The 250837-nt window shown below is 42.6% G+C and overlaps 1 protein-coding gene across 1 annotated transcript; it reads right to left on the minus strand.

Annotated features, from left to right (window-relative positions):
* Positions 1–14148: 14148 nt before the first annotated feature.
* REV3L (REV3 like, DNA directed polymerase zeta catalytic subunit) lies at positions 14149–231642 on the minus strand. Its single transcript, XM_075862281.1, has 32 exons — positions 230975–231642; positions 121284–121476; positions 109918–109992; positions 101634–101794; positions 96704–96800; positions 92982–93076; positions 88764–88868; positions 84652–84736; positions 83215–83357; positions 82735–82863; positions 61061–61298; positions 59438–59574; positions 53597–57803; positions 50657–51573; positions 47497–47579; positions 46998–47123; positions 45607–45796; positions 43364–43469; positions 41342–41457; positions 38415–38533; positions 37857–37975; positions 31212–31353; positions 29398–29642; positions 28133–28241; positions 26276–26482; positions 22292–22401; positions 19476–19590; positions 18795–18932; positions 17857–18047; positions 17315–17561; positions 16035–16244; positions 14149–15288 (listed from the first exon to the last, which is right to left on the minus strand). The coding sequence occupies exons 1-32, from the start codon at positions 231111–231113 to the stop codon at positions 15148–15150; spliced, it is 9435 nt and encodes a 3144-aa protein (XP_075718396.1). The 5' UTR covers positions 231114–231642; the 3' UTR covers positions 14149–15147.
* Between the last annotated feature and the right edge of the window lie 19195 nt (positions 231643–250837).

Below are 250837 nucleotides of genomic sequence, written 5' to 3' on the forward strand. Positions count from 1 at the left end.
TTGCTGCTTTGCAATGGCATTTTAGCAGCTGCTCTCCTAATCCTATTAATTTGTCTGGCAGAAAACTTCCTCATTATGCCTTTATCTGAACGAACCCGTCTGTGCTCTGAATCAGCCACAAATCTTTTCACAGTACGATGATCACGCTTAAGTTTTCTTGAAATATCCAATGTTTTCATACCTTGTCCAAGGTATTGCACTATTTCACGCTTTTCAGCAGCAGAGAGATCCTTTTTCTTTCCCATATTGCTTGAAACCTGTGGCCTGCTTAATAATGTAGAACGTCCTTCTTAAGTAGTTTTCCTTTGATTAGGCACACCTGGAAAACTAATTATCACAGGTGTCTGAGATTGATTACAATGATCCAAAGAGCCCTAAGACACAATACCATCCATGAGTTTAATTGAAAAACTAATAATTAAATGTTTATGACACTTAAATCCAGTGTGCATAATAATTTGGAACACGGTGTAGATTAGCCAGCAGTGCACTAACTCTATTGAATCATGGAAGGTCCACATTTTGGTACTTAACAATTAAACAGTGGCCACCAAAAATATTTTTTTTTAGCGATAATTAAGGAGCTTTATTCCAAAGTGCCACCTTTTTAGAGCTCATTGAAAAAGTAGATGCATAGAAAATTATGCAAATGGAAGTTGGATGCCTGGCTGTCAGAGACATGGCGCTCAATAACCACTGTGTATACAAAAGAGGGAGTGGAAGTTCACCCGGCTATGTAATTATGATAAATATCACTTGTAAGAGATTCAAAATAAGAATGCCCCCAAAGGTCTTTTTTTTACCTTTTCGTGGACTCTTTGTAATAAAAAATAAAATAAATAAATATATATATATATATATATATATATATATATATCATACAATGGATAATTAAAAGTCTACCAAATAGCCCCCCCATGATCCATATCTGACTTGTTAGCCCCCCAAAATTTCCTTTTCACTTTAGTTTTACATGCTCATAGTCCAATAGATGTGTGTACAAATGGTTATAAAAACAACACTTTTTTGTTTATTTTAAATATTTAAACAACTTTACAGTTTGTTAAGGGACATTCCCAGAACCGACAATCCACAGGATAGGTGATAATTGTCTGATCGCTGGAGATCCCCGTACCCAACTGGAGTCCCCGAACCCAACATTGAATGTAGCGGCGGTTCAGCATGCGCGCTGCCGCTCTATTTAAAATCTATAGAAGTGACGGAAATAGCCAAGTACAATACTTTCATCAGTCTCAAAGACATTCAATGGAGAAGCTCGACCACCGCTCCATTCAAGCTCCTCCTCTCCTCAGGGAGCCATAATTGTCAATACTGGGACAACCCCATTAAACATTATTTTTAGTAGTGTTATTTTTTATTTTTTATGTCACTAAGCCCTCACAATAGACAACACTTTATGTATTGTAAAGGTAACTTTTCAGCTTGTGGGGCAGTGGTCATTTCATTCACAGAGCAGAAATATGAATAATCCAAACTATTGATAATAGGAGATTTGGACAGTTTAACTCCTCTTCCCTCCCCTGCACAGTCACCTCTGCACATGTCACCGAGCACGCTCACAATACTCTCGCATAATAGTCACTAGATCATAGTCTGCCAACTCAGAGAAGCTGTCGCCATCACCTTGTAAAGAAATAGAAGAAAACAATATACAATCAGAAATAAAAATAGATTTATTATATAAATTTTTGTCATTCGGTAAAAAAATAAGGTGACGTGTTCCCTTTAACTGGTTGCCGACACAGGACGAGAATGCTCGTCCTGAGCGGCGAGTACTTGGTGCATTAGGATGAGCATTCACGTCCTGTGTGACAGCCGTCTCTGCGCGCGATCGAGAGCGGGGCAACGGTTGTAATACACAGCCACGGCCCCGCTCTGACATCTTCTCTCCGCCGTTAACCCTTTGAACGCCGCGATGAAAGCTGATCGCGGCCTTCAAGGAGGGGGGACTGCACTTTGATCGCGTCACAGAAAATAACTGTGACGCAATCAAAGCCCACAACTCGTATGGCCACACAACACAGGGTCCATTGAAGGACCCCAGGGCTGTCTGAGTATATTCCCTGTTGTTAGGTCATACTGAGGTATGCCCTAACAACTGCCTGTGTACAATCAGTACACAGGCTAATGTACTGGCATATAGATCTATGCCAGTACATTACAGTTATAAAATCAAAATGCTAAATCCCTTTATGGGATTAAAAAAAAAAGTTAAATGAATGTAAAAAAAATTAATGATAAATAAATAAAAAGTAAAAAACATACACAGAAACACATTTTTTTTATAATAAATAAACTTTTTAAAATATAAGTCCCAAAACATGAAATAGACATATTTGGTATCGCCACGACCGTAACAACCTGTACAACAAATGTATAACATTATTTATGATGATCGGTGTATGGTGTAAAAAAAAAAAAATATTAAAACTGCAGCGGAACTGCTTTTTTGCCAAAATAAAAATTTATAGAAATTAAACGATAATGTATTTGTACCAAAAAATGGTACCTATATAAAGTACAACTCGTCCTGCAAAAAACAAAGTCTCATACAAGTACGTTGTACAAAAAATAAGAGTTCTTAGCGTCGGGATGCAAAGAGGGAAATCTAACAAAATTGTTCTGTTCTGAAGGCCAAAATTGGCCGTGTCCTTAAAGAGGCTCTGTCACCAGATTTTGCAACCCCTATCTGCTATTGCAGCAGATAGGCGCTGCAATGTAGATTACAGTAACGTTTTTATTTTTGGCCAAGTTATGACCATTTTTGTATTTATGCAAATGAGGCTTGCAAAAGTCCAAGTGGGTGTGTTTAAAGTAAAAGTACAACTGGGCGTGTATTATGTGCGTACATCGGGGCGTTTTTAATACTTTTACTAGCTGGGCGTTCTGACGAGAAGTATCATCCACTTCTCTTCAGAACGCCCAGCTTCTGGCAGTGCAGACACACAGCGTGTTCTCGAGAGATCACGCTGTGACGTCACTCACTTCCTGCCCCAGGTCCTGCATCGTGTCGGCCACATCGGCACCAGTTGATTCTGTAGCAGCATCAGCGTTTGCAGGTAAGTAGCTACATCGACTTACCTGCAAACGCCGATGCTGCTGCAGAATCAACTGTAGCCTCTGGTGCCGATGTGTCCTCGCTCGTCCGACACTATGCAGGACCTGGGGCAGGAAGTGAGTGACGTCACAGTGTGATCTCTCGAGAACATGCAGGAGTGAACGCCTCCAAACATCTGCCCATTGATTTCAATGGGAAAAATGGAGTTCCTTTCCCAAGGGGCGTTTTTAAAAACGACCACGCAAAAAACGCCTTGTAAAAAGAAGTGCATGTCACTTCTTGAGCTGTTTTTGGAGCCGTCTTTTATTGACTCAATAGAAAAACAGCCCAAAAACCGTCCGTAAAAAACGCTGGTTGCTTAAAAAACGGCTGAAAATCGGTGGCTTTTTTTCCCTTGAAAACGGCTCCGTATTTTCAGCCATTTTTGTTTGCCATGTGAACATAGCCTTAGGGATGCGCGAGGATGCACAGCGAACCAGATGCAATATTAGGAGTATTTATAGAATTTTATATATAATTCAAAATTGAACTGGGTTTGGAATGGGGAGAGGGAAGGAGAAAAGATTATATGCTGACAACCTGTTAATTTTTCTAGACAATAAGGAGGAATCATTAGAGTATACTATGAGACTATTGAGAGGTTTGAGGGTTTCTCTGGGTTATGTATAAATTTGAATAAATTAGTACTTCTACACCTATTTCCTAATATGGACCTGGATGGTAAATTAAGATTCTGGAATATCAGGGAAATTTTAAGTACCTGGGCACATACGTCATTTAGAATTCTCGTCAATACACTGACCTGAATAAATTCTAACTATCAATGGCTCATAAGATAGCTTCATAAAAAGGATTTTACTTCCTCAGCCTCTCTGTCTTGACAAACCTGCCCATTTGTATCGGAAATAAAATATTTTAATCAATAGAAAACATCTTAAAGAGGCTCTGTCACCAGAATAAAAATGCTCTATCTCCTACATCAGTTTATCGGCGCTGGAATGTAGTTACTAGCGATGTTTTTTAACAAAGTTATGGCGTTTAGAACATTTATGCAAATGAGGTCCTTAATGCCCAACTGGGCGTTTTTTAATTTTCAACCAAGTGGGCGTATGACAAAGAGGTGTATGACGCTGGCCAATCCGCATCATACACCTCTCTGTCTTACACCCAAGCTAGATTCACTGAGCAGCGTGATCTCGCGAGACCGCGCTGTGACGTCACTTCCGCCCACAGGTCCTTCATTCCTGCGTCTGAAGACAACATCTTTCGTCTCCCTCCAGGCCGATGAGAAGTCCCAGTCGTCGGATCGGTAGTAGCAGCAGCAGCCTGGAGGGAGACGAAAGATGTTGTCTTCAGACGCAGGGATGAAGGACCTGTGGGCGGAAGTGACATCACAGCGCGGTCTCGTGAGATCACGCTGCTCAGTGAATCTAGCTTGGGTGTAAGACAGAGAGGTGCATGATGCAGATTGGCCAGCGTCATACACCTCTTTGTCATACGCCGACTTGGTTGAAAATTAAAAAACGCCCAGTTGGGCATTAAGGACCTAATTTGCATAAATGTTCTAAACGACATAACTTTGTTAAAAAACATCGTTTTTAAAATAAAAACACATTGCTAGTAACTACATTCCAGCGCCGATAAACTGATGTAGGAGATAGAGCATTTTTATTCTGGTGACAGAGCCTCTTTAAAGGGGTTTTACCCTGGGCAATTATCGGGAACAAGAGCGTTCATAGAACGCAAACACTCGATCATCTGTTGATCGTATAGTTTTAAAAAAGTGAAATATGATCGTTGTCGGCACCACATCTCCCTGTGTAAACAGGGAGATGCACTGCCGACATGATAATAATGGATGGGGATGAACGATCGGAGTAACAACTGCTTGTCCCCATCCATAGCTCCGTGTGACAGGAGCCAACGAGCGCCGATCAACGATGTCTCGTTGGCCCTTCGATTATCGGCCGGTGTAAAAGGCCCTTTAGTTGAAAAAAGTTATCGAATATTTTTGCGCTAATGGAGTCATATCAACTGGATGAGAGTCGTTTTAGAGGGATCCCATTAGTTAATTTAATAGTCTAGACCATTTGGAAATTGAGAATTCGCTGTGCAGATTTTCTGTGAATCCCACTATTGGGAAAGGTATGTATCTGGTGTTCTTTCTTTTTTTTATAACGGCAAATTAAGATCCTTTGGTGCCATTCGGGAGGACTTGGGAAATCATAGGGATTTTGTTTCTCAATATACGCAAATTCAAGATAATAGTAGACGCTCCCAAAAAAACGTACATGTGCTTGACAGTTATTATGGCTTAATGGATTTTAAAACTAAATGGAAGAGTGGTTGAAATTTATTTCATTACTGTATTACAGGTTAGGTGAGTTCATTGTTAAGGGAGTAAGATGCAAGATTAAGTCTAAGGCCTGATTCACACGAACGCTGCGCATCTCGGACGTGAAAAACGGTCCGCTGAAACAACGGCTGTGTGAACGGCCACATTGAATTACATAGGTCCGTGGGACGGCCGCTCTTTCAATGGCCGTCCCACGGACGTTTAACACGCTCGTGTAAATAACCACTTAGGGTATGTGCACACGTAGTGTTTTCAGGTGTATTTCGGGGCATTCATGCCTCAAAAAACGCCTGTAAAAATGGAAGCAGAACGCCTACAAACATCTGGCCATTGATTTCAATGGGAAATAGGGTGTTTTGTTCCGACGGGACGTTTTTTTACGCCTCATTTTCTGAAAACGGCGCGTAAAAAGACGCCCGCGAAAAAGAAGTGTATGTCATTTCTTGAGTCGTTTTTGGATCCGTTTTTCATTGACTCTACAGAAAAACAGCTCCAAAAACGGCCGTAAAAAAACCTCCGCGAGAAACGTTACCGGCTTAAAAAAGTCTGAAAATCAGGAGCTGTTTTTTATTTTGTCTGTGCATACCGTATGCATTACCAAAGCTGTAACTTTTTTTTACTTTTTCATCGACTAGGCTTTATGAGGGATTATTTTTTTTTGCGGGATGAGTTATATTTTTAAATTGTACCATTTTAGAATACATATAAGTCATTAAACAATTAATCATTTTTTATAAATGGGAGGGTTAATGGGAAAATACAGCTAATTCTACCATTATATATATATTTTTTTAACGATGTTCATCCTGTCCAGTATAAAAACATTTTTAAAGAGGCTCTGTCACCAGATTATCAAATCCCTATCTCCTATTACATGTGATCGGCGCTGCAATGTAGATAACCGTAACGTTTCTTTTTTTTTTTTTTTACGATCATTTTTGGCTAAGTTATGAGCAATTTTATATTTATGCAAATGAGCCTTTCTAATGGACAACTGGGCGTGTTTTCCCTTATTTCCATGTGGGCGTGTATTGTGTTTTTAGCAACTGGGCGTGTTTACTTCTTTCACTGCACAATCACACTGTGCTGTGGATCATGCTGGGCTGGAACAATGAGAAGTGTGTGACGCTGATTAGTCACTGATTGGTCAGCGTCATACACTCCTCTATACAACACCCAGTTGGTAAAAAGTAAAAAACACGCCCAGTTGTCCATTGAGTCATTAGCATAAATCTAAACTAGCTCATAACTTGCTCAAAAATGATCGTTTTTCAAAATAAAAACCACTGTTATCTACATTACAGCGCCAATCAATATATGTAGGAGATAGGGCACTTATAATCTGGTGACAGAGCCTCTTTAACTATTATAAATGTTAGGCCCCTGGCTGCCATGTCATCGATCGCGTTATTGCTGATAGAGTTAAGCTTATGTGCCGCTATTGACTGCGGTATCTAAGAGGTTAAACGACTGGGATTGAAGTTCTATCTGATCCCAGCCGTTATAGCAGGATGTCGGTGGTTAGTTTCTGTGCTTACACCCTAAGGCATCATTTACACGAGCGTAATATACGCGCGTGCTTTTCACGAGTGTCGTACGCACCTATATTAGGCTATGGGGCAGTGCAGACAGTGCGTGAGTTTTGCGCAGCGCGAGTGCGTTGCGTAAAACTCACGACATGTCCTTTCTTTGTGCGCCGTTCGCGCATCACGCACCCATTGAAGTCAATGGGTGCGTGAAAACCACGCATGCCGCACGGAAGCTGTCAAACTCTGAATGTAAACAGAAAAGCACCACGTGCTTTTCTGTTTACAAACATTCAAACGGAGTGTCATAATGATGGGGCGGCTGCGCGAAAATCACGCAGCCGCGCATCATACACTGATGACACACGCAGCTGTTAAGTGCCTTTTGCGCACGCAAAACACGTTTTTGCGTGCGCAAAATGCACACGCTCGTGTAAATCAGGCCTTACTATGACAATGACGAAATAGTACATTGGTACACAGGAACGACCCTCTCAGTGATGTACTATTACGTCATGGGGCGGTAAGGAGTTAGAGTAGATGTTACATCACAGGTCTGGACAAAGTGTGTCTAACAGCTGATTTTTGCCAGGGGGATTTGGCGTTGACTTCTCATCTGGCCTTTAGCGGCTGCTACAGGGCAAGGCCTTCTTCACACAAAAAAAGCCAAAAACTGCATCAAAACGGTGTGTGATCCTAACCTAAATGTAGTATTACGACATCTTTATAAACTGATCGGGCCTATGGAAAGGGGTTGTTAAGGAGAGACAACCGCTTTAAGGCCCTTATGCACAAAGCAGTATTTGGGAAACAAGCAGTATGTCTGCAATAGGTCCATACTGTGCTTCCAATTTTACACCCCCTTGAGGAAGCGGACATCTGCGAAACGCGCGTCGGGGCGCACACAGTGACCATCAGGACTTAGCCTAAGGACTCTCTATGGGTAAGACCATCCTAGCAATCCTTTCACCCAGGGTCTGCTTCAGACCCATTACCCTCATGTCTGATGTTTGTTTTCGGGACCATTTATGCCCTTTAAACAGCATCTAAGACTGTAAATAGATCTAACTAGTCATATGCTACATTAGTGTTAGTCCTACCCCAAACCTATACGTTTAAGGTTTACTATACATACCTTGGCTTTCCTGATGTGTCTCTATGTTATTTTGTGATTGAGTCCTCCTACTGTTATACGTCTTTTAAATGTTTGTCTATTATGTATATTTAAATAAAGTTTTGTATTGATACTTTTCAAAATATATATTGGCTATAGACTCTGTTCTTCTCGTGTTTATATATGTATCATAGAGTTGCCTTATTAACACATATGGGAGGCTGTTCCTAGGAACATTACCTAGCCCAATAATACTACTTGTTTATGGATACCATTAGTTATAATGTACTATTACGTCATGGGGCGGTAAGGAGTTAGAGTAGATGTTACATCACAGGTCTGGACAAAGTGTGTCTAACAGCTGATTTTTGCCAGGGGGATTTGGCGTTGACTTCTCATCTGGCCTTTAGCGGCTGCTACAGGGCAAGGCCTTCTTCACACAAAAAAAGCCAAAAACTGCATCAAAACGGTGTGTGATCCTAACCTAAATGTAGTATTACGACATCTTTATAAACTGATCGGGCCTATGGAAAGGGGTTGTTAAGGAGAGACAACCGCTTTAAGGCCCTTATGCACAAAGCAGTATTTGGGAAACAAGCAGTATGTCTGCAATAGGTCCATACTGTGCTTCCAATTTTACAGGGTTTTTTTTCCCTTGGGTTTTCATGAAAACAATCTTACGCAGGTTTTCTTTCCAAGAAGCATTTCTTCACACCGCACCTATCGCCAAGCTTTTAGTTACATAGGCATTGTACGCAGACACTAAAATGCAATTTTAATTGCCATTACTACTTATTTCTGACACGTATATAATCCAAACAATGATGAGCAATATCTATGGGCCGCATTTCAATCCGTGGCCACTTTATACTGTTACACATGAATTTACAAAGGCGTAATATGGGCCAGTTGAATATTTAGTGCCATAAATGGGATTAAATCCCATCAAGTAAAAAGCTTTTCCTGCTTTCCCATGATGGCCTCTGGTGCAGTTTTTGGCACAGCCGTAATACGGAGGTGTGAATGTAGTCCAAGTCATGTAATGAAGGATTAAGCTCATCCCCGTAGATCTGTTAAACATATTAAGGTTTACACAGAATGAGCACGAAGGTGACCTTTACATTTACAATGCAGGAACGTAAATCAAATGTCTGTTTCCTTGTACAAGTAACCAGGTTCTATTAGAGGCTGTGGTAAAATGAATGGGAAAGCAGTGTCTGACGTCAAATGAAAGGTTTGATCCAAAATAATTAGCGTGAACTCACAAAACGCTTGGTTTATGCTGGTCTCAGGTGATGGGGAACAAAGCATGGCCATTTCTAGATTTACTATACTGCTGTGTAAGATTACATCAGCTTTAATCTTGTAGACACTTTGAACAAAACAAACAATTTAATATACAGTTCGTTTCCACCTAGGGCTACACATTAAAGGAAAACCCATCGAAATTCCATATGCAAAGCATAGTTTTTTTTTTCTTAACCCCTTAACGACCAAGCCATTTTTTACGTTTTTCCATCGTCTCATTCAAAGAGCTATACCTTTTTTATTTTTGCGTCGACGCCTTGTAGTTTTTACCGGTACCATTTTGGGGTAGATGCGACTTTTTGATCGCTTTTTAGCACATTTTTTTAAGGAAGGATTCAAAGAAAACCGCAATTTTAGCATGTTTTTTTATTTTATTTTTTTACGACGTTCACCGTGCGGGTTAAAAGTTTATAGTCGGGGTCGTTACAGATGTGGAGATACCAAAGTTGTGTAACTTTTTTACTTTATTCAGTTTTTTAAAACTAAAGCAGTTTGTAAGGGGGAAAAAAAAAAGTGTGTTTTTCATTTTTTTTTTTACTAGGAGAGAGAGAGAGAGAGAGAGAGAGAGAGAAAGAGAGAGACCTCTTGCACACGACAGAGTTCGGGCTGCGAAAAACGGCTGTGAAGCTAGCCCCACCACGGGAGAATCAGTGTAGTAAACACAGGAAATTAGCATCTCTCAGGAACGGAGGGGCCCAGGAACAACCAATAAACAGCGCTGGTGTAAAGGATCTGCCAGGCACAGCTTCGGGGTTAACTCCCTTAATTAATCAGTCAGCACCTGAATCTACATCCCTGAGACTGACTCCAGCTTCCACCACTCAGGCTGGCAGGCTTAGGAGTGGGAGAGCCTATCGCAACCTGGCCAGACTCAGCTAGCTCCCGCCCTCGGTCTATTTAAAGAGGCTCTGTCACCAGATTTTGCAACCCCTATCTGCTATTGCAGCAGATAGGCGCTGCAATGTAGATTACAGTAACGTTTTTATTTTTAAAAAACGAGCATTTTTGGCCAAGCTATGACCATTTTTGTAATTATGCAAATGAGGCTTGCAAAAGTCCAAGTGGGTGTGTTTAAAAGTAAAAGTCCAAGTGGGCGTGTATTAGGTGCGTACATCGGGGCGTTTTTAATACTTTTACTAGCTGGGCGCTGTGAAGAGAAGTAACATCCTCTTCTCTTCAGAACGCCCAGCTTCTGACAGTGCAGATCTGTGACGTCACTCACAGGTCCTGCATCGTGACGGCCACATCGGCAGCAGAGGCTACAGTTGATTCTGCAGCAGCATCAGCGTTTGCAGGTAAGATCGACTTACCTGCAAACGCTGATGCTGCTGCAGAATCAACTGTAGCCTCTGGTGCCGATGTGGCCGTCACGATGCAGGACCTGTGAGTGACGTCACAGATCTGCACTGTCACAAGCTGGGCGTTCTGAAGAGAAGAGGATGTTACTTCTCATCAGAGCGCCCAGCTAGTGAAAGTATTAAAAACGCCCCGATGTACGCACATAATACACGCCCACTTGGACTTTTACTTTTAAACACACCCACTTGGACTTTTGCAAGCCTCATTTGCATAATTACAAAAATGGTCATAACTTGGCCAAAAATGCTCGTTTTTTTAAAATAAAAACGTTACTGTAATCTACATTGCAGCGCCTATCTGCTGCAATAGCAGATAGGGGTTGCAAAATCTGGTGACAGAGCCTCTTTAAGCCTGCCTTTCCTGTTCCTCCAGTGCTTGTGATTCTTTTTCGTGTGGTTTCCTGGCCCAGCTACAGCTCCTTCTATTTTTTTCCTGCTCCATACAGACCCTGGCTTACTGACTACTCTTCTGCTCTTCGTTTGGTACCTCGCACACTCCTGGCTTGACTCTGCTCGTTCACCACTCTGGTTGCTCACGGGTTTGCCGTGGGCAACTGCCCTTTCCCTTGCTTGTATTTCCTTGTATGTTTGTCGTGCACTTACTGAGTGCAGGGACCGCCGCCCAGTTGTACCCCGTCGCCTAGGGCAGGTCGTTGCAAGTAGGCAGGGACAGAGTGGCGGGTAGATTAGGGCTCACTTGTCCGTTTCCCTACCCCCCGGTCATTACAGCTGGAATTAGGTGGGCAATAGGATTCAGATCAGAATAACAGTTTGCATTATAGGACCTAGTGACAGGTCCACTTTAAGGTCACATCTTACCCATGCACCTCAATAGAACACGGCTTCCAATCGCTCTCCTATTCCTATGGCGGAATAGATGTGCCTACAATGGACAAAACCCTGGAAGATCTAGTAACGAAAATAAGGTGAGACTAAAACCGCTGTAAAGTTTAACTCTGGGTAAATTAGTAAAATGCACCTACTACGGTCATTTAACATACCAGTTCTGTTAATTTTTCCACTCTGGTTTCTCAAATGCAAGGTTCCACAGGGAATAAGAAAATGACTGCATGCTACTGGTCTGTACAGGAGTTGCCGAAACAACGCCCCTTTCTCTTACATCACTCAGTGCTCTGCAGCTATTGGCAGAAGCTGCACTTCAGACTAACTGCTCTGCCCTTTACATGCACTCTGCCTGTAATACTGTTAAATGGTCACTAACATTTCAACGAAATCTACATCAATCAGTAGAACAAGCCAATGTAAGAAACTTTGTTATATATCTTATTAGAGAAAAATGCCTCTCTTTCTCCACTTATCAGGCCCCACCTCCTAATTATTCAATTATTTACTGCTAAATCCGTCTCCTCAAGACCAGACAGCTCCCTGAAGAATCAAGTTACAGCTGCCCATAGAAGTCTATGGAGAGGGGAGGAGGGAACAGAGTAAGAGAGGGAGGCAGAATCACACAGAGACTCTGCTGCAGCTTCTGGTAAGTGTTCTATCTCACCCCAGTGCTGGATTCCTCATCTACACTGCTCGGTGATGTTGTATGATGTCCTCCATATTGCTGCTGTTTCTGAGGATGTCCTACAAAGAGATTGGGGATGAGGATGTTCTCTTTATGTGTGCTGTGTACGGCAGACACAATAGCAGTTAGGCTTAACCCACCAGCTTAGAGAAAACTGAGAATCAGAGATAGAGCCTGCAAACGGGATATAATTGCCAGAAGTAGTGTTATTTTTCATGTACAAATATGACGGCTTATTCTGAGAAGTCACCTAAAAAGGTTAGGTACACTTTAATGCCTAAGGGTTTTCTTCTCCCTTTCAGTTAATTTTCCCTGCTCCAAATACCGGACGAAGCAGCCAAAATAGAGGAGCACTCTCAGTATTATTTGCAGAGTGCATGCAGGGGATGGGCTGAGCAGGAAGTCTGATATTACGTCAAAGAAGAGTAAAATGCAGCCATTTTGTTATTTCCTGTGGCGTTATGGACCTATAGTGCACAGAGCACCTTGGAAACTTGCATTTGAGGGACCAGAGTGAAAGAATTAAGGGCCCTGGTATATTACCCTAGTAGGTGCATTTTTCTAATTATGCAAATTTGGCCGGAGTTTCACTTTAAGTTCATGGACATCAACAGTGCAAATTTTAGTTGCACGGGAAACTTTTAAGGGGCTTTGTGAGCTATTTTGGCACTGTAGAGTAGTGACTGCAAGTCAATATTTTATACACCTATAAAGAGTGTTAGGGCTCATGTACCCATATTATGGAAACATGTTGTATGGATCTGTAATATTGCGCCTACAGCCATATATGGAGGTACACAAAGGTTTATTTCTCACAATTTCGTACAGAATCCGAGAAAAAACGAAGTTACAACATCTTTCAACTTATTTCGTATTGCGGAAGAATTCTGAGGAGATTTACCAGAACTAGTGCAAGGGAAAAGTGGATCAGTTTGACCATAGAAACAAATAATTTTATATAAGAAACTGCTACACTTTTTCCCAGCACTAGTTTTGCTAATTAACCCCTAGTGTCAGTGAGGCTGGTGGAGCAGGAAACAACTGCCTTCATAGCCCCCAAATTGTGGGAACTACACCATACATGAGGAACCACCAACGAAGGGCCAGCCAACATACACGAGTACTCAACGGTAAGTGTACTTTCTTACATCGGTCAAGTTTACGTCAGTAACATTTCTGTGAATGACAGCACGGCATGATCTCGCGAGATCATGCCGTGCTGTGTAAGTCCCCAAGAAACTTTACCGAAGTGTTGAAAGTGTGAATAGACATCGCGTTCTGGCTGGAGGCAATGTCTATTCACTCTCAAGACACTTCGGTAAAGTTAATGTGGGAGTGACTGCACAGCGTGATCTTGCGAGATCACGCGGTGTTGCGAGTACTGCTAAAAATGAATGGAGAGAAGTGTATGACGCTGATTGGTCAGCGTCATACACTCCTCTGTACAACGCCCAGTTGGTAAAAAAAAAAAGTAAAAACACGCCCTTTTGTCTATAAAGAAACGAATTAGCATAAATCTAAAATTGTTCAGAACGTGCTCAAAATTTATCGTTTTTCAAAATAAAAAGCACTGCTGTTCTCTACATTACAGCGCCGATCAGATTATGTAGATAGGGCATTTATAATCTGGTGACAGAGCCTCTTTAATCAAATAAGGTTTAAAAACAGAAAGGGAACATTAAAAATAGTAGTTTAAAAGCTCCTATGGTCAGGGCCGTGTCTTCTTTTTTTCTCATTGTTGTAAAGTGCTGTGGAACATAAACATTATTTGTTGATCCTCTTTGTCACCAATAGAAAATGCAACACATTTTATAGAATCGAATTTGTTTCATACAAAAACAAAAAAGTCACCATATTATATATTTTATTAGTTTTTAATATTGTTTTCCTTTTAACTTTTCAAACGATTTCCAGTTTAGAAAACGATACACTGACCACAATTTCTTTTTTTTTTTTTTAAATTTTATACAGTTATACAAATTATGTAAATACACTGTCGTGTTCAGGATGATGGCAAATAAGATTTAACTGTACATAAAGGAAAGAAAAATAATATAAGCATATTTAGAAACCATAGAAATGTCTATACAAAACAAGCAAAATTGAATAAATCTTATATTTAAAGTATTGCAACAGTCCCACATTTTTATAACAAAAAAAGGTCTTTGCACAGTTCCTCACAATGCCCCATTACAGCTAAAGCAAGACAGCAATATAGATATTTTTTAATTTTCCTTTTTCTTCTTTTATAAGAAAATGACAAATTTGAAATGCTACACAGAAATACAATTTGCACATTCTGATAAAAAATAACAAAAGATGTCATATGAGTGGAGCAAAACATGGAGGACACACACACTGACCAACTGTATAAAATCCCATTGCACATTATTTTACTCCGTTGTTTCAAAAGTAAAAAAAGGTCTATTTACATAATATTTTGCACTTAAACTTAGAAATAATATGGGTGCTCTAGAATTGAACCGAGGTCTGATACTGATGTATCAAGAGAGGTGCATTCTTCTAGTCAAGATTTCAGTGCTCCTTCCCAGGCAATGTACCGCGGAAGTGACAAAAGCCTATTGCAAGAATTATGCATTTACACAATGATTCTTCTAGCTTGTTCAAACACCTGCATTATAAAACTGTATGTTACAAAGTTGAAATAAAACAAAAAAAACTTTGTACATTGTAGAAAGATAGCAATACATAGGTTAACCCCCAGCACTGATGGAGATGAGTGTTACTTCGAATAGTCATATTAAACAAATTATAAAAATCATGAAAGCAATGCAATTCAAAACAGCACCATGCACAATAGTTTGTAGTGTGATAAACATGTAAAGATATAGCACCAGTCACCTCCTAACGCAATTCAAAACTGGTCAAGGAGCTGACGTAGATACGGAGCCTTCGAAAGTTCTCGGCTCACTCTAGAGAGCTTGAAAAGTACTGGACAGTTGAGAGAAACGCATTGGATCTGTTGGTCACAGCAGCCCGTGCAATTCTTGCATAACTAGAATGGAAATATTAGTATTGTGAATTCCAGAACTATCCCTCTAAACATCACATGTTTAATGCAACAAAGACAACCAAGAGTTGAGCAATCTGTTCCGCTCAGTATAAGAGCTTATGTAGACATATTACGGCTCCATACATAACAAATAGGGCTGCAATGGAGGTCCATAAGGGCCTCTACTGCACTGCTATATGCCTCCAACGTCATAAGGACGTTTTTTGTTTTGCACTCCGTACGAATCAGACAGAAAAAGAAACATGGAAGGGTTGATTATCTCCTTACATACGGCGCACAACGGTACACACGAAATGCAACTCCTTACTCAAGAGCCGTTCAGCCACTGTGCACTGCCGTATACAGACTTCATGTCCGTGTGCATGAGCCAATTGGTGAACAGCGTGACATGTGTGATCCATAAAGTAGTGTATTTCCAAAGTAATACATCTGTAAGTCTGATCTTTTCCCCCCCCCCCAATTTAAGCTAGATTTTATTTTAGAATTTCCAGATCACGGTTTCCCAGCCAGGTTTCCGTAGAAGTTTTAGGTAACAAAAAATGGGTAACATTTCACCTTTTACCTAGACATGTAAAATATGTGTTGATAAACACGTGTGATATACATTTTACTGCAGCCAGGATCCTACTGTTCGATAACTGCTCAGTAATATATGATTGAAATGCACATATCCATAAGACTGGACTGCAGGAATTAACACAGAGCTTTACATTATAGATAATATTTACCTTGACTAGTTGGTCTTGACTGTACTCCAATTCCCGAATTTCTTGATTTAGAAACACTACTACGTGCTGTGGCTGACTCCTACATTTACTACAGATCCCATGTTGCGTCAGTTCATCACATATGGGACAATGCAAAGTGGTGAAATACTGAGAGATTGTGCCTTTCCTTGCATCCAGTTCATTTCGCACTGTGGAGTATGCCTTCTGGATCTGTCAGAGGAATAAAAATGCGGTAATACTGTTAAGTAGTAGTATTCAAGAATTCAATGGGGCAGATTTACTACTGTGTGTGGGTCTAGAAAGTGTCGAAAAATTAAGGCACAAATCGGCGCAATTTTGAGGTTTGCACCTCACTAGACACTTTTTAAAAGTGTTCCAAAAAGGGAGTGTGGCTTAACGGAAAAGGGGCACAGTTTGCAGGAAAGGGACATGGCTTGAAATGTGCGCCAAAAACAATGGCACAAAATTGTGGTGCAAAATAAGCCAGATCATAAGTGGTGTAAGGAAGAGAATAGTATCTAATAGGCCATACAAGATGTGCCAAAATTATGATGCAGGATGCCCCACTGTCGGACGTTTGCCTGCCTGGTCTAAGTTTATGCTGTCTTACTATTAGACAGCATTAGTAAATGTGGGCCAGTGTGTCTGCAGAATGAGAGTTCTTCAGGAAAGACGACTTAGGTAAAAATGCTCAATGAACAACCATCAGGAGGTCAGCTGGTGAAACTAAACAGACAGCTAAAAAAAAATAATACATATATATCTACTAGCGATGAGTAAATCTAATCCGATTCAGCTATGGCCAATTTGAAATTTGGCAGCCATTAGATTTGCCAAGTTTAATATAGACATTTGGCTAATTAAAGAAAATAATAGGCAATTATGGACTTGTGATCTATGTGAAACGTTTCACTTATCTGTAATATCTATGTATATCTACATCCGGACCAGCTCAGGAATTTCCTTTGAGGGCTGAAGGGGTAACTGATAAATAAGGGGTGCCAAATGTGGGGTGAGACAGGTGACATACACTACTACAATCAGAGGCGGTACTACCTGTTTAACTTGGTGTAGCGACATTATCTATAGTGGTCCTGAACTATAGAAGCTACATTTGTAGACTACGTGAAGCCACAGCTACTTCACACTTTTGATTCTATGGTTAAACTACTGATCACTTCCCTATGGCTCCCCTAAGACATCTAGTCCTCCCCACAAGGCATGTCTTTAGTATGTATTCATTTTTATAAATGCTTAAATAAAATACTGTGTACCCTTACCCTTGGTAGTTCATCGTACCAACTGAATACATCCACTCCAATGAGAGAAAATATTCTGTTTAGTGGCGGCAGGATTTGCTTAGTGATGTAGTAAGTTGCATTTAGTCTCAAATTATGATCTTGAAGGACATCAATAGGCCGTCTCACTAGCTGAATAAGGGGTACTCCAGGTGTACCGTACACTATCACATATGGCACTCTTTCTCCGACACGTGGTTCAGAGCGACGATCATACGCTACCATTTTCCTGTTAACAAGAAGAACGGGCATTGTAAAGATCGAGTGGCCCACAATCCAGGACAAAGAACTTTCCTCTAAATATTATTCTTTACACAAAATAGTGGCAACATATGTAAAAAAAATAATATATATGCATCTCTGCTATTCTATTCAATGTGGTCTATACGTCATCAACATATTGATGACGTATGATGTTATCAGTATACAATGTAAGAAAGACATTAGAAAACTGACTGATACAGCTAGAAAATCAGAAAGGGGACAGCGCTACCTGTAGTCATATGGCCGTTCCATGACGTTACCTTGTGAGTTCCAGGGCTGGCACACATGCTCCTGGTCTGTAAGCAAAGCTTCCTCTGTACTCCTTGGCAAAGATAAGATCCTGCATGCTGGCCTTTCCCTCCAAAAGCTTTATACATTGTCTCTGGACATACTGCTTGATTTGACTAATATCTCTGGTTTCAAACAGCAGCTTAATAGAACGTTCAAGCATCTGGAAATACATTACGACAAAAAAATAATAACTGGACAAGCACCAACTGTATAAAAAGAGTATTTGATCAGGTCTGACCTGCCGGAAAAGGGCATATATTACATAATAAAGAAAAGCCTAGGATTTGAAGATATCTTGTCCCATAATAGTAACCGTACGAAGGTACAAGTCTTTACTTCTGATAATCCCAGGACATGGTTATTAGATAATACGGATTGAATCTATATTTCTAAATACATGAAACTGTTAATGGCTAAATTATTTTTTTATTGCTCGAATGGTGATGGCTTGTAAATGGATGGCTCGGACTGACTCAGCAATTGAGGAGTGGAAAAGTAGAATAAATAAAACTCTACAGTAAATCTAGAATATGGAATTGCACGGAGAAAGCAAAAACTCGAGTTTTTGGGAAGTTTGTAGACTGGATGCTATCCATGACCTCTAGAGATGATCTGTCCTTAATTATTGACTTAAGAAGGGAAATGTAAAAAACAAAAAGAACCGTACTCGGTATAAGTCTATACTTGTGATGGATTTGCATGGCTATGGATGGGGATCTGAATTCCCGGCGGGCTCTATTATTTGACTGCTCCCACTCAAAGAACGCGATTCTGAGATTAGTATATGACTTGTTTCTGATTATGCAATATGGAAGTGTAGGTTCACCAAGGATGGTCACTCCAGGTAGCTAGTGGTGAGAACCCTTACAGACATCCCTTGATCAATATATTTGTGTTTCCTTCTTACCTTACCAACAGCAGGACAGGCATCTCTTCGCACAGTCTCTATGCCTTTTGCGTCAAAAACTGGATCCTTCTGGTCAAGGGTTTCATACATATAACCCACATATCTCTTCTTGGTTTGCAAGACACATGGAAGATACACCTGTAAGATGTAGAAATGTAATATGTAGGGACTGTAACTAGATGATACATTTCTTACCCATTTGGACTTAAGTATGCAAATATTTCTTTGAGAGTATATCATCTTGAAGGATGAGAGGCACTCACTGTGCGGAGGTGATCAGGCCAGACAAATAAAGGGATTAACACCTTGTATAGGACAGTAGAGTGTTAAACACTATTAATCACAGTAGATTATATGGATTGTATTTTACTTTTTGTTTTTTTTGCTTCGTGACCACTAAGCAACACAAAATTAGTCAAATATTTGTCAATATTTGAAACTCTTCTCTTTTTATTTTAAATTATCTTTTCAAGGTCCATCCTAGTTGACCACCGAAAAGAGGTCTACACAACTTCACTACCTCACTCAATGGGGCGATGGATAATCTCAACAGAGATCGAGGCTGAGTTCTTGCTCTTTCTATACCCCCACCACTTTCTAAATTGAACAATGCAGTTTAATCCATAAAACAATCCACTGTAAATAACGCAAATATTTTTTTTATTCTCACATTACACCTACCTTCTCGAACTTCAGCTTTACTGGCTTTGGGTTCGTTGCAGTGACCGCTTCAGAAATTTCTTGCCCTATTTTAAAGGACTGTTCCTTTGTTGCTCCCTTCAGCAGAACAAACATACTACAAAATGGCAAAAAAAATGAAAGGTTACAAGAAGGCAGCATTTGTCCACCGTTACATCTTATAATGTGGACTTTATGTGCATAAATATACAAGTAACATACTGTCCAGTGCAAATACCGGGAACAATAATGTGAATAATTCTTATATGATATTGTTAATAAATGAACAGCTATATTAAATGCACTTCACAGTAATCTTCCCCAAGGTCAAACATTCTCTAGATTTAATTTTTTCTGACAAAAACTCTGCTGAGGTCATGGAGACGGGACCCTCACAGATGTGCAGCCATGACTCCTTCCAATATATGAAAATGTCAATCAGATGCAAATCAGAAGTGAAGGGATCCGACTGTTTAATGACGGTTGGGACCTGCTCACTCAGGGCGTCAGTGGTGACTCCATCTCCTGGACCTCCAGAGAGGTTTCTTCACATTGTTTCCCGATCTATATCATAGCTTATCTATTGTATAATAAAGTTCTGCAACTTTCTATTATATTTTGTTTTGATGATTCACCATTGTTAGAATACTTGCATGCTGCCAGTGAATGAAAACATTCTTGTTTACATCTAGAGACTTACAGATAGACTGTCAGTCAACACTAAGGGCATGTTCAGACATGGCACAACTTTTCCGCTGCAAATGTTGGTGCAGATTTGGGGCAATTACGCCACGAATCTGCACCAACATTTACATATTTGACAGGTAATTCAGACTTTGCAGATATCACAGCGGACTTGCCACAGATTTCAGTTTTTGCATTGCAAAGGCTGAAATCCGCAGTGAATTTCCGCTTCTTCTCCGCAATGGAATGAGCATGCTGCGGAGGGGAAATTCTGCGCCGCAGCCTAATTTGCGCACAGTTATTTTCTGCAACATCTGAACTAACTTTCCTAAATTCCACAGCAATTCCACCACATCTGAATGTGCCCTAAGGGGAGTGGGGGGAGCTCTCTCTGCAGGAATACAGCAGACTCATAGCTAGGAGTGCTTGTATTCGATCTCTACTATTACAGAACGCCATATTTTTTGTGTGCTATTCTGTCTAATAGTTAAGTGAACCTGTCATTATAACATGCTGCCCTTAATTAAGGGAGATTGTTATGGTGAAAGATCCACTACACCCATCAGGACAGGAGAGAGATTAGTGCTGTTGACATAAGCAGCTCACAGATGATAAATTCACCCCTTTGCGTTGGTCAAGAGGTTAAGGGCCTGTTCACATCAGCGTTCGCTTTCCGTTGAGGGGTTCCGTCGTGGAACCCTGCAACAGAAAGTCAAACGGAAACCTTAGCTTCCGTTTGCATCACTATTGATATCAATGGTGACGGAAACGTTGCTAATAATTTCTGTTTGTCACCGTTCCGGCAGGTTTCCGTTTTTTTAGACAGAATCAATAGCGCAGTCAACTGCACTATTGATTCCGTCGAAAAAAACGGAAACCTGCCGGAATGGTGACAAACGGAAACCATTAGCAGTGTTTCCGTCACGATTGATATCAACGCTACAATGCTCTATTCAGGTGCTATTTTAGGTTTATTGTGATGGATTTACATTAGAAAAAGATTTGTTCTGTTTTTATTTGGAATTATACGATACACATGAAGACATGATCAATTGAAACAAAAAATATTTTAAAAAAATAGTCAGTCTGCTGGTCCACCCCAAGCTCCTCCCCAAGTATAATATTAAAGGGGAATCAAATGCACACACACCAACTTCCCCCTTCCTGGCAGCCAGAACGTGCTAGTAGACACTACCAGAACTTCATGTTAAGAGCGCAAAGCTCTAACATTGTCATCCAAGGGCCATGTACTTTGTTGCCAAGCATGGCCCAGATAGATGAGTCTGAAATAATCTCTAATGATAGTCTTCTCTGGGCTCAACTGACTTCAATGGAGACCATAGAAAGCAACAGGAAGCCGAGAATGTGCAGTAACAGTTATCAACTACTTCATGGGACCAGTGCACTGAGTGATGACAGCGCTGCACTGGTGAATTGTGGGAGAAGGATTATGTCAGGATAAACCCACAGTCTGCTCTTATTTTCAATAGCAGTACCCATGGGGATACTGAAATTAAAAAAAAAAAAAAGTATGCATAAATTTGTATTAGAATGTTTTGTATATTTGGTCCCAGAACGAATTTAGCGTATGTTAGTGGGTAAACCTCTTTGAGCTTGTAAAGTTATGACACACTATAGAACTGTAGAAAGCATTAAGTAGAAAACTAGGAATTATAGAGACTATCACCTCTGAATACCCCCCGAAACTACAGTCATCGATAAAAGGCTTAAAAGATGCGGATTCCAAATCTGCAATTTTTAAATCTTTCTAATCACTTGCATATCCCCGCTGAAATCCCGCCATCGGGCCGTGCGCTGCATATTGATGCATTAAGAGGAGTACTAAGCTTGTTGTTAGAATGTTGAGGACTACTTCGACTCGCCATCCGAATGCAGCGCACGGCCCGTTTGCAGGCTAACCGTGGAGGAGTACTAGCGAGTAGAAAGATAAAAAAAATGCAGATTCGGAATCAGCGTCTTTTAAGCGATTCACGAATTACTGTAGTTTGGAAGGTTTCAGATTCCTGTTTCTGTCACTCCCATTACAGAACTGTATTACTTTATTTTACTGTCACAAAGAACAGCTACTGATAAAGTCAACTTTATAGATGTACTAAATGATCCATTTTTAATACCTGTCAGTATCACCATATACAACTTTGGCTCCCCACTTCTTTGTGTCATTCACAAGTTTTATAGCACGCTCCAAAGTCTCTCGTGCTTTATGGATAATACTGTCTCCAATCTGCAAAAAAAAGTAAACATCCAAATACAAGTTAACATCTTATTTTTAGAATCAGGTGTTATCAGATAAATAACATGGTCATTACCTATTTAAAGTGTAATAATCAGTAAACAGTAAATGTCAGATACAAAAAGCTTTCTCAATAATTTGAAGACAAAAAAAAACCTCTGAGGGTACGATCCCACGTAGCGGCAGGCAAACATGGCCTAAGTCCGGCTCACTTGCAGTGGCCAATGGCCAAAATGATTTTGTCAGGTACTACTGGCACAATCGTGTGGCAATTGGCCACCGCATGCGGGTGTGGTTTTGGCGGATTGCAGCTGCCGCTACGTTGGCCCGTACACTTAGGCTGTGTCCACGCTGTGCTTTTTTTTGCGTTTTTAGCGTGCATTTTTATTGTTTTGGTTGATTAACTCATGGGACTTTATCTACCAAAACAAACAAAACGCATGTTAAAAACGCCAAAACAGCAGTGTGAATTTCTCAATTTCTATATATCCACATCATACTCTGCAATGTTATCTGGTATCCACCGATAAGAGATGACCAATTCAGAGCTAATATAGATGTAATGTTCATACACTAGCCCAACATAGGTGCAGCTTGGGGGGGGGGGGGGGGGCACCTAGGAAATAGTAACCATAGTATAATAAACTTCCACTTGTCTTTCAATAGGATGTTTTGTCGAGAAGCCACAAAAACAGAACTTCAGGAAGGCAAAGTTTGATCAGTTTAGAGATGCCATTAAAGAGGAGCGGTCACTAGTTTATAAAAGGGGTTTTCCCATCAGGGACGCGCATCTATCTCTAGAACGGGGCCCCCTAAAAGAAAGGAAACCGCGTAATTCGCTGAGCTACGCTGTTAACGTAAGTCCCATAGAACTGAATGGTAGTTACGGAAACAGTATAGTTCGCATGCTACGCTGCTTCCGTAACTGCCATTCACTACTATGGGACTTACGGAAACAGCGTAGCTCAGCGAGTTACGCTGTTTCCTTCTTCATGGTCGGAAATCACACGCTTCAGCTGCAACACAGGGCGGTTAAACGGGGTTTAGGGAACCCCGTTTTAGAGATAGGTGCGGGTCCCAGAGGTGGCACCCGCATCTATCTGACATTTATAACACATCCTGTGGATATGTCATAAATGTCCCAGATGGGAAAACCCTTTTAATGCCCTAACTAATGTAAAAGCCGCTTTACAGCTGATATCTACAGTGTCATTTGTTTTTCAAAAACGTTTATTATTTGCAAAGTTATGAGCATTTTTCTAAATATGCTAATTTGGCTATACTTGCCAAATAGTAGGTTACTCTGTCTTTTCACTCTGGGCAGTGTAATGTTTTCTGTATGATGCTGTCCAATTAGCTTCATACAGCTTCTCCCCCTTCCCAGCAACACAGTGTGATTATATAGCATACAGCTTCCATTCCCGACTGTTTTCAACTGGTTATACCTCCGGTTGTTTCACAGCTAGAACTGCGCTCCTGGAGCCATATGAACGATTAGAACCGCTGTTCTAAGTGGTCCACAGCCATAAATATGGCTATTTGAAGTGATCCCCCTTCCCTCCAGCCTCAGTCTCTCACACTGTGTGAAGCAGCTTCAGGCTGTGAGGTAGCTCCACTATAGGAGAATCGCTGGTGTTGATACCCACTTGTCTAGTATAGCCTCGTTTGCATATTTAGAAAATAGCTCAACTTTTAAAATAAACTTTGTGAGACACAATTTTCACTAGCATTATCAGTGTGATAGCGTCTATTAGATTAGCTAGGATATTGGGCTCTACTAAACTAGCGACAGAGCCTCTTTAACCTCGTTGACTGGGATATTGTCCTCAACAATAAGAGTACAAATACTAAATGGGATATTTTTAAAAGCATCTTACATTTTTATTGTGAGAATAATTGGAACCTTATTGGAATAAAAGTGCTAAAAACAAGAGAAATCTAATAAAATATCAAATTCTGCAGAGGATACTAACCTGTCTAAAGTAATTAACACAAAGAAGGACATAATTGTGTTATAAATGAATGTGGAGAAGTTTGAGACTTGGGCAGAGAAGTGGCTAATGAGGTTTAACACTGATACATGTAAGGTTATGCACTTGGGAAGGAAAAATACATGTCATCATTACATTCTTAATGGAAAAATACATAGAAAAGAACTTTTAGTTGACCGTACTCTTAACTGTAGCAACCAGTGTCAGGCAGCTGCTGCCAAGACAGATAAGATCATGGGGTGCATCAAAAAGGGCAAAGATGCACATGACAAAAACATAGTTCTACCACATTAGAAAAATCTCTAGTAAGACCGCACATGGAGTATTGTGTACAGTTTTGCACAACAAAAGACATAGTAGAGCTTGAGCAAGTTTAAAGATGGGCAACTATGGGTGGACTACAGTACACAGAAAGATCAAAATTAGGGTTATTTAGTTTAGAAAAAAGATGGATGAGGGGTGACCTAATAACTATTTATAAATATATTAAAAGTAAATACACAGATCTCTCATGATCTATTTATACCCAAGACTAACTATAACTAGGGGGCATCCTCTACGTTTAGTGGAAAGAAGGTTTACACACAAATATAGAAGGGGATTCTTTACTGTAAGAGCAATATGACTATGGAACACTCTGCCAGAGGAAGTTGACACGGTGAATTCACTGAAAGAGTTCAAAAGGGGCCTGGATGCTTTTCATGAGTGTAATATTACAAGTTATGAGTACCAGATTACTGTAGATGGGTTGTTGACCCAGGGATTTATTCTGATTGCAATATTGGAGTCCGGAAATAATTTTTCCCTAAGATGAGACAAATTGGCTTTTGCCTTATGGGGGTTTTGCCTTCCTCTGGAACAACATGCAGAATAGTAGGCTGAACTGGATAGACGTATGTCTTTTTGTCCTTACAAATGATGATACTATGCATGCATTCCATCATGTACACCATATGTGATACAAGCCAGGAAAAAAACTTTTGATATGACCAAAATAGCTATGTACATGAAAGATTATACAACATATTCAGCATTTAAGGCTTTGGAAACCCCTACATATATAAAGATAATTTTTTCAATGTTAAGTGGTTACCTAGAGTTAAAAAAAAGTTACACTAAGTTTCCGGCTGCAGTCTACATTCCTTCATTAACTTTTAAACCCCCTGATGTTCTGTTTGCAAGCTGCTCCCAGTTTCAGAATTTTCTCCTGTGGATGTGTCCCGCCCAGTAATACATGCTGGATGTGAGATCTGTAAATACAGGATGCTGCTGCCTTCACTAGCGCTCATGCATCAGCACAGATTTCTCTCTACACGGATAGCCTGTTTAGTTCCCACTCTGCTCTCTACCCTGTCTACACTCTGACAACATGTGTTATCTACTCTCTGTGAAGACTTAGAAGCTGCCTACCCTCTCCACTCTCTGATCTGCCATGTACAACCTCCTCCCCCTCCCTGCTGCTATTTAATACTATAATACGGGAGGCGGAGGACAAATTATGTCAGAAGCGGACTGATGGATTTGAGTTAGAAGTTGAAGTACAGCCAGTTATCTACAGGAGCTGCACATACTCTACAGAAGCAAAATGGTAGTAAAATTTAAATGCACCATTTAGAAAGATGCTTAACTTTGCATTTAGTAAGCAAATGAACAATTAAAATTTCAGTGCAAAGGTATCGATAGCCTTTAAGTGTACATGTGTTTAAACCAATAGTTTTATGAATTGGAGGCAATTTGGCTACCTGCTAAAAGTACAGGACTAACTGGTTGCTCAACCATATTAGGAAAAATTAAAATTCCACAATAAATATATTACAGAGTATTGTGCTCAAATACAACGCTCTTCTGTCATTGCAATATTAAGGTCTTCATACCTCTACACAGGGCATTCTCCCAGAGAAGTTAGCAGCAGTATAGCCAAAAGTGACATTCGAAATTAATTTCAGTCCCAGTTGCCGGGCATCAAGCAGACGTGTAAGGCTTTTGTCTTCTTTATATTCTTTCATGGACTGTTTCACCATTATTCGTGTTTTTAAAATCTCTTCAAGCATTCTTGGTAGCACTCCCTTTCTGACAGAGGCCTAAGTGAAGATGTAAACAATGTTTCACAATGGGATAATTAGCTGGGAATTAGATAATATTTAGGAACATACAATTAATCCAGGTATATTGATAGGCTGAAAAGATAGACTGCTGAATATATGGGGGAAGATCACATTATGTCATGTGGGATACTGAACTGCATTCTTACATTCCATTATATCCATTCATATGAAATCTGTAAGGGCTCATTCAGACGAGCGTAATACTCATCCGTGTGCTGTGCGTTGAAATCAATCACAGCACACAGACCCATGCATTTTAATGGGGCCATTCACATATGCGTTGTTTTTCACGCAGTGTGTGTCCATTGCGTGAAACTTACTGCATATCCTATATTGGTGCCTTTTCACGCACCTAGTAGTCCATTGAAGTCTATGGGTGCGTAAAAACCACGGACAGCACTCAGACCACATCCGTGTTTCACGCATCAACTACATTAAAAAGCGGAGAAATAAATGTAAAAAAAAAAAAAGTGCTTGCACGGACGTGATGAACGCATGCCACACGCTTCGCACACGGACAAGAAATATTGGAAAATCGCTGTGTTTTTTACAAGCGCAAATCGGACACGCTCATTTGAATGTAGCCTTAGGCCCCATGCACACGAACGTGCTTTTGCGGCCGCAATTCCCCCGAAAGTTCACGAGAGAATTCCTATGGGGCCATGCACACGTCCGTGGTTTTCACGGTCCGTACATGGCCTGGGAGCCTAGACCACAGAAAGAACAGACATGCCTTATTACGGCCGTGTTCTGCAGTCCAGGCTCATTGAAAATAATGGCCGCGGCCATGTGCATGGCCCGCGATTTGCGGGCGGCTCGCAACTGACCGTCCGCTGCCGGCCGACCCGAAAATCACAGCCGTGCACATGGCTACAGTTGTGTGCATGAGGCCTTACAGTGATGTACAATTCTTTAAACTATTCACTTCCCCTTAGGCTCTGTTCTCACTACGTCAGAGCTTTACCTTTGGCGTATGGGCCTGTAAGGCTGCAGGTGAACAATAAAAAGACGTATGCCTCGTGGTATACATTTTTTAATAAAAGAGTGCTTTGGGTGACGTATTGTTGCAGTCTTCCGTCAGAGGTATACGCTGGGAAATCCTCTTGACATATACCTCCGATGTAGGGCTCTGACTTTGTATGAACAGAGCCCAAGCATTTTTAGCATCCCAAACTTTATGTCATCTGCCTCATGTCCTGCTTTCTTCATTGACATTGACGTTTATTGTCAACTTTGACAGTGTGGGTCAGACTTATTTTTCCAGCAGCATTGATTAATAAACCGTATGTATCCTTCCGCTGCAGTCACTGCTTTCCATATTTCTGTTTTACTGTAACAGTGAATAATATAATACAACATATAATATATAACAATATATTTTAAAATCAAACAATGAAGGCCGGAACCAACCATTACTCTTGTTCTGATGTGACCAGCTTTGTAGATGTCATGCGGTCATAAATAATTATCAGTGGCTTATATAAAACTGGCAAACAGAGATCCAGTTGGAGCATTTTAACCGGATTACAGAACACAGGGCCAAGTTTCCAGGCGATACACATATGCAGCGTCATCATATACAGAATATGGGAGTATCATTTTTTATGCCATGGCTAGCCGTCTTACCTTAACAAAAGCAACTCCATTAGGTGAAACTGTAATATCATGCCTTAGCTGGTACAAGAGATCTGGAGGAATATGTAAAGATGTGCAGCCAAATTTTAACTCTTCACACCTAAAAACCAAGTAGCAATAGATTCTTATTTAAAAATCTGGAACTAAAAGGTGACAGCTATATGACAATAACTAGACAACTGCCTGATAGCGAGTAATGTGTCTATGGTGACAAAGTGATCTGATACGATTGATGGAAAGTCGTTCTACTGGTTAAAAAAAAAAAAAAAAAACTTGACAGATTTAAAATTATAGTTGGATTTTAAACGCCCTCCTCCTGCGGATTACCATCATAAATGCCACTACATTAGAAAGACTATGCCTCTACAGAGCCTCCGGGTTGGTCCGACCCCTTTCTCAGGTACCTCTTCCTCAGGTATGTATCTGAGGAAGAGGTCGGACTGATCTTGAAACGCGTGTACGTTTATTAAATCATCCGTGATAATTCTGGACCTAACTGCATATTGAAATTATATAAACACACAAGATCTATAAAGTAACAAAACAATACTGTAAACGCTTATGAATGATGTTTTAATTTTGACAATGTCTATTATTTTATTACCATATCAATCAATAATTACTTTTCGGAACTAAATTATAGTTGGAGAACCTACCAGTCATCTTTTTTTTTGTGTATATAGCAAGAAACTTGTAAAGTTTTTCGCATATAAAAAAGGTTTCTCAGACCCCGGAGACCTAGGAAGCAGCAGCCTTCGCATTTTCGAAAGGCTTTTAAATGAGATAATAACCATCATGTTATTTCCCTATGTATACTAAGTGCATGTTCATGGCCTCACCCATTGTATTAAATGAATGAAATCAAATTCTCCTATGGATAGGATTTAAAGAAAGCAGGTAAATATTGTAAAAAGCACATTATAAAGTAAGTAATTGTCACCCCTCCTAAAAAGAAACCAAAAAACAATTATGTTCTTTTTAACAACTGGAAAGGAGTAGCTGATTTAGGTAAATGCAAAATATAGATAGGTAAAAACTGTAAAAACTTTAAAAGTGACTATTTAGATAGTTATGTCTAATCGTGCCCGAATCGGATAAAAAAAATGTGATTTGAAGAAGAAGTAATTGAGGCCACACAAGCTTCACAAAAAGCATACCACCTATCCATGTAGTCCCCCTCCTTTATCTAGATGCTTTCATGTAACTCACATACTCCGAATTGTATGTGCCAAAGTAAAAACAGTGAGGACACTTACTTTCCCAGGTTCTCAATGTTCCCCAGACAAGTGGAGTAGCAGTAGTTATATGCAATCACTATGGAGGGGTACAAGGACTGAAAGTCCAGCACCAATATAGAATTGCTGTAGAATTTGGATTCTGGTTCCATCACAAGTGGTATGCACTGTGGGGCTTTCATCTGCGCTCGTTGTTGGACGCTTGGAGTAACTGGGATATAATTCATTGGTTTAGCAATGCGGAGCATCATTGATTCAACTCGGTACTGCAAATAGAAAATACAAGTACAAATCATTAGTTCTGGTATGTAATCCTTTATTCTGAAACTAAAAAGCAAAGTTACCGATATCTTTGGAAATGCTGCACATTACACTTAAAAAGGGTTATTTGGGATGTGATTTTTTTTTATTAGGGACTGGAAATGAAATAAATAAACCAGAAAAGCAATACAACCACCGGTATTACCGATGGAGCGTCAGCGCTGGATCGCCGTGGGGGGGGGGGGGGGGGGCAAGGATAGGTAAATATTGCTTTTTTGGTTTATTTCGTTTCCAGCCCCTAAAAAAAACCAAAAAAAACACTCTGGACTTAGTGACCGGCCTATTTTAGGCCTTAATGACCGAGCTATTTTCTAAGTTTTTCCATCGTCTCATTCAAAGAGCTATAACTTTTTTTTTAAAACTCGTTTTATTAAGAACTGTTGCAGTAACAAGTATAAAACTAACTTTTTTATTTTTGCGACGATATAGCTGTAAAAGGTCTTGTTTTTTGCGGGACAAGTTGTATTTTTCAAAAGCACCATTTTGGGGTACATATTATTCATTGATTAACTTTTATCAACTTTTGGGGGGGGGGGGGTAGGAAAAATAACAACAATTTCGCCACACTTTTTTCCCGCCTTAAATTCACGCCGTTTATCGTGTGGTATAAATAAAACAATAACTTTATTCAGCGGGTTGTTGCGATTACAACGATACCAAATTTATATAGATTTTGTATGTTAGACTAATTTTACACAGTAAAAACACTTTGTTTTTGTGTCTCCATATTTCAAGAGCTATAACTTTTTTATTTTTCCACCGATGAAGTTGTATGAGGGCTTTTTTTTTGCGGGACGGCTTGTAGTTTTTATTGGTACCATTTTGGAGTAGATGCAACTTTTTGATCACTTTTTCTTTAAAGTAGAATTCACAGAAAATATAAATTTTTGAATTGTTTTTTATTTTATTTTTTACGGCGTTCATCGTGCGGGTCAAATAATGTAATAACTTTATAGTTGGGGTCGGTACAGACGCGGCGATACCAAAATATGTGTAACTTTTTTTTAAATAATAAAGCATTTTTTAAGGGGAAAACATGTGTTTTTCATTTTTCCATGCCGTAATCACGGCACATGCACGCAGTTATTGCCGTGTGCAGGAGGCCTTAGAACTGTATCTAATAAGTCCACTTGCATCTTTGGGTAATGGTTAATCCTGACATACTATTCTTCAATGGATTATGTCTATATGTTTCATGCTATGTAAGTTTGCGCTTTTTCCATAAAGGCAAAAAAGAAAAAATGTACAAAAAGTTTCAACCCACTGCTTACACCAACATCTATTTGGGGGTTCACAGGGACTGTTATATAGAAAATGAGACTTCAGTTACTTAAGTGATTAAGTATTACAATGAATTTCGTGGATAAAAATGATTTAATCTGTTACTTGAATTACTTACACACATTTAGGTGGTGGGTCATGTAATATTAAGCAACTGAAAGCAGCGGTCAGATCAGCAGCAAATGCACTAAAGAAGCGATTAAAACTTTCACTCACTGATAAGGTTACTTTACCTGTGATCCTCTGGTTAGCACATGCAAAAACTGAATCCCAAAAAGTCTTGCAAGTTCACTAGTTCTTCCAATCAGATCTAAGTGTCGGAGTAAATGGAGCGTTCCGTGCACTCTGCTCATGTAGTGGTCAGTCATCCTCCATCTGTAATAGACATACAGAAAAAGGAAAAACTATTTAACCAGAGAATAAATGCGTAATTCATTTTATTCTAAAACTATCCAATTTAAAATAACCTTTTTTCGAAACTGAATGTCCAATAGATGGCGAACACAAGGAACCCAGATAATGCAAAGGACTGAGCATATGTGCAAACCATTCAAAAGCTTGTGATATAACACTGGGGAAAAAAAGCATCAAGATGTGGACGCTTCAGCAAACCGAAGAACAGAGGGGATCCCCTTTAACCCCTTCGCGCTCAGGTCAGTACTATTACGTCCTGCTGAGCGCATCGTTCGCGCTCAGCACAGTAATAGTACTGACCTGAGTTAACACGGCGCCATCTTTCCCCGGCGCGTGTCTGGGCTGTGATACCTGCTGTTTCCGACAGGAGGCTATCACAGCTTAGTGTGCAGGGACCGATCGCGGTGGTCCCCGCCGATTAACCCCTTACAAGCCGCGTTCAATAGCGATCGCGGCTTCTTAGGGGTTAAGCTGCCATCGCCAGCCTGCTACACGATAGCAGGCCGCGATGGCTACTATGGCAACCAGAATCCTAACAATGGACTCTGGCTACGCCATCGACGGAAGCCTAGTGGGTCCTGACAAAGTCAGGACCCACTATGCTTGCTGTCAGCGAACAGCTGACAGCTCTAATACACTGCACTATGCATGTAGTGCAGTGTATTAGAATAGCGATCAGAGCCTCCTGCCCTCATGTCCCCTAGTGGGACAAAGTAAAAAAAGTGTGAAAAAGTAAAAAAAGTGTGAAAAAGTAAAAAAAAGTTGTGTAAAAATAAGAAAATAAAAGATTTAAAAGTAATAAAAGTAAAAGTCCCCCTTTTTCCCTTATCAGTCCTTTATTATTAATAAAAATATATAAATAAACAAACTATACATAATTGGTATCGCCGCGTCCGTAACGGCCTGAACTACAAAACGATGTCGTTATTTATCACGAGCGGTGAACGCCGTAAGAGAAAATAATAATAAACCGTACCACAATCACAATTCTTTGGTCACTTCATCTCCCAAAAAATGGAATAAAAAGAGATCAAAAAGTCGCATGTACCTAAAAATGGTACTGATCGAAACTGCAGTTCGTTACGCAAAAAATAAGTCCTCGCACGGCTTTCCTGATGGAAAAATAAAACAGTTATGGCTCTTAGAATAAGGTAACACCAAAAATAAATTATATTTTACAAAATGTATTATATTGTGCAAACGCCATAAGACATAAAATAAAACTAGAAACATCTGGTATCGCCGTAATCGTATCGCCCCGCAGAATAAAGTGAATATGTCATTTATAGCGCACGGTGAACGCTGTAAAAAAAATAGAATAAAAAACAATAGTAAAATTGCTGTTTTTTTAGTCACCGCGCCACTTAAAAATAGAATAAAAACTGATCAAAAAGTCGCATGCACCCCAAGAAAACTACAATGGATTCCTCAAGGTCTCTAGTTTCCAAAAAGGGGTCACTTTTGGGGGGTTTCCACTGTTTTAGCACCACAAGACCTCTTCAAACCGGACATGGTGCCTAATAAATTAAATTAAATTAATTAAATGTCACCTCTACTTTGCTCTAAATTCCTGTGAAACACCTAAAGGGTTAATAAACTTTCTATATGCTGTTGTGAATACTTTGAGGGGTCTAGTTTCTGAAATGGGGTGTTTGATAGGGGTGTCTAATATATGGGCCCCTCAAAGCAACTTCAGAACTGAGCTGGAAACTAAAAAATAAAATAAAAATGAGGCAATACTTCGCTTCTTCCATTATACTCATAATGAGCCGTGCCCACCCCGAGATGACCCCAGTTTTGACCGTTTGTATAAACGGAGACCCCTATTAGACCGTTTCAGTGCCCGGTTTTCCCAAGCATACACCCCCGAGAAGTGTATTTCTGTTGATGAGTCCCTGGTACATTTTAATGGGAGGCTTCAATTCTGCCAGTACCTGCCGGGTAAGAAGGCAAGGTATGGCGTGAAGATGTATAAGCTGTGCGAGAGTGCATCAGGGTATACCTACAAATTTAGGATATATGAAGGGAAGGACAGCAGTATTCAGCCCCCAGAATGCCCCCCGTTACTGGGAGTTAATACAAAAATTGTGTGGGATTTGGTGCACCCACTGCTGGACCAGGGTTACCACCTCTACCTGGATAATTTTTATACCAGCTTCCCACTCTTCAACTGCCTCGCTTCCAGAAGTCCTGCGGCATGCGGCACTGCTAGAAGAAACCTGAGAGGCCTCCCTAAGACTCTGCTTGGGCAAACAAGAAGGGGTGAGAGCAGTGCACATTCTAGCAGCAACATATTGTGTGTCAAGTACAAGACCAGGGAGATGCCACACCAGTACCCATGTACCTGTACGAGGTACCAGTACAGAGACCCCCAAACCAGACTGCATCCTGGACTACAATAGGTACATGGGAGGGGTGGACTTGTCAGATCAAGTCCTGAAGCCCTACAGTACTTCTGGAAGCAAGCCCACACGCATCGTACCAGGGCAACACTTTTTAGGAGAAGTTCCCCAAACTGGCAAGAAGGGAAAAAGTCAAAAGAGGTGCAGAGTCTGCTATAAGAGGGGGATAAGGAAGGACACAATATATCAATGTGACGCGTGCAGAGCTCTGTATGAAAGAGTGTTTTAAAATTTATCATCCATCCCTTTATTTTTAATTTTACCCCAGTTTTACTCGCTCTGATCCACTTCGCACAGCTTACCCCTCCTCATCTTTCCCCTCTGAGCCCTGCTGTGTGCCCAGGCAGCTGATAACAGCCACATGTAGGGTATTGCCGTACCCGGGAGAACCAACATTACAGTTTATGAGGTGTATATCTCCGGTGGCGCATGCTGGGCACAATATATCGGACACTGAATTGGCATATATGTATAGAAAATTGCAAATTTCACTCTGCACCAACTGCTGCACATTATCTTTTACACAATACCTGTGGGGTCAAAATGCTCACTACACCTCTAGATGAATGCCTTAAGGGGTGTAGATTTTGAAACAGGGTCACTTCTCGGGGGTTTCAACTGTACCGGTACCTTAGGGGCTTCTGCGTACAAGACTTCGCACCAGAAAAGCTTCAGTAGGCCAAATGGTGGTCCTTTCCTTCTGAGCCCTGCCGTGTGCCCAGGCAGCTAATAACAGCCACATGTAGGGTACTGCCGTACCCGGGAGAACCCACATTACAGTTTATGGGGTGTATGTCTCCGGTGGCACATGCTGGGCACAATATATCGGACACTGACATGGTATATATATAGAAAATTGCAAATCTCACTCTGCACCATCTGCTGCGCATTATCTTTTACACAATACCTGTGGGGTCAAAATGCTCACTACACCTCTAGATGAATTCCTTAAGGGGTGTCGTTTTTAAAACGGGGTCACTTCTCGGGGGTTTCAACTGTACTGATACCTCAGGGGCTTCTGCACACATGACTTAGCACCAGAAAATTCCCAGTAAGCCACATGGTGGTCCTTTCCTTCTGAGCCCTCCCATGGGCCCAAACGGCAGTTGATCACCACAAATAGGGTACTGCCACACTCAGGACAAATTGGGCAACAAAATGGGGTATTTTATTCGTTGTGAAAATAAGACATTTTGAGCCAAAACTACATCTTATTGGAAAAATAATTCACAGCCCAATTCAAATAAGTTCTGTGAAAAAACTGTGGGGTCTAAATGGTCACAACACCCATAAATAAATTCCTTGAGGGGTTTTGTTTCCAAAATGGGGTCACTTTTGGTGGGTTTCCATTGCTTTGATACCTCTGAGGCTCTGCAAATGCGACATGGCACCCGAAAACCAATCCAGCAAAATCTGGACTCCAAAGAACACATAGCGCTCCTTTCCTTCTGAGTCCTCCCATGGGCCCAAACGGCCGTTTATCACCACAAATGGGGTATTGCCGCACTCAGGACAAATTGGGCAACAAAATGGGGCATTTTGTTCCCTGTGAAAATAAGAAATTCTGATCAAAAATGACATCTTATTGGAAAAATTGTCATTCTTTTAATTTCACAGCCCAATTCAAATACGCGCTGTGAAAAAACTACGGGGTCAAAATGGTAACAATAACCATAAATGAATTCCTTGAGGGGTGCAGTTTCCAAAATGGGGTCAATTTTGGGGGAATTCCTACTGTTTTGGCACCTCAATACCTCTTCAAACCTGGCATGCTGCCTAAAATATATGCTAATAAAAAAGAAGCACCAAAATGAACTAGGTGCTTCTTTGCTTCTGGGGCTTGTGTTTTATTCCACGAGCGCACTAGAGCCACATGTGGGACATTTCTAAAAAATGCAGTATCTGGACAATACATATTTAGTATTGTTTCTCTGGTTAAACCTTCTTTGTTACAGAAAAAAATAGAATAAAATTGAAATTCAGCAAGAAAAATGAAATTTGCAAATTTCACCTCCACTTTGCTTTAATTCCTGTGAAATGCCTGAAGGGTTAAAAAACTTTCTAAATGCTATTTTGAATACTTTGAGGGGTCTAGTTTTTAAAATGGGGTGCTTTATGGGGGTTTCTAATACATAGGCCCCTCAAAGCCACTTCAGAACTGAACAGGTACCTTAAAAAAAAGGCTTTTGAAATTTTCTTAAAAATATGAGAAATTGCTGTTCATGTTCTAAGCCTTGTAACGTCCAAGAAAAATAAAATAATGCTCTAAAAACTATGCAGATCTAAAGTAGACATATGGGAATGTGAACTAGTAACTATTTTGGCTGGTATAACCATTTGTTTTACAAGCAGATGCATTTAAATTTGGAAAAATGCTATTTTTTCAAATTTTTCTCTACATTTTGCAGTTTTTCACAAATAAACACTGAATATATCGACCAAATTTTACCACTAACATAAAGCCCAATGTCTCACGAGAAAACAATCTCAGAATCGCTTGGATAGGTTTAAGCATTCCGACGTTATTACCACAAAAAGTGAAATATGTCAGATTTAAAAAATAGGCTCTGAGCCTTAAGGCCCAAACTAGGCTGCGTCCTTAAGGGGTTAAACAACTTAAATAATTGAACTAGGCAAGATTGCACAGTGTATGAGGTGTAAAGGGACGGGGATCAATGTTAAAATTGTGTGGATTCACGTATAGTAAAGGTGATATTACACAGCCTGACGTGGGCCGTGTAAACGAGCGCCGATCAACGAGACAGCTCATTGATAGGAGCAAACGAGCGCCGGTCACAAGGAGCTATGTATGGGCACGAGCGATCATTTACACAGGGAGACGTGCTGCCAACAACGATAAATGTTTCAGCATTAAAAAGACGCAATCAGCAGATGAACGAGTGTTTGCTCGTTCATCTGGCAATTATGCTCCATATGAAATTACAGAGGCACATGGGAGATTTTTTGTTACCTTCATGCAGTCCGTGAGAAAAAAAAAACAACCGCACGCTCCATTGGATACTGTCTCATGGACCCAGAATACTGAGGAGGGGCAAGGAGGCACCACACAGACTGCAATATGGTTTCGTATGGCGGATCTGAATTGCAGTCTCCGTGCCTCTGCATGAAGCCATAGTCTTAGTCGTGTTTACCATATTTAGATTGTATACTTAGGAACATGTCAGATTTCCACTGGACTTTATAAAACGCAGTTATAGCCTAGCAGGAAATTATAGAATTCTAATAAGTCCTATGATCACACAGAGAATATTTTTCATTTTGCTATATAACAAATTGCGGGTGGTTGTCCCATCCTAAAATGTACCCCACCACCAAAACTTCTTATTTTACGGAATTTCATTATTTAAAAAGCGCCAACATCATGTAATAAATAATGAGGGGGCTGACAAATACAAAAGTACTTACAGAAATAGCACTAGCAAAAATAACTTAACATATGGGACATGTAGATACTGGTGCACTACCTACACAGGGCATCAGTATTAATAAAATTCCCCCATTGTTTTCTATTAACGCCTTAGTGACCAGCCCATTTTAGGCCTTAATGACCAAGCTATTTTATTCGTTTTTCTATAGTCGCATTCAAAGAGCTATAACTTTTTTAATTTTTCGTCTACATAGCTGTATGAGGACTTGTTTTTTGCGGTATTAGTTGTACTTTTTAATAGCGCCATTTTAGGGTACATATAATTTTTTTATTAACTTTTTTGGGGGGGGGATTATAAAAAAAACGGAAATTCCACCATTGTTCTATGCGTTTTTAAATTGTGCCGCGTAAATAACATGTTACCTTTATTCTATTGTTGGTCACTAAGGGGTTAAAGAATCGGTCACAAAAGACCATCTTCATAGGATATGAAAATGAACCCAGTCGTTTCTGACCCTGGTACTGCTACCAATTTTGGTGCCCTAGATTAATTGTAACCGAGTCATTATGACCATTCATTATAGAGCTGGTATTTCCGTACATTGCTCAGGCGTGGTAAATTCTTTTTTTTTATACAAAGTTTAAATAGAAATGTATCATTAATAGAATATTACCTGTTAATATCAGATTTATGATCAAACCAATCTGATAACGTTCGAAAAGTAAAAAGTGGGAACCTCTGGTGAAGAATATGGAATGCCACATTTTCAAATGCATAATTCGTCAAAGCAACCTAATAAAAAAACAAACAAAAAAACACAAATGCAGTTAACTAAAACTCAAACCTGCATCTGAAGAATTTCAAGTGCCTACTGCATTGACTCAGGATACATTTTAACGGTTGTGTGACCCCTATAATCTGTAGAGGGCGCTGAAAACCCTTAAAATGTACCATGTAATATAACTTTAATATTTAACCAGGGAAATGTTCTATATGGTCGTCTGCTATTTTTGTAAAAATCCACATTATATAGAAGTTCTGTACCAGATTATCAGACTTGGGTAATGAAATGCCGAATTAAAGGAATGTCACTGTATTTATTCAAAGCAACATATTTTTAAAGGAATATAAAATGAACCTACACTATGACATTAGACATTTTTGTACAGTCAATTATCAGTTTTGAACACGGTTTAGTGCAACAAAAATATTATAGGAATTTAGGCAATACCTCGGGTCTCATCATCCTCCAAACATTTAATATAATCCGACCAACGATATTTATCTCACTCATAGTTTCAGCACCATATTCATCTTTCTCCGCAGAAAATCGGTTCTCATTTTTATCCTCTATAAAATAAAAATAAAAACAAAAACAACAGAGAAGTGATTATAATAGTCACTTAGTATTTGTAATAAATAACGCAAAATGTTTACAATAAAGATAAATATGTATATTTTTGTGTATATGTCGGTTTATAAAGCTTCGTTCACATCTGCGCCAGGGCTTCGTTCTGACAGAACGGAGCCCTGACTGACACAAACTGAAACCGTAGGTTTCCGTTTCCATCACCATTGATTTCAATGGTGACGGATCCGGTGCCAATGGTTTCAGTTTGTCTCTGTTGTGCAAGGGTTCCGTCGTTTTGACCGGATGAATACTGTAGTCTACTAGTAATGCTGAGCTGGTGGGAGCAACGGAGGCAACTAAACGCCCTGTTTCTAAGAAGTGCGAAGTAGGGCCAATGTTTGGAAACTTCGAGGCCATTTACTGGGTGGCATTGCACCTATTAGCCCAGCTCTAATATAACATCACACAGCCTACAGTGCCCAGAGCTGAGCAAGGAGGGTAAGGTATATAGTCTGGTCTAGGGGCCTAAATATTTTTTTTTAATTCGGTTAGCGGTCTGATTTAAAGAGGCTCTGTCACCAGATTCTCAAACCCCTATCTCCTATTGCATGTGATCGGCGCTGCAATGTAAATAACAGTAACGTTTTTAGATTTTTTTTTTAAACGTTCATTTTTGGCCAAGTTATGAGCTATTTTATATATATGCAAATGAGCTTTGAAATGGACAACTGGCCGTTTTTTTTTCCGTTATGTCCAACTGGGCGTGTATTGTGTTTTTAACTGGGCGTGTTTATGTGTATGACGCTGACCAATCCGTGACCAGTCAGCATCATACACTCCTCAACATCTGCACGCTCCTCTCCTGAAATATTCTGTGCTGCTGTGAACTCTGCTCTTACCATTACGTAGCTCTCAGTCTGTTACCTCTCCTCCACTCCTGTCCTCAATAACACCTTCACATGATTGGCAAGTCACCACCCCGCACAAGATCCTACTGCACGGCTGACAGCCGTCAGCCGTATAGCTAACAGCACTGTTGTGTTGGAAGCGCGCCCTGCTGTGTCTCACTTAGCAGCTGGGTGTGTTCCCCTCATCTAGCTACTACGTTCTATCCTGACCGCCGGTGAATTCTCCGTGCGGTCTTCGCAGTGCTGCTACCCCGTTTACCTACGGGAGCAGAACGCGGCTCCTGAAATACTCTGTGCTACCTTAAACTCTGTGGACAGGTCAGGGGGTCTGGGGGGTTGCCCGCTGTATGATTATTTTACCAGATGGGCAAAGCACATTATAAGTCACTTACTAATAAATACATGGTTAGCAGATCAGCACCTTATCTTTACTTGTAATGCCCCATCCCCTAGTTTAGTACAGTCTCCTCCACAGACTGCATAGCACTCTGGTCCGAAACATGGCTACTGATGGAGGGGCATGTGACCAGACACGTCCATCAGTGGCCTCCATTGAAAAACACTGAGCATGCACTAATTTATCAAGCAGTGTTTTTCAATGGAGGCCGCTGATGAATGTGTTGGGTGACATGCCCCTCCATCAATAGCATCCGTTAAAAAATACTGGGCATGGCACTGTGCATGAGCTAGTTTACTAAATGCAGTGTTTTTCAATGGAAGTCGCTAATGGACATGTTGAATCACGTCTCTCCATCAGCAGCCATGTTTAGGACCAGAGAAACGTTCAATCTGTGAAGAAGACTGTAATAAACAAAAGGGTGAAAGCAAGGCAACAGTGTATTAGTATGTGGATTATAATAAGATTATGCACACATCTTATTATAAGCATAATTAACATGTTGTCCTTATAAAGTAAGGTGCACTTCACTACAAACACCCCTGAGGAAGCCACATCGTGGCGATACGCGCGCGGCATTCAGACCCCTTTTCCCCTCTCTGGCTATCTTGTACCCATGCCGCACTTTAGCTAACGGTTTGACGTTATATTTATGCTTCTGTATTAGTTACACATGCTGAGGGGTTTAGGCGGTCTTGTGGGTTTTTATTCAGGGTGGCAACCCCCAATGAATTAGGTCTAGCATAAATATGCTGTTTTAAATGCTTTAAAATATGTTTATGTAATGTGTTACTACAAATAAACTTATTTTTGTGGCATTTAGAGTGACTATATAGTCTTTTTGCCATAAATATACCCATATGTGTGTTGTTTTGCATTAGTAAGTGGCTTATAATGCTGTTTTTTGCACATACAGATGTAGCCATCTTTACCTTGACTTAACGCATTAAAGTGTAGCTAAATGTTCGACAAACTTCTGACATGTCATAGTGACATGTCAGAAGTTTGTATTGGTGGGGGTCCGAGCACGAAGACCCCCACCAATCGCTAGAACGAAGCAGCTGAAGCGTTTGTGTGAGCTTTCAGCTGCTTCGAGTCTGTTTGGCTTTTTCCGGAAATAAATGTATCTGTGTACGGACTCAATACAAAGTCTATGAGCCCGTACTCCGATACATTGGCTTTCTTGAAAAAGCCGAACAGACACGAAGCGGCTGAGTGCTCACACGAACGCTTCAGCGACTTCATTCTACCGATTGGTGGGGGTCTCCGTGCTCGGACCCCCACCAATACAAACTTCTGACATGTCACCACGACAGGTCAGAAGTTTGTCAAACATTTAGCTACACTTTAAATACACAGTGTCAAGAAATTTAACTTGACTTTTTCAATGGCTTTTGTTGTGTGATGTCACGCTGCAGCAAGTTATCAGAGTCAAGATAAACTTGGCTGCATCTGTTTAGGGAGTAAGTGACCAACCCCTTCAACTAAGATTTTAAACGCACCAGGTACTCTGGACATTTGCTGGCAGAGATCCACATTAAGGGCCGCTGCCCTCTGCAAAAGATAACCCCAGGAATGCATCTGGACTTCATATCCTAGCAAAATATCGGGGTCATACCTGTTTGAAGAGTGAGAGACAAAAGATGAGAGGTTAAAATACACAGAGAAGCTAAATCTTTTACATCATCATACAAAACGTATGAAAAAAACACAGCCCTTTTTCAATTGTGGAACCAGACATAATAACATCATTGTAACCCACTATTCGGGTTTCACTATTTATACCATCATTTGAAGGATGTTCTAATATCCCTTAAAAGAACACTAAACATAAAAAATGCCCAAAAAAACATATCCCAGCAATTTCTCTCTCCTCCTTTCCTTTAATTCTATTTTGTCTCATATTGCAATTAATAATAAGAACTAGATAAAGAATTCTTGTATTTGTGTCCCAGGAGATCAGCCATTTCCCCTCTCCTCACAATCCTGTGTATCTAGAACGGGGCCCCCTAAACCCTGTTCTACCTCTCTGTGTTCCCGTTAAAGCGTGTGATTTCCGGCCATGTTAGAAGAAAACAGCACTACATAGTAGTGTATGGCAGTTACGGAAACAGCGTAGCATGCGAGCTACGCTGTTTCCGTAACGACCATTCAGTTCTATGGGACTTACGGAAACAGCATAGCTCAGCGAGCTACGCTGTTTTCTTTGAACATGGCCGGAAATCACAAGAGTCAGCGGGAACACAGAGCGGTAGAATGGGCTTTAGGGGGCCCTGTTCTAGAGATAGGTGGGACCCGCATCCATCTGACATTTATGACGTATCCTGTGGATATGTCATAAATGTCCCTGATCGTAAAACCCTAATGTATCAGTAATATATCAATTTTACCATGCCACTCCCTAGGTATGGGCTCCTGCTCTGGTAAATATTAAGTGTTGACACTAAGGGTATGTTCACACGCACTGTTTTCAGGCGTAATTCGGGCATTTTACGCCTCGAATTACGCCTGAAAAAACTGCTCCATTACGCCTACAAACATCTGCCCATTGATTGCAATGGGATTTACGGTGTTCTGTTCCCAGGAGCCTTAATTTTACGCGCCGCTGTCAAAGTACGGCGCGTAAAATGACAGCTCGTCAAAAGAAATGCAGGACACTTCTTGGGACGTTTTTCGAGCAGTTTTTCATTGACTCCATTGAAAAACAGCCCCAAAAACTGCCGGAAAAAACGCAGCGACAAACGCGAGTTGCTACAAATACGTCTCAAAATCAGGAGCTGTTTTCGCCTGAAAACAGCTCCGTATTTTCAGACGTATTTTGCTAAGCCGTGTGACCATACCCTAAAGGCTACACACTTCAGTTATCCAATACTCTACATTGACTATTTAGGACAGCAGGTGCCCAAATTTGGAGATGCTCGGTGCTTTTCTGAAATGCATCTTGGTCATGAAAAAGCATTTGGGGCAGTTTCATTTCTATATATTTGCCTCTAATGCTGCATTTACATATGGAGGTTGATGGTCTCAAAATATGAATACATTTGGAAGGAAATTATCTGACAGTATGTACAGTCTATGGGGGATATGTATATACACTGTCGAAACTGTCTTTGTTGCCCACAGCAGCCAATTCCAGCACAACTGTCATTTCTTATAGTGCTCTTGAAAAATGAAAGCTGCGCTGTGATTGGTTGCTATGAGCAACATAAAGAGTTTTTCTCTGTTAGACCGTTTATATGGCTCTACCTCGTTGTATATATAAAATACAGGGCAGTAAGGATCAGAGATTTTACTGTAATCACAAACAGTGGAACACAATCTAAAGATGCCATTTCCAAGGTGTCTAAAGGATTGAAGTGTAGCTTTCCACAAATGGGACCCCAAGTACCAAAGAGCCAAAATGGGGACCACAACTGGGGTTTGTAAGCTAGATGGCAGAATCAGGTTGATGCTACAGACTGGACTGGCTCTCAGCCGGTGAACTGCACACATTCTATTTCTCATGGTAAGAAAATAGTGCCTACCTCCTGACTAAGCTGATCAATTGCTCAAACAGTTCTTTTTCATCAGTGGCATATGATATGTGGAAGCCTGTGACTCCTGATCTTGTCAGTAAGGGTCTTCTGGCATCTAAAAAAAATTGACACAAATAAACATTAGAAATGTAGCTCAGGGCATATGTATATAGAAAGCAGTCCGTGACTAGCATAAATACATGTAAATACACTTTCTCTTGACACTCATGAAGCCTGTTATGTACAGGGTGGCTGGTGGTGCGCGTTAGCTCCCAGCCACCTTCATAGAAGTGCATGGATGCATTGAACAGATGTCACGACCGCATGTAGCTGCCGAGTCCCTGTCAGGTCCTTGACAGTGCGCTAGCTAAGAGGCACAGTTTTCTTTAAAGAGGCTCTGTCACCACATTATAAGTGACCTATCTTGTACATAATGTGATCGGCGCTGTAATGTAGATTATAGCAGTGTTTTTTATTTAGAAAAACTATCATTTTTGACGGAGTTATGACCTATTTTAGCTTTATGCTAATGAGTTTATCAATGGACAACTGGGTGTGTTTTACTATATGACCAAGTGGGTGTTGTGCAGAGGAGTGTATGACGCTGACCAATCAGTGACCAATCACCGTCATACACTTCTCCATTAATTTACACTGCAGATCGCGATATATCAATATCGCTATTTGCAGTCACATAAACACACTATAACGTTACTCATGTGTCATGACAATGAATATACATTACCTCTAGCCAGGACGTCATGTTTATTCATTCTCCTGACCACTTCTGTAGCGTCTCTGTGATTTGCAGCACAGCACAGCGAGATCTCGCTGTGAATGACAGTTTACAGCGTAATCTCACGAGACTACGCCTGCTATGCTGTAACTCACAGAGACGCTACAGAAGTGGTCAGGAGAGTGAATACACATCACGTCCTGGCTGGAGGTAATGTATATTCATGGTCATGACACATGAGTAGCGTTATAGTGTGTTTATGTGACTGCAAATAGCGATATAGCTATATCGCTATCTGCAGTGTAAATGAATGGAGAGAAGTGTATGACGCTGATTGGTCACTGATTGGTCAGCGTCATACACTTCTCTCCACAACACCCACTTGGTCATATAGTAAAACACGCCCAGTTGTCCATTGAGAAACTCATTAGCATAAAGCTAATAAAGGTCATAACTCCGTCAAAAATGATTGTTTTTCAAAATAAAAAACCACTCCTGTAATCTACATTACAGCGCCGATCACATCCTGTACAATATAGGCCACTTATAATGTGGTGACAGAGCCTCTCTAAATGCAAATATAGAGATAATAGTGTAGACATTAGAACCAGCGCAATGATTAAGTTGGCAACATGTAGGTTTCTTCTCTCCCTAAATACAGCCATTTATTTTTATTTAATAAAGGGATAATCAAACTGCGGTGGAACAAGGGGGGGGGGGGTGTCGTGGTAACCAGACTACGCTTACCATAGTTGGTTGACATGACCGAGGAGATTTATAGGCCACAGCCACACGGCAGTATTTTGATCGGTGTCTTGCTTCAGTAATTGTAAGCCAAAAACAGGAGTGGGTCTAAAAGACGGTGGAAGTACAAATTTTTCCATCATACTATTTCTGTTTATTTTCCAGTCCTGGTTTTGGCTTATAAACATTGATGTAAAATACAGACCTAAATAAAGGAGTCCATATACTGCCGATGCTGTTATAGTAATAGTGTATAGCAGCATCGGGGACGCGCGCATTCATGCCAGCGGCAAGATGACATCTTCAAATCACCGCTAGCCTGAACTGTCCATCAAACGGTTGAGTCCCACCCACAAAATAAAGGAGGAATCCAGGAAGTGAAAGGCAGTGGCGGCCATGACATCCAGGTAAAAGGGGAGATTGGAAAACCCCTTTTATCCAGACAAGCATAATGAAAATCTGGCAAGATTAGCTATTTGTATGAGTAAAACTATATTAGTTGAAGAATTTTACACTATTTAAACTTAAAATGAAGCAGAATTGCAAAATATATATTTTAACAAATTGCTTAAATGTCAACTCCTATTATTATTATCAGAGCTGCAGGAAGTGTCAAGCCCACTTCAGACTACAGCATGTCTCTGTCTGTTTGCTTCCACTAGAGGGCTTCGTGCTATGGTGAATGAATTTCTACTATGATTGAATTGAATTGTATGGTAAAGCATTTAAAATAAAACTATTAATAAATAACTATTCCCATGGGTGTATGCACCTTTATCAGCAGACGTCTCTTGTACAATCACAATTGCACCGGTCATTTCTTTCTTGTCACTGTCTGATAGTGGAGAGTCTGACGACAGACAGTAAAACAAAGCACAGATGGGGTCAAATTCAGGATCCGGCGCCAAGTCCCTTCGAGTTCTGGCATGTAACTCCATGCACATGAGTGTCAAGTGCTGCACCTGTAACAAGAATGGACACACTTTATCATAGCACACACTTCAAGCCTGTTTAAGAGAATCACACTGAATGTACATTATGTGTATTCCTTGGCAATAGAACCAGGTTATTGAATAGACTGCGCAGTCAATAAATAAAACTGCATTTTTTGCTGCTACCAATCACAACAATTGACCGTATGTAACTGGACATCTTAATGGTGGGGAGCAGAGGGGATACATGGGGAACAGTTGGCATTGAGTTGTGATAGAATTACATCACAAACATGTTCCAGATGCAGACTGGACTGTCCTACACCAAACCCATTGTACCGTGTCCCTAGCTTCATTTCTGCTCATTTATTGGGAAACAAAATAGCAGTCTTGCAGATTTGGTACCATTTAATATCGAACAAAAATAAATAATGTTAAACAACAAGCTTTCTAGACCACTTAGGCCATGTTTACATCTGCATCCGTTAGGGGCCTCCTTCTCAGATCCAGCAGGGTTTACCGGAGACCATAGCGCAGCATGCTAGACTACTGTGTCCGGTAAAATCATGGACACACTGACGGAAAGACGATAATCTATTCAATTCAATGGGTTCCAACGGAACCCAATGTGCAATGGAACCGTTGGTTCTGTTATTCCCTTGTTCTGCTCTGATGGAGCAGAACAATGGAACAGCACAACATAGGGGTGAACAGAGCCTGATCTCTTCATTAGGTATGGTTTGTATAATAAAGTATCTGAAGAAACACACATATATATATATATATATATATATATATATATATATGCGCAGAGTAGAGACAGTGTAAAAAAAGGTCATTGAAGAAACAAGAGAGCAACAGAATGAGCTTGAATGGGTTCTGAATTTTTTTCCAATGGCTGCAAATGAGATAAATTAATAGCATAAAGAAGCAATACTTACTTATCCTTTGCCCTGGCGATCCAGCACGGACGTATGCATGGAGGTACATGCATGTAAACAGTCACTGGGAGTGCCGTTGGAGACTCAGCGCTGAATCGCTGGTGCAAAGGATAGGTAAATACTCCTTCTTTTGTTAATTTATCTCATTTGCCATTGGAAACATTGTTTTTTAGAACCCAGATAACCGAGAGCCGATGTCCCCACTATCTATAGAGCAGATACCTTAGATGTAACATGACCTAAATCCTTGCGACAAATTCAGTGGTGTGTAATAGGTGTTAATATCTTACCTCATGCAAAGCCTTTGCATCTTGTAAGTTCTGTGCACTGACTTTGAAGCCATAAGAGTTATTTAGAGAAGGACCCTCAATCTGAGATGTTTCTTTCTTCACATCAGCCATGGCAGCAAACTGATTCTATGAATAATAGGCAGGGGGAAAAGCATTATTATCATTATATATTCCCGTAAAACAGCATAACCCACACCGGCTTTCAGCCACATATAGATCTAAAAACTTCTAGGTGCCTGAAGTCTAGACCTCTGGCGTCCATCAGAATTACTGTGATACTTCCTATTTAATATCCGATTACAGGACACACTGAGCACTGGCAAAGGAATTGGAGTTATGGGGTTAAGCAGAAATGATTGTATTACTTTGAGGGTGGATCTAGCGGCAAGTCATATTTGGCATTTTTCATGGTAGTTGTGGAACCAATCAACAGAATCATTAAGGAGTTAAACTGGCCCTGTAAAATATGTAAGGTGAACGTACTGTCTACTACACCTACCTTTAACTGAGTAGTTAATAGAACTCGCCGCAGTTTATCAGGGTTTGCCCCTCTTCTCTGGCTCATCTTTAGAAATCGGGCTTCTACAAGACAAATTGAACATGAACATGTCAGAATCTAGCTAAATATAACAAACACTATAGAAAAGAAACAGATCTATACAAAATAGTAAATAGAAGCTGGCTGCAACTAGATTATAGTTTATACAAAAAAAAACTAAGGCTTCGTTCACATCTGCATCGGAGTTCCGTTCATGGTTTCCGTCAGACCTTTCCGTCAGGGGAACCCATGAGTGGAAACCATAGCTTTCCGTTTGCATTACCATTGATTTCAATGGTAATGCTCTTGTTGCTAATGGTTTCCGTTTGTATCCGTTTCGTAAGGTTTTCGTTTTTTTTTGGGTGGAATCGATAGCGTAGCCGAAAAAATGGAAACCTTACGGAACGGAGACAAACGGAAACCATTAGCAACAAGAGCATTACCATTGAAATCAATGGTAATGCAAACGGAAAGCTATGGTTTCCACTCATGGGTTCTCCTGATGGAAAGGTCTGAAGGAACTCTGACGCAGATGAATGAAGCCCAAATTTGTCAGCTTTCAGTTAGTGAAATAAATATGCAGGTCTGTTGTGGCTGCAATGCAAAACAAGCAAACACAAGGATGCAGCAGCACTCTGCGAGCACGAAGATATACGCAAACATTGAATATATTAGTATTACTGCTATATAAGGCTATGTTCACACAGAGTTTTTTGCAGGCGGAATTTCTGCCTCAAAATTTCGTTTGGAAGTTTGAGGCAGATTTTCATCTCCCTGCACGCCGATTTTCGCAGCGTTTTTCGTCCGCGGCCGTTGAGCGCCGCGGGCATAAAACGCAGCGAAATACGCTTTACATACATCCCAATGAAGTCAATGGCAGGTCAGAGATGTGAACGCCCGAAGATAGGGCATGTCGCTTCTTTTTCCCGCGAGGCAGTTTTACTGCTTGCGGGAAAAAGATGCCGACGCCTCCCATTGAAATCAATGAGAGGCATTTTCGGCCCGTTTTTTACTTATTTTTTGGCGCGGTTTCCGCGACAAAAAAATCGTAGAAAAACGCAGTGTGAGGTTTTTAGCGCACATTTTAAACAAATTGAGTCCATAGCTATGACAAGGCAACCTCTAACCTAAACAGACTCCCCTCTCTCCTGAGCCTAGGCCTACAAATGACTATAGTTTGTGTTATCATTCGTTCTACAATGTCCACTGTTACAGAGCATCTTGCAGAACATCTTTTTTCAGTTGTGATTTCTCTGCCTCTGGTATAAATAATAACTAATAATAATAATAGATCTAATATTATTGGAAAGAAATGATTGAACTATATTTTTTTTCTTGTTCTTAAAGGTGTATCCGCATTTTTTATGACATGTCCACAGAGTATACCATAAATGTCTGAATGGTGAAGTTTCCACCTATTGCAAAAATATGGGTCCTGTGACCCCTGTCCAGCGATTCAATGTGCCAGATTTCCCCCATTAAAATTAAGATGGAGGTGGCCATGCAGCTCTCTGCATTGAAGTCTATGGGAATTGCGCAGAAAGCAAAGCAAGCAGGTGGGACCCTCTCCTATCAGATATTTAAGCCATAAATGTGTAAGATTGGAACACCCCTTGTTTTGAGTATATTACCAATAATAGAGAAACGGATTCCAGCGTAGTTTTTTTAATCTCTCTACGGGCCTCCGTTCTCCCTGCAATCTTTAGTTCCTGACGGAGCGACCTAGGTCTATGCCCACTTGATGAGGATTGGTGGAAACCGCACAGTTGTTGATTTATTCATAAAATAGTATATAGGTGGCTGAAATTAACAGGGCCGTAGAGAGATAAAAACAGTGCAGGAATCAGGGGGGGGGGGGCAGGAATCCAGGTATGGTCGCAATTTTATATTTTTGAGGATGTGACCGGTGCTCTTTAAGAAAAATATTCATACATAAAATTTAACGCATGGATAGATGGATCTGTGCTAAAATGAATCTTCATCTCCACCTTGGTTGCATTACTCAACGCCTGGATCTTAAATATTTCTAAAAGACAACACAAACTACTAACACGTTTTCTTTCCGCTGCAAGGTGGAATTTGGCTATAAATTGGGAATCTCATTCAATCCCCTTCCAAAAAACTATTCGAAAATGTAAGTATATTAGAGGCTTTGCAAGTATTGTTGCAATTCTAAAGGACAGTTCGTCAATATGAGGCATTAAGGTCACAACTGAAGGACGCCCCTTCCTAGCAATGAGACCTTTGGCGGGAGATACTTTCCGCTGACATGGGGATTCTTTAGCTAGCCGCTCTACTCCTTTTTCTCGAATGCACCCATGACCTATTTTCTGCTACTCACGAATGTTTTCAGGTAATTTCAGAAACTCCTTATATGTTATTTGTGAATGTTTTTTGTTATTCCCTCCTTCCTCCCCCTTTTGGCTTTCTGTAGTCTGATTTTCATCTCTCAATATTTTTAAACAATTACGATTGGGTACTCTGTTTTCCCGTATGCCTATCTATCTGAATTTTTTGTAACGCTTAAAACTCTTCCTATTTTTGGAAAAAAAAGCAAAATAAATAAAAAAAAATTGAATAAACTAATTCATAAAATAGAAGATGGTGCTTATACTGAATACAAGTAAATTAATAGATCAGTCGATTGATATAGATCGAACCTCAAAACAGAAATTGACAATTCACAAATTAGTTGTGTTTAAAAATATATCGCTCAGCTCTATTCCCACCATTGTAAGGTGGATGTCCCAGAGGCAGCATTTATGGTTCTGCTGGTTGAGAACAGTCAAAAGTTTACCAACAGTTTTTCCTACATCCGATAACTGTACTGTGCCTGGTGTATTAAGTACACTTCCCAGAATGCAAATCAATGGATGGGCTGAGGTTGTGAAAGACTGAATCACTGATGGTATTGAACCAGTGCGTACAGCTCTGAAGCCTGCAGAATTGTGAATGCAGCTCCGGACTAGAATACAGACTATTACTCAGGATCAGTATAAGATCAGTAAAGTAATGCTAACAGATTATTCAACTTTTCATGTAGATTAATTTTATATGTAAACAGTAAAATGTAAGAAATGCAACATGTTTTATTAATAGTACGTTATATGGAGTAACTTACCAGATGTTACTGGTGTAAGAGATATCAAATCAGGTGACGCTGCTTCCATCCTTCTTTCAATGACCGGTGTACTATGTAGACAAACATGTTTGGATTTGTGTCTTTTCTGCTTCAGTGGAGGGGAAGGTGTTGATAATGCCCTTACTTCACTTTTCACGCTCCCCGCCGTCTCCTTATAGTCATCGGCCATGTACACATCATTTGGAGATGAAATCATTTTTTCCTCTACCCAGTCCTTACAATCCTCAGGAGATAGTTTATGATCCAGACATTTAAGGTTCTGCCAAGGTGTCAAGATTGGCGATGCTGGCGAGACAGAACTATCAGACATTTCATTTTCATTAGTCCTTTCGCTTGATTCAATACTAGCATCTACAGGCAATGAATCTGTTAACCCTTCAAATTCACCACAGTCTGAAACCGTAAGGGAAGGAGGAGGACTGGCTATATGGATCTTTACTTTTTCTTCGTTCCCTGGCTGACCTTCCGAACTTGCAGGCTGTGCCAATAAAATGTGTACCTCCTTTGGAGGCAAGCTATTGCAGTCGCTGGGTACTGGAGCGGTCATGATATTTTTATTATCATTTGTCTCTTCAATTAAAGGAACTTTACTTGATGTCTTAGAGGACTCATACAGTTCTTTTGCTTGAAGCCATAGTTGAACCTTCTCGGGAGCAGGTGCACTTTTGCAGGGCATGATCACCAGCTTTTTATCATCATCGGGATTCAGTCTATGCTTCTCTTGCTCCATGAGCAATCTGTTCATTCGAGTGGGTGATACTGGCCTAGGGTTTTGTGTCATTGCTGAAAAGGCAGTCTTCCACAGCCTCAGACCATCCAGTGAAAAATCTCCTTCAAACTCAGGAAGATTATTTGCTAGTTTTGTCTCAATGGCGAGAATGCGTCCTCCAACCTCTCTGCACATAAACAATGAAATAAAATAATTATGGTGGATTAATAACACTTAAAATAAGCAACGGAAAGGATTGCTATACCAATCCTGTAGTACTCGCAGTTAAAGTAAGCTGGTACTACCATTTCATCCACTGAGCTGTCCTTCAAACTCCCGAGGGCCATAACAGAACATGGACTATGTTTACTCCTTAAAGGGAATCTGTCACCAGGTTTATGCTGCCCTATAAGAGCGGGATAAAAGTAGTGACAGAGACCCTGATTTTAACGCTGTATTACTTACTTTTCAGTATTCAGTAGTTATTGTAAAAATCTCTTTGCATAAAGCAGTTTGTATTCATGAGCGGTGGTTAGCCCTGTTCTAATCGTCCGGTTTCCATTATCCACTATTTTTAATACACTATATTTCGGTGGGCACGTCAGATCTCTCATTCTTGCCAGTACTACGCTCGCTGGTGCTTCCGTGCCCACACTTTCCTCAGTGCCTTGCACGATATCAGGAGTGCGCACAGTCTCTGGCCAATTAGGATTCAACACCTAATTTAACCCAAGTCGTGTACTTCCCAGAGGCGTCTTCCATCATGCAGTCAGTGTTCCGTGTGTATAGTTTACCCGCATATAGTTCTATATGTGTGAACTATCCACACTGCTCCTTGCTTCTAAAAACTTCTCACCCCCCCCCCCCTCCCCTATGTCTGTATGGAGATAGTCTACAGTGTCCTCTCCATAGTCAGTAAAAGCTTCTCCGTAGTCAATAAAAGCCTGGACAGCTGGCTATGGAGAGGATAGTGGTGATGATCTCCATAAAGACAGGGGGAAGGGGGGCGAGTTGTTTAACAAGCAAGGAGAAGTGTGCAAAGTATGAACACGTGCAGGTAATATAACCGGAGTCAGTGAAAGCCTGAACAGCTGACTATGGGGAGGATAGTGGACTCTCCATAGTCAGCTGTTCAGGCTTTCACGGACTCCTGCTATAGAGGCTAGAAGAGTATATGAAATCCAAACTGCTCCTTGCTTGTAAAACTACTCATCCCTCCCCTCCCCTCTGTCTGTATGAAGACCGTCACTACTACCCTCTCCATAGTAAAGTACTAGATTAGGGAAAAAAGGCAATTTTTTTTTAATTACTTGAAACTTTTATTTATTTATTTTTCTTAAATCTTTTGTAACTTTTTTTTTTTAAATTTAGTTCCACTAGCAGACTTGACGGCCTGATCTTCTGATTGCAGGTATAATACATTGCACTACTTATTTAGTGCAATGTATTAGAACTCTCAGGGCCTAACAGACTTTCCGTACATTGCAAACCAGGAGTATATTATTAGACCTCTATTTGGCAACCTGGGACTGCTCGCACACGGGGGGAGACGGTGTACAGAGGAAACCTCCTTCCTCTGTTAACCACTAAGATGCCGCAGTCGCTATTCACCGCAACATCTAAGGGGTTAAACAACCAGGATCAGCACTAGCTCAGATCTGGGTCGTTGCAGTGGGAGCCTGCGGTTAGTGATGCGAGCCTATACAACCTGGGACGGAAGGGGCTAATCAATACCAATGTATCACTCCTCAATCGAAGCTCCACGGCACCGTCACAATAAAGGTGTTGTGGACCAAGCCAAGTAATCACCTTGACAAGAAAGGAATAATAAAGCGGAACATGGAAAAAAATTATATTCTGTTTTTAAGGATGCATTTTCTAGTTTTGCTTTAAAATTTCTCAACAGCACTACTATAGTGTGGGCTTCTCTGTATGAATTCTTCCTTACAGCTCTGTGGGTAGCAGGTTGGCGCAGCTTTAGTTTTACAATGTGAGACTCCATTTGATATGTTTTTTTGGGGGGGTTTTCTTTACCACATTCTATGATATATTGGAAAGTAATAAAGAAATAAAACTAAAATAAATGTATTATTTGCGTTGCATTACAATCTGCCACACAACATGCAAGCTACAGCTTCACCCATGGTAGCATAGATAAACACACACACACACACACACATTTATTTTTTTTCCTTCTGTATCAAGCTCACCTTGGTTTTTCTGGGGCATCAGAAGGGTTGCTGAAGAATGGTTCTTGATAAATAGTTTCCATCAGGTCATGATCCATTAGAGTTGCCATAATTTCTTCCCGGCTGGGAGGAGACATTAAAGGTTTTAAAATGTGTACTGGTCGAGGCGTGGCATTGCCGTTCTTACACTGAGAAGGAGAACTCATGGATCTTGGAGAGCTGTCTGGAGTGGGCGTCAACCCACCGCTATGTCTTGAAATGTATAGTTCTAAGTCTCCATCCATGAAATCGATTTCAGGGGAGGAAGCGAGTCCAGTAAAAGATGAACTGGAAATAGATTGATGGCAAGCATTGAGAGCGGTGTCCTTATTTTCATTTCTTATATCCGTATGAATCCATTCAGATTGTGCTGCATTAAAGGAGGCCTTTCTAAAAAGTTCTTGGCTAGACAGTCTACATTTGTTTTTCTCTAAATCTTCCAAATGCGGGGTAAAAACTCCATCTACTGCTGGTGGCTGTTGAAAACCTTGAGTAAGTAAACCACCTTGAAGTTGGTTAACAAGAGGGCTTTGCTTATTGTCAATGGAAGATTTTTCAAACAAATCTGGACTTAGTGAACTTAGTGAACTAGGTCGCAAAAGCACTTTTTGGTCGGAAGCACTGCGGACATTTAAGTGTTCCGTTTGTTGACTCTCTTGTTTTATGCGCTCATTTTCTGTAGTACTAGCAGGGAAGGGATCACTCAGAAATTTCTGGGGCAAATTTTGATCAGCCGGAATAAATTGGCTGCCTGTATATAAACTGCAAAGGCCAGTTTGCCCTACAGCATTGATATCAAAATTGTAATTATGCTCAGGAGATAAACTATCTTCCAGCGAGTAGCAGCTTTCAAAATCAGGGTCAGCAAAAATTGCAGGGCTTCCATCAGACGTTGAGCATTTGATATGGCGATCAGCCTGATGTTTAACCGGGACGGTTTTCAAATTCCTGGCTGCTTTCGGCTTTGTTTTACGGGGCGCCCTGGTTTTTTTGTTGGGTGTGGCACACTGTGATTTTTTGATACTAGACTTGGATTCAGTATGAGAAGATTGACTGCGTTTAAGTTTAGGACTAGACTCTTGAAATGTTGTTGCCTTTTCTTTCTCCTGCTTTTTGTGAAGCAATTCCTTCAGGACAGCGATTCCACAATGTGCATCCAGGATTCCTTGTGAAGCACTCGTTTTTATAGTGTTCTGAAGAGTTTTCGTGCAGGAAAATATGTCAGGCAAACAGTTCTGATTAAATTTATGAGGAGTAAAATGTGTTCCATCAAATAATTCTTTTTGTTCCCAAGTTGCCATTTTGATAGGGCTTCTTAAAGAGGTTACCAAAGAACTTCGAGGCAACGGACTTTCTGAAGAGGAGTTTGAATCACTTTGTTTGCTCTGATCTTGGTTACTTGTTACCGGTTGCTTGCAGTTCATTGTGCATGGTAAAAGTTTTGATTGCAACTTCTCAAAAAGCAAAGCATCAGGTACACTTTGGGAGTCCCGTAATTTTCCAACAGACGCTAAAAGCCTTTTCTGCACTTCTGTGGGATCCTCCTCTTGAGTAAAAGGAGTACACTTTAAGGTAAATTGTGCATTCTGAATTACCTGAGAGGGGCGACTAAGAGAACTTGGGATTATATTTTTAGTTGCATTTGTTTCCTTTGTTTGAAACACATTTGGGACTGGTGCTTTTGCATTATTGACCTTGAATGACTCTCTACCTTTATTTAATATCAGAGACGATGATGAAAGATTAGTCTCGGCTTGAACAATTGTATTGTTCTGAGAATTAACAGAAGTAGTTGTAGTATTGAAAGATTGTGGGCTTTCATGCACGCCTTCCTGGTTGTTGCAAGACAAGAGCTGTGTAGAGTGTACATGTCCAGTAGAAAATCCAGACAAAGAGAAGTCTGATAACGGAGTATCAGTTGTGGGTCTTGCGGTTTCATCTACTTGGGTACCAGATTGATCATGAACCAATGGTTCTGATCCAGCAGTTTCAATATTTTTTATCTTCGCTTTCTCTTTAATTTTTGTATGTTTTCTTGGTGCTTTTTCACTTTTTTTCTGCCTAGGTTTCCCCTTTTGCCTTTTACTGTCTTTGACCAACTCAAGTTGATTCATTTTATTTCCTTGTTTTTTTACTGTTGGAGTGCTTAAAGGACTCTTTTTCCTGGTTTTGTTTGTTTGGGCTTTTCGTTGCCTTTTTTTGGTACAAAGTTCACCTTCTTTCTTCCCAGCAATAAAGGAATATGTTTTAAAGAGAGGAGTCTCTTCAACAGGACTGTTCTTCAGCTCTTCAGCTTGTGGATCTGTTGGTGACCAGCAACGTGGAGGAGACATGTTTATTGGGCTTGGACTTCTTTCAGTCAGAAAGCCTAGTTTTGACATAACATCCTTATAGTCTGTATCACAATCTTCTGTTTCAACACTATATGACGGCATTGGAGGTGTAAGAAAAGTACAAGTTTTTTTTCTACGTGGAGGTGGGGGTCGATTAAGGATTCCACTCCCCGTCTTTGGGACTTTCCCAGGTTTTTTCTTAGCAGATTTCGGTTTTGTTTTTCTTTTAATGTTCTTCTTTGGTGCTATAGGGTTTGCCGGGTATTTGGCTGCAGGGGAGTCTGGCACTTTGGGCCAGTAATGTTTTAAAGGTGCCATTTTATTATAGAACTGAAGTTTATCATCTGTTAATGTTACTTGATCTTCACTAGGATCTAACTTTTCTAATTTTACCTGCATATTTTTTCTGCCTTTAAACCTGTTAATTATTATATATTTTATAATTATTGGTGGTAGCTTATTAGATACCTTTCTACGTTTGCGTGACTTTTGAGGATTACCTGCAAATTCATTGGCTTCAACAGACTGAGGTAGATTAACTTTAGCGTTGCTTGCTCCCAGACTTGCCTCTCCATCTTCACTTTCAAAATGGACTTTCCTTTTTGCCCTTAAAGTATATTTATTTCCGTAAAGTGCTGATGAGGGGTCAGAATCTGCATTGCCCTCTTCAAATTGACATTCAAAGCTATTCATTTCACATGTGTTTCCTTGAAATGCTCCATCATCCATCATGACGGCAATGTCGCAGGATGGTACCCTGTCAACATCAGGAGGACTTTTGCTACATGCATTACCTGGAGCATAGCTGTTGTCTTTAACCAGTTCTATTTCATTTAAATTGACAGGGCCCTGGACATCAGAAGAGTCCATATTGTCTGGTTTCATTAAGTGCTGCTGGTCGTGATCAAGATCATTTTTTATATCATGTATTTTATCTTCTTGATGGTCCACTTCTCCACCCACATTTACCTGTTCTTTACTTACAGAGCCTTTTATCTTTTTTGAAAGCTTTAATCTTGATGGTTTCTTAGGCTTTTGAATTTTGCAAGACATTGCTGTAGCTTTCTGTGGCCGGTTCAAACAGTTTGACAGAACAACACTGGGGAAAAACTTATAATGGGTCGCCGGCTGGTTACCACTTGTCATCTCTGCTTTATGTTCCTGAAATTCTTCATATCGTATCTTCATTTTATTAAGGCTTCCTTCATTACTATCAGTATCTACAGTCCTATCACAATTTTCAGTTAAGGCTGCATGAGCAAAGCTGTTTGGGGGAACGTTACATTTATCGCTTATGTCGGCAGGTTTTTTAACTTTGTTGTTACTCAGTTCTGTAAAATTTCGGTGAGTTCTGTCCAAAGTGCCCTCACTGCTATGCCGGTTCAAATGCAAAAATGAAGCAGCATCCTTTTCTTTTCTAATGCTGGTGAATTTCCTGCACTGAAGATGTCTATTCACTGAGGAAATCCCATCCTCATAGACATTCTTGTCACTTGCTGGACTAGAGATAATGTCATTCATTCCTACGTCTTTATGTAGGATTTCCGAATGAGCAGAATTATTAAAAGGTGCGGGATATTTTATACTGTAAGTGCTATCAGTTGTGAAAGTGTGGATGGAAAGTTCAGATCCCTTTTCCCCAGGTGATTGAGAGAGTTCTTCTATTAAACCCTCTTTTTTTAACACGTGAGGAGATGAAAGGGCACTTGTGTGCTGACACTGAAATGCGGTTTTGGCAGAAGATTGTGGCTCCAGCGAAGCAGCATCTTTGTGAAAGATGGAGGTTTTTATTGATAACTTGCTCTTTGCAATGACAGAGGTGTGGGTTAGGGTACTTTCATTATTCATGGCATTATCTAGAAAAAAAAATGAACAACATGTAACTTATTTTAAAATACATCAAATCAGTAAAAGAAGCACTACTGAATGTTTTTTTTTTTGAACATGTGATGCTAACTCACCAGCAATATTTTAGCAGTGTCACTTGTTTCTTACCAGCTCCGTTGCATCCATTAAAAACCCTTTCATTATGGACACCTGTGTCATGTGAACTCAATCTGAACACCAGGCCAGAGTTTGCGGTCATGTGTAGACAGGATGTCAGTCTCCCCTGTGTGGAAGACTTCCTGTGAACTACAGGATTACATCATCACGAAATAAAGCCCTCCTGGCAGCTCTAAGACCATTCCCCACCAAGCTCTTCCCTCCTTGTTCCTCTGTATATCCCCCCCATATATATAATGCTGCTGAAGAGATCATTTTGGCCCTATCTAAAGCACCAGAAGTGCAGTGATATAATAGGTAAGTCCATACAATGATTAGCTGCAGAGTTATAAAACTCCCGACTCACACTAAAGGCCCTTTTACACCGGCCGATGAAGCGAGCGCAGATCAACGAGACATCATTGATTGGCGCTTGTTTGCTCCTGTCACACGTAGCTATGGATGGGGACGAGCGGTCGTTACTCCAATCGCTCATCCGCATACTTTATTATCATGTCGGCAGCGCATCTCCCTGTTTACACAGGGAGATGTGCTGCCAGCAACAATATTTTACTTTTTAAAAACGATACGACCAGCAGATGATCGAGCATTTGCTCGTTCATCTGCTGATCGCTGCACCTGTTTACACAGGGCAATTATCGGCAACGAGCGTTATATGAACGCTCGTTTGCCCGATAATCTCCCAGTGTAAAAGCCCCTTAACTTTCTATACTATCTGTGATAGCTTTGTGCAGAGTCCAGTGTATTCCTATGAGATGCAGCTTTATACTGCTCTCTCCTACCTCCCAGCATGAAGCTTCATTTCATAGGAATCAATTTCTACACTGCACACAGCACTCAAAGATATAAGAGAGAGGCATTGTGTCAGGAGAGTTTTATAACTTTCATCATCCTTGGCTTCTGCCTCCTGCTTGTGATTGATAGGTCTCTGTCAGCTCCTACAAGCAGGAGGCAGTGTAAAGCAGCATCTCATAGAATACCCGTCTGCCTCTAAAGCTAGAAGCATAATGGAAATGTTGGCTGCAGGGCTGCACATGAGACTGCATTAGGGGAACCACATCGGAGGGTAAAAAAGAACCAAGATGGTAGGCGGACCATATATGGCACATCAATTAAAACAGGTATACACAAGGCATACACAAAAGAGCCTCTACACTATTCCTTAATAAAAGTCTATAATGCACTATATAGGCAAAATAACAATTTGCCAAAGAACTTCTTGAAACGTTTACTTGATAACATTTAATACTCTATATGTGTTGGAAATACAACACGGCACCATTTACTTGAATGGGGCTATATTGCATTTTGTGACCACAGTGTTGGGTAGAGTATGGCTCCGTTTTAGAGCATTCATCGTGTCCCAGCATCAACCATATTTTATAATTAGTAGTATTATTAATTAAGCCCATAAAGTAAAATCCCCACATAGTATATTTTAAGATAAATGTGAACATTCATAATACAAAAGAAACGTTCTATTTACCACTGTTTTCATCGGCTGTGCCATCTAACTGAGGTATAGAAAGATCTGCTAGGAACATTTTATTACTACTCCACTCCATTTCATTGTCTGTGGAGTCCTCCTCTTCTGATAAGCTTTCATGACCATTCTTGCCAAGGCTAAAACGAAAAAGTAATTCTCAATTCAGCAACAAAACAAAACCCACCAAAACACTATTGGGGAAATTTATTAACTTATCTGCGCCAGTTTTCTGGCATAGAAAAGTTGTGAATTCATTAATAGTTGGCAACTTGCAAAAACAAAAATTGGGTGGGGCATTGTAAAAGGGGCATGGCCTGCCGCAGCCAGACAGATTTACTATTACTCAGGCGCATGGACATACGCCTCTTATTAACTTAGGCACATTTATATTTATATTAAGACTGGCGTATCAAATGCCAGTCCCAATAAATCTCCCCCTATGCCTATATTATACCAGAATTTTTACATTTATTTGAGAAATATACCACTCAAAATGAATAATGAACTTGAAACCGTAAAACATCAAGAATCTCAGGTCTGACTACTTCATTGAAAACTTTGTCAGATGTTAATTAAAATGGCACACTAACCTTGATCTATAGGATATTAAAGAGTAATATTACGTAGCATAGATCAATATTGCTACAATACCCTTGTAGATATTAATTTCTGAACAATCTATGCATATGAATATTTTCTGTTGAGTAGTAAACTAATCAACACTTGTGATTTTACGTATGTATTTTATGTACGTCTAATCTGACCATGTTAAATGTCGGCATATCTTTGTCAATTAAGAACAACTGTATATGTACTGTAATATGCAACTGTATAAACATAGTGCCCAGAGTCTAGTAACTATACAATAAATAAATAAAACATTGAATTATAAATAAGTTTAATAATAATAATAAAAAATAATAATAAAAATATATAATTATTAGGTTAACAGGCAGTTTTCCAGGAAAAGTACATTTATTGCATTATGTTGGTATATTTCCCACCTAAAGGTAAAGTATAGAAAAAGCAATACAGGGAAAAGGTTATTAATTTAACAAAGCTATTGTCCAAAAACATCTAAAAAATGTTCTTAAGACAGTATTTACCTCTAACTAATCAAAGGCATGCCCGTAGTGCCTTTTTTGATACATGTCGCTGTCTCCTTCGCTCTATAGCAAATATGACGTTGACACAGCAGAGTACTCTCTGCTTTCCTGGAGCCCTTTCTCCATCCTACCTCTGTGGTGCCGTGCTTCTTACAGTAGTTCAAGCAGAGCTCTGTATACTAATCTCCTCTGGAAATGCTGTAATAGATAGTTTCTGTCATCCGTACAGAAAAATTCTACTTTTTTTCTCCATTATGCTTTACGTCTTTCAAGCAAAATTCGAAAAGAAGAAAATTTCTGGAGCTATGTAAATGCCATAGAAGAAATTACCACTGAAGAAACATGCTTCATTATGGGGCAGCTAAATTGAGTGACAATAGAACAAAATATCAAATACTTTTTACTGTACATTATGATCCCAGATTAAACTACTGTAAAATACAGGCTGTACTGTCATGTAAAGATACAGTAAAGCAGAGGACAAGAAGAATACAATAATTTATACACGGATACATACTTTCTTTTACTGTCACGTTCTTCCAGGTCGCTGTCCCATCTCTGGGACATTAATATGCTAAGCTCCATCTCCTCCTTCTCCACCTGTGGTTCATTCTCCTCATCGTCACTATTCTGCATGGCATTGCACCTTGCAGACAAACTGTGCTGTGATAATCCTCTGGACAGATCCACTTGATAGCCATCATCTTCTAGACCAGCTAGCAACTTTATCATGGCTTGATCTTGACTGTTATCCACTGAGCAAAAAAAGGATAATAAAAACGTTATATGATTTTAAAGACAGCCCTTTTTAGGGTATATGAGTGATGCCCCAATAGTTATTCTATACCTGCATTTGTCATACAGATCGAGAGGCGTAACTTGGAGTTCCTAGGCCCAAATGCAAAATCTGTAATAGGCCCCCCACCTACCATATATCATTTACTGGTATAGAAAACCCGTCACACGGGTTTGCTAGAAAAAGGAATGCAGTGGTCTGTTAATATATATATATATATATAAATGCTCCCCACAGCTGCCCCCACACCGTATAATGCCCCTCATAGCTTCCCCACACAGTATAATGCTCCCCATAGCTGCCCCCACAGTAGAATGCCCCCCATAGCTGCCCCCACACAGAAGAATGCCCCCATAGCTCCCCACACAGCATAATGCCGCCCGTAGCTGCCCCCACACAGCATAATGCTACCCATAGCTGCCCCCACAGTATAATGCCCACTTCCCTCCCATACACAGTATAATGCCTCCATATGTACGGACCAAATAGAAAAATAACATACATACTTACCTATCCCCGTTCCCACGATGGGTGGAGGATCCTTTGCCTCCTCGGCACTGTGCTGAGAGCGGCTCGGCAAAGGCAGGCGCGATGTAGTGACGTCAGCGCGCCTGTCTACACCGAGTCACTCACATTGCACAGAACGGAGGAGTAGAAAGATCCTACACCCGGCGGGGGAACGGGGATAGGTAAGTATGTATGTTATTATTTTTCTATTTGGTCCATACATATGGGGGCATTATACTGTGTATGGGAGGGAGATGGGGACATTATACGGTGTATGGGAGGGAGATGGGGGCATTATACGGTGTATGGGAGGGAGGGGGCATTATACTGTGTATGGGAGGCGGAAGGGGCATTATAATGTGTATGGGAGGGAGGGGGTATTATACTGTGTATGGGAGGCAGGGGGGCATTATACGGTGTATGTGAGGCGGGGGGGGGCATTATACTGTGTATGGGAGGTGGAGGGCATTATAATGTGTATGGGAGGGAGGGGGGCATTATACTGTGAATGGGAGGGAGGGGCATTATAGCTACGCCACTAATCACTCACATCTCCTTCCTCAGTCTTCTGGCTGTGGGTGGAGCTAACTGGCGGTTGGGCTGTGGGCGGAGCTCTATGTGGGCTTCAGACACCACGTCCTTCTCAGTTATATAATCGATAATACTGGTGTCTTCTTATGCGGCTAAAGAGCTTTTGGGCACCCTCAGGCTTCAGGGCCCCTGAACAGTCCTATAGGACAATTAGGAGGCTGAAATGAGTCACATGGTATATCACATGATTCTCTTCAGCAGCTCTGAAAAGGATCATGTGACACACACTACACGACTCCAGAGTTCATCACATGATTCCTTTCACAGCCAAAAAGTGCTTTATTTTCAGAACCAGTGTTTGGCATTTTAGTGTCAGTTTACTGAATGTAATTATACGCACCTAGTATAAATCTATTAGGGTATCAAACGGATATCCTTATTATAATAAGTGTAAAGGATCTGCCAGACAAAGCTTCTGTGTCAACGCACATAGGTAATCAGTCTGCACCTGCTTCTATGTCTGTGAGACTGACTCCATCTTCCACCACTCAGGATGGCAGGCTTAGGAGTGGGAGTGCCTATCACAGCCTGGCCAGACGGAGCTAGATCCCGCACTCTGTCAATTTATACCTGCCTTTCCTGTTCCTCCTTTGCTTGTGATTATTCTCTGCTGGTTTCCTGGCCCTGCTGCAGCTTCTTGAAATACTGACCCTCTGCTTGTTATTGACCTTGGCTTTACTGACCACTCTTCTGCTCTGCGTTTTGTACCTCGCTCATCTCCTGGTTTGACTCGGCTCGTTCACCTCGCTTGTTGCTCACGGTGTTCCCGTGGGCAACTTCCCCATTTCCCCGGCTTCTTTGTACCCTTGTCTGTTGTGCACCTATTGAGTGTAGGGACCGTCGCCCAGTTGTACTACGTCGCCTAGGGCGGGTCGTTGCAAGTAGGCAGGGACTGAGTGGCGGGTAGATTAGGGCTCACCTGTCTGTCTCCCTACCCCATCATTACATAGGCTCCCTCGAGGAAACCTCCGGTCCCTGTTCTCACCCCTGAGGGGGTAGAATTCGAGGTGGCCAAGATTGTGGACAGCAGGATGGTCCAAGGCTCCCTCCAGTACCTGGTCCATTGGAGAGGATACGGGCCTGAGGAGAGGACTTGGGTACCCGCCCGGGATGTTCACGCTGGGGTATTGGTCAGGAGGTTCCACCTTCGTTTCCCCAATAAACCAGGTCCACCTAGAAAGGGTCCGGTGGCCCCTCATAAAAGGGGGGGGGGTACTGTAAAGGATCTGCCAGACACAGCTTCTGTGTCAACGCCCATAGGTAATCAGTCTGCACCTGCTTCTATGTCTATGAGACTGACTCCATCTTCCACCACTCAGGATGGCAGGCTTAGGAGTGGGAGAGCCTATCACAGGCTGGCCAGACGGAGCTAGCTCCCGCCCTCTGTCTATTTATACCTGCCTTTCCTGTTCCTCCTTTGCTTGTGATTCTTCTCTGCTGGTTTCCTGGCCCTGCTGCAGCTTCTTGAACTACTGACCCTCTGCTTGTTATTGACCTTGGCTTTACTGACCACTCTTCAGCTCTGCGTTTTGTACCTCGCTCATCTCCTGGTTTGACTCGGCTCGTTCACCTCGCTTGTTGCTCACGGTGTTCCCGTGGGCAACTTCCCCATTTCCCCGGCTTCTTTGTACCCTTGTCTGTCGTGCACCTATTGAGTGTAGGGACCGTCGCCCAGTTGTACCCCGTCGCCTAGGGTGGGTCGTTGCAAGTAGGCAGGGACCCCATCATTACAATAAGTTTGTCACAGTGACAGGTTCCCTTTAAATGTTTTGGATCAATACAGAAATACACACTTCATCCATTAAGTGTATTATTCTGTATCAGTAGGTTTGTTTATTTGTTACTAAAAAGTGTCCATTTATAAACGGACCGCCAATACGCCTTTTCACGGCGGCCACTAACGGGCTTTATTCTGATGCATAAACCTTTTCACCGCACTGCATCAGAATATGGCATTGTCGACCAGGAGCAGTTAAAACTCCCTGCTCCCCGCGGGGGCAGCGCTGCTCAAGCGGGTCGTTCGAAATCTGCCCGTTTAACCCCTTAGATCAATAGCGAGCGCCACATCTAAGTCGTTTTGGAGGGAGGGGGCTCCCTCTCTCACCCCACCGGAACCCTGCAATGCGATCGCAGGGTGTCGTGGCTTCTATGGCAGCTGGGGGCCTAACAAAGGCCCCCCGGTCTGCCAGTAGTGGATGCCTGCTAGACCATGACAGGCAATAATAGACTGCAATACAGAAGTATTGCAGTGTATTATAAAAGCTATGAAATAATCGCACAGTAAAGTCCCCTAGTGGAATTTTAAAAAAAATAAAAATTACAAAAAGTTTAATAAAGTTGAATAAAAATAAAAATACAAAATAAAAAACATACTTTTTCCCCTTACAAAATGCTTTATTATGGAAAAAAAAAGGTAAAAAAGGTACACATATGGGGGTGCATGCGCGTGGTTCGACTATTACAGCTCCACCAGCTCAGCTTGAACAGGAATTTAGTCCCGAACATGACCAGGACCAAGAAGTCCGGTGGCAACCGAGATTTACAAGCTCCATCGCAAACTATTCCCGCTTTATTCCGCTCGGCGGCAGAATCCAATATGGCCAACGCTACATCTCAGGTCTGTAGTGAAACCTCTGGCCCTAGCACGCCGGTGTCTCCGGCCCCAGCTTCATCAATCCAAGAACCGCAATCCCACTCAGACCTCTATCAAAATATAGAAAGGCTATTTAGGGCTGAATTGGCCCAGGCGGTGACAATTCACGCGTCAAGTGCATGAGGTCGGCTGACGGAAAGCATGGTGGATGCGATTACTACTGACAGACGTGATATTGATGATCACACTTCTAAGATGGAGGCCCTGGAAATGAAACTGGAATATCGAGAATCGTTCGAGACGCGCAAATCTTCGTATAAGAGAGCTTCCAGAATCTTCCACTGACCTTACTAAAATAGCTACTACCCTATTTCAGACGCTTCTACCTCAATTGGATGTGATGTGGTTTAGGATGGACAGAATCCACAGAGCTTTGGTGAAGCCGAGAAATCCCGAATGGCCTAGGGATGTTATACTACGTCCCCACTATCCAGAGGTTCGAGAACAGATCCTGGGAGCGACACGGAACTTTACTACACTGCCCAGTGTCCCAGACACGGTGCGTATATTTGCAGACCTGGCTCCATCGACCCTGGGCAGATGTCGTGATATGAGGCCCGTCACTTTAGCCCTACAGGCTGCCAAGGTGAAATACTGATGGGGATTTCTATTTACCCGGACTTTTCAGGTCAACACCAGAACATATGCTGTTCGCAACTTAGAGGATACATACAGATGGAATTTCCCTCGCAGTTCAACCACTATTATCGCCCAGAACACTAAGACCTTCGAGATCTTGGGTCCTTAAAGGAAGGGTGTCGCGAATTTTTTTTTTTTTTATATCAATTTGCTTTTAGTGTTTTATTAAAATAAATTTTGTTTGTGTGTTTGTGTTTTACTTTTTTTTTTTTTTTTTTTCTTCACTATGGGGGCTGCCATTTTTTTTTCCATCTCTGTATGTGTCGATTAGCGACACATACAGAGATGAAATATGGCACATACATCCCCATAAAGTATGCGAACGGGAGCCGTTCCATTCACTATGGTGTACGCCGTCTGTGTGGGAACGGCGCATGCGCCACTCTCACAGTCCAAAAGGAAGGTCTTCGGCCGAGCGACATCCGGCGCCGTTTTCATGTGGATCGGAAGCCGCGGCCGGACAGTAAGATGACTACTTCCGGTCGCGGCTTCCGGACATGTGATTAGAAGCAAGTACTAGGAGCGGAGAGAGCGGACGGAGCGAAGGAAGCGGCGGCGGCAGGAGCAGGTAAGTTATGTCTGTGTTTATTCGTGTTTTACTGTGTGATTACCACTGTATGTAAACCTCCTACACTGTGCATTCGCTCAAAAAATGGCAGAACACAGTGTAGGAGGTTTGAACATTCAATCCCCTCCTTTCTCCTGGCACTAGCCAGCATAAAGGAGGGGGGATTGTTTGAGGACGCTAGAGCGAGTGTGTCTTCTCAAATTTTGCAGCATAAAGCAATGTGGTTGCTTTACCACATGCCAATGCTGCAATTTTGGGAATTGCTCCCTCTAGTGACCAGCACAAGGAAATGTTATAAATTAGAATCTAGTTTATATTTCCTGACTTGTGAAAAAATTAAAACAATTAGAACAATGGCTAATCATGTATACACTAACTGTTTAACTAAAAAAAAGTTAAAAAAAAAGGTTTCTAGCGACAAATTCCCTTTAAAGCACCTACAACGTGTTTGAGATCCTCCGGTAATGTGAAGTGAGGGGTATCGTCTGAGGACATTGCTGTGTCGTCGACAGACAAGTGGTGGTAAGAGAGGAATGCTCCTGTGCATCTTTCCACATTTGAGGTCACCTGGTCTCATGACTCTTCATTCTATATTTAACTTACCTACCTGACTGTCCATGTTTGCCCGCAAGTGGTTTGGATTACTATGTTGCCCTTGTCCTCTTGGACTTGGGGTTCCGCTAGACCGATTCCCCAACCCAGACAAACTAGCTGGATCGTGTATCCTTTTTGGTTATTTTTTATGTATATTGCGGTTTTGTCATTTATCCTCTCAGCTCTACCCCAGTTTTTTTCCCCTCATTCACATGGTGCTAACTTTCACGACCTACAGGAGGCCCTCGAGATCAGAAGTCTGCTGGCCTGGCATACGAATATGTTCTACTTTCATATACCTTACTTGATATTCATGTACTGCAATTTGTGTTCTCTAAATGTGTCGGATCATCTCACAATGTGAGGGGTTTTAATTCCCCTCCAAAGCGTAGAAAGGCCTTTCTTGACTATTTAAAACAAGCAAGTTTGCAGGAATCGCACTTTTCCCGCACTTCGGCTCCTAAATATTTCCATAACAGGTACTCTGAGGTCTATATGTCCTCTCATGACACTAAGACTAGGGGTGTAGTCACTCCATTACCAGCACTTAATATGGCGCGGGGACTTTAACTTTGACAAATCACATACTATAGTCTCTAACCGCACGGCTGTGAACAAAAAAATGCTCTCGGATACCTGGAGAGAACACAATGGTTCAAATAGAGGTTATACCTTTTTGTCAGCAACACATAATCATCATACTAGGATTGACATGATCCTGTCAACGGCCTCATCAGTGCCGCAATTGCTGTACTCCAGACATATTGTATGTGCCTGGTTGGATCATGATATGGTCTGCTCTGAGTTTGAGTTTGCACGAAAGGGTTCGATTCCATTCACTTGGCGACTGAATGAGGCCGTGCTTACGAGCCGGATCAGGAGAGATCAAATCACCCAGGACATATTTTGATGAGAACAATACCTCTAATACGACGCCACATGGGCTATGGTTGTCTCATAAGGCTTTTATAAGGGGAAAGCTAGAGAGAGAGAGAGGGAAGAGAGAGGGGGAAGAGAGAGGGGGGAGAGAGAGGGGGGAGAGAGAGGGGGGAGAGAGAGGGGGGAGAGAGAGGGGGGAGAGAGAGGGGGGAGAGAGAGGGGGGAGAGAGAGGGGGGAGAGAGAGGGGGGAGAGAGAGGGGGGAGAGAGAGGGGGGAGAGAGAGGGGGGAGAGAGAGGCGGGAGAGAGAGGCGGGAGAGAGAGGCGGGAGAGAGAGGCGGGAGAGAGAGGCGGGAGAGAGAGGCGGGAGAGAGAGGCGGGAGAGAGAGGCGGGAGAGAGAGGGGGAGAGAGAGGGGGAGAGAGGGGGAGAGAGAGAGAGGGGGAGAGAGAGGGGGGGGAGAGAGGGGGGAGAGAGAGGGGGGAGAGAGAGGGGGGAGAGAGGGGGGGGAGAGAGGGGGGGAGAGAGGGGGGGAGAGAGGGGGGGAGAGAGGGGGGGGAGAGAGGGGGGGAGAGAGGGGGGGAGAGAGGGGGGGAGAGAGGGGGGGAGAGAGAGGGGGGAGAGAGAGGGGGGGAGAGAGAGGGAGAGGGGAGGGAGAGGGAGAGGGGGAGGGAGAGGGGAGGGAGAGGGGGAGGGAGAGGGGGAGGGAGAGGGAGAGAGAGAGGGGAGGGAGAGGGAGAGAGAGAGGGGAGGGAGAGGGGGAGAGAGGGGGAGAGAGGGGGAGAGAGGGAGAAAGAGGGAGAAAGAGGGAGAAAGAGGGAGAAAGAGGGAGAAAGAGGGAGAAAGAGGGAGAAAGAAGGGGAGAGAGGGGGAGAGAGGGGGAGAGAGGGGGAGAGAGGGGGAGAGAGGGGGAGAGAGGGGGAGAGAGGGGGAGAGAGGGGGAGAGAGGGGGAGAGAGGGGGAGAGAGGGGGAGAGAGGGGGAGAGGGGGAGAGAGAGGGGGAGAGAGAGGGGGAGAGAGAGGGGGAGAGAGAGGGGGAGAGAGAGGGGGAGAGAGAGGGGGAGAGAGAGGGGGAGAGAGAGGGGGAGAGAGAGGGGGAGAGAGAGGGGGGAGAGAGGGGGGAGAGGGGGGGGAGAGAGGGGGGAGAGAGGGGGGGAGAGAGGGGGGGAGAGAGGGGGGGAGAGAGGGGGGAGAGAGAGGGGGAGAGAGAGGGGGAGAGTGAGGGGGAGAGTGAGGGGGAGAGAGAGGGAGAGAGAGGGAGGGAGAGGGAGGGAGGGAGAGGGAGGGAGAGGGAGGGAGAGGGAGAGGGAGGGAGAGGGAGAGGGAGGGAGAGGGAGGGAGAGGGAGAGGGAGGGAGAGGGAGAGACTTGCACAGTCTAAATTAGAGGACAAATTAGCTAGATTATCTTTTGCACACCAACGCAGACCGTCCTTATATTTATATAAGGCTCTATCAGAGACCAAGACTCAATTAGATGCAGTGCTCTCTCATACTACTGAGAAGGCCCTATGTTGGAACCAAGCTAAATATTATAAATGGGCTAACAAACCCGATAAACTTTTGGCGAATAAACTCAGAGATAGACAACGCATCAATCAAGTGTTCAAAATTCAAACTAGAGAGGGACACACTACATCTAACCCCAACCTCATTTATGATATATTCAAACACTTTTATCAAAGCACTGTACTCTAAACCTTCCTGTGTTACGGAGATAACCGTGGTCAAATTCCTGTCGCAGGTACAGTTGCCGACCTTAACATCTGACGCTGTATCTCAACTCAATGCAGTTATTACAGACGAGGAGATAGAATTGACGATTAAACAACTCAAGTTGGGAAAAGCCCCTGGCCCAGATGGTCTTTCCGCAGCCTACTATAAAAAGTTTGCAATTCATTTAATTCCCCATATTCTAAATTACTGTAATGACTTGTTGAAGGGGACAGCTATGCCCTCCGAATCTCTGGATGCTATGATTGCGGTAATCCAGAATCCGGGTAGAAACCCACTGACCCCGTCAAACTACAGACCAATATCACTTCTAAATCTCGATGTTAAAATCTTTACCTCCATACTAGCCCGCCGTCTGAATCTATTCCTACCCACACTAATACATAATGATCCGATGGGCTTCATTCCACATAGACGATCCCCAGATAATATATTTGTAAACTTCTTAATATTATCACCCGGGTTCAGGGTGAATCTACACCCTTGTACACTTTAGATATAGAGAAAGCGTTTGACTCACTATTCTGGGATTATCTCTTTGGAGTTCTACGTCACGTAGGCATACAGGATCCCTATCTTGCTGCCATACAAACCTTATATACTTCTCCACTAGCCTATTTTTTTTTTATTTTATATATCTTTATTTTGTTCTACAGCAGTACAAAACGGAAAAAAAGTACAAAGTACATACAAACATGTAATAAAAAAAAATAAAAAAAATACGCAATGCTATAGAAACCCTTGGGGGGAGAGGAGGTCGGGGGGAGAGGAGGTCGGAGGGAGGGGGAGGGAAATGAAGGAAAAAAAATAAATAAATAAAATATGCCTTTTATCTCCATCTTACTTGTTACTCTATAACCAGGTTCGTTCACATTTAGCGATGTTGTTGGCATTGCCATACAGTACCTTTTCATATTTCTTAATTTTACCAACCAAGCCCAGCCAGTTTTGCAGTGTTGGGCGAGAGCTAGACCCCCACAGTCTAGCAATCAGAAGACGGGCCAAGAAGAGCAACTTCCCCAATAAAGCTGCCACTAGCCTATCTTAAATTACCTTCTACCTCATCCTCTCCTATACAGATACACCGCGGTACCCTTCAAGGTTGCCCCCTTTCCTCTGCCCTCTTCGCACTAGCCATGGAACCATTAGCACATCGGATTAGAAGCAACCCCAAAATAGCAGGAGTCCGTCTTGGATCTATTGAGTACAAATCTAACTTGTTTGGGGACGATTTGTCACTGACTCTCACTAAACCCCTGACATCCCTTCCCAACTTACTTCGCATGTTAAATAAATTCTCTCTGGCTTCTGGATTACGAATAAACACATCCAAATCGGAAATTCAGTTCTGCAACACATCACCCCATATGACTAAACTCATTGAATTAAATTTTGGTTTCCATACTTGCGCCAAACATTTAAAGAGGCTCTGTCACCAGATTTTGCAACCGCTATCTGCTATTGCAGCAGATCGGCGCTGCAATGTAGATTACAGTAACGTTTTTATTTTTAAAAAACGAGCATTTTTGGCCAAGTTATGACCATTTTTGTAGTTATGCAAATGAGGCTTGCAAAAGTCCAAGTGGGTGTGTTTAAAAGTAAAAGTCCAAGTGGGCGTGTATTATGTGCGTACATCGGGGCGTTTTTAATACTTTTACTAGCTGGGCGCTCTGAAGAGAAGTAACATCCTCTTCTCTTCAGAACGCCCAGCTTCTGACAGTGCAGATCTGTGACGTCACTCACAGGTCCTGCATCGTGACGGCCACATCGGCACCAGAGGCTACAGTTGATTCTGCAGCAGCATCAGCGTTTGCAGGTAAGTCGATCTTACCTGCAAACGCTGATGCTGCTGCAGAATCAACTGTAGCCTCTGGTGCCGATGTGGCCGTCACGATGCAGGACCTGTGAGTGACGTCACAGATCTGCACTGTCAGAAGCTGGGCGTTCTGAAGAGAAGAGGATGTTACTTCTCTTCAGAGCGCCCAGCTAGTAAAAGTATTAAAAACGCCCCGATGTACGCACATAATACACGCCCACTTGGACTTTTACTTTTAAACACACCCACTTGGACTTTTGCAAGCCTCATTTGCATAACTACAAAAATGGTCATAACTTGGCCAAAAATGCTCGTTTTTTAAAAATAAAAATGTTACTGTAATCTACATTGCAGCGCCTATCTGCTGCAATAGCAGATAGGGGTTGCAAAATCTGGTGACAGAGCCTCTTTAAGCTATCTTGGAGTAGCGCTGACACCCCAATTGGAAGATCTATATGCAGCTAACTTTCCAATTTACTTCGCTCCATTCTGCAGGACCTACATAAATGGGGGTCTTAGCTTTTGTCCTGGTTTGGACGGATACACTCTGTTAAGATGGTAGTACTACTGCGCCTACTTTATTTATTTAGAACCTTACCTGTCCCTTTTCCAATGTCCCTACTTCAGGGACTCCAACAGGACGTATCACGTTTTGTTTGGGCAGGTAAGCGACCTAGAATACGAGCATCCACTATGTTTCTCCATAAGAAAATGGGGGGGGGGGGTTCTCCGTTCCGGATTTTATTAAATACTATAGGGCTTCTAGGTTGGCACAACTCTTATTGATACATACATGTAAAGACGTCCCTCAATGGGTGGGTCTGGAGTCGGAACTCCTCGCTCCGCATTCTTGGAATACCCTTTTCTGGAGTACCACTAGTCTTCCCAAGGAGGTTAAGGTTAAATCAATTCTATCTTACTATTTTGTGAAGGGCTGTGAGATTTAAGCACCATTTGCAGTCTATAATATCCCCTCACACCCCCGTTACAGAACCCTGCATTCCGTCCAGTACTCCAGGTTACACCATTTTCTTGGTGGCGTTCTTGCAATCTTATTAAACAGGCAAATTTTTTACTTGATGGTAAGCTTATTTCTCATGTTCAATTTAAGACACAGTTTCAACCACCTTCGAGCGAGGAGTTCCGACTGGTGCAGATCCTTTCATTTTGGAGTTCCGTTCTGGGAGGTGAGACGTCAATTTAAAATACTGTTCTGGAATGTTATGTTTTATACTCTATGGAACGTGTGGGTCTTATATCCTACATGTACTCTTTGTTAAATGCTCCACCGGAAGGGCAAAAGCTGCCATACATGCTGAGATGGGAGGATGATATCCAATGCCAACTATTTCTAGAACAGTGGAGACACTGTTGTGAATTCTTACATAAAGGCAGTTGGCCAGTTAACCTGTCAGAGACATCTATGAAGATTCTTCACAGAACCTATTTAGTGCCTGAACGGCTTCATTCTATTTACCCAGAGACCTCACTACTTTGTTTTAGGAACTGCGATTCCATAGGCTCTATGTATCATATGTGGTGGAGCTGTCCCATTGTACGTACATTTTGGGACTCCATTTGTCAACTTATATCTGATGTGTTGGGCCTCTCTTTTCATAAGAGACCTTCAGTTTGTTTACTGGGAGACAGGCCCATTGGTCTGCGATATTCCCCCTTCAAACTAGCTCAATATATATTATTGACTTCCTGTATTCATATTGCATCTAGATAGAAGACAGATAGTCCTTCCATTACCAAAGTCAAGAATAGAGTAGATAAAATAGCCATATATGAGAAAATTGAAGCTGTCCGTACTGATAGGATAGAACACTATGATGGGGTGTGTGTGGAAGCCTTGGATATTCTCCTCCCATTCTTCTGATCAGTCGTATTATTTTTCACTTTAAGGACCTACTGGTTACACCAATGTTGGAGCCGGATGGATGTCTGCTTATATGTATTCGGATTCCCACTTTGCTGTGCCTCTGATTTTACTTGAGCTGGTACCCTTTGTATTATCCCTGTAACTGGTCGTATTTATCTCTTACATGTGCGACTAGAAATATTATCACGTGAAAATCTATATTGTAGTTTATTTTATAGTTTTATTTATAGTTTTTTGTTTTTTTTTTGTCTTTCCCCTTGCTCTACCTTGATTTATGTGATTTTGTTTGTATATTTAATGCCTTCCCCTCTACTGCAACTCTAGAACATTGCCCTCTGTGTAGGGCCATTAAATTTTGTTTTTGCTCTCCTGCTTTGGTTACATGCTATCAAACCAATCAAGTTCTTTTGAAACTAAAAAGTTACACATATTTGGTAACGCTGTGTCCGTTACGACCACAACTATAAAGATAGTACGTTATTTAACCCGCACGGCAACCGCTGTAAAAAACAAAAAATAATGCCAGAATTGCTGTTTTCTGTTCATCCTGCCTTACAAAATATGTGATAAAAAGTGAACAAAAAGTTGCATGTACTCTAAAATGATACCAATAAAAACGTCGTCCCGCAAAAGAAAAGCCCTCATACAGCTGCAGCGGCAGAAAAATAAAAAAAAGTTATGGCTCTTCAAATATGGAGACACAAAAACAAATAATTTTGAAAAATAAGTGTTTTTACTATGTAAAAGTAGTAAAACATAAAAAAAATTATATAAATTTGGTATAGTCGTAATCGTAATGATCCGCTGAATAAAGTTATTATGTTATTTTTATCACAGGTAAACTGTGTAGATTTAGGACGCAAAGTTTTTTCTATTTGCCCCAAAAAAAAGTTAATCAACAAATTATATGTACCCAAAATGGTGCTATACAAAAACACAACTTGTCCCGCAAAAACACAAGTCCTTATACAGCTATGTCGACGCAAAAATAAAAAAGTTATAGCTCTTTTAATGCGACGATGTAAAAAAAACATAAAAATAGCTTGGTCATTAAGGCCTAAAACAGGCTGGTCACTAAAGTATTAAACTGTACCTCAAGTTTCATCTAAAAATTCAGATAGAACTTTAACAGTAAATTTTCATTAACCTCCACAGACTTAATTTTGAGATTGAGCGGCCATTCCTGCTAGTCCCCCTGCTGCACGCTGTGTATAATCTCCCTACAGAGCCCACTCTGGCTCATTGGAATGTGTATTCAGAACAGGCACAAGAGACACAATGTTGACATCTGTACCCTGAATACTAATACCTAGACACTGCAGGAAAATTTTACACAGCATGAAGCAGCGGCTTTGTCTACCAAACAGGGCTCCGGCCATACATAGTAAGTATATGATAGACGCACAATCGGTACAATATTACATCTAAAATAAAAAAGAGAAAATGACAGGCTCATATTGAAGACATTAATGTCTCACTGCTTATTCAGAGGCAGACATAAAGGACGTTGTGAAATCAGGAATCATCAATCATGTAATTGTAGCTCCTTGATCGGATGTCTGCCGTTTCGAAGGCTTTTACACAAGCTTATCGGTCTCAGGCTTTTAGGACCCAGCAGGCAGAAAACAATAAGTCTCTTTACAGAAGAAATAATTGTTCACTCTACTGTCCAACTGCAAAGGGTTAGATACAACTTGGCTTGGATGAGCTCCTGGGTGGTCTGCGGATCTGGCAAACCTCAAAGAGCACAGGAAATCAATAACAACTGATTTCTGGGACCAGGATATAGCATTCACGTACTGATACACCAAACCAGGAAGATTAATGACCGTACTTACTACAGAATCCCATCTGGCAACAATATATTTTAGCCAATGTCATTAGAAATATTATCTGAAGGCCACAGATATTAAAATGCCATTGAACCACTAAAAGACTGGAAAGACAAACGTTTTAGCTCTACCACTCTAAAGTGGCATACCAACAACTTTACCCACTTTGCCCAAACATATGTAGACAAACTAAATCTGATGGCTTGGATAGGTCACCTCCAAACAAAATGAATGGCTGGATCTTAATTTAGTACTATTAAATAATTGACTCTAATCCATTGACAAACATTTTTATTGCGAGCTAAAAAATGATGTTCTTAAAGAGAACCTTTCACTACCGCGTACATGTGCAGCTGAGTGCACTATGTTATAGGCGCTGCTGCACAGACCTTGGGGTACTTTGAATTACCTGTCTAGCCTCCGCCATTCTGAAGATATTAGTGCCGTTATTATTGGCGCCCGATATGTAAAGTAGCCCCTATACTGGACATAGAAAGGGCAGGGGGCATGTTAGCGCTATGACACTGTCCAATCAGCTGCGGACAGTGAGAGCGTTGCTTCTGCTGTTTTATCTCTCTCGCAACATCACAGTCTTCTCATCACTGGCTGACAGGAGCTGGAGAGAGAAGGAGAACGCACGCACGCACGCACGCACGCACGCACGCACGCACGCACGCACGCACGCACGCACGCACGCACGCACGCACGCACGCACGCACGCACGCACGCACGCACGCACGCACGCACGCACGCACGCACTCCACAGAAGCTGCTGACACCGCCAAGGAGAAGTTCTTCTCCTTTCTCCTCTTTACATGCAGTCCCTTGCATGTAATCTCATAGACAGCTACATGCTGCTGGCTGCTTTTAAACGTGGTGGGCTCGCCTGACAGCTGCACAGGTTGCACATATGGTACTGTATGTGGTAGCTCCTGTGGCTACTATAAAAACCAGACAGACAGATAAGTTTAATTTAGTGGTCACACATAGTACTGAGTGACACACACCATGCCTCTGTATAGTAAGCCATAAGCTGCCTTAATATTACCATTAAACCTTTGAGGACCCAGCTCGTTTTGGCCTTAAAGTGAATGTCTGTGATGGAAGATCATTTTATTTACTCTAAATATGTTCAGAATTTTGCTCTAATTAACACATATGTCATTGTTGGTAGGGGTTTTACAGGCTGAGCCCGCTCCATGCACCACAGGTGTTACAACTGACACCTCGCACTAACAACCGAGGGCCGTTTAAACAAAGAGATGCTGCGGTCAATAGCAACCGCGTCATCTAAGTCGTTAAAGAGGGGGCTCCCCGTCACACCATCTGTGCGGCGATCGCTTAGTGCCGATGATTCTTAATATAGGCTGGACGGCTAATGAAGGCCCCCAGGTCTGCCATCTTGGTGCTCTTATTAAGCCCTGTCAGATTGCTTGTTCAAGTTCCCTAGTGAGACTAAAAAGAAAAAAAATGTTCATGTTTTGTAATATATAAAAAAAAAAAAATATTCAGCATAGATTTTTGGACCTAAATAAAATATGACAATAAAAAATTCACTGTAAGAACACAATGATTTTTGTTTTTTGTTTTTACTGCCTGCAAGTCAGATTTTTTTTTACATTATTATTATTGCTTATTATTATTGTGGCTGTATCAGGTCATGTTTTTTTGCAAGATAAATTAATGTTTTTCTAGAAGCCATTTTAGGATACACATACAGTAAGTTAGAATTTAATTTATATTCATTTTTCTTATAGGGAAAATGCATTTTTCTTTTTTCACCCTGTTCAATCACCATAAAACCAAAAATTGCTTTAAAGAGGCTCTGTCACCAGATTTTGCAACCCCTATCTGCTATTGCAGCAGATAGGCGCTGCAATGTAGATTACAGTAACGTTTTTATTTTTCAAAAACGAGCATTTTTGGCGAAGTTATGACCATTTTTGTAGTTATGCAAATGAGGCTTGCAAAAGTCCAAGTGGGTGTGTTTAAAAGTAAAAGTCCAAGTGGGCGTGTATTATGTGCGTACATCGGGGCGTTTTTAATACTTTTACTAGCTGGGTGTTCTGATGAGAAGTATCATCCACTTCTCTTCACAATGCCCAGCTTCTGCCAGATCACGCTGTTATGTCACTCACAGGTCCTGCATCGTGTCAGACGAGCGAGGACACATCGGCACCAGAGGCTACAGTTGATTCTGCGGCAGCATCAGCGTTTGCAGGTAAGTAGCTACATCGACTTACCTGCTAACGCCGATGCTGCTGCAGAATCAACTGTAGCCTCTAGTGCCGATGTGTCCTCGCTCGTCTGACACGATGCAGGACCTGTGAGTGACATAACAGCGTGATCTGGCAGAAGCTGGGCATTGTGAAGAGAAGTGGATGATACTTCTCATCAGAACACCCAGCTAGTAAAAGTATTAAAAACGCCCCGATGTACGCACATAATACACGCCCACTTGGACTTTTACTTTTAAACACACCCACTTGGACTTTTGCAAGCCTCATTTGCATAACTACAAAAATGGTCATAACTTGGCCAAAAATGCTCGTTTTTTAAAATAAAAACGTTACAGTAATCTACATTGCAGCGCCGATCTGCTGCAATAGGAGATAGGGGTTGCAAAATCTGGTGACAGAGCCTCTTTAACAGTTAAGTTATTGTTACAGTTATAGAAATATTTTTATCTTTGACTTTTTAACAGTAGTGTACTCGCATATCCCTATATGCCAGTACATTCTGCATGTGCATATTATTATGCTCACACATATGTAAAGACTAACCTAAAGTATGCAAGGTATTACTTGCCATAATATCATTCAGGTAATATATGAGAGACCACCTATCACACAGAGTATGTGAAGGATAGACCACATTGGTGTACACCACCTGAGTAAATATATGTAGTTGGAGGGAAGGGAAAGAAGGAAAGTATGTGATCTTTATAATATATAACTTTTATTAGTATGGTTAAAATGAGCAAATTATGATAAAAAATACCAATGGTGCAATGGGGTATGTGTGGGTGACCCCCAGACTCACATACCCGGAGGCCAGTTCAACAGTATAACAATAATAGGTCACTGTAATGTACCACAATTAAAGTATGTACTGCCATGCGATTTGCAAGCAGCAGTGTGAATGGACTCCAGCCAATTGATCTCCCACAGCGGTGCTCCCTTGATAGCGGAGCAGCAATGTGGTGGGTACTATTGGGACTGGATTGTAAAGCACTGGGACTGATTATATGCTACAGTTGCGCCTCAGCAAGGAGAGCTGAGGCAGCGATGCAGGACAATCGTCCGAGTTATAGACTGTGGTCCGGACAGTGCGAGACCCCGCACCAACGATGTGCCTTGATTCGCAGGGCAGCAGTGTGGTTAGCGCTGTCCGGAAAAGGAGCAAGATATTCTCGCAAGAGTGAGCCGGCCGAGACTACACTGACAGGTGAGCGGCTGCCCCGCAGATTGGTGGGGCAGCGGTACAGGAGAGACCGTTCGGTGGAATGGACCTAGGATATCGTTCCACAGTCAGTATTGCAGGTAAGCGCTGGGTCACGCCTAGCTGCTAAAGTGAAGCACAGCGGGGTTGCGTTACAACACTCCGCTGGTGCACTCGTGGGACAGCTGACAGCTTGTCCAATTGTGGGATGAAATTAGCTACGTACAGACTGGTACTGTACTGTATAGCTAAAGGCCATATTATTGCACCTTGGATTGTTAAAAGTACTAAGCACCTGACGCGCGTTTCGCCAGCATTCTTGCTTCTTCTAGGGGTGGGGGACCACCATTACACTGCTCTATAAACAGGGTTAGAATTGAATCAAAAGTGACTGTCAGTTAAAAAATAAACCATTTTGCCCGACTCCAATAGCCAGACATTTTAAAGTCAAGCATAACCTAAACTGGACTATTTTGAAAGGCTGGGCTTTGTGTCAAATACGCCTGGGCATCAGAAGGGGAGATTTACATTTGGCACTTCTCAAAAAAGAGAGTGAGTGGATTTTTTATTTGAATGCAGTCAATCCATTTGGACTCAACGAAAATTTTGGGTTTAGCTGTTTCCTCTAACTTTGGATATAGGGATTTGGTATGTCTTTGTCTCTCTGGCCTCAATTTGCAATTTTCCTCCCTCTTTTCCTTTTCCAATGCATCCTTGATGGTATTGGAAAGTTCTTAATAAATGCATGAAATGCCACTATTTGATCCTTGATCTAACCACGGCACTCTATAATCAAATATTCCTCCATTCAATTCAGTCATTTATTATTCTGACATGAACTATATATCAACTCGTATTCCAGGCCTATGATTGGGCGGTCTGGCTGTCAATCAATTCTAACCCTATTTATAGAAGAAGCAAGAATGCTGGCGAAACGCGCGTCGGGTGCTTATTACTTTTAACAATCCAAGGTGCAATAATATGGCCTTTAGCTATACAGTACTGTACCAGTCTGTACGTAGCTAATTTCATCCCACAATTGGACAAGCTGTCAGCTGTCCCACGAGTGCAACAGCAGAGTTTGAAACGCAACCCCGCTGTGCTTCACTTTAGCAGCTAGGCGTGACCCAGCGCTTACCTGCAATACTGACTGTGGAACGATATCCTAGATCCATCCCACCGAACGGTCTCTCCTGTACCGCTGCCCCACCAATCTGCGGGGCAACCGCTCACCTGTCAGTATAGTCTCTGCCGACTAACTCTTGCGTAAATATCTCGCTCATTTTCCGGACAGCGCTAACCACACTGCCGCCCTGCGAATCAAGGCACATCGTCAGTGCGGGGTCTCGCACTGTTGGGACCACAGTCTATCACTCGGACGATTGTTCTGCATCGCTGCCTCAGCTCTCCTTGCTGAGGCGCCGCTGTAGCATACAATCAGTCCCTGTGCTTTACAATCCAGTCCCAATAGTACCCACCACATTGCTGCTCCGCTATCAAAGGAGCACCGCTGTGGGAGATCAATTGGCTGGAGTCCATTCACACTGCTGCTTGCAAATCGCATGGCAGTACATACCGTACTTTAATTGTGGTACATTACAGTGACCCATTATTGTTAAACTGGCCTCAGGGTATGCGAGTTTGGGGGTCACTCACACATACCCCATTGCACCACTGGTATTTTTTTATCATAATTTGCTCATGTTAACCATACTAATACAAGTTATATATTATAAAGATCACATACTTTCCTTCTTTCCCTTCCCTCCAACGACATTATTTCATTCATACTTTTGTTAAGTATCTGTCTGGGCATACCCATACTTGCCAACAGTCCTGGTTTTCATGGGACTATCCTGCGATACTCAATCCCAAGACTATGTGTATAAAATGATGAATCATGGAAATTAAATTGCCAAGGTTCACAAGGCCTTATAACAAAAGGGAGCCTAAACATCCCAAAAGGAGTAAAAGGGGTTGTCCAGGATTAGAAAAACATGGCTGCTTTCTTCCAGAAATAGTGCCACACCTATCCATTGGTTGTGTCTGGTATTGCAGCTCAGCTCAATTAAAATTAATTTGTCTAAGCTGCAATACCACACACAACCCGTGGACAGGTGTGATGCTGTTTTTGGAAGAAAGCAGCCATGTTTTTTTAAATCCTGGACAACAGCTTTAAACGGCTGCCAGGATTGGTGGTTTCTCTCACCCAAATTATTAGTGCAAAAGTGTGACTGCCAATTACAATCACCCCAGCATTGGTGATCGCACAGACACAAATGTTAAGGTCTTTAATGCTGTGCCTTTCACGATTGCCAATACGTGTACCAATGTCATAGTGGGGGAGCTACCGTTCTCCTGTGATTATTTACAGCATATACATCCTGATGTGCCATGTTGAGACAGGATTATCTTCCAATCAGACAAATTCCCCCTTGTTATTCTGGTTTATTCAAAGATCATTGCAGCCTTTTTGAGAAATCAGAAGATGTACAGAACAGAGATAAAAAGGAATGGCCAGATAAAAAGCACCTTAAAGAGGCTCTGTCACCAGATTTTGCAACCCCTATCTGCTATTGCAGCAGATAGGCGCTGCAATGTAGATTACAGTAACGTTTATATTTTAAAAAGACGAGCATTTTTGGCCAAGTTATGACCATTTTTGTATTTATGCAAATGAGGCTTGCAAAAGTACAACTGGGCGTGTTGAAAAGTAAAAGTACAACTGGGCGTGTATTATGTGCGTACATCGGGGCGTTTTTACTTCTTTTACTAGCTGGGCGTTCTGACGAGAAGTATCATCCACTTCTCTTCAGAACGCCCAGCTTCTGGCAGTGCAGACACAGCCGTGTTCTCGAGAGATCACGCTGTGACGTCACTTCCCCAGGTCCTGCATCGTGTCAGACGAGCGAGGACACATCGGCACCAGAGGCTACAGATGATTCTGCAGCAGCATCGGCGTTTGCAGGTAAATCGATGTAGATACTTACCTGCAAACGCTGATGCTGCTGCAGAATCATCTGTAGCCTCTGGTGCCGACACGATGCAGGACCTGTGAGTGACGTCACAGTGCTGCACTGCCAGAAGCTGGGCGTTGTGAAGAGAAGTGGATGATACTTCTCATCAGAAAACCCAGCTAGTAAAAGTAGTAAACACGCCCCGATGTACGCACATAATACACGCCCAGTTGTACTTTTACTTTTCAACACGCCCAGTTGTACTTTTGCAAGCCTCATTTAAATAAATACAAAAATGGCCATAACTTGGCCAAAAATGCTCGTTTTTTAAAAATAAAAACGTTACTGTAATCTACATTGCATCGCCTATCTGCTGCAATAGCAGATAGGGGTTGCAAAATCTGGTGACAGAGCCTCTTTAAACTTGAAAGGCTTTTTAGCTTGTTTTAGAGAAAATGACACATTTGACACAGGACAGTTACCGGATCTGACTTCACAAAGCACTGTGTGTAGCCAGCAGCACATCTACTGTATGCAATACTGTTATTTCTCATCAGGCTCTGTAGACTATTTATACATTGTGAAAATAGATAATGGTCACTCTTTGTAATAGATCAAGTGTCAAAATGATGCTGTCAAGAGCATGTTTGATATACTGGGGACGTTCTTCAGCTGCGTCCATGATCGCGCTTGCGAGGATGTAGCTGCTTATCTTGATTTTAATTGGATGGTTTATAACACACCATAACATAGTTTAAATCTTTGCTAATGAATGTAAACAGATATACATACGTACATTACAACCTGTTCCTAAAGCGTCGAGTTCCGTTTGGGGTTTCCGTTCATCTATTCTGTCAGTGGAACAGATGAACGGAAACTATACATTCCGTTTGCATTACCATTTATTTCAATGGTAATACTTCAGTTTGTTTCCGTTCCGTAAAGTTTCAGTTTTTGTAACAGAAACAATAGTGTAGTCGACTACGCTATTGTTTCCGTGAAAGGAACGGAAACTAATGAAAACCAACTGCAATGTAAGCATTACCATTGAAATCAACGGTAATGCAAACGGAAGCTATCGTTTCCATTCGGCTTTCCATTCATCTGTTCCTGACGGAATGGATGAACAGAAACCCCAGACGGAACCAGATCATGATGTGAACAGGCCCTTATTGTCAACTCTATTTTTTTTAAAACATACTTCTGTTTATTGTCTTTTTGTGCTCAAAATGAAAACAATAAAAAATGGACAGAACGAACACACTGTAAAAACATGCATAAAACAGATAAAAGAGTTACTTACAGAAGACTGGAGACTGACTCAACCTCTGAGGAATAGGTTGGAAGCATTGACTAGTTTCCATGATGTTTAAAATGGCTTCTTCATCAATCACAGCATCAGTATTGCCTTTATTGTCACATGGCTCAATTTCTAATAAAGGAGAATATATTGTATCACCTTTACTTGTGATATGTTCACAATATGTACAAATATGTAATAAATTCCCCAGATTTTTCTGTAATTTAATTCTGTCCTCTAAACCTATTAATTGATGCTAAAAGAATAAAAAAAAACGATGTCGCTGAATATGACAAATAAAGGGATTTTTCTTATGCTATATGAGACCTGACTGATCCTCACTACAAGTCTAAGAAAATGCACTCCATGTTAACGTCAGTGAAAACTGAATGCAAGCACGAGTAAGAAGACATGCAGCGATCAGACTTTTTATGACATGCCACAAAGTCCATTTCATATAAATAGAAAAGTAGAGGGTCTTACTTTCCTGTGGATCTCTGTGCACCTCCACTAAGTTAGCTGGTGTACAAGGAATAGACCCTGATAAGTCCAACTGTGAATGCAACGTTAGCTCCGCAGAGAAATCGTCCGACATGCCGCTGGAGTCCATCGAGTGTGACAGTGTCCTGTTTTTAAGGTATGATCGAGAAAACGACAGATAAGAAATAACACAGCTAAAGTACAAAAGAGCAAAAGCAGAAAAAGATCAGATGACCCAGCTAGTATTTCCTTCTTTCATTATTTTTTATATATTAGCATCTTCGCTCTGTGTTTATTGCAGATGTTTATACTTTAATTCGGGGGCTTCTTCTACTACACCGACTGGAAGCCGGTTCCCTGCATTTACTACTCTTTCAGTCAAACAATACTATATGGCATTGCTCTTGATCCTGCCCCATATTAGTCTTACATTCTGCTGGGTTATTACAAAACTAGAGAAAAGACGTACTTTACCTAGAAAGAATCCTAGCTGGTGTGATCACAATTTTGCTATCGTTGTCTTATATAGCATGTAATGCGAACACAATCATAAACCGTTTTATATGGAAAACCAGTGGGACATTTTAAGAAGCATTGCTCTAGAGCAAAGGTACTCAACTGGCAGACCGCGGACACCAGATGTCCGGCCCCCTAAACTCAATTGTTTCTGCATACTTCGGATACAGATACAATTGAACTGCCTCACTTGACGGGTGGACGTAGGGTAGCCATCAGTTCCCTGCCCCACCATTCAACACTTTCCTGCTGTCATCGCGTCAACTGCGTCTTTCCGCTGGAGTAGGCCTGGTCAGAAGCAGCTAGGCCTGCATCGCTGGATGATATCGCGGGAATTGGGACAAGTGAGTTTGTGGTGGTTTGGCACTTTCTACAGGGGGCACTGTGTGGCACTATCTACAAGGGGCAGATAAGCCTCGGATTTCTGCAGTAGATTCATGCAAATCAGACCTGTGTGAACAAAGCCTTTGTGTTGGTGTTTAGATCGAACCTTCACCTTGCGGGCGCACTCAGATAAATGGAGCTTCACTAAAAGTAGTTGAGTACCCCTGCTCTGGAGGAACTAGAGTAGTGGTGACTGCAGGGACCGGCTAGATAGAAGCTTACTTTTGTTTTAGAACCACAAAATGTTGACCGCTAATAAAAAAAACATAATTTGTACTCATATTTATTTATAATTCCCACCTCTAGAAAAATATATAGAACACCTTTTTTTTTTTGCATTTCTACTCTGTGAATTGTTATTTGAAACAGATTAGGATTTAGAGCATTACATCATAAGTGCTGATGGTATTTTATTATTTTGTTGTGTATTTTGATCATTTAAGTGTCCCTAAACTCCGTAAAATGGTGATTGAAGCGGACAACGTTCTTCACAGGGGGCACCTGTTTACGTGCCTTGCAAGTAAGGAGTCTCATACTTACACTGAGAAGTCATTTTGTTTCAGAATTTCTTTTAGTCTTTTCTGAAAGATTTTTTCACTTTCTGTTACAGCCAAAAATCCACGCTCTTTAGACAAAAAAGAAAAATGATTCAGCATTTAGCAAAGATCCCAAACATATCAGGGTGTTAAAAAAATAAATAATTGAATTGAAGTTGATGTCCAGACTCCCCCTTTTTTTCAGTTTAGTATAGTCTACTACAAGGCCAATATTGTTTGGACACTGGCCATGTTAGTAAATGGTTCAATTCACATGAACGTTTCTCTGAATGGACAATCTTAAACAAGTAGCTAATCAGAAAAAGTTGAGCTGCAGATAAGGGCTCATTCAGACGAGCGTTTATTACGGCCGTTAAAACAACGTCCGTCACACTGACTCATGTATTTCAATGGGGCCGTTCACACGACAGTTGGTTCAACGGAACGTGTGAAGGGTCCATGAAAAAAATAGGACATGTCACTTTTTCACGTCCGAGGTTGCCGACGCTCGTGTGAATGTAGCCTAAAGCATGGGAAGGACAGAGCAGAAGAATGAGTCACTGATGAAACAGAAGGGGGATTTCAGATTATGTCAGACTTCTTTACGACAATCAATGATAATAGATCTGCTCTGGTGGAGCAGAACGAAGATGCAGATAAGCAGCTAACACTGAAGAAATTAAACAGCAAGCAAGCATCACACATGAAGAAGTCGGCATATATATCAGTCTAAAGGGGGTTTTACACTGGACGGACGATTATCAGGCAGACAAGCTTTCATAGAACGCTCATTGCCAATAATTTCCCTGTGTAAACAGGGGAACGATCAGCAGATGAACGAGCAAATGATTGATCATCTGCTGGTCGTATCGTTTTAAAAAAGTGGAATATTATCGTTGTCGGCAGCACATCCCCAGGGAGACGCGCTGCCGACATGATAATGTATGGATGGGGACGAGCGATCGGAGTAATGACGGCTCGTCCCCAACCATAGCTCCGTGTGACAGGAGCAAACGAGCGCCGATCAACTATGTCTCGTTGATCGGCGCTCGCTGCACCGCCGGGCGCTTATCAGCTGGAGTAAAAGGGCCTTAAGTACAAAATTGGACAGCCAGTTTAAAAGTTTTATGAATCTAAAATACTGCATACGCTACTGAGTACACAGAATAAGTTGCACTTCCAGGCCCCAGAAAAAGTCATAGTACAAAATGTGGTTTTAAGTTCTTGAGAAGGTTCCTGTATTGCAGAGGGATCGATCAAAGTAAATGCCTTAAACTGAAGGATTTTTTAGTCCATAAATCAGGTACAGTAGTGTTCAAAAATATAGCAGTGAGTTTAAAAAGGCAAATAAAGCGCCATCATTCTAATAACTTTTATTTGCTTAAATGCAAATGCACAGGAAATACTACACATCCAACTCCAAATCAAAACAACAACAACATTTATCCAGTTTGTGTGAATCCTTTACAGAAAGTAAAGAAAAAAAGATTAGGCTGTTCAAAAAATAGCAACGCCAGCATTTTTCTTTAAAAACTAAAAAATGTAATGTATAAACTGATTTTTTTCCAGATTTCACTTTACTAAACTAATATTTAGTGACATAACCATTGTTTCTGACATCTGTGTTGCATGGAATCGACCAACTTCTGGAACCTCTGAACATCCAGTCCAGGAAGATTGGACGACATTCCACAGTTCTTCTGCATTTTTGGAGTTTGCCTCATAAAACGCATTTTTGATGTCTATGGGATTGAGGTCAAGGGATTGTGCTGGCCAATCCATTACCTCAATCCTGTTTGTCTGTAACCAAGATGTTGTTCGCTTACTGGTGTGTTTTGGGTCATTGTCTTGTTGAATCACCCATTTTAAGGACATTTCTTCTTCGGCATAGGGCAAAATTATCTCCTCAAGTATTTTGACATATTCAAACTGATCCATGATCCCTTGTATGTAATAAATAGGCCCAACACCATGGTATAAGAAACATCCCCATATCATGATTTTGCAGCACCGTTGCATTACTGTCCTCACAGTGTACTGTGGCTTGAATTCAGTGGTCGGGGGTCATCTGACATATTATCTGCGGCCACTAGACCCAAAAAGAACAATTTTGCTTTCATCAGTCCACAAAATGTTGTGCCGTTTGTCTTTGGACCAGTCAATGTGTTCCTTGAAAAATTTGTTACCTATCCAGGACATGTCTTTTTTTCAACAATGGGACTTTGCAGGGAGTTCTTGCTGGAAACTTGGCTTCACTTAATAGTCTTCTGATTGTAGCAGTACTCACTGGTAAGGTCAGATATTCTCTGATCTTTCTGGAGGGGATCATTGGCTGAGCCTTTGCCATTTGGGCTATTCGTCGATCCATTCGAACAGTAGTTCCCCGCTTCCTTCTGCATCTTTCAGGTTTTGGTTGCCACTTCCAGGCGTTTGAGATCATTTTAGTTGAGCAGCCTATGATTTGCTCCACTTCTCTGTATGTTTTTTCCCTCTCCAATCAAAGTAAGTTTTTCATCAGAACAAGGTCTGGAACGACCCATTTTCCCCGAGTATTTCAGAAGGAAATGCACTATAACCAACATGTGCAACATTTGCCACTCTCCTACCTTAAATAAGGGCCAAAATTGACAGCTGTTATTCCACAGAATGAATGACCACCAATTTAACACTTTACTGCTATTATTTTGAACTATTTATTTGAAATAAATGACTAAATTCCTCAGAAATGTTGGCTCTGTTTTTTTTTCTACTACACTTACAAGTTAAATTATTTGCTCTGTAGAAAGAACACTTCTACCAAAAACATTGATCTATCAGGTGATGTTAGACTGCTACTTTTTTGAACACTACTGTATATTTCCAAAAGACCTTAGTGATGGCTTTCATATGCATTTCTTGCATGCACTTGATGTTTACACCTATTGAATTAGTCTTGGATGCACTTACACAGGACTGATCCATTAACTATACCACATAACTGCAGAGATGGGAGTCTACTGCACTGGTAAGTAAGCGGAATTTTAAATATATGGATATTAGAAAACCATATACTTCTCGGTCTTATAAATTCATCAAAAAATAAACCACAACTTTAACAATGTTTTACGTTTTAGTTCAGACAGTTTTTTTGTAGGCAGAATTTTTTTTTTGAATTGCCAGCATTGTTTTAACGTTTTTTTTCCCCGTGTTTTTCACTGCGTTTTTTTTGCCAGCAGCCAGTGAATCCAATGCAAGGACCACGTGCAAAAAATGCCGCAAAAAAGCGCTGAGAAACATGCACCGCCGGGTTTTCCTGCACCCCATTAAAGGGGTTGTCCAACTTCTGACAACTGATGACCTATCCACTGGATAGGTCATCAGTATATCATCAGTGCAGGTACGACACCCAGACCCTGCACCGATAAGCCGCTCCGGTGGCCTGCGGGCACCGGATGTTGTGGCACATAATGCTATGGACGGAGCCCGGAAGCAGTTGGCTCCATACATAGCATAGCAGCTGTGCTGCAGAACTGCAGGTCTGCTCCTATTCACTTGAATATGAGAAGAGCTGCAGTACTGCAGCTCGGCCGCTATTCCGTGGCCGGAGCTAACTGCACGGAGGCACCGGAGCAGCTGATCTGTGCGGGGCCCGGGTGTCAGACCCCCGCAGATCATGTACTGATGACCTATCCGGTGGATAGGTCATCAGTTGTCAGAAGCTGGAAAACTTCTTTAATGTCAATGGGAGGTCAAAGGCAGAAACCGTGGCAAGAAAGAATATGCCCGGGAAAGCCAAATGCCCGGGGAAAAAAAAACGCTTTTGCCACCTATTAAAATCAATGGGGGCGATTTCGATTGTATTGTGGTGTTGATTCGGATGCGGTTTCCACGTCAAAATCAGCGCCTACAAACTCAGTGTGAACTGACCCTAATTCTGCATTTTCTAGGTATTGCCTGATAGTCGGTGATCATAGAGATTCCTCTCTTGCTGAATAATTGAGCATTGCCATTTGCAAAAGCATAGGAACGGTTTATATCTTGCACGAGTTGGGACTGCGCTCTGAATCTAAAAAACTAGAAGTTCTCACCTCCATCTAACCAACTAAGAACATATCTATTAATATCCACTCCGTTTACCTTGTGAATCTGGTGGAGCGATCTGGGAAGATTGCTGCTTCTCTCTACGTCGTTGTTTCTCATCTTCCCATATTGCTTGAAGACCAGGATTCTTTCCTATCTGAGCTGTTGAGAAAAGAGAAACAAGACCGCTTTATGTCACAAGTGTTATTTTCTTTAAATTAGGAAATGCTGAACATTAGCCGTGATCTAAATAATTTTCAAAATGTTTAAAAGTCAATCTTTATACCACCTTCACACGTTGAATCCATGCAGAAAATTGGAAGCATGCCCCACCAGTTCTGTATTGCCCATTGCTGCATATTTGCCCCTTTGTACTATGAGGGGCAAAATCTGGGGGAAAATCTGTACGTACATCTGCATGTGGATAAATGCAGATTTTTCAGGGTCTAGCTGTGGAACAATTCTGTAGCATGTGAACATATCCTTACAACTACGTTATTTTAGTAATCATTTGCAACTAGCACTTTAGGTCAGTGTTTCCCAAACACGGTTCCCCAGAACGCAGCAGATGCAAAACATGCCACTTTTACAGTAAAATGCATGGAAAAACAGTTAATACATCTAAGCAACAATATAGTGCTGGGCAAGCATTATAGAATGCATCATCTGCCCCTATATCAAGCTTATTTGAGGTCGGAATGGGAGCAGAGATTCTGTAACTCTGAAGTTTACCGTTCCTCTGTTATTCCTCCTAGAAATTTATAAATAAATTGACAACTGGGTTTGACAAAGGGGCGTGTACCTATACCGTTAAACTGTCAGCACTGATTGGACAGTTTCAGATTGTATAGGGACACACACCCAACTGCCAACATCCAGTTCTAAGAAAAAATGCTCCGAAATTGTTATTTCATGAGGAATACAAGTCAGGATGGCGGATAGGTTCCTCTTAAAGAGGACCTATCACTTTGAAAATGCAGTCCAATCTACAAGCAGCATATTATAGAGGAGAGGTAGGTGAGCAGTTTGATATATAGTTCTGTAGCAGATAATTCAGTATAACATGTAATTCATTAACTTAAACCTCTGCTCATTCTGGGCTTAGGAGTTCAGTGGGCGGTCCTACTCAGTGATTGACAGCCCCCTGTATGAGTGGGAATACATAGATGGCTGTCAATCAGTGTTTGGGACCACCCACTGGACTCCTAAATCCGTAATGAGCAGAGGTTTAAATTAATAATTTACAAGTTGAATTTTTGCTACAAAACTATACATCAACCTGCTCAGCTGCCCCTGCTCTATAACATTCTGTCCACGAATTGGACTGCATCTTCAACGTGCCTTGTTTCCTTTAAGTAACAGAAAAAATTTTGGACCTTTCTGTAATTTTTTCCTGTACGATTTAGGCCCCTTGCACACGGCCGCGCCCGTAATCACGGCCGGCTGCGGACAGTTACCCACATGTGCGGGCCTTGCTCTCATTATAAAGTATGGGAGCACGATCCAGAATATCAAAATATAGGACATGTCCTATTTTTTGCGGGTCATTTCTACAGCCCGGACACCATCCCGTAAATATACAGAAAGGTGTCCGTGGGCAATAGAAATGAATGGGTCCATACTTTGATCCACAATTACGGTCCGTAATTGCGGATCAAAATTACGGCCGAGTGCATGGGGCCTAATACTGTGGTGAAATTTTCTGTCTTATAATGTATACTACATAATGAGACACTAAGGCCTCATGCACACGACCGTAGTGTTTTTTACTGTCCGTAAATACGGATCCTTAGTCATCCGCATATCTGGCACGTGGTCTGCAAATATGGTCCGTAGTACATCCATATTTACGGATCCGCAAAAAAGAGGTTGATACAAATGATGTTACCAACCCCTTGAAAAGGTCAAATGTTAGCTCAGGCGCCATTTTCTCTGGCATATTTGCTTTGAGAGCTCTGTTGGATTCTCACTACTCTGGTGCAGCTCCTTCACAACCTCCGTCCACGCCTAGTCCTTAAGAATGGTGTCTTTATATTCTTCTAGCCGCTTATCCCATATCACTGGGCTTGGATTGTCTGGATGAGGTGTTCAACTTGCACTTTTGTCTGAGCCATCTTCTCTTGTCTCCAGGGATGCTCTTGCTGTTATCAGGCTGAGGCCGACACCTCGGGTAATCCCCTGCTGTCACATAGCAACGCTTCCGCAATTACGGATGGCTACAGATGCACATCCGAAGTTGTCCGCAATTTTGCATGCGCCCATAATCTTCTATGGGCGAGTACGTGACAGGAATAGGACATGTTCTATAATTTGCGGATTATTTGTACGGCATGGACACACATCCGTAAATATACAGAGAGGTGTCCGTGGCCTATAGAAATTTCATGGGTCCGCAGATTATCCGTAATTACGGATAAAAACTATGGTCGTGTGCATGAGGCCTTAGGGAGATTTATGAAAACTTTTGCAAAAGAAAAAGTGGAGGAGTTGCCCATAGAAACAAATTTAATTACAGCACTCAATTCTCAGAGACGAGCTTTCTGAAAAATAAAAGTAGTAACAAGAAATCTCCATTATAATTTAGTATCTATCAATGTAAAAATTCATTGTGAAACATTGTAGTTTTCAAACTGGCCACTAGAGGTCTGTTCAACTGGCTACATTTCAGACTGGTTTAAAAAAAAAAAAAAAAAAGTCGTCTGCGAAGTTCATTATTACTAGTGGGTGGAGGGTTAATGATAGAACGGCAAGTCTATTGTACTGTCGGAACCAAGATAAGCAGCTTTTGCAAAGAGAACAAGTTTTGAAAGCGGACAAGAGACAGTGATGTCACATCATTATTTTTGGACTTCATTACGCTACTATAAAGCACACCTTCTCATGTTGTGCAGAGAGGGTGGGAAGCAATTCCATCAAGCCCTGCCTCTAGCAAGGTAAATTAAATATAAAATGATTGAATTACAAGAAAAAATATGATAACAGATCCAAGCACTAGTGATACTTTATAAACTATGTTGGCTTATTTAAACGAGCGGAGTGTGCCCTTTAAAGGGAGTCTGTCACCAGATGTCTGTGTTGAACTACCACCAGGCTATTATAGATTAGGCTAACCTGATTCTGAAGTGTATTATGTCTTTCCACAGAGCGCCTTCTTTGAAGAGAAAAAGCTTTTATTACATTTATGCAAAAGAGCATTTTGGAGCAACCAGGGCGTCACAGTTGCTCCAAAAGTCTCTGTCGTCATTCCCCAGTTCACCCCCCTTCCCTCCCTGCTAGCCTGTTGGTATTTCAATATGGACATCTGGTGACAGACTCCCTTTAACCCCTTAGTGCCCACCAATACACCTTTTCACGGCGGTCACTAAGGGGCCTTTGACTAGGCCATTGCCTTTTCACGGCGGCCCAGTCTAAAGTCCTGCACGGGTGTTCCGTGCAGGCTGAAGCGGGTGATCGGCTGTCTCGTGACAGCCGGGCTCCTACTCCAACGGCCGCCATCGAAGCTTTGCATTAGTTTTTCATGGCCGTTAAAAAACTGATGAATTTCATTGGTCAGGCTTTTTTTGTCCCAACCCCCTGAAAACACCCAAAGGAAGGTCACATGTTCACCGACACTATTTACGGCCTTCCTGTATATGATGCCACACACCTCCCTGTATATGATGCCACACAGCCTCCCTGTATAGGATGCCACACAGCCTCCCTGTATAGGATGCCACACAGCCTCCCTGTATAGGATGCCACACAGCCTCCCTGTATAGGATGCCACACAGCCTCCCTGTATAGGATGCCACACAGCCCCCTGTATAGGATGCCACACAGCCCCCTGTATATGATGCCACACACCTCCCTGTATATGATGCCACACAGCCCCCCTGTAGATGCCACACAGCCCCCCTGTAGATGCCACACAGCCCCCCTGTAGATGCCACACAGCCCCCCTGTAGATGCCACACAGCCCCCCTGTAGATGCCACACAGCCCCCCTGTAGATGCCACACAGCCCCCCTGTAGATGCCACACAGCACCCCTGTAGATGCCACACAGCACCCCTGTAGATGCCACACAGCACCCCTGTAGATGCCACACAGCCCCCCCCTGTAGATGCCACACAGCCCCCCCTGTAGATGCCACACAGCCCCCCTGTAGATGCCACACAGCCCCCTGTAGATGCCACACAGCCCCCTGTAGATGCCACACAGCCCCCTGTAGATGCCACACAGCCCCCTGTAGATGCAGAACTTCATGCTTGATAAACGTAGATGGAAAAAAAGCTTACCCTCAATTTCTTGGCGGTTTAAAACATCAGCAGCTACAGCATCCACTTCCAACTCACAGGTACTTTGTGGTTCTACTCCCTCCAACATTAAAGAGCTGTAAGAGACAGATAGGTCTGTTTGGTACACGCATAACTGAACAATATATGCAGATTACATAGCACAGTAACAGTAACAAGATTAACAATTTATCAGAATGGCTTATAGGAGTTGTCTGGTTTAGAAAACCCACTTTAAATACCCTATTAAACCATTTTGAGTTATTAAAAAGGGGTCCCCAGCTCAGGTCTCATCTATTAACCAGAGTGGTGAAAAGCTAAAAATAAAAAGTCTCTCTTTCTCTCTGTAGGACTCAGCATATCCATTTATTACACAGACAGGGCAATGTTTTCAAGGGGAACTGTGTAATACCTTAATTCTCCTGTGGTGGTGCTGTTGGTAATTGAACACTTGCTGCAAGGTTCCCCTACAAATTACAGCTGATCGCTACGGGTCCTAGCACCAGGACACTTTGTAAACAGCTTATCAACAGGAAACCTTTCCAACAAAAAAATGGATTGTTCAAAGTGGACACTGCAATTGTATCATTAACTTTACAATCATCTCGCATATGGGGCAATGCAGGGTATGATATTTTCGACAACACAAACGTTTTTTCATGGGAAAAATTATTTGTACCAATGCAAATAGCTTTTCACGTTAGCTCCTTTCACTTACAAGCACCCTGATATGTAAGTAAAATCACATAGGTCATCAGATTAGGGGGTTGGGTTCATCTAAGGCCCGCTTTAAAGAATCACTCCAGCAAAAACAAATTTTTCCCTCACTGAACCGCTACTGGATTGTCTATCAAGTTCTGGACTTCTTTATGTATATTGCAGTCACTTCCCTGCAGTTCAGCCTATCCTCCCCTTCTGATCAGAGATTATCTTGGATTTTCCCCCTGCTATGCTATAATTTCCATGATGCCTCAGTACAGTATCACATGGCCTTCCCCCTATGTTCTAAACAAGCTAAGAGACTATAAGTATAAAGTCAGCGTGGCAGAGTGGTGATCTCCATTATACTGTAAATGTGTGTCCCGTTATCAACCGGAACCGTGATAGGAGTCCGCGCACGCACACACACCATGGAGAACTTGTGTGGAACAGTCCATGTCAGTTCATCATACATATACTTCTAGTGCCCAAGATTTATTTATTTTTTACCTTTTACGATACAGCTTCTATGTATCCTGTAGACATGGAAGCTGTATCATTCCCTCTCAGCAGATTCCTCCAGTTCAGCTGAACAGACGGTTCAGATGAGAGCGGGTCCAGCGTGTCTCCGACACACAGTATCCACCCAATATCACATTTATATTGATCAACTTAGATGTGATCAATATTAGGTGGATCCTCTATGTCAGAGACACACAAAACCTGCTCAGTCGAGCTGCCGGTTTAGCGGAATTGGCTGAGAGGGAACAATTTACAGCATGTATACAAGATCCATAGAAACTGTATCGTAAAGACTAAAAACAAAAATTTGATAAAAGTCACCTGAAGTAGAAAAAAAAACCACATTAATTTAATGCCAAATAACATTCAAAAGGTGTACCTAACCTTTCAGTAAGCGAGATTTTATGTTTTCTGGGTCTAGGCAAGTATTTTATTGAGGACAAGTTCATTTTATGCATATGTTAATTTATACAAAATCAATATTATTGCAACATTTGTTAAAGTGAATTCCCACCTTATTTTGATATTTTTATTCTAAATAATTGTAATATTTTGCGCTGATTAATTTTATAACAGATCTCCAGAAGCCGTGGAGCTCCTTTTCCTGTTATAGTGCCCCAAATCCCTGTTAGCTACAGAGCTGCTAGATGTTTCCTACCCACTCACTTCATTTCAATGAGCACCGTTCCAGGAGAGCTTGTGGGCAGCTCTGTATTTGTATGGGCATCTCTAAAATAGCGCAAGATAGCCTTTTCCAGCCATGGCATGGGATTAAGACCATTGTACTAATACAATCAAGTAGTCTAAGGGGAGAATGCTTAGGACAGATGACAAAAAGAAAAGATCGGAAGGGGTAGCAGTATCACATGAGGAATTTGGTATTAAGAACACAGGCTACTAGGCTGAGATGCCGACTAAGAGACTGAACTAACAACCCCACAAGAAATGTGGAGGGAAATGAAATCAACTTCCTGTAGCTGAATTAGGAACATAAACAGCTGAGCTTTGAAGATAAAAGCTTTAAGTACTACACATGAGGACAGCCAAGAGCTCTGTGACATTTTCATTTTTGGCTGGAGGTACACATGTTTAGAGGGGTTTTCAGTTGATGATCGGTTGACCGCTTGCGTCTGGCTTCTCTAACCCCTGGCGATCAGTTGTTATTGCCGGAGAAAGAATCGTCCTGCCATCTTTCCAATGTAGCATTACATGGCAGCCATTCAAATGGTTAATAAAGCACTTAAAGAGAACTTGTCACTAGGTCATGTAAATTGAACTGGTTTACTGACCTGAATATCGCTTTTTTACCCCCCGTTCCAGGGATGCCCACCGTTTTGTTGCCTCCCTATATGCTAATTTGCTGTAGTTGGCCAACAGGGCGTGAACTACCCTCAAGCTGCCTCGCGCTGATTGGTCAGCATCAGAGACAGGGAAGCTAGCTCCACCCTGTTGGCGAACGACAGCAAATTAACATAGAGGGAGCCAACAAAACAGTGGGTCATATCTCTGGAACGTGGGTGGGGGGGGGGAGGCGGGGGGTCCAGGAAAAAAAGAAAAATAGCGCTAGAATCAGGGAGACCGTGCTATTCAGGTCAGTGAACCAGTTCAACTTATATGAAATGGCAACAGGTCCTCTAATTATGCATTCTCAGCAGCAAGAATGAACAGCACCATCATGGACAGACTTTATTTCCATTTTATTTTTGTCTCAGAGCGAGTAGATTTAAAATGAACACGAACTACGTGGGTGCATTTGTCGACCAGTGAAACTTAATATTTGACCTTTGGGTGAAGAAAGCATTCACAGATGATGGACCTTGGATTACATAAACTAACAGGATATCACTTGTAAGCCTGTCAGCACATTGAATCCTTGCCTAATGACATAATTTATATTTCAAGGCAAAGAGCTCTGAAAAGTATTCACATGGCACCAAATCAGATGCTAAAAAGTGCATAAGGGGCATAACTGGGAGGGTAACGTGCAAAAAAAGAAATAAATATATCTTTATGTCGAAGGCCTCGTGCAGACGACTCATTTTTATCCACAATTACGGATCTGTAATTGCGGATAAATATACTGATCCGTTCATTTCTATGTGCCACAGACACCTTCACATATATTTACATGTAAGTGTCCAGGCCACAGAAATAACCCGCAAAAAATAGGGCATCTCCTATTTTTTGCATTTACGGACCGTGCTGCTATGCTTTTTTATGTGACCATGGCCCGCGGGTGACAGTCTGCAGCCCATCCGTGCCGTAATCGTGTGCAGGGGGCCTAAAAGTCACCTTTCCCATACAACTGCATGTAAATAAAAGGTCAATTCACCTTTTTAATAGAACTACATTGTAAGTTATTCCGAAGCGGTGTATTATCAAGGGAAAAAATGTAATTGACATCTAGCACGATCATAATTTTATTCTGCACAGGTTTACTTAGAAACCACAATTACATGACAAAAATATAGCTCAAACCAAGTGCGATATTCATGTTCACTAACCTTGGGATTTCATCTTCCTCCCATTGAGCAAAGGTGGCACTGAAGGAACTTCCTGGGATAGTATCTTTCAGAACTTTCACACCTTGTGAGCCATCGCCTAAACAAATGAAAAAAGAAAATGCTATAAAACTTCACAACAGGTGACAATGTCAATGAACTATTCACCACTTAAATGTCCCTGAGGTTGTATTATTGCTGGTCATGCCATCAATATCGGATGGGTGGCTCTGCGTCTCCTTCAATGTTTACTCAGGCACAGTGCCATAGATTTGGTTAAGACCGTTCCTGGCATTGCAGCTTAGATCTGTTTAACATGGACACGTAGGGAAAAAAGACTGTGACCAGCAATAGGATAGGCTGGCATAATTTAAACTAAATATGTCAAGGAGAAGCCTGGAAGCCCAAAAAGGAGGACGAGACATGAAGACACAACATTTTTGGAGAACACAATTTGCCAGGAATTAAGACTTTTTTGCACTTCTGATTGCACTTACTATATACATAAGTAACATTAATAGAAACTTTTTTTGTGAAGTTAGCAGACAGGTTGTAGAGTAGAGGTGAGGGGGACCGCAGCCCCAAGCGGACAGAAAGGTTGTAAGTAGGTATTGTACTGTAAGCCGGCACATGGGGTGGATTTGGCCGACATTGAGGGAGCATTCTGGCTGGCAAAGGGACCTTTGACTGACATTGGGGGCATTGTGCCTGAATCTGAAGGGGGCATTCTGGCTGGCAATGGAAGGGGGCTTTGGCTAACACTAGGAGTGACCCTGACATTCTGATTGGCGAGTTGAGCCTTACACTATACTTTCTTCGATGCAGTGCAATACACAACTCATCCGCTGCAGGCCTTTGTTTTGAAGAAGCTGCTTATGATATATATCAAGTTTCAGCTTCCGCTTCAAAAAGAGGTCCTATAGCAGCTAAGGTGTGTATTATAAGGAGTAATGTAACCGCTTCAATCAATTGTTAAAAATATTAGAAGTGAAATACTGCGCTTAGGTCATTCATTCACAATTCCTTATTTCTATACGGCCGTAATTCAACACACATTTCGTATTTTTTTAATATGCAGCATGCTCCATCTGATGTTCTGCACATTGAAGTGTATGGAGGAAGATTTCCAGCTGTAATATGGTAGGAGAACCGGATAATAAAGACGGAGCAAAAAAAACAACAAACAATTATTTGTATTTCGTTCTGTATGTAAGTGTGAATGAGGTGTTATAAAAAGCTGACATATTTGACCATGTGTGCCTAATGTTTGCCCTCTGGGCAAAACTGAAGGAGTAATTTTGCCTTATTTTGTGAGGTAGGAAGAAATATTTCATGTTCGGGAATATCAATCTGTACTGCACTAGAATAAATGTTATTACTCGCACACATAAAATGTTGCCGGTCATACAAATGCAATGGTGTAAGATCAATGGTGTAAGTGGTGGTCACCTAGATTTATTGGCAGCTATATCAGTCTTACAGACGCACGCCAAGACTAAGTGGTGGGTACAAGTTATGGGAAAAAAAAATTCTGGATCCTCGTCCTTCAGAGAATACTTAGCCGACTGTAAGCTCTACAAACAGCTCCATGGAAACATTAATTCCGATTGAGCTTCGCATGACTCAGTAGTGTTTGACCAGAGTGAACGCTAAATCATTTCCAGATGCAGTAACTGACAGGCTGTGGGGCAGCTGCCTGGTGACCTCTTAATAAAAGATCATGACTTGCAGGGCCCACACACACCATGATCTGTGATGTAGTCCTTTTGAATGCTTTATAACGGATTACCTAACTCCTCAAGGACATGGGCAATTTTGCCCCTAAGGACCAAGCGATTTTGCTTTGTTCTCACCACATGGCATTCTAGCATTCATCCCTTTTTTAGATTTACATATTTGTATGAGGTCTTGTTTTTTAAAGGTTATATTTTAGCCACCATTTTGCACATACGTTAATATATTAGCAATTCTTTTTATAGGGAAAAATGCAGATATTTAGAAAAATAAAAATGTCAAAATAGCATTTAATACCATTCACCACTTACCATATGTTGTTACAATTATGAGGATAGCAAATACGTGTATAATATTTTTAATATTTAAAGATGTTTGATTGGTGCTTAGTATATCATAGGGAAACCTATCAACTAACAAAATATATAAAGTTTGTACTGCACAACTAGTTAGTTGAGGAGGAAAAAAATGAAAACATTAGCACCTTAAAGACCGAGCTAATTTTGGCCTTAACCTTCTAACGGTCACCTTAAAATTGGAAAAACCCTTCTGAAAATTGTTATTTTTTTTATTGTAGATTTTTAAATGGTGCATACCTCAGGTTCCTTAAGTGCATTGTAATCCCTTTGGCCAGATGCACACGACCGTAAAAATGCCCGTAATTACGTGCCAATAGACTTCTATTGGCCATGGGTACCTTCCCGTTTGCTTACAGGAAGGTGCCCGGATCATTGAAATATATAGAACATGTCCTATTTCAGGCCGTAATTATGGCACGGGGAGGCCCATAGAAGTCTATGGGGCTCTCGTAATTACAGGTGGCTACGTATGTGCTCCCGTGATTACGGGAGCGTTGCTACGCATGGTACTCACTGTCCAGCGGTAGTCACTGTCCAGGGTGCTGAAAGAGTTAAACGATCAGTGCTGGATAGGGAGAAGGGGCTGCACTGATCGGCAGTAACTCTTTCAGCACCCTGGACAGTGACTACCGCTGGACAGTGAGTACCATGCACGGCGCACACAATATAGATTTCAAATGTTTCCTTCAAAAATCTGCAACAAAAAAAGTTCATACTTACCCAGAACTCCCTGCTTCTTCCTCCAGTCCGGCCGCCTGGGATGACGTTTCATCCCATTTGACCGCTGCAGCCAATCACAGGCTGCAGTGGTCACATGGACTACCGCATCATCCAGGGAGGTCGGACTGGATGTCAAAAGAGGGACGCGTCACCAAGACAACGGCGGGGGTACGTATGTACTTCTTTTCTTTCTATCGCTGCGTTCCGCTGCGGAAACTCTGCCCGAAAGGGCTGAACCTTCTCTCTATCCAGCACTGATAGAGAGAAGAGGCTGCCGATCAGAGCTGGATAGTGAGAAGGGGCTGTCGATTAGTGCAGTGCAATATCTCCCTCTACGTGTTAGAAGCAGAGAAAACGGGTCCATAAATACGGGTGGAATATGGGTGACTACGGACCCGTATTTACGGGCACGGGTCCGTAAATACGGGTTAAATACGGGTGACAAAGGACCCATATTTACGCCAGTATTTACGGGAGGGAAAAAATACGGTCATGTGCTTGGGCCTGTATAGGCAAAATCTTTTTTCTTCAAAGTAGCTCTATGAGACCTTGTATTTTGAGGTCCGAGCTGTAGTTTTTATAGGAAACATTTTGGGATACATATAACGTATTGAAGAACTTTTATATATTTTTTTGGATGGGGTGATGGAAACTAAAACAGCAATTTCGCGGTTTTTTTTTTTACATTTATTTTTAAAGTGTTTATCATGTGGTATATGTAATATGTGAACTTTATTCTATATTATGACAATACCAAGCTCATATAGTTCTATCATGTATTACTACTTCTGCAAAATAAAAACACTTTTTTTTTTTCTTAGTAAATAATTTTTTTTGTGTTGCCGCATTCCAAGACCCATAGTACTTTTATTTTACTGTCGACAGAGCTATACAGATGCGTCCTTCCTTACCGGCCCTGTTATCTTAACATATCCTGAGATGTGTGGCGCGAGATGACCAGCTTTGAAAGAAAACATGATTTTGTGATACTCTGTCACACAATGTCTATACTATATGTGTCTGTGTGGTCGCCCAGTGGTTGTAAGGTCAGTTGCAGCCTGTCAAGAGTTTTGCTTGCATGTCGCGATATTGTATTGAATTTGTTTCATGAGAAGTTGTAGTCCTTAAACAAATTCAAGCCGAGGTAGGGGTAGACATCTTTATGGAGGGTTTTTTTTTTTGCAGGACGACTTGTAGCTTTTATTGGTACCCTTTTGGGGTACATATCCCTTTATCGCTTTTTACTCCTATTTTTGGGAGGCGAGATGAACAGAAATGATCTGTTAGCAGGTTAAAGGAGTTTTTCCCATCTCAGAAAGGGATGGCATAGCGCTAAGACATGCAATCACTTCCTGATTGATAGGGGACCAACTGATCCAGAGAATAAAGTGACCGCAATGCTGTTTAACGTAATAAACATAACTGTATTGTTTGAGAGGTTTCGAGTAAGTGGGTGCATGTTTTTACAATTTTAGAAATATATAAAATTATTGAAAAAACCATGTTTATATTTTTTTCATTTGCATCATTTATATTGTTAACATGCTTTAACTATATTTAACGCTTTAAATAAATTATATTTATTTAAATCTATAATGTACTGCTTAATATATTGCCTGTGGTATGCCCTGACAGGCATTAATACTGGACAGCCCTGCAGGCAATTGCTGCCAGTATAAAACCATCAGCCCAGGCAATTGTGGTGCCGGGGATTCCATGGATCGTTGTGCTTTAGCGGTAAAACGGTCGGGAAGAGTTTTCTTTAATCCTAGCTGTTAGTACAGGAGGGCTCTCACACTAAAGTTGGTATATAAGATCAGGATGACGTCTGTTTATGGATTTAGAAGTAACTTAGCTCTCTGCAAGCGATTTCAGTTTCTCTGACAGGGAATATACAAAATGACTGTAGAAGATGCCCCTGAAGAACACCTTAAAAAGAGCACCTCATCTTAAAAGTGTAAGTCCAACTTTAGTCAACCTATACATATGAGAAATCCAGTCTATTGTCTTTCCTATTACAGTATCGGACCTTCCCCCATAATGGGAGCTATTCTTATCCTAGAAGAATAGTAGAACATTTTCTGACAATTTAGAAACAAGTGTGTCTAATAATGATTTACCTTTTCTTCGTGCCCTTCGGAATTTTACAGCAGCAAGATTGATCAGGTTCATCCCATACAAGTTGTAGTCAATGAAGAGCTGTAGGAGATAGGGGACATGGGCCTCATGGGGCTGATAGCACTTATTCATCACAGCTCCACCTTGTAGTAGTTCACTCACTCTGGGGGAAAAAAAAGACATGCAAGTACTTTAAACTGTTTGAGGGGAAAAAAACAAAAACAAAAACACAAAATTAGCTTAAATTTAAGAATATCAATATACCTATAGCACATAAAAAAAATAATGTATTATGAAAAACAATATCTATAATGCCAACATGGATTATATTCGGCCTACATATGACCTACTGGTAGGTAAAAGGCTCATATTGGTTGGTAAAAATGTAACCAAAAGACGCATTTGTAGAATTCTGTTCTCAAGACAAAACTTGTCCTTACATGCAGGTTTATGGTTTTTGTTTTTTTATCAGGTTGTGTTGCACTTTCCACTTATGTTATTCAGTAGGGAAGACTGCAACATAAAGAAAATGACAAGCAAGACTTTGTTTGCCGTTTTCATGTAGATGAACAACACGTATCGGAACTGAATAGTAGCACTGGTGTCTTTTTTCAGCACCAGAATGCTTGTGATGTCTATGGCATGATGAATGTCACTAAGTATAATGCCAAGATCACAACATGACCATCACATGGGGACCTGGGAGCGCAGCAATATCACATGTAATGAACATGCGGCTTCCTGATGTCATAGTGGATATTACCCCGTGTAAACCAAAACGCACAATGAATTCATGTTCAGACTTCGTGACAACAGCAGAAAAACTGCATGATAATACATAGTTTTACTGTAGTCCCCATTGAGTTTTTCGTTACAGAAACAGTTCTAGAAAATGCTGCGGTAAAAAAAAAAAAAAAGGCAATGCTGCGGTTTTAAAAGCACAGAACACCCTGTATAAAACCAAGTTTTTAAAGGGAAATGTTAATGGGATTTTTACAAATCTCATTCAAATTCATGTAACAGAGATGCAGCAGTTTTTTCACCGCAATGAAACAAAAAAAACAAAACAGTGAAGCGCTAGGTGTGAACTTGGCCTGAAATGTACATATTTTTTTCCAAGAACAAAAGTAATGTACATTATGATTTTATTATTAAAATCCTAATTTGCATTGATTTTTTTAAGTTTAAAGAGACTCTGTCACCACATAAGTGCCCTATCTCCTATATAAGGAGATCGGCGCTATAATGTAGGAGACAGCAGTGCTTTTTATTTAGAAAAAATATCTGTTTTTACCACTTTATTAGCGATTTTAGCTTTATGCTAATTACTTTCTTAATGCCCAAGAGGGCGTTTTTACTTTAGACCAAGTGGGCGTTGTACAGAGGAGTGTATGACGCTGACCAATCAGCGTCATGCACTTCTCTCCATTCATTTAGGCAGCGCATAGGGATCCTGCTAGATCACTATGTGCTGTCTTATACTGACACATTAACGTTACTAAAGTGTTTAGACAGTGAATAGACATTCCTTCCAGCCAGGACGGGATGAATATTCACAATCCCGACACTTCGCTAACGTTTGTGTGGTACTTACAGCAGAGCAAGCGTAATCTCGCTGTAACCTGTCATTTACAGCGTGATCTCGCGAGATTACGCTTGCTCTTCTGTAAGTCACACACAAACGTTAGCGAAGTGTTGGGATTGTGAATATTCATCCCGTCCTGGCTGGGAGGAATGTCTATTCACTGTCTAAACACTTCAGTAACGTTAAATGTGTCAGTATAAAAGACAGCACATAGTGATCTAGCAGGATCCCTTATGCGCTGCCTAAATGAATGGAGAGAAGTGTATGATGCTGATTGGTCACTGATTGGTCAGCGTCATATACTCCTCTTTACAAGGCCCACTTGGTCTAAAGTAAAAACACGCCCAGTTGGGCATTAAGAAAGTCATTAGCATAAAGCTAAAATCGCTCATAACGTGGTAAAAATAGATTTTTCTAAATAAAAAGCATTACTGTCACCTACATTACAGCGCCCATCTCCTTATGTAGGAGATAGGGCACTTATAAAGTGGTGACAGAGCCTCTTTAAACAGAAGTATTATTGTATGTTGAAATTCATTGACTGTGTATATTACTTTAAAAAAAATAATAATAATAATAATAATAATTGGCAACTCCTGATGGATATAAAATTATAGGGTATTACTTATGATTTATCCTCCTGAGCCTCAGCGCTAGTGCTATAATCAAGAGATAGCCGACTACACTTCCACATGGAAACTTATCCCAGGAGGTAAGTACTAATTGACTGAACAGTAGTGGAGAAGAGATCAACACTGTGCTGCAATAAAATGCCAACATAGGTCTAGGAATAGACTGCTTCATCTGTGTGACATTCCTATCTCTACATACAAGAAATCGGTGGTACGTCATTTAGTAATCCCAGCCCTGTGGAAAAAAGTCCATCCACCCACAATATGCCTTTGGTTTCAAAAGATCCAGGAGGTGAAACGCATGGAGGAACTCATGGCCTCTATGCGGGACTCTCATGACAAATTCATACACTCCTGGTCCCATTGAGTGGCCTTCGAGAACTCACCTAAGTACATATCCTTGTTGTAATAACTCTCACTAGTCACTCTCTATGTGGGGAGGATGTTTAAGAGATAGATGCTGAGGAACGTTCCCATTTACCTCTCTTCCCCCTTCCTCCCTTCCCCTCCTTCCTTCCTCACCCCCTCTTCCTCCTCGTGGTCTCTACCAGTCCAGTTTTAGATGGACTACAAAGTTGTTTGGCTTTAAATAACAATTAGACCTTTATTGTTCTTCTTATGTGCTTATATACTGTTCTTGTATATCACTAAGGGCCTGTTCACATCAGCGTTGGCTTTCCGTTCCGGGGTTCCATCTGAGGTTTCCGTCGGGTGAACCCCGCAACGGAAAGTCAAAGTGAAACCACAGCTTCAGTTTCAGTCACCATTGAGATCAATGATGACGGAAACATTGCTAATGGTTTCCGTTCGTCACCATTCCGGCAGGTTTCCGTTCGTCACCATTCCGGCAGGTTTCCGTTTTTCTGTCGGAATCAATAGCGCAGTCGACTCCGCTATTGATTCCGTCGTTAAAACGGAAACCTGCCGGAATGGTGACGAATGGAAACCATTAGAGATGTTTCCGTCATCATTGATATCAATGGTGACTGAAATGGAAGCTGTGGTTCCAGTTTGACTTTACGTAGCGGGGTTCACCCGACGGAAACCTCCGACAGAATGCCAACGCTGATGTGAACAGGCCCTAATCTGTGCATTTGTATTTGGCTTGTTTATTTACTTTTCTAATAATAATAAAAACAAAATAAAAAAAAAAAAAAAGAAAGTGATAAACAAACAAAGAGACATTGCAAGACCTATCCAAGGAATCTGCCACCAGGACAAACAACCTTAACTAGGCATCTAATGCACAGTTCACAGTTTTTTGGCGCAGATTTTGATGCAAAAACTGCGTCAAAATCAGCATCAGAAAATGGCCAAAACCACCTCCCATTGATTTCAATGGGAGGCGGAGGCATTTTTCCCTCAAACAGCTTTCAGCTGCTCACAGAAAAAAAAGACAACATGTCCTTACTTGCCACTGTTCCACCTCTGACCCCCCATTGAAATTAATAGGAGGCAGAAAAAGTGTGTTATTTTTGCCCGCGGGTGAAAAACGCGTCAAGAAAGTGCAGGCAAGTCAAACTCTGCCTCCAAATTCCTGATTTTCTTTGCCATCAAAATACTCCGTGTGAACTAGGCCAAATAGTCCTGGCTAAATTTGATTATAGCCATCCACATTGTTACCGTAACCGGAAATAAAAAAACCCACTTAGGCTCTCTTCACACTACGGTTTTGCATCCTGATGAAAAATACAGGTTTTCTTTTCAGGATTAGAAAAAGTTACTTTTAAAACCGGAAGCAACAGGCTGCCTATCCAGTTGTATCCTGTTGCCTTTGATTTCTAATGGATCTTGTTCATAAACTAGACAGAAATAAGAAGTCTGCATCATTTTTGCGTCCTGTTGCATCCTGTTTTGATGGTAAATTTGACCATAAAACAAAACAGTAGTTTTTAACAAGATACAAAAACGTCGTGTGAATTTAGCATTAGAAAGACCAAATTCTAAAGTGTCTTAGGAGCTGGCATAAAAATGGCATAACATGGTGCAAATGTTTGATAAATATTAAGCAAATTACCTTTAGGCAGGATTCACACGACCGGGTCGTTCCCGAGCCCGAGTGTCGGCCGGTAAAATCGGCCATTTTGCCCGGCCGGTTTGCATTAAGTTTTGCATCCGTGCCGGGCCGGGCAGATCCGGACAGTGACATCAGCGGCAACTCCTGAAGGGGAATCCTCATGTGTTCGGGGATTCCGCTTCAGGAGTTTCCCCTGATGTCACTGCCCAGATATGGACAGAGACATCAAGCTCTCTGTCCAGGAGCGGAATCCCCGAAAACACGGGGATTCCGCTCCTTCAAGGAGCTAAAGTGCGGCTAGCACATAGCAGAGCGGGGAGATACCTCCCCACTCTGCTATAGTGGCGTCGCTACAGTAGTAGCAGCCGCAGCAGCTGCTAGCGTCGCCGGGCCAGGGTGCTTTTCAAGCAGGGGAAGGGAGCCAGCGCAGCGCTCCCTTCCACCTGCTGTACACCCCGGCCCTGCCACACAGTGTACAGCGATGCCATTCGTCAGAATGGCATCAACTCCTCCTCCTCACATGCACTCTGCGCTGTGAGGAGGAGGAGATAGAGCGCAAGCTCCGGAAAACCCGGCCATCACTCGGGACACATCCCGGTGATGGCCGTGTATTACCCGGCCCCATAGACTTCTATGGGAGCCGGGCGGCCGGGTACCCGGGCGAAGATAGAGCATGTTCTATTTTTTGACGGACGGTTTTCCCTATTATTCCTAATGCAGCCGGGTGCCGGCCGATTTATGAATGGCCGGCACCCGGCCGGGAAACCCTGCCGTGTGAATGAGGCCTTAGGCCTCATTCACACGACAGGGTCCGAGTGTCGGCCGGGAAAATCGGCCGTTTTTTGCCGATTTTCCCGGCCGGTTTGCATCCGTTCCGATTCCGTTCCGGGCCGAGTTGCCGTTTTTACCGGCCGATTTGGACCCGATTTGCATCCGTTTTTTCCCTGTCCGTTTTAAAATTGGATGAATTTCATTTAAATTTGTTGCCACACAGCCCTTTGTAGATAATGCCACAGTTCCCCTGGTAGGTAATGCCACCCAGCCCCCTGTAGGCGATGCCACCCAGCCCCCTGTAGGCGATGCCACCCAGCCCCCTGTAGGCGATGCCACCCAGCCCCCTGTAGGCGATGCCACCCAGCCCCCTGTAGGCGATGCCACCCAGCCCCCTGTAGGAATGCCACCCAGCACCCTGTAGGTGATGCCACCAAATCCCCTGTAGGTGATGCCACACAGCCCCCTGTAGGCGATGCCACACAGCCCCCTGTAGGCGATGCCACACAGCCCCCTGTAGGCGATGCCACACAGCCCCCTGTAGGCGATGCCACACAGCCCCCTGTAGGCGATGCCACACAGCCCCCTGTAGGCGATGCCACACAGCCACCTGTAGGCGATGCCACACAGCCACCTGTAGGCGATGCCACCCTGCCCCCTGTAGGCGATGCCACCCTGCCCCCTGTAGGTGATGCCACCCAGCCCCCTGTAGGTGATGCCACACAGCCCCCTGTAGGTGATGCCACACAGCCCCCTGTAGGTGATGCCACACAGCCCCCTGTAGGTGATGCCACACAGCCCCCTGTAGGTGATGCCACACAGCCCCCTGTAGGTGATGCCACACAGCCCCCTGTAGGTGATGCCACACAGCCCCCTGTAGGTGATGCCACACAGCCCCCTGTAGGTGATGCCACACAGCCCCCTGTAGGTGATGCCACACAGCCCCCTGTAGGTGATGCCACACAGCCACCTGTAGGTTGCACCCATCCCCCCCCTTCCAGGAGAAGTCACTGACTTCAATGTCCATATATGGACAGTGTAGTCACTGACTTCTCCTGAAGAGGAATTCCCTGCCACAGGTTGGGAATTCCGCTTCAGAAGTGAGTGACGTCACTGTGTCCATATATGGACAGTGTAGTCACTCACTTCTCCTGTAGCGGAATCCCCGGCCATAGAGTCGGGTATTCCGCTGCAGAAGTGCGTGACTTCGCTGTGTCCATATATGGACAGTGTAGTCACGCACTTCTCCTGTAGCGGCATCCCCGGCCACAGAGTCGGGGATTCCGCTGCAGAAGTGAGTGACTTCGCTGTGTCCATATATGGACAGTGTAGTCACGCACTTCTCCTGTAGCGGCATCCCCGGCCACAGAGTCGGGGATTCCGCTGCAGAAGTGAGTGACTGCGCTGTGTCCATATATGGACAGTGTAGTCACGCACTTCTCCTGTAGCGGAATCCCCAATCCCCGACCGGGGATTGGGGATTCAGACTCCTACAGCGAGCAATAAAAGACCCTCCTCCTCCTCCTCACATGCACTCTGCACTCTGAGGAGGAGAGAGAGTGCGCGAGCGACGGTAGACCCGGCCATCACTCGGGACACATTCCGGTGATGGCCGTGTATTACTCGGCCCCATAGACTTCTATGGGAGCCGGGCGGCCGGCCGAAAATAGAGCATGTCCTATTTTTTGACGGCCGGTTTTCCCGGCCGTCAAAAAATCGGTCGTGTGAATAGCCCCATTAGCGGTCTATTATTCCTAATGCAGCCGGGGGCCGGCCGATTTATGAACGGCCGGCACCCGGCCGGGAAACCCTGTCGTGTGAATCCCGCCTTAGAAGTTCTCATGATGACCACCTGAAAGGACTTTTCTCATCAATTAATGTTATGGCATATTGCTAGGATATGCCACAGCATTTTGATCTGTGGGGGCACTCGGGCACCCATACACCCCCCACCCGACAATCTGGAGAACCAAAGTGCTTATGGCATTGCACAGCAGTGCTCCTGGCAACCCACTATGCAGGGAACTGCACCACTGCTCCATGAGGGGTGGAGTCTTGGTCACACTGCAGTTGCTCTGCCCGGAGTCCTATCTAAGTGCAGCAAGTGATAAATCAGTGACAGAACACTTCTGTACTCACACTGCAGAGCTTGGGTGTACTCTTATTTAATGCAGCTTTATACTGCTCTCCCTGCCTCCTGCTTGTGATAGATCAGTGACATAGTGTAGAACTGCTGTCCCCCTAACTCACAATGCAAAGTCTCATTGTATTTCTATGTGATGCAACTTCAGCCTGTCTCCCTTGCCTTCTGCTTATGATAGATCAGTGACATACGGTAGAACTTCTGTGCCCTAACTCACACAGCAAAGGCTCAGTGCATCTAAAGTGATGCAGCCTTCAGTCTGTCTCCCCTGCAAGTGATAGATTTTTCTCTGTCAGCTCTTACAAGCAGAAGACAGGGGAGGGCAGGGTGAAGCTTCATCTCATAGAAATACACTGGAGATTCTTCACTCACAGATAGTATAGACAGTGTGAATCAGGGGAGTTTTATAACTCACCTATTATATCACTGCACTCATGGTCCCTTAGATAGGGTATAAATAATCCCATCAGCAGCACTCTATGCAAAGGGGAGGGGGACATAAAGAGAAACAAAGAAGGTGGACCTGGGTGGGTAGGGGATTGGTCTCAGAGCTGGCAGCAGTGATTTAATTGGTGATGATCTAATCCTGTAGTTCACAGGAAGTTAGCCACACCAGAGAGACAGAGATGTCTACACGATAGCATGGTCTATTTTGGTGGTCAGACTGAGATCACATGACACAGCTGCCCATAATAAAAGGGTTCAAAATGTATAGATGCAATGGAGCTGAAAAGAAACAAATGACGCTGCTAGAATATTGCTGAGGAGTTAGTATGACATGTGCAAAATATTATTGCTTCTTTAAAAGTCCAATGCTTTGTGCTGTTTCTGCTGATCACTGAACTTTCTAAAAAGTGGGTGGGGCCTAGCGGAAGGGGCAGGGTCACCTAAAGCCCAATAATATACACCAGAATCTGGCTCATAGCTGGTAAAGATCTGACTGTTGTGGCACACGAAGTTACAGAGATGCGGCTAATTTATAAAGAGGCGTGCGAATCTAAAAAAATGAGGTGCATTTTACTCCAGGGTGTTTTAGATTAAGACTGGCGTACGAAACGCCAGTCTTCATAAAATCCCCCCATGGTCTGCTGAAAACGGCCTGAGCAAAGACAGAAAATGTCAGATACAAAACTCTTACCTTTTCACCATGGATGGATTGTACAGGTAGATCTTCATGAATTGTCTTTCTTTTTCATGGTATCCATAGAAAGGCCTACATAAAAAACAGTGTGCACTGTTAGGACGACGTTATAACTTAATCATCTAAAAATAAATTACATAATCATAATTATCTGTAATTGAATTTATAGGAAATACTTATTACATTATTTTCAAATCAGACCTGTAGAAAATTAATTGTCGAAAAGCTTTATTAATGTCCTAACCAGGTAGTTCCAAAAGTAACATGAAATTCAGTATCCAATCTTAGATACATTAGTTCCTTCAAAAACATACAGCTTTTGTAGCAGATTTGACAACAGAGGAGCAAGTGTTGGCATCGGTCGCTGCGTATAGGAAAACAGTGACAGTGCGACTTCATACAGCACTATTCATTTTCTAGATGAAGTTAGACAAATTTTGTCTAGGATTTAAAGTTTTGCAAAAAATAACAACACTTAAAGAGGACCTGTCGCCTCTTCTGACATATTTGTTTAAGTAAATAATTATATTTCCCATGAAATAACAATTTTGGAGCAGAACTTTGTGTTGTGGCATTCCTCTGTTATTCCTCCTAGAAATTTATGAATACATGGACAACTGGGTGTTACCAGTTGAGAGGGGTGTGCTTACAAAAACTGACAATGTCCAATCAGTGCTGAATGAGTATGCGGAGAACAGCACGGTGGCTCAGTGGTTAGCACTATTGCCTTGCAGCGCTGGGGTCCTGGGTTCAAATCCAACCAAGGACAACATCTGCATGGAGTTTGTATGTTCTCCCCGTCTTTGCGTGGGTTTCCTCCGGGTACTCCGGTTTCCTCCCACACCCCAAAAACATACCCATAGGGAATTTAGATTGTGAGCCCCAATGGGGACAGTAAAAAAGTGAACGTCTGTACAGCGCTGCGTAATATGTTGGCGCTATATAAGTAACTGAAATAAATAAATAAATAAAAATACACCCAGTTGTCAGTGTATTCATACATTTCTGGGAACAATAAAAAAGGAATTGCACAATGTAGAGTTCTAATACTATATGTCCCAAAAATGTTATTTACCTAATTCAGTTCCTAAGTCTTGGCAGCTCCTGAGCAGAGCAGTTAGGGAGCAGGGCAAGTCTCCATCAATGGTGGGTGATCTAATGACCAAAAGTAATACCCCCAGTAAACGCTAATATAGCGACTAAATAAGAGAATAAGAAAACTTATTTTAAATTAGTTTTAATTACCTATAATATTACAACTACACCAGTAAAATAGACAGTTATAAAAACCAATTATAGGCATCAATGCGAATAAATACTCTACTAATGGACCACAGACAGTCACCCGCATTTGCGGACCATTCTCAAATTAAAAATATGGGAGCACGGTCCGTAAATGCAAGAAATAGTACATGTCCTATATCCTGCGGGTCATTTCTACGGCCCGGACACACATCCGTAAATATACGGGAAGGTGTATCTAGCCCATAGAAATGAATGGATCATTTGGTAATTGTGGATAAAAATGTGCATGAGGCCTAAGTGATAATAAAGAGCATAAATAACACTTTTTTATAAGTGATCACGCGAGTGGGATAGTAAAGATGAGAACGGCACAACTCAGGTTGAATTAAAAACAATTAAACTAATACAATTGAGATATTACTACTAAAAAAAAATCCTGACTGGGTTTGAACCAGGGACCTTTCACATGTAAGGCTGACAGGTCCTCTTAACCGCTTCCCGACCGCCCACTGTATATTCACGTCGGCACTTGCTGGGCTCTGTGCAGTGCCGACGTGAATTCACGGTGGGTGTTAAAAGCGCGATCCGGGTGTCTCAGAGTAGCGCTGTTATCACCTGCCTCTGGTCCCGGAGATATGATCGGGACCTGATTAGTTCAGGTCCCGGTCATGTGATCGCAGGGAAAGTGTGTTGTAGCAACGAACTGGAAAGTTTGTTGCTATAACAAACTGGAAAGTTTGTTGCTACAACAAACTTTCCCGGGGACCGATTGCCGGTGCTGCAGTCGGTTATAAGGCAGAAAGGGGGCCATATAACAGCCCCCGGGTCTGCCATGCACAGCAGCCTATGAGAACCAGCCGGATGCTGGTTCTCATTAGCTTCCTGTCAGTGTGACTCTCAGCGTCACACTGACAGTTTATAATACGTTACACTACCTAGGTAGTGTAATGTATTATAGCAGCGATCAGTGCTGCCAGGCTTCAAGTAAAACAAGTAAAAAGTAAAAAATAAAGTAATAAAAAAGTTTTAGAAAAAAGTGTAAAAACAAGTTATAAAAGTTACAAAAAAAAAAGAATGCTTTTTTTCCTATAATAAGTCTTTTATTAAAGGGAAAAAATGAAAATGTTAAAAAAAGTACACATATTTGGTATCACCGCGTTCGAAACGACCCCAACTATAAAACTATAATATTATTTTTCCCGCACGGTGAACACCGCAAAAAAAATAATTTAAAAACAATGTCAGAATCACTTTTTTTTGGTTATCAACCCTCCCAAAATATAGAATAAAAAGTGATCAAAAAGTCGCATGTACCCCAAAATAGTACCAATTAAAAACTACAACCCGTCCCGCAAAAAACAAGCCCTTACACCGCTTTTTTGACGGAAAAATATAAAATTATGACTCTCAGAATATGGTGACACAAAAAATAAATAATTTTATCAAAGTGATTTTATTGCGCAATCGCCACAAAACATAAAAAACTATATACATATGGTATCGCCGTAATCGTACCGACCCGCAGAATAAAGTAAAATGTCATTTATACCGCACAGTGATTACTGTAAAAAAAAATAAATACAAAAAACAGTGTCAGAATTTGTTTCTTTGTCACTTTGCTTCCAAAAAAATCTAATAAAATGTGATTAAAAAAAATCACATGTACCCTAAAATGGTACGAATGAAAACTACAGATTGTCCCGCAACAAATAAGTCCTCGCACGGCTCCGTTGGAGAAAAAATAAAAAAGTTCTGGCTCTCAGAATATGGCGATGCAAAATGTGCAGAGTGTTCCAAAAGCGGATAAGATCGGGCGCCATTTATCAGTGCGACACCGGCCACATATCTGCGGATTATTATTTATGTACCCCATTATTATACCCTCTTATTATGCCCGGATGTACTCCGCACAGATTACATATACCCCCACATCATAAACTGAAATACCAGCAAAACCCCAAACAGAACAGTTACCAAGCAAAATCTGCGCTCCAAAAGCCAAATGGCGTTCCCTCCCTTCTGAGCCCCACAGCGTGCCCAAACACCAGCTTACGTCCACATATATGACATTTTATATCCGGGAGAACCCGCTCAACATTGTATGAGGTATTTGTCTTCATTGGCACAAACTGGACACAATATATTGTAAATTAAAATGGCATATCAGTGGAAAATTTTAATTTTCACTTTGCACCATCCTCTGCGCATTAACGCCTTGGCGCACCACGACTTAATAGCATGTCGTGGTGCGAGGGGTTATTTATGGAGCGGGCTAATGCGCTGTGCACGCTCCATATTCTGCAGGTGTCCGCTGTGTATTACAGCTGACACCCGGGACTAACGGACAGGAACAGCAATCGCGCTGTTACAGGAGCCTGTAAAATGACATTATACTGCAATACATTAGTATTGCAGTGTATTGTACCAGCGACCTAATGATCGCTCGTTCCAGTCCCCTAAAGGGACTTTTGGGAGGTTTCCACTGTTTTGGTACCTCAGGGGCTTTGCATATGCGACATGACACCCGAAAACCATTCCAGCTAAATTTGTGCTCCAAAAGTCAAATATTGTTCCTTCCCTCGTGGGTCCAAACAGCAGTTTATTACCACATATGGCGTATTGCTGTAATTAGGACAAATTGCTTTACAAATTTTGGGGTAATTTTTCTCCTTTATTCATTGTAAAAATTAAACATTTCTATGTTTTTTCAGAAAAAAGTAGATTTTAATTTTCACGGCCTAATTCCACTAAATTCAGCAAAAAAACTGTGGGGTCAAAATGCTAACTATACCCCTAGAACAATTCCTTGAGGGGTGTAGTCTTCAAAATGGGGTCAGTTTTGGGGGGATTCCACTGTTTTGCTTACTCCAGGGCGTTGCAAACGCGACATGGAACGGAAAACCAATCCAGCAAAATCTGTGCTTCAAAATCCAAATGGCGCTTCTTCCCTTCTGAGCTCTGCCGTGGGTCCAAACAGCAGTTTAGTACCACATATGGGGTATTGGCGAAATCGGGAGAAGTGGCTTTACAAGTACTGGGGTGCTTTTTAATCTTTATTCCTTGCAAATATAATTTTTTTTTATATTTTTTCAGAAAAAAAGTAGATTTTCACTTTCACAGACCAACTCCAATAAATATAGCAAAATACCTGTGGGGTCAAGATGCTAACTATACCCCTAGATAAATTCCTTGAGGTGTGTAGTTTCCAAAACCGTCTCACTTTTGGGGGATTTCCACTGTTTTGGCACCACAAGACCTCTTCAAACCTGACATGGTGCCTAAAATATATTCTAAAAAAAGGAGGCCCGAAAATCCACTAGGTGCTACTTTGCTTCTGAGGCCGGTATTTCAGTGCATTATCACACTAGAGCCACATGTGGGATATTTCTAAAAACTGCAGAATCTGGGCAATAAATATTGAGTTGCATTTCTCGGGTAAAACCTTCTGTGTTACAGAAAAAAAATGTATGACAAATGAATTTCAGCAAAAAGAATCAAATTTGTAAATTTCACCTCTACTTTGCTTTAATTCCTGTGAAGCGCCTAATGGGTTAAGAAACTTTCTGAATACTATTTTGAATACTTTGAGGGGTGCAGTTTTTAATATGGGGTGATTTATGGAGTCTATCTAGTACATAAGGCCCTCAAAGCCACTTCAGAACTGAACTGGCCCCTGTAAAAATAGCCTTTTGAAATTTTCTTGAAAATGTGAGACATTGCTGCTAAAGTTCTAAGCCGTGTAACGTCCTAGAAAAATAAAATAATGTTCAAAAAACTATGCAAATATAAAGTAGACATATGGAATATGTAAAATAGTAACTATTTTGTGTGGTATTACTATCTGTTTTACAAGCAGATACATTTAAAATGAGAAAAATCATAATTTTTGCACATTTTCTCTACATTTTGGTGTTTTTCACAAATAAGCAATGAATTTATTGACCAAATTTTTCCACTAACATAAAGTACAATATGTCACGAGAAAACAATCTCAGAATCGCTTGGATAGGCAAAAGCATTCCGGAGTTATTACCACATAAAGAGACACATGTCAGATTTGAGAAAATGGGGCTGGTCATGAAGGTCAAAATGAGCTCGGTCTTGAAAGGGTTAAACAAAGAGCATCTCTGGGCCACATTGGAAGAAGATTTGTCTTGGGCCACACATTGTATACACAAATACACACAAAAGCTGAAAAGCCCTGTGCATAATTTTTGTGACATCCGCCACCACAAATTTGTAAATTTTTATTATAAAAGTATAAGAAAAGAAGGCAATATAAAACTAGTGGGATATTTGACATTGTATTTGAGAAACAAATGCATCAATATCTGGTTTGATAGAGGTAGCTGCAATTCTCAGTGAGTTCTCAAGGTGCTCATCAGATATTTTGGTTTTAATTTTACTCTTAATGTTTTTCAGTCTTGAAAATAGTTGCTCGCAAATGTAGGTGCTGCCAAAAAGCGATGACATGAATAACGGGTGATTGTGAAGCAAGGGATATTTGTCTCTGGGAAGATATGACTTATAAAAGTCCAGTAAAGAGGCACAATCAAATTTTTCTTTAAATTGGTTGGCCAGGGGAAAAAATATTTTCTAAAAAATGTCCCCCAGCATTGGTTTGCCTTTCCTAAAAAACTACATACCTTCTAACCAGTTTCTGTTTGATCTCCATTGTCACTGCTACTCTGTTTACATCCTTTGCTTCTGTTCCTGTCTGTTTCCTGTCTTGTAACCCACCATACCCATGACCCCTTGTTGCATCTGAGGAGACCGCTTGCATTTCCTCCCTCCACAGCATCTCAGCTATTTGCATATTGCCACGCCCCTCTATGTTCACAGGTCATTCCCTGCTCTAATTACAGGCAGCCAGCTCCCTGCACGGTCACACACACCCTGTAATAATCACACAGGGATGATGGGGGTTATATACAGGCATGTGGGGGGTAATACACAGGGATGATGGGGGTTATACACAGGGATTACAGATTATATGCATCGATGATGGGTTAATACACGGGGATGACAGAACTCCATCATCCCTGTATAGAACCACCACATCCCTGCATATAACTGCCATCATCCCTATGTATTACCCCCAACATGCCTGTATATAACCGCCATCATCCCCAATGTATTACCCCAACATGCCTGTATATAACCACCATCATCCCTGTAAACTCCCCCCCCCCCCCCAACATCCCTGTAAACTACCCTCCAACATCCCTGTGTATAACCCCCATCATCCCTGTGTATAACCCCCATCATCCCTGTGTATTACCCCCATCATCCTATACCGGGATGATGGCAGTTATATACAGGGATGTTGAGTGTCATGTTAACCCATCAGCCCTGTATTTATGTAACCATCAGGGCGCGTGGAGAGTGCGGAATAACAATGCCGCCCCCTCCTTCTACATCAGAGAGTAGAAGGAGCAGGGGGCATGTACTAGGACAGGCGACGCTCCGTGTCTTTGATCAACCAGCACTTCCGGCTGAACAGAGGCACGGCGCGACATCAAACTACCTTTAGGCTCTATTCACACGGCAGGGTCCGAGTGTCGGCCGATAAAAACAGCAGTTTTGGACCGTTTTTCTGGGCGGTTTTGTATCCAATTTGCATCCATTCCATTTACATTTTGGGCCGTGTTCCCGCTTTTAACGGCCAATTTTGACCCATTTGCATCAGCTTTTTTCCCTGTCCGTTTTAAAAACGTGAGTTTTGTCAATTTTTTGACACATACTTCCCTCTGTAGATAATGCCAGACAACCCCATGTAGATACTGTCACAGGCCACCTATAGATAGCGCCACGCACTGCCCCTCTGCAGGTAGCGCCACGCACTGCCCCTCTGCAGGTAGCGCCACGCACTGCCCCTCTGCAGGTAGCGCCACGCACTGCCCCTCTGCAGGTAGCGCCACGCACTGCCCCTCTGCAGGTAGCGCCACGCACTGCCCCTCTGCAGGTAGCGCCACGCACGGCCCCTCTGCAGGTAGCGCCACGCACGGCCCCTCTGCAGGTAGCGCCACGCACGGCCCCTCTGCAGGTAGCGCCACGCACGGCCCCTCTGCAGGTAGCGCCACGCACGGCCCCTCTGCAGGTAGCGCCACGCACGGCCCCTCTGCAGGTAGCGCCACGCACGGCCCCTCTGCAGGTAGCGCCACGCACGGCCCCTCTGCAGGTAGCGACACGCACGGCACCCCTGCAGGTAGCGACACGCACGGCACCCCTGCAGGTAGCGACACGCACGGCACCCCTGCAGGTAGCGACACGCACGGCACCCCTGCAGGTAGCGACACGCACGGCACCCCTGCAGGTAGCGACACGCACGGCACCCCTGCAGGTAGCGACACGCACGGCACCCCTGCAGGTAGCGACACGCACGGCACCCCTGCAGGTAGCGACACGCACGGCACCCCTGCAGGTAGCGACACGCACGGCACCCCTGCAGGTAGCGACACGCACGGCACCCCTGCAGGTAGCGACACGCACGGCACCCCTGCAGGTAGCGACACGCACGGCACCCCTGCAGGTTCCGACACGCACGGCACCCCTGCAGGTTGCGACACGCACGGCACCCGTGCAGGTAGCGACACGCACGGCACCCCTGCAGGTAGCGACACGCACGGCACCCCTGCAGGTAGCGACACGCACGGCACCCCTGCAGGTAGCGACACGCACGGCACCCCTGCAGGTAGCGACACGCACGGCACCCCTGCAGGTAGCGACACGCACGGCACCCCTGCAGGTAGCGACACGCACGGCACCCCTGCAGGTAGCGACACGCACGGCACCCCTGCAGGTAGCGACACGCACGGCACCCCTGCAGGTAGCGACACGCACGGCACCCCTGCAGGTAGCGACACGCACGGCACCCCTGCAGGTAGCGACACGCACGGCACCCCTGCAGGTAGCGACACGCACGGCACCCCTGCAGGTAGCGACACGCACGGCACCCGTGTAGGTAGCGACACGCACAGCACCCGTGTAGGTAGCGACACGCACAGCACCCGTGTAGGTAGCGACACGCACAGCACCCGTGTAGGTAGCGACACGCACAGCACCCGTGTAGGTAGCGACACGCACAGCACCCGTGTAGGTAGCGACACGCACAGCACCCGTGTAGGTAGCGACACGCACAGCACCCGTGTAGGTAGCGACACGCACAGCACCCGTGTAGGTAGCGACACGCACAGCACCCGTGTAGGTAGCGACACGCACAGCACCCGTGTAGGTAGCGACACGCACAGCACCCCTGTAGGTAGCGACACGCACAGCACCCCTGTAGGTAGCGACACGCACAGCCCCCTGTCACATTAGGTTAAAATAAAAATAAAATGTATTGCTGGCCAACCCCTTTAAGTTGAATGTCAGATTGCAGCTCTATGCATTTCAGTACTCTTAATAAACAAATAAGAATGCTTACCTGACTTTGAAATAACATTAAACGCGTAACGTTGCTATTATTATTAGTAATCTCTGCCTCGCCAAGTCACCACGAGCAGATGATGTCAATTTTACTATCTGCGAAGCTGAACAGCGCTGTAAAACTGAAACCTCGAATGTGCTCAAATAGTAAGAGCGTGACCTGTTATTTTATGCAACACTTAATCCAAGAAAATCTAAGAATGTTTCAAGTTTACAATTTTTTGTTGGGCCGCATTTATAGCCGCGAGACGCGAGTTGGATACCTCTGACCTAAGGTGAATAAAACAAGTCACAAGATCTTAAACTGGTGAGACCTGTGCTACAGGTGATGTAGTGCTACAGAAATCTTTGTGTAGCCGCAGCATTAAACAAATAAGTAAAAGTAATATATTTTATTTAAAAAAACTAAAAGTATAATGCACGCCGTGTGAACAGGGCTTAGAGATGAACCGTATCGGATGTCTGCAGCTACCGTCACTGCACAGAATTCTTTCAGCCGAGTATTATTAAACTTGAGAAGCAAAGCTTCCAGTTATAGTGGTTAAAATAACACGTTTTGGGCGCCTAAACATCTCAACCTCCTCCAAACGGCAAAGTAGCACATTTACTTTATGTTCAATAACTGAAGGTAGTGCAGAGCAAACCTAGAGAAAACAGCCGCCATCTTTATAACAAATAAAAGAATGGGAGCAGTCTATTATAATGGGCCATTGTTTCAAGGTGATACACCACTGAATTCCACTCTTTTTTTTTAAAATCCACTAAGGGTCTTTAGATCAAGTACAGTGTTCTGTGTGTACAAAGTGAATAAGGTATTGGGTCAATAACTATGTAACTTACTATACAAAGACATTGGGGTAGCATTTTGGTATACATGCTGTCCGCCACATTAAATGTTTTAAACGCTTTTTGCGCTGTGCTAGTCAAGAGTGTGTGGCTAAGTGGGAGAGTGGCGTGTTCTAGCAGAAAGGGGCATGGCTTGCAATGCTCCAAAATGAGACAACCAAGAGGTGGTATAAGGAAGAGAAAAGTGTCTCACATGTCTAGCAAGATGCTCCAAATCTATCAAACATAGTGCACCACTTGCTTGCCTTAACTAGGTTTACATGGTCTAAAACTTAGACCGTATTAGTAAATCTGCCGCATTGTGTAGTTTGCCCGTTGCTCCTGAAATAGACCACACAGAAAGGTATCGCAGACCGTCACACGGCCTACAAACCACACTAACAGAATACAATGCACTTCTTCATACCCTTTACATTTTTTCATATTTTGTTATGTTGAAGCCTTGTGCTAAAATAAAAATAAATTCTAGGTCTCCCCCATCATTCTGCACTCAATACTCCATAATGACAAAGTTAAATCTTTGCGAATTCATTCAAAGGGAAAAACTAAAATATTCAGACCCTTTACTCAGTAATTAAAGGGGTTTTCCCATTCGTGACATTTGTGACATATCCACAGGATATGTCATAAATGTCAGATAGATACGGGTACCACTTCTGGGACCCGCACCTATCTCTAGAACGGGGCCTCCTAAACCCTGTTCTAGCTTTTTGTACTCACGCTGCCTCCGTTACTGATTACATGGTCGTGAGTTACGGAAACAGCGTAACTCGCTGAGCTACGCCGTTTCCGCAACTCCCATAGAACTGAATAGTAGTTATGCAAACAGCGTAGCTCGCATGCTAAGGGAGTTCCAGAAACAGCGTAGCTCAGCTGTTCCCTGTAATTTGCTCCATTAATCTTTCCCTTAACCCCGACCAGTCTCCCTGTCCCAGCAGCTGAAAAACACCCCCACATCATGATATTGCCACCACCATGCTTCACTGTAGGGATGGTATTGGGCAGGTGATGAGCAGTGTCTGGTTTCCTCCAGACATGACGCTTAGAATTGAGGCCAAAAAGTTCAATCTTGGTTTCATCAGACCCCAGAATCTTGTTTCTCACAGTCTGAGAGTCCTTTAGCTGCTTTTTTGCAAACTCCAGGCAGGTTTTCATGTGTCTTTTACTGAGGAGAGGCTTCTTTCTGGCAACTCTGCCATAATGCCCAGACTGGTGGAGTGCTGCAGTGATGGTTCACTTTCTGCCAGTTTCTCCCATCTGCACACATGGCACTGTTGAAAGCTAGTCCCTGTATTGGATGCACTGTGGCTGTTTGGCAATGGCAAACGCTTAGCTGTAAACAGTACTTGGACTATATGGGCTTTCAGCCTCTGGATGTAAATAAGAATCTTTTCAAGCACTGACCGCAGAGATTAGCTGGAAACAATGGCTGCTAAAAAGAGGCACATCACATTTGTTTGCAATCCACTCACATTCCCTAGTATTTTCTTGTTATGCAACTCAAATATTTAAGGGGCTCCAAACCAAAAGTTTCACTTTAATTTTATAGGGGATACTTTATCCTTAAAAAAATAGGTCAGTATTCTTCCACATGCAGGCTTACCCAGCAGAATGTATTTCCTCAAAGATAAAGTCGAATATAACCATGACATGGCATACACAAAGCCACACTGCTGGAATATCACAAACGTGCCTTATGATGGCCCTATACTCACACAATGTAGTATATTCAGTATATGTATATATTGATGCAGCTGTACACTCCGAAATGACAAAAATAATAGAATTAATTTATACTACATCATGCCTATACATACAGGTAAAGTGTATGAAACTATACTCACACTCCAGAAACCAGCGTGATCTTGAACACATGTTGAGAGCTGGCGGACGGATTGCCAAAGGCCACATTAAGTGCCCGGTCAATGCTGAATGCCACCTGCCTGAGATAGCGATCTGGATCCTTCTGGCCATACCCGTCATATGGCACATACAGGTAGGGAAAGATACCATGAAGATGCAAGCACGTCTTCTGACCTAAAAAATAGAATATAGAAAAAAAATACATTCAATTTTAATAGTCATTTATTAGTATGGCGCACACGATGAATTATAAAACTGTAAACCATGGGAGAATATTTTAGAGATACAAAATTTAACAGAAGTTAGATTGGAAATCTTATTGGCCCAGCACACACTCAATCATAGACGTTAACCATGGAGTTGGCAATTTTCTCATTACATCCCACCAGTTCTGACAGGATCCACAGACAGACATTCTATAGAGGCCGATTATTGGGATTGGATCTTAACCTGTCTGATCCTCCCTACTCCCCTTCTCGACACTGTCACATGCACAATTATTTTCTGTGTTTCTAAATTTATACACCCAGGGGTGCTGTGTAGCGCTATACACAAGGGGAGGAGTGGGGCTGTGTAGCGCTATATATAGGGGGAATTGCTGTGTAACACTGTCAGGTCCTACAGGGGGGTCTGTGTGGCACTATCTACAGGGGGGGGGGGGGTCTGCGTGGCAGGATCTACAGGGGGGGGGGGTCTGCGTGGCAGGATCTACAGGGGGGGGGGTCTGCGTGGCAGGATCTACAGGGGGGGGGGTCTGCGTGGCAGGATCTACAGGGGGGGGGTCTGCGTGGCAGGATCTACAGGGGGGGGGGTCTGCGTGGCACTATCTACAGGGGGGGGTCTGCGTGGCACTATCTACAGGGGGGGGTCTGCGTGGCACTATCTACAGGGGGGGTCTGCGTGGCACTATCTACAGGGGGGGGTCTGCGTGGCACTATCTACAGGGGGGTCTGCGTGGCACTATCTACAGGGGGGGTCTGCGTGGCACTATCTACAGGGGGGTCTGCGTGGCACTATCTACGGGGGGGTCTGCGTGGCACTATCTACGGGGGGGTCTGCGTGGCACTATCTACGGGGGTCTGCGTGGCACTATCTACGGGGGGGTCTGCGTGGCACTATCTACGGGGGGGTCTGCGTGGCACTATCTACGGGGGGGTCTGCGTGGCACTATCTACGGGGGGGTCTGCGTGGCACTATCTACGGGGGGGTCTGCGTGGCACTATCTACGGGGGGTCTGCGTGGCACTATCTACGGGGGTCTGCGTGGCACTATCTACGGGGGGGGTCTGCGTGGCACTATCTACGGGGGGGTCTGCGTGGCACTATCTACGGGGGGGTCTGCGTGGCACTATCTACGGGGGGGTCTGCGTGGCACTATCTACGGGGGGGGGTCTGCGTGGCACTATCTACGGGGGGGTCTGCGTGCCACTATCTACGGGGGGGTCTGCGTGCCACTATCTACGGGGGGGTCTGCGTGCCACTATCTACGGGGGGGTCTGCGTGCCACTATCTACGGGGGGGTCTGCGTGCCACTATCTACGGGGGGGTCTGCGTGCCACTATCTACGGGGGGGTCTGCGTGCCACTATCTACGGGGGGGTCTGCGTGCCACTATCTACGGGGGGGGGGGGTCTGCGTGCCACTATCTACGGGGGGGGGGGGTCTGCGTGGCACTATCTACGGGGTGGGTCTGCGTGGCACTATCTACGGGGGGGTCTGCGTGGCACTATCTACGGGGGGGGTCTGCGTGGCACTATCTATGGGGGGGGTCTGCGTGGCACTATCTACGGGGGGGTCTGCGTGGCACTATCTACGGGGGGGGTCTGCGTGGCACTATCTACAGGGGGGTCTGCGTGGCACTATCTACAGGGGGGTCTGCGTGGCACTATCTACAGGGGGGTCTGCGTGGCACTATCTACAGGGGGGTCTGCGTGGCACTATCTACAGGGGGGTCTGCGTGGCACTATCTACAGGGGGGTCTGCGTGGCACTATCTACAGGGGGGTCTGCGTGGCACTATCTACAGGGGGGTCTGCGTGGCACTATCTACAGGGGGGTCTGCGTGGCACTATCTACAGGGGGGTCTGCGTGGCACTATCTACGGGGGGGTCTGCGTGGCACTATCTACAGGGGGGGTCTGTGTGGCACTATCTACAGGGGGGTCTGCGTGGCACTATCTACAGGGGGGTCTGCGTGGCACTATCTACAGGGGGGTCTGCGTGGCACTATCTACAGGGGGGTCTGCGTGGCACTATCTACAGGGGGGTCTGTGTGGCACTATCTACAGGGGGGTCTGTGTGGCACTATCTACAGGGGGGTCTGCGTGGCACTATCTACAGGGGGGTCTGTGTGGCACTATCTACAGGGGGCTCTGTGTGGCAGGATCTATAATTGGTGTTTATAACTGTCTATTTTACTGCTGGACTTGTAATATTATAGTATTTAAAAAAAGTTATTAAAACTAATTCAAAATAAGTTTTCCTATTGTCTTATTTAGTTGCTATATTAGCGTTTTCTGGGGGTATTACTTTTGGTCATCAGATCGTCCACCATTGATGGAGACTTGCCCTGCTCCCTAACTGCCCCGCTCAGGAGCTGCCAAAACTTAGAACTGCAGCCAAATTTGCAAACCTTTTCTGGGAGCTGTTACTGTTAGTAGTGACAACGGATCTCCCTAATGCTATTCAGAACTGTCCTATCAGAATTCAGAAATTTGACTATAGCAAACCCTTATTTTTCTGGACTGTATTTGGGCATCTACGAAACAGTCCAGCATTGTGCATGTCTCGGGAAAGCCAGAATAGAAGAATTTTACATTTATACACTACATTAATTTACATATATACAGACAGTACATTTACCAGTATCGACAATAAATGTAAATATGAAGTCTATGGAAACCTTTGAAGACTTTTTTTCTTTTACTATAACAATGTATTATAGTATTTAGTGCAAATTTGTAATTTTATTAAAAAAAAAGAAAATCATTTTTAAAAAGGTACAGCTTCTATGTATTCTGGATATCTTACGTTGAAACCTGGATTCATCAGGTTTTATCTCTGACACGCAGGATCCACCTGTTACCGATCACATCTAAGCTATCTTTGTATTCACACTCATACAGGTTGGTTGTCAATCACTGAGTAGGACCGCCCACTGGACTCCTAAGTCCACAATGAACAGAGGTTTAAATGAATAATTTACAAGTTATACTGAATCTTTTGCTACAAAACTATATATCAAACTGCTCACCTACTCCTGCTCTATTGAATGCTGCCCGCAAATTGGATTGTATTTTCAGCGTAATAGGTTCCATTTGAGCACAAATTTCCAGAAAAATATTGTTAAGAATTCTCATGCAAATATATATCTGAAGTGAAAAGACGATGGCATCAGCCATAATTATAATAATTCGTATTTCCTGAAATTGTACTTGAAGTATGAGGCTTCCCACTTTCATTTCTGATGGAGAACAAAAAGTTTGAACATTCTGTGGACAATTGGCAATTCTGAAAGTGACTCAGGTGTATACGTAGGTTAAAGGTCTGTGCACCCCATCCCTCCTCTGTCAAGCTGTGTGGAGCATAAACTGTGAGCCACCAATAAATCTCTGCACCTAGGATGGCAGAGGCATTCCAACATAGCATGTATATTTAGATATTTTTAGGTTAGAAGAAGAGGTGTAATGAGTTTTACGATCAGGGGGCAGTAACTTTTTCACATGGGTGATATGGGTTCTCGATAACCGTTCCATAAATACAATAATAATTCAAACCTTTAATGTGTTTACATAGGTTCCCTTTTATCCAATATTACATCCTCTTAAAAAGGGGTATCCAATATTCTGACAAAACCCCAAATATGACAGACTAATATTATACTTAATGTAAAAATTCTGCTTACTCTTGTGCCTCTGCTTCCAGATACTATCGGGCCTGTATATGGACATTGGCCTCAAGTGGAATTAGGTACATAGTCACACATCATCAGATTTTCAATCGTTATAGACCACAGTAGTGTTTTGTCTATTGCAACGTAACATCCTGCGGATGTGGTTCAATGACATGGCCATGAGATATTACATCTCTATGGATAAAAAACCACTGAGGCGGACAGGGACTGGAGCAGATTTTTCACTGTATTATATTAAAATTTTCTTTTATTTGACTATTTTTTTTATAGGTATAGCCTGTACTTTTGGTGAAAAAAATTGTAAACATGAACATCTTACAAAAAATACAGTAAACAGAACTCCTAACTTGTTGGTTTGGTTTCTGTTGACTTCCATAAAAGTTCTTCTAGCCAGGCCACAAAAAAACAATAAAAAGACTAATTGGCTTTTGGGATGGTCTGAGGCTCTGTCACCAGATTTTGCAACCCCTATCTGCTATTGCAGCAGATCGGCGCTGCAATGTAGATTACAGTAACGTTTTTATTTTTTAAAAACTAGCATTTTTGGCCAAGTTATGACCATTTTTGTATTTATGCAAATGAGGCTTGCAAAAGTCCAAGTGGGCGTGTTTAAAGTAAAAGTCCAACTGGGCGTGTATTATGTGCGTACATCGGGGCGTTTTTACTACTTTTACTAGCTGGGCGTTCTGACGAGAAGTATCATCCACTTCTCTTCACATCGCCCAGCTTCTGGCAGTGCACAGACACACAGCGTGTTCTCGAGAGATCACGCTGTGACGTCACTCACAGGTCCTGCATCGTGTCGGCCACATCGGCACCAGAGGCTACAGTTGATTCTGAAGCATCGGCGTTTGCAGGTAAGTCGATGTAGCTACTTACCTGCAAACGCTGATGCTGCTGCAGAATCAACTGTAGCCTCTAGTGCCGATGTGGCCGACACGATGCAGGACCTGGGGCAGGAAGTGAGTGACGTCACAGCGTGATCTCTCGAGAACACGCTGTGTGTCTGTGCACTGCCAGAAGCTGGGCGTTCTGAAGAGAAGTGGTTTAAAAACTTTAAAAATTGTACTTCAGTGTACCATAGAAACATCTGACTAAAAGATCTAAAAACACCGAAGAAGCAAACTTTGTGAAAAACAAAATCTGTGTCAGTTTCAAAACTTTTAGCCAGGACTGAATGCGGTCTGTTGGGCACCGTTGGAATCAGTCATGTGATGGATCTGTCACAGCATTGAATTCCGTTTTTCTGCTCCGATGATTGCACTAGAAATTCTGTTTTTATGTTCCGATATGAACATAGCTTGACTGTACACAACAATGTGAAAGATAAATTCTTTGAATTACAACATATGTATTTCTCTTATAAGAACAGACAAATCCAGGAAAGAATGCACAATAAGCAAGAGCCTATTAGACCATTATCACCGTACCAATAATATAAAAATACATCGGTCTGGCACAGCTACATTACCACAAGAGATGGCATTTTAAATTGTTGTGTCTAGTCATATTCTCCAAAGACTAAAAGCAAAAAATAAATAAAACAAATGATGCTTTTTATGGCCACTGCTTCAAATGCAAAATATATCAAATATTCCACTCTCTAAAAGCATCACGACCGCTGTACAGCTACCACAATGAGCACGATATGCCTATACCGTAAAAGACTTGCAAATTGAAAATAAATAAATACCAAAACATTATATTTTAAAGTCTGAAAACAAATAATTATGTAAAACCAACTGTTTACTAATGTTTAGATATTAATAATAAATATATTACGATGCATATCTTCCTATTTTAACTGTAGTAGTCTTCATCAGTTGTGTCAAGGGTCAGTTGATACAGCACCTTTCACACTGCATTTCCCCGGTAAGTCTGAAAAGCTTCCGGCACATACTTTAAACGTACCCATAGGCTTCCAAAAGGCTCTGTTCATATCATGTTTTGGCCCTAAGTTAAGAATGTACGCCAGGAAAGATCCCGACATACATGCTAAACATATCCACACGGCTCCATTAGCCCGACAGAGGCCAAAACATTGTCCGATGGATCAACGTAGATCACAAAAAAGTATACAACACGGTGTAAACCTATGGGGACAGATACCACTGTATGGCTCCCACCACAGGCATACGTTTAACGTATATATCATGAGCTTTTCCAAGCATATACGTCAAACGGAAACAATAAATAAAGCGTGAAAGGGGCCTCAAGTATCGGTCAACTGAACTGAAACACTGGCTTCCCTCAATAAAATATTACCAAAATTGCTCCCTTTACAAGCAGGTGTTAAGCTTTCTTAATAAATAACAAGCAAAATGTGTTGCATGATGGAAACCAATGCCCCCAAACCCCCCTCCCCCGGGAAACCGATTGACTGTATTGGGTCTAGTCAGGATTTTGTCATGGTTTCCGTCATTTTGCCGGACAAAATAGCGCTCCATGCTGCACTATTTTATCCAGCAAAAATGACAGAATCTGCAAGAGAGACTCCTAACGGAAATGTGTACAGAGTCTTATCCAATAAACATGCAGGCTCAGTTGTTGTTTTTTAAAATTTGCAATAGTTTTTATTCAGAACAATATAAAAATCCCAACAAAAATATATACACTTATAAAAGGAAGCATTACAATACACACTCTATATTCCAATAAAAATTTTAAGATTTTTCCCTTCCCCCCAAGTCCACCCTCCCCCCCCCCATAATTCAATACCTGTCTGCAAGACAGTTATCCAGAATGATTCTAGTAATAGAATCAGTTCCAATTTTCCGAAAAGGTTTTAACATGGGTCCTAGAGGCAGGACCTTTGGGGTGTGCGACCTGTGCAATCGCACAGGGCGCATCAGTCCAACAAGTGGAAGGGGGCACTGCGCTGGCTCCCTTCCCCTGTTTGTAAAGCAGGTGACTCTGCCCTGGCACTCCTCCTCTGCTCAGAGGCGTAACTACCACTGTAACAGCTATAGCGGCACCACCGGTTGGCCTGCAGATAGTCTCTGATAGAAGCCATTCATAATGTCCTTACAGAGGAGCAGTTTATTGTCCAAATAGTCAAGGGCGTGTTTTAATTGAACATAGGAAAAATTTTATTTTACAGATCGGTCAAAATCCACCAGATGTTGCTCCCATGTTTTAATATTTCCTTCCTCCACTACATCTAAAATGCGCCTTATACCTTTTAATTTTAAGAAAGGGAGGTCTGCGATTTCCTTAAGCTGCACGAACTACAAATTGTGCCACAAATGCGAAAAATCGATTGAACCTTTTCTTCGAATCTTTTTACCCATAAAATTCCAACAGCCATGTAAATGACGAGCGGTTGGCAGATTTGCTAGTTCTCCAGATAATTAACCTGAATCTAAGGGCAGATTCACACGAACGTTGCGTTTTTGCGCACGCAAACAACGCGGCGTTTTGCGAGCGCAAAAACCATTTGACAGCTGCGTGTGTCATGCGTGTCTGATGCGCGGCTGCGTGATTTTCGCGCAGCCGGCATCATAGAGATGAGGCTTGTCGATGCCCGTCACTGTCCAAGGTGCTGAAAGAGCTAAATCTTTCAGCACCCTCGACAGTGAATGCCGAACACAACAGCGAAAAACATGTTAAAAAAAAGATAAAGTTCCTACTTACCGAGAACTTCCCGGCCGTTGCCTTGGTGACGCGTCCTTGGTGACGCGTCCATGGTGACGCGCCTCTCTTGACATCGGGCCCCACCTCCCTGGATGACGCGGCAGTCCAAGTGACCGCTGCAGCCTGTGATTGGCTGCAGCCTGTACTTGGCCTGTGATTGGCTGGAGCTGTCACTTGAACTGAAGTGTCATCCCGGGAGGTCGGACTGCAGGAAGGAGACAGGAGTAATCGGTAAGTTAGAACTTCGTTTTTTTTTTACAGGTTCATGTATTTTGGGATCACAAGTCACTGTCCATGGTGCTGAAACAGTTTAACTCTTTCAGCACCATGCACAGTGAATGTCTCCCGACGTCGCGGACCGGAAATTTTTTGGCCGGGTTCGGCCAAAACGAGTTTGGCCGAACCCGGTGAAGTTAGCTTCGGTTGTCGGGGTTCGCTCCTCGCAAAGACACTCCGTTTGGATGCTTGGAAACAGAAAAGCACGTGGTGCTTTTCTGTTTCCATTCATCCTTTTGACAGCTGTTGCGCAAACACGCAGTTCGCACGGAAGTGCTTCCGTGCGACATGCGTGGTTTTCACGCACCCATTGACTTCAATGGGTGCGTGATGCGTGAAATACGCAGAGTTATTGAACCTGTCGCGTATTTTGCGCAGCGAACAAACGCTGCGCAAAATACACGGACTGTGTGTACTGCCCCATAGACTTCTATAGGGCATTGCGTGCCGCGCGAAAACCACGCGCCCTACACGCTGCCAAATCACGCTCGTGTGAATCCCCCCTAACACTTCAAAAAAAATAAAAGAGTTGACCTTTGGTCTTAGACATGACCCATAGCAAGAAATTATCCGTGTTCCATGCCTTGATGTATAAGAATTGAGCTGCCAAAAAGTACAATAGGATCTCAGGAAATGCCAAGCCTCCTCTTATCCTTGGAAGGCATAAAAAGCCTTGTTTTATATGAACCTTTTTCCTCCCCATATGAGTTCGTTGAACATTATGAACTGCTTTTATCAAAATAATTTGGCCGCTTTTGATATGGGTAATTCACCCCAGGTTTTTTTCTGTTTTTTCTACAGCTCTTTTATTAATGGAGTGAGATTAAGGGCCACAAACTCCATCTCCTTAGAAATTTTAGATTCCCAGATATTTACATTTTTGACCCGGATAGATTTTGTAATAACTTCCTTTTATCAAGAGATAACAAGGTGGATTTCTCCCATTTAATTTCAAGCCCAGAAAAAAAAAAAACCTTCTGAATTTTAGCAGTTACATAATCCCATTTTCCCTCTGGATCAGTTAGAAAGAAAAGTAAGTCATCTGCATAAAGAACAATTTTGTCCTCTCTCCTCCCCGGCCCCGAATCCCTCAATATACTGATCTGCCTTAACTAAATTGGCCAAAAGGTTCAATCGCCAGGGCGAATAGCAGGGGAAGAAAAGAAGAGGACAACCTTGTCTCGTCCTCTTTAAATAAATAAAAAACTCGGAATTCTTCCCATTGACCCAAATATTGGCTCTAGGACCAGTATATAATAATTTAACCAGTCCAATGAAGAATTCTCCAAACCCCAGTCTTCTCATCACTGCACATAGGTATCCCCACTCCACCCTGTCAAACGCTTTAACTGCATCTGAAGACAATATGGAGCGGACCCGCCCCCCCCAGGAGTCGCCTGCGTATTTCCAAAAACTTGACGGACGCATTGCCGCACTGAAGCATCAGTTTAGTTCCGTGGTTATCATACACCTAGTAGACTTTCACATTTCTGCCTTCCAATAATAAAGCACTTACTTACTAAACATACCCTTAGAGCTCATTCAGACGAATGATTTTCAGGCCTGGGTGCTGTCCCAGTGTAATACGGACCGCACCCAGACTGAACACTGACACATTATAGTCAGGGTATGTTCACACGGGCTATTTTCGGCCATTTTTCGGACCGAAACGGCTGAAAAGTCGGAAGCGGAACGCCTCCAAACATCTGAACATTGAAGTCAATGGTAAAAACCGCGCTGTTCCGACGGTCCGTTTTTTTCAAAACGGCCGCGTAAAAAAAACGGCCGCGAAAAAGAAGTGCATGTTACTTCTTCAGACGTTTTTGGACGTAAAAAACGCAGCAAAAATCGCGAGTGGCTTAACAAACGTCTTAAAATCAGGAGTTGTTTTCCCTTAAAAACAGCTCCGTATTTTCTGACGTTTTGAGTTTGTGTGTGCACATACCCTTAATGGGCCATTCAGACAACAGTTTTTTTCATGGACCATCTGTTTGGGATGAAAATATCGCAGCATGTCCTATCTCTATACCTTTTTCATGCAGGAATGGCCCAAAGGCGTTTATAGGTCTGCGTGAAAAACTTAGGCCACACGGATGCCATCTGTTCTGTTTTGACAAATGGCTGCCTGGAGACACTTGAGTAGTGTGGTCCTGAACATCAGACATCTCTTACAATGCTCTCTATGCTATAACAAACGAAAATGGCATTTCACTGGTTAACTTTTTTTTTTTCCACGGACGTGAAAGACTGATGGCACGCTGATGACATTAGCATGAAAAAAAATTACAAACTGAAGGCAATCACAGAAAAAAAACTCATGCAAAATCATCAGTTTTTAACGAATTGAGCTCGGACGAGTTTAAACAACGCTCGTCTGAATAAGGCCTCCAAAACAGATCCAGAAAACGCAGTACTCTGTGCTATTTGTGCTTGTAAAATAACGGAAAACATGGCAGAAACACGGCCAAACCCATTAAAGTCAATGGGTTCCATCGGGTGTCGATGATTTCCGTCATGCAACGGATCCAGTGCTTCTGGTTTTTCATTGCTCTGCTCCTATGAAGGAGCAGAGCAACGGAAATACAGAATGCATATGTGAATGCGGCCTAAGCCCGGCTGTATTCAGATGTGTAACTCATCAGTGTTTCTTCAGGGGAAAAACCGACGATTTTACATCAGAGTTCAATCAGTATTGTGTCACGGTGTTCAACTTGTCATTTTTTAGTGTCAGTGCAGCGGCTATGTTCACACAGAGTTTGAAAATGCCTCCCATTGATTTCAATGGGAGGCGGAGGCGTCTTTTTCCGGTGAGCGGTAAAACCGTCTTGCGGGAAAAAGAAGGGACATGCCCTATCTTCGGACGTTTACGCCTCTGACCTCCCATTGACATCAATGGGAGGCAGAGAAAGCGTATTTCGCGGTGTTTTATGCCCGCGGCGCTCAATGGCCGCGGGTGAAAAACGCAGCGAAAGAGGAAAAATCTGCCTCAAACTTCAAAACTGAATTTTGAGCCAGAAATTCTACCTGCAAAAAAACTCAGTGTGAACATAGCCTTATTTAGTGATCATCAGTTTTTCATGTCCGTGAAAAACACTGACTGCTTTTTTCTCAGCATCTCCTAGGAATTAATCAGTGAACGGACCAGTCGGATAGCGCCAGTGTGCAGTCCGATCTTGTAACTGACCCATTGACTTGAACGGGCGAGTCGAACGCGAGCATCGGACCAAACTAGTGCATGCTGTGATCTCCTCTACACAGACTGACGGGTCTGTGTGGAAAATAAGACATGTGAATGAGCTCTACTTTAATGGGTCCGTGTTCAGTCCGCGTGGTGTCAGTTATACACTCAGACAGCACCAAGATGTGAACATTGCTGTTCTGAATAGGCCCTAAGGAAAATTAACATGTACAAAAAAAGTGACATAGTAAGTTTGACAAAATTACATAAGATCATACAGTTTGACCTAACATTTTGCAGTGTTGACATGGTTAATATAGCAGACATAGCTTAGGATATTTGTTTCAAGTTCGTAGATCAAGTCCAACATGGCTAGTGCCAGAAAGAGAAGACACAGACCATCACTTACTTCAAGATTCATAGCTAAATATGGTAAGAACGGAGGACAGACCTCAAAGGTTCTGATACTAGACGCTTGGCGGCACTTGTTAAAAAACTCAAAATGCTGAAGAGAAAGCGGTTGAATATTTACCAAGAAATGTAATATTACTTGTTTCAGCATATCTGCAGCTAGATGGAAAATGTAAAAAAGAAACAGAAAAAGAAAGCCGTTTGTGCCCGATGGTGCGTGGCCACATCCTACTTTAATAAAGGGACACAAACATAGAAAATATAGTAAAAAATAATAAAACATCGCAGCAATTCCTCCATTAAGGGTAACTAAACTTTTAACATGTCATAGTGACAGGTTAGAAATTTTGATTGGTGGGGGTCAGAGTACGGAGACCCTCACCGATCGCTAAAACGAAGAGGCAGTAGCAGAGCGGTGTATGGGCTCAATAGAAAGTACACAGCTTGCTCGGCTTTCCGAGGAAAGTCGATCAGAAACGAAGCAGCACAGCGCTCCGCAGAGAGCTTCATTTTAGCGATCAGTGGTGGTCTCAGTGCCGGGACCCCCACCAATCAAAACTTCTGACATGTGACTTTCCGATCGGTCAGGTCTAAATGACCCCGAGAATGAAAATGCTACAGCGCAGGTCCACGGCTTGGACCTGACTCTGTTAGTAGAGAACCACTGCAAAGAGGGAACCAAGCTGTGTACCATGTGTTCCAAGGTCGACTATTTATTTAAGATGAATGATGGTTTCAGCTGCAGGACAAACGAGTTAGCATTTTTGAAAAGGGGCTTTCCTTCCGGTTTGATCCTGGGTGGTCTGGTCATGGAGTGGCAGTGGCTAGATGACTAGGAGGAAGCATTAAAACCAAGGCAAATCGCTCCCTGCCACGTGAACTGGATTCCCTGAAAATTTCAAAAATGCTTTTTAAAGTCTTTAACATGGAGCGTAAAGTAAAGGACCCTTTACACTGGCCAATTATCATTGCAAATCACTCATTTCCAAGTGATCCTAATGATTATTAGCCAGTGTAAATGCATAAAAATATTAGCGGTAAACAGTTGTTGATTTTGATCAATTGTGACACTGTAAAAATGACTGATATCAGCATCACCATCAATAAATGCTGGAGCAATTAAACAATGACGCCCCTCACTTAGTAGAGAGAAGGTTGCCCTCCACAAGCAGCTAAGATTGTTAGGATGAAAAAATCCATCCGATTTTTAGCAACAACCTTTAAACCACCTATGATTTGTCGCTAGTATAGCGTATTTAGGATCAAGCACTGCGTATGTAAATCGTAGCTAGAGGTGGTTGTATGGAGCGGGCTCCTGGGCCCGTTCCATATACTGCGGGTGTCAGCTGTATATTACAGCTGACACCCTGCTCTAATGGTCGGATCAGAGATAACGCCGATCCCGGTCGTTTAACCACTTAAGTGTCGCAGTCAAAAGCAAACGCAGCATCTAAGTCTTTAGAAAGAGGGGTGTAATTGCTGGGTGCCCATGGCTGTCTTGACAGCCTGGGTGCCTGATGTAGGCCCCCAGGTCTGCCATCTTTGTGTTCCGAATAAGCAATTCCAGAGGCAGGGCTTATTAGGAGCTGGTATAACAAACCACAATATTCTGCAATACATAAGTATTGCGGTATATTGTGTAGGCGATCCAACCATGTTTTTTTAATAAAAAAACCAAAACCTCTCCTTTTTCCATTTTTCCCCAAAAGTAATATTAAAACTACACATCACCCTGCAAAAAACTAGCCCTCACACTGCTCCATTGACAGAAAAATAAAAGTTCTGGGTCTCAGAATATGGCGACAAAAATCAAGGCTTATTTTTTTTAACAAAATGTTTTTTTTGTAAAAGTAATAAAACATAAAACAATATAAATTTGACATTGCCGTAAATCACATTGACCTGCCGAATAATTTTTACTGCAGGGTGAACGTGGTAACAACAAAACACAATGGGGTAATTCCAACTCACAAAATACATTAAAAAAACAATCCCAGTACATTATATGGTATATTAATTTAAATGGTGAAATTAAAAATTACAACTCGTGCTTATACGGCTATGTCAATGGAAAAAATACACAAGTTAGGATAAAAACTGATAAATGGCCTGGTCATTAACAGGTTAACAAGTTATTCCGTGGAATGGGACCTTTCATTATAGGAATACACAGAATATGGTAGTGGCTTATTCTCCTGACCCGCTGTCCTTCCCTACATTGACACTATACTTTGAAGTTTAAAACAGCTTTGTGTAAAGATAATAAAAAAAACGCCAAAAACAAAACACTCAAGGGGCCCCATGTGTTTGTTTTGGCATGGGCAACTACTCCCCTTTCCTTTCTCCCCCAGTGTGTTTGAGGTATACTTTGGGAGTATTTAGCCTTATAGGCATACAGTGGCATCTGTCTCATATAGGCTCCCATATTAAAAATAACTTATACCTCGAAGTACGCTTTTTTTTTTTTTTTTTTACAGCACTCATAGCTTGCTTGGCACCACGCCTGGACATTTCCCACTATGGCCGTATCAGCCTGTCCGCCTTCACAATGCCAAATTACTACAGCGGTGTCTGAGAAGGAGGTGAAGGGAAAACATAAATTGTACAAGACCATTCGTCTGTTTCTAAAGAATGTGCTCGAGGGGAAGCACTGCTGCTGGGCACCACTTGTGGGAGCCTGGGGACTCACTGAACATTTTATCATATAAACGTGCTGTCTTTGGCACTCAAGCTGTTAACAAATTATAGATTTCCCACCACGTTCTGTACTCTGCTGAACATCCTGCAAGATGTGCACATAACACTAAGAGCAGTTCAACAAAAATCACCATTAAATATTTGTCCTTAAAGAGGCTCTGTCACCACATTATAAGTGCCCTATCTCCTATATAAGGAGATCTCCTATATAAGGAGATGGGCGCTATAATGTAGGTGACAGTAATGCTTTTTATTTAGAAAAACTATCTATTTTAAACCACTTTATGAGCGATTTTTAGCTTTATGCTAATGAGTTTCTTAATGCCCAAGTGGGCGCGTTTTTACTTTCGACCAAGTGGGCGTTGTACAGAGGAGTGTATGACGCTGACCATTCAGCGTCATACACTTCTCCCCATTCATTTACACAGCAGCATTGCGTTCTTACTAGAACACGATCTGCAGCCACATACACAGACATTAACGTTAATCAAGTGTCCTGACAATGAATATACATAACCTCCAGCCAGGACGTGATGTGTATTCAGAATCCTGACACTTCTGAATCTTTACAGTTTTTTTATAAATAATTAGAGAAATGAAACCACACTAGGTGTACACCAACAAAAGGGATAGTAGGAAAGTGTGATTGAAAAATAGTTTTTTTTATTAATAATATGATTAAAAAGAACAATGTTAAATGATAAATATTCAGTGCCAATGACCCCTCTGTTAGCACTGTAGACAAATAAATGTCTTATAATTAATTAACATACTCCGTACGTGTATTGTTGGAAGCCTATAACCATTGTAGTGCAAGTTGCAAATATCCTGGATAGGTGAATCCTGACCTAAAATACCAAGTGTCGCCCACCTATAGTTGTATCAGAAATATAGGTCGAGGGGACAAAATTGTATAATGTCTGTTGTTGATAGTAATAGCTGCCTAAGGTAACGGACTAGCGTACCTCTCTAGTACCAATAGGGAATAAGGGGCTGTGGACGTACCCTTATGCAGGGGCGTAGCTAGGGGGGGGGGCAGGTGGGGCATGTGCCCCGGGCGCAACCCGGAGGATAGGGAAGGGGGGGCGCCAAAGTGCAGCTGATCGCTGCTGACAGGCGCCCCGTATGTGGGACACCTGCAGCAGCTTAGGAAGAGCCAGGACATTACGGCGTTCTGACTGGGGTCTGTGGCGGCCAGGGAGTGGACCAGTCCAGTCACCTGACCTCACGTCAGTGACATGAGGTCAGATGATTCCGGTCAGGGGACAGGTCCACTCCCGTGCTGCAGCCTTCCAGCTCTCCTCTACTCTGTGCTCTGCCGAGAAGCAGAGAGGAAGCCCCGCCCACAGCCCGTCCTGACCTGTCAGCAAGGAGAGATGGTGAGTGTCTGTGTGTGTGTGTAGTGTGTAATGTGTGTCTCTGTGTTTGTATGTGTATATGTTAGTGTGTGTGTGTGTGTGTGTGTGTGTGTGTGTGTGTGTGTGTGTGTGTGTGTCTCTGAATGTGTTTGTCTCTTACATCTACTACATTATCTGTACTCAGAGAGTTTTCTCTGTGCTATCTGTGGTGTTACATAGGACTGCAGGGAACATCTACTACATTATATGTACTGTAGAAAACCAGACGAAGGCATTAGCGCCGAAACGTGCGTTGGGGTGGACTCTGGCTGTATTCATCCTGTTCAATCACCATGGGTATGTGAGATTCCATTTATTCTTCCAGCAATTTTCATGTATTTTGGGTTGCATATTTTCCGATCCTTGATATCTTATCATGTTTTTCGGTACTTGTGCTGCTATATTTGTTGCCTTATTATGATTAAAACCATCTGAATACATCTACATAGTCTGTAACACTCTATATCTATTGATGTTTATTACTGTATTATCTTGTGTACAGACTATTACCTTACAGGTATTTACATATATCATTTAAAGGACACATATGCACTTTATTTATCTGCTTCTCACATAGCCACATGGTCTGATTTCATTTACCAGCCAATGATCCTTGTTTTTACTGTGGTTTTTTGGATTCTTTTTATTTTGTGCTACTATCGTTAAATAAAGTTTTTGTACATTTATTATCTCCTTGCTTCCCAGTGTCAATCCTTCTCTTTTGGTTTTCTACTTGCATTTTCTGACGCTGTTAGGGTTTCACGCCCTGAAATCAACCCAGTGGTCCACACATATTTCCATGTGCGACTTACCCTGGACCTTTGGGGACACAGATTTCTGTTGCTCTCTCTCTTTTTTGAATCGGTTCTATCTATTATATGTACTGTGTGCTAAATTACAATCTCAGCTCTGCTACACAGTACAGATAATGTAGTAGATGTTACCTGCAGTCCTATGTAACACCACAGATAACACAGTGATAACTCTGATTACAGATAATGTAGTAGCTGTTGCTTGCAGTCCTATGTAACACCACAGATAACACATTGTGCTAAATTACAATCTCAGGTCTGCTACAATGTGTTATCTGTGGTGTTACATAGGACTGCAGGCAACAGCTACTACATTATCTGTGCGGTGTACATATATATGGGTCTGTTTGTGAATGTGTCTTTGTGCTTGTATATTTGTGCCTTTTATGTATTTGTAGATGTTCCTGTCTGTGTATTTATATGCCGGTGTGTGTGCGTATATGTGTCTGTACGTCTATATATATATATATATATATATATATATATATATATATATATACATAATATAATATATATCTGTATGTATGTATTCCAGAATGTGTGTATGTATATTTGCCTGTATGTCTAAATATCTATCTTTATGTATGTACAGTATTTATGTTCCAGCGTGTCCATATATGTGGTTAATTTTTGGTTTATGTAGGGGGCGGCAATAGAGAGTCCCGCACAGGGCGCCATCCAACCTAAGGCCGGCCCTGGCTGTCACCAACCCTAGTCAGAAGGAACTCCGCCTCTGGCTGCACCGAATGACCTCCTCGGCTCCTCCGGTAAGTCACACCAGGCAGAGCGGAAAGTGGTAGCGGTAGGCTACTGCTCACCGGTCTGTTCACAGTGTGGCGCTAAGTACAAGGGGGGGGGGTGTGGCACTATTTAAGAGGGGGGAGGGGAGTGTGGCACTATTTACAAAGGGGCAGCGGGCTGTGTGTGGCACTATCTACAAGGGGGGCTGTGTGGCACTACTTACAAGGGGGGCTGTGTGACACTATTTACAGGTGGCTGTGTGACACTATTTACAGGGGGCTGTGTGGCACTATTTACAGGGGGCTGTGTGGCACTATTTACAGGGGGCTGTGTGGCACTATTTACAGGGGGCTGTGTGGCACTATTTACAGGGGGCTGTGTGGCACTATCTACAAGAGAGGGGCTGTGTGTGGCACAATCTACAAGAGAGGGGCTGTGTGGCGCTATCTACAGGGGGCTGTGTGTGGCCTCTTTAATTTCTTTTCTTTTAACCCCTTCGCGCTCAGGTCAGTAATAGTACGTCCTGCTAAGTAGAACGTTCGCGCTCAGGTCAGTACTATTACTGACCTGAGTAAACACGGCGCCATTTAATCCCGGCGCGTGCTTGAGCTGTGATAACTGCTGTTTCTGACAGCAGGCTATCACAGCTTAGTGTGCCGGGACCGATCGCGGTGGTCCCCGCCGATTAACCCCTTAGAAGCCGCGTTCAATAGCGATCGCGGCTTCTTAGGGGTTAAGCTGCCATCGCCGGCCTGCTACACGATAGCGGGCCGTGATGGCTACTATGGCAACCAGAATCCTAACAATGGACTCTGGCTACGCCATCGACGGAAGCCTAGTGGGTCCCGACAAAATCAGGACCCACTATGCTTGCTGTCAGCGAACAGCTGACAGCTCTAATACACTGCACTACGTATGTAGTGCAGTGTATTAGAATAGCGATCAGAGCCTCCTGCCCTCATGTCCCCTAGTGGGACAAAGTAAAAAAAGTGTGAAAAAGTAAAAAAAAAAGTTGTGTAAAAATAAGAAAATAAAAGATTTAAAAGTAATAAAAGTAAAAGTCCCCCTTTTTCCCTTATCAGTTCTTTATTATTAATAAAAATATATAAATAAACAAATAAACTATACATAATTGGTATCGCCGCGTCCGTAACGGCCTGAACTACAAAACGATGTCGTTATTTATCCCGCGCGGTGAACGCCGTAAGAGAAAATAATAATAAACCGTACCACAATCACAATTGTTTGGTCACTTCACCTCCCAAAAAATGGAATAAAAAGAGATCAAAAAGTCGCATGTACCGAAAAATGGTACTGATCGAAACCACAGTTCGTTACGCAAAAAATAAGTCCATGCACAACTTTCCTGATGGAAAAATAAAACAGTTATGGCTCTTAGAATAAGGTAACACAAAAAATAAAATATATTTTACAAAATGTATTTTATTGTGCAAACGCCATAAGACATAAAATAAAACTATAAACATCTGGTATCGCCGTAATTGTATCACCGCGCAGAATATGTCATTTATAACGCACGGTGAACGCTGTAAAAAAATTTGAATAAAAAACAATAGTAGAATTGCTGTTTTTTTAGTCACCACGCCACCTAAAAATAGAATAAAAACTGATCAAAAAGTCGAATGCACCCCAAGAAAACTACAATGGATTCCTCAAGGTCTCTAGTTTCCAAAAAGGGGTCACTTTTGGGGGGTTTCCACTGTTTAAGCACCACAAGACCTCTTCAAACCGGACATGGTGCCTAATAAATTAAATTAATTAAATGTCACCTCTACTTTGCTCTAAATTCCTGTGAAACACCTAAAGGGTTAATAAACTTTTTAAATGCTGTTGTGAATACTTTGAGGGGTCTAGTTTCTGAAATAGGGTGTTTGATAAGGGTGTCTAATATATAGGCCCCTCAAAGCAACTTCAGAACTGAGCTGGAAACTAAAAAATAAAATAAAAATGAGGCAATACTTCGCTTCTTACATTATACTCATAATAAGCCGTGCCCACCCTGAGATGACCCCAGTTTTGACCGTTTGTATAAACGGACCCCTATTAGACCATTTCAGTGCCCGGTTTTCCCAGCATTCACCTCCGAGAAGTGTATTTCTATAGATGAATCCCTGGTACATTTGAAAGGGAGGCTTTAATTCCGCGAGTTCCTGCCGGGTAACAGGGCAAGGTATGGTGTGAAGATGTATAAGCTGTGCGAGAGTGCATCAGGGTATACCTACAAATTTAGGATATATAAAAGGGAAGGACACCAGTACTCAGCCCCCAGAATGCCCCCCCTTACTGGGAGTTAATACAAAAATTGTGTGGGATTTGGTGCACCCACTGCTGGACCAGGGTCACCACCTCTACCTGGATAATTTTTATACCAGCGTCCCACTCTTCAACTGCCTCGCTTCCAGAAGTCCTGTGGCATGCGGCACTGCTAGAAGAAACTAGAGAGGCCTCCCTAAGACTCTGCTTGGGCAAACACTCAGAATGGGTGAGAGCAGGGCACAATCTAGCAGCAACATATTGTGTGTCAAGTACAAGACCAGGGAGATGCCACACCAGTACCCATGTACCTGTACGAGGTACCAGTAGAGGGACCCCCAAACTAGACTGCATCCTGGACTACAATAGGTACATGGGAGGGGTGGACTTGTCAGATCAAGTCCTGAAGCCTTACAGTACTTCTGGAAGCGGGGCCACAGGCATCGTACCAGGGCAACACTTTTTAGGAGAAGTTCCCCAAACTGGCAAGAAGGGAAAAAGTCAAAAGAGGTGCAGAGTCTGCTATAAGAGGGGGATAAGGAAGGACACAATATATCAATGTGACGCGTGTCCCGAAAAACCAGAGCTCTGTATGAAAGAGTGTTTTAAAATTTATCATCCATCCCTTTATTTTTAATTTACCCCAGTTTTACTCGCTCTGATCCACTTCGCACAGCTTATCCCCCTCATCTTTCCCCTCTGAGCCCTGCTGTGTGCCCAGGCAGCTGATAACAGCCACATGTAGGGTATTGCCGTACCCGGGAGAGCCAACATTACAGTTTATGAGGTGTATATCTCCGGTGACGCATGCTGGGCACAATATATCGGACACTGAATCGGCATATATGTATAGAAAATTGCAAATTTCACTCTGCACCAACTGCTGCACATTATCTTTTACACAATACCTGTGGGGTCAAAATGCTCACTACACCTCTAGATGAATGCCTTAAGGGGTGTAGATTTTAAAACAGGGTCACTTCTTGGGGGTTTCAACTGTACTGGTACCTTAGGGGCTTCTGCGTACAAGACTTAGCACCAGAAAAGCTCCAGTAGGCCAAATGGTGGTCCTTTCCTTCTGAGCCCTGCCGTGTGCCCAGGCAGCTAATAACAGCCACATGTAGGGTATTGCCGTACCCGGGAGAGCCCACATTACAGTTTATGGGGTGTATGTCTCCGGTGGCACATGCTGGGCACAATATATCGGACACTGACATGGCATATATATAGAAAATTGCAAATCTCACTCTGCACCATCTGCTGCGCATTATCTTTTACACAATACCTGTGGGGTCAAAATGCTCACTACACCTCTAGATGAATTCCTTAAAGGGGTTGTCCCAAGTTGATAAATCGAGCTATAAAGCTCCCCCATGTAAAAATAAGAAGAATTCTAATTACCTGTCCGTCGTCCAGCGATGTCGTTTTCTTGATATCGTTGATTGAAGTTGCGGTCGGTCCCTCTTTGTATCCTGCTCGTTGCCTAGGTTCCCGGCCACCGCTATTTACCTTTAGCGGTGGCCGCGCATGCGTAATGACATCCTTTGCGTCCGGAGCAGAGGATGTCATTTACTCATGAACGCGCATCTCGGCGCATCTCGGCGCATGCGCAGGAGATGCAAGGAGATGAAGTGGAAGGCACCCGTTGCGAGAAGTCTGCGCTCCGCTAAAGGTAAGTGTGTGTGTGTGTGTGTGTGTGTGTGTTTGTGTATATATGGGTGTGTTTGTGTATATGTGTGTGTGTTTATGTGTGAGTGTATATATGGGTGTATTTGTGTGTATATGTTTGTGTATATTTTTGTGTTTGTGTATATTTGTGTGTGTGTATATATGGGTGTGTTTGTGTATATGTTTGTGTGTGTGTGTGTTTTTGTATATGTGTGGGTTTGTGTATGTGTATATATGGGTGTGTTTGTGTACATATGTTTGTGTGTATATGTGTATATGTTTGTGTGTATATGTGTGTGTGCTTTTTTGGTGTGTTTATGTGTGTGTGTTTGTGTATATATGGGTGTGTTTGTGTATATGTGTGTGTGTGTGTATATATGGGTGTTTGTGTATATATGTATATGTTTGTGTATATGTGGGTTTGTTTGTGTACATGTGTTTGTGTATATGTTTGTGTGTATATGTGTGTTTGTTTATATGTTTGTGTGTGTGTTTATGTGTGTGTGAGTATGTGGGTGTGTTTGTGCATATGTTTGTGTGTATATGTTTGTGTGTTTTTGTATATGTGTGTGTGTGTGTATATGTGTGTGTTTGTGTATATATGGGTGTGTTTGTGTATATGTATGCATATGTGTGTGTGTGTATATGTGTGTGTGTGTTTGTGTATATATGGGTGTGTTTGTGCATATGTGTATAGGTTTGTGTGTATATGTTTGTGTGTTTTTGTATACGTGTGTGTTTGTGTATATGTGTGTGTGTTTGTGTATATATGTGTGTGTGTATATATGTTTGTGTATATGTTTGTGTACATATGGGTGTGTTTGTGTACATGTGTTTGTGTATATGTGTGTGTGTATATGTGTGTGTGTATATGTGTTTATGTGTGTGTTTGTGTAATATATGGGTGTGTGTTTATATGTGTTTGTGTATATGTTTGTGTGTGGTTGTTTGTGTGTGTGTAGGTGAGTATAAGTATCGGTATTGTTCACATTGCTAACTTTTTTTTAATGTTGTTGCAGATTTTGATGTACCGATTGGACTACGTCTTTCGATTCGTTGGACTACTGCGTAGATCTACGTTTTTTGAAAATTTTAATAAAATGGTTAACGAGGGTTTTGTTGGGGATTTCTTATTTCAATTAAAAAAAATTGTCTTTGTGTTTTTTTTTCAAACTTTATTAGTGCCTAGATAATGGTAGTTGGCTGATTGACAGCGTCCATTATTAAGGCGGTACTTAGTGTTAGCTGGTGCAGAGGCTAGCACTAACCACCCATTATTACCCCGGTACCCACCACCACCAGGGGTGCCGGGAAGAGCTTGGTACGATCCAGTACCCGACCATCTGTTGTGATGGTCGGGTACTGGGGCGGCCGTAGGCTGGAATTATGAGGCTGGGAAGGGCCAAAAACAGTGGACCTTCCCACCCTTGTAATGCTAGGCTGCTGCTGCTGTGTTGTATCGGGCTGGTTATAAAAATGGGGGGGACCCCCACGTCGTTTTTTTGTAAAATTTAACAATAGACGTTGGGTCCCCCACATTTTTAATAACCAGCCATATACAAGGCCGTAGCAGTCTGGCATTACACGGGTGGGAGGGGCCACTGGTTTAGTACATTCCCAGGCTAATAACACTGTGTTGTATGTGGCTGGTTATGATAAATTGGGTGGAACCCCATGTCTTTTTAATAAAAAAAATAAATAAATAAATAATAAAAAAAAATGACGTGGGGTCCCCCCCATTTTTATAACCAGCCAGATACAACACAGCAGCAGCCTAGCATTACAAGGGTGGGAAGGTCCACTGTTTTTGGCCCTTCCCAGCCTCAGAATACCAGCCTGCGGCCGCCCCAGAGCCCTACCATCACAACAGATGGTCGGGTACTGGATCGTACCCAGCTCTTCCCGGCACCCCTGGTGGTGGTGGGTACCGGGGTAATAATGGTGTTTAGTGTTAGCCTCTGCACCGGCTAACACTAAGCCTCCCCTTAGTAATGGATGTTGTCACTCAGACAGCGGCCATTACTAAAGTGATAGTAATAAAACTTGAAAAGAAAAGACAAAGATATAGATAAAATATTTTATTGAAATAAAGCACCCCCAACACAACCCTCATTAACCATTTTATTGATGAAAAAAAAAGCGTCATCTAAGTAGTCCTCGAAACCGACGTAGTCCAAACACCAAACCTGTAAAAAATCAAAAATATAAAAAAAAAAATGAAATAAAACATGTCGTAGGCTTACTTTCACTTTCATGTGTGATACTGACTGTTATACCATGTATAGAAGCCTGCGGCAAAGTTGGCTTAGATACAGGGCGCCGGCAGACAGTATCATACATGGCCATACAGACATATATACAAACAAACATACATACATACATGCAAACATACATGCACGTATACACATACAAACATGACAACATACATACATGAAAACATACATACAAACATACATACATGCAAACATACCTACATGAAAACACATACATGAAAACATACACACATACAAACATGACAATCAGCTGCTTCAAAGGCCAGCAGGATATTGTCGTGTATTAAAAGAGGCATGGACTCGCGGGACAGGGATGTAATAATGCCACTTTACAAAGCATTAGTGAGGCCTCATCTAGAATATGCAGTTCAGTTCTGGGCTCCAGTTCATAGAAAGGATGCCCTGGAGTTGGAAAAAATACAAAGAAGAGCAACGCAGCTAATAAGGGGCATGGAGAATTTAAGTTATGAGGAAAGATTGAAAGAATTAAACCTATTTAGCCTTGAAAAAAGAAGACTAAGGGGGGACATGATTAACTTATATAAATATATTAATGGCACATACAAAAAATATGGTGAAATCCTGTTCCTTGTAAAACCCCCTCAAAAAACAAGGGGGCACTCCCTCCGTCTGGAGAAAAAAAGGTTCAAGCTGCAGAGGCGACAAGGCTTCTTTACAGTGAGAACTGTGAATTTATGGAATAGCCTACCGCAGGAGCTGGTCACAGCAGGGACAGTAGATGGCTTTAAAAAAGGGTTAGATAATTTCCTAGAACAAAAAAATATTAGCTCCTATGTGTAGAAATTTTTCCATCCCTTTTCCCTTCCCTTGGTTGAACTTGATGGACATGTGTCTTTTTTCAGCCGTACTAACTATGTAACTATGTAACAACATACATACATGCAAACATACATACATGACAACATACATACATGCAAACATACATGCACATATACACATACAAACATGACAACATACATACATGAAAACACATACATGAAAACATACAAACATGACAACATACATACAAGAAAACATACAAGAAAACATACATACATGCAAACATACATACATGCAAACATACATACATGCAAACATACATGCACATACAAACATACATACAAGCAAACATACATACAAGCAAACATACATACAAGCAAACATACATACATACAAGCAAGCAAGCAAGCATACATACATACATACATACAAGCAAACATACATACAAGCAAACATACATGCACATATACACATACATGCACATATACACATACAAACATGCAAACATACATACATACAAGCAAACATACATACATACAAGCAAACATACGTATATGCAAACATACATACATGCAAACATACATACAAGCAAACATACAAGCAAACATACATACAAGCAAACATACATACATGAAAACATATACATACATACAAGCAAGCAAACATACGTATATGCAAACATACATACATGCAAACATACATACAAGCAAACATACATACAAGCAAACATACAAGCAAACATACATACAAGCAAACATACATATATGCAAACATACATACATGCAAACATACATGCATGAAAACATACATACATACATACATACAAGCAAGCAAACATACGTATATGCAAACATACATACATGCAAACATACATACAAGCAAACATACATACAAGCAAACATACAAGCAAACATACATACAAGCAAACATACATATATGCAAACATACATACAAACATACATGCATGAAAACATATACATACATACCTACAAGCAAACATACATACACGCAAACATACATACAAGCAAACATACATAAAAGCAAACATACATACATGCAAACATACATACATGCAAACATACATACATACATACATACATACAAGCAAAAATACATGCACATATACACATACATGCACATATACACATACAAATATGCAAACATACATACAAGCAAACATACAAGCAAACATACATACAAGCAAACATACATACATGCAAACATACATACATGCAAACATACATACATGCAAACATACATACTTGCAAACATACATACATGAAAACATACATACATGCAAACATACATGCACATATACACATACAAACATGACAACATACATACAAGAAAACATATACATACATACATACATACCAACATACATAACAACATACATACAAAAATAAACTCACCTAAGACGTTCCCACGAAGAGCTGAACGGTCCCGTCACTTTTCTTCTCCCATTCACAATAACATAGCGGTGGGCGCAGATGAAGTAATCACGTGGGCCTGATATGATTACGTCATCTGCGCCACAACGCATTGTTACTATGAATGCGAGCGGCGCCAAGAAGAAGGAAGATGGCAAGTGACGGGACCGTTCAGAGCGCCGTTAGAACGTCTTAGGTGATTATTATTTTATTTTATATATTTTTAGTTGTTCGCCGGGTGCTGATGCAGCACCGATGCGGCGGGTACAAAAATGTAGTGACAGGGTGGGGGAGGGAAAAGTGGCTTGCCGAAACGGGGTGAATGTAGTGTAGTGTAGTGTAGTGTACAGTACATTCACGGTAAGTTCGTCTCAATCGGGCTTACCATGCCCGCTTGAGACGAACATTCTCCCGATGTTGCTAGAACTACAGTATCTAGCAACATCGGGAGCGCGCACACTGCAGAGCGGAGCGGCTTGATTGACATCGAGCCGCTCACGCCCCTTTTTAGAAAAGATAACCAGCACTTGCTGAGTTATCAAGTGTAAAAAAAAGGTACTTAGGAAATGAATTTTATTTTTTTTTTAACACCAAATGTTTTAAAATTAATTTCCTGCTTAGAATGTATAAAAAAAAAAATTTGAGTCAACATGGGACAACCCCTTTAAGGGGTGTCGTTTTTAAAACGGGGTCACTTCTCGGGGGTTTCAACTGTACTGGTACCTCAGGGGCTTCTGCACACACGACTTAGCACCAGAAAATTCCCAGTAGGCCACATGGTGGTCCTTTCCTTCTGAGCCCTCCCATGGACCCAAACGGCAGTTTATCACCACAAATAGGGTATTGCCACACTCAGGACAAATTGGGCAACAAATTGGGGTATTTTATTCCTTGTGAAAATAAGAAATTTTGAGCCAAAACTACCTCTTATTGGAAAAAATTACATTTTTTTGAATTCACAGCCCAATTCAAATAAATTCTGTGAAAAAACTGTGGGGTCTAAATGGTCACAACACCCATAAATAAATTCTTTGAGGGGTGTAGTTTCCAAAATGGGGTGACTTCTGGTGGGTCTCCATTGCTTTGATACCTTTGGGGCTCTGCAAATGCGACATGGCACCCGAAAACCAATCCAGCAAAATCTGGGCTCCAAAGAACACATAGCGCTCCTTTCCTTCTGAGGCCTCCCATGGGCCCAAACGGCAGTTTATCACCACAAATGGGGTATTGCCGCACTCAGGACAAATTGGGCAACAAATTGGGGTATTTTATTCCTTGTGAAAATAAGAAATTTTGAGCCAAAACTACATCTTATTGGAAAAAAGTTTTTTTTTTAAAATTCACAGCCCAATTCAAATAAGTTCTGTGAAAAAACTGTGGGGTCTAAATGGTCACAACACCCATAAATAAATTCCTTGAGGGGTTTTGTTTCCAAAATGGGGTCACTTTTGGTGGGTTTCCATTGCTTTGATACCTCTGAGGCTCTGCAAATGCGACATGGCACCCGAAAACCAATCCAGCAAAATCTGGACTCCTAAGAACACACAGCGCTCCTTTCCTTCTGAGTCCTCCCATGGGCCCAAACAGCAGTTTATCACCACAAATGGGGTATTGCCGCACTCAGGACAAATTGGGCAACAAAATGGGGCATTTTGTTCCCTGTGAAAATAAGAAATTCTGATCAAAAATGACATCTTATTGGAAAAATTGTCATTCTTTTAATTTCACAGCCCAATTCAAATACGCGCTGTGAAAAAACTACGGGGTCAAAATGGTAACAATAACCATAAATTAATTCCTTGAGGGGTGCAGTTTCCAAAATGGGGTCAGTTTTGGGGGATTCCTACTGTTTTGGCACCTCAACACCTCTCCAAACCTGGAATGCTGCCTAAAATATATGCTAATAAAAAAGCACCACCAAAATGCACTAGGTGCTTCTTTGCTTCTAGGGCTTGTGTTTTAGTCCACGAGCGCACTAGAGCCACATGTGGGACATTTCTAAAAACTGAAGAATCTGGACAATACATATTTAGTTGTGTTTCTCTGGTAAAACCTTCTTTGTTACAGAAAAAAAATAGAATAAAATTGAAATTCAGAAAGAAAAATGAAATTTGCAAATTTCACCTCCACTTTGCTTTAATTCCTGTGAAATGCCTGAAGGGTTAAAAAACTTTCTAAATGCTGTTTTGAATACTTTGAGGGGTCTAGTTTTTAAAATGGGGTGCTTTATGGGGGTTTCTAATACATAGGCCCCTCAAAGCCTCTTCAGAACTGAACTGGTACCTTAAAAAAAAGGCTTTTGAAATTTTCTTAAAAATATGAGAAATTGCTGTTTATGTTCTAAGCCTTGTAACGTCCAAGAAAAATAAAATAATGTTCAAAAAACGATGCCAATCTAAAGTAGACATATGGGAAATGTGAACTAGTAACTATTTTGGGTGGTATAATCGGGTGGTTTTTCAAGCAGATGCATTTAAATTCTAAAAAATGCTATTTTTTCTAAATTTTCTCTAAATTTTGCAATTTTTCTCAAATAAAGACTGAATATATCGACCAAATTTTACCACGAACATGAAGCCCAAAGTGTCACGAGAAAACAATCTCGGAATCGCTTGGATAGGTTTAAGCATTCCGACGTTATTACCACATAAAGTGAAATATGTCAGATTTGAAAAATGGGCTCTGAGCCTTAAGGCCCAAACTAGGCTGCATCCTTAAGGGGTTAATGTTAATTACATTATAAAACTATATCGCTTGTAAAATGTAGAAATGCTTTTATACTCAAGTTACATTAAAAAAAATTGTGAACAAAAAATTATATCTCATTGATTGGTAGGGAAAGAAAACATGGCGAGGGGGAAGGAGATGTCGGGAAATAAGTTGGGGGGGTGGCGCCAATCTGAATCGTTGCCCCGGGTGCAGGAGAACCTAGCTACGCCTCTGCCTTATGACCCGTCAGGGATAAAGTAATGTGCCATTATATAAGTGAAAGAGGGCAGAGGCCCATGTTAAACTCCATGCTTGAAGGTTCCTTCACCGGGCTGAAAATTAAAGCCCAGCGGTGGAGGAACCCGTTGAGATAACAGACACGGCGTAATCGTGAGCGACGCCGTGTGAAATCAATTAAGCATGGAGAGTGGCAGTAGGTGAGCCGTGATCAGCTGTCTGAGTGCAATGTCAGCACAACTCAGTACAGCTCAATACGGCTCCTATTGCCTAAAAATGATGAATGGCCACACACACCGTGTGCAGTCACAGCGTCAATAGCGATGGCAAGTGCCTGACTGCGGCAGATATTCTGCCACAATTGAGTATATGAGTAGATAAGGGCTAGAGATCCAGTATATGGAGTAAGTGTTAGAGCTTTAACATTGCTGAAATATATAAAACACCAGACGCGCGTTTCGCCGGTATTTCCGGCTTCTTCCGGGGCGAAACGTGCGTCGGGTGTTTTGTATATTTCAGGAATGTTAAAGCTCTAACACTCACTCCGTACACTGGTTGCGGCATTGTTTTCATATTGGAAAAAGCTTTCAAATGAGCCCTCACTCGACCCCCCCGTGCAATTTAAGAATTTGCTATGCCCCCACCGACTCCAAGGGGGTGGGGGTGTTTTTTTTGGGGCGTTAACTGGTAGATTTTATGACCCCATTAAATCCCACCAGATTTCAACCCCCTACCTCGAGACGTTCAAAAGTTATGAGGGTGTTCCGGAACTTTTGGTGAGCACTGTATATAGATAACGTATGGATATTACGTTAATACATATTAACGTATAGGATTTTTCACTGGATGGCGCAAGATTGTATTGAATCGGTATCATGACAAATTGTATAACTTAACACAATTAAAAAAAAAAAACAAGGATGGACACATCCGTACCACACGGTAAACGGCATAAATTTAAGACGCAAAAAAGAATGGCGGAATTGTTGTTTTCTTTCCATTACACATCAATAAAAGTTTATAAAAGTTAATCAATATACTATCTAAAACTGTGGCATTAAATAAATACAACCTGTCCCGCAAAAAAACAAGCCCTCACACAGTTCTGGCTATTAAAAAATAAAATAAAAATATACAATGAAAAAAAAAACAGAAAAAAAAATATTGCTTGGTCATTAAAAGGGGTTGTCCACTACCGGACAACTCATGACCTATCAGTGACGTAATTGTGGAATTACGGTGGAGCCGTTGAGGCTACTTGTACCATCACCTGGAGTAATACTCACCGCAGGGTCCTCAGTCCACTGCCCTCTGTGTTCACTGTGACACAGACGGCATTGTTGCTTGGTCACAACGTACTCTGCTCATACAGCGGCGTCCTTAGCAACATCTACCCTTTGGTCCTTGACTTGCGGCCCTCTGTGTCCACTGTGATACAGACGGCACTGAAGCTGGCTGTGCACCTCACCGCTTTGTAGCGGTGTCCGTTCACTGCAGGGCTAACTTACAGCCCGGTGAAGGGACTTAATTATACAGTCCGCACCAGTAACATAGCTGTACTTTTGATTGTGGTGGATACATAACACACAAAGTGTCAATTTTCAACACTATGACAAGACTTTATTTATTTTTCATCTTTAGCACGTCATAATTTTAAGTCTTCCTTAGTGCAGAGTTAGGGGACATCTGCACGCTAATTGTACACAGACATGGGATTTTTTAAAATACCAATTTATTCATAATAACGTTCTTTTATTTTTACTTATTAACTTTGGATTCATTCCTATTGGAGCCACACACCTTTCTCTCCCTCCTTCCCCTTTTCCAACCAAACTTTATACCCTGGAAGGTAGTGCCACACAGCTCCCTTGTACATAGCACCCCAGTAGAAGACACCCCCCACATAGATGGCACCCCCCCACTTCCTGTAGATAGCGCCACTGTAGGGGACCGCTCCAGGAGAAGTCCCTGACTTCACTGTCCATATATAGGCAGTGACTTCTGGAGCGGAATCACCGGCCTCAGCGTCGGGGATTGCGCCGCTCCAAAAGTCCCTGACATCACTGACGAACTGTGAGGAGGAGAAGAGAGCGAGCGGCAGAAAGCTCAGCCGTCACTCGGATCTCATCCAAGTGGCAGCCATGCTTTATACGGCCCCATAGACTTCTGTGGCAGCCGTGCTTTATACGGCCCCATAGACTTCTGTGGCAGCCGTGCGGCCAGGAGAATGGCCAAAAATAGGGCATATTCCATTTTTGGACGTAAAAAAAAAACCGGCCATGTGAATAGCCACATTTGGGGTCTATTGTTCCTACTGTGGCCGTTTGATGGCCGTTCAAAAAAAGTTTGTCACACGGCCGAGAATCCCTGTCGTCTGAAGTGGGAATGAGGCCTAAGGCCCTATTCAGTTATTTTTTCTTCAGGGTGCCATCTGTTTTTTAACAGGTAGCACCCTGGCACATTCATTTATATGGGGTCATGCACACTTCCATTGTTTTAACGGAACTGTGTGGCTGTTCCGACAAAAATAGGACAGGTCTTACTCCTGTCTATTTTTGACTGAACAGTCTCGACCTTTTCATTCATTGGTTCTGTTGAAACAAGGGGCCGCAATTGGCAGCCCTCCATGTGCGGGCTGTGTTTTACGGATCCGTCATTAGCAGCCGTACGATGGCCAATGGAAGTGTGCATGAGGCCTAGGGGCATGCTCCCACACAGCAGAATCTCTAGAAAAACGCTGGTAAATCGGTCACAGAAATCTGCACCAAATAGTGCGTTATTCCTGCTCATATTGCTGTGGAAACGCTGCGTTTTTTTCTGCAGCGGTTTTACCTGCAGATTTAGTGTTAAACATTGGTTATAGCAAAGTATATGTGCACCTGCGGATTTCCAGCGTTTTTTTACTGCGTTTCCACAGAGTAAATGCTGTAAAAACCGCAACATAAATCTGCTTCAGAATTTCTGCTCCCATTAAAATCTATGGGCCAAACACGCAAAATCTCTGCACAGAACACACAGCATAAATTGACATGCTGCGGAATTTAAAAAAAACGTACAACGGAACACTTTCCACACAACTTTCGTGCTTTTTTTTCGCAGCGTGGGCATGAGATTTTCTAAATCTCACTTTCCTGCTACTGTAAATGCTGCGGAATTTCTGCACAGAATCCTGTTGTGGAAATTCCGCAGCGTTTACGCTACGTGGGAAACCCGGCCTCACACATCATATGGCTAGTCCTTCTTAACAGTGTACAGAAAGTAACATTCTTCAGGGGGAGGAGGTCGGGTGGAGAATGGGCATACAGCCACTACATACTCTAGTGCCAAGAAGCATGAGATTAGACCGGAAAGGAATGAAAAACAATCTCTGCAACAAAAGATGTAAGGACACTGGTACTGTATTTACCACTACAGCACGAAATTTGCATTTACGATTCAACAAAATTTTGTGGTAAAAAAAAAAAGTGGTTATAGAAATGATTTTTCTCCAGGAGATGCAGAGAAGAATCATGACCTTAAAATGGGAGGGATTGAAATGATTTACATGTGGAGATACGGCCAGTCCTCCAGCCGGCTAACATTCCTGGGCAGGGGAGTCAGTGGAGGCCAGGGGTGTGGTAATGAAAAGCTTTGGAGAAAGGCTACATAGGAGACTGTCTGCTGTAAAATGGAAGATTTCTCTATGGTACAAACAAAGGAGATTTCACAGCAAAGGGAAATAAGCGTCGTGGAGGAAAGCAGTACAATATACAGTACAACATGAAAAAAACAAAACACTGCCTCAAATTCAATATGATACAGGACTGCAGGGTGAGCGCGCTGACAGGAGCAATTACTGCAGAAGGAAGGGCGGGGTTGGGGCGTTCAGTAATATTTTGCTATTCCTGACGCCATTAGGGAACGTTCTGATGAACAGTAATAAAACAAACTAATTATGGAAAATCAGATAAGATACAGGAAAAACACAAATTCATGGATTCACATTATGATATTTGATAGAGGATTTAAAGAAGTAGTTCGCCTTTAAACATCACGGATTCAGTTTTTAATGTCCATTTTTTTTTTTACTGTCGTGTGAATATAGCCTAAAGCATGATTCACACGAACGTTGTATACGTCCGTGTGCTGTGCGTGAAAACAACGGACAGCACACGGACCTATGCAACTCAATGGAGCGAGTCAGACATGTGTGAGTTTATACGCGAAGGTGCGTTGCGTGAAATTTACGGCAGGTCTTATTTTGGTGAGAGTTTTTGCGGATCACGCACCCATTTTAGTCAATGGGTGCGTGGAAATCACGGACAGCACATGGACGTCTTCCATGTGCTGTCCGTGATTCACGTACCAGTTGCTAAAGAAATGAAGAGAAAAAAAATTATAAAAAAATGTGCACCAACACTGACATATAAAACGGATGCCACACAGAACACACACTGATGGCACACCGAGCTGCAAAGCAAGAAAAATGCTGCGTTTTTTACGGGCGCAAAACGGACACGTTCGTGTGAATCGGGCCTAGGGCTCAGTCCACATCCCATTTTGTGAACATGTTTGTAGTATACGTCGACGTATATGCGTTTAAAAAGTTACCAAAACATTTGCGTTTGCAACATACGCTTACTTTTTTTGTGGTTTATGTCGTGTATGTTTTAATACGTTTGTGTCCGTTCTTACGTCAATAAAACATACGTTTTTTGTTCTCGAGCCAAATCAATAAAAAATTTAAGAAGTAGGGGAGTGGCTGCAGAGTTTTCTGGCGCCAGTACTGAGGGGCTTGGCAGGGCGAGGCACGGATTTGTCTCATAATCTGGTCATTTTCCTATATATGGTGACAAAACCGTATATACGTTATACATATGCAAACGTAGGGTTTTAGATTGCATACATCATCCATATGTTGCTATTGACTTAATGTATACGTGTGGCATACGTTTTGGAAAAGTACTGAAAAGCGCAGTATCTACGCTTTTCAGTACTTTGAAAAAAAAAAAAAAAAAAAAAAGGATAGGATAGGACGTAAATACACATAACGTATGCACAAACTACACTATTAGGGCCTCCGTCATGTCCATAGAAATCAATACACATGCTGTGGTGCATGTTTTGACACCTTTTTTTCATGTCAAAACATGCACGTCCGATGTAGAGTAAAAACGAGATGTGAACGGAGCTTAACTTTGAATGTTTGCAAGTAAAGGAATTGTCTTATTAGAACAACCTCCTTTTAAAAATGGAAACTGGTTTGGCACACGGCAATAACCGCTGCTGGCTGGGACATCCATATGCTTTTATGGGGTATATGTACAGGGTTATCTTTATTAGACAAACCCATTAATGATACATCTCTAACGCTCTATTGACATTACCATCTCGGTTTTATGTCTTAATGCAATAACTGATATGACGGATCCATTTTCAAACTCCGCAGCAAATCAGACCCAGATACCGCAGGGAATTTCGTCCGAAAGTCCGCACTCACGTCCCCTACCGTTCCCATATATAAGCGTCCCTTCTCCCTTATCTGGTCCGTGTTCAGCCGGCCGAATGGGATGACGTTGCGTCCAATGTGACCACTGCAGCAGTCCCAAGGGATGAAAAGTCATTCCAGGAAGCCAGCAGCACGGAGACCAGATACTATGGGGTTGCTAGAGCATTTTTTTGGGGGGTTTTTCCCCACTTGCAAATTTTGCTGCGGATACGCAACTTTTCTGCAGCAAAAACACAGCTGTTGGTGCTTGTTGTGGGTTACTCAATGGTAAAAATTTGCAACAAACACGCACCATTCTGTGCAGAAATGTACCTACGAATTTAAATCCGCAGCATGTCAATTTATGCTGCAGATTTTTTTTTTAAATCTGCTCCGTAAGGCTGGGTTCACACGAGCACAATAAAGTACCGGACCGAACACACTGCAGGGAGCCGGGCTCCTAGCATCATAGTTATGTACGATGCTAGGAGTCCCTGCCTCTCCGTGGAACTACTGTCCCGTACTGAAAACATGATTACAGTACGCGACAGCAGTTCCACGGAGAGGCAGGGACTCCTAGCATCGTACATAACTATGATGCTAGGAGCCCGGCTCCCTGCAGTGTGTTCGGTCCGCGTCTTCCGCCCGAAATACGTCCGTCCATTACGGACGTTAATGTGCTCGTGTGAACTCAGCCTAAGTGAATTTCTGCACTGAAATAAGCTGCAGCATGTGGATGAGATTTGTTACATTTGTGGGGTTTTTTTTACCGCTTTGCAGCCTGCTGGATCCCTAAAATGTTTTTGTGACATTTTCCACATTTCACTTGAATGGGGAAAGAAATACATTAGCTGGGAAAAATTACTAACTTGAGGCGAAAGGAACAGAGTTTTTCATAGAAGAAGCTAAAGGCTTTCCATAACGTCCCACATAATGGTACCTCCTCCTTCCTTCCAAAACCGATAAAAAAAAAAAAAAGGGCTGCATAAAAAATAAAAAAACACACGTGTGCCTGTTGCCTACAACAAACACTCACCACTTAGCTTTAATTTTTTAACCCCTTGGCGACTACCAGTGTACTATTACTGAAACATTGCAAAGGGGAAGTATGAAGCTTGCTCACGGGCTGAGCGCGCTCCATACTCGGCAGGTGATGGCTGTGTTATACAGCCGACACGTCACTCCAACGGGTGTAATCAAAGATCACTTTGATTCTGCCCATTTAACACCTTAAATGCCGTGGTCAATCGTGACCGCTGCATTTAAATTGTTAGAATCAGGGGGGACGCCCCATCAAATATGACATCGCGCCCCCTTGCGGCACGATTGGCTGGTGACAATGGTTGCTATGGCAGCCTGGGGGCCTAATGAAGGCCCCCAGGTCTGCCATCTTTGTACTCTCTTGAAGCCCTGTTAAAAAAAACTATTAAAAGTTACAACCAAAAAAAATCCCTTTTCCCATTTTTTTCCCTAAATCAATGTTAAAAAAAAATAAACGTTAACACAACTGGTATCAGCGCGTCTGTAAAAGTGTGAACCATCATAACATAGCGTTGTTTAACACGCTCGGTGAACACCGTAAACAAATATATATATATTTATATAAAACACACAAATTGCTGTTTATTGCTCACCTTAGCTCTCCAAAAAAAATTGAATAAAAAGTGATCAAAAAGTGGCACGTAACTCCAAAATGGTATCGGTGAAAACTACAGCTCGCCCTGAAAAAAATCGCTAAACATAGCTAAATTGACGGAAAAATCCAAAACTTATGGCTCTCAGAACATGGCGACACAAAATATTTATTTTAGCAAATTGTTTTTTTTTTGTTTTTTTTAAAAATGTGGTAAAACATAAAACAAAACATATAAATTTAGTATCGTAATCGTATCAACCTGTAGAATAACTCACAGGTTCACTTGAATTCACTTGAAAATGCCTTCATAGAGGAGGTGAAACGTTGTGGTTCCATGTTGGATGAATAAATTCACTTTATTTTGAGTGCTGCTTCACGTTCTCTTTTTTGGATAACCTGTAGAATAAGGTGCCCATGTAGTTTTTACCACCAGATGGACGCCGTAAAAACAAACCCCCTCCCCCCCAAAAAATGGTGTAACCGGTGTTTTATTTCCCATTTCATCCCACAAATAGGAAAAAAACGAAAATGAGAAAAACGAATTGGCCGTGTCTTCAAGGTGTTAAACTGCAATGGACATGAAAGTAGAGCTCTGATTGGTTGCTATAAACAAGACTCACGTTTGTCAGAAACCGTTTTGGGACATGAGGCCTACTGCATTCTCCATATCCTCCTAAGTAGAAACATGAGCTTTTTAAACAATAATTGTGATTATTTCTTCACGTGGCAAACAGATACTGAACAACTGCGTTGATTTTTTTTCATGTGCACAGCCAATGTTTTCTTTACACCGTGCATGTCGCAAAAAAAAAGGGAAAGAAAACTGCACAAGTGAAGGCTGCTTCCTTACCATGCGGAGATATCTGACAAATACTTCAAGACAAGTTCATTTTTTGCCATTGGCTGCTTGACAAGAATTCTGCCCCACCTCAATAATATGAGCAAATACCATCTATTAGTTCTTGGCAGATGAAGAAGGTCCATCTGCCGAGCCTTTATCCCCGTCAAAGAAAGCAGCCTTCATATTCAGAACTTCAAACACCATAAAGTCAGTTTGTTGGATACAAACATCATTCTACAGCAAAAATAATTGGTTCCAGTACTGCAGCACACCAAGACAGGACTGTGAAACAACAAAGGAAATAAATTGTAAACATTTTAATTATTAACCTACCTCACAATAATATCATTCAAAGCAGTTGGGCCTACACATCATTCTGCTTATTTGGCCCTATGGCTGTAGTTTTGCTAAGGATTTCCCTATGGACTTTAAATGAAGAAAACCGCTGGCTGCATCACAAGGCCATATTCACACGGCATGTGTTCAGGCTGAAAAATGCGAGGCTGCTTTCAAAAGAAAACGGCATCTAAATCCAGGCATTTTTGGAGAAGCTCTTTAATTTTAATTGTTGGAATAGGTTTTGAAGCGTATATTGGAGGCGTTTTTTTTTAAGTGTTGTTTTTTTTTTGTCAATGGAAAACGTAGCTTATAAAACGCTTCAAAAAGTGACACGTCACCAATTTTTTACAAAGTGTATTTTTAAGAGGTGGTTTTTATTTAAGTTGCATAAAAATATGTGTCATATGAGCTACACAGTGTATTTTCCATTGAAATCAATGGGAAGCTGTTTGCAGACGTTTTTCAAGTGTATTTCAGTGTATTACGAGCATTTTACGCTCCGAAATACACCTGAAAATATGCTGTGTGAACATGGTCTAAAGCGCATGTAAAAAAACGCGGTTAGGTCTTATTTAACACAACATGTGGTAAGCTGACATTGCCTACAAGTGTCCAATAAATGGATGACACCAAATGCACCAAGGCAAATCTGACACGAGAAAAATGCAATTTCGGGAGCGGCATCAAATATTATACATATTAAACTTTCCCTTTAAATATTAACGTTTTACCATTTCTGGCTTATGCTGCAAACTGAGGCCATGACATTACTTCAAGAGAGCCCAACCAGCTGGCTTCCATGTTCTTGGTTATTATCAAGAGCGTGACATAACAAAGCCTTCCCTGTACTTGGCATTCCTTTCTATTTATTTCAGCTTGTATTCGTTCCTGCTGTTTGCTTTTGTGTAGAATAATTTTAACTCTGTCCCTATTAAAATGGTTTCACAGTCCTCCTGAGCTTATAGTAGACGGCAGCAGAATCTTCTGCAGCAGTTTCTATACCGCAAGGAATATTCCTTTCATCCAGCCTCTAAGGAAGTGAGAAGTGCCAGGTAATCAAACATTTAGGCTCATCAAGGCATCTGCCCTCAGACAGAGACCTTGGTGTTCGTGCGCCTACGAGATTCAAGCGCCTTTAGGTGCGCCTAGATTTGTTTTTGCACGCTGTATGTAAGGTAAGGCCCTACCCATTATGTGTGAGCCTTCTGTCAGAGGTATACAAGAGGATTTCCCGACTTATATTGCTGACGGATGATTAGCGACGTAGGCATAAATAGCCAATAGTTTTCCATGTTAAAAAAAAGAAACAAACCCCCAAAAAAATCACATACAGCGCATTATACTTTTTGCGGGATGCTTCTGTATAAAAAAAAAAAGTGTAGTTGACAGTTGAAGAAAAAAAAAAAAAAAAAAGGTATACCAATGTAGATCGGCTCAATGGATGCCAAGAGGACACATTTTGGAATCTGTTAGGTGAATGGAGCCCTACGGATGCGCCGACCGTAGGGCTCATTCAGACGAGCGTAATACACGTCCGTGTGCTGTGCATTGAAATCACTCACAGCACACGAACCCAGTGCAATTCAATGGGGCCATTCACACATGCGTTGTTTTTCACGCAGTGTGTGTCCGTTGAGTGAAACTCACTGCATATCCTATATTGGTGCGTTTTCACGCACCTAATCGCCCATTGAAGTCTATGGGTGCGTAAAAACCACGGACAGCACTCAGACCACATCCGTGTGCTGTCCGTGTTTCACGCATCAGATACATTAAAAAGCAAAGAAATAGTTTTTTGGTTTTTTTTAAAACGAAGTGTTTGCACGGATGTGATAAACGCATGCCACACTCATAGCGCACTGATGCCAATACGCAACGCACACAGACAAGAAATGTAGAAAAAACGCTGCGTTTTTTACACGCGCAAATCGGACACGCTAGTCCGAATGTAGCCTTAAGCATAATGGGAGCCTAATCTGGCAAAGAAATAAATGAGTTTATGTAGGAGCCCTCCCAGCACGGATTATCTGGGGGGGGGGGGAGGGGGGGTCAAACAGGATAATTTGCATACAGCGCACAAAAACAAAAAAAAGGGCACCCTCAGGCCTACAACTTGGGAGTTCCCTTTGTAGCAGAGATCAAAACTCCTTGCAGAGGTCTAGGGTAGACAAAAGGGGACACTTTAGACTTTGCGCCTTAAGGTCAGCCAGTGTCAATCTAGTAGCCGTATTGCCTGCTGCTCTTCATCAAACTCAGATGCTGCCCGTCCAGTGTTTCTCTGCTCTGTGGCATCCTGTCTAGTGCATCAGAGAACATCTGCATCCAGGTATATTTTTCCAGTATTGAGCAGGATAGCACCATGCTACTACACTGTAATAATGGCGACCTCTATAACAGGAAATCCCAGAAATGTCTAATAAGACCCAGGGAACTCTCTGGCCTACCATCCCATATGCATTTATTTGCAGGACCTAACAATAGTCATGGATGACACGGACATGCAAGGCTTCTTTTACATCATGTATGAACTACCCATTCTCTCATAGGTCTTTTTAGATCAAAAGAGGGAACGGAGTGAGGCTCAAGGGAGAGGGTAACATCCCATAAGGAGATATTATGCAATGTTAGCACCCTCCCTCGAGCTGATCTCTGGTCCTTTTGATCTAAAAAGAGGTTCAGGATAACGAATATCCCTTACTTGATGTAAAAGTGGCCCTTGTAATTCTGTTGTATTGCATGCGATGATTCAAAATAAAAAAAAAGGGAATAAAAAAACACTAAATAGTAAAGGTAACAAGTAATAAAATGGCATATTTTGTGTCAGTTACAGCTAAAGGGTTAATACTCAGTAAAAAAGGGCTCCATTTATGGTTATTCTATATTTATGAGACGTATAAATCCAATACCCGATATAAAAGAAAGCACAATTTTTTGGCACACTTTTCCCAAGGGCATACTGCTTCCTAACCATATGGGTGATGTACACTTTAGATACACATAGACATCGACTTTAAAATGCCACACACCTTTCTCCATATAAAAGGACATATCAGTAATAGGAGGTAAAGCACTATTCACATTCACTTCCATAATTGCTTTGTTGACATGGAAACAATTACAGGAGGAATTACAATTTTATCCTGCAGACTGCTTTGCTGGAGGATTGTCTGACATAAATAGCTGGGGGCCTGCATTAACAGAGAAGAGAGAGGAAGGATAGGAAAGAAAGAAAAGAAAAGAAAGAAAAGAAAGAAAAGAAAAGAAAAGAAAGAAAAGAAAGAAAAGAAAGAACTCCAGCAAATGTACACATAGGTGCATAAAGGGAAAGTACAGTATAAGGCCTCATGCACACGGCTGTGCCCGTAATCACGGCCCACGATTGCGAGCACGGCCGAATTTTTGGGCCGTGTTCACATACTTTGTATGGGAGCACGGCCCGTAAAAAACAAAAAGTAGGTCATGCTCCATAATGCCCGGCACGGTTCTACGGCACGGACTCCTATCCGTAGCGATACAGAAAGGTGTCCGATTGCCAATAGAATCGGTCGGGTCCGTAATTTCGGACCGTATTACGGTCCACAATTACAGAGATTTTTTTACGGTCATGTGCATGGGGCCTAACACTTCAATGTCCCCACTGGAGTCAATGTGTAGTGCAGAAAGGTTGTCGGTGGACAAGGTATAGACAAGATGGAATTCACTAGAAACAAAAAAAAAAAACAGGTGGTGCTCCTATTAGGACAGTATGTAGAGCTTCAAAAGATATTGGTGGAATTATGCTACCTATTTTGGTTGAGTGCTGGACACAACAACCAATGCAGCATGAGATGGGTATCATCCTGGGTGCATCCGTCTGGGTATTATTTAACATCTGGCTTCGTCTTGCCTACTCCTGGCTGGTGATATTAGCAGTAAAAAAGGCACTGGACTTGCGCAACCCTTTGTTCATTGGAATATTTTTATATTTCAAAATGATTGAGAGTCTTTATGGTCTCCAAAGCATAACGTTTTTCGAGGTGAAAAGGTCTTCCATTAGATAAAATTTAGACATATGCAATGGAGTAAACCAGGAGGAGTAGAAATCGCCAAAAAACGTGCGCACAAATAGGAGGTTTCTGGAGGAGGCAAGAAGTGGGAGGGAACCAGAAATTGCTATATTGTTACTATAGAAGATTGTGTTATGCTCCCTCATCCACATTACATGTTCTAGAAAGAGCGTTTCTACCCATATTGATCACAGCAACAACAAACACCATCCAAACAAATTCTGACTAAACAATTCTATCAGGTTACTATGACAACAGCCTGCCCTGTATGCTTAACAATGGAATAGAATCACAACGGCGCATGCGTACGTCATCTAGAAAACAAACCCCTTTATTGTAACCGAGAGTCTGGAAAAAAGACGCTCCTATGCGGCTGTTTCAGCCGCACAGGAGCGCCCGATACAAGGAGCATCTTTTTTCCAGACTCTCGATTCCAAGTGACCGCGGAAAAGAAACTCCACCCTTGGAGCTCAAAATGGTGGGTCGGCTCCGGAAGCTTGCTCGCTGAACTTGGGTGAATTCATCCAATAAGTATCAAAGTCAAGTTGTGCTGATGATCCTGCACAACTTAACCAGGTGTGTCTACCTACACAACACCCACCCTTTACAAGTACATTACCACCTTAGAGGAGCGCTGTCTTTTCCCATTTTTTTCTTCACATATATCGAGCCCTTTATTGTAACGCCCATCTACAAGACAACTGATCCATTGCAGCACGAGTGCTCTTTCAGCCTACCCTCTAGTGCACAAGCGCTGGCGTACTGCAACCACAACAACCAGATAAGCCAGCCCCACTAGTGCCCAGGCACTAGAACAACCTATTAAGTCCAGCCAGTGCTGCATACATCTCGCAGAATTTATTTTATACTGTATTTTAATTAAATGTCTTGCTTTTATAAAACCAATGTATTATCATTATATTAACTTAAGTCACTTTTGGAGTATTGTATGTTCTATCCACATGTATTTTTTGTTTACCTCACATTTCCTGCCCCCTCCAGGTACCGCCCATTAGTGCACACTTTGGCCTATTTTTGGATTATTTAACCAGTTGGGCTTTGAAGAAAATAATTTTGAAATGAATAAAAAGATTCATTACACATTTATTGCCAAGGACCCAAACTTTCCTTATCTCACACATCTTGACCAGCCAGGTGAGAAATACACCCCCTCTGGTACCTTCCAGCCACAGGCCTACGATAGATATACTTCATTCATAACATTACCTGTCCTCCTAGAGAAGATTTTATGAATAATCTAATAGTGCCCATCCCTTTAGGCAATATTAGGGCATCCGTAATTTGCCATAATATAAAAGGACCTGTCTTAGACCTCATTCACATCTGCGTTGGAGGCTCTGTTGCAGGTCCTGTTGATGTTACCGGAGACAATAGCGGAGCATGACTCCAGTAAAACCACGACGGAAAGTTGACGGAATCCATTAAAGTCAATAAGTTCCATCGGCCGCCGGTGATGTCCGTTGTGCAACTGAACCGTTGATTCCGGCATTCCCTTGCTCTGCTCCTGACGGAGCAGAACTACAGAATGAAACAACGCAGGAGTGAACATAGCCTTAGTGACCGATTCCCTTGAAGATCTAGATGGGCAGTTGGTGTAAACTGTCTACATAGCTATGAAGCCGTCTGCAGGCAAACACTATACGTAGCGTCTAGAGAAGTATATATAGCTTTATGTGCAGCAGCATTCTGGCATTTTCTCATGCACTAGACCCGTCTGTGGTAGGATTATTCCTCAGACCACTTTCATAGAAGCGTATTTTTTCATCTGTATTAATTCCGTATTAATATGGTGCATTATACGGAGCTAATGTTCTTCTCATATGGGTGTATAAAATACACACATAACTGAAATATAAAAGGTGTATCACCCTAAGGCCGAATGCAGACGAAAGTATATGTAGCCATGTGACGGCCGTTAAAACAACGGCCCGGCCGTCACACCGACTCATGTACTTCAATGGGGCCGTTCACACGACCTATGTTTCAACGGAGCGTGTGAAGGGTCCTATTTTTTTGCGCTTCACGCATCCCTCCATAGACTCTAGTCTATGGGGGATGCACGATAACACGTCCCTCAGGGGTGCAGCATGGATGCACCTCCATTTTTCATGTCCGAGGTTTGCTACATTCGTATGAATCTAGCCTAAGGCCGGATTTACACGAGCGTATGCGATTTGCGCGCGCAAAAAACGTGGCATTTTGCGTGCGCAAAAGGTACTTAACAGCTCCGTGTGGCAGCAGCGTATGATGCGTGGCTGCGTGATTTTCGCGCAGCCGCCATCATTATGACACTCTGTATGTTTGTAAACAGAAAACCACGTGCTGCTTTTCTGTTTTCATTCATAATTTTTACTGCTGTTGCACGAATCACGCGCGGCACACGGAAGTGCTTCCGCGTTCTGCGCATGATTTTCACGCACCCATTGACTTCAATGGGTGCGTGATGCGCGAACAACGCACAAATATAGGACATGTCGCGAGTTTTAAGCAGCACACGCTGCGTGAAACTCACGGACAGTCTGCACGGCCCCATAGACTAACATAGGTCCGTGCGAGGCACGTGAAAATCACGCGCGTTGCACGGACGTATATCACGTTCGTCTAAATAAGCCCTAAGAGTGAGCTCCGCATGTGATTTTTTGAGGATTTCCTGCTTTGCAGTGCATCTGTGGTGGAAATTGTATATAAAATTTGCAACAAATCTGCTAAGTCTGGATGTGGCCTTATCTGTTTTATGGATATAAAACATCTATTGAAAATTTATGAAGATGCATCATATTTTCAAGGGGTGTCATGTTTTTTAAGGATTCTTCCTAGAAGACAGCCAATCAGTATTAGGCCTCATTTACACGAGCGTATTATACGCGCGTGCGACGCGCGTGCTTTTCACGCGTGTCGTACGCACCTATAATAGTCTATGGGGCTGTTTAGACGATGCGTGAATTTTGCGCTGCGTGAGTGCGTTGCGTAAAACTCACGACATGTTCTATATTCTTGCGTTTTTCACGCAACACGCACCCATTGACTTCAATGGGTGCGTGAAAACAACGCATGCCACACTGACGGTCCTGCGTTGCATGCGCGAAAATCACGCAAGAGCTGTCAAAAGGATGAATGTAAACAGAAAAGCACCACGTGCTTTTCTGGTTACAAACATCCAAACGGAGTGTCAAATTAGAGATGAGCGCACCGAACTTCACCGGGTTCGGCCGAACTCGTTTTAACCGAACCCGGCAAAAAATGTTCGGGTACGCGACGTCAGGAGACAGTCGCTGCCCACGGTGCTCAAAGACTTAAACTGTTTCAGCACCATGGACAGTGACTTTCGATCACAATATACATATACGTGTAAAAAAAAACAGAAGTTCTGACTTACCGATAAGTCCCGGCTCCTTCCTCCAGTCCGACCTCCCGGGATGACAATTCAGGCCAAGTGACAGCTGCAGCCAATCACAGGCCAAGCACAGGCTGCAGCCAATCACAGGCTGCAGCGGTCTCATGGCCTGCCGCGTCATCCTGGGAGGTGGGGCCGGATGACGAGAGGGACGCGTCACCAAGGCAACGGCCGGGAGACCGGACTGGAGGAAGCAGGCAGTTCATGGTAAGTGTGAACGTCTTTTTTTATTCACAGGTTGGTGTATATTGTGATCGGCATTCACTGTCGAGGGTGCTGAAAGAGTTACTGCAGATCAGTTAGCTCTTTCAGCACCTTGGACAGTGACGGGCGTCGACTACCTCATCTCTATGATGGCGGCTGCGCGAAAATCACGCAGCCGCGCATCATACACGGATGACACACGGAGCTCTCAATTGCCTTTTGCGCACGCAAAACGCAGCGTTTTTTTGCGCGCGCAAAACGCACACGCTCGTGTAAATGAGGCCTTAGGCTAAGTTAACACTTGCATCTGGGTTTCCATTTATAAACGGAAATCATGACGCATTTCCGAACTGGTCATACCACCAATACCAACGGCTTCCGACCGACTATATTGACTTACAATTGGGTCCATCCACACCCTTGTCATTTAGACTGGAAAAATAGCGCTGCATAAAATCAAATAAACCATTACTTCCCAGAAAACAAAATACAAGTGTCATTTACAGCGGCCTATACTCTGCCAACGCTCCGCAGATTGTTGTCGTGATGTGTTGAGGCTGCTGTTCCAATTTGTAAAAATAATGATTTTTATAATAAAACATTAAGAAATATCTGTTATGAAATTCCCTAATATAAATGTTAAAGTAACTACAAACAAACTTTGAAGGGCAAAAATAAAAAATGGCTCTAAGAAAAATCAAAACATGAATTAAGACATTTGCTGCCTTTTTGTTTGCAAGACTGACTGACAGATATTCTATTCGGCTTAGTTCACACAGGGCAGATACGCTGCGTAAAAGCACGCAACGTATCCGCCCTGTGCACCGCAGGGAATTCTGGGTGAAAAACTGCACCAAGCTGTGGTCAGGTTTTCGCCCGGAATGTTCGCTGCGAAAAACTGCAGCAGCGGTCACATGGGATTAAGGCGTCATCCCAGGAGGCCGACCCTCTGGCATCATCCAGGCCGGCCTCTTGGGATGACGTTTCATCCCATGTGACCGCCACTACAGCCTGTGATTGGCCGCAGAGGTTACATGGGATGAGACGTCATCCCAGGAGGCCGGCCTGCAGAAAGTAATAGACTCCTGGATAAGTATACGTTTTTGGTTGTTTTTCGGAGTTTCGTTTTTTTTGCGGCGGAATCTCTGTGAACCCAGAGCAAAAAAATTCTCAACAACTGCATATCTTGTGGTGTTTTTCGCCCGCGGCCATTGAGCACCGTAGGCAAAAAACTTCGTGAATAACGCGGCAAACAGATGTAATGACGGGGTAGGGAGACAGACAGGTGAGCCCTAATCTACCCGCCACTCAGTCCCTGCCTACTTGCAACGGCCCGTCCTAGGCGACGGCGTACAACTGGGCGACGGTCCCTACGCTCAATAAGTGCACGACAGACAAACCGACAAGGGTACACAGAAGCTAAGGGAAATGGGGCAGTTGCCCACGGCAACACAGTGAGCAAGAAGAGTAGTGAACGAGCCGAGTCAAACCAGGAGTGCATGAGGTACAAATCGCAGAGCAGGAGCGTAGTCCGTAAAGCCAGGGTCAAAAATGAAGAAAGGTCAATAATCATAGCAGGAGCAGCAGAGCCAGGAAACAGAAAAGAATCACAGGCAAAGGAGGAGCAGGAAATGCAGGTATAAATAGACAGAGGGCGGGAGCTAGCTCCGTCTGGCCAGGCTGTGATAGGCTCTCCCACTCCTCAGCCTCCCAGCCTGACTGGTAGAAGATCGTGTCACTCTCTCAGACTTAGGAGCAGGTGCAGACTGATTACCCACGGGCGTCGACACAGAAGCTGTGTCTGGCAGATCCTTTACAAACAGATCAAAATTTTCTGCAAGCATAAAACTCTGTGTGAACATATCCTTAGTTTTTCTCTAAAAGCTAGAATGACCGTTACGGAGGGTTAATTTTATGTTCTGCTCCACACGAGAAACAGGTTGGTTATATGAAAACTGTATCATACAAAGAATAATTAACTCTTTATTATTCTTTATTCTTAGTTTATTTAAACTAATAATATCAAAGAATACATCCGATGTTAGATACCATATCACTGGAGCACTGTTACAAATGTAAAATAAAACTCGACAAACTGTAGAGAAGTACCAAAGTAGAATAGACTACGGATAAATCTCTATGGCAATCGGAATGAGAATATTTCTTTACATTGCTAGCTGCATAGAATGAACTAGAATAAAGTGAACAATAATATCAAGCAGAGTGAAAATGGATTTCAACAACGGATAGCATGGATCATGACACCGCCCCATGCAGTCACAATGTCTGGATCTGGAAGATGCAGAATATTTGGGGATATTCCATGGGATGGGAGTTTGGAGATCATTTTGAACCAAGAGGTTGACTGCAAATAGATGCATCAGAAAAAGCTACATACATATAAGATATATATACTGTAGGCTACAGTAAAACAGATTAGAACACTAGAGTATTGAAGTGCTGGTCAACGAAGCATGAGCTCGGACTGGCATGCCTGGCAAATTCCTACATGACATTTCTGGAAAGTAATTTTTTGAACCCAATAAGAAAACCCTGCACGTAGGTCTACATAACATTTCCCATTTAATTAGATTCATTCACCCATTCACCCCACTCCCACCCCTTTTATCAATAGAAGAACACAGGAAGGACATTGTCCTCTCCTGGCACTCACACTGGCAGCACCAGCTCTCGCATAGCGCACAACAGGATATAGAGGAGCCAGAAGAAAAGACTTACAGGTGTTTTCATTGTTTAAAGAGAGACCTTACTACATTTTTCCTTATAAATAAGCAATACATGCTTGTTTTGTACGCTATGTCGCTGCCAGTTTCTCTCCGTGTGTATCCTGGAAAGCGAATTCCCACGTAGAGTAGGCAAAATTATATTGCAGAATTTCCAATGCTGAAGATGAAGGATTGCATAATACCATAGAATTTTTTTTAATTTTTTTTTTAACACCCAGACCTTTTGTAACGGCAAGTGGAGCTGGAAAATAGAGTCACTACGGTCTGATACTCTAGCAATGAATTTTAAATCACTGAAAAACAATCGTTGGGTTTGAGGACTTTGGGGAAACTTTTTGTTAACATTATGATTTGGGTTTTTTTTCCTTTCGGTCTCGTTTTTTTTCCCTCTTTTGTGGTGCTCTTTCCTTTTTTCCAGCATCTCGCCCTTCCTTAGCTAGTTTGTTGTTTCTCCTCGTGTCACGCCCTGGTCTGGACAACCTTACGCAATTTGTGGATGGACAGAAGACGGGCTCCTGAAATGCTCTGCAAGCCGTATACAGGACGGTCATGCCTTCATCTCACACAATGTGATTTTGTGATGGGTATGTATGAAGTGCCCTCACACTTGTCTATTCTTAATGTTATTTAGAAATCGAGCCAACAAAGCTGACGCTGATTTTCCCCAGTTTATTTTTGCACTAACTACATGAAATAATCAGGCACCAAATCTGGTGAAATTGTGAAATATACTAGATCAGATATAGACAAATTACTGTAAGCTTTAGAAGTCCATTAGGTCCCCTCCAGCAGCGGTAATAAGAATTTACATAGATATTAAAAACATCCCAAAAAGTTAGTTACCAGCAGCAAGTGTGCCCATGGACACATGGCTCCAGGGATTTGTCCACGTAGTATGTGTGCCAATTAGACAGAGGAAGCTATTAACATTTCCATCCATCCATATAGCAGCAATTCACAAAGCAACCTGGCTCCTTCGTATGAGAACAAAGCTTCTAAAAATGCAACACCCTAATGAATATGTACAGAAAAATAAAAACCTTTCTAGTATGCTTTGGGACTGAAAATCTGTATGTAGCAAGCGTCAGTTTGCCATTTGTCACGGAGGTAACATTTTTATCTATTCTCAGTTATCAGGATTTACTAATGATTCAGCATGATAGAACTGTAATGTCAATAAGGCTATGTTCACATCACGCTTTTTGGCCTACATGACGTATATGAACGGAGAAGCTCTGATGGATTCCTAAAACTAACATTCGTCCCTAAAGGCTATGATCGTGTCACATACCTGTGACGGTTGCTATACAGAGCAGCCTTACTCTTCTACATGGCCAATGAATTCCTTATTCGCTGGTAATAACCTTTTTAGGAAGGGTGTCGCCCAAAAAATATTTTTTTGATACTTTTTTTGAATAAAACACTAAAAGCAAATTTATTTATTTGTGTGTTTGAAAAAAAAAAAGTAAAACACAAACTTTTTCTTCTCTATGGGGGCTGCCATTTTTTTTTTCATCTCTGTATGTGTCGATTAACGACACATACAGACATGGAATACGGCACATACAATCCCATAGAGAACGCGAACGGGAGCCGTTCCATTCACTATGCTGTACGCCGTCTGTGTGGGAACGCCGCTCCCACACAGTCCAAATGGAAGGTCCGGCGCCATTTTCTTGTGGACCGGAAGCCGCGGCCGGACAGTAAGATGACGACTTCCGCTTGCGGCTTCCGGGCATGTGTTCAGAAGCAAGCGGAGGGAGCAGACAGACCGGAGGGAGCGGCGGCGGCAGGAGCAGGTAAGTTAAGTCTGTGTATGTTCGTGTTTTAGTGTGTGATTACTACTGTATGTAAGCCTACTGCACTGTGTATTCGCTCAAAAAATGGCGGCACACAGTGTAGGAGGTTTGAACATTCAATCCCCTCCTTTCTCCTGGCACTAGCCAGGATAAGGGAGGGGGGATTCTGTGAGCTCACTAGAGCGTGTGTGTTTACACCAAATTTGCAGCATAAAGCAATGTGGTTGCTTTACCACATGCCAATGCTGCAATTTTGGGAATTGCTCCCTCTAGTGACCAGCACAGGGAAATGTTATAAATTAGAATCTAATTTATAATATTTCCTGACTTGTGAAAAAATTTAAAAAAATTATAACAATGTCTAATCATGTACTGTTACTAACTGTTTAACTAAAAAAAAAAATTAAAAAAAAATTCTAGCGACACATTCCCTTTAAAAGGGTTTTCCAGTTAGAAACATCTGAGATCGGGTTATTCCAAACCAAATGACCACTTTAACTCTACATGTTTTAAACTCATTTATGGAAAATCAATACAAGGCGACATTTTTAAATGCATTTCATACATTCAAACATTATGTAGGGAATTTATAAAGGGCTTTACCCTAGCTTTCTGGCGTTAATGTTGCAAATAAAGGAGCACGCCATATTTACACAATAATTTGCTACTTTTTTGCTGTTTTCCGCCACTCACAGCACTGTAAAAAAATGGACCGGGCTTGACGGAAGGGGCGAGGCAAGAACCTGCAGTAAATTATAGCGTAACTTTATGGCACACGGACAGCATAAGATGCGACTAATTTATTAAGAGGTGCGCTTCACTAATAAATTAGTCGTATCTTACTCCTGACGGCTTCAGACTAAAACTTCGTAAATTTGACTCTAAATTTGTAAATGGCAAGCAGGGCCTTAGAATTTTTCCAGTAGAATTTTATTGTCCTATCCTGTAAAATTACACTGCTGATCATTTTTACAATGAAATTACACAACATAGCTCACATGTTTTTGATCACGGTCCATTGCCAATGCACAATACCGGGCAACTGAGGACAAGAATATCACCAGAAATGTAAGCACAACTAGTGCTAGAACTACATAACAGGGACAGGTTACCCAAGATGCTTTCAAATACAGCTTGTGCAATTCAACAACCCACAACCCCTGCTTTAGGTACTTAATGCCCATCACATATAGAAACTCTGCTGGTACCAAGATTGGGGAGGCAAACCAAGCTTTCCGTGAACGCGTGGGCGAGTAATCCAGAAAAGATACAACTGGTCAAGTACAATACAAGAGACAATGATTTTTAACTACAATTGTATAAATAACATTTGCTGCTCTTTCTGCCACTCTGCATATTATATTATGGACCAGCTCCACACCAGTCATAGTGAAAAGGATACGAGCTTAGAAGGAAGTACACCCACATGAGGAAAGATGGTGAAGAGGTAGTCCCTTGTCGTGTTTTTCCGGTTTGTAAAACCTAGTCTTTGTGGAGTTAAGGTGGCCATTGAAGCTTGTTTGGCCGACTCCATTATAAACATGCACGCCCGCCTAAGCACGCATGTTTTATTTCCCAATGGGGATAGGCAAATAAGTCGCTGCCAGACACTACTGGCAGCGGCTTATCTCCCGTAGTAACAAAGTATTGGGCAGGACACGCTCAATTCTTCTACCCCGCCCCCCACACACGACATCGGGAGGCCCCCATTCACATAAGATTGCTGGCAAAACCCTTTGATATCAGCAGGTTTGGACAACTTTAATATAATTTGTATGTCTAGCATTTTGCTTTCAAAGGGCATGTCCAAAAATATAAATTCAACAGAGCGTGACATAAGCTTAAATTTCCGATTAAGCTGTTCTTAGAAACCACAGCAACAGGGTGTTTGTTTCTTTAAACAACACCATGGATACATCCATAAGAAACTATAGGTATATCCAATCCAGCCACTAAACAAAAGTAATGCCATCCTACATAAAAGTGTAGCCCGTCTCAAAATATTGTGCATGTTGACTGTTCTTATTCGTTTCCGTTTGTACAAATTTACCGCATAAACTTAGTTTAAAGGGGTTTTCCCACCAGGGACATTTGTGATGTATAGACAGGATAGGTCATAAATGTTAGATAGATGCGGGTCCCACCTCTGGGACATGTACCAATCTCTAGAACGGGGCCCCCTAAAACCCATTCTGCCGCTATGTGTTGCAGCTGAAGCAGGTGAATTCCGACCATAAAGGAAACCGCGTAGCTCGCTGAGCTACACTGTTTCCGTAAGTCCCATAGAACTGAATAGTAGTTACGGAAATAGCGTAGCTCGCATGCTACACTGCTTCCATAACAGCCATTCACTACAATGGGACTTATGGAAACAGTGTAGCTCACAGTTTTCGTAAATGCCGACCATAAAGTCAGGAAGTGGCCGGGAGGCAGCAAGAGCAGGAGAAGGTAGGACAGGGTTTAGGGAGCCCGGTTCTAGAGATAACTGCGTGTACCATCTCTGGGTCCCTAGTGGGGCAACCCTTTTAAGTCAGTAGATTACAACTCCTATTGACTCTTTGCTAGCATATTTTAATGCATTACCCTGAAGCAGGGTTGTGAGTGACACGGAGAAAAGGCAGTGTGAGGCTTCGTTCACATGCGTTGGAGGCTCCGTTATCTTCGCTGTTCTGCTCCTATCATGGTGCAGGGCAATGGAAACTAAGCCTTATTCACACTTGCAGTTTGTTTTTCTTGCCAAGCACAGAAGTGGATACTAGAAAGATCATGTAAAAAGTCTTCTATTTATATTTTTCTTTTTTATCCACTCCAGGCTTTGGCTAAAAAAAATCTGCCTTCAAAACTGTATATGGGAATCCAGTCTAAGGCCGGTTTTAGAGAACATTTTTGCGCCCACATTACGGCCACAGATCCAGGCAGGACTGCAGGTCTAATGACCAGACTAACAGCAACATAGATCTCTTTAAAGCTATAGGGATCCACAGTTGGGCGAAGACTTGCGGCCGTAGTACAAATGTTCCCATATTACAATAGTTTGAAACTGGCCTATAGCCGGAAATACACATTGAGATGTACTGCTCAAACGATAAATGACAGTACTCTTCAGAAACCAGCACTTGTAGAGGTGAAATCTGAATGTGTCATGATGAAAAAAATTGCGGAAAAAAACAGGGAGGCTGAACGGTGATCCTCTTCATTATAACGGTGTGACAGGAACCGGTCTCCTTGTCCTACTTCTCCTTCCTTCCCCCACAATCATAATCAGGAGTTTGTGCCTCCCCATCTGGAGAGCTTGTGTGGTATAGTCGATGCAATTTCTGGTGCCAGTATGAGTGACAAAGGCTTATCCCCATTGATTCAAGTAGAAAAAGTGTGTCACCAAAGCCTGATTCAAACTGTTGCTGTGCAACAAGCATCAGTGCGATATTTAGTGATAAAAGCAGAAAGAAACAGAACAGGTAAGAGACTGACACATGGAGTCCCTATAATTGTAACGGGAATATATCGCTTTCTGCACCGAATTCCTTACGGAGCACCCGCATGAAAAAAGCCGTTCAAGACCCTGATGTGGTTATCAAAGTCACCATCTTTACATTAGCTTGTTCAAGGTCCATTGCCCTTGGTTTGTTTTTTTCCCCCATATGACTTCTATGGATGCCGTAATACCAAGGTTGTGTGACCATAATACAGAACAGCCCTAAAAAAAGGTGAGATCCATTTGTGTTCAGCATCACTACTGTCATATATTGTCTACCTTTCACTATAAACACAAAAGACTTAAAAACTGCATGTCCAAGTATTATGCCAGGGCCCTTTAAGGCATACCGTGAACTGAGTATATTATACTATGTTAAGTCGATCAATCATGGAGTCTAGGAGGCTGCGGCTTCTGTTCTCTACCTAGAAAGGTTCACAGTCAAGGTGAACATTGAATAGGGGTGAAATAAGGACACTTGTCTGGAACGTAGAATTAGATTTCAGATCATGAAGGAGGGTGTGGATAAAATTCTTCCTAGCTGCTTTGTGCTCACGCACTACTAAGCATTTCTATACTGGATCTTAATGAAAAGGAGAAGCCCTTTCTCATTCTGTAGACTTCAGTATATGTAATAAATGACTGTATATACGCTGCACTTTATTACATATGTGACCAACATAGGATCATATTTGTGGGTTATAAAATATACAAAAACCGCCAAATTGTTGCCAACCAGCTTGCCTTTAAGCAATCCTAAAACAGATTTGTGGGGGGTGGAAGATGCGAACCATAGGATTTTCAGAACAATAGAGTTCCATCTCGACACTTGATAGAAAGGTTCAGATGATGTTACTATCCATTGAGATGAGAAGTAGTTATTAAAATTTATGAGGACTCCTAATCGAAAGTTTCCTTGAAGGGGTTGTCCCAAGATCGACATTTATGTCCTATCCACATGGTAGGTGATAAAATGTCTGATCTCTGATGGCCCCACCGCTGGGACCCCCACCGATCACTAGAAAGCGGATCCTGGCTTCGCCATTCTTCCTCACTGCACAACATTTATCACCTATCCTGTTGATAGGTGATAAATGTCAATCTTGGAATAAAACCCTTTAACTTCCATTCATTTCAGCAGAGAGGGGTAATTTTTTCCACGTCCACCTCTTCCAAGAGCGTGGAATGGAAATTTACTAAGAGCCCCAATGAACCTACTTTTAAAGGGGTTCTCTCAAGATTAAATGTTATCCCCCTCACACAAGATAGGTGATAACACGCTGATCACGAGAACGGGGGTCCTGTTCCTCTGAATAAATGGTGCGGCAGTTCGCGCATGTGCACTGCTGCTCCATTCACGGTCTATGGGATTGTCGGAGATAGCCGAGTACAACGCTTCGCTATCTCCGACAGTCCCAGAGACCGTGAATGGAGCAGCAGTGCATACCGTGAACTGCCGCTCCATTTATTCAGAGGAACAGGACCCCCTATCTCGTGATCGGTGGGGGTCCCAGCGGTCGGACCCCCACGATCAGCATGTTGTTATCACCTATCCTGTGGTTAGGGTGTAACATTTAATCTTGAGACAACCCCCTTAAGAAACAGTTTCACGGAGATGTGCCACGCTTTAGGTGACTCAGATTTTTTTCTATGGTATTTATAAGTACAGGCGATACCGCCCGTAAAGAAAGCTAAAGTGCTTTCTTTAAAGGGAACCGGTCACCAGCATTTCACCTATTAAACCAGCAATGCCTGGTGGTAGTGGGTGAAAAATCTTTTTTATGTGACCTATAATTGTCTTCTTACTCGGCTTGTACTTTTAGAGTTCAGTTTTTTTGTGTTCCCACACCGTATGCTAATGAGCAGAAAAGAGTCATAACTTCATTCCTCAAGCCTTTTCGAGTTACCCCTTACTTTTGATTGACAGCATTCAGGGCAGGCCAGTTTTCGGCGGTAGGCGGACTGTAGAAGAGGAACGAATGAGACTGCCGGATTATTACGATAAAAAGGCACAAAATGTTTGCAAACTGTTATTTACGGACAGTGGAGGAGTTTAAGAGGGAATAACGGCAATGAACTTTTGACAGGAGCGGCCAGCAAGGGGTGAGTAGAGGTCAATAGGTGAAATGCTGGTGACAGGTTCCCTTTAACAATGCCAGCAGAGTACCCTCTTATAAACAACAGTGCCAGATGACTGCCCCCAATAAACACTACTGCCAGCAAAGTGCCGCACTTCACTCCTTAGAATTCAATGTTAAAATTCTAGCTGCCATCAGCTGTCGCTTGGGGGTGCTCCCTACATACATATTTATATAGCTCTCATTGAAGTCAATGGGACCAATATAAATTCTTACGCAGCTAGCTCCCCTGGGATACTTACCTGCTCTGCTTTGAGTGTGGGAGATCTCCCCTATTTCAGAAGACACATGGGCAAGTATGATTAAAGTTTATATTCACCAGTGTTGAATGTACGGTAAAATATTAGAAAATTGCATAAACGATAATTTAATTATATACATCTGCTTTTCAAACATCTATTTAAAGTGGCATAATTCCTGTAAAGAATCCTGTAATTCAATCTGACTCTTCCTGTAGAGAAGAGTCAGAGGGAATATAACCATCCAGTGGCCTCCGTGTTTGCCATCACCCTCTGCACAGCTAAATAGGGTGTTGTAGGCAGAAACCTGCTTACTACGATTATACACCTGGGGGCATTGAGGTGTGGTGTCTGGCTGTGGCTCTTCCTGGCTATAACAGCTGATCGTCGGGACATAGAGAAGCCGTACCTGCGGCTATCAGTTGACCGAATTTCAGAAACGGTTTACCTTCATGAGACAACCCCTTTAAGAGATTCCCATATGGATTCAGTACATATAGCAACCATAGTCAACACCAAATGGAACTTTTAATTAAAACCAAGGGTCAGTTCTGGTGAGAAGTGCTGGAAGAAATAGTGCAGCCTTCTGTGCCCTTTTTTCTGTTAAAACACAGACACCCTCATGAAAACACGGCGGAACCCATTAAAGTCAATTGTGTTCCGTCGGGCGCCGTTCGTATCTGTGATGCAACGGTTCAGGCATTTCCCCGTTTTCCTTTCTTCTGTTTCTTATGACAAAACAGAAGGACGTAACAGCTTATCCCAGAGCCTAGGCTGCAAATATTTGAAGTGACTGAAAACGCTGCATATGACATGCAATTTTATTGGCAGAATGGCTCATCATACTCTATGACATGCATTGCCTATAAATCCAGTTGGCAGATGACTTGTCACCCAAGAGTAAATGGTTGCTGCCATCCACTGTCAGGATCAGCTTTACATTATTTATTCAGGTACCCCAAGATTTTCACAGTTACAGTCCCCACGTTATGAGGAAATGACTGCTCGGACTGCAGGAGGAGGAAAGAGGCCTTGCTAGGGCTTCTGTGGGGTGGACGAGGCCCTGCTGTATCAACGGGGGGAAGGGATAGGTACTGCTGGGACAACTGGAGTTGTGCACTCACGGCAGTTATGTGAAACCAGTGTTGGTGTTCGTTGAGTGCATATTGGTTGGCTACTAACTTTTAGTGGCTGGTCCTAAACCTGGGTGAGATTCTCCTAGGCCTGATGTGTTTTGTCCCCGGATATCATTAAGTGCGGTTCAATTTTCTCTGCAGTTGTGTTGCAGGAAGGGTTTACGTGTTCACCCAGCATTAGCAACTGCACCCAATAAAATGATGGCTCTACGAGTTAAAGAATACCTGTAAGCAGTTTTGAGCCCTCAAAACTGCTAACAGTACTATATACAGGGTGGGTGGGGAGTGCAGCGTAACAATACCGGTGTTTTCGGACATGCAAGTTGCAGGTCTGAGAAATCTAAGTTTTGATGTCTTTGGCGACACAATCGCAAGTGCCATGGGCTCTCTCCACTGAAGGCTGCCAGCCCTTCCAATCTGGGTGACGACTAACATCAGGGGACCGCTAGAACAGTCACTCAGAGCAGAGTGTGGCACTTACGATCGCAGCTTCAGGGACATCAAAATGGATATTTCTCAGTTTTGCCATTTGCATGACCGACAACGCAGGTATCAGTACACTGCACTCCCCTCATTGTACAGAGGTTCCCTTTAAAGGTGGCAGGCAGAAAATCAGGCATGAAAATCTACCAGCTACTAGAATATGACTTTTGTGTTTTTGATGCGGTCAATGGCAGTTCTTCATCTTCTAATAATAATAATAATAATAATGATGATGATGTTGAAAATAAAAATCCCTGGCGGACCAAAACAAACGGCATGTTAATAATAACAATATAACACAAGTCACTACCTCTCTGTTAGCAAATCTGAGGGCGATAACTTTACACATTTCCCAGAGGTGGGACCCGCATCTGACATTTATGACATATCCTGTGGATATGTCATAAATGTCCCTCATGGGAAATCCCCTTTAACCCCTTAACAACCTCCAATACGCCTTTTCACGGAAGCCGTTAAGGGTACTTATGCCAGAGCGCCGCCTTTTCACAGTGGTGTGAGATAAGCCCAGCACGGGTGTCCTGTGCCGGCTAAGCAGGTGTCGGGTGGTCTAAAGACAGCCGGGCATCTGATCTAACGGACGGGATTGATTTCAACAGCGATCTCACCCGTTTAACCCCTTAGATAGCGAGCGCCGCAGCCAAGTGGTTTCGGAGGGAGGGTGCTCCCTCTCTGACCCCATCGGCACCCTGCAATTGCAATCGCAGGGTGCCGATGGCTTCTATGGCAGCCGGAGGCCTAGCAAAGGCCCCAGGTCTGCCTGTAGTGGATGCCGGCTAAGCCATGCCTGAGGCATGACCTAGCAGGTGCCTGTCAGTTTTACACTGACAGGCAATAATACGCTGCAATACGGAAGTATTGAACTGTATTATAAAAGCAATCAGAAGATCCCATAGTGAAGTCCCCCAGTGGGACTAAAAATAAAGTTCTCAAAAAGTTTAATAAAGTTAATAAATAAATAAATAAAAATCCCAAATTAAAAAAATGAAAAAACCCACTTTTTCCCTTATAAAATACTTCCATATGAAAAAACAAAAACAAAAAAACAAACAAATTTAAAAATTACACATATTTGGTATCACCGCATCCGTAACGACCCCACCTATAAAGCTGTTATGTTATTTAACCCGCACGGTGAATGCCGTAAAAAATAAAATAAAAAACAATGCCAGAATTGCGGTTTTCTCATCCTGCCTTCAAAGAAATTTGATAAAAAGTGATCAAAAAGTCGCATGTACTCCAAAATGGTACCAATAAAACCTAAAAGTCGTCCCGCAAAAATAGCTGCATCAGCGTAAAAATAAAACAATTATTTCTCTTAGAACATGGTGACACACAAACAAATAATTAAAAAAAAAAAAAAAGTGTTTTACTGTGTAAAGGTAGTAAAACATACACAATCTATATCAATTTGGTATCGCCACAATCGTAATTACCCACTGAAAAAAGTTATGTTATTTATACCACACAGTAAACGACATAAATCTAAGACGAAAAAAAGCGTGGCGAAATTTATGGGGTTTTTTCCGTTACCCCAGCAAAAAAGCTAATAAGAGTTAATCAAATTCTATGTACCCCAATAGGGTGCTATTAAAAAATTCAACTTGCCCCACAAAAAAACAAGACCTTACACAGCTATGTCGATGCAAAAATAAAAAAAGTTATAGCTCTTGGAATGCGACGATGGAAAAACGTAAAAAATAGCTCGGTCATTGTGGTTTAAAATAGGCTGGTCTCAAAATACTGAACATTTTAGAAATTGTTTCAGTAAAATAAAGTATTTAAAAACCATAAGTACCAGTAGCAAATTGCTAAGAGCTTAATGTTTAGAAGGACCATATTCCAGTAGGTTCTTTAATGGGTGTACAGCAAAAATAGGCATTTCCCCCACAAATATTATAAGAAACTTAACGGCTATATTCACCTCTGAGGACCATTTTTTTCTAAAAATAAAACAGTGTATGAGCGTGTTTTGAGCAACTTTGTAACGTATTTTTATTACATTTTTATTTTTTACTTTTTCAGATACAGCTGCTGTGTATCTTGGATACACAGCAGCTGTATCTAGCGTGAAAATCTGTATCCGTCAGGTCAGCGGCACTGACGGGTTGGCGGACATGCAGGATCCACCTCTTATCCATCACATCTAAGTTACAAAATTAGTTGTGATCGATAACAGCAGCATCCTGCCCGCCGTCACCGAACCAGTCAGTCCTGCTGACCTGACAGATTTAGGTTTCAGTGCCGGTTTCAAAAGTTTCCATAGCCTTTAAGACACCAGTTCAACTAGGCCACAGTTATACTAGCATTCAATGGCCATATGTGAAACAAAGGACAACTGAGACCAGCTCATGATGGAATGTGAGTGGGAGGGATGGCAACTTTAGACTTGGCACTGCAGCGTAATGAGCAAAGATAGAATAATAGCTCAAAACAAGGACAATGAAGGAAACCGGACAGCATTGGAAAAATGACAAACTGGCAACCAGTTCCGCACCTCTTTCAAGCATTCAAGGCACAGTGAGGCCAAGGCTAAATATAGAAAATGTGAACACCAAGTAGAAGGAGATCAGCATGCAAAGATCTCACACATTAGTGTAGCTAGAATACATAGGTTACACGGTTTAAAGGCACAACACAGTATGCGAGCGACACTTTTAGCGATATATAAACAGGCCCCAAATATACTTGTCAGTTTTAGCCTAAGGCCCTATTCAGACGACAGGGAAACTTGGCCGTGTGATGAATGTTTTTTTAACGTCCGTCATACGTCTGCATAGAAATCAATGCAAGTCTATGGGGCTATTCACACAGCCGTTTTTATAACGGACCCGTGTGAACGGCCCAGGAAATAAAACATAGGACATGTTCTAGGTTTGCCCGTTTTCCTGGATCCCTCAATAGAATCAAGTCTATGAGGGATCCATGAAAACCGGTCCTGCACGGGTGCAAATCGATTTGACACCCGGTCGTCTGAATAGAGCCTAACCCATAGCCAGCAAGTGTATAAAGTCAAGCATACAAACATGCAAAGATACATAGAGTGCTTTCTTTTCAACACGTCTGTCAAAATAGTGTTCTATAAGAACAGCGCTGGTCAAGTGTAACTTCTCAAATGGTAAGCAATACACAAGCTGTGGTGTAATAAAGCAGTCCCATTTTTACTCAAATGTAATACATATATTACTGGTGAACAATCAGTAATGTATTAAGCTGCCCATAAACATAAGATCGCTTATCTCTGTAGATATAAAAAATAAAAAAAAAAATCGGCCATTTTGAAATATACCCATCATATTTATATGGCCGGATTTAGGGAATTTCTAAAACCAAAATTCTCTTAAGAATTGTATTCAGAAGTTATACTTTATCAAGTATAAGTATTCCAAAAAAAGAATGAGGAATTGAAATTTCTTGCAGCTTACCGGTCAGCAGAGTACATTCACAGACTATAGGCTGTTGTTACCCCATGACCAATGCAGAGATAAAGCCAGAGGGTTCCTTCTGCTAAAAGATCAAACTACAATGATAAAACTATATTAGCAGGGGCGTAGCTATAGGGGGTGCAGAGGTAACCATTGCACCCAGACCCTGGTGCATGTGGGGGCCCAAAGCCCCATAAGTATTATAAATGCCACACTATATAGGTGGGGGCCCTATTATAGATTTTGCATTGGGGCACCGGAGCTTGAAGTTATGTCTATGGGGCCGAGAGTTTCTGCCTTATTAGTTAAGCGATCGAGGGGGTCTCCGTAACAAGACCCCCACCGGTTAAAACTTCTGACATATCTCTGTACTTTCAGAAAACTTTTGGTATGTTATTGTTACTCTTTAAAGGAACAGTGTCATCACATTTTTTTTTTTAATATGTTAAAGATGTTAGTGCTTTATTAAAAACGTTTATATTTATTTGTGTGTTTGTGTTTTACTTTTTCTTATTTTTACACTTTTTCTTCCCTATGGGGGCTGCCATTTTTTTTTCCATTTCTGTATGTGTCGATTAACGACACATACAGCCATGGAATACGGCAGCCACAGTCCCATAGGGACTGCGAACGGGGCCCGTCCCATCCACTAACATGTACGCCGTCTCTGTGGGAACTGCGCATGCGCCGCTCCCACACAGTCCAATTTGAAATGTGCGCCGTCCGGCGCCATTTTCCTGTGGACCGGAAGTCGCGGCCGGACAGTAAGATTACTACTTCCGGTCGCGGCTTCCGGACTTGTGCACTCGGACCAGCGGCAGCAGACGGAGCGGACGGGCCGGAGGGAGCCGCGGCGGCAGGAGCAGGTAAGAGATTTCTATGTATATTCGTGTTTGTGTACGTTTACTACTGTATGTAAACCTACTACACTGTGTGTTAGCTCAAAAAATGGCGACACACAGTGTAGGAGGTTAGACCGTTCAAACCCCTCGTTTATCCCGGCACTAGCCAGGATAAAGGAGGGGGGGATGCTGAGAGCTCACTAGAGCGAGGGCTTTTTACCCAATTTTGCAATGCTGCAATTTTGGGAATAGCTCCATCTAGTGACCAGCAATGGGAAATATTATAAATTAGAATTAATTTATAATATTTCCTGACTCGTGAAAAAAATAAAAAAAATTTGAACAATGTTTAATCACCCACACACTAAATGTTTAATTAAAAAAAACAAAACATGTTTTTCTGGCAACACATTCCCTTTAAAGCTTCTATTTGACTTCAATGGGAATAAGTTCTGTTAGTGCATACAAATAAAATCCCATAAGAAAAATTATCACTTTAGGGGTCCGAGCTGCAGTACCAGACACAGACTGATACAGATGAGTCGCTGTGTCTATGTACACAACAAAATGGTACACGGCAACTTCATTCTGCTTATTTTTGATGGTCCCGATTGAGATCCCTGCCAATCAAATATGAAGGTATTCTCCTTTGAATCGGAGTGGACAACTTATTTAGCTCTCCTTTAAGGGCCTGTTCACATCAGCATTGGGCTTCCGTTAATCGGTTCCGTTCGGCCTTTCCGTCGGAGGAACCGATGAACGGAAACCATAGCTTCCGTTTGCATTACCATTGATTTCAATGTTAATGTTTCCGTTTGTTTCCATTCAGTTTTCGTTTTTTTTTTAGCGGAAACAATAGCGTAGTCGACTATGCGATTGTTTCCGCCAAAAAAAACAACTACTTTACAGAACGTAAACAAACGGCAATGGAAGCATTACTATTGAAATAAACGTTAATGCAAACGGAAGCTATCGTTTCCGTTCATCGGTTCCTCTGAAGGAAAGGTTGAAAAGAACCGATGAACAGAAACCAAACGCGAATGTGAAATGTGAACAGGCCCTAAAAAAAGCACAATAAAATATTCTATTTACAAATAAATACTATAATAAATGAAATATTGCAGCTGTAGAACACGTTTAGTGCTGAGTGAAATGAAAATCATTATACTTCATATGCTGATGTGTGTATTATATTATTGTGTTGCCACTGAAGAGAAAAAAAGAAAGTATCAAAAACTGGTATGAAAATGGTGGATCCGTCTCTCCATCACTGTCTGGAATGGAATCAGAACATACTGTACTGATGTCAATCTACAATCTAGGCACGCAGCATCTGCACACCTCCTGTGTTTCCATCATCTAGAATCTGGGCGTGGTCCATTTAGGGTATGTTCACACGCAGTGTTTTCAGACGTAAACATCCCGAAAAACGGGTGAAAAATCGGAAGCAGAATGCCTCCAAACATCTGCCCATTGATTTCAAATGGGAAAAACGTCGTTCTGTTGTGGCGGACCGGTTTTTACGCGCCCGTTTTTCAAAACGGCAGCATAAAAAAACGGCCGCGAAAAAGAAGTGCATGTCACTTCTTTAGCCGTTTTTGGAGCCGTTTATCACAGACTCTATAGAAAAACAGCTCCAAAAATGGGCGTAAAAAACACAGCGAAAATCGCGAGTGGCTTAAAAAAAAAGTCTGAAAATCAGGAGCTGTTTTCCCATGAAAACAGCTCCGTATTTTGAGACGTTTTTGATTTTGTGTGTGCACATACCCTAACACATGCCTGTGATATCATGATAAAGTTCGTATTATGACATCATCAGGCCTATAAGTATGCCTCAAACCTTGACAAACGTGTCCGTTTTCTCTCTTCCCTGTACAATTCTTTTAGATTCCTAGATCATTGATCACATCTGCTGCCCGGGCCCTTTACCATCGATAGAGGTAAGTGCTTTGTAGTAATTATATTTTCATTATAGAATTCTTCTGAAATTATTTGAATACTAAACTTAAAGAGGCTCTGTCACCAGATTTTGCAACCCCTATCTGCTATTGCAGCCGATCGGCGCTGCAATGTAGATTACAGTAACGTTTTTATTTTTAAAAAACGAGATTTTTGGCCAAGTTATGACCATTTTTGTAGTTATGCAAATGAGGCTTGCAAAAGTCCAAGTGGGTGTGTTTAAAAGTAAAAGTCCAAGTGGGCGTGTATTATGTGCGTACATCGGGGCGTTTTTAATACTTTTACTAGCTGGGCGTTCTGATGAGAAGTATCATCCACTTCTCTTCACAACGCCCAGCTTCTGGCAGTGCAGACACAGCGTGTTCTCGAGAGATCACGCTGTGACGTCACTCACAGGTCCTGCATCGTGTCAGACGAGCGGGGACACATCGGCACCAGAGGCTACAGATGATTCTGCAGTAGCATCGGCGTTTGCAGGTAAGTAGCTACATCGACTTACCTGCTAACGCCGATGCTGCTGCAGAATCAACTGTAGCCTCTGGTGCCGACACGATGCAGGACCTGTGAGTGACAACACAGATCTGCACTGCCAGAAGCTGGGCGTTCTGAAGAGAAGTGGATGATACTTCTCATCAGAGCGCCCAGCTAGCAAAAGTATTAAAAACGCCTCGATGTACGCACATAATACACGCCCACTTGGACTTTTACTTTTAAACACACCCACTTGGACTTTTGCAAGCCTCATTTGCATAAATACGAAAATTGTCATAACTTGGCCAAAAATGCTCGTTTTTTAAAAATAAAAACGTTACTGTAATCTACATTGCAGCGCCTATCTGCTGCAATAGCAGATAGGGGTTGCAAAATCTGGTGACAGAGCCTCTTTAACCTCTTCCCGCTACACAACGTATTATTGTGTTGTGGTGGGGGGAAGTAATGTTCGGAGTGATCGCGCTGTTCCTGGCTGTTTAACCCCTTAGATGCTGTGATCAAGCACGATCGCAGCAGCTAAGATGTTACAAACAGTGGGGGGGGGGGGCGCCAATGGTTGTCATGGCAGCCCAGGGACTTAATGAAGGCCCCCATGGCTGCCTTTCTTCATCTCCTGTTAAGCCGTGTCTCTGGGCACGGTTTAATAGCAGCCTGTAAAAATGTATACTGCAATACATTAGTATTGCAGTGTATTGTACCAGCTATCAAACGATCGCTGGTTCAAGTCCCCTAGAGGGACTAATGAAATGTGCAAAAAAAACTAAATAAATAATGAAGTTAAAAAAAACACAAAAAAAACCTACAGAATTGGTATAGCTGCGTCCGTAAAAGTCCAGACTATTACACTATAGCATTATTTAATGCGTACGGTGAATTACATAAAAAACCGCCAGAATCACTGTTCTTTGGTCACTTCATAGCTCACAAGAAATTCAATAAAAAGTGAACAAAAAAGTCCCATATAGCCCAAAATAGTACCAATTGAATCTACAGCTCGTCCCACAAAAAAATAAGCCCTCAATCGATGGAAAAATATAAAAAGTTATAGCTCTCAGAATGTGGCGACAAAACACAAAAGTTTTATTTTTCCTCCTTGTAAAAGTAGAAAAAAAAACTATATAAATTTGGTATCGCTATAATCGCATTGACTGGTAGAATAAAGTTAATATGCCATTTTTACCGTAAAGACAAAACCCCTCAAAAAATTGAGGAAGCGCTGTTTTTCTCCTCTTTTTTTTCCAGTTTCCCAATACATTATATGGTACAACAAATGGTATCATTAACCCTTTCATGCTGACAATCGGTATATTCACATCCTTTTCGCACATACACCGTGCAGCCAGGGCGTGAATATACAGATCACTGTTCCAGCCGGCATAGCGCTGTGAAAAGCGCTCGGACGCCGGCTGTGTCAGTGTCCCCGGCTCCCCAGTAACCTGTTCTCTGACAGCCAAACCGATTGGTTCGGCTGCAGAGAATATGATCACCGGTATTAACCGCTTCCTGACCGCAAACTGTAAATTCACGTCGGCGCTTGCTAGGCTCTGTGCAGCGCCGACGTGAATTCACAGTGGGTGTTAAAAGCACGATCCGGGTGTCTCAGAGTAGTGCTGACACCCGGATCACGCTGTGAACCCCTGCCTCTGGTCCCGGAGACATGACGGAGACCTGATTGGTTTAGGTCCCGATCAGGTGATCGCAGGGAAAGTTTGTTGTAGCAACAAACTGGAAAGTTTGTTGCTACAACAAACTTTCCCGGGGACCAATTGCGGGTGCTGCCATCAGTTGCATGGCAAAACCGGAGGCCATACAACGGCCTCCGGTCTGCCATTCACGGAAGCCTATGAGGACCAGCTGGTCCTCATAGGCTTCCTGTCAGTGTGACGGTCAGTGTCACACTGACCGTTTATAATACGTTACACTACCTAGGTAGTGTAATGTATTAAAGAGGCTCTGTCACCACATTATAAGTGCCCTATCTCCTACATAAGGAGATGGGCGCTGTAATGTAGGTGACAGTAATGCTTTTTATTTTAAAAAAATGATATTTTTTCACAACGTTAGGAGCGATTTTGGTTTATTCTAATGAGCTTTCTTAATGCCCAAGTGGGCGTACTTTTACTTTCGACCAAGTGGGCGTTGTACAGAGAAGTGTATGACGCTGACCAATCGGCATCATGCACTCCTCTCCATTCATTTACATTGCACTAGCGATATAGTTATATCACTATGTGCAGCTACATACACAAGCCCTAACATTACTACAGTGTCCTGATAATGAATACACATGACCATCCAGCCTGGACGTCATGTGTACTCAGAATCCTGACACTTCTGATTCTTTTCTGTGAGATTCCAGCAACGGATACGAAATCTTGCGAGATCACGGAGCTAAACGAGATTTGGTTTCACTTGCCGGAATCTCACAAAAAAAGTACACGACATCCAGGCTGGATTTCATGTGTATTCATTATCAGGGCACTAGTAATGTTAGGGCTTGTGTATGAGGCTGCACATAGCGATATAACTATATCGCTAGTGCAGTGTAAACGAATGGAGAGGAGTGCATGATGCTGATTGGTCAGCGTCATGCACTCCTCTGTACAACGCCCACTTGGTCGAAAGTAAAAGTACGCCCACTTGGGCATTAGGAAAGCTCATTAGAATAAACTTAAATCGCTCCTGTGAAAAAAAGATAGTTTTTTTAACTAAAAAGCATCACTGTCACCTACATTATAGCGCCGATCTCCTTATGTAGGAGATAGGGCACTTATAACGTGGTGACAGAGTCTCTTTAAGGCAGCTATCAGTGCTGCAGGTCTTCAAGTAAAAAAAAAAAAAGTAATAAAAATGTTTTATACAAGTGTAAAAACAAGTTATAAGCTACAAAAACAAAAAATGTTTTTTTTTCCCTATAATAAATAAGTCTCTTATTATAGGGAAAAAAAAAAACGTTAAAAAAGTACACATATTTGGTATCACCGCGTTCGTAACGCTCCCAACTATAAAACTATAATCTTTTTCCTGCACAGTGATACAGCAAAAAATTATTGAAAAACAATACTAGCATCACTTTTTTTTTTGGCAATCACCCCTCCCAAAATATAGAATAAAAAGTGATCAAAAATTTGCATGTACCCCAAAATAATACAAATAGAAACTACAACCCGTCCCGCAAAAAACAAGCCCTTACACAGCTTTTTTGACAGAAAAATAAAAAAATTACGGCTCTCAGAATATGGTGACACTAAAAATAAATAATTTTATAGAAAAGTGATTTTATTGCGCAAACGCCACAAAACATGAAAAAACCTATATACATATGGTATCGCTGTAATCGTACCAACCCGTAGAATAAAGAAAAATTTTCATTTTCACAGACCTATTCCAATAAATATGGCAAAAGACCTGTCAGGTCAAGATGCTAACTATACCCCTAGATAATTTCCTTGAGGGGTGTAGTTTCCCAAACTACTTTTGGAGAGATTCCAAACCTGACATGGTGCCTAAAATATATTTTAAAAAAAGGAGGCCCCAAAATCCTCTAGGTGCGCCTTTGCTTCTGAGGCCGGTGCTTCAGTCCATTATCATACGGATATTTCTAAGTACTGCAGAATCTGGGCAATAAATATTGAGTAGCATGTCTCTGGTAAAACCTTCTGTGTTACAGAATTTTTTTTATTACAAATGAATTTCGCCCAAAAATATGAAATTTGTAAATTTCACCTCTACTTTGCTTTAATTCCTGTGAACGCCTAAAGGGTTAATAAACTTCCTGAATGCTGTTTTGAATACTTTGAGGGGTGCAGTTTTTAAAATGGGGTGATTTATGGGGTCTATCTAGTACATAAGGCCCTCAAAGCCACTTCAGAACTGAACTGGTTCTTTGACAAAATAGCCTTTTTAAATTTCCTTGAAAATGTAAGAAATTGTTGCTAAAGTACCAAGCCTTGTAACGTCCTAGAAAAATAAAATAATGCTCAAAAAGACAATGCAAATATAAAGAAGACATATGGGGGATGTTAATTAGCAACAATTTTGTGTGGTATTACTATCTGTTTTACAATGTAGATTACATTTAAAATTAAAGAAAATTTGCAAAAATTATAATTTTTCTAAATTTTGGCGTTTTTCACAAATAACGTATGAATTTATTGCCCAAATTTTTCCACTAACATAAAATACAATATGTCACGAGAAAACAATCTCTGAATCGCTTAGATAGGCAAAAGCATTCCAGAGTTATTACCACATAAAATGACACGTCAGATTTGAAAAAATGGGGCTGATCATTGAGGCATCGAGGACCCTTGGTCCTGAAAGGGTTAAAAACTTCAACTCGTCCTGCAAAGAAACAAGCCCTCACATGGCTATATTGAGGGAAAAATAAAAAGTTATGGCTTTTGGAAGACGGGGGAAGAAAAATTAAAAACAAAAATCCCAAAAACGTCTGGGTCCTGAAAGGGTTAATTTTATTACTTAGGGGCAAGTCTGTACAAGAACAGTGGTAACATCTATAATAACATCAGGTTTAGGCCTCGTGCACACTTACGTCACCGTTTTCACGGCCGCTTTTGACGGGTCCGTGAACCCGTTTTAGCGGCCGTGTGGTTTCCGTGTGCACTCCGTGTTTCCGTTTCCGTGCACCGAGAATGGTACTGTCCAGAGTGCTGAAAGAGTTAATGGACTGCACTGATCGGCGGTAACTCTTTCAGCACCCTGGACAGTACCATGCTCGGCGCGCGGAAAATACAATTTTAATGTAATTAAAAAAATAAAAATAAGTTCATACTTACATTCCTCCTGTCCGGCCTTCAGCGATAACGTTCAATCCATGTCGCCTCGGCAACCAACCACAGGCTGCCGCGGCCTCGGCGGCCAACCACAGGCTGCCGCGGCCTCGGCAGCCAACCACAGGCTGCCGCGGCCTCGGCAGCCAACCACAGGCTGCCGCGTCACAAAAGAAGGTCGGACTGGAGGAAGAAGAGGGACTCGTCACCAAGACAACGACCGGGTACGTATGAACTGATTTTTATTTTATTTTTAATCAGCAGCCTCTTTTCTCTATCAGTTATTGATAGAGACAAGTGGCTGCCGATTAGTGTAATATGTTTCTAATGTTTTTCTGCCCGCCCGGCGGTTGCTAGGCAACGGCTCCGTCACACACGGACGGCACACGGATGCCTTCAGTTTTTTTGACGGCCCCATTGACTTGCATGGGCCTCACGGTCACGGAATCCTGGACCAAAGTAGGACATGCTCTACTTTGGATCGGAAAGGAGCAACGGACCATCAAAAAAAACTGAAGTGTGCATGGCCCCATTGAAATGAATGGGTTCAGGGTGCTATCAGTGACAAAAACGGATAGCACCCTGAAGAAAAAAACGGAAGTGTGCATGAGGCCTTAACAACATTTATATCATCCATTATAACATGGTCTATAATAACATCTATAAGAGAATTTCGATAGCATCATAAAGGGTATAGGTCATAAATGTCAGATAGATGCGGGTCCCACCTCTGGGACCCGCACCTATCTCTAGAACGGGGCTCGCTAAACCCCATTCTACCTCTGTGTGTATCGGCTGATTTCCTACCATGAAGGTAAAACAGCGTAGTTCGCTGAGCTACGCTGTTTTCGAAAGCCCCAAAGAACTGAATGGTAGTTACGGAAACAGCATAGCTCGCATGCTATCCTGCTTCCGTAACTGACATTCACTTCTATGGGAGTTACGGAAACAGAGTAGCTCAGCGAGCTACGCTGTTTTCGTAACACCCGACCATAAAGTCAGGAAGTTAGCGATAGCAGACAAAGCTATAACAGGGTTTAGGGGGCCCGTTCTACAGATGTGGGACCCAGATCTGACATTTATGACATATCCTGTGGATATCAGAAAAAAGGAGATTTTTGAAGCAGCACTAGTCCCGAGTATGGTGCGGTGCACGCTGTCAAGCCAGGCAAACCCACTCCAGCACGATGTATATCCAAAGAAGTAGTAGGACAACGGCACACGTCTTCAAATCATCAAAGTGGTTTTATTGTCAAGACATCCACAAACGACAAGCAACGTTTCGAATCGTTGCTTGTCGTTTGTGGATGTCTTGACAATAAAACCACTTTGATGATTTGAAGACGTGTGCTGTTGTCCTACTACTTCTTTGGATATCCTGTGGATATGTCATAAACGTTCCTCGTGGGAAAACCCCTTTAAAATTCTCACGAAGACTCCTCTATAGATGAAGCGTCTGTTTAGAGAACAGGAGAATGATTCGGTAAGTTCTATGTTAATAAATGTACAATTTTTAGGGTTGGGGTAAGACTCTTCCATCCGTGGAGGTCACAGTCTGTTCCCTATTGGGTATTTATCTTTTCCTTGTGTTTTTGTCTTTTTTAATTGGCCTTTATCATTTCCATTTTGTCCTATGTTTTTTGATTATTTAAAATGTTTTATTCTTTAATAGGGTCTGACTATTCTAGTGCCTGAAGACCTGAAAATGTAGAAAACTTAGAAAAAAAATTCTGGTCTTCTCAAACAAGATAGCAGTCAGTGCAAATGCCAAATGGGCCATTGCCTGAAGTGGGCCGCTCTTCTCATCTCCTTCAGGCTTCTGCAGCTCCTCCACCTCCTCTTTGTCCTGTCTCTGCATGTGTCAGTCAGTTAGTCAGTCAGTCACCCAACCCCTGCAGTCTCGGTCGTGCTCCTGCTAGGTAGGATATCACAGGGAGGGTTTAGGCCTCTAGGGGGACAAGGTAGGGCCTCCCAGATTCCAGTACTGTTTAGAACAAGAAGCAGCAGCAGCAGTGTGCTTGTCTACACGTGTATAGAGGTGAAGAGAGGGGAGTGAAGGACTGTTGCAGAGCGCTAAAGGAGGGGAAGGGGATGAAGTGAGAGGAGTGATTATTATTTTTTTTTTTTAACATGGGACTTTGTGTTGGAGGCGGTTGAAGGGAGAAAAGTGAAGTTTTGTACATGTGACTGTAGGTTGGCGGGGGCTGAATAAAGGGAAGTGACGTTTTGCACATGAGACTGTATATTGGAGGAAGATGAATTGAGGGGAGCGATGTATTTTTTTTACATTGAACTGTATGCTGGAGGGGGCTAAAAGGGAGGGGAGTAATGTATTGCACATGACAATGTATGTTGGAGGGGCAGAAGGGATGTTTTTTTAACGTGGAATTGTATGTTGGAGGGAGCTGTATGGATGGAAGTGATGTTTTCCACATGGGTCTATATGTTGGAGTAGACTAAAGGGAGGGGAATGATATTCTTCTACATTGGACTGTATGTCAGAGGCAACTGTGGGGAGGGGAAGGATGTTTTGCACATAAGACTATGTTGGAAGGGGATGAAGGGAGAGGAGTTATTTTTATTACATTTATCTTAAACATGGAACATTACGTTGGAGGTGGATGAAGTGATGTTTTTGCTGGGACTGTAAGTTGGAGGCGGCTGAAGGGAGGGAAGTGATGTTTTTTGGTTTTTTTTAACATGGGACTATGTTTAACCCCTTAATGACCAAACTCATTTGGACCTTAATGACCAAGCCAGATTTGTCAAATCTGGTATGTCTGACTTTCCTCAGAGAATAACTCTGCAATAGTTTTGCATATCCAAGTAACTCCAACATTGTTTTTTCGTCACGTTGTACTTTTTTTTTTTTTAGGTGGTAAAAGTAGACAGATACAATTTGTGTCAATTAATTTATAAATAAAAAAATAAAAAAAAGTTGATGAAATTTTGTAAAAATGTTTTTTTTCCCCCTATTGTGAACTGTCACATAGGTACATACATACTGTAAAAAATGTTTAATATATATAATTCATCTCTTTACTCTATTTTGGCAGCACTTTTGAAAAAGAAATTAAATTTAGAAGTTTAGAAGACTAACAAATTTAATAATAACTGTATACATTTTGAAGTATATTTTGTTTTCCTGCACCAAGCCAGGTTTTCAGAGGTTCATAGGTGTCAGAATGATGGAAACCCCACAAATGACCCCATTTTGAAAACTACACCCCTTAAGATATTTATTAAGCGGTGTTGTAAGTATTTTGAGGCCACAGTTTATTTTAAGAATTCATGAATCCTCCCACCCCACCCTTTTTGGTCTTCCCTAAATTATATATAAAATTAACCCCTTAACGCACCATGACGCAACTGTACGTCATGTTTTGCCCTGCATTAACGCACCATGAAGTACAGTTACGTCATGGTGCTTTTTCGTCACCATGTCAAAACACATGGTGACAGAACAGTGACATCGGCTGTCACTGTGACTCGTCGGGGGAACAATCGCGATGCGGCGCCGCTAGCGATCGCTGTGATTGGTCAGTCAGTAGAGACTGACCAATCACAGTATTGCAGCATGGTTACCCGGCTAAAAGAGCCGGGTAGCCACGCTAGCCAATCGGCTGTTGGCAACAGGAGGCTTAGCAATGGCGCCCCCGTCTGCCAAGTACGGCGGGCCTGTTAAAGAGGCTCTGTCACCAGATTATCAAATCCCTATCTCCTATTGCATGTGATCGGCGCTGGGAGTGTGTTTTCTCTTAATTCCAACTGGGCGTGTATTGTGTTTGTAACATCTGGGCGTGTTTACTTGTTTTACTAGCTGGGCGTTGTGAATAGAAGTGGATGACGCTGACAAACACTTCTATTCACAACGCCCAGCTAGTAAAACAAGTAAACACGCCCAGATGTTACAAACACAATACACGCCCAGTTGGAAATAAGAGAAAACACACTCCCAGCTGTCCATTAGACAGGCTCATTAGCATAAATATAAAATTGCTCATAACTTGGCCAAAAATGATAGTTTTTCAAAAAAAATAAAAAAATAAAAAATTGACACTTATCTACATTGCAGCGCCGATCACATGCAATAGGAGATAGGGATTTGATAATTTGGTGACAGAGCCTCTTTAAGCCCCGCATGGAGGCATCTTAGGTGTTTCCAGGTGACCGGCATCGCTGCGATGTAGTCGCACGGATGCCGATCGTTACTATGGGAACCTGAGGCCAACAATTGCTTCCTGGTCTCCCATGTACAGAAGTCTATTAGGCCCCGCCCGGAGGCGGAGCCTAATAGGCTTGCTGTCAGTGAATAGCTGACAGCTCTAATGCATTGCACTACGTGGGTAGTGCAATGTATTAGAATAAAGATGACAGGTGCAGGTCTTCAAGTCCACGAGTGGGACAAAAAAAAGTTATAAAAAAGTTCAAAGTTAAAAAATTAAAAACTTTTAAAACCTTTTTTCCTATTAGTCTTTTATTATAGGAAAAAAATGAAACAGTTAAAAAAGTACACATATTTGGTATCAGCGCGTCCGTAACGATCCAAACTATAAAACTATAATGTTATTTTTTCCACACGTTGAACACCGCAAAAAAAATTTGCATAAACAATGCTAGAATCACTATTTTTTTGGTCACCATCCCTTCTAAAGTATAGAATAAAAAAATGATAAAAAAAGTCGCACGTACCGCAAAATAGTACCAGTGAAAACTACATCCTGTCCTGCAAAAAACAAGTCCTTACACAGCCTTGTCAACGCAAAAATTAAAAAGTTATAGCTCTCAGAATACGGTGACACAAAAAATATTTTTTTTAAAAAAAAAGGGATTTTTTTTTGTGCAAACGCTGCAAAACATAAAAAACCCTATATACATATGGTATCGCTGTAATCATATCGACCCGCATAATAAAGTAAAATATCATTTATCGCCCAGGGTGAACAGCGTAAAAAAAACAAAAAAAAAACATTTGTCAGAATTGATGGTTTTTGGTCCCCCTGCTTGCCAAAAAAATTGAATAAAAAGTGATCAAAAAAATAAAAAATAAAATCGCATTTACCCCAAAATGGTACCAATGAAAACTACAGATTGTCCCGCAACAAATAAGACCTCATACGGCTCTGGTGGTGAAAAAATAAAAAAGTTCTGGTTCTCAGAATATGGCGATGAAAAATGTGCAGTGTGTTCCAAAAGCGGATAAGATCGGGCACCATTTATCAGTGCGACAATGGCCACACATCTGCGGTTTATTATTTATTTGGCGCATTATTATACCCTCTTATTATGCACTGATGTACTCCGCACAGATTACATATACCACCACATAATAAACTGAAATACCAGCAAAACCCCTAACAGAACAAATACCAAGCAAAATCTGCGCTCCAAAAGTCAAATGGCGCTCCCTCCCTTCTGAGCCCTGCAGTGTGCCCAAGCAGCAGTTTACGTCCACAGATCGGGCATTGCCATACCCGGGAGAACCCGCTTAACGTTTTTATGAGGTATTTGTCTTCAGTGCCACAAACTGGGTACAACATATTGTGCACTAAAATGGCATATCAGTGGAAAATTGCAATTTTCACTTTGCATCATCCACTGGGCACTAATTTCTAATGTAAAATCACCTGTGGGGTCAAAATGCTCACTACACCCCATAAAATGCCCTAAGGAGTTGTAGTTTCCAATATGGGGGTCACTACTGAGGTGTTTGTTTTACTATTTGACTTCCGAGCCCTTCAATTGTGGGCCGATGCTGTGAAAAATCACCAAAATAGACCTTAAAGGGGTTTTCCGGAAGTAAAAAATTACTTTTAATTAAACTAAACAATAAAAAACATTTAACTTTGTAATGTACTTACGTTTGATTAGCTGGCTGTATCGTCGTATCCCCTCTTCCGTCACGTGACCGCTTGTCCATGTAAAATGTGCACTTCCTGTGCATACCCGTCCATTCGCGCCTAACTTCCGGTTTGCACAGTGTACGGCTACGTCATAAATGACGTAACTGTACGTGTTTTCCCCATCTGCTTAGAGCATGCGTGGTTGACACTACCACGCATGCTCTGTTAAATGGTATGGCTGCGTCTTCAGCAGCAGTGTTTCATTGCGCATGCGCAAGTCTTAATATGTGGTGTCGGTGTGCACTGTGACGGCCGTGTCTGCCGTAGCTCGCTCTCTCCTTCTCCTCCTCACAGTCCGAAGCGCATGTGAGGAGGAGGAGGAGGGTGTTTATTTGCTCACTGTAGGAGCGGAATCCCCAAACCCGGGATTGGGGATTCCGCTCCAGGAGAAGTCACAGACTTCACTGTGTCCATGTATGGACACAGTGACTTCTGAAGCGGAATCACCGGCGAATTGGCCGGGGATTCCGCTCCAAGAGAAGTCACAGACTTCACTGTGTCCATATATGGACAGTGACGTCAGGGACTAATGAAGCGGAATCCCCGCCGATGTGTCGGGGGATTCCGCTCCAAGAGAAGTCACAGACTTCACTGTGTCCATATATGGACAGTGACGTCAGGGACTAATGAAGCGGAATCCCCGCCGATGATCATCCTCCACGCCGTTTGCCACGATTTTCGCCCGCGGGCATTGAGCGCAACGGGCAAAAACGCTGCGAAAAACGCTTTCTCTGCCTCCCATAGATGTCAGAGGGAGGTCAGAGGAGTAAACGCCCGAAGATAGGGCACATCCCTCAATGGCCGCGGGCAAAAAACGTGGCAAACGGCGTGCAGGCAGGTCAAAATCTGCCTCCAAATTCAAGACAGAATCTTGATGCAGAATTTTCTGCCAGCAAAAAAACTCAGTGTGAACAGGGCCTAATACAGGATCTATTGGAACAGATCCAGCAGCAGGTGAGGTAAATGTGCTGACTGGATTGTGTGTACCAAGATGTTGGACTTAGGTGGAGTGGGCAGACTTAGGGCATGTTCACACGGCCTATTTTCGTCCGTTTTTCGGGCCGTAAACTCCCGAAAAATCCGAAGCAGAAGGAGCGTTTTTTGATGTGTTTTTTTACACATAAAAAAACGACCGCGAAAAAGAAGTGCAGGAAACCTCTTGAGACGTTTTTGGAGCCGTTTTCCATAGACTGTAGTGAAAAAAGCTCCAAAAACGGGCGTAAAAAACGCAGAGAAAATCGCGATTTGCACAAAAAACTTCTGAAAATCAGGAGCTGTTTTCTCTTGAAAACGGCTCCGTATTTTGAGACGTCTTTGCCTGTGAACATACCCTGACATTTATCAGGCTGCGGAAGGGGCTGGGGAGGGAGATGGGTGCCTGGACTTAGATCAGGGATAGATGGAGGCACAAAGGATAATGATGATTATTACTGTGTAAGGGCTTATTCAGACGAACGTGTAATGCGTCCGTTCAACGCGCGTGATTTTCACGCGCCTTACACGGACCTATATTAGTCTATGGGGCCGTGCAGACTGTCTGTGAGTTTCACGCAGCGTGTGTCCGCTGCGTAAAACTCACGACATGTCCAATATTTGTGTGTTGTTCGCGCATCACGCACCCATTGAAGTCAATGGGTGCGTGAAAATCAATCGCAGCACACGGAAGCACTTCCGTGGTACGCGCGTGAATCGCGCAACAGCAGTAAAAAGTATGAATGAAAACAGAAAAGCACCACGTGCTTTTCTGTTTACAAACATACAAACGGAGTGTCATAATGATGGCGGCTGCGCGAAAATCACACAGCCACGCATCATACGGGGCTGACACGCGGAGCTGTTATGTACCTTTTGCGCGCACAAAACGACGTGTTTTTTGCGCAAGCAAAAGGCACACGCTGGTGTAATCCGGCCTCAGACTGTGTGCAGGGAGGGAGCGTCTGCCTGTAATCTGTAATTAGAGCAGGGAAGGACCATGTGACCATAGAGGGGCGTGGCAGTATGCAAATAGCTGAGGTGCTTTGGAGGAAGGGGGAGGCTGCAACTGTCTTCTCAGATGCAGCCGGGGATCATGGGTATAGTGGGTTACAAGACAGGAAACAGCCAGTAAGGCCTCATGCACACGACCGTGTTTTTGCGGCCGCAATTCCCCCGAAAATCCACGGGAGAATTGCGGCCCCATTCTTTTCTATGGGGCCGTGCACACGACCGTAGTTTTTGCGGTCCGTGCAGGGCCCGGGAGCCCGGACCGCAGAAAGAACGGGCATGTCTTATTACGGCCCGGTTCTGCGGTCCGGGCTCATTGAAAACAATGGCCGCGGCCATGTGCGGGCGGCCTGCGGCTGACAGTCCGCAGCCGGCCGACCCGAAAATCACGGCCGTGCACACGGCTACGGTCGTGTGCATGAGGCCTAAGGGATGTAAACAAACAGCAAGGGATGTAAACAAACAGAAAAAGCAGCAGTGACGATGGAAATCAAACAGAAACTGGTTAGAAGTTTAATAGGGGGTATTAGGGAAGGCAAATCAAGGCTGGGGTAAATTTTTTAGAAATTTTTTTTTCCCTGGACAACCCCTTTAAATGCGCATGGTGCTCTTCACTTCTGAGCCCTGTCTTGTGCAGGCAAATGATAAATGCCTTGAGGGGTGCAGTTTCCAAAATGGGGCCACTTCTTGGGGCTTCCACTGTACTCTGGTACCTCAGGGGTTTTGCATATGCGACATGGCGCCCAAAAACCAATACAGCAAAATCTGCATGACAAATCGTGCTCCTGCCTTTGGACACACGGCAGGGCTCAGAAACAGCAGTTTACGACCACATGTGGGGTATTGCCGTAATCGGGAGAAATTGCTTTTCAAATATTGGGGTTCTTTTTCTCCAGTATCCCTTGTGAAAATGAAGACATTCTTCAATTTAGTGGCACAAAATGTAGATTTTCATTTTCACAGCCTAATTTCAATAAATTCTGCAAAAGACCTGTGGGGTCTAAATGCTCACTATACCCATAGATAGATTCCTTGAGGGGTGTAGTCTCCAAAATGGGGTCACTTTTGGGGAGTTTCCACTGTTATGGTCCCTCCAGGGCTTTGCAAACACGACATGGCACTGAAAACCATTCCAGCAAAATCTGCGCTCCAAAATCCAAGTGGCCCTCGTTCCCTTCTGAGCCCTGCCGTGTGTCCAAATAGCAGTTTATTACCACATATGTGGTATTGCTGTAATCAGGAGACATTGCTTTACAAATGTTGGGGTGCTTTTTCTCCTTTATTCCTTGTAAAAATGAAAAAAAATTATGTTTTTTCAGAAAAAAAAGTAGATTTTCATTTTCACAGACCAGTTCCAATAAATTTAGCAAAAAACCTGTGGGCTAAAAATGCTAACTATACCTCTTGGAAAATGCCTTGAGGGGTCTAGTTTACAAAATGAGGTCACTTTTGGGGGGTTTCCACTGTTTTGGCACCACAAGACCTCTTCAAACCTAACATGGTGCCTAAAATATATTCTAATAAAATAAGGCCCCAAAATCCACTAGGTGCTCCTTTACTTCTTGAGGCCGGTGTTTCAGTCCATTACCGCCCGAGGGCCACATGTGGGATATTTATAAAAACTGCAGAATCTGAGCAATAAGTATTGAGTTGCGTTTCTTGGGTAAAACCATCTGTGGTACAGAAAAAACTGTATTATAAATGAATTTCGTAAAAGAAAAAATTGAAATTTGTAAATTTCACCTCTACTTTGCTTTATTTCCTGTGAAATGCCTAAAGGGTTAAAATAATTTCGGAATGCTGTTTTGAATACTTTGAGGGGTGCAGTTTTTAAAATGGGGTGATTTATGGGGACTTTCTAATATATAAGGCCCTCAAAGCCACTTCAGAACTGAACTGGTCCCTGAAAAAATAGCCTTTTGACATTTTCTTGAAAATATGAGAAATTGCTGCTAAAGTTCTAAGCCTCGTAACGTCCTAGAAAAATAAAAGGATGTTCAAAAAATGATGCAAACATAAAGTAGACATATAGGAAATGTTAACTAGTAAATATTTTGTGTGGTATTACTATCTGTTTTACAAGCAGATACATTACAATTTAGAAAAATGCAGATTTTTGCAAATTTTCTCAAAATTTTGGTGTTTTTTTACGAATAAATATTGAATTTAACGACCACATTTTTTCAGTATCATAAAGTACAATATGTCACGAGAAAACAATCTCAGAATCGCTTGGATATGCAAAAGCACTCTGGAGTTATTACCACATAAATTAACACGTCAGATTTGCAAAAATCGGCTTTGTCCTGAAGGCCAAAACAGGCTTAGACACTAAGGGGTTAATAATTAGAAATGGTGTGATAGGTCTCAAAACAGGGGAAGGGCACATGGGGCAGTTAAATTGGGTATCCTCCTCCTTCCATGTTTACTGCACACCCGGAATCTCTTTTATGGATATCTTTGGTTCTCAGTGGCAGGGACGGGTGAAGGAAGTGGCGCTCAGTGAGCCTTTTGACATCCTCTGACTCAAAGTATTCTCCAGGTGCGGGGGAGTCAAACAGGAGGTGCTCGATAAATTTCTCCTGATATTGGAGGAAACTGAGCGTTCCCTCGGACTTGTAGAGCAATTAAAGGGATCCTGTCATCAACATCTTACCTGTCAAACTAGCCTGACCCCTCAATAGCCGCAGCTGTCCCGAGTTCGTTCCTGTCACTCTTCTCTCCTGAAGTCCTCCTCTGTCGGTAAATGTAGTCGTTTAAACTCTTCCCGCCTTTTATGGTAATTAGTTTTCCCTCTGGGACGCAGCTTCTTAACCCCACCCACCACAGGCACCTGTCCGGCCCTGACTGGCTAAGGAGCTGTCAATCGAAAAGAAGGAGGTGGAGTCCACTCTGAGATGCTGGAGGAATGAAAATCTGACTCTTTTCAGATGAAGATTTTACTCTTTTCTGCTCATTTGCATACGGTGTGGGACCACTGAAAAACGGAATACTAAAGCTACAGAGCTTACTTAGAACATATTTATAGCTTAGATGACAATGATTTTTCACCCACTTTCACCAGGTATTGCTGGCTTTATAGCGAAAATGCTGGTGACAGGTTCCCTTTAACTGTTATATGTAGCCATATGGATGAGGTAGATCACTACCTTTTTATACCAGGCACTAGTCTTACGTTTTACTAAGTAAGGTTGTAGGACCTGGTCAGATAAATCGACTCCCCCCATGAATTTCTTATAGTCGACTACACAGACCGGTTTCCTCTTAGTGGTATCGCCCCTCTCTCTCACTGCCACTATGGTGTCCTCATGCACGGTGGTCAGCATGTAAACCTCCTTTTTGTCACTACAGTTGACAGCAAGTAACTGGTCACTTGCAAATGAGAGTGACGCAACCCTTGTCATTCGCCTGGACACCAGCTGTTGGGGGAAGCCGACTATATTTACGCACCGTCCCACAGCCCACTGTACTGGCAGAATAGAGGGACTTATACAGGGGGACACTAGTATAATTGTCGGAATACACATGGTACCCTTTCTGTAGGAATGGCATCATGAGTTCCCAGACAATTTTCCCACGAATGCCAATATCCTCTGGGCACCCTGGGGGATTAAGGTGGCGGTCCCTGACCTCATAAATGAAAAAGCTACAGGTGTAGCCCGTTGTGCTCTTGCACACCTTATAAAGCTTTACTCCGTATCGGGCTCTTTTGGAGGGGATGTATTGGCGAAAACGATAGACGACCCTTGAAGCTCATAAGAGACTCGTATACCGCAAATTTTTTGCCTGGGGTGTATAAATTAAAAATATCAGTCACTTAGGAGGGAGATAAGAGGTCTCAATTTGTTGGGGCAATCATAGCCTGGATCACTTCTTGGGGGGATTTGAGAATTATTTGAGAAGTGCACAAAACCCATTATTGTTTCATATTGTGTTCAGGCCATGGTGGCGGCAAAAACAAGGGTGCTGTGGATAGCGCTGGTAGCCCAGTAGGAACGGATTGAAGGCTTATTTACTAACCCCATATTTAGGGTAATTCCACCAAAAAATTTAATCTCAGAGATGGTTGTGGGGATCCATCCTCTGGCATAGTAAAACCTTGGATTTTGGGTCACAAATTGCCTGCTATATAGATTTGTCTGCTGGACAATTAGTTCCAGGACCTGATTGCCTATGAACAAATGAAAAAAATTATAGGGGGTAAAATTTGTGACATCCGTCTTGATGCCTGGAGTGGCTATAAATGGCGACATTTTTTTGTATTTTATGTCCGCTGACCATTCATGGTGAGAGGAGATAAATAAACTTATATTCACCTCCACAATGCAAAGGAACGGCGATCGCCGGTTTGGGGACCACAAACAACGGACCCCAGTCAGTGCTCCAAGCCCTCATCTACCTCCTTTCTACACTATTTTTGTTCCTCCCTTGATGCCCTTTCCAGGTCCCCATGGCCAAATTCTCCCTTTGCTAACAATGTAGTTCCTCTGGAAAGGGAAGGCCTGCTGTAATGTAATTATCTCGCTGTTGTCCAGTGCCATCTCTCCCTGCCAGCGCTGCAATGAGACTGTTGTCGGGGTTGGCAGGGATGTCGCGCGGTGAAATGATCTGCTGGTGAACCCATATAGATTGGGGTAACAAAACCTACAACTGAATGAGAAATCTATGTATCTGCTTCTACTACGGTGAGACCAGACACCAATTTAGGGATGTCACGATACCAGAATTTGGACTTTGATACGGATACTTTGTTTAGTATTGCGATTTCGATACCAATTCGATACTTTGCCAACAGTAATAAAAATAAAAAAAAAGTTCTTCCATTTTCTGATGCGAGGCGCGTGGTGTGATGATGAATTTAACCTCCACGTGCCTCACATTAATAGTAATTAATCCCATCATGTTTCTCAGTCATAATGGGTTAATATGTAAGGTACATGATGGGGTTAATTACTATTAATGTGAGGCACATGGAGGTTAAATTCATCCACACCTCATGCCCCACAATAAGTGATAGAAAGCAGTTTTTACAGCGTACACATCATAAATGATACAAAAAAATTGTTGTGCAGGTTATCAGGCCGCGCCAATACTGAATGTGTATATTTTATGTATTGAGACTTATTTTAATGTTTATTGTAAAAAAGGTGTATGTGTATTTTTTTTAAATTTAACATTACTTTATGTTATAAACTTTATTTTTTAAACTTTACTATCGGCATATAGATATATGCCAGTACATTAATGTACTGGTATATATCTATATGCCAGTACATTAGCCTGTGTACTGATAGTACACAGGCAGTTGTTAGGACATACCTAAGTATGCCCTAACAACAGGATATATGGTAGGACAACCCTGGGGTCCTTCAATGGACCCTGGGCTGTCTGCCCATATATGGTATGTCCCTCAATCGCGTCACAGGAATTCCCTGTGACGCGATCCATGGGGCATCCCCCCTTCTCATTTTCCCCTGAATGCTGCAGTCCGCTGTGATAGCAGCATTCACGGGAATAACGGCAGAGATGAGAGGTTTCTCTGATCTCCGCCAGCGGGGCTGTGGCTGTGTAATACAGCCATTGCCCCGCTCCTGACAGGAAGTGCGTGCGTGGTCAGCATGAGGAGATGCGGCCGGCGCTGCACTAATGAGCGGTGGTTCAGGCACTAAACACAGAACATGGGGATGTTTTGTATGTAGTGCGCCCGCCATGTTCTGTTTTCAGTGCCGCGCCGGCCGCATCGCATGATCCTGACCCCGCGCACTTATTATCAGGACTCAGGAGCACGGGGTCAGGATGACTTTATTAGGGTATGTGCACACACACTAATTACGTCCGTAATTGACGGACGTATTTCGGCCGCAAGTACCGGACCGAACACAGTGCAGGGAGCCGGGCTCCTAGCATCATACTTCTGTACGATGCTAGGAGTCCCTGCCTCGCTGCAGGACAACTGTCCCGTACTGAAAACATGATTACAGTACGGGACAGTTGTCCTGCAGCGAGGCAGGGACTCCTAGCATCGTACATAAGTATGATGCTAGGAGCCCGGCTCCCTGCACTGTGTTCGGTCCGGGACTTGCGGCCGAAATACGTCCGTCAATTACGGACGTAATTAGTGTGTGTGCACATACCCTTACACGACCGCAGCCCCGCTCTCATACATTCACGTGTTACAATACTGAGCTGTGCGGCCGCACAGCTCAGTATCGAAATACATGAAATAACGGTATCGAACCGTTTGGGGATGCAGAGTATCGAAGTTTCGATGCATCGTGCATCCCTACACCAAATAATCACCTATTTTAGGCAACAACAGGCAGGACTTCTGCGCCTAGGTGAGTCAAGGAAGGTTTACCTAGGCGCACAGCGGTCACATAACTAGAATTTGGTTTGAGTAAGGGCAGTAGCGTAGCTATGGGAGTCGCAGTGGTCGCAAATACGACAGGAGCCCATGTCACCCCTAACCATATCTGTCCAGAGTTACTGTTGTAACTAGGGTTGCACGATGCATCGAAATTTCGATACAGTTTCGATAACGTGCACCCTCAAACGGTTCAATACCGTTAATTCATGCGTTTCGATACTAAGCTGTGCAGCCGCACAGCTAAATATAGTAGCACACTAATGTTGTTAGAGCGGGTCTGCGGCTGTGTAATACAGCCATTGCCCTGCTCCTGAGTCCTGACAAGTGTGCGCGCGGTCAGCATGATGTGATGCGACAAGCGCTGCACTAATTAGTGCCGGCACTGAAGACAGAACATGGCGGGCGCACTACAAAACACCCCTATGTTCTGTCTTCAGAGCCTGCGCCGCCACTCATTAGTGCACAGCTGGTCACATCACCTCACCCTGACCGCGCGCGCACTTATTGTCAGTAGCGGGGCAATGGCTGTATTACACAGCCGCAGCCCCCACTGTAATGGCGGATATCAGAGAACCTTCTCATCTCCGCCACTGTTCTCCTGAAAGCTGCGATCAAAGCTGACCGCAGCATTCAAGGGGAAAATGAAAGCTGCGATCAAAGCTGACCGCAGCATTCAAGGGGAAAATGAATCCCTGTGACGCGATCGAGGGACATACCATATATGGGCAGACAGCCCAGGGTCCATTGAAGGACCCCAGGGCTGCCTGACCATATTTCCCGTTAGGGCATACTTAGGTATGTCCTAACAACTGCCTGTGTACTATCAGTACATAGGCTAATGTACTGGCATATAGATATATGCCAGTACATTAAAGTTTAAAAATAAATCAATGTTTATTGTAAAAAATGTGTGTGCCTTTTTTTTATTTAACATTAAAATAATCTCAATACATAAAAAAAACACATTTGGTATAGTCGCAACCGTAATAACACATTTATTGCGTCATTTATGTGTACGCGGATATAAAATAAAAACCGCTTTCTTTTTCTAATTAATGTGAGGCACGAGGTATTATGAATTTTGAACCTCCATGTGCCCAACATGAATAGTAATTAACCCCATCATGTTCCTCACACATTAACCCAATGTTGTCCATTATGACTGAGGAACATGATGGGGTTAAATACTATTAATGTGAGGCACATGGAAGTTCAAAATTCATCACACCATGTGCCTCACATCAGAAAACGGAAGAACTTTTTTTTATTATTATTATTGTTGGCAAAGTATCGTTTTGGTATCGGGTATCCCAATACTACACAAAGTATCACTATCGAAGTCCAAATTCTGGTATCGTGACAACCTAGGTTGTAACTGGGGCTTATGTAGTAAACTGAACAGGTCCCTGTTACTAGAGTAATATCTCCATATAGTTACCCTCCTCGCTCCCGAGTCAGGTCCTCTCCGGCTTGGGGCGCAGCGCTGTGTTCCGATTCCGTTCAGTGTCAGAACGTTGTATGCTCTGTGCATACAACGTTCTGACGTTGAATAGCAACAGGATTCAGAGCTTCACTCCAAGAGGACCCAACAGGAGTGAGAAGGGGGAGTATATAAATACTGCCTGCCACGTATTTAAGCCTCTCATGTGTGTTACTGACTGCTGGGATCCTGTATCTAAGCCTATCATGTGTGATTCTGACAGCTGGGGCACTGTATCTAAGCCTATCATGTGTGATTCTGACAGCTGGGGCACTGTATCTAAGCCTATCATGTGAGATACTGACTGCTGTGGCCCTGCATCCAAGCTTATCATGTGTGATACGATCTCTTGGGGCCCTGTATTTAAGCTATCATATGTGATACTGTCTGCTGAGGCCCTGTATTTAGGCCTATCATGTGCGATACTATCTGCTGAGCCAATGTATATAATCCTATCACATAGCTATCGGGGGTCGTAGTCTTAAATATATGCTGTCTGATACATATTTTTCCGGGGGAGGACAAAACATATGCCTTGGGGCTTGTGCCCCTGATCTTTTAAGACCGTAGCAATGTCCCAGGCTGCTAGTGCTGCATCGATGGGTTACTTAAAGAGGCTCTGTCACCAGATTTTGCAACCCCTATCTGCTATTGCAGCAGATCGGCGCTGCAATGTAGATTACAGTAACGTTTTTATTTTTAAAAAACGAGCATTTTTGGCCAAGTTATGACCATTTTTGTAGTTATGCAAATGAGGCTTGCAAAAGTCCAAGTGGGTGTGTTTAAAAGTAAAAGTCCAAGTGGGCGTGTATTATGTGCGTACATCGGGGCGTGTTTACTACTTTTACTAGCTGGGCGTTGTGTATAGAAGTATCATCCACTTCTCTTCAGAACGCCCAGCTTCTGGCAGTGCAGACACAGCCGTGTTCTCCAGAGATCACGCTGTGTCGTCACTCACAGGTCCTGCATCGTGTTGGACGAGCGAGGACACATCGGCACCAGAGGCTACAGTTGATTCTGCAGCAGCATCGGCATTTGCAGGTAAGTCGATGTAGCTACTTACCTGCAAACGCTGATGCTGCTGCAGAATCATCTGTAGCCTCTGGTGCCGATGTGTCCTCGCTCGTCTGACACGATGCAGGACCTGGGGAAGTGGCGTCACAGCGTGATCTGACAGAAGCTGGGCGTTCTGAAGAGAAGTGGATGATACTTCTCGTCAGAACGCCCAGCTAGTAAAAGTATTAAAAACGCCCCGATGTACGCACATAATACACCCCCAGTTGTACTTTTACTTTTCAACACGCCCAGTTGTACTTTTGCAAGCCTCATTTGCATAAATACAAAAATGGTCATAACTTGGCCAAAAATGCTCGTTTTTTAAAAATAAAAACGTTACTGTAATCTACATTGCAGCGCCTATCTGCTGCAATAGCAGATAGGGGTTGCAAAATCTGGTGACAGAGCCTCTTTAAATAGACTAACTTTCCAAACAGCTTATTCTTAACTAATAGTATACCTGATATAGATCAACTTAGTAATCCACTTAGGCTTTGTTCACATCTGCTCTTGGGCTCCATTTCGATGTCCCGTCGGAGCTTTCCGTCGGAACGGAGCTCTGACAGACACAAACGGAAACCATAGTTTCCGTCATTTTGATGGAATCAATAGCGTAGTCGACTACGCTATCTCAGAAAACTGAGAATCAGAGATAGAGCCCTGCAGAGGGAAAAACTGCTAAATAATGCAGAATACAACTCGTATAAAAAAAGGACAGAAATAGTGTTATTCCTCACGTACACACATATGACAGCGTATTCTGGAAAGTCACATAAATCTAGGTACACTTTAAGAGACCCAGCGATGCAGCCGAAAGCTACTGGTGGGCTGCGGCCATCAGTCGAGGAAAGAAGTTGGGGGGGGGGGGGTCAGGAGAAGACCAGGGCCCATGAGCTTTTAGCTACACCCCTGTATATTTGGAAATTGCAACTTATGCAACATACCATTGGAGGTTATATAAAAAATATATATATTCTAAAGTGTAGTTCCAGTTGAAGCTATGTTACAGTGTTCTCGAATGTCTAATAGCCCACGAACACGATCGATTTGAGAAATAGAGCAGTGCCGCCTCTGGGAATTTGCACAATACAGATGTCAGGAGGGCAGAACTACGGAGATAAAGTTCTGACTTCTGTATGAAAGTGCCACTTCTATTAGAACAAAGAGTGTGGGCATGCAGATGGGATAGGAAAGGTTGGATATGAAGACAGGGGAGTTTGGCCCAATATGGACAGTCACAAGGTTCTAGTTTAGGTAACTTGTTTTGTATAATAATCTATCTTTCATGAATCTAGAAAAGAAATACAGGAACTTAGAAAGTTAAGTCAGTCAGTGTAAAAAATGGACGGGTGCGTTACTGGTTTGTGAGACTTGGTCTCATGCTGGCAACATCACTCCACAGAAGACGTCATTCTAATTGAATTGTTTTACTACTATCCAACTCTAAAATGTATTTAAAAGCTCCATGTATGGCATCATGTTTTAAATCCATTATGGAAAATATGATCCTTTCAATTCCGCCTTGAAATGCAACTCACAACAGAGATGGAACTAATTAAGTGCGCTAAATGATTCTGGTCATGCACAAATAGGCAGATTTTTTTTCAAGTCTCAGAAGTCAGTATAAAAGGCAGCATTCATCTGAAAACTATCCATTTGGAGCAGAAAAAAAAAAAAAAAGTCATCACAAGCTAGTTAAAAACCATGAAGTAATATAAGCAAAATGCTCTAAAAAAAACAAACAGGAGGGACTTCAAAGACTCCGCTAGACTCAATAGATGCAGAGTTTCTTGGTCCTTTATAGCAATGGTCATTCTCATATTGTAGAATTAGAAGACCGATACCCTAACAATGTTTTCACCCAGCAAGAAAATTCTAGGAGTATGGTAAGTCCTGAAGTTGTGAATTACTTGACACCAGCCCCAAAAATATGCACTGAAAATCTCTAAAAAAAAACATGACTGGTCACTAATACTTATATTTATTAGGAATGGCCAAACCCCGCCATTTTTGTTTTATTTTTATGTGTATGGAGCAGTCCCACCGGAGACCCTGGGAGATAAGCTGCTGCCAAATGCGTCTGGCAGCGCCTTATCTAAAGACCCTTTTACACCGGCCGAGAACATAGGTAACACAACCAACGTAATATTTAAATGCAAATTTAACATTTTGTTTTATAATAGAATCGACATTAGTTGCCTTTCAGTTAGCGGTTTCAAATTTTTTTATGTGACTATCCTAAATATATCTTGAAATATTCCTTTTCACATACTGGCCACTCACTACCTCGTCTTCAAACTGGAAAAACCCTTTAACTCTCATTCATTGCAAATGCCATTGTCACGGCGTGGGGTGTGGACCCACTGGGCCGTACCGCGTAGAAGCTGGCCAAACAGGTACAATGCAATGTCTATAGTTCAGAAAGGGTACCTGAGGCAATGTAGACAGTAGCGGTGGATTCAGGCTAAGATGAGGCTCCAACAGTAGACAAACACCCGGCGGGGTGCGACACAATACGACTCCAACTCTTGAATGCACAGAGGAACCGTAGCATGGGATACAGGGTACAGGCACCAGGAACGGGTAACACTGGGAACTGGAAAACACTAGGAGACCATTTGCAATGACAAACTAAAGGTAACACAACAACACTCAGGAAAGGATCGGGAGGGCAGAGCCCCTTTTATAGTCCCAAAGCATTCTTGGCTAATTGCAGTATTCTGCAACTGTGCGCGTACTGGCCCTTTAAGGCCGTGCACGGGCGCACGCGCCCTGCGGTGAAACAGTGTCCGGACCAGGAAGTGAGTGCCGGCGTCTCTCAGGAGGAAGATGCCTCTGGGAACTCGCTCGTCCATGGCCGCGGCCATCAGAGGGTAAGTCAGGACGACGGTCCGCGGCCATAGACATTACAGCCATAAAGCCCGCGCAAATGCTGGAAGAAATGATGTGTCCCCAAAATGGCAGCCCCCAAGGAAGCTTTATAAATAAAATAGATAAATAACTAAAGTATCTAAATAAAGAGAGCAAACACGTTATTTGTCTTCTACTTAATCTTATTAACCCCTTCCCGACATTTGGCGTACATGTACGTCATGGAAAGTACTGACTTCCCGCATCTTGCCGTACATGTACGCCAAATGTTTGGGACCGGCTCAGAAGCTGAGCCGGTGCCATCATCACCGGATCTCAGCTGTATCTTACAGCTGACATCCGGCTGTAACGGCGGGGACCGAAATTAGCTTCGATCCCCGCCATTAACCCCTTAAGTGCAGCGCTCAAACGCGATCGCTGCACTTAAGGTGTTTGCAGCTCATCGGAACCCCAGTAATGAAATTGCCGGGGTTCCGGTGGCTGCAATGGCAACCGGAGGCCTAATACTGGCCTCCCGGTCTGCCTAGCACCGAAGCCGGTCAAGATCCGCCCGGCGGCGGAGCCTGATCGGCTTCCGTAGCTGCCGGCAAGATGGCGCCGGGTCAGGAGCTGATCCGGCGTCATCAGCGGTGGATGTCAGCTGTACTGTACAGCTGACATCCACCTGTAACGGCAGGAACCGGAGCTAGCTCCGATCCCTGCCATTAACCCCTTCGATGCAGCAATCGAAAGCGATTGCTGCATCGAAGCGGTTACTAGCAGATCGCCAGCCCTGACAGGCAATCGGGACTGGCGACTGCTGTTATGGCAACAGGAGACACAATGGTCTCCTGCTCTGCCATTACGGAAGCCGATTTAGGCCCCGCCGGGAGGCGAAGCCTAATCGGCTTGCTGTCAGTGAATGACTGACAGATCTAATACATTGCACTACATAGGTAGTGCAATGTATTAGAAAAAAAAATATCTGACCGTTGGACCTTCAAGTCCCCTAGTGGGACTTGAGAAAAAGTGTAAAAAAAGTATAAAAAAGTGTAAAAAAAAGTGCAAAAAATAAAAGTTTGAAAACAATAAAAGTTTCAAGTAATCAAATATAACACAATCCCCCTTTTACTCTTATCAAGTCCTTTATTATTGAAAAATAATAATAAACCATATGTATTTGGTATCGCCACGACCGTAACGACCGGAGGTATCAAAATATTATATTATTTATTGCACGCGGTGAACAGCGTAAAAAAAACCGTAAAAAACGTTACCAGAGTTTCTGTTTTTTGGTCACTTTGCCCTACAAATATTAGAATAAAAAGTGATCAAAAAGTCGCACGTATCCAAAAATGGTACCTATAAAAACTATAGCTCGTCCCGCAAAAAACAAGCCCTCATACACCTCCGTCGACAAAAAAATTAAAAAGTTATGGTTCTCACAACTTGGCGACAGAAAAAATACATTCTTTTTACAAAAGTAATTTTATTGTGCAAAAAGTTGTAAAACATAAAAAAGTGCTATAAATTAGGTATCGCCGGAATCGTACTGACCCGCAGAATAAAGATAACATGTAATTTATAACGCATGGTGAACGCTGTATAAAAAAAAAAACGAAAAAAGCTGTGCCAGAATTGCGTTTTTTTGTTTACCTGGCATCCCAAAAAATAGGATGAAAGGTGATCAAAAAGTCGCATGTACCCCAAAATGGTACCAATAATAACTACAGCTCGTCCCGCAACAAACCAGCCCTCATACCGCTACGTCTATGAAAAATAAAATTAGTTATGGCTCCAATAAGTCAGGAAATAAAAAAATATGCAGTTGTGCCCGAGGGGAACATTTCTTCTGTTTGAAGAGGCGATTTTTCAAGGACCTAAAATTAGGGAACCAGGAAAGGGAGGGCCCAAACATATCCGCTGGAAGAGACGGTGCCCGTATTATACCAGGACAACACTCTCCCAGCAAAATTCCCCAAACTACAAAGGAACGGAGTGTGGACCAAAAGGGGGATAAGAAATGACACCATTTATCAGTGCGACACCGGCCTGTGCGGAAAGGATTGCTTCACAGCGTAACACACATCTATGGATTATTTTATTGTTTTTTTTTACCCAGTTATTATACCACCTGACTATGCCCCTTATATACTCAGCCCGGCTTACATATGCCCTACATTATAAACGGAAACACCAGTAAGACTCCAAACAAAACTACTACCAAGCAAAATCCACGCTCCAAAAGCCAAATGGCATTTCCTCCCATCTGAACCCTACAGCGTGCCCAAACAGCAGTTTCCTTCCACATATATGGCATCGTCATACCCGGGAGAACCCTTTTAGCAATTTTTGGGGTGTGTGTCTCCAGTGGCATAAGCTGGGCACGACATATTTGCCACTGAATGGCATATCTAGGGAAAAATATAAATTTTTAATTTGCACCATCCACAGCGCATTCATTTATGGAAAAGACCTGTGGGGTGAAAATGCTCACTACACCCCTTAATAAATGCCTTGAGGGGTGCAGTTTCCATAGTGGGGGTCACTTCCCAGGGGTTTATTTTTATTGTTTCACATCTGAGCCTCTGCAGTTGTGAACCAATACTTTGTAAATCGCCAAATTAGGCCTCAATTTTACATGGTACCCTTTCACTCCTGAGCCTGGTCGACTGTCCAGGCAAGAGATTAGGGCCACATGTAGGGTGTTTCTAAAACCAGGAAACCCAGCATAATAATTAGAGAGCTGTCTCGTTATGGTGGCACAAGCTGGGCACCACATATTGTCCACATATCTGTGGAAAAAATCCCATTTTCACTCTGCAACATCGAGTTCACACTAAATTCTACAAAACACCTGCAGGGTTAACATGCTCACTACACCCGTAGGTAAATGCATTGAGGGGTGTAGTTTCCAAAATGGGGTCACTTCTGGGGGGTTTCCACTGTTTTGGGCCCACAGGCGCCCAGAAACATCTGCACTCCAAATGGCGGTCCTTCCCTTCTGAGCCCTGCCGTGTGCCCAAACAGCAGTTTATGACCACATATGGGGTATTGCCGTACTCGGTAGAAATTGCTTTACAAATGTTGGGTTCTTTTTTTCCTTTATTTGTTGCGAAAATGAAAAAATTTGCGCTAAAGCTACGTCTTATTGAAGAAAAAGGATTGTTTTTATTTTCACTGCCCAATTCTAATAAATTCTATGAAACATCTGTGGGGTCAAAATGCTCACTACGCCCCTAGATGAATTCCTCAAGAGGTGTAGTTTCCTAAATGGTGTCACTTTTTGGGCGTTTTCATTGTTTTTTCCCCTCAGGGGCTTTGCAAATGTTACATGGCTGCCGCAAACCATTCCTGCTCAATGTGATCTCCAAAAGCCAAATAGCGCTCTTTCCCTTCTAAGCCAAGCCGTGTCTCCAAACAGCCGTTTATTACCACATGTGGGGCATTGTTTTACTCGGGAGAAATTGCTTTACAAATTTTGTGGTGCTTTTTCTCCTTCAGTCCTTGTGGAAATGAGTAAAAATAAGCTAAACCTACATTTTCTTTGAAAAAAATTTAGATTGTCATTTTCAGGGCCTATTTCCAATAATTTATGCAAAAAACCTGTTGGGTCAAAACGCTCACTATACCCCTAGATAATTTCCTCAATGGGCGTAGTTTCCAAAATGGGGTCACCTGTGGGGGGTTTCCACTGTTTTGTCCCCTCAGGGGCTTTGTAAATGTGACATGGCCTCCACAAACCATTCCTGCTAAACTTGAGCTCCAAAAGCCAAATAGCGCTCTTTCCCTTCTCAGCCTCGCCGTGTCTCCAAACAACCGGTTATTACCACATGTGGGGTATTGTTTTACTCGGGAGAAATTGCTTTACAAATTTTACGGTGCTTTTTCTATTTTAGTCTTTGTGAAAATGAGAAAAAAAAAAATCGCAAAACCTACATTTTCTTTGAAGAAATGTTGATTTTAATTTTCACGGCCTACTTCTAATAATTTCTGTAAAAAAGCTGTGCGGTCAAAATGCTCACTGTACCCCTAGATAATTTCCTTGAGGTGTGTAGTTTCCCAGATGGGGGTCACTTTTGGGGGATTTTGACTGTTTTGGCACCGCAAGAGCCCTTCAAACCTGACATGGTGCCTAAAATTTATTCTAACAAAAATAAGGCCCGAAAATCCACCAGGTGCTCCTTTGCTTCTGAGGCCGGTGCTTCAGTCCAGTAGCACGCTACGGCCACATGTGGGATATTTCCTAAAACTGCAGAAACTGGGCAACAAATATTGAGTTTCATTTCTCTGGTAAAACCTTCTGTGTTATAAAAAAAATTGTACTAAAAATTTATTTCTGCAAAAAAATATGAAATTTGTAAAATTCACCTCTACTTTGCTTTAATTCCTGTGACATGTGTAAAGGGTTAAGACATTTTCTAAATGCTGTTTTGAATACTTTGAGGGGTGAAGTTTTTAAAATGAGGTGACTTTTTGGGGGTTTCTAATATATAAGGCCCTCAAAGCCACTTCACAACTGAACTGGCCCCTGTAAAAATGGCCTTTTGAAATTTTCTTGAAAATGTGAGAAATTGCTGCTAAAGTTCTAAGCCTTGTGAGGTCATAGAAAAATAAAAGGATGTTCAAAAAACGATGCCAATCTAAAGTAGACATATGGGTGATGTTAATTAGCAACAATTTTGGGTGGTATAACTGCCTGTCTTACAAGCAGATACATTTAAATTGAGAAAAATGCAAATTTTTGCAATTTTTCGCTAAATTTTGGTGTTTTTCACAATTAAATACTGAACATATCGAGCAAATTTTGCCAGTAACATAAAGTCCAATGTGTCACGAGAAAACAATCTCAGAATCGCTTGGATAGGTGAAAGCATTCCGGACTTATTACCACATAAAGTGACACATGTCAGATTTGAAAAATGAGGCTCGGTCAGGAAGGTCAAAAGTGGCTAAAGAGGGAAGGGGTTAATGAAACTAAAACTAAATACAAGAGACATTCCCTATAAGTAAATGCAATAGATGTTGTTGACATTTGGTTGGTACCATATCCTGAACTAAACATATGCTCATTTGTGGGGAGCATCAACTCGGAAAGTGGAGGCAGGTATTTATGAAGCGATGGACTTGTTTAGGAGTGTCCATTTGCAGACTGTTCCAAAAAATTTGGAAAAAAAAAGTGCCTCTCAAATCTAAAACCGATTTTGGGAGAAAGCTCATTGGGTGCAATATTCACCAGTGGCGAAATCATGAAATCCAGAGTCACAGAAGGACAGAATTTATAAATAAATTAGGCCCTGTCCACATAGTTTTTTGAAGGCAGAAACAATCTGCCCAAGAATTCTTTCAGGAATTAGCGGGGAAAAGGACCGCGGGCAAAAAAACGCAACGAAAAACGCTCGTAAACAAGCTCTGCCTCTTTTCAATGGAAGATCAGAGGCGGAACCACGGCAAGAAAGGACATTCCGCTTTGTCTCCCTGCGAGCAGCTAAAAGCCGCACGGGTAAAAACAAACCGCCTCTGCCTCCCATTGAAATCAATGGGGGGGGGGGGCAGTTTAATTTTTGGGCGTCGATTCAGACGTGGTTTCAAAATTAGCGCAAAAAACAAATCAGTGCGAACTCAGGACCTTAAACTGTCTCAATCTGACTGAACATTTTTTTATTTCCCCCGATGACCGCCAGGATAAAAGGTCCCTGGTTTTCTACAGAGTGCTGTAGCCCTTTGTAAATGGAGCACTTTAATGGAAGATTTTTAAATATAAACGATTCGCCTAGGCAAAATACAAACCAATTGTAATTCGTTTGCGCCTAACTAAAACAATTCCAAAATCACTGTCTTTTAACCCCTTCCCGCCGCAGCCCTTTTTTAGATTTTCATTTTCGTTTTTTCCTCCCCACCTTCCAAAAGCCATAACTTCTTCATTTTTCTGTCAATATAGTCCTATGAGGGCTTGATTTTTGCGGGACGAGTTGTAGTTTTTCGTAGCACCATTTATTTTGCCATAGAATGTACTAGGAAACGGGAAAATAATTATTTGTGGGGTAGAAAATAAAAAAAAGTGATTCCTCCATGGTTTTTTGCGTGCCGTTTTTACAGAATGTGCAATTAAAACAACATGTTAACGTTATTCTGTGGGTCAATACGATTACAGCGATACCAAATATATATAGTTTTTTCTATATTTTACTACTTTTACAAGTAAAAACCTAAGTGTAAAAAATGTAATTTAATTTACTAATGTATTGCAGTATATCGTGATTCTGACAGGCTTCTATTATGCCTTGCCAGAGGCAGGGCTTAATAGCTGCACAAAGATGGCGGACCTGGGGGCCTTCATTAGGCCGCCAGGCAGCCATAGCAACAGTCGCCCCTCCGCGATTGCATTGCGGGGCGCGATGAGCTGTTAGAGGGGGTCGCCCACCTCTTTCTAATGATTTAAATGCTGCGGTCGCTATTAACCGCAGCATTTAACGAGTTAAACGAGCGGGATCGCTCTCGAGCGCGATGCTGCTCGTTACTCTGAAGTGTTGGCTGCAACATACAGCCGACACCCGCATCGTATGGAGCGGGTTTACTCCGTGAGCCTGTTCCGTACTTCCCCTACTGTCAAATGTCGGGAAGGGGTTAAGTCTTATGGGTTATCCTCATTTAGTCTTGCAAGTTTCCAATTAGCAGATATTTCAAAGACTGGCCTACTGGAATTGCTCAGCTATTGGATGTCAAAGGCAATCTACCGATCGCAAGCGTGGAACTGATCATCCGGCTGACAAAATTAAAATGTGTGACAATCTTTATAGCAATATAATAAAAACTAGAGAGACAAAATAGACCCAGAAATTCAAATAGAAACACAAACACGCTTGCGATGACCAGTGCCATTCAGACCTCAATCCTCACACTACGGATACATAATGGCATACTGTGCCAGCAAGGAGCAGGTTAAAGGAGCAATAAACCTTGGCGCTGCAGGTGAGAACTGCCAGGCTTCTATTCACTGAAGGGAACATGGATTTGCGCAATGTGACCTAGTGTACGTTCTATTGCCGGCTATAATTTGATATTATTTGTGACGGCAGAGCTGGCAGAGATTGATAGCTCTCCTCCTTTACGCATTGAGGCGGTAAACCATATTCTTTCCACAGCCATTTAGCATATTGGATGAGACTTGCTTTCCAATAGGTTTTTCAAGTGCCGTATTTTCCTGCCCTCAGCACAGTGCAGTCGGAGACTCCTTTGTTCTGATTTGTGGCTGAATCTTGTAAACACTACAGGGTCCTTAGCGCAGATTTAGCAGATACAAATATCCAATGCTATATCCAGGGATATTCATGGAAATTCTGCATTAATGTTTGGTCAAATCTCTAAAAAGAAAATATGAAATTCATTAATTGCTTAAATAATTACCCTGTGTTGTCAACGGTTACAATTATAGCGATAAATATACTGGAAAATATGGAAACTGCACAACTGCTGAAATTCATGAGGTAAATCCAGTCACATTACAATCAAGTATATGTGCCCACTTATTTCATTTATTTCTGTTGCATATATAGCGGCAACATATTTTGCAGGGTTGTACACCGATATCCAATGTATTACAATCAGATATCATCTACGTTTTGTAACGTAAAGAGACCGGATGCCAGTTATAAGTCATCTTTATGTAGTCCCTAAAAGTGCAACGTGCTGCATTTCTGCTCCATAGTCAGCCATATAGATAAATAATGGACCCGCAACATGGAACAGATAGCAATGTATTTTCTTTTTTTTTTTTTAACCAGGGACTAGACATACCGGAGGACTAAACATAAATTGGATTTGAGGAAAATTAAAAAGAGAACAACGCTCCCCCTTTGCTGACCGTGCCAATTCACATATTTCTCCCTTCCAAACAAGCAGTCAGGAAAGTAGTTTATGACTAAACTGCAGCTGGCAGGAACTTTGCACCTTCCACCCCGGAGGCCATTCATGTACTGGAGAAGACCCCAATGCACTAATGATTATTGACAATATTAGGGAACTCAACTCATCCGCAAACATTTTACACGCGGAAAGAAGCGCATGCCGCAGATGTTCAAATCCTCATTCTGCTCCAGATGTTTCACCCTTTTCAAAAGTAAAGAAGTGAAGCAGTAAATCCACAGCAAAATCCATGTGTAACACGTGGACTTTGCTGCGGATTATCCGCAACAAACCTACTCTGAGTTTGGGTACCCATAGCAGAATTGCTGCAGATTTTCAGTCCATAATTGCTGCGGAAAAACTGCAGCAAAAATTGCACGTAGGAAGAAGAAAAAAAAAAAAAACGACTTCACCTGGCGTTCTCATAGTGACGCCTCACTGCTCCCCTATCTGGTCTATGTGCTGCCGGACTCCTGGGTTTCATCCCATGTGATCATCATCTCAGGAGTCCGGCAGCACAGAGACCAGCCGGGGAGCAGTGACGTGCTGCTATAGGAATGCCAGGGGAGGAGAGTATCATTTTTTTTTTAAACCCCGGTTTTACTCCGCATCGGCAAACCGGGCAAAAATCTGCACCAAATCAAACACTATTTGGTACAGACTCTCGAGACCCGAAATCCCTGCGATATTGGTGTTGGATTTTCTGCTGAGTTTTCCGCAGCAAATCCAACCTGTGTGAACATACCGTTAAAAGGAACAATGTTAATAACACTAAATTAAATGTGGACCTTTTCTTTTCAGTGACCCAGCTACATAGAAGGTGAAAGCGCCTACAAACAAGTCAGAAGATTGTGTGTGTGTGTGTGTGTGTGTGTGTGTGTGTGTGTGTGTGTGTGTGTGTGTGTGTGTGTGTGTGTGTGTGTGTGTGTGTGTGTGTGTGTGTGTGTGGTGTTTCTTGTTTTTAGGATCTTCCATTTACATTTTCTTTTCTCGGATACGGATGCATATTACAGACCTGTATTTTCATACATCATTGACTTCTATGGGGAGATTGAAGCTGTAATATTGTAATATGGGTTCGATAGCATGCAGCGTATTTTTAAACATAGGCACCATATTGAAATATGGTCGTACATAAATTAGACTGTGTGAATAGGTCTATTGACTATTATTACTGGTGTATTCCAGACCTTTTAAATACAGAGTACGGATCTCAAATATGGTTGAGTGGGTGAACCCGATCCACAAGCCAACAAATGTAGGATCAGATTTAATATTTGGGTTTAACTGAGTAATTTGGCTACAAATTATTTCTTAAAAAGTCAACATAAGATATTCAATATGTTTTCCAAAAGGACAAGGCGAGTTAAACCTGAAGGAATCGTGCACACGTGAGTCCGCACATCAACAGGACAGCAGCTCGGAGTAGCACATGTTTTTACCCAAATAATCCCCACTGATATTTTGGCAGTTGAAGCTGGAACTAAAAACCATACGGCATAGATGGACACCCTGCAGGTTGACAGGCTGCAATGCCCACAATGCCTGCTGTAACTTTAGAATGCCAGGCCTGGCTGTGAATAACCTCTGAAGTGGTCAGAGCTGTGGTGCTGGGCCAATGATGCGTCATCCTAGTGTTTTTAGTTGTAGGAACCTTATTCATAGGTTTCTTTTTTCCCCATGTTGCAAAAGATAATGTGGTTAACCCTTGTTAATCCATATTCTATTCTATATTAATGCACAATCATGAAAGGTGATTTTTCACACCAATATTTATTATCCATGTCCATCCATCTCGTGTAACCGAAAATGGACATCATAAAGAACCACATTGGTTTCAACTGGATTTCTTTTGTGCATGAGAAAAAAAAAAAAAAAAAAGTCTTAAAATTGTGCCGTCATGTGTCTGGTCTATATACACTAAATTGGTTGTCTGCCTACCAGGACACATGGCAGGAACAGAGGGTGGTCCCTAACTCAGACACTGCTAAAAACACCTCTCTCTCAGGAGTAACCAACGTACCAGTGAATTACACGGACAGCCCAGTAATGTGCGCTAGCCGGGCGTTTCTCCCAACAATAGCAGCTCTTTGTGTGGGGTCCAGGCAATGGAATCCCTGTGATCAGTTGTCAGAGGACCTTTTATTTTCTTTAAAGCCAATGGGACAACAAATCAGATGTCAGATTGCAACCATTTGTTACCCATTGTCTTCCAGTGATTAAAAACCAATGGAAATTGGTCAATGTAAATTTTTTTCACAACGGTTGTAAAAAAATCCAAAAAAATTATACAAAATTAATTCATAGTCACGTATTTAATTTTTTTTTTTACTCCTTATATATCAGCTATAATTATTTAATGAAAACAAAAAAACAATACTTTATATTTTAGGAGGCTGATAGACCACTTGCCAGTAAGAACTTTCATAGACATATCCACGAGTTAAAGAGGCTCTGTCACCAGATTTTGCAACCCCTATCTGCTATTGCAGCAGATCGGCGCTGCAATGTAGATTACAGTAACGTTTTTATTTTAAAAAAACGAGCATTTTTGGCCAAGTTATGACCATTTTTGTATTTATGCAAATGAGGCTTGCAAAAGTCCAAGTGGGTGTGTTTAAAAGTAAAAGTCCAAGTGGGCGTGTATTATGTGCGTACATCGGGGCGTTTTTAATACTTTTACTAGCTGGGCGCTCTGACGAGAAGTATCATCCACTTCTCTTCAGAACGCCCAGCTTCTGACAGTGCAGATCTGTGACGTCACTCACAGGTCCTGCATCGTGTCGGCCACATCGGCACCAGAGGCTACAGTTGATTCTGCAGCAGCATCAGCGTTTGCAGGTAAGTCGATCTTACCTGCAAACGCTGATGCTGCTGCAGAATCAACTGTAGCCTCTGGTGCCGACACGATGCAGGACCTGTGAGTGACGTCACAGATCTGCACTGTCAGAAGCTGGGCGTTCTGAAGAGAAGTGGATGATACTTCTCGTCAGAGCGCCCAGCTAGTAAAAGTAGTAAACACGCCCCGATGTACGCGCCTAATACACGCCCACTTGGACTTTTGCAAGCCTCATTTGCATAACTACAAAAATGGTCATAACTTGGCCAAAAATGCTCGTTTTTTAAAAATAAAAACGTTACTGTAATCTACATTGCAGCGCCTATCTGCTGCAATAGCAGATAGGGGTTGCAAAATCTGGTGACAGAGCCTCTTTAATGTACAGGATTTAAGAAAGTAAAGCATATTAAAAAGTTCAATATAATAATAGTGGAGTAGGTAATTAATATACAAATATGTATGTCAATCTGCTGCGCACAATCTGCAGCCACCCAGCTGTTGTGAAACTACAACCCCCAGCATGCTGGGAGTTTAGTTTCACAACTGCTATAGGGGCTGCAGGTTGAATATCACTGATTTGAATGATTCTGGAGATAACTGAAATAAGAGTATGGGTCATTGTCACGGTCCCATAGAATCAACTATCAAGGTGAACCCACTGTGTCACCAAGGGATTTGACTTAGGGCTACTCCAGTGAGCAGAGTCTACGGGAACCCCTGTTCTTCACCCTTTAAAGAGGCTCTGTCACCAGATTCTCAAATCCCTATCTCCTATTGCATGTGATCGGCGCTGCAATGTAGAGAACAGTAACGTGTTTTTTTTGTTTTGTTTTTTAAAACGTTCATTTCTGGCCAAGTTATGAGCTATTTAATATATATGCAAATGAGCTTTGAAATGAACAACTGGGCGTTTTTTTTTCGTTATGTCCAGCTAGGCGTGTATTGTGTTTTTAACTGGGCGTGTTTACGTGTATGACGCTGACCAATCAGTGACCAGTCAGCGTCATACACTCCTCTACATTCATTTACACAGCAGCGATGTGCCGCCACATAAACAGAGATTAACGTTAATCGAGTGTCCTGATAATGAATACACATGACCTCCAGCCTGGACGTCATGTGTATTCAGAATCCTGACACTTCTGAATCTTTTCTGTGAGATTCCCGCAAACCACGCGTAATCTCGCGAGATTACGGAGGTAAACGAGATTTCGTTTCCCTTGCTGGAAATCTCAATGAAAAGAGTCAGAAGTGTCAGGATTCTGATTACACATGACGTCCAGGCTGAATTTCATGTGTATTCATTATCAGGGCACTTGATTAACGTTAATCTCTGTGTATGTGGCGGCACATCGCTGCTGTGTAAATCAATGGAGAGGAGTGTATGATGCTGACTGGTCACTGATTGGTCAGCGTCATACACGTAAACACGCCCAGTTAAAAACACAATACACGCCCAGTTGTACATAACGAAAAAAAAACGCCCAATTGTCCATTTCAAAGCTCATTTACATATATATAAAATAGCTCATAACTTGGCCAAAAATGAACGTTTTAAAAAGAAAAAAACGTTCCTGTTCTCTACATTGCAGCGCCGATCACATGCAATAGGAGATAGGGATTTGAGAATCTGGTGACAGAGCCTCTTTAACCCATGTACAGGGATATGGACTTCGCTCCAGGGGAACCCCAGGTTGCTACCTTATCCCTTGGCGATGGCTGTCGTAAGAGGTGCAGCGTAGTCTGGTGAGCAAAAGATCAGGGCAGGCTGCGGAGGGTCGTCGCAGTAAATGTAGCAAATGGTCAGGGCAGACAGCAGGCACGTATGGTCAAAGGAACAGGCAAAGGTCAAATACAAGAAGTCAATAGGTGATCTAGCTTAAACACTAGAAACATTTGGAACACTGAGGAACCAAATTGCTCTTGCAAAAAAGTTTCAGAGCGGGAAGGCCTTTTAAAGCTCAGGGACAGCTGGGAGAGCAATTTTGTCGCGCACTAGGGCCAAGCGTAGAGCATTGGCGGCTGGAGTGGCCGCCAGATGATCTAGAAGCAGGGGAGCGGTGTCGGACAGAAGAAGGGGAATGCAGAACGGAGGTAAGTGGACAACGGGGAGCAGGAGTTGCTACAGTCATATTTTTTTTCTATTATTAGTGGTACTCCATCTGCTGGAGCATCACTGACCCCGAGCCCACAGTATCTGGAGATATTAAACGGTTTTTGGTCATCAACATTTGTAGTGGTAATGGACAAAAGTAGTCCGGCAGCAAAGAGAGCACGCAGTGACTGTCAAATGACATCGCTGCGCTCCTCCTGTGTTGATCTGTTAGGCTTCGGATCACACACACATGGTTTTTGTGGCAGTTTTTGAGCCAAAGCCAGGAGTAAATCCCAAAATAAAAAAAAGTATATAAAAGGAAAGATTAGTTTACTTTCTTCTTTATATCCATTTACGCTTGCTACCTGGATAGTAAACCACCAGACCGGCCGGTACTCACATCAGAAGGTTGGTTCCGGTAATTATTTTTAACCAGAAAAATTAATTGGCGGTTTATTGTTTAAATAGGCACGTGAAGTTCGTGGCGAGAGTTCCGACTGCGAGGGAAGCTTCGAGACCCCAGAACCGACATGCCTGTCACAGACAACTCACCAATCCCCGGCCAACACATCAGGGGAAGAGGACGGCTAATAAGTTCCATTTGGACCATGGGAACCACTAGGCGGCGGGATGTAAACTAACTTTGAGCCTGCAAAAGAGCCTGAGACAAAGCTTGGAATTTGTAACCAATGCATTACATGTGCATCTTCACCAATCAGAGGATTTTAAGGGGGTTATCCACGACCGGAAAACTGATGACCTATCTACAGGATAGGTCATCAGTATAAAATCGGTGGGGGTCCGACACCCGGACCTGCACCGATCAGCTGCTTTGGCTGCCTCTGGATGTTTTGAAGGCTACGCAGTAGTTGGAGCAGCTGATCGGTGCGGGGTCTGGGTGTCGGACCCCACCGATCATATACTGATGACCTATTCTGTGGATAGGTTATGAGTTGTCCGGTCGTGGACAACCCCTTTAAGGACAGAGAAAAGCAGCTGGTAAAAGCATTAAATCGAGGAGCTGACAGCTAGGCAATGTCCACATCACGATTTTAGCCTAATGTATACGCTGGGAAAAGCTCCAGACGAATAGGTTAAATTTAGGCTGACGGGTGCCTTAGCAGTGGCACAGTTTAAATGGTATACGTTAAACATATAGGTCACGAACACTTATGACCCCGTTCATGATGTATACATTTAACGGATACAATTAGAGCCTATGGGTGACGGATGCCAGTATTAGGCATCTATTTAACGCACACGTCGGCCATAGACTAGAATAGTATCCGTTTAACGTATACATCATGAAAGGGTATTGAAAAGCCCATGATGCATACGTTAAGCGTATACCTGTGACGTTTGCCACACATTGGCATACGTCACCCATGTTGAAAACCGTAAGCCGTGCAAGATCACTTGGGATGGAAAAGCGTTCTCTACTACGCTATTCCATTCTTAAAAAAAAAAAAAAACGACATAGGCCAAAAGGATACCCTTGGCATCAGTTGGGGTAATGGAGCCCTATGGACACATTTAGAGCATTTCTTCCTTTATTATAAATTTTAAGACAAAAAGGTGGTTACAGAGGGGCAGGACGTCTGCCAAGTCCAAAAAAAAAACCATGTCAACATTTCACAGTATGAAGACATAAATGTCAAAATAAGTAACACGTATGAAAACAATAATCTCAAAATCCTATACTGCGCACCACCCATGGATCATAGAAATAAAAAAAAGTGTAGGAAAAGAGATGAAGGGGGAAAGAATGAGGGGAGAGGGGAAAGGAGGAGGGGGGGGGGAAAAGAGGCCAGTAAATCCCATCATGACCCCACCGCCATGTCAGAGTGATAACATGTAGGGTCACTCAGGAGAGCCCTGTATTCCGCTGAATTTTGGAAATCTATCCAGAGATGCCAGGTCTTGTAAAATCAATCATGATTATCTGATAGAGAAGGCTATAGGTTTGCCATGGTCATCACATCATTGGACCTTCGAAAACCAGAGTGAAATTGGAGGAGATCTCTGCGGTTTCCACAGCAATGGTATACACATCATAGCAGCAGCAACTAGATGTCTAAGAATTGAACCTTTGTAAACCAGGATTGGAATCTCGCAGTGATGTAAAAGGAACACGGAAGGGCCCATTTACATTGTCAAATCCGTTACTGTGCGGATAACTCTGGGTCACCGTCTCCCAGAAAAGGAGTCAGAACCTCACCAGACCAAAAACTATGCAAAAACGTGCCTTCCTCAGAGTCACATCTCCAACGCACGGAGGAAGCATCAGGGAATATAGCATGGAAGCAGGTAGATACATGATACCATCTTGATAAAAGTTTATAATTCGATTCCTAAAATCTGGAACTAATGGAGGTCTTGTGGGTAAGGGTAAAGATTCTGGAACGCTGTTTAGAGGAGGGAGCTATATCGAAGTCTGTTTCCCATTGAAAAGGTATGTCGGAGATGTTTGATTCGTTGGTGTCAAGAGTAGTTTATAAGTCAGTGACAATGTATGGCGCAAGAATTCTGTCCCCAGGCACAGTGTTTCAAATGTAGTCTTATCCCTAACGTGTGAGGCTCTTGTGGGTAGGGTAGATGAGAAGTGTTTGAGTTGAAGTGTCCTCCAGCCTCCCAGAGCACAGGGCTCTGAAGAGAATTTAGGAGCATTTCTGAAATGTGTTTAACTCTGGGGGACACAAAAACTGGGCACAGGAAACCTGAACCCAACAAACAATGCCTTTAGGCCAGGATCGCAAAAGCAGTTTTGCTGTTTTTGGCTGAGCTGGCACAAAAGAATGGAGATGCATCAGTCTTTTCTTAATTCCTTTCCTTTCTTACTTTTGGATTTAATACAGACTTTGGCTAAAATAAAGGCCATGGTAATAACCTTCCCATGGCATTATAAAAGCACTGGTTAAAGGAATTTTGTTTGAGCTATATTTTATAAAGGTACAAGCAATGTAAGTACCAAGAATACTCCGCAATGACCAGCTGTGAATACTAATTTACTAGTTAAGGCTCTGTTCACACTTGTCATGATTTCTGTTTTTACAGGAGTCATGATGGATCCGTTATCAACAGTCATTATCAATTATGACGGATAAATTTTTTCCCCCCATGATATAATGGGTCAGGTTTTTGCTACGCTATTCGGACTGCCTGAAGTCTGACCTAAAATAACTAACAAAGGTGTGAACAGAGCCTAAACAATAGTGATCAGGGAATATTATTTACATTATTCTTGTTCAGTGACTTGGCACACGTATACTCGATTTCCGGAGAAATTATACCAGACTATGTTCGAATGTGAATCCTTGTAATATTGATCGGGTGCTACGTCATTATTCTAAGAAGTTCAGACTGGTCCTGGAGATAATGCTGGTACGGAGTCAAGGGGTTCAGTCTTCGGATAACCAATTCAAAGCAATAGTGGCTGTTGCACCCCCAGCGTCATCCAGCCAAGTAAACAGTTATCCAGTTGAGTTATCCGACTTCAATATCTTTCGTCATTTTTAAGTGATGACGTCATATGGGACGCCTGGGGATTTTCTTTATAATTTTTCATTCAGAGCTCATTCAAACATGGCTGTGATGCCGACAACAACCAACCAGAGTTCAGCTTTTATTTTCCAGAATGCACTACAAAAAGGAAAAGTAAACCCACGACTTTTCCTCAGGTTTGATACACCAGAGCCATAATTTGTGAATGCACTGCGCCCCATCGAGATTCCTGCTGATAATCTACATTTACACTATCACTTCCATAGAAGGCACAAAACGGGAAACACAAAGACATATATACTTTCCTACAAGTTTGAGCTTGTTTTTCACTGCCAAATGAGCAAAAAATATTGAGGAGCTCTGCCTAGCTGCTAGTTTAACCCTTCATGGGCATCTTAGTAGCCTTTATTAAAAACAAGGGCCCTTTTAAAAAGGAATCTAACCTGGTTGAACGTCCTATGCTCGTAGTCATGCTGGCGAGATGTAGACCTACAAGGTTGTCCTATGAATGCACCAAGAGCAGCGGTCCCCAACCTTTCCTTTTTTGCACCAAGAACCAGTTTCAAGCAAGAACATTTTACAATGGACCGGCGGGGAGGGCTTTGCGGTTGGAGGGGGTAAGGTCTCGTCCACACGTAGCAGAATTGCTGCGTTTTTTTTCGTTAGTAATCGCGGACGGAAAATACGCAGCAGAATACAGTAGCAGCAAAGTGGACGAGATTTAACAAATCTCATCCATACGCTGCATAAATATTCCAACCAGAAATTGACCTGCGGTGCGTATTTTTCGTACCGCAGCATGTCAATTCCTGCTGCTGAAAGTGGATTGAATTGCTGCGTTTATCAGAGATGTCACCGTCTCCAAGCATTTAGAAAAACGCAGCAAAATATGCACCATTTTCTGCATTAAAAAAACCGCAGGAAATGCGTTTTTGCCCTAGCGGAAAGTCTGCTACTTTCAATGGAATTGCTGCAGAAATTGTTAGGCGTGGAAAGCATTGCGTAAGTTCACATGTTGCGTAAATTCCGCTGATTTTCCACAACGCAATCCGTTAGGGTATGTTCACACGTCTTAACAAATTACGTCTGAAATTACGGAGCCGTTTTCAGGCGAAAACAGCTCTTGAATTTCAGACGTTTTTGTAAGTACTCGCGTTTTTTCGCGGCGTCCATTACGGACATAATTGGAGCTGTTTTTCAATGGAGTCAATGAAAAATGGCTCCAAAAACGTCCAAAGAAGTGACATGCACTTCTTTGACGCGGGTGTATTTTTACGCGCCGTCTTTTGACAGCGATGCGTAAAATGACAGCTCGTCTGCACAGAACATCGTAAAACCCATTGCAGGCAATGGGCAGATGTTTGCAGACGTATTGGAGCCGTCTTTTTAGGCGTAATTCGAGGCGTGAAACGCTTCCATTACGTCTGAAAAGAGGTCGTGTGCACATACCCTCAAACGTAATGCATAAGGCCGAATTCAGCCAAACGTAGACTACGTCCATGTGACGGCCGTTAAAACAACGGCCGTCACACGGACGCAGATATTTCAATGGGGCCGTCTACACGGCCATTGTTTCAACGTTTCAATGTGAAGGGTCCGTTGAAAAATAGAACATGTCCTATTTTGTTCCGTTTTCACGGAACCCTCTATAGACTCAAGTCTATGGGGATCCGTGAAAACGGAACCCGCACGGGGGCACCTAGACGTGAAAAACGTCACGTTTTTCACGTCCGAGTTTCCCCACGTTCGTGTGAATCTGGCCTAACTGATACAAACGGATGGCATATCCGCTTGTATCCGTCATCCATTGACTTCAATGTTAAAAAAACAGCAAAGGTCCTTTCTGTCATTTTTGATAGAAACAAAAGCGCAGAAGACTACGCTATTGCTTCAGTCAAAAGAAAAAAAAAAACCTGACGGAACGGAGCCTAACTGACGCAAAAACAAAACCCATTGAAATCAATGTTTTTTTTTGACTGAAAAGTATTACTTCCGTTCTTGTGGTCCTCTGACGGATCCGCTAGAAAAGAAGGCAAAACGCAGATGTGAACGAAGCCTTACCCTCTACTTATATAGGTCTCAACTGGCAAAACACTTTCTTTGTTTTACCCAAAAACACGGACCACGTATGGCTCTGTATTACATCGTCGGGAGACCGCTATTTTACGTGTATGGACAGTTTTAGCCTAACACCACTATTTTCCATACACTTCCTTATTATAGAAAAGGATTGGCCTAGACTGAACATACAATAGTTGTTGAGTTAAATATCACAAGTAATTTTTATTCAGCCAGTAGGACACAGAATCAGATTTTCTATACGCAGAAAAGATACGGATTTTCCATCTTTAAGAAAGAAAAGTCACAAAATAATGCATATCAATCAATATCAATAAAGGTTCTGTTCGTGTCGATGTGACAAATAAGAATACGTTAGATCCATTAGTGTGACTCATTGCGGCTAGGTTACTGGGCATTGGTATTGTGATCTTGCACCATTTTCCTGGTTAATTGGTCTTGAGCAAATTAAAGGTTTTATCCCAAGATCAATATTTATCACCTATCCACAGAACCCCCACCGATCACTAGAATGGAATCTTAAGCCCCCCCCAGTGAGGACCTTAAAAGGAGCAGCGGTCAAGCAAGCGCGGTGCCACTCCATTCAATGTCTATGCAACTGACGGGAACAGCCAGGCGATATACTTATCTGTCTCCGTCAGTCCCATAGACCATGAATAGAGCAGCACCAATCATGCTCGTCCGCTGCTCCATTCAAAGTTCTCCTCACTGCAGTTGTGACATGAGAAGGAACGGGGAGCACAGGACCCATGTTCTAGTAATCTGTTGGGGTCTCAGTGGTGGGGCACTCAAATTTGTGGATAGATAAATGTTGATCTTGGGGTGACCCCTTTTAAGGGGTTTTCGCGCTATACTAAATAATGGCATATCGCTAGGATTTGCCATCGCTCACTTATCAATGGGGGTCTGACTGCTATCTTTAGAATGAAGGGGCCACGGTGGTAGTTAACCACCGTGGTGGTGCCTTTGTCGATTGTTCCTGCACAATTCACCTATACATGTAGGAGTCGTTGCTACAAGTTTCACTTTAATAAAAACGCTCAGCTATTATGCATGTATTTGGCAAACCTGCAGTAACTGACAGCGCATTTCATGGTTCATGAAGTTTTGGGGGTTAGACCTGCATGTCATCAATTTACTGAAGATTCAATATTTACTGAAGATTCAACAGCGCATGAAGGCCTTACAGCTCTCTAGTACAAAGTCGCATTGTCTCCCTTTGCTGCCGTAAAGGCTCGGTCGGGTGCCATATGTATCTCCGTATATACGGCATCTGATGGAGCATGCCACAATTTTTTCTGTTGGATTTGGACAAAATTGACCTCTGTATGAAAATTGGAGGTATGCAAAGGTAAAGTAAAGGCCCCATGTACCACTATGGGAGCCCTATAACCGCGCCGCACAAAGCGGGGCGACATTATGGTTCTGTGGAGCTTAAGGGTGTGTGTACATGTTGAGTTTCACTGAAGATTTTCTATGTTTTTTTGTTTGTTTTCTTTAAAATGACGGGAATTTTTTTTTCTCCCATTATCTTTTTTTATACAATAATTTTTATGACATTTTGTCAAAAAGGTGAAATAAACACAATAGTAAGTGGAAAAAGATGAAACACAAATGTCTATCAAAGGAAAATTAAAGTTAGGCCTTATTTACAGGAGCGTGGCGCATCTCGGATGTGAAAAACGTCCGAGGTGCATCTGTGCTCGGTGCTGCGGGACACGATGTCTCGCATCACCCGTAGATGAGTCTATGGAGAGATGCGTGAAAAGATAGGACATGTCCTATTTTCCCACGGACCCTTCACACGGTCCGTTGAAACAACGGCTGTGTAAACGGCCACATTGAATTACATAGGTCCGTGGGACGGCCAATGTTTCAACGGCCGTCCCACGGGCGTTGAACACGCTTGTGTAAATAAGGCCTTAGACTATCATGGATTAGGATGTTTTTTCCTGCTATTTTCACACAAAAAAAGCGCGCAAAAACCTGCCTTACAAGCATCATTTGTGAACACACGGTTAGGGCTCATGCACACGGTCATATTACGGATCTGTAATACGGCATCCAAAGAAATCTAATGGCCCATACTGGACCTGTGTGTCAATAGGATTTTATATACAGTTTATACTAATGGATTTCACATTACAGAGGTATTGTCTTCTAGATATATTGCTTTATACAGGACAACATATGGTCGCATACGGAGTTCCTGCAGGTCCACGGTTCGTACCCGCGGGGACTCAGTGTCCTGCCGAGCGGAGTCCATGCATTCGGCTTTGCCACTAACACAGGTAAAAACTGTAATGTCCCTTTATAAATATTCATTAGGAAATCAGTTTTTAGTAGCAACCCAAAAACGTTCAGCCCGATGAGGTCGCAGCCAGCAAGTGATACATGCCACCAGTGATGCCAGGGTGAGAAAGATGGCGGTCTGGAACCAGTGTGTACGTGTTTGGGTTTTTTTTCAGAGGAGGCCAGCTCGAGACCTTTTCTCTTCATGCCTTTGATGATAGAATTATGACGTCCATCACTAATAAAGACAAAAACCTTGAACGCACTACGTAATACGTTGCAGAATATTTCCCGAAGATATTTCGGACATTTGAACGCAGTTATCTGCTTTTTTTGTTGCCCTTACAGAGAAGTCACGGCGCACGTAATACAACATAACATACAATAGACCAGTCCAGGAGACAAGCGTCTCGGAGAACAGCAGCACTTGCAGGTGGGCACAGGATCATTATCAGCATGATGACTGTGTGGGATGTGCCACGCTGCTTGTCCTCTGGGTAACACGTCTATACACGAGCTCCCGTCTCGCTCCCCAGCAGGTCATATGAGGTTCCCCCAGCCCTGATGAAACTATATAAAAGATACTTTCTTCCTGTCGTGTGCCGCCATGAAGGAGGGCTATGTAGACCGGTCACACAAACAGGATGGCACTGAAACCATGTCTAACAAAGAGCAGGACATTCTGTCCCACAAGTTAGTTCCACATTGGTCCCTACAACAAACAGCCCGCCAGATGATGCCATAGAAGTACCCTCCTGACTGTGGCACTGTATAGAGGGGGCATTGCAGCGGGTAGTAACCTTGTCATGGTCTGACAGCCGGTCACATGCTCTGCCACTGTGCATGTCTGGGAGATTACCACAGCCATACGTCTCACTGTAAACAGCCATAGACCCTTTGTGTCTGCTAGAACTGTTACATCTCCGTTCTGTGGTGGCAGGAAGACACAGACTGCTCCATCCTCTATACCCGCCTGAGAGCAGGGCACATACGACATAACAAATCATAGCACACAATCTGGACTAGCACCAAAAGGTTTCTACTTACCTGGCATGACCATAGTGCCGCCTTCTACCACATTAATGCCCTTGCCACATTGATGCCTACCTGCAGTAATAAAAGACACACTTCTGGCCCACAATAATATGCAGACATCGCTCTTTCCATATATTTAATGCCCTCACTGATGATGATACCACTATGCCAAATTACAGAAGTGCCAACTAGATGTATTCTCTCAACACTATTGCCATTTTCTTGTCTTGCACTTCCAACACAGGAAACACAATGTCAGATCTACAAGGAATCCCATGTCATTGTATACCCCTTTACATTCTTTTTGCCCAGCCATGCCCCTGAGAAACCCAATGCATCATTACCAGCCAAAAAGACAGTTTCCTCCTTACCTGCAGGGGTGGCCCCAAACACTCTCACCACTGGCACTCTTCTTACAGGGCAGTCTCTGAAGTGGGATTTGGTTACATCCAAGCCAGGTACAGGGACAGCCAAATAATAATCCGCAGTCACCAAGCGCAGGGAGAACATCTTTCTGAGGGTAAAGCCCTGTGCCAGGGCAGCAGACCCCTCTCCCTATTCTCACTGTCCCAGACAGGGTATGTCCCACACAGGAAGGTACATGGAAATATATATAGAGAGAGGAGCTAGATAGAGGGCATATGCTCACAGCTGTCCACACACAGTCATATACAGGATAGGCACATGGCATATACTGATCATGGCTTCTTTACTCACGTAGCTGTGCTATATACAAGTATAGAATAGATTTATCTGGAGGTGCTCCTATAGCCGGGCCCTCTGCCCCCCTCTCCCTAAACGTGTCTCAGCAGCGCTCCGTGTCACGTGTAGGGTACCGGTCACCCGTGGCCGGGATCCTCATGCTGCGAGCGAGCTTCCACACTGGTCCTTCAACTCCATGTCACACTCCCCCCCCCGAGCCGGGATACGATTCCTCCGATCACAGCTCTTGCTGCGGCCGCCGCAGCTGTTGTTGCCATGATGGTGACGTCACGGGAAGGGAGAGTGACAAGCTGGTGGGGGTGATCGTGGGCGTGACCACGGTACGCTGAGTGGGAGGAGTGGAGCCGTCAGCCACGCCCCCGTCCGTACGCTCCTTGTTGTAGTAGTAGTAGTAACCCCTAACGTGCCGTGCGCTGCACACACAATGGGAGACGCTGTGCGGGTGGGGGGAAGGCAAGGAAGTAGCGTGGACTTGTTCGCTGACATCTGGGCTTTGTACCTGGATTCAGCGTAGCTGCCTCACTGCTGTTTATCACGACGGCGATAAGTTGGGTTACCAACCGCCGTAAGATACCAATAAGGCTATGTTCACACGCTCGACAAAAAACGGCTGAAAATAGCCGTTTTTTAAGCAACTACCGTTTTTTTACTGCCGTTTTTGGAGTCAATGAAAAACGGCTCAACAAGTGACATGCACTTCTTTTTGTGAGGCTTTTTTTGAAGCGTCCATTTTTAAAAACGGCTGCGTATAAAATGCCTCGTGGGAACAGAACACCGTTTTTCCCATTGAAATTAATGGGCAGATATTTGGAGGCGTTCAGTCCCTGCATTTTTAGCCGTTTTTTGGGGCGTTTATGGCCCGAAAAGCATCTGAAAATAGCCCGTGTGAACATAGCCTAAGGGTTCATTGAACATGTCAAAAAGTGACGTACATTTTTGTGGGGCGGTTTTTTATGCGCCGTTTTTACAAACGGCCGTGTATAAAAACCGCCCCGTGGGAACGAAATGCCGTTTTCCCTTTGAAACCACTGGGCAGATGTTTAAAGGCGTTCAGCCTCCGTATTTTTTGTCGTTTTTTCAGGGCTTACGGCCCAAAAACCGTCTGAAAATAAGCCGTGTGAAAATAGCCTAAGGATTTCATGCAGGCGCTGTAGATTGGGAGCTGCTTTATGCTCACATGGAATTTTTTTGCTAAGCAGAAAAAAATATGCTATGGTGAACTACACTGAGTTTGTGACGCGGAAACTGCGTCCGAATCCATGGCAAAAAACATCCGAAATTGCCTCCAATTGATTTCAATGGGAGGCGGAGAAAGTTTTTTTTACCCGGGGCACTCAATGGCTGCGGCCGAAAAATGCTGCGAAAATGCCGCCAATAAATTGCTGGCAGGTCAAAGTCAGATTTTTCTGCCTGTCAAAAAAACTCCGTGTGAACAGGGCCTTATCCTTTTGATTTTAGCCAGATTTTGAAATGTAAGCGTTTTTGAGGCCTTTTTTCTAATTAAGCAATTGCAAATACCGCAGTCAGATTCTGGTCAAAAACGACTCCAAATGTATGGAGCATTTTTTTTTTCTCCCTCCCGTTAATTTTAATGTATATTTAGAGGAGGACACCGCTCCAAGATAGGGCATGACCCTTTTTTTTTTTCAAGAGTGGTCAAAATTCGCCCCGGGGAAAAAAACCTCTACCTCCCATTGAAATCAATGAAGGGAGGTTTGGGTTTTTTTTGGGTGCAGATTCTGATGCGGTTTCCACTTCAAAATCAGCCCCCAAAAAATGCTGTGAACTGGGCCTAATGTGGTGCCTTCATAGTACAAAACAAGCGGTAATGAAGATAAACAGATGTTACCTTGGGCGATACCTAGAGTAGATCTGGTTTTATTTTGCGTGTGCGCATACCCTCAGGTAGAGGTGTGCACAATCCGTGATTACTGTGCGGACGGTCCGTGGAGTGCCCTCCGCAATCACGGACTGTCGCATACAAGATGTGCATTGACATCAATGAGCCCGGATCGCAATTGCGGACCCTATAATGACTTGTCCTATTTTATTTGCGGTCCGGGCTCCGGGCAATGCACGGACCGTGGAAACCATGGTCGTGTTCATTGGCCCGTGGGAGAACATGTGTTTTATACTATCCGCCATTGTGGATACTATGTGGCCGCAAATGCATGGTCGTCTGCATGGGGCCTCATCTTTCACCCCCCGGCACCTACCTTTATCATTTGAATTGACTGGTTGTTAACGATAATGGTTGTGTCTGTTGAAGGCCGGGTTAGCATGCAGTGTTCGTTACTATTGATGAACTGCCATTGAGAAACATGGGCGTTTATCTACCAAAACAAAAAAATGCATCGTGTGAACCCAACCTCATTCCGACCCAGCATATAAACGTTACAGTGATTGTTCCTGATTCAAAATTTATCTCGGTCGATAGTGATAAACGCTACAATAGTCGGTGCGAACATACCCTAAGGGTTCATTGAACATGTCCCCAGAATATCCGAAGAGCAACAGAACATCCTCCTACTCAACAAGGAAGATAACAGAGAAATTGACTGACTTGCCTCCTTATAGACACGTTACCTTTGTGCTTCATGCCATAGAAGAGGATACACGAGTAAACATTACAAAACGAGGGTTTGGGAAGTTTTTCCTTGTTACTATTTCTGGGCTCCATTCTTGTGTTTGGTGACATACTTGAGAGAGAACTTCTCAGACTTTAATCATAACCTAGTCAAACTGCTCATGAGCCGTATAATTAACGCCAAAAACGGGATTGGACCCGTCTCGGGAGATGAGGAAAGCCTTTTTTTGAGGCAGTGTTTGCTACCAGTTTGGGCATCACAGTGCCAATTTTACACACTCCAATCCACTCAAATGAAGCGGTGCTGCTTTCTTCATTTCACCAAGTGAAGAGGGAGACCCAACTCTGAGCTTCTGGCAGGCAGAGGAGTCCGGTCACACACAGATGTCTGACACTCCGAGCACTAGTTTCATCCAAGGTAAAACGCGTCTGGATAACATTTTAACAAAGTGGGAGCCAGCAGTGACAGGCCAAAAATTCTATGATTCAGTCCTGCAAGAAGAAAATAATAACTCTGGTCCCCACATTCCCCTTTGAAAGGAATCCACTTCTACTGGCCACAGCTGACATCCGGCATCTCCTGTGGCCTTGCCTTCTCCAGTCTCCGACACCAGCAGCTCACCTGGAGTAGAGGTTCTGGTCAGCCTTCTACGTGCGTTATACATGGGTTTCTCAACCCTGGCTGTGACCCAGCTCCTGCAAACTCCGAATAGGCCCCGCAGGTTGATGATCACCCCAATTCTCTTCCGTGAGATGACCCTAGCACCCTCCAATCAGGGCAGCAAACTATGTAGGCAGCTGAATCCTCAGGCGCTCTTCCAGTAACCTTTGTCAAGTTTGCTATTTGTGCTTCCTTTTTTCTGAAAATTCCTCCTGGCCTAGATGAGCTACCACGGGATTCAGGAGCTATTGTACTAGGCTTCTGAAAATGTGAAGATTGGTGGAACCGGCAGTGTTACCCGTGGCTTTGGCGGAGGAGAGTGAATGCTTTTGAATAAAAAGACGCCAAAGCAGAGGAAAGACATTTTGGACGAAACTTGCAGTTTTTTTTTTTGTCGGACAGGTATCTCATGCGGTGTATGAAGTTCAGTTTTGTACCGCCGGGATCAACCATTACTATATGACTTTTTGCATTTATTTCAGCTCTGAGACAAATACCATTTATAAAGAGTGAGGATATGATACGGAGCTGTTTTCAAGGTAAAACAGCTCCTGACTTTAAGACGTTTTTTAAGCCACTAGCGTTTTTTTGCGGTGTTTTTCGCTGCTTTTTTACGGACCTTTTTGGAGCTGTTTTCAATAGTCAATGAAAAACGACTCCAAAAAACGTCCCAAGAAGTGACCTGCACTTCTTTTTCGCTGCCGTTTTTTTACGAGGCCGTTTTTCAAAACGGCCGCGTGAAAAAAACGGCCTGTCGGAACAGAACGCAATTTTTCCCATTGCAATCAATGGGCAGATGTTTGGAGGTGTTCTGCTTCCGATCTTTCAGGCGTAAGGGTATGTTCACACGCACTGTTTTCAGACGTAATTCGGGCGTTTTACGCCTCGAATTACGCCTGAAAAAACTGCTCCATTATGCCTACAAACATCTGCCCATTGCTTGCAATGGGTTTTACGATGTTCTGTTCCCACGAGGTGTAATTTTACGCGTCGCTGTCAAAATACGGCGCGTAAATAGTCGCCCGCGTCAAAGAAGTTCATGTCACTTCTTGGGACGTTTTTGGAGCAGTTTTTCATTGACTCCATTGAAAAACAGCTCCAATAACGTCCGTAAAATACGCAGCGAAAAACGCGAGTTGCTACAAAAACGTCTGAAAATCAGGAGCTGTTTTCGCCCGAAAACAGCTCTGTATTTTCAGACGTATTTTGCTAAGCCGTGTGAACATGCCATAACTATCATTTCATCAAACTTTTGACATGTCATAGTGACATGTCAGAAATTTTGATAGGTGGGGGTCCGAGTGCTGAAACCCTCACCGATAGCCGTAATAAAGGGGCATGGGGCGCTCAATCGAGCAAAGTGCCCCTTGGGCTGTAATGGTATGACTTTGGCTCACATTGGCTCTTCTTGGAGAGGCGCGTCTAGCTAAAGATGAGTTCATAGAAATCTATAAATCCGTCTTCAGCTAGCTCCGTCTCAGAAAAGAGCCGAAATTATACCATTACAGCTGAAGGGACACTGTGCTCGGCTGGGCGCAGCTGCCATTTGTTTTTAAGCGATCGGTGGGGGTCTTGGCCCTTGGACCTCCACCGATCAAAACTTCTGACAAGCCAAAAGTTTTATGAAATTAGAGTTAGGGCAGATTCAGACGAACGTTGCGTTTTTTGCACGCGCAAACAACGCGGCGTTTTGCGCGTGCAAAAACCATTTGACAGCTGCGTGTGTCATCCGTGTATGATGCGCGGCTGCGTGTATTTCGCGCAGCCGCCATCATAGAGATGAGGCTAGTCGACGCCCGTCACTGTCCAAGGTGCTGAAAGAGCTGACTGATCGGCAGTAACTCTTTCAGCACCCTCGACAGTGAATTCCGATCACAATATCGAGAAACCTGTTAAAAAAAAGAAGAAAAAAGTTCGTACTTACCGAGAACTTCCCGGCCGTTGCCTTGGTGACGCGTCCTTGGTGACGCGCCTCTCGACATCGGGCCCCACCTCCCTGGATGACGCGGCAGTCCATGTGACCGCTGCAGCCTGTGTTTGGCCTGTGATTGGCTGGAGCTGTCACTTGGACTGAATTGTCATCCCGGGAGGTCAGACTGGAGGAAGAAGCCGGGAGTTATCGGTAAGTCAGAACGTCGTTTTTTTTTACAGGTTCATGTATATTGGGATCGGAAGTCACTGTCCATGGTGCTGAAACAGTTTAACTCTTTCAGCACCCTGGATAGTGACTTTCTCCTGACGTCGCGTACCGGAAATTTTTTTGCCGGGTTCAGCCAAAACGAGTTCGGCCGAACCCGGTGAAGTTCGGTTCGATTGTCCGGGTTCGCTCATCTCAAAGACACTCCATTTGGATGTTTGGAAACAGAAAAGCACGTGGTGCTTTTCTGGTTACATTCATCCTTTTGACAGCTGGTGCGCTGTTTCAGTCGGTTCGCACGGAAGTGCTTCCGTGCGACCTGCGTGGTTTTCACGCACCCATTGACTTCAATGGGTGCGTGATGCGCGAAATACGCGGAGATATTGAACCTGTCGCGCTTTTTGCGCATCTGACAAACGCTGCGCAAAAAGCACAGACTGTCTGTACTGCCCCATAGACTTGTATTGGTCTGTGCGTGCCGCGTGAAAACCACGCGGCCCGCACGGACCGAATACACGCTCGTGTGAATCCCCCCTTAGGGTATGTTCACACGGCTTATTTTCGGCCATTTTTTGGGCGAAAAACGGCCGAAAAAATCGGAAGCAGAACGCCTCCAAACATCTGCCCATTGATTTCAATGGGGAAACGGCGTTCTGTTCCGATGGGCCATTTTTTTTACGCGGCCGTTTTTCAAAACGGCCGCGAAAAAGAAGTGTATGTTACTTCTTGGGCCGTTTTTGGAGCTGTTTTTCATGGACTCCATAGAAAACAGCTCCAAAAACGGCCGTGAAAATCGCGAGTGGCTTAACAAATTCTGAAAATCGCTCCGTATTTTGAGACGTTTTTTATTTTGCGTGTGCACCCTCGGTATGTTCACATAGTATTTTCAGGCATATTTCAGGGCGTTTACGCCTCAAAAAAATGCCTGAAAAAAACGGAAGCTGAACGCCTACAAACATCTGCCCATTGAAATCAATGGGAAAAACAGCATTTAGTTCATCTTTTTACGCCACTGTTTTAAAAAACAGATTGTAAAAAGACGCTCCGTAAAAAGAAGTAGCGTGTCACTTCTTGTGGTGTTTTTTGGAGCGGATTTTCCATTGAACACTATGAAAAACACCCCAAAAGAAGCCTGAAAAGAAGCCTTAAAAGAAGCTTCATTTTCAGCTTCAAAAACGCCTGAAAATCAAAAGGCCGTTTTTTCTGAAAACAGCTCCGTATTTTCAGACGTCTTTTTGTGAAGCATGTGAACATACCCTTAGGCTGGGTTCACACTACCTATTTTCAGACGTATACGAGGCGTATAATGCCTCGTATTATGTCTGAAAATACGGCTCCAATACGTCGGCAAACATCTGCCCATTCATTTGAATGGATTTGCAGACGTACTGTGCCGACGACCTGTCATTTACGCGTCGTCGTTTGACAGCTGTCAAACGATGACGCGTAAAATGACTGCCTCATCAAAGAAGTGCAGGACACTTCTTTGAAACTTAATTTGAGCCGTTTTTCATTGAATTCAATGAAGAACAGCTCAAGATTACGGGTGTCAATGACGCCTCGCAAAATGGGAGGAGGAGCATTTACGTCTGAAACGACGGAGCTGTTTTCTCCTGAAAACAGTCTGTAATTTCAGACGTAAAAGCCAGTTATCGTGTGCACATACCCTTATAGTCAGACACAGGATTGCGAGAAGGGCAAAAATGTCTCATCTCCTGGGACAAATATATAAGAATTCTTAATATATTTCTCAGTATTAATTGCAATACGAGACAAAATGGGATCAAAGGGGAAGCAAGACATTAAGGGAGAAATCTCTGGCATTTTATTTTTTGGTGTGCATTTTCTATATTTAGTATTCCTTTAAAAAGAGCTGTGACTTTTTACTTTCTCATCCTATTTTGTTTAGGTTTACCTAAAGCACATCTTTGCACTCATACCTTTTTTTGTATATAGTGAGAATTCCTTAAAAAAGGGTTTATTTTCTTGAAGATTAACATAGGGAAGGGAACCAACATCTACTCCAAAATCATCCATTCTAGTGCAGTACATCACGTTTTCCAGGTCAAGTGCCTTCATATTATACATTTGGAACGGATAAGGCTTTAAAACAACCAGAATGTACCAGAGACACAGAATATTATTTGCCACATTTTAAGACTCTTTAATTAGATAGTCCCTTCCATACTTTTACTGATGGGATAAAACTCTAGGAGGGTACGTTCACATGTACCAGTAGTGGTGCATAGCTAATTGTTCATGTCAACGTACCCTTAGGGCAGGGGTTCTCAACTGGTGGGGCCGCGGTCCGAATGCGGACCGCAGGCACCAGTTGTCTGGACCAATGACGTCGCTAGCACTGGGCATCCAGGGCAGAAGCCCTGGATCTTTGGCCTGGTTCCCCGGGTGACTGCCACATTTAATTGTATCTGCATCCTCAGGTTACAGATACAATTGAATACTATGGCGCAGCACGGAGCTATCAGCTAAGACGCTAGAACAGGATTCCTGCGCAGACCGGCGCCATGACGTCATATCACGATCCGCCTGTGCAAGGATTCTGTCTCGGCGTCTTATAAGTTACAGGCCTAATGTTGGATGAGGAGGCTGAGCAGCTCTATTGGTCGTGGGAAAATGAAGCTAGGTGAGCACAAGTTTTTTTTTATTTGTTTGGGGGACACAATGTACAAGGGGGTTGTGTGGCACGATCTACGAAGGGAACTGTGTGTAGCACTATACAGGGGGTGTGTGACACTATCTATGTGGGGCACTCTCTACAAGTGTATTTGATTAGGGCCGCCAGATGTCTTTACTTGGGGCTCCAGAAATGCCAAACCTGCCCCTGAGGGTAAGGGAGTCCCCCCTTTTGTACTTAACCTCAAAGTGCTGGTGAAAGAGAAGAGATGCCAGTTTGCCCATTAATAACAATAAATCTGGATGTAAATATTTTGACAAAGTTTGCAAAAGATTAGGAAGACAACATCTTTACTAGCACTGTTCAGCTCGGGCCTTTACCCGACCACAGACCCCGGTAAACTGACCTTTGCTAAAAGTAGTTAAGAACCCCTGCCTTAGGTATGTTCAGACATTGCATCGGATTCATAGCAAATAACAACCACCCTGTAAGTTTATATAAAAGTAGAGTGTAGTATGTGTGTGTGTCTTTGTTGTCCATTTTATCAATGTTGAGACAAATTGTTTTCCCCCCTACTGACATAAAGAGGTTAATGCATGTATTTTTTGTGGCAACCATGAAGAGGGGGATGGGTGTAAGAAACAGTTCTAGGAAATGTTTTATCGAAAGTGGTTTTCCTTTTTCCCTGTGGTATGATTTTCTTATTGATCTCAGTGTGAAATAAAATTCTTGGGATTATGCATCACTAACATCTGACCAATGTTCTAAGTGTGAATGGGGGTTAAAAGTAGTGTTCAAAATGATTGGATTTCAGATTTTCTCTGGTTAACCTTAACACTTGAATTACTGTTTGACCTTAGCGGAGTTTTTTTTTTCCCCAAAAAATGATCTCATGTAACAGTTTTCATTCGTCTCCCTTTTTGTTATATGTGACTTGACTATAACAAAGATGTCTATAAATCATTTACCTGGTGTACCGTGACATGACTGGGACAGTAATGACAATGTGTTTATTTAGTAAGATAATGTTCAGCCTAGCTTCCTCCATCCAATGAACATCCGATCAGCAGTGAGGACTTACAGCATCAATCGGTCTAATTTCTGTCTGTTGCCATGGCAAATTCATTACACATGAAGGCTGTGCAGCTTTTACTCTACCTCCTCCTCCATTTATCACACTACTGTATTCTGCAGATTATGTATTTTCTAGATTGATCAGAATATGCTAATGCTTTTCACTGCTGCTCGGCCATTTATAATAGCTTGTATCACAAATACCTTAAAATGTACAACACTTTAAAGCTATACAGAGACCATTTCCATACGATTAGCTGTCAATACAATGTTACTTTATATACATTTTGATAATATAAAACGTATTACAGGAGTGCCATCTACCAGAATGTGGACCATTGCATCTCAGGATGGTCGGTGGACTGTAAATCGGTGCGCAGAGTAACTTGACGTTCTTTAGGTTCTGCTTTTACTCCATGAACAGCACTACTCTTTTCCCTAGGTTGTGTCTGGAGTTGAATCTCTGCCTCATTGAAGTGAATGGGGTTGTGCTGCAATACCAGTCACTGCCCAACGACAAGAGTGGCAGACTGGCAGAACTTTCTTCCAAATCTCATACAAAAATGTTAACACCTGCGAGGAGGTATGGACTTTACTTGGTTGGCTGCCAAGGTTGTGTCCCAGAGTAGCCCACTCGTCATAATGGCTGACAATAAATCATACTCTGCCTATGCAGGTGATGGTCATTGTTATTTTCTCAGGATGAAATCAATCAAATGCATGGATGCAGGAACAAGGAGTGCTTTGATGCACATTTCTATTTCCAAAATATTGTAGATATTCAATGTCAAAATGACATCAGCCACAAAAAATGTATTACACACAATATTATTGTATGAAATAAGTTATGATTTTATGTTAAGAATTCTTTTGCTATATAGTCCCTAATAACCTGCTTTGTTACAGTGTTGAAAGGCTGTTATGGCCAGGGAATGGGAGAGCGGAAGTATCATTTCCCCTGCAAAATTCAAGGCATCGGTCACCAGGTTTATGCTGCTCTATTTGATGGCAGCAGTGTGTCACTTACATTGTAATATTCAGTAGTTCTCACTTAATCTCCTGCCGCGCGTATTCATGAGCTGTGGCTCTCCCCTCCACCACCTACCGATCATTGACCGCTTTCGCCCAATACTGTGCTTAGGGAGAAAACGGTCAGTGGGGGTGGGCAGCTCATGAATATCGAGGACTCCTATGCGCTAGTACATCATTGAGAGGACCGCTGACTACTCGCGTTGCAGGATATAAACAGGGATTTTCTAAAAATGGGTGAATATTACAAAGTAAGGGGAATCAGGGTCTTTAGCACTACTTTATGCTGCCCTCAGATAGGAGCACGTATGTGATATCACGCAAGCGGTAGAGGATGTCTTGGTAGCCTTGAAACCAGTGGCTCGACATTCTTGTGATCCATCAAAACTGAAGGTCAGAGGGATTGACCGTATCATGGTTGATGTGAGGGAGGGGCTATCACACAAAAATTGGCACAACGTGAAGCCCGATCGATATGGACCCTTGGGGCAATGCATCCACTTGGCCTCAATGAGACTTTGAGTTCTCCTTCATTTCTATAACCATTGACTCCTTGCGTGTCTATGTTTTTATTATTTTTTATCTTACGCATTTCTTCATATCGTTAACTACCCTCCTTCAAATTGTTTTGATATAGGCATTTCCAGTAGACGTTTGACGGCTGGATGTAGGAGAAATGTGGGAATGTATATACTGAACAGAATGTAGCAAGAATTATGCGACTTATTAGCCATCTACAGATCCACGATTTGCATGTACAATGTGTATCTAGATGCACATTTTATGATTATTTTCGTAACTCTTTTATTATCTAACAGATGTGTGGGTTATTTCTTTTTTCTATGGATACTTTTCATTGATTGTGACACTTATTATTTTTCAGTCACCATTATTATTTTTGTCACATTTCACTGTTCACATGAGTCTTTACTGCTTACATCCTGGTTTACTACACTTTTTGTGTTTATGTTCATGCATGTGTGCTTGTGCATGTATGGGCACAAAGACACAGTGTGGTATCCTTCATCCTCCATATTTTTATATGGCTTATATTTGTTTTCACATAGTGTAATTAGTTTTATTTTTTGCACAATACATCAGTCCTTTTTTCTTTGACCATCTTACCCCTTCTTTTTTGTTTCACATCACTGTTCACTTATTTGTTTTTCACAGTCCCCTTCTAAGCCCTTATTCAAACTACAGGGTTTCCCGGCCGGGTGACGGCCGTTCATAAATCGGCCGTCACCCGGCTGCATTAGGAACAATAGACCCCTAATGGGGCTATTCACACGACCGATTTTTTGACGGCCCGGGAAACCTGGCCGTCAAAAAAATGGGACATGCCCTATTTTCAGCCGTCTACCTGGCCCCCACAGAAGTCTATGGGGCCGGGTAATACACGGCCATCACCAGAATGTGTCCAGAGTGATGGCCATGTATTCCGTCGCTCGCGCTCTCTCTCTCTCCTCCTCACAGTGCAGAGTGCATGTGAGGAGGAGGAGGTTTTTTTTACGCTCCCTGTAGAAGTCGGAATCTCCAATCCCCAGCCGGGGATTGGGGATTCCGCTACAGAAGTGAGTGATTACCGCTGTTCATATATGGACACAGCGACGTCACTCACTTCTGAAGCGGAATCCGCGACCCCGTGGCCGGGGATTCCGCTACAGGAGAAGTGAGTGACTACACAGTCCATATATGGACACAGTGACGTCACTCACTTCAGAAGCGAAATCCCCGACCCTGTGGCCGGGGATTCCTCTCCAGGAGAAGTCAGTGACTAAACTGTCCATATATGGACATTGAAGTCAGTGACTTCTCCTGGAAGGGGGGGCTGTGTGACATTACCTACAGGGGGCAGGGTGGCATTGCCTACAGGGGGCAGGGTGGCATTGCCTACAGGGGGCAGGGTGGCATTGCCAACAGGGGGCTGTGTGGCATTACCAACAGGGGGCTGTGTGGCATTACCTACAGGGGACTGGGTGACATTACCAACAGAGGGCTTTGTGGCATTACCTGCAGGGGACTGGGTGACATTACCTACAGCAGGCAGGGTGGCATTACATACAGGGAGCTAGGTGGCATTGCCTACAAGGGGCAGGGTGGCATTACCTGCATGGGGATGGGTGGCATTACCTGCATGGGGATGGGTGGCATTACCTACAGGGTGCTGTGTGGCATTATCTACAGAGGGCTGTGTGTGGCAACAAATTTAAATGAAATTCATCCGATTTTAAAACGGACAGGGAAAAAAAACGGATGCAAAACGGGTTAAAATTGGCCGTTAAAAACGGCAGCACGGAACGGATGCATATTGAATGCAAACCGGCCGGGAAAAACTGACGATTTTATCGGCCGACACTCGGACCCTGTCGTGTGAATGAGGGTCTATGTTTTGTCCTCACTGGTATTATGTTTTACATATATTGATCACTATAGCATGTTTGTCCCTACACATAGATATACAAACTTTTTTACATGGATATCTCACCATCATCGGTGGATCGGTTTACATTATGGAAAGATCAATACTTTGTCCAGTATTTTCACATTCATTTCCCTACATACATATATTTATACATGTCCCATACTTTATTGCCTATACAGGCACTACTTGAGGATCCCGGAAGAGGGACAGTGCGCTTGCGGGGTGGGGGATACGCACCTTTCGTCCACTGTTTCCAATCGTGGGTTGGATGGGGGCGGTAATAACAGACATCGCCACGCCACATCCTCCCTGATGACACGGTACCGGAAGAGGGGCAGTGGCCATCTTTGTACCCTCGGCTCGACGCCGTTCTCTCTCCCTCCTCTGTGACCCTGATTGGTGCCTGCTTTGTCAATTGGACCATAAAAAGGGGAGGTTCCCGCCAGGATGACGCCACCCCCAGACAAAGGCATCCGCCGAAAGGTGCGTCAGGTTCTGGCATCTCTACTCCACTCTGTAGGGCCTCTTGTATGTCCTTTTCAGTCCTGTGGCAATTTTGACTGGATACGTTATTGGTTGTTGCCAATGCCCTATCCCTTGCTGTGCACATATGCACTTTTCTGCTTCCATGTCATTAAAATTGGTATTATACATTGACAGTAGTAAATCTCTACATATGTGCTAGGTACGGTCAGTGGCCTCCCATTCATGCCTATATTCACGTCTGTATACTTTTATTTATGCATGTACATGCCTTGACTTTATCACATCCTGTCCTGCATAGGCCGACGCCATGTTCTTTACATTGTGTGACTCGTCTTTTAAAGTTTTGTATCTATCCCACAATAAAGTGATTTTTTTTGACAAATTATGAACTTTTGTGCTAGTATTGACCTTTTGGTTGTAGGTTTATCCATGTTTTTGGTCAATACACCAAGCCACACTTGGTCTATATGTTTGGATGTCTCTACTTAGATACACGTGAACTTTTTTCTTTATTATTACTTTTGGATACAGATTGTATTTTTGTATCTTGAGACAGTCCTCTAGTTCCCTATATGTACAGATAGTTTGTGTTTTCCCTCAGATAGGGCAGCTTAAAACCTGGTGACAGTAACTTTAAACATTACAAAGGGGCAACTGAAATCAACAGTCCTGCATGTAGAGGCCAGGTCATTTAAAGGGTGGGGGGGGGGGGGGCATCTAGGCTATGGCTGTTAACTCTGGCTAATAAAGGGGATCCTGAACAACCCTCTATTACATCCATATGCTATAATAGGGTATATGGAAATTGGTTGGCCAGACAACCACTGTGTTTTTGGGATTGCAGAAGACGACCAGAGAATGTGCAGATAATGCCTTGGTCAGATTTGAATGAAGAACCCCAGTGCTGCAAGGCGTGCTCTAATCTTTGTTCAACTTTCTTCAGGAATAGAAGGTAAACACATTGTTCTGAATAGGTTTACTGAGCCAACAGACACTTTAAATAGAAAGAATAACCCTTGCATTGTCAATATTTTTATTCAATAGATTTTTATTTGAATTTTTCAACACAAATACAAGAAACATAAATGGGAAGATCTCTAAACATTTCGAGATCTGTCTTACTCTCTATAATGCAAACACGCAACCACCAGTTAACAATGCCTCCATTAAAACTTGCCCCTGGTTAGATCCAACCTTATACATTACTTGAAATATCTAGATTGTAACCACTTATCCCACAGCTGTTTAATGCGTTGCTGTGTGTGAGCTTGAGATAATAATGTCATTTCATAATGACATTGCATATTCACCCTTTGAATAACTTCTCTAATATTCGGATACTCTGGAGACTTCCATGTCCGAGCTATAGTTAGTCTAGTAGCAATTAAAATATGATGAATAACTACTCTCTTGTCCGGTGGGATGCCCTCTAATGTGATATCTAATATAGCTAGGGAGGGGTTACTCTCAACCCGGAATTCTAATATTTCTGAAATTAAGCTAAATGTGTCCAACCAGATTGGAGCTATATTTGGGCATGACCACCACATGTGTATTAAAGAGCCTATGAGTCCGCATCCTCTCCAGCACAATCTAGAGGTTCCTTGGGTACTGTGTGCTACCCTAGTTGGAGTAAGATACCATCTAAGATGGATTTTTTTCATTAATTCCGTGTGATTCACACATTTGGATAATTTAGACGACCAACATGACGCTTTAATCCACTGCTCAGTGGAGTAGGAAGTCCCCAGTTCTCCTTCCCATTTTGTCATATATGCTGCCTTCCCTGTTTTCCCCATCTGAATAATAAGATCATAACTACATGTCATCCCTTTTACCACTCCTGACTCCGCCCACATAAACCTGTGAAAGGAATTAAAACTATCTGTTGTCGGTTGGATTTTTACTGACTGCATGAGATGTCTGATTTGAAGATACTGGAAGAAAAAACTAGAGGAAATATTATGGGTTTTTGAAATATATTCGAAAGATTTGAACGTGTCCCCTTCGTAAAAGTCCGATATCCATTCAATCCCAGCTTCCACCCAAGGGGTAAACAAAATATGAGGAAGAAATAATGCGAGAACTTGGGTTGGGATTTTAGTTTTTGGCACTTGAATCCATTTTTCATTACATACATATTTACTCCACACCTGAAGAGAATCTGCCATTGATCGCAAAGGCATGGGTGGAGCTTTAGCTCCCAGATATACAGCCATCATAAAATGTTTCATTAAGAACTTAGGGAACATTGCGTCCTCTATTTGAGACCATAATGGGTGCTCATTGGAAAACCAACTTGGTTTCATCTGATCCATTATAGCCGCTACATTGTAGGCTTTTAAGTTTGGCACGCCCAAACCTCCATATTTCCCTCTCTGAAACAGTAAGTGTTTAGCTACTCTTGCTCTCTTATTGTTCCAAATGAATCTCATAATTACTGTTTGTAATCTGGACAATAATGAGGTCGATATTAAATAGGGTAACGTCCTGCAGTAGTATAGGTATTTGGGCAATAGTAACATTTTTACTATATTAATCCTGGCCATCCAAGATAGTTGAAATTTATCCAATCTATTGCATTCTTTCGTTATTTGAGATATGAGCGTCATGTAGTTTTTATTCATAACCATAGATGGGTGAGGAGTCAACATTATACCCAGATATGATATTCCCTCGTTCGCCCATATGAAATTAAAGCTAGAGAGAAGTGGTTTCATTATTGGAGGAATATGAATGGGCACATTGTCAATATTTTTATTAGCAGCAGTGAACCGGTTTATGAATTCTTTCATTTACCAATGCTTAAATGAACACATCTCCAGGTCACACATTTCTTCTGTCATATTGAGATATGCAAGGACATAGAGAGAACTGCAGTTAATTACAAACAGGCCGCTCCAATAGGATTGCCTCGTGAATGCCGACATATCAGGTGAGAATCACATGACAAGCCTAATCTCAATGAACATTCAGGAATACAAAATAATCTGTTCTATACAGGTCATGTGAGAATTTACCTGTCACAAGAGAGACCGTTGCTGTTTATAAGGGCACGTGACCACCCAGTCTGTTAAATTCACCTTTTGCGGGAGATCACTTATCCCTATTCACATTCTATTTCATCAAGCGCAATTGAAGTAAATATGCCAGTCTCGCTGTATAAGGTATTGTGCAGGAAAAGAACAGAAGCAGAATTTGTTTATTCTGAATTTAAAAAGTATTGTATGAGCAAACAGCACTGTAAACGTCAAGATCTCCACTGTCACCTTTGTAGGTCTTATGTCTACAATCAGGTCAGATAAAATACCTTGCAAATCGGTATAGGGCAACCTATAAATTATACTTTTAGGGCCCTTTCACGCTGCATTTGCTTTGTAAATTTAACGTATGCGTAGAGGAAACTCTGGTTGAATACATCAAATGTACCCATAAGGTCCCATTAAACCGACAAAGGCCAAGAAAGTGTCCTTTTGGCCTCCGTCAGGCGGTGTAAGTTGCGTATACCGTTATTGTGCAAGGTGGAATAGCATAGTCAACTATGCTATTCTATCCAGAGGCATCCAGTAAAAAAAAAAAAAAAGTATATGTTTAACGGCTGTCATAGTAGCTTTTGGATGATTTATGCCAGTGCACCATTAAACGTATTTATGTTGGGAAACACCAGTGATGTAACAGTGGGATACGTCGCTGCTCTTTTTGTCTGTGGCATAGCCCTGGAGTCCTCCTGACCTATACTTCAGATGGAAGGCTCAAAAATAGTGTGAAAAGAGCCGAATACAAAATCTAAAAAACAAGTACATTGATGCATCAACATACCCAGGGCTGGGTGGTCCACGGTGCAGAACTACTTCCACAAATATTCGGAATGAATGGATAATCAGAAAGCAAGCTTAATTGGGATCGCATTAAGCAGACAACAAATAAAGCAAGACTACACTTCGTATAAAAATATCTACACTTTATCCATCTCAGAAGTTATGTTTGGTGGAAATAAAAAGGATAAAAATTATACATAAAATACACAAAAATAATCTATGCTTTAGTGTTGTGTGGCAGCCAGTAGCAGATGAAAGTTGGATCTACTAAGTGTCACATGTCGAACACAGCACTTCATCAGACCGGTGAGGGAACACGGAATTGTCTGTGCAGGAGCAGAGGGGATTTGAAAGGCGAGTATGTGACAATTATTAAATATTTTAAGCCATTTGCATTCTATATTATGTTTTTTCAAAACGTTGGGAAAACCCTATAGGCTAAGTTCACACACAGTGGATTTGCTACGTAAAATTGACACAGAAAGGCACAGGAAAAATTGTGCGCATTTTCTTGCAGAAAAATAGCGGCGTGTGTAGAAATAAATAAATACACTATACTTACCTTCCTTGGCAATGCTTTTCTAATTCAATTTCTGCTGGAAAAATTTCCACGGCAGGTGGATACGTTTTGTTCAAATCTCATGCACTTTGCAGCTATTGTATTCCGCTGCGAATTTTCCAATTGCAAATGTGGACGCAAATCCACTCCATAACCACCTATTATGCCTCGTTACTAGCTAGAGTGGATAACTGATGCCAGAACGTTTAAATGTGAACTTGCACCGTGCTCATGAGTTTCAAGCAATGTCCGCAATAATGCTTTTTGACCAGGGTAAAAAGTTTTACATAAAACTATAGAAATTGCAGTATTTTCTTTACAACTGCCTAAAAATGTTGCACAAGAAAGAATGCTTTAAAAAAATAGAAGTGTTAATATTTTCTTTTTATCAATTAACAAAATACAAAGTGGATGAATGGAAGAGAAATCTAAATCAATATTTGGTGTGACCACCCTTTGCAAAACAACATAAATTCTTCGAGGTACACTAGCACAAAGTCATGGATTTTGTAGGTTTATAGTCAGATGTATGATTATCAATTATACCAAACAGGTGATAATCATAATTTTCATATGTAGGTTGAAACACAGTCCTTAACTGTAACAGAAACATCTGTGTAGGAGGCTTCAAACTGGGTGAGGAATAGCCAAGCTCTGCAGTAAGGTCGTGGAAGACAGTTCCATGACACAGGTCCACCATGGCAGGACTGAGCACAGCAACAAGGCACAAGGTAGTTATACTGCATTAGCAAGTTCTCTCCCAGGCAAAGATTTCAAAGCAGACTGGGGTTTCAAGATGTGCTGTTCACGCTCTTTTGAAGTAGCACAAAGAAATGGGCAACATTGAGGACCATAGACGCAATGAACGGGCAAGGAAACTTAGTGCAGCAGATCAAAGACACATCGTGTTTCCCTTCGAAATTGGAAGATGTCCAGCAGTGCCATCAGCTTAGAACTAGCAGAAACCAGTGGGACCCAGTCTGTTTGGAGAAGTCTGGCCAGAAGTGGTCTTCATGGAAGAATTGTGGCCAAAAAGTCATACATTCAGCAGGGAAACAAGGCCAAGCAACTCAACTATGCACAAAAACATAGGAACTGGGGTGCAGAAATATGGCAGCAAGTGCTCTGGACTAATGACTCAAAATGTGAAATATATGGCTGCAACAGAAGGTAGTTTGTTCGTCAAGGGTCAGTAGAGTGGTACAATAATGAGTGTTCAAGGCAACAGTGAAGCATGGTGAATGTTCCTTGCAAGTTTAGGGCTGAATTTCACCAAATGGAGTTCGGGATTTGGTCAGCGTTAATGGTGTCCTCAATGATGAGAAATACAGGCCGACACTTATCCATCATGTAATACCATCTGGGAGGCGTCTAAATTTATTCTGCAACTGGACAACGACCCCAAACATTCAGTCAATGTCATTAACAACTATCTTCAGCGTAAAGAACCACCTGATCTCAACATCATTGAGTCTTTCTGGGATTACATGAAAATACAGAAGGATTTGAGGAAGCCTACATCCACAGAAGATCTGTGGTTCTCCAAGATGTTTGGAACAACCTCCCTGCAGAGTCCCGTCAAAATCTGTATGCAAGTGTACCTAGCAGAATTGATGCTGGTTTGAAGGCAAAGGGTGGTCACACAAAATATTGATTTGATTTAGATTTATTTTTTGTTCATTTACTTTGCATTTTCTTAATTGATCAAAACGATTAACACTTTTTTTTTTTTTTTAAAGCATTCTTACTTTGTAGCATTTTTTCACAACTGCCTTAAATTTTTGCACAGTACTGTATCTAATATAAAATCTATATAAACTCTACAAGACACGGTCAATTAACCTTGGGTAGCGTAGTGTTCTATTGTAATGATGAAAAGCTAACTGTTACGATGTGTGGGTATGTGGACCCACTGGGCCGCACTGCCGTAGCGGGACAGCAGCTGGCCAAACAACAGTGTACCAAGTATATACAAAGTCCAGCACAAGGGTACCTGTAATAGTCCAGACAGTGGCAGCAGCTTAGGCACAAATGGGATCTTGACGGCAGATGATGCAAAGCGTGGCAGATGACACCAGACGTGGTGTAACACAGCACACG

The sequence above is a fragment of the Rhinoderma darwinii genome, chromosome 4, assembly GCF_050947455.1.
Source record: "Rhinoderma darwinii isolate aRhiDar2 chromosome 4, aRhiDar2.hap1, whole genome shotgun sequence".
NCBI classification, from domain to species: Eukaryota; Metazoa; Chordata; class Amphibia; order Anura; family Rhinodermatidae; genus Rhinoderma; species Rhinoderma darwinii.

Bases quoted from the DNA above. Each gene is read 5' to 3' on its own strand.
- REV3L (XM_075862281.1), bottom strand. From the start codon at position 231,113: ATGTTCTCCCTGCGCTTGGTGACTGCGGATTATTATTTGGCTGTCCCT. The intron at 31,354-37,856 runs GTAATATTCTAT...TGTCTATTACAG, and splicing joins CATAAATCTGATATTAACAG to ATGGAGGATGACTGACCACT. The intron at 29,643-31,211 runs GTAAAGTAACCT...TTCTATTTGCAG, and splicing joins TGCTAACCAGAGGATCACAG to TACCGAGTTGAATCAATGAT.